General features: G+C 44.5%; 2 protein-coding genes across 6 annotated transcripts; one reads left to right on the top strand and one right to left on the bottom strand.

Annotated features, from left to right (window-relative positions):
* Positions 1-4,583: 4,583 nt before the first annotated feature.
* Positions 4,584-149,280, top strand: Ano10 (anoctamin 10). Its single transcript, XM_036192743.1, has 13 exons — positions 4,584-4,708; positions 24,176-24,328; positions 27,642-27,839; positions 28,903-29,037; positions 39,368-39,487; positions 43,115-43,684; positions 45,130-45,185; positions 45,742-45,816; positions 47,185-47,367; positions 51,490-51,681; positions 55,034-55,162; positions 119,127-119,243; positions 148,724-149,280. The coding sequence occupies exons 2-13, from the start codon at positions 24,190-24,192 to the stop codon at positions 148,787-148,789; spliced, it is 1,980 nt and encodes a 659-aa protein (XP_036048636.1). The 5' UTR covers positions 4,584-4,708; positions 24,176-24,189; the 3' UTR covers positions 148,790-149,280.
* A 6,476-nt stretch (positions 149,281-155,756) lies between these two features.
* On the bottom strand, positions 155,757-210,301 carry Snrk (SNF related kinase). Of its 5 annotated transcripts, XM_036192758.1 has the most exons (7): positions 210,169-210,301; positions 195,883-195,938; positions 191,629-192,323; positions 169,137-169,278; positions 163,684-163,896; positions 161,169-161,303; positions 155,757-159,172 (listed from the first exon to the last, which is right to left on the bottom strand). In XM_036192758.1, the coding sequence occupies exons 3-7, from the start codon at positions 192,215-192,217 to the stop codon at positions 158,005-158,007; spliced, it is 2,247 nt and encodes a 748-aa protein (XP_036048651.1). In that variant the 5' UTR covers positions 192,218-192,323; positions 195,883-195,938; positions 210,169-210,301; the 3' UTR covers positions 155,757-158,004. The 5 variants fall into 5 exon arrangements, with proteins under 5 accessions (XP_036048651.1, XP_036048652.1, XP_036048654.1 ...); XM_036192759.1 differs by lacking the exon at positions 195,883-195,938; XM_036192761.1 differs by lacking the exons at positions 195,883-195,938; positions 210,169-210,301 and adding an exon at positions 210,067-210,087.
* Between the last annotated feature and the right edge of the window lie 24,319 nt (positions 210,302-234,620).

Raw genomic sequence — 234,620 nt, 5'->3', positions numbered from 1 at the left:
GGGAAATGTATTAGGATGTGTATGCCAAGTATAAAAACTTTAAAAAAAAAAAAAGCCAGAACTCATTTTTTCCTAGTAAAACCCCAACTTATAGAACTGGAAATGGCAGCTTGAGAAGGATTTAGGCAATTTTTCTCATTTTTCTTAGAAACCATCCAGAAGGAATAAGCATACTGAGAAACAGAAGAGCAAACACCACTTTTGGCATCACAAGGTGAAACTCAAGCCACACAAACTGCAGAGGGAGGGGTTCAGTGGGCAGGATGGCAGTCAAGAGGTGTGTTCACAGTTGGTGATTTCAGAGAACCTGATGGACATTACATGTTAGAGTTTGGAGGGGAGGGTGGCAAGCCAAGCCTAAGCCAGAGGGAATGTGCAGAGATGAGAGGTGGAGGGAGTGTGGGCAGGGCTGAACAAAAGTTCACAAACCACACATTTGTAGGTTGGTCTCAGCCTGCCAGCAAGAAGAAGACCATTGTGGAGCCTAGAATATGGCTTTAGATGGTACAAGCTAAGGCAGTTCACCATCTAAACCTTGACTTTGAGAGAGAGGGAGAGAACATAGGAGAGGGGGAAGACAGGAATGGGCCAGGGACACGAAGGAATTTTCAAGGGTGTGACCCCAGTTACCTGCTTCCTCCAACCAGTCTCCACCTCCTAACTTGTGTCTTTCCCAATACTGCCACCAAATTATGAATCCAACATTAGATTCATTCATGCAGTAGGTCAGAATCTCATGACACAGTGGCTTCCCTAAAGTTCTTCCCCTGATACTGCTGTACTGGGGACCAGGCCTTCACCATGTGAGCCTTGTAGGGGACACTTTGTGTGCCAACCATAATAACACCCCCCCCCACACACACACACAGAGCAAAGATCTTTGTAACAGTAGGAGAAGGTGAAAGTGAACTGATAAGATTGGCTGGTTAGAAATGGAGAGCGCCTGCACCCAAAAGAAATAAAAAATAAATGCTCAGTCAGCACAGGGAAACTCAGACAACAGGAACTGAGGAAAGACCGACACCTGTATTGAGGATAAAGCACTTTTTACTCTTCCATAAAAATTTTTATAATTAAGAAAATTGGGCACACTGTACAGAAAATGAAATTCAAATGTCTCCACATTAGAAGATGTTATTAATCTGGAATAAAAGAAAGGCAACATAAACATTGTTTAAATTTTTATTCCTATATTTTTATGAGCATATATGTGTGTGTTTATGTGTGTGTGTTTGCATGCCTGTCTGTGCACTTGTGTTTGTGTGTATGCTTGTGGAGGCCAGATGTCAACATCACTCACTCACCATCTTACTTTTTGAGACAGTCTCTCAGTGAACATGAAATTTCCTGACTTGGCTAGGTTGGCTGTTAGCAAGGCCCAAGGTCCTCCTGTGTCTGCCTCCCCTGAGCTGAGATTACATGCATGTACTGCCACTCCTAGCTTTTCATGTGGGTGAAGGGATTGAATTCAAGTCCTCATGCTTGTGTGGCAAGTACTACCAGCTAGGCCATCTCCTCAGCCCTTAAAACATTCTTTTATTGGGTTGATAGATTTCATTTCTGCCAAACCAGAGGAAGGCCACTACAGCCTATGCTTATTGCTAAAACATCTGGTAAAATACAATAGTGATGAAGTAAATGATAGCAGGTAGACTGGACAGGAAACTCAGAAGTGTGGGGTGATGAGATTCTTCATTTTTGTTGTTTTTTTTCCCTTCCTCTCTACTACCTGCTGGCTTTGATCAGAAGGCTGGCTGAAAGGGAAACTACTGGTCAGAAATGATTAGAAAACAAGTTGAGGAAACCTTAGCATCCACCACAATGAAAGGAGACAAGGTTTCTGGGAGCAAGATAAAGTGTTGGGAACTACTCAGGGTTTTCTTTCTGAGATTTGCCTGGTCAAGGAACTGACACCTGAGACAGGTTGAGAAGAACTGTCCTTTTAGAGCAGTGGCTCTCAACCTTCCCGACACCCTGCGGCCCTCGGTTTCATACAGTTCCTCAGGTGTGGGGGCTGAAGGGCTCTAACAGGCTGGAACATGGCAAATGTGGTACTGTCCTTTTCTCTCTTTCCCTCTCCCTTGCTAAAAACTGTTCGATTACATTTCTAAAGTTAGCCCCCAAAGTACATTCCCTTATTTGGCCACTGACTCATTCCTGAGACTAAACACCAAGGTCCAAAAATCAAAATTCATTATTTGGCTAACGTCCAATCAGGACTTACTAACTCACTCTAGCACAGACTCTTGCTTTTTCTCCTTGAAAATCCACTCCTGTACCTGCTCTGTTGCTGCTGCTAACGCTGCTGTTTGCTGTCTCCACACCCCCACCCCTGTGCTGAGAGTTTGGTGTCTGAGTGTGTCCTGTACCGACTCAGAGGGGGCTGCCCACCTGCAGACAAATTTCTAAACAGTCTTATTAAATAAGAAACACAGAGCCAAAGCCAAAGAGATCAGAGCAAGAGCCACCTAGCTTTAGCTTACCACTGGCAGTAGCTTCCCCCCAGAGAGTTTGTTCCTGTCTGACTTGTTTATTGCCTTTCTGTTCTGCCTTCTCATTGGCTCTAAACCCAAACACGATTTCCTCGTCCTGCCTATTTATACAGACCTCCAGGTCTCTATGGTTGGTACTAGGATTAAAGGTTATGTCACCACGCGTGGCTGTGTCCTTGACCACACAGAGACTCTGCCTGCCATGTGATCGGATTAAGGGCGTGGGCTACCAACCCCTGACTGCTGTCCCTGGCTCACTATGACCTCTGATCCCCAGGCAAACTTTATTTATCAACATACAAATAGAATCACATTTCAGCACAATTAAAATATCACCACACCCTTACAGTGACCCCAAACATAAAATTATTTTCATTTCTATTTCATAACTATAATTTTGCTACTGTTATGAGTCATAATGTAAATATCTGTGTTTTCCTGTGGTCTCAGACTATCCCTGTGAAAGGGTCATTGACCCCCGAAGGGTTTATGACCCACTGTTCTAGAGGGAACAACTGGAAATGGGGGACTCTTAGGAGCCACAGAGAATGAAGCTTTGGAAGGGGTGTTGAAGAGGCCTAATTCTGGGTGGTGGTTTGTTATGTAGCAAAAGATAATTAAGACAAGGGTTCATGCCTGTCCTAGCCTGCTTAGATAAAACATGGACCAAAAACAACTTGGGAAGGAAAGGATTTATTTGGCTTACAGTCCATCATCAAGGGAAGTCAGGGCAAGAACTCAAGGAAGGATTCTGGAGACAGGACCTGAAGCAGAGACCATAGAAGAACACTGCTTCCTGGCTTGCTCAGTTTGCTTTCTTAAACTGCCAGGTCCCACTGACTTTTACCACCCATAATAGGCTGGGCCCTCCCACATCATCAAGAAAATGCTCCACAGATGTGCCTGCAGGCCTGTCTGATGGAGGCTATTTCTCAATTTCTTCTTCCCACGTGACATAGCCTGTGTCGGGTTCACGAAAACTCTTCCCCAGCGTGCACAATGCCCTGGATTCAATCTCCAGCATAAAGATTGTCTGAGCAAAAAGGATTTAAAAAATATTCCATTCAAACTCTGTGTTTAGAATATTTCCAATCAAATGCCAAAAGATGAAGTTATATATAGAATAAATATAAGTTCAGGGGGTAAGAAAGTAGGAATCCTGCAACTATAATCCACAAGTCTACTAAGGCTCTAATTGTTAAAGATCGTGACCGATTTTTGCCTTGGTTTTCTGAAAGGAGAGAGCTTCAGGACCCTGATGAAACACAGCCAAGAACTGCTCCTTAAGGCAGAGAGGGGGCTAGGAGAAACAGCCTCCAAACCGGCAAACCTCCAGGAGTGAGCATGGAGGCCTTGTCCTCACCAAGAGAAGGTGACTTTATCTAGGCTCATCGTGAAGCGAGGAAGTCAATCCTGCTTGGCTTGGGGCAGAAACCGGAAGGGTGTGGAGGGTGGAGACGGTAGAGTAGAGGTGGGAGGTTCTCTGGAGAGTTCTAGGAGGCCCAAGGGGATGGGGAACCCCGTGGATCTCTGAAGGTAAGGTTTCAGTTATAAATCGGATCTGAGCTTCCCATCACCTGGAACAACTAAAATGAGACTTGTGCTCACACTGGGTTCTGATCTAAGAGATTAAGAAAAGGACGTCGTTAAGGAGCCTAACCCTTCCATTTCCTACCCTATGCGGCAGAGCTAGCCAGTGAGTCCGCGTTGCAATCCCACCACAATGACAGCCAGGGAGGCCTCACTCCTCCCGCCGAGGCTCCACCTCTGCCTTGTTCAAATGACAACAGGCCAGGTCCCGCCCCAAGAGAGGCTCCGCCCCACTCGCCGCAGCCCCGCCTCCACCCAACTCTCCGCAGTGGCAGCTGGCGAGGTCCCGCCCATTCAGCCCCGCTTTATCGCACCAAAATGAGTCCTCACGGCCCCGCCCATTTCCGAGGACACGCCCCCTCCAGAGCGACAGCCAGTGAGGTTTCACGCTGCACACTCTGCCCCATTTCCTCCCGATTTATAACTACCGAGGCACCGCCCTCTCACCGTGGTCCTTCCCACCCGGACCGAGTGACAGCCGGAAGGCCCCGCCCCAGTCAGTCGTTGACGCCCCCTGGCGGCCTAAAGCGCCACGCCCCGGTCGCGCATCCAGTCTGCCCCGCCTCAACGCCGCGGGCCTGGTTCTCTCTATTCGGGCCGCCCCGAGGACGCTGTGTGGGCGGCGGGTGAGTGGGGAGGGGAGCAGCCGGTGGGGTGGGCCTGCGGGGGACTCCCCTCAAGGGGAAGAGAGGTGCGACCGCGCCGGGCGGGGCTGGAGCTCTGCAAGGGTGAGGGCCAGCGGAGGCAGGGGGATGTCGGCCGGCTTTAGGCTGGCGTCAGGCCTGGGGCGGGGCCGGTTCTGATTGACGGCTGGGGTCCTGGGGTACCCGGCGGCTCTGATAGACACTTAGGGAGGACGCCTGGTAGCCTGATTGACGACTCCGGACCTCTGCGGCTCTGAGTCATGCCTCCCTGGTCCTACTAGGGTTGCGGACAGATCCGGTTCCAGATTTCTGACGGGGCCCCTGTGCACTCTGGCACAGCTTGGGTGAATGAGTAGAGAGCCCTGTCCCTGCAGGCGGCCACCTGAAAACCCTGTTTCTTCCCAGCTGGGGCGGTGCGCAGACATCCTGACTTAAGATCTCTTCCAAGTTTATTCCCACTCCAAACAGTTGTGCCGTACTCCTTTAAACCCTGGACGTGTAATCGAATCCTGTGGGTTTTAAAAGTTTCAAGCGCACTGTGAGTTGCCTGGTTTTCATTTAAAGTCACACTAACCTTAGAGGAGTAGATGTTTCTTTTTCTTTTCTTTTTTTTCTTTTCTTTTCTTTTTTTTTTTTTGTTTGTTTTTCGAGACAGGGTTTCTGTGTAGCTTTGTGCCTTCCCTGGATCTCGCTTGGTAGATCAAGCTGGCCTCAAACTCACAAAGATCCGCCTGGCTCTGCCTCCCGAGTTAAAGGCGTGCACCACCACTGCCCGGCATGGAGTAGATGTTTCTAAGGGCTCATTCTGTCTTTAAACAACTTTAAATGCAGCCATGGATAAACTGTGTCAGCCATTGGATAAACTCTGAGATGTTCGCTGAGGGGTCTTTACCTGGTATGAACAACCGAGTGCACTTACATTGACTAACAGGCTGTGACTTTACCAGACACAATTTTTTTTAAACTGTGTGTTCATATTCACGTGTGAGTGCAGGCACGAAGATACCACGCAGGCTTGTGGGGGTCAGAGGACCACAGGTGCTGGCCTTTGCCTTCCACCTTGTTTGAAGTAGAGTGTCTTTTCATTCCTTGCTTCTCTGCTGTGTATTCCAGGGCTAGGCTTTTCGGCCTTACAGTGTCTCACCCTAAGAGCTGGAATTACAGAAGTGCTCTCCTGCCTGGCTTAAGGTGCATTCTGGGGGTCCAAATTTAGGTTCTCTGGATGAGAAATGAGAGATCCAGAATAACGGACAGGGACAGACAAGACCTGGTAAAGTGTAGTGTGAGTGTGTGTGAGTTCGTGTATGTGTTTGGGTGAACTATAGGGTAAGTGCTTGTGTGTTTCAAGAGGAAAACTAGAAAAGTTGGAACACAGAAAAGAGGATAAAGTTGAAAATATAAATGCCCTGTAGAAATGCTCTGGGGAAATGCTCTGAATTGTATTACCTAACATTTTGATGACTTTCTTACTAATTTGTAACATAATGGGATACTAGTCCATTATTAATTTGTAACTCTTCCAATTTAACATTTTCTCACTTAACATTTCCTTAACCACTAAAAATTCACACTAAGCAACCAATTATTTAAAAAATATTAGTATTTCAACTGTGTTTAATACATGCTTGGAAGTGAAGAATTAGGGCTGATAAAGGCAGTTACATTTGCCAAGTGTTTAAATGCTGTCTGTGTTACTGTGACCCAATTCATTACCAGTGTATTCATACATTATCTGAACCTTTCTGCTTTTACACACAACAATACCTTTGCTTTTGGAAGATGCCAGCTCAGAATGCTGAGTGTTTGACCTGGTTGTTGTTTTTTTAGTTGTTGTTGTTTTTGTGGTTGTTGATTTCAACTTGACACAAGCTATCCTCTCTGAACAAATGTCTCCATCAAACCGACATGTGTGCAAGTCTGTGGGGCATTTTCTTTTCTTTCTTTCTCTCTTCCCCCCCCCACCCCCCGAAGCTGAGGATCGAACCCAGGACCTTGCGCTTGCTAGGCAAGTGCTCTACCACTGAGCTAAATCCCCAACCCTGGCATTTTCTTGATTCATGATTAATGAGGGAGGGCCCAGCCCACTGGGGGTGGTGCCATCCCCACACAGGTGGTCCTGGGTTGTATAAGAAAGCAGACTGACCAAGGTAATAAGCAGTATTCCTCCATGGCTCTACTTCAGTTCCTACCTTGTCTTCCCTGATGATAGAAGCCAATCAAAAGCTGTCCTCCCTAAGTTGCTTTTGGTTATGATACTTACCTGAGCAATAGAAACTCTAAGACAGTGTTACATGTGACCTGAAGCTATTGTTTTGAATGCCCAGGAGTTCTTATGTATACTTGTTGGAAAGGGGGAAATAGGGATTTGTGGGTGGGGGGGTGGGGGGGAAGGGGTTTTTGTGTGTGTGTGTGTGTGTGTGTGTGTGTGTGTGTGTAAGATATCTTAAATGATTTTTATTTTGAAATAATTTGAGTTTTTTAAAATATGCAAGAATATTGAGTTCTCATGTGCCAGCTTTCCCGATGCTAACTCCTTAAGGGTATGTTTTTAGTACAATTCCTGAGCACAGAAACCAACACTGACACAGTTGCATTAGTGACCTGCAGACCTTAGTCAGAGCACCAGTCTCCCACTCACTTCAGGTTATATTTAGCAATGGTATGTCCTTAGCTTTTAACAAAGGCATCCTCCCACACAAGATGACCAGGTACAGAGCTGTGCCATAGAGCTGGCCTGCTAGGAAGCCAATAACCTTTATTTCTTTTTTAAAAAATTATTTATTATGTATACAGTGTTCTGTCTACATATATGCCAGAAGAGGGCACCAGATCTCATTACAGATGGTTGTGAGCCACCATGTGGTTGCTGGGGATTGAGCTCAGGACCTCCGGAAGAGCAGCCAGTGCTCTTAACCTCTGAGCCATCTCTCCAGCCCCACCAATAACCTTTCTTAAATCCATCTCCTGGACACCATGTCTTAGAAAGGATGCTTACCTTCTTTTCCTATGCACACAAGCTGCTATTTGAGTAAATCACACACTGAAAGGTACCCTTTCTTGTGTGTAGCAGGAATCTTAAATGGCCTTATTAATGAAACCAAACCTGAGGCCAGGTATTGGGGTGAACGCTGGAAGATCAGAGACACAGAACAAGCCACAGCTACCTCACTCGCCATTTCCTCAGCTGGTCTTGTTTCCTCAGACTGCAAGCTTCTGAGTCCTCATCCCAATGGCTCTCAGCTGAACTGTGCTGCTCCAAAGCCTAAAAGCTTAACCAGCCAAATGCTTAACCAGCCAAATGCTGCTAGTCTTCACACCTTATATATCTTTCTCTTTCTGCCGTCACTCCCAGAAGGCTCGCTTTCTGGGATTAAAGTCGTGAGTCTCCATGCTGGCTGTGTCCTTGAACATACAGATCCACCTAGCTCTGCCTCCCAGGTGCTAGGATTAAAGGCGTGCACCAGCACCAGCACCACCACCAGCACCAGCACCAGCACCAGCACCACCACCAGCACCAGCACCACCACCAGCACCAGCACCACCACCAGCACCACCACCAGCACCACCCCCCCCCCCCCCAGCTTCTGCTATGGCTTGCTCTGACCCATTTTCTAGCTACCGTTTTTGGCTCTGTATCTAGTGGCTGTCTGTTCTCTGACCCCAGGTAAATTTATTAGGGTGCACAATATTTTGGGGAACACAATACCACCATATTTCCCCTTTTTTGTCTAAAATTTAAAAAAGCATAACTAATACAAGAAAAACTATTCAATAAATATATACAATATATACAGTCAAGAGTTACATTAACAATGTCTAGTCCATTAACATTTGACAGATTCAGATGAAAAACTCCATTATATATATTAACAATGTCCAGTCCAGTAACATTTGATAAACTCACACAAAAATTTTTCATTACTTATCCTATCTTTTTTCTTTTCATAATAGATTCAGTGGTCTACCTTTTGTCATTTTTATATCTTCCCCTTTTTCTTTTTATAGTAGATTCAGTGATATACCCATTTATCCTATTATTTCTTTATCTTTTTTCTCAGAGAAGATTCATATCTACCTCATATCTATATTCTCTTTTTTCTTTTTTTTTAAATAAAAACTCTGAATCTAATCTCCTTGTTTAGCTTTTTTCTTGACCATTAACAATTAACAACTAGTAACCAACCATTGTAAACAATGACAATATCCAAAACTCATTAAATGACCGAAAACCTCCCATCCCACTTTTGGGGGACGTGGGCGTCGTCTTCTTAAAATTACTTCCATCTTTAGGGGATCCTGAAAAGAAAATTTTTGGGTTAATTGTCAAGTCTTGTATCATTTGTCCAGCTGCTGCATAATGAGAAAGTGCAGGGCTTGTTTCAAGTCCTTGTTCAGGTAGTCTGTCAGGCTGGATCATCTCAGCTAGCCATCTCAGAATTGTCCTAAGCAGTTTGTAGTCCAAAGTTGATCTTTCCATGGTGTTAATTAACTTAATGGCTTTATCATAGTCCACGTGGAATCATCATTGTGGGATCCTGTCATCTTTTTGAAGATTTCAAAGTCACTGTTATGCGTGGTCATGGTTCCTGCAGACTTTTTTTTTGTGTGTGTGTGTGCCTCCTCTGTGGTTTGGAGCAAATGTCTGTCTCTTGGAACCTTGAACGTTCTTCCCTAGAAGAGAATATCTTCACAGCAATTTCTTCTCCCCACCATTTGCCTTGCCAAACTTTTGTAAACTGACCTTTGTCAATGCTTTCTTGAACTACGATGGTCCGGGCAATTCTTCTCTGAACAAGCAGCAGTAAACTCTTTGTCCCAGGTAGCAGCATCACCAAAGTCACCAACACGATGAGAAGCAGCCTGCAACTTGGAGCAGCAGCCGCTGCCTCCATGGTCCCACTGCCACTGTTTGTAGCTAGTCCCCAGCCTGCCTCAAACTCGGGATCCTCCTGCCTCTGCTTCCTTCAGCAAATCCTACAGGCATGTGCCACCACAGCCGGCCGAAGTCAACCTCAGGAGTTTCTTCAGTTACTCTCTACTTCTTTTCTTTTTCTTTTCTTTCTTTCTTTTCTTTTCTTTTTTTTTTTTTAAGTCAGAGTCCCTCATTGGCCCAGAACTCATTGATTAGGCTAGGCTGGCTGACTAGGGAGTCCCTAGGGTCCCACCTCTCTCTACCTGCCCAGCATTAGGATTACACGCTTATGCTTCAATGCCCAGCATTTTAATGTGGGTTCTGGGGATTGAACTCAGGTCCTCATGCTTGCAATGGCAAGCAATTTACTGACTGAGCCATCTCCTCAGCCCTACCAGTACAGCTTTAATTACACCCAGGTATCAATTCCAAGTCATCTATGTTACAGAATAGAAGGACTGGTCAGGTAATCCACATGTCTTAACTTCTTTATTAGGATAGGAATTCCAAGAGGAATTCTTTTTAAAGCATTGTGCCAAGTGCCAACTCCTTTCTCCATATATGTTCCAACCCTGGCAATTAAAATTACAGCCTTTCTTTTTGAGCACCTTTCTCATTCCAGCATGCTCAGAGGTGCTCCATTCTCTCACGAGACATGCCTGTTCTGCTTCTCCATGAAGGGTAATTGTTCCTATTTCTCCTTGAGTCTGAAATAAGGTCGTGTGTGTGTGTGTGTGTGTGTGTGTGTGTGTATGGGTATGTGTGTGTACACGCATGTGTGTCTGTTTGGAACAGGTCTCTCTCTGTAACACAGACCATTCTGAACTCTCTGTGGCTCAGGCTAGCCTCAAACTTGACATCTCCTGTTTCAGCCTTCAGAGTGCTGGGATCACAGATTTGAACCACCAATCCTAGCTTAATAAGATGGTTCATAAAGACACTCTTGTGCATGGTTTCCTTTGCAACCTTGGCATTTGTGACAATTCCACTGACTAACTTAAAATCACAAAGAACATAATCCCCAGAACATGGTACCCTTCATTCTTCCCTTGGTCTTCGACAGAATCCCCTTTGCTGTCTCCATGCACAACCACCCCACCTCACCCCCTCCCAGTGAACTCTGTCTTTCTCTGCATCTTAAGCACCATTCAGTTCCACCTCTTGGGGGCCAAGGATCCAGTGGCTAATGTGAAAACCAGGTGTACCCGCTTGTCAAGTAGGTTTCTTTGCTCCTTTGGTAATTCAGCACACCTTGAAAGAGACCACATCCCTGCACAGCCTTCTGGAGCCTGAGAGGGGCCTCCAAGAAACCTTGGCTGCTCACCTTTCTGGTTGCTCTCTGTTGCCTTGGCCTGCAGTCTTGACCAAGGCAGAAGCTGAACACAGAAGAGAAAATCGTCCTACCCCAGTGCCCTGGAGGTTGGGCTGTTGAATCATGGATACTTTTTAGATTGCTCCTGCCACAGCCATACCTGCCATACACCAAAGCCTCATGTTCCTGTCTGGTATTTTGGTTCCAGCTTTCTATTCCCTATGTATGGTAATGGTGGAGCAAATGCTCATTACGACCCTTGGTGAAAGTGAGTCAGAGAACTCAGTTTAGGCTGCAGCTGCTTTTCACTATACACCCCTTACTCAACCTGTCTGGGATGCCAGTGGACAAAGCGGAGCAGACCAGCATTCCATGGCAGTTACTACAGTGTAAAAGTCTGTCACACCCACATCCCCGCTACATGCAGAGCACAGAGGGGTATGGGGACCCTCCAGACAGGACCACCCAGGAGGTATCTTATATGAAGAAGGGGGTCAGGACAGGACATATTAGTGCTGTTGTAGTGTGGGGACATAAATGCTCTGAGCAGAGGGCACTCCCAGATGGGATGTGGAGAGAGGGAGGAGAGTTCAAAGAGCTGGTCTGCTCTGTAGGAAACCATTCTCCTGGTACCTGCAGCTCAGTGGGTGGCACAGTTGCTGTGTGACTGAGCATAGCTACAAAAAAGCAGTTGGTCCTCACAGGACTGCAAGCACCAGGGCCTGCTGCTTCCCTTCCCATCTCTCATGGTTTGTATTGCACACAGTGGAGCCTAGGCAGTTCTGGCACTTGTGATAGAACTAAAAGTGTGTGTGTGTGTGTGTGTGTGTGTGTGTGTGTGTGTGTGTGTGTGTGTTGTATGCATATGTTGTGCACATGTATGGCAGGTGTGCTTTCCTATGCACTCACATTCTGAGGCCAGATGAGGACACTGGGATTCTGACTTTATCCTTCTTTGCTTTATTCCTTTGACACACGTGGCTCACTGAAACTAAGAGAGTGGCCAGCAAGCCCCAGAGATCCCAGTCTCCATTCTCCCACAGCTCTAGGGTTACTGATATGCCTGTCCACACATGGCTTTTTTGTTTTGTTTCGTCCTCCCCCAACCTAAGATAGGGTTTCTCTGTGTAACAGCCCTAGCTGTCCTGGAACTCACTCTGTAGACCAGACTGACCTTGAACTTACAGAGATCTGTCTGCCTCTGTCTCCTGAGTGGTAGGATTAAAAGTGACTGTGTTTTTTAAAATTTATTTATTATGTATACAGTGTTCTGTTTGTATGTATGTCTGCAGACCAGAAGAGGGCACCAGATCTCATCATTATAGATGGTTGTGAACCACCATGTGGTTGCTGGGAATTGAACTCAGGACCTCTGGAAGAGCAGTCAGTGCTCTTAACCTCTGAGCCATCTCTCCAGCCCCACACACCTGACTTTATGTGGGTTCTGGGGATTTGAACTTAGCTCACATCTTCTGATGTTACTGTGTATTAAGTATACATTTTATATGGAGTAAATGTGTATAGTTTTTTTTTTTTAAGGTTTATTTATTTATTATGTATACAATGTTCTGTCTACATGCATGCTTGCAGGCCAGAAGAGGGCACTAGATCTCATTACGGATGGTTGTGCTACCATGTGGTTGCTGGGAATTAAACTCAGGAGTTCTGGAAGAACAGCCAGTGCTCTTAGCCGCTGAGCCATCTCTCCAGCTCCTATAGTTTTCTTAATTGTATGAGGAGTTAGTATTTGTATTAATAGCTAAGTATAATTTTTAATGAATATAGTTGGATCTGTTTCCTATTGTAAGTGGTCCTGTCATACCACATAGTATATAGTCATCTGTTGGTGGATGTTTGGATCGTAGCTTGTTTTTTGTTTTTTTTTTTTTTGTTGTTGTTGTTGTTTCTTTGCATAAGTACACAAATAAATAGAATAAAATCTGTAATGAGTTTTACATTCACATTTGGTTCAAAGATCCTTTAGAGACAAATTTTGTTAATATAGTAGTAATGAACATCTAGATATATTTTAATTTTCTTCTTGGAGTAAATTCATGGAAATGATACTGTGATGTTAACGTGTAGACATTTGCATTTCTTATTGCTGGTTTGCTTTCTGGAAGATGGTAGGTTATAGAGTCTGTCCACAGTATGTGAAGATGCTGATTTTCCATATATGTACACAAGCTGAGTTCTCATCTTTCAGCTTTGGAAAATTGGAAATGGGGATGTTTCTTGTTAATTTTTATTGTTTTATCAGTGACCTTGATCATCTTTTCAGATGTGCCTGGTATACTACTTTTGAGAGTTGTGTTTTTGTGTTTGGTGGTTTGTTGTTTTGATTTGTCCCCCCGTTAAGTTCCAGGAACTCTGCAGGTGAGGGATATTAACATTTGCTTGCCATATGTTGCCAATATTGTTAAGGGTCTGCCTTGGGTAATGAATGACACAGAGTCTCTTAAGTGAGAATAAGTAGTGAGCAATGGTTATTATGGGTCTCTAGGAGTTCTCGTCTACCTGCTTTGAAGAGAAGGCTGTTCTAGTTTTCTCAGCAAGACTGTTTTATGACCTGGTAATTATGAATAAGGTAGACTGTTAAGTACCTCAGACAATGTAGAAATGTTCAGCTGCACTGACCTTTGATGCATGTTCATACACTCTGAACACTTCGCTCTTTCTCTTTCCAGAGTTCTCACTCACCCCAGTTAGAAGGCTTATGGTTATGTGTGACAAACAGAAGGTTGTCATTCCCCAGCTACCTCAATAGCTATTTGGAAGCACTAGCTGATGCCTTCTTAGAACTTAGCCTGTTGGTCTAAACCCTTCCTAGCACACCCGATCTGGTCTGAATTTAGAAGCTGAGCAGGTCCAGACTCGGATGAAAGGGCTTAGCATGATGGTGACCCTGGTTCCCATGAGTCTTCACATCACATGCATTTGGGTACATCTGCAGATACAGTGTTTGAACTTCTTTTCTGCTGCTGGCATAAAACACCCTGACCAAAGCAACTTAGGGAAGCAGAGGCAGAGGCAGAAGCTTGAGACAGCTCATTCCATGACATCCACAGCCAAGAGCACAGAGGAAAAACATGTGCCCAAGCTGCCTGCTAGCTGCTTAGTTCAGCTGGCTTTTTCCACTCCGGTACATTTCATGGCCCAGTCTAGGTGCCACCACAATGGGCTGGATCTCCCTACACCAATTAACAATTAAGACTCTCCTACCACCATAGCTTTAGCCAACCTTATCCAGGTGATTCCTTAAATGAGAGTCTTCTCTAAGGAGCTTCTAAGTTGACATTTAAAACAAACTATCACACATGTGTTTTCAAGATATCATTAACCAGGCAGTGGTGGTGTGCGCCTTTAATTCCAGCACTCGGGAGGCAGAGTCAGGCAGATCTCTGTGAGTTCAAGGCCAGCCTGGTCTACAGAATGAGTTCCAGGACAGCCACGGCTACACAGAGAAACCCTGTCTTGAAAAACAAAGCAAAACAAGACAAGTTCAAGACATCATTATAGAAGTTAGTATTTGGACATAGATGGAGAAGGCAGCTCTAGTGGGGAGAGAGTGTATAATGTAAACCCTATGTTAATTTCAAAAGCTTGTTATAGGCCAGACCCAAACAAAGCCTACACTGTTTTCAGGGCAGGGAGAAAGGCTGGTCAGTCCACCCGAGATATCTGTGTCTGTTCAGTTGCTTTGCTGCAAGATGGCAGGTTTGTTGGAAGGACGCTGTGGGCCGCTGGAGCAGTGCTGTGTGCAGGCATGCTTTCAGACTTTGGAGTCATTGAGACTGACTTCAAAGACTGTCAGACAGCCATAAGAGTTAGTGAGTAAAGTATTAGACTTGCCCTGGCAAATTCCAGCTTAGAGGCTCCTGTAGAAAGCACTGTTGGGAGACAATGCATCATGATTGGGAGGTGTGGCAGTGGGAATATGAGACAGTGGGTTACATGCCATCTTAAGTCAAGACGCAGAGACAGATGAATGCTGGTGTTGAGTTTACTTCCCCACTTACTCATTCAGGCTCTCACTCCCATGGAGCTGACTATTGCCATCCCTTCCCCACCACGTTGGGCTGTATCTCCTCAGACTGTGAGCCAGAATCAGTACTTTTTCCTTCATGTTGTTTCCTGTCAGATTCTTGGTCCCAGCGATAAGGTAAATGGCTATCCCAGAATGTAACAAAAGGCATTGGTTCACCAAAGCCCGAACTACAGACACAAAACAAAGGGTTGTAGTGGTGAGAGGAGGTCAAGTGCTTTACTTGTTAGCAGCAATCCCTGCGTAAGAGTTCATGATTGACAGCTACTCGAGGGAGGTGTTCCCAGGGGCAGTGCATCTCCTCTCTGTGGTTTAGGAAGCCAGACTATTCTGTCTCTACCACCCCAGGGGTCCCTGGAAAGGGGGAGAAAAGAGTGGAGGAGGGATGTTTCCTCCCTGAGGGCACTGGCCTGGAGTTGCAATTCTTGATTTCTTACATACCTGGAATTTAGTCTATGTCCATGTAACACAAGCACACTGGGACAAGTAGTCCAGACGTGTGCAAGGGTGAAGAAGGGGAGTGTCTTTCATGTGACTTAACTGCAGACTCAGGTTGTCAGTGCTGCACTCTTGGACTTTGATCTTTTGTCAGAGCTGATTGCAGTCTGCTTACAATAAAGACTTTCTACTGTATCCTGCTGTGTGAACTCTGCCTTTCAGACCATTGTTTACTCCCCTGGAACGAATGCCTCCTCCTGTCCAGGGAATTCCTCAGGCAAGCTGTTTCCTCTTCCTAGTTTAGCAAGTTCAAAGACATTATGCAAACAGCCCCATTCACCCCCCTGCAGCATCTGGTGAAAGTGATGGGAACTAGTCTGCAGGTTATCCCTGCTTCTCTGTCCCTATCTAGCAATAAAAACTGAAGAGATGCCCAGGGGCCTTCACCTGGAGTCCCCTGATTTTGTTGAATCTCTAATTTGATTCAGTTCCTCTGCACCTGTCACTGGAGGTTGGAAACACTGGTCAAGGTGGTTTATTTTGTGACTGCTGAGTAGTTTTTTTTTGGGGGGGTGGAGGTGGGGGGGGTGGAGGTGGGGGGGTGGAGGTGGGGGTGGTAGCTTTTTAAAAATTTTTTTTTAGGATTTTTTTATTATAAAGATATATTTTTTAATTTTATTTTTTTATATTATATGTTTTAATTTTATAAATCAGCCATGGGTTCCCCTGTTCTCCCCCCTCTGCCCAATCCCCACCTTCCCCCCCCTCCATTCCCATGTCCTCCAGGACCAAGACACCCCTGGGGATTTATTTAAACCTGGTGGATTCAGTATAGGCAGGTCCTGTCCCCTCCTTCCAGGCTGAGCATGTGTCCCTGTGTAAGCCCAAGGTTCCAAATAGACAGCTCATGCACTAAGGACAGGTACTGGTCCCACAGCCTGGGTGCCTCCCAAACAGATCAAGCTATTCAGTTGTCTCAATTATCCAGAGGGCCTGATCTAGCTGGGGGCTCCACAGCTGTTGGTTCATAATTCATGTGCTTCCATTCGTTTGGCTATTTGTCCCTGTGCTTTTTGCAATCTTGGATTCAACAATTCATGCTCTTACATTCCCTCCTCTTTCTCGACAGTTGGACACCTGGAGCTCCACCTGGGGCCTGGCTGAGGATCTCTGCGTCCACTTCCATCAGTTATTGGATGAGAGTTCCAAAACAACTGTTAGGGTGTTTAGTCATCTTATCACCAGACTAGGTCAGATCAGGCTTTCTCTTGACCATTGCCAGCAGTCTACAGAGGATATATCATTGTGGATTTCTGGGGACCTCTCGAGCACTCTGCCTATTCCTGTTCTCATGTGATCTTCATTTATCATGGTCTGTTATTCCTCGTTCTCCCTTTCTGTTCTTGATCCAGCTGGGATCTCCTGCTCCCCTAAGCTTTCTTTCCCTCAAATCTTGCCCTTCATTACTCCCATTGTCATCCAGGTTGTTCATGTAGATCTCATCCATTTCTCTGTCATTGGGTGATCCCTGTGTCTTTCCTAGGGTCCCGTTTTCTAGGTAGCCTCCCTGGAGTTGTGTAGCAGTCTAGTCATCTTTGTTTTACATCTAGTATCCTCCTATGAATGAGTATATACCATGTTTGTCCTTCTGAGTCTGGGTTACCTCACTCAGGATGATTTTTTTTCTAGATCTATTCATTTGCCTGCAAACCTCATGATGTCATTGTTTTTCTCTGCTGAGTAGTACTCTATTGTGTATATGTACCATATTTTCTTTATCCATTCTTCAGTTGAAGGGCATCTTGGTTGTTTCCAGGTTCTGGCTATTACAAACAATGCTGATATGAACATAGCTGAGCAAATGCCCTTGTGGTATGATTGAGCATTCCTTGGGTATATGCCCAAGAGTGTTACAGCTGGGTCATGGGGGAGATGGATTCCCAATTTTCTAAGGAAGCGCCATATTGATTTCCAAAGTGGCTGTACAAGCTTGCATTCCCACCAGCAGTGGAGGAGAGTTCCCCTTGCCCCACATCCTCTCCAGCATAAGCTGTCTTCTGTGTTTTTGATCTTAGCCACTCTGACAGGTGCAAGGTGGTATCTCAGAGTCGTTTTGATTTGCATTTCCCAGATAATTAGGGATGTTGAGCAATTCCTTAAATGTCTTTCAGCCATTTGAACTTCCTCTGTGGAGAATTCTCTGTTTAGTTCTATAGCCCATTTCTTAATTGGACTGTTGGGCATTTTGATGTCTAATTTCTTAAGTTCTTTATATATTCTGGATATCAGCCCGCTGTCAGATGTGGGGTTGGTGAAGTCCTTTTCCCATTCTGTAGGCTGTCGCTTTGTCTTGTTGACTGTGTCCTTTGCTCTACAAAAGCTTCTTAGATTCAACAGGTCCCATTGATTGATTGTTTTTCTCAGAGTCTGTGCTACTGGTGTTATATTTAGAAAGTGATCTCCGGTGCCAGTGCGTTCAAGAGTACTTCCTACTTTCTCTTCTATCAGGTTCAGGGTAACAGGATTTATGTTGAGGTCTTTGATCCACTTGGACTTAAGTTTTGTGCATGGTGACAGATATAGATCTATTTGCAGCCTTCTACACATTGACATCCAGTTATGCCAGCACCATTTGTTGAAGATGCTTTCTTTTTTCCATTGTACATTTTTGGCTTCTTTGTCAAAAATTATATGTTCATAGGTGTGTGGGTTAATGTCAGGGTCTTCAATTCGATTCCATTGGTCCACATGTCGGTTTTTATGCCAGTACCAAGCTGTTTTTATTACAGTAGCTCTATAGTAGAGCTTGAGGTCGGGGATAGTGATGCCTCCAGAGGTTGTTTTATTGTACAGGATTCTTTAGTCTATCCCGGATTTTTTGTTTTTCCATATGAAGTTCAGTATTATTCTTTCCAGATCTGTGAAGTATTGTGTTGGTAATTTGATGGGGATTGCATCGAATCTGTAGAGTGCTTTTGGTAAGATCACCATTTTTACTATGTTAATCCTGCCTATCCATGAGCATGGGAGATCTTTCCATTTTCTGACATCTTCTTCAATTTCTTTTTTCAGGGACTTAAAGTTCTTGTCATATAGGTCCTTCACATGTTTAGTTAGAGTAACCCCAAGGTATTTTATATCATTTGTGGCTATTGTAAAGGGCGATGTATCTCTGATTTCCTTGTCAGCCTGTTTGTCTATTGTATATAGGAGGGCTACTGATTTTTTTGAGTTGATCTTGTATCCTGCTATGTTGCTGAAGGTTTTTATTAGCTGTATCAGTTCCTTGGTTGAATTTTTGGGGTCACTCATATATACTGTCATGTCATCTGCAAATAGGGAAAGCTTGACTTCTTGCTTTCCAATTTGTATCCCCTTAATCCCCTTATGTTGTCTTGTTGGCTAGAACTTCAAGTACTATATTGAATAAGTATGGGGAGAGGGGACAGCCTTGCCTTGTTCCTGATTTTAGTGGTATTGCTTTGAGTTTCTCTCCATTTAATTTGATGTTGGCTGTTGGCTTGCTGTAGATTGCCTTTATTATGTTTAGGTATGTTCCCTGTATTCCTGATCGCTCCAAGACCTTTATCATGAAGGGGTGTTGGATTTTGTCAAATGCCTTTTCTGCATCTAGTGAGATGATCATGTGGTTTTTTTCCTTGAGTTTGTTTATATGGTGTATTACATTGACGGACTTTCGTATGTTGAACCACCCTTGCATCCCTGGGATGAAGCCTACTTGATCATGGTGGATAATTGTTTTGATGTGTTCTTGGAGTCTGTTTGCCAGAATTTTATTGAGTATTTTTGCATCAATGTTCATGAGGGCGATCGGTCTGTAGTTCTCTTTCTTTGTTGCATCTTTGTTTGTTTGGGAATCAGGGTAATTGTAGCCTCATAGAAGGAGTTTGGTAATATACCTTCTGCTTCTATTGTGTGGAACAATTTAAAGAGTATTGGTATTAAGTCTTCTTTGAAGATCTGGTAGAATTCTGCAGTGAAACCATCAGGTCCTGGGCTTTTTTTGGTTGGGAGACTTTTAATGACTGATTCTATTTCCTTAGGGGTTATTGGACTATTTAAATGGTTTATCTGGTCTTGATTTAACTTAGGTAGGTGGTACCTGTCCAGAAAATTATCCATTTCTTTTAGATTTTCCAGTTTTGTGGAGTAGAGGTTTTTGAAGTATGACCTGATGATTCTCTGGATTTCCTCATTGTTGTTATGTCCCCCTTTTCATTTCTGATTTTGGTAATGTGGATGCTCTCCCTCTGTCTTTTGGTTAGTTTGGATAAGGGCTTGTCTATCTTGTTGATCTTCTCAAAGAACCAACTCTTTGTTTCATTAATCCTTTGTATTGTTCTCTTTATTTCTATTTTATTGATTTCAGCTCTCAATTTGATAATTTCCTGGCATCTGTTCCTCATGGGAGACTTTGCTTCTTCCTGTTCAAGGGCTTTCAAGTGTGCTGTCAAGTAACTAGCGTGAGATTTCTCCAGCTTCTTTATGTGGGCATTTAGTGCTATGAATTTCCCTCTTAGCACTGTTTCCATAGTGTCCCATAAGTTTGAGTATGTGGTGTATTCATTTTCATTGATCTCTAGGAAGTCTTTAATTTCTTTCTTTATTTCTTCCTTAACCCATTGGTGATTCAGTTGAGCATTGTTCAGTTTCCATGAGATTGTAGGATTTCTGTAATTTTTTTCTGTTGTTGAAATCTAACTTTAAACCATGGTGGTCTGATAGAACACAGGGGGTTATTCCAATTGTTTTGTATCTGTTGAGATTTGTTTTGTGGCCAAGTAAGTGGTCGATTTTAGAGAAGGTTCCATGGGGTGCTGAGAAGAAGGTATATTCTTTTTTGTTTGGGTGGAATGTTCTGTAGATATTGATTAAGTCCATTTGAGCCATAACATCAGTTAACTCCATTATGTCTCTGTTAAGTTTCAATTTGCCCGATCTGTTCAGAAGTGAAAGTGGGGTGTTGAAGCCTCCCACTATTAATGTGTGGGATTTTATATGTGATTTAAGCTTTAGTAATGTTTCTTTTACATATGTGGGTGCCCTTGTGTTTGGGGCATAAATGTTCAGAATTGAAACTTCATCTTGGTGGATCTTTCCTTCGATGAGTATATAATGTCCTTCATCATCTCTTTTGATTGATTTTAGTTTGAAGTCTATTTTGCTGGATATTAGGATGGCTACACCAGCTTGCTTCTTAAGACCATTTGATTGGAAAGTCTTTTCCCAGCCTTTTATTCTTAGGAGGTGTCTGTCTTTGAATTTGAGTGTGTTTCTTGTATGCAGCAGAAAGATGGGTTCTGTTTTCGTATCCATTCTGTTAGTCTGTGTCTTTTTATAGGTGAATTAAGTCCATTGATATTAAGGGATATTAATGACCAGTGATTGTTCGTTCCTGTTGTTATTTTTATTTTTGGTGGTAGTGTGTGTGTACTTCTCTTCTTTGGGGTTTACTGCTGTGGTGTTATCTATTGCCTGTGTTTTAATGGGTGTATCTGCCTTCCTTAGGTTGGAATTTTCCTTCTAGTGCTTTCTGTAGGGCTGGGTTTGTGGATAAGTATTGTTTAAATCTGGTTTTGTCTTGGAAGGTCTTGTTCACTCCATCTATGATGATTGAAAGTTTTGCTGGGCATATTAGTCTAGGCTGGCATCCATGGTCTCTTAGTGTCTGCATTATATCTGTCCAGGTCCCTCTGGCTTTCAAAGTCTCCATCAAGAAATCGGGTGTTATTCTGATGGGTTTGCCTTTATAAGTCACTTGGCCTTTTTCCTTTGCTGCCCTTAATATTCTTTCTTTATTCTGTATATTTAGTTGTTTAATTATTATGTGCCGAGGGGACTTTTTTGGGGGGTCTAGTCTGTTTGGTGTTCTATAGACTTCTTTTATCTTCATAGGCATTTCCTTCTTTAAGTTGGGAAAGTTTTCTTCTATGATCTTGTTAAATATATTTTCTGTGCCTTTGAGCTGGTATTCTTCTCCTTCCTCTATCCCTATTATTTGTAGGTTTGGTCTTTTCATGGTGTCCCAAATTTCTCGGACATTTTGGGTCATGACTTTGTTAGTTTTAATGTTTTCTTTGACTGATGAATCTATTTCTTCTACCGTATCTTCAACACCAGAGATCCTCTCTTCCATCTCTTGCATTCTGTTGGTTATACTTGCCTCTGAAGTTCCTGTTTGTTTACTCATATTTTCTATTTGCAGCATTCCTTCTGCTAGTGTCTTCTTCATTGTTTCTCTTTCCCTCTTCATGTCTTGGACTGTCTCCCTTGCTTTTTCATGATTTTCATTCAAGGATTTATTGTTTTCTTCTGCTTTAATTGTCCTTTCCTCTAGTTTTTTTTATAGTGTTCTTCCCATTTTTTTGTTTGTCTGTTCCTCTACTTTATTTTTGATTTCTTCTATATAAGGCTCTAGCCTCTTCATGATGTTACTTATAAGGTTGTTTTCTTCTTCTCCTTCCATTCCGTGATGTTCAGGTCTAGCTGTTGGAGAAGGGCTACGTTCTGGTGATGCTGTATTATTCTTTATTTTGTTGTATGTACTTCTGCCTTGACATCTGCCCATCTCCTCTTTTGTTCTTCTTGGTCTTATCAGTGTACTTGCTCCAGAGAGAGCTGACAGATTTAGGGAACCTCTCTCTGGTCCAGATGGAAGCTCTGGGCCAGATGGGAGTGCTGGTCCAGATGAGAGTGTTGGCCGGATAGGAGCTGGGGGGCTGAACTCTGAGTCTTGGGAAGTCCCTGGGGTCTCCTTATTTTGTCCAGATGGAAGTTCCGTGGCAGAATGGAAGCTGGGGGCTGGTTTCTAAGTCTCAGGAAGTGGCTGAGGTCTCGGGCAGATGGATATGGGGCAGGGCGTGGAGGTTGTAGGGTTCACCAGAGGATCTTGGAGAGGGGGAACCTTCCCAGTGGGGGTGGGAGTCCTGCCCTATATCCAGAACCTGGGGCCCAGTTGGGCAGGTCTTCCCTGGAATGGCTGGTACCCTGGGCTGTGACCCAGGTGTGGGCCTCTCTGGGTGTGACCCCAGGCACTCACCTCTGGTCCAGATGGGAGTTCTAGGGCAGGATAGAAGCTGGGGGCTGGTTTCTGATTCTCAGGAAGTGGCTGGGGTCTCCAGCAGGTGGGTGTGGGGGCAGGGTGTGGAGACTGCAGTGTCTGCCTGCAGTCTTGGAAAAGGGGAGCTTTCCAGCAGGGCCCGCTGATTGGCCGGATACTGGGGCCAGGTTGGGCAGGTCCTCCTGGGATGGCCTGTGTCCAGCGGTGGGACCCAGGGGCAGTTGCCTCTCTGACTATAACCCCAGGCACTCACCTCTGGTCCAGATGGGAGTTCCGGGGTGGAGAGGACCTGGGGGTTGGTCCTTTTTTTAGGATTTATTTATTTATTATATATACAGAAGAGAGCACCAGGTCTCATTACAGATGGTTGTGAGCCACCATGTGGGTGCTGAGATTTGAACTCAGGACCTCTGGAAGAGCAGTTGGTGTTCCCAATTGCTGAGCCATCTCTACAGCCCTGGTAGCTTTTGCTATCTTTTTTTCCCTAATATTTACTCTCTATATAGTGTCCTGTCTGCATGTATGCCTAAAAGTGCCAGAAGAGGGCGCCAGATCTCATTATAGATGGTTGTGAGCCACCATGTGGTTGCTGGAATTTGAACTCAGAACCACTGAAAGAGCAGCCAATGCTCTTTACCTCTGAGCCATCTCTCCAGCCCCAGCATTTGTTATCTTATCTTGAAACATTTAATTTTGCTGAATTAAGTGTCAGGCCACAGTATCTACAATGTAACAAATTGAGGGCCACACAAATACCTATAACTGAAGAATACAAAGACCTGCGTTCAAGCACGGCACACATATGTGCATATACTCATAGAGGTACATACACGTTAATTAGTTCTTTTATTAAAAACCAAGAAGGAAAAAGTAATAAATTGTGTGTCTATTAATAGGATTTAGTGGAATTAGGTGAGTAGATACTTAGGCCAGCCCCTCCTGTGCAGTGGGCAGTCAGTAAAGTGACCTTTCCCTGCTGACAAAAACCCTGCTTCCCTCTGTGTGTCCTTCACCTAGTGTGGCAGCTGCTCCCAGGAAACACAGCTGTACCCTGTGTCCTTTGACTGTGGGTGCTGTTGTTCTCACTGCGTCATTTACAGTGAAATTCAGACAGATGTTTTCAATTGTGTGTGTATAGACATATAGTGCACATCTTTAATCCCAGCCTTCAGGAGGCAGAGGTATGTGAATCTCTAGGAGTGTGAAGTCAACCTGGTCTATCTGTATAGCAAATTCCAAGCTAGCCAGGGCTACATAGTGAGACCTTGTCTCAAAAAAAAAAAAAAAAAAAAAAAAAAATATATATATATATATATATATATATATATATATATATAGAGAGAGAGAGAGAGAGAGAGAGAATGTATATGTGATGTGTATATATATATATATATTTATATATATATATAAAGTATATATAGAGAGAATGTGTGTGCATGTGTGTGTGAGTACATTGTCTGGTTAGCAGAAGGGTTTGTCTGAGTCCATCTGCTGCCCAGAAGTAGAAATCCTGACTGTATTCTTACTCAGTGTGTCACTTTTAGCGTGTATAGTTTGAACAAAGTTTCTTCAGTGACTCTGCCTAGCGGGAATAGTGCGGTGGCTAGTATATTTCTTTCTTCCCATAATAACTAGCTTTTGCTTTTTGTTTTAATTTTCAGTAAGTTTGTCAAAGATGAAACTGACTTTATCAACTTTGGATACTTGTGAGAGTTCCTTCACACCTCTAGTGGTCATAGAACTCGCCCAAGATGTCAAAGAAGAAACCAAAGAATGGCTCAAAAACAGAATTATTGCTAAAAAGAAAGATGGAGGTTTGTGAAATAGTTACTTTATCAGCTTAGTCATTATTAGTTACTGATGTGTGTTGGCAAATGTGTTTTACACGCTGTCTCTTGGCTCTGTATTACCTGTCTGGGGCTTGAAAGGAGATCTTAAATCACCACTAGACTGAAAATCCCCACCAAATTGTGGTGTGAGTGGCTTTCCTTGTGTTTCTAAAGGCCATGCCTAAGACAGTGCCTGGAGGGAGCATGGCACATGCATGGTAGGAGCATCATAGGTACTTTTCATGTGAGCAGACATGATGTGCTGAGCACCATGGGTTGTTGTGACGCCAAGGGAAGGACACATCTGATCTCTGCCTCTAGACACTGCTGTCCAGGTGGGTAAAATGAACACTAATTTCTAGAATGTCCAGTGAAAATCCAGTTAGTGGATGAACTGTCAGAGCCGTGCACAATTTGTGGCTGCTATAATAAAAGAAGGAGAGCAAAGAGTTAGGGATAGTTTGACAGTGCTTTGTGGAATGGTGGAGACAACTTCTGACTCTGTGGCTTAGCTCTCTCTTGAAGGGCAGCAGGAGCTTGGACTGGTGAAAAAACTGAGGGCTTTGGGTAACCAGACAGCCCCAGAATACACAGAACTACCAGCTGTGGCAGCTGAGGGCTGAAGGCAAGCCCTTAACAATGACTGTAAACTGATGCCTTAAGAATAGACTTTTTAAATCAAAGTGGCAATACAACATGTTTTTAAAAGTAATTGAACCAAAAGGAAAGAGTATTTGCTGAAATTTGAGATATTTTCAATTGGACTGGAGCCTCCTCTTCACCCTTCTGTGATTTAAGAGTAAGCCCAGTGAGTTCCTAGCTTCCTTTGCTCTGGCCTTGTGTCTTCAGGGACAATAGGGAGAAGGAACAGCTGCACTGCTCCAGATGGGCAATTGTGGGAGAAAGTGCCGTGGATCCCTAGGGGGAGGATGCACATTTACTACCACTGTTTGATTTTATTATTTTTAAATTTCTGTTAAAACTATGGGAAACAAAACAAAGCAAAAACCCAGAACTGCTTTTTAAAAATATAAAAGTGAGGGGCCTGTTGGATTTGAGATGACTGGGAAGCAGGATGGCACCCTAGAGACTGCAGAATGAGAGGGCTGTGGGGCTCTAGAAAAAAACCCAGGGTCTCCACAGCCTCCACAGATGCTGCTTAGGAACCTCAGGTTCACTCTCTGTGGAGGGTTGGGTGCTGGGATGGTGGGGCCAGGCTTCTGTGGAGGCCTACAGCGAGATTCCACTGAGAAGGAAGACACCATATTCCTCTCCCACCCCTAGCCTCACATTTAATTCAGTTTATAAAATGCAGGAACAAGACTTCCAATAATTCTGGGCACATATTCTTGACCTATTTAGGACAAAAGAATGAATTGTAGAGAAACCAGGGGATTGTCCAAGAAGTAACCTGTTGAGGCCTCTACCCATTAAAGGCCATGCTTGATGAATCTACCTAACCTCTCAGGACTTCAGTCTCTTGGGGTCCCTTTCTTAAAGAAGAGCCAAGAGAAGAGATGGTCACATGTCTGACACAGGGAAATGGGGAAGAAGATGAAGGGCAGCGGGCCAGGAGGAGGATGAAAAGCTCAGCCCTCAGAGGCAGAAAGAGAAGCCACCCACAAATGAAGAATGTGTTCGAAAGACAGTCTTGTAGGAAAAGCAACTTTTACAGAGTGAAAACATAAAATCGCATGTGAAAAATCATAAAGTGGATGCAATAACCTTAGCAAGACCTCCAAGACCAAAGAGCAAAATGGAAGGGTGAGGGAAGCACCGCCAGCTCACACCAAATAGAAGGATGGGGAGATAAGGAGAAATCAGTAGAGAGGATCTAGGGACCATTCCAGCTTTCAGAGAAAGAGGTAGCCTGGGACCAGCTGTAGCAATGAAAGTTCCAGGTCCCTGGGGGTGAAGATGTAACAGTCTTGCAGGAACAAAGAAAACAAAGCCAGGTCCAGAAGGATCCGACTTCCCAGAAGTGTCTGATGTCTGAAGGAAAGGGCCGTAGTCTAGAATTCTGGACATACCTAGCCAATAGAGCAAAGGAGTACAGAGAGTTTCCTCCAGTAAAACTATTGACAGGGGTCCCTTATGTCAGTGTGTCAAGGGGAGACTTACCCAGAGCACAGAAAATAGAGTTGTAAAGTGCAGATTAGGCAATAAGACAGAAACTTTGGTGAGTGAAAGCCGAGAGTCACCTGCCAGACTGACTTTTCACAACAGCAGTGGCAGGTAGTTCCTCCTGGAAGTTACACCAAGTCTCCTCCCATAGAGGGGCCTTCCTTACACTCAGAGGGTCAGCTTTGGTTTTCCATGCCAATGACACTTTGCTGAGACTTGGAGGCATAAGAGGTATACTGGGAAAAGACACACAGCAGTGTGTATAGGAAGCTGCAGCCTGGTGACGGTATGACCCTTATGCAAGGAACAGCCTTGAACACAGCCCAACCAATTCAGTGCTTCTTTTAGTAGGGGCTAGGAAGACGGTTCATGTAGGATAGAAAGCTGGCTCGGTAGGGACTGGGGAGATAGGTCATCAGGGGCTGGGGAGATGGGTCAGTAGGGGCTGGGGAGATGGGTCAATAGGGGCTGGGGAGATGGGTCAATAGGGGCTGAGAGATGGGTCAGTGGTGGATGGGGAGATGGGTCAATGTTGGCTAGGGGGATGGGTCAATAGGGGCTGGGGAGATGGGTCAGTGGTGACTGGGGAGATGGGTCAATAGGGGCTGGGGAGATGGGTCAGTGGTGACTGGGGAGATGGCTCAGTGGTGGATGGGAAGATGGCTCAGTGGTGGATGGGAAGATGGCTCAGTGGGGAATGGGCTTGGCTTGCAAGCAGGAGGACCTCTTTGTATCTCTAGTACTTAGCACACTGGTGAAATTTTGAAATCCCAGAACAGGGACTGCAGAACCAGCGGTATCCCTGAGAGCTACTGGCTAGGCAATCTAGCTAAATTGGTGAGTTCCCATTCAGTGAGAGACCATGTCTCAAAAATGAGGAGAACAATTGAGGAAGACATTCAACATTACCTCTGGCCTGCATATGCACATCCATACATGTATATATTCACATGTGCACTCATATACACACATATGTACACATATTCACAAATACAAGCAATTGACTCCTATTCCCAACTTTCTTATATTTCTTTTTTAATTGGATAATAGATTTAAATTGCTAGTATAATTTCATTTCCTTATGCCAAGTAGAAACATTATATTTTTATAGATTTTCATCTTTTGAAAGTTTATGTCTGTTTTGTTCTATACTGCACTATCTTGTGTTTGACAGGTGCCCAGCTGCTGTTTAGACCACTGTTAAATAAGTATGAGAAAGAGACAATAGAAAACCAGAATTTATACCTCGTTGGTGCCTCCAGCATCAGACTGTTACTTGGGGCAGAAGCAGTAGGACTGGTGAAGGAGTGTACAGATGCTGCCATGCGGGCCTTCACCTACAGAACCCGCCACAACTTTAAAGGCTTCCACGGTGAGCACCATGGCTTTTTTCTACTCAAATGTGTTTGCTGCATAGAAGTGTTTGATGAAATCAGGGTCTGCATAGTACCAAATACTCAAGATCTAGGCTTGTGGACCTTAGTCTGTACTCAGTTTCTCAGTTCTGCTGTTTGGAGGAAAACAGTAGCCCTTGACCATAAGTAAATAAATGTGCTGGCTGTGTGGAGTCCTTGGGCTATAACTTACTCCCTCTCTGGAGTAGGTAAACACAAGTTAGAATGTGTGCTTTATTTATATGGTTCTAATTTTAGTAATATGCATGGGCAAATGTAAGAGCTCAGTATTTAGAAACCTCACTTCTTGAGTTTTCTGGTTCTTTCTGATGTGGTGGGATGATGGGCATGTTCTGGCATTTAAAGGGCATCTCAAAGAGTGAATCTGGGCCTCAGGCTTTCTGAAGGAGGGGCACTTGCTTCAAAAGTGCATGGGCTCCTGGCAGTGCTGTTGGAGTTAGAACATGTAATTGGGCCTCTTGGTACCAACTCACTGCAGAACTTTTCACCTCAGAGATACGGTGATATAAGTAATAGTTTCCTCTAAGAAAGATTTGTCTGTCAGAGCTGCTGTTTTCTTATAAACTTTATTCTCCACGATGCTTGGTTCTAGAAGGGAGGAAGGCTAATGTGACTTAAGTCAGCTTGTCCATCTGAGTTAGAAACATTGGTACAGCTCAAGAATGTGCAAGCTTGCACAGTATCACTCCCACCCCCTGCCTTCCCCATTAAAAACATCCTACAATTCAGAATGCAGCCTTTGATCATTGGCTCCAAGTAAAGCCAGGGCAGTGTATGCTAATGGACTTTTGGTGCCAGAGAGGCTTTGAAATGACTGAAGGCTGTGTTAGAAATCAGAGCCGACTCGGTACCCTCATATCTAGGTGCTTTGCCGTCTGTTAACTTTCCAGTTTTGAACTTTGGCAGCTCCGTAGGTTGTTTATGTTTATGGCATTTCTATAACCACAAGCATAACAATTTGAACATTATTAATTTTATATTCTACTAAGAAAGTAACCAGAAAGTTTTGTTCTATTTTAGATAACAATGAGGACTTCCTCACAATGGCCGAGTGTCAGTTCATTATCAAACATGAACTTGAGAATCTTAGAGCTAGAGATGAGAAGATGATCCCTGGTTACCCCCAGGCCAAATTGTACCCCGGGAAGTCACTGAGTAAGTCTCTGTCAGCCAGCTTCTCACTTGTCTTCTCTTAATGCTCTTTATTAGTCCTGGTTGTTCAGAGTTTACAGCCTCATATGTGCCTTTAAGTCGCCTGCTTTGTCCTGTTCAATACTCACCAGGTTCTTGCCGAATCCAGTCAGCTTGATGTTCCATGTAAATTACCTATCACAGTTACTTCAAGTCAGCAAAGTTCACTTTATACCCAGTGAAAATCACAGTGGGTGGAGCTAGGAAAGGTCTCATCCTGGAGTCCTGCTCTTGTTCCCTCGGACCTCACTGAGGTGACCATAAACAAACATAGAGTAACATAGGACATCCTAACCAAGTGTGTAATGTGGATGAGCATTGGTGTAACAGTCCCTTGATAGTGATGGTGGCGTCAGGATGAAGCACACCAGTGTATGCAGCAGCAAGACCTTGGAACTATGGTTCCAGCCTCCCAGCTCTGGGTCCCTGCATCTGGTTTTCTTTTTCACCCCCCACTACTCCCACCCCTTGTGGCAGAGCCTCAAGAACTACTCCACATTTCCTAGTTGCTGCCAGATGTGCTCTCAAGCCTGCCCGCTCAAAGCAAGGCCAGGCAAAGGCTGCCCGCCTGGTTTGCTGTTGTGTGCCTTCAGACTCTTCAGATAGGACAGTTTTTCATTTGCATTTTTCTACAGTATTGATTTCTGTGGACATCAGACCTTTGATAAGACTGGTTCAGGGCTGGGTCTCTGCCTGCCTCCTCCTTGGCCTCTGTGTTCTGAACCCACACAGCTCTGTCTCCCATTCTCTCTGTCTTGGGATGTGGATTTGCCTTGGTTTAATGGCGTTTTTCCAAAATTGAGTCTTTTTGACCTTTTGTTTTAAATATTGGAGTACTTTCTTAGGATAAATTGTCTTGATTTGTGTGTGTGTGTGTGTGTGTGTGTGTGTAAAAAACTGTTGTTTTGGTTTGGTTTTCCCTAAAGCGAGCTGTAGCCGTTATTCTTGTATGTTCTAAATTGTATTCTAAATGCCTAGGTCAATGTGGCTTATACTTTTTTTTAATTCATTAATTTATTTATTTTACATCCTGACTGCAGCTTCCCCTCCCTCCTCTCCTCCTCTTCCCCCCTCTCATCTGTCCCCCACAACCCACCCCTCCTCTGTAATTGATCAGAAAGGGGCAGGCCTCCCTCCTGTGGACATCAGCACAGCAGGCATATCAAGCAGCCTTAAGACGGAGCACCTCCCCTGTATTCAGGCTGGGCAAGGCCATCCAGCATGAGGACAAGGTTTCCAAAAGCCAGTCAAAGCACTGGGGACAGCCCCTGCTCATATTGCCAGGAGTCCCACATACAGACCAAGTTACACACTATCACATATATGCAGAGGGCCGAGGTAGGTCCCATGCAGGCTCCCTGGTTGTTGGTTCAGACTCTGGTGGCTTATACTTTTTAAAGTGTTAGAACAATTCTTTACACACCATAAAGTGAGAAAAGACTTCTCTGGGGCAATTTGCACATTTCATGTTTATTTTCCCTAAAGGGAGAGCTTGAGAAGAAGAGATACGTTATTTTCAGTGTCTGGATTTGAGGACTGGTTGAATTTTTGTTAGGTATCCTTTCTATCCCATGCTGCAGTCTCCCCAGCTTTCTCTCCTTACTGTGCACCCTCAGGTATTATTCAAGAGAACACTTCAAACAAATGGGGACTGTACCACCTTGCACCTTTACTGTTGTATGGGTATTTGCTCATCTAGATTTCTGAGTTAATTCAAGTGTGTTTCTTTTGTAGGGAACTTGGTGTTCCACCATGTGTCTGCCATCATATTGATGAATAAATATGTTTCCTCCATTTCTTTAACCATAGAAAAGTAGGAAAGGTCCAGGAGCGGCCGTTAGATCACAGGGGTCCATGTCTTTGGGGACAGACACTGACAAGCTGTCCTTCCACACACTGGCTTTACATGAGACCACCTTCATCAGATTTGGAAAGCACTCATCCTCTGCTTAGTCTATGTTGAGTGTTTGGGCTGTGAGTTTTACCAGACTGCAGCGTCTGTGAGGTTTTGTACTTTTGTCTCTGTGTCATCAGTATGGCGAATGGTGTTCTGGTGTGAGCCCATTCTTGTCTTCTTCTGGTGAACTCTGCCTGTCTAATTAACCTTCCTGCTGAATGCTACTTATAGCTTTTCAAATGATAGGAATATTTTATTTATTTTTATTGTGTTTCTTACCACTTATTTCTATATGGTCTACAATTTAATTTTGCTATTTACTTTTTTTATCATTTGTATTTTTTTCTTCATCACTCATAACCCTAGAAATTGATAACTATGGGGATTTCATCACATTCCTGCCAATTTGCTCTCTGTATGGCATGTTGTTTTTGTTTGTTTTTTGCCTTGTACCTTTGTTATTGGTTGCATAAATATGTTTGGCAGCTTTCCAGTGTAGACTGTACCCTTCATAGTCATTCAGTGCTGTTTGTTTCCTTGTTCTCTGTTGTGTAAGGTTCAACTCGGTCTGTCTTGGATTCCTTGCTTTATTAGTCTGTGCACCTGTGTTAATTTACCCATAGCTTTTAGCGCCTCTGAGGGTCATTTTAGCTGGATCTCATATTAGAATATGTTTGGGTTTTGAGTGCAGCCTAATCTGCAGACTTTTTTTTCCTAAGAGGATATTTCTTTGTTGATGCCATTTGGTTCTGTAGTTCTGGTGGTGAAGTCTTGGGCTTCTCGCACACCAGGCAAACCCTCTACCACTGAGCTGTAATTCAGGTATATGCTGCTTATTAATGACCTACTTTAGATTGGGCTGTTTCATTTGGTGTTATATTTCATGTTGAAATGGCTTTTTTGTGTGCTTAAGAAAAATTTTTATCTCATAGTGTGTTCATTTCTTTTCAGTGAGAAAAGCTAGGAAATATCTGTTTTTAAAAATACAGTCAGTCAAGTTTAATCTAAAATTTACTTAATTTCTTTGAATTATATTTGTATCTTTTAAAATATTTTTTTAAACTTAAATTAAAAAAACTCCTTTTCTATTTTTTCATAAAATTTAGTTGTACAGAATAATGGATGTTGTGGTATTTTCATACATGCATGTCTCTGACTTCATGTTTCCTCCTCCATGGTGCTCCTTTGCTTCCTGCCCCCTGGTGGTCCCCCTCAACTGAAATGCCCCCTTCTGCTTTCACATAAATTTAGATCTGCATATGAGAGAACCTGAGGTGTTTTGTCACTGTCCCCTGACTCTATGACCTTTTCTTGCCTACTTTCCCTGTTGCCTCCTCCCTGCCCATCATGGTACCTTCTGCTTCGTGTCCTGCTGTGCCTTCTAGTCTGCTGAGCCATGCTGGGAGTGTGTCACAGATGCGTCTCCTTGCTCTCATTCGTATGTGCAGCTCTAAGAATTGAATGCAGGCATCTCTTTCTTCTCATCTACACTTTAGTTACCTGCTCTGTGTTCAGTTCTTCTTTTTCTTTTTAGAGACAGGGTCTCACTCCCTACCCTTGGGTGGCCTAGAACTCGCTATGCAGAGTTTGGCTCCTCCTGACTCTCTCTGGCTTGCTGGGAAGGCACACACTGCCACTCTTGGCTCTTTATGTCTGATGGTGAGTGTTTTTTAGTTTAGTTTTTGTTTGTTTGTTTGTTTGTTTATGAATGAAGCAATTTATTAGTCCAGCATCCTTTGTTCTATTGCTTCTTGTTGGCAGCTGCCACATGTCTGGCAATCCTGCCCAGATGTCTGCCCCTGAAGTGTTAGCTTGTGTGCTGACCCCCATCTTGGTCCTTTCCCACCATTTTCAGCCCACCCAACCCCCATTGCATGGAGGACCCGGTGGACCATTGCTGTGTGTAAATAAAGTTCTGATTGGCCAGTGGCCAGGCAGGAAGTATAGGCGGGACAAGAGAGAAGAGAATTCTGGGAGGTGGAAGGCTGGGTGGGGAGACACTGCCAGCCGCTGCCATGACAAGAAAGATGTAAGGTACAGGTAAGCCATGAACCAAGTGGCAAAGTATAGACTAATAGAAATGGATTAATTTAAGATAGAAGAACTAGATAACAAGAAGCCTGCCACGGCCATACAGTTTGTAAGCAATATAAGTTTCTGTGTGTTTACTTGGTTGGGTCTGAGCGATTGTGGGCCTGGCGGGTGAGAGATTTGTCCTGACTGTGGGTCAGGCAGGGAAACTCTAACAACAGACCATACTCCTGGAGGTTCTGCTGAAGTCGCTGTACTTGATGCCATTTCTCTGCAGTCCTCTGTAGACTGGGCCATGGAGCCAACCCCAGCACAACCTTGGAAGCACAGGTGCAGTGTTGTGGGAACAGCTCATGTGTGGAAGCAGTTCTCCTCATATGGAACAAACTTGTGGCGTTTGGCCGGCTCAATCGTGTTCACCCATCCAGGGACTTCCAGTTCCCTGGACTTTTTGATGAAGGCTGCCAGAGCTCTAACAAACTCCTACTGGTTTACACAGTGTGGTCTAAGAGCTGCCAGCTGGGGGAAAGGCTGGAACTAGTTTTTTTCAGTCCTTTCCTTGGGTAGTGTCCTGTCATTGTATAGGGCAAGATGGCTATCATTTGAGGAAGCATTTCCTCATTTGCCTTTGAAGAGTCTCATGGTGGTATTTACTTTGTTGTAGGGGTATGGATTATGTATGTGCCAGATTTCATACACTCTCTAATATTGATTGACCTGGGCTTGTATATCATTTTCCCACCTGTGTTTTTGTCTTTCCCTCTTGGTACCTTTATTGATTTGGAATTTGTAGTTATTTCTCTTTTTCTCACATTGCTTTTTGGAGCCCTTTCCTTCTGTTCTCTCAGCTCCTGCTTGAGTTTAACTTTGGAGATATGTTTGCATGGATCTCTTGGAGTCGTCAGATTTTCCTTGTGTGGCACTGTGACTTCCTGTCTCTTCTCGGCCCTTTGCTTGCTTGGTGTTCTTGGCAATCTTGGTTTCTAGTTATGTTTTTTCTGTAGCTTTATCAATTCTTTGTGATTAGTACTTATTATTGTTTTTGTCTTTTTCTTGAGTCAGGAGCTTAGTAGCCCAGGCTGGCCTCACATTTGCAGCAGTTCTCCTGCCTCAGCCTCCCTAATGCTAGGATTGCAAGCATGAACCACCCCGACTCATTTTAGATGAAGTCCTTGGGGGTGGGTAGGGTGTGGAAGGAAGGGGACCGACCGTCTCTAGCAAGGGGTGGTGGTAGTGAGAGGCTTGTATTTGCATAGAACCCCTCCAGGCAGCTGCGTTCTGTGGAGAGCTTCTAGGCAGCCCTGTTCTTTCAGGGTTCTGTTGGGCTGGGCCTTGACTCAGTGCCATAGCTGATGGCCTTTCCATTGATTGTAGTAGGCACTACAGATGTGAACAGAGTCTTGGAGGCTTATCTGTGTCCCCTCTGTGTCCCAGTAACTCCAGAATACCAGACCAACATCTGCCTGCCCCATCCAGGTTCAGAGGCTCTCATTTATCCTCTGCTGACCCTCCAGTGTGGGACAGAGAAAAACCAATATTTTATTTAAAACAGGTTGATTATAAATACAATCTCTTTCTAAAGATAAAAAGGGGATATGATATAGATATGATAAGATAAAAGGGTAGATTAATAAACTTCTAAAGAACAACAACTCATTTAAAATGTTTTACATTGGTATAGATTTTAGTCTATTGATACAAACTTAAAGTTAATTTTGTTATACTATGTGTATATTTCGACTCTTGTTTAAGGTATTATGTTTGTACAGCTCATTTAAAATTATAATAGATAATTAAAAATAGATTAATAACTGGTCATCTATGATAATCATACTCATAGCCATGTTAGTTAAGTCTTCTAGGTATACACAAAGATATTTCAGATAGACAGGTAATCTTCAAACACTTCAAAGGTCTACAGAATATGACATTTAAAATATTTTTAAAATTTAGACTTTCTGGACAGTGAGACATGTCTGCTCCTGGCAGCACCAGTTTACTTCAGAGAGGAGGATGGGCATTAAAGACACTTCATATGGAGTTTATCTTCACGTGGGCAAAAATAGCCATTTGGGCAAGAAACTGCTCTTGCCTGGACTGTTTGATCGACTGGACGTGCAGGACCCATGGAAAGGTGACCACTAAACTTTGCTTTACAAAATGGTCCTTCAGGTTCCTGCTTTGCAGAGGAAACTGCCAGACATTCTACAGGACACTGAGAGAAGTGACCGAGAGACTCTAGCCCTGTGGGTTGAAGACAAATGCCCCAACTTTACAAAGGAACATTAGGTGACTGTCCAGGCTGCCAGCTGTCTCTATCTACTCTGCAAGACTCCCAAAAGTTGCTTGGATCCTTCTCCCAGTTCTCAGATAATATTATATCCTTCTGAGGTCTTTGATGTGGTTGAAGACTAGATAGTTATAATTTCCTCAGTTATGATACAAGATAAGTTAGATATAAAACTTTAGACTCACAAATATAAGATAGATAGGATATCTTCTTTAATATTGTAACTATAATTCTTGCTTGATAATTGTTTTGTTATCTGTAATTTTACTATGTAAAAGTTAACCCTCCTTTTTTTAACAAAAAAGAAAAGGGGAAGTGCTGTGGATATCACTCTGTATAAATAAAGTGCTGATTGGCCAGTAGCCAGACAAGAAGATAAGGTAGGCGGGACAAGGAAGAGGAGAAGGCTGGGAACAGGAAGGCTGGGAGGAGACACTGCCAGCCACTGCCATGAGAAGCAACATGTAAAGACACCGGTAAGCCACAACCCATGTGGCAAAGTATAGACTAACAAAAATGGGCTAGCTATGAATAAGAGCTAGACAATGGTAGGCCTGAGCTAATGGCCAAGCAGTTTAAATAATACAAAATGTCTGTATGACATGGTTGCCTAGTCTGCAGGACTTAAGCTAGGTAAGGCAGCAACACTGCTAATGGTACAGCGGCCCCTGGCTGATGGAATGTGTTCACCTCAAAAGGAAAAGGAGTCTCAGGACTACTGACAGTGGCCCTGTGCAGGGGAGAATAGCAGGCCACTTCTTCTGGATCTGACCAGAGAGCAAAATGCCAGAGAAGGGGAGGGACCCATGACAAGGATGACCAGCACAGTCCTCACACCCTGTGGCTGTTGAGTATCAGGGTGTGGTAGTCTGAACATAACTGGCATCCATAATCTCACAGGGAGAGGCATATTAGGAGGTGTGGCCTTGTTGGATGAAGTGTGTCACTGTGGGGGTGGGCTTTGAGGCTTCCTATGCTCAGGATACCATCCAATGTCTCAATCAACTTCCTGTCACCTGCAAGATGTAGGACCCTCAGTTCCAGGATCATGCCTGCCTGTACGCCACCATGCTTCCTGCCATGATGATAATGGACTAAACCTCTGAAACTGTAAGCCTCCACCTCAGTTCAATGTTTTCCTTATAAGAGCTGCCATGGTCACGGTGTCTCTTCACAGCAGTATAAACCCTAAGACACAGGCTGAGCAAACACATCCATCCAAACTGGAAGAAAGCTGCTCAAGGAGATACCTATGTCTCCAAAATACACTTTGACATTCCTGTGTTTCTCATTTGGTGTTCTCCCTGTTTAACATAAAGACTACAAAAGTGTATGGTCAAACACAGTGTACATGTTTGCTGCATGTTATAAAATATAAACATACATATCAATGGTTGAACATTCTTACATACATTCCTGATTGTGGTATTTGAAACCAACCTATGTCACTGTTCTTATAACACTGACGAGGAATTTTAGAGACAGACTCCTTTACGACCCCGTATCCATCATACACACAGGTGATATCTTAAAGAAGCTGCTGTTGCATTCTAAAGAAAAACCATACAATATTAAAGACAACAACATGTCAGACCAGAACTCATATTAATCTGCTCTTTTGTTACTATAACAGAGGACCTGAGGTCCTAACTTTATAAGAGAAGAAGTTTCTTCATTTCACAGTTCTAGAGAATCGCAGGCCTTGCACCATCTCTCAGCTCTGGTGAAAACTCATCCTGAATGAAAGAGAAACATACAAGGAGCTATGATCATCACATCACCAAACAGGAAGCTAGGAGTGAGGTGAGGAAAGAGCTCCACTAAAGGATGTGTGGAAACTCCAGGAGGATTTCGTGATGTCTACTTGGAGGGCTGATGGGTATAGGTCAACAGAGAAATGGAAGCTTCCAGCAGCACCAGGACCATGCTTCAGGGTGTCTGTCTGTACTGCATGCAGCTCTACCTAGAAGTATCTGGAACATGCCTCCCAACCAAGAGAATGAAGATTACATATGCCCTTTTGAAAGGACATCAATCAAGTATTGATATAGAACATGGTATTCCTGGTTACCTGGAGCAGTGGAAACACCAAAACCTTACTTGTTCAGGAGACCAAATTAAAAACAAAGAAAACCAGAAACATAAAAATTGTTTTATGAATTCAAATTTACAAATCCAAATCAAAAGCCTTGAAACAAAGCCTTTAAGGTCAGCTGTAGTTGGAGAGCTTCTCTCCAGGTTCCACTAAGCCCCCACGGTCCTATAACTTCAGTGCCACAGCCAGCCCAGGATTTAAACACTAGTGTAGCGGTGGTAAAAACTAATGGCGAGGCCCCGCTGCAGTTGGGCACCCCCACACCGAGAGCCAGGACTAGGGGCTTGTGGGCAACTGACTTTAGTCATGTCAGCCAAAGAAGAGTCCTCAGAAATTTCAGCATAAAGAACTTACAAAATGGTCTTGACAGCACCTGAAGCTGATGTAACTCAAACCATATGTCTTCTCACCCTTGCAGCTGGTACTTTGGACTGGTACCTTTTCCAGTCATTAAGAAGGGGGTTCTTTGTAGTCCACCTTTTTAAGTTCTCTCCTCCTGTGTAGAGCTTATGTGAGTGACCTCATTGTAAGAGGACTAATGAGTGAAGACATTTGTTTTCCCTCCAGTGAGTACAGCTGAGATCCTATCATACATAAGCCCATCTTTTTTGGTTTTATGGAGACAGGGTTTCCTCTGGGTAGCTCTGACTGCCCTGGATCTTACTCTGTAGACCAGGCTGGCCTGGAACTCAGAGATCCGCCTGGCTCTGCCTCCTGAGTGCTGGGATTAAAGGCGTGCGCCACCACCGCCTGGCAGGCCCATGTTCTTGATGCAAATCTCATTGTAGGAACAGCCATGCGCTGTAAGGGGCTCATGGGAAAAGCACCCCAGCGCCCTGGTATGGCCTTTAGGACCAAAGGCTCCACACTAGTAGGTCACTCTCAGTACCTGCGCAGATTAGAGACTCTGGGTCTGTCAGGCACTGCCAGGAGGCACTGATCTGCCTGTGCTTGTCTTTTCCATGTTGTGTGTGAATGTCCCAACCACACTTGTCATCTGACTGCATAGAAAAGGAGGGAGCTCAGTGTGATTTTTGAAGTTCCTGTTTGTGTATATGTCTTTGTCATTAGATTGGACAGATAAAAATGAGTGAAAATACTTGCTATCAACAGAAACAAAATAATTGTAGTGAGGGAGGTTAGAGTCTTTGGGGGGTGCAATTTTGTAAGCTGTGTCCAGATTTAAAATTCATTTGTTGTTGGCTCTGGATGAGGAAAGAGTGAAAAGGTAAGATAATGTATGTGTGCAATAATTTCAGGGTTTGGGGGGACTGGAGAGATGGCTCAGAGGTTAAAAGTGCTTATTACTCTTACAGAGGACCTGGGTTTAGTTCCCAGCCCCCACATGGTGGGTTATAGCCATTTGTAACTCCAGTCCCAGGGGATCCAATACCTAGGTACTCACATGGTGCAAACATATATGTAGGCAAATATTCACACACATAAAACAGATAAATCTCAAAAAATAATAAAAAAAAAAGAATTTCAGTATTATTCACAGTGACAAAACCCAGAAACAGTTATTCTTCAGTACAGACTTACTCATAGTAGGTTCATGCTGGGAGGTAGTCAGCTGTAAAAGGGTAATACTGAAAAGTTGTAGACACCGTGGCTGAAACGATCAAGAGCACTGTGAAGTGTACAAGACCATTCCTGTTTTGTATTTCAACATCGGTAATTTGTGCATAAGTTTCAGGGTATATTCTGACATCTGGTGATACATTAAGTTGCTGTTTATAGTGGCTCTTTTTATATAGAGAGAAGAATGGAAAGTTTGCATGCTTCTGATGTATACAGTTTGTATGGTTTAGAATTTTATTCAACTTGCACTGCTTTCCTAGTGAGAGAAAAATAGTAAAGGTATTTATATTCCAAACTACGTTGTTCACATTCAGAACTGGCAGGGCAGCAATGCTATATGTGACCTGCATACTAAACCACACCCCTGTGTTTGAGGCAGTTCTCATGCTTCCTTTCACAGTGAGGAGACTGCTCACATCCGGCATCGTGACCCAGGTGTTTCCATTGCATGATAGTGAGGCCCTGAAGAAGCTTGAGGACAGCTGGTATATGCGGTTTGCTCTGAAGTATCAGCCCATAGGTATGTGTCACTGCCTGTGTCCCACTGGAGAGAGGGCCCTGACAAAGTCACTGTCCTGTGACTCAGAGCTCTCCTGGCCAGTGCTTAGCAGTTACAAGGGCAAGAAGATGGCTTGATGGCCTTGTTCCTTCTAAAATATTCAGGCTTTGGCTAAATATGATCTATAGCATATGCAGTTTAAAGTAGCTTTTATGAATATATGTCTTAAAAAAAGATGTATGTGTGTATGTATAGCAGTGGGATTGGGATTGTACATATGAGTGTAAGTGCCTGCAGAGGCCAGAAGATGCCTGCAGAGGGCATCAGATACTGGAGTAGTTCTGAGCTGCCTGATGTGGTTTGGTTTGAACTTGGGTCCTCTGCAAGAGCAGCAAGCGCGCTCCTCTGCTAAGCCATCTCTCCAGCACAGGTGAATTCATGTCTTCACATGAGTGTAGCTGGTCTGTGAATATTTTGTGTTTGACATTTTCTATTCCCATGGAGCTGGCCAAGCCAAGCTTGAATTGAGGCAGACTCAATGGCCTAAACATCTTACCTCAAGGATCCATCTATTTCCTCTGAATAGTTATAAGAGTAATTTCTCTGGTATGTATTGAATGTTACTTTATGGAAAGTTACATCAGTATTAGTGTTCAAATATTTTTGTTTGGTTATGTGTTTGAAAAAACTTTTTGTCAGTGCTGGAGATTAAACTTTGAGCATGCTAGGCAAGTGCTCTAACCCTGAGCCACACCCCCCGCCTTTTGCTGAGTTTCTAAGCATAAGGCTAATGTTCAAGCTGGAGCTTCACTAAGTGTTGCTGTCACGTTTTTCTTTAAAGGACCTTTCTTCTTCTTCTTCTTCTTCTTCTTCTTCTTCTTCTTCTTATTCTTATTCTTATTCTTATTCTTATTCTTATTCTTTTCTCCTTCTCCTTCTCCTCCTCCTCCTTCTCCTCTTTCTTCTTTATTTTAAGAGAAGTCTTCTTTCTATAGTTTCTTTCTAATTTCCATTTCCATAAATAGCTGCTACAATGTCAAACAAGAAGCAAGGTTGGAGGTGGAGAGTGAGCTTAGGGGGTTAAGGGCCCTTGCAGGGGACCTGAGTTCAGTTCCCAGCATACATGCTGGGTGGCTCACAACCACCCATAGCTCCAGCTTCAGGGAGATCTGACACCCTCTTCCTGCTCTGAGGGTACCGCCCCCCCCACAACACACATGTAAAAATAAAATATTAACATTTTCTTTATTATTTAATATCAAACACTGAAATTGCATTTTAAGGTTTTTCTTGTAGTCTCTGAAAAAAAAAGCTTTGTTTTGATAATTCCAGGTACACAGTACTCATTTTTTTTTAAAGATTTATTTATTTATTATATATACAGCATGTATGACTGCAGGTCAGAAGAGGGCGTCAGATCTCATTACAGATGGTTGTGCCACCATGTAGTTGCTGGGAATTGAGCTCAGGACCTCTGGAAGAGCAGCCAGTGTTCTTAACCTCTGAGCCATCTCTCCAGCCCTACAGTACTCATTTTTATGTTATACTTAAGAGAATTTTTCACTGTTTTGATATTTAAGTGGCAATAATTTAAATATTGCCTGTGAGACTACAGGTGGCTGGCTCTATTAACTATTTCCTAGAAAGGGAAAGAAAGCCTGGGGAGAAACCTGGGTGTGCGCTGTGGTATACTAAGCTTCTGGGGAGGGCGGGGCCGTTGAGAGGAGCAGGCAAAGGGAAAGCCACTGGCTTGGAGACCAGCACACACACGAGCCCTTGCGTTGTGTGCAGATTGGACATGCAGCAGCCTGATTCAGATTTAAGATGACCTCATCATACATTTGTTTTAATACTCCCCCCCACCCCAGGTCAGCTAGAAGAATCAAGAGGAGGAGTAAATAGCTCATCATAATCACTCCAACCTGTCTTCATAGGCGCATCTGAGCATACTGTCTTCAAAACAGTATATTCGGGGCTGCAGAGATGGCTCCTAGTTAAGGGTGCTTGCTGCTCTTGCATAACTCCCAGGTTCATCCCAACAGCTACCTGTAACTCCAGCTCCATGGAACCTAGTGCCTTCTATCTCTGTGGGCACTTGCATGCACATGCTACACATACAAATGTCAGATGCACACACATACACATAAGTTCTTTAAAGGACTAAAATTTTTAGTGGTAGAGTGCTTGCCTAGCAAGCGCAAGGCCCTGGGTTTGATCCTCAGCTCAAAAAAAGAAAAAGGTAAATTTTTAAATACCAGTGGTGCTAGAGAGATGGCTCTGTGGCTAGAGTTTTCCTGCCTGGCCTACAGTCAGGACAAATCTCTCTCACCTGCCAGGCCCATAGACGCTCAGACCCAACCAAGTAAACATACAGAGACTTATATAGCTTACAAACTGTATGGCTATGGCAGGCTTCTTGCTAACTGTTCTTATATCTTAAATTAATCCATTTCTATTAATCTATAAGTTGCCACGTGGCTCATGGCTTACCAGTATCTTAACATCTCTCTGACTCAGCCTTCCACTTCCCAGAGTTCTCCTCTGTCCTTGTCCCGCCTATACTTCCTTCCTGGCTACTGGCCAATCAGTATTTTATTTATTAACCTATCAGAGCAACACATTTAATGTATAGAACATCCCACAGCATGGCTCAGTACTTTAAAGTTCTGGCTGTTCTTGCAGAGGACTTGGATTTGGTCCCAGAACCCACATGGTGATTTACAACCACCTGTAACTCCAGTTCCAGGGGATCTGCTGATACCCTGTTCTTACTTTTGTGGGCACTATATGCATGTAGTGCACATGAATACACTCAGGCACACACATATATACCAGCTGAAATAAATTAAAAACTAAAACCAAATAAATTAAAATCTAATATATAATTAACCAGTTGCTCTGACTAGTCCCCTGTCCCTCCCGCCCTCTCATCCCATTCTTGTCCCAGCCTGGCTGCTCTGAGGCCCAGGGATTCCCCATGTGACCAAAGCTAGCAGAGATGCTCTTTGGTTGGTTAGTCTGTTGCAGTTCATAGCCTGCTCAGACTTTCTCCTGTCCAGTGCTCATATGAAGGTGTGCACAAAGTTCTCAGTAGGATGTGCTGAAGCTGGAAGTTAATGTGTAGAATCTTGTTTCAAGTTTGTGAATGATTTGTGCTGAATGCATTGGGAAATTTGTCTTGTCTCACTGATATCTGACTTTAGGTAGGAGATGAAGATACCGTGGGTGTGGGTTATCTTTACAAAGAGCTGCATGGAGTAATACTGATGGGGAGGAAAGCAGGGTATACATAGATGCCCACATAGTGGTTCAGTGTCCGTGGATGAACTTAACCTAGGGTCTTAGAGATGAAGATAATCCCAAGATGATCTTTCTTTGGCAATAAAGTATCTGTTAGATGAAGGGGAAAACTGAGCCAAGGTTCCTGACAGTCACCTCGGCAGCTGAGGTTTGAACTATGAACTGGGAAAGTGCAAGGATCGTCACACTGACAGGTGAGGTCTTTGCACTGTACACAGGATAGAGTTGATATCCCACATAGAATGGAAATGGAGGTGTTAAAGATCCCCAACATGCAACTGCTTGTGCCATGGTTAAATGACAGTCTCTGGTAACCTGAGCCTCAGTTCTTCCTTCTCTCTACTGTAGACAACATCCGTGGCTACTTTGGGGAGACAATCGCTCTGTACTTTGGGTTCTTGGAGTACTTCACCTTTGCCTTAATCCCCATGGCCGTCATCGGGCTGCCCTACTACCTATTTGTGTGGGAAGACTATGACAAGTATGTCATCTTTGCCTCGTTCAACCTCATCTGGTCCACAGTGATCCTGGAGGTGTGGAAACGTGGCTGTGCCAGCATGACCTACCGCTGGGGGACACTGGTCATGAAGAGGCAGTTTGAGGAGCCCCGGCCCGGGTTTCATGGAGTCCTGGGTATCAATTCTGTCACCGGCAGAGAGGAACCCCTCTATTCCAGCTACAAGAGACAACTGCGCATCTACCTGGTCTCCCTGCCATTTGTGTGCCTCTGCCTCTATTTCTCCCTCTACATCATGATGATATACTTTGACATGGAGGTCTGGGTCTTGAGTCTCCATGAGGACAGTGAGTCCGTGTGGTCCAGCCTCCTGCTGTATGTGCCCAGCATTGTTTATGCCATTGTGATTGAGATCATGAACCGCCTCTATCGATATGCTGCTGAGTTCTTAACATCTTGGGGTAAGCTTCCACACATTTCACTTGCCTTTGAGAAGTACTTCTTGAGGCTCAAGGGTCAGAGAGAGGTGGCTTAGCTGGTAAAGGCACCTGCCCTCAAGTCTGAAGACCTGAGTTTTACCCCTGAGACCTACATAGTTGAAGAAGAGAACCAACTCTGATCTACACACCCACCCACCCATTCTCCCTCCCCGGAGTGGAGCCCGTGTACCCACACATGCACACATATGCACACATACTTAACACCACACCAAACAAAATAAAAATAAAAATAATAATTCTTACTTAGATTCTTGGGCTTACATGGCTGCTGCCTTGCGGAATAGATAGCAGTCCTCTTGGCTCGCTACCAAAACCTGAGACACAGCTCACCAGCCCCATGACCTCCACTGATCTCCATATTGTGGCTGCCATAGTGTTCACTTATCCAACATTTTAGGTTCTGGGCACACTGCTGAACACTACTCCAGTTTCTCGTTTTCACCTTTTGAAGCACCGTGAACTAGCAGCTCTTCCCCTCTTTTATGGGTAGGAGGTAGTGATGCTTACCAAGGCACCCACAATATAGTGTAGTCAGGGTAGTTCAGGGCCATAACATTGTGTTTCATGCTGAGGGTAAAATAAATAGGAAGTGTCTCCAGAGGAACTTAGGTTTGTGTCCTACCGTCCTTAGGGATGGCCCAAGGGTGATTGCTCATGCATACATCTGTGGAAAAAAAGAACCTGAGTAGATTTTAAAGTGGGAAGAAGTCTGGGCCTTTACTTCATGAACCTAACATTTTAAGTTTTTATCTGTTCTATAAGAGCAGGAGCAGTTTGCTGAGGGCTTTCTTTGTTCTGGGTCAAATGTTCTGATCTCCACACCCACCCAGGCAGTGGCCAGTCCTTACACTATGGCAGGAGGCTGAGTAGCAGGAGGTAGCATGGGTGGCCTGAGGTCAGGTGGTGTGTACCACTGCAGGCCAATCCTCATGCAGGAGCCCCTCATGATGCTTTTTTGCTCTTGCTCCTGCTGTCTTGGGGTCATTGTACTGTGTTCCCATTTCTAGACGAGGCTAGAATCTGAATTCTCTTCCAGCTAGTCCTTGTCCTAAGGCCCCTGTATGGACTGTGTTGCTTTCCCCTTTAACCATTTCACTGTTACACTGTAGGCCCTTCTTCAGAGTGGCTGGGAATAGGTTCATTTGCTGACACTTCCCAGATTTCTTTTTCCATATTTAGAAAAAACCATTACCAATCGCAAGGCTATTGCAGTGGATGAGGATGTACTGTGGTTGATGATGATCTTGCTAGCAAAGAATGGTTGTGACCAACAGCAGAGATGTCCAGGGACTTCAACCCTGGTGCTGGGTGCCTCTGCTCTAAGCACAATCCACTGATTACCCCCATGACAACACACCTACACTGCTTCTCATCTGAGAGATGTCTCCTCTCTCTTAATATTGTAGAGAATCACAGATTGGAATCTGCCTACCAGAATCATCTTGTTCTGAAAGTGTTGGTGGTAAGTGGCATCTTCTATGCTATGGCAGCATCTCTCGGCCAGTGCCACCCTGCTGCCTCCTGGTGTGGAATGAGAGTTCAAGTCTGTGGGCACAAAGCAGCTTCCAGGTCTGGGCTGCTCAGTGCAGTGGGGTCTTTCTGCCATGGTTGCCTGGGCCCCAACATCTCCATAGAGCAAGCAGCCTTAGGCTCCATGGAAGGAAAAGGAGCATACTTCCCCTGCATGTGCTGCTGACCTAGGGGGATTCTTGATACAAGTGAGCTTTACACATAACAGCAGGGAGCCTGGCTGTCCTTCTGTGAGACAGGATGCAGGGTCCCATCTCCTCCTGGGTGGGGACTGTAAGATGTGTGGGATTCTGTGCAGTTCCTTCTCTTGACTCCATCTGGAGCTCTCTGTGTTTTATATCTCCACTCACTTCCAGAATTGATCATTGAGTTTGGGCCTGAGGGGAAGGGAAGCAGTCCCAAGCCACTGTCTGCAGTAGTGGTCCCTCAGTTTACATGGGGCTTTGTGGCTGGTACAGGGCTGTTAACACTGTCTTCTTCTCTGGCAGTTCAACTTTCTGAATTGTTTTGCCTCACTCTTCTACATTGCCTTTGTCTTGAAGGACATGAAGCTTTTGCGTCAGGTGAGTGTGCTAACAGGATGCTGAGGGCAAGGGTCCCACAGATGATTTCCTGCCCTAGAAATGTGGCTGCTTCGTGCCTTTACTTTGTCTATTTCTATTCCTCCTTTAAGTAATAAGCATTAGCACCTGTGCAATGTGTCAACAAAGAAGTTAGTTAACTCAAATTCTCTTCCAAAATAAGTTTTGCAAGGCGGTAAAGCTGACCGTGCTCTCCCAAGGCAGTTCTGATGGCACAGGTGTCTACAGCCTGTGACCTTCTGTCAGTTATATGGGTGGTTATGATAACATCTAACAGCTCTTGCAAATTTCATTTTTACATTAGTAACATGTTATACTTGAGAGACTAGCAGGTCCTATGTGGTTCTGTTTCATGTCTGAAATGCTTGAGAAAGGCCTGCCTGCATTTGTAGTACTATAGTTTCTGGATCATATAAAACCAGTGGTCAATAAGTTGAATTCAAAGTATTAATTTATTTTCTCTTAAAACTTATTTTATGTGACGGGTGTTTTGCCCGTATGTATGTCTATGCATCAAGTACCTGACACCAACAAATGGGAGAATAGAGAGGGCATCAGATCTCATGAAACTGGAGTTACAAGTGATGTGAACTGACATGTGGATGCTGGAAACTGAACCTTTATCCTCTGGGAGAACAGCCAGTGCTCTTAACCACTGAGCCATCTCTCCAGTCCTTCTAAGTATTGATTTCTTATGTGTGTGCATGCATGTGTGCACACAGATGTGAAGCTGATGTTGGGTGTCTTTCTTGATTACTTTCCACTTCCAGAGACCTCCAAGGGTCTCCTTGTCTGCCTCCCCAGCACTGGGATGCAGGCACTAACCACCATGCCCATCTCTATATGGGTGCTGTAAAGGAACTCAGGTCCTCAAACTTGCACAGTAGGCACTTTACTGACAGAGTCATCTCCACAGCTCAAAACTGTAATTTTTGTCACAGTGATTCCCTCTGCCCCAACCTGGCAGTGCCATTTTATAATAACATGCTATAAAATATAAGTAAGTAAAATATACAGTATAGTAGGATGATGAGATCATAGTCAAATGTCAGATTAACTTACTCTCTGAAGGACTCTGGACAGGCTTTATTTATTTATTTTAAAGACAAGGCCTCACCACGTAGAGTCTTGTATGTAGACCAAGCCTCCAGAGTGCTGGAATTAAAGGTATGTCCCACCACATCCAGCCCAGCTAATTTCTTCTGATATTATTCATGAATTAGAAATATTGCACTCACACCCAACTCTTCAATGCTCATGTTTATGACATCATACAACTTTATTGAAAGACCATTTGTGTTGTGGTTTTGTTTCTATTTTGGGAAACGTGATGCTTATGTTTCTCCTCAGAGCTTGGCCACACTCCTGATCACCTCCCAGATCCTCAACCAAGTCGTAGAATCTCTTCTTCCTTACTGGCTCCAGCGGAAGTACTGTGTGAAAGTGAAGAGGAAGGTGCAGGCTTTAAAGGCGAATGTTGATACAACCTTGTATGAGCAGGTCCTCCTGGAGAAGGAGATGGGAACTTACCTGGTAAGTGGATTGTTGCTGAGTTACATTCGGTGAATGTGTAAGAGTCACACAAGTGCATGAGTCTGCTGTGAGCTCCAAACCAAATTTTCCTCCCAGGTCTCTCTGCTGATTTTCCTGTATTCTCTGTGTACTGTGCAGATCTCGAGCATGCTCTCTGTCCTCAGTTCTTACTCATCTGAGAATGGATGCCACTGAGGGGACACTGCCAGATTCTTAGCTCTGATCTTATGTCTTCTTCCTTTATGAAAAATGACGGGCACCAGTGTGACTGCCGTCCCCTCCTGTGTGACAGCATGAGCTTTAGAGCTGTTCTGAGCAGTAGACAGTGAAGGTGTTATTGGTCAGTAACAATCAGGAAGTGGGTTCTAGGCTCTAGTTCCCTGGTCCAGAGTCCGTGTTGTGAGCATGAGCTCTGAGAGCGGATTGAGAAACTAGTATGAGCATTTTTCTCGTGGGTGCTGGGACTGTGGTTGATCACTGTGCTATCACTTGGGTTCCCTCTTAAGTTGTCTACACAGTCCAGCCACTTCCTCCTCCCCATCTACAGTTTCTCTGTTCACTGTCTCCACTGAGGTGACACAGGGCCGGCTTCTGAACTGTCTGCAGGCATTGTGAAGGGAAGATGCCCAGCAGTCACATCCCTGGATGTTCTCTCAATCACTACCCCCAGCCCCGGCACATTTGCTCCTCACTGAAGTCAGAGGTCTTGGAATTGCATGCTCCCTAGTTTCTATGTATGAGTTTGAAGTATTGTTGCTGAAGTCTGGAAGAAGGCAGTCTATTAGATTCTAAAACTGTTGTGAGATACAGCTTTCCCCTTCACTACAGAAAACTCGAGAAATGACTGACAGAGGAGGTGAGGAAAACGAAACTGCTGTCTCCTCAGCAAGGGCAGCCTGCAGGTGTTCTGACTCCTGCCCCCTGACTGCCCAGGCTCATGGCTGTGCAGCTGCTCAGGGCTTCACTGTCCACTGCTGTCCCTCTCTTGTTCCTGCTGCTTCGTATCCATGTGTCTGTGAGAGAAGGGATTTCCATCTCCTGTGCCCTAGCTAGAGAGTCCTCTTCACTAAGTGGACAGTGAAGAGGCTGATTGTGCCTGGATGTCTCTCTTGCACTTAAAAATCTTCTGATTTAGAAAATGTAATTTTTTTAAAGGTACGCTGTTTATGTTACTGTGTTGTTATTTCAGTGATTCAATGAAGCATTTTCCATCTTAATTTCTAGTATGCTAAATGTCACTAGATAAGACTCATGTAAGGATGGTCATAGCATCTCAATAGCACTTAAGAGTTGGCACTGGAACGGCAGGCATAGACTCTTCCCTTGCCTTGTTGTTGATGTGCTTATGTTAGGCCACAGCTGAGCTGGGTCGTCCCTGCAGGTCAGTGCTCTAAAGCTGTCCCTTGCACCTGACATCTCCTTCAGGTCCAACTCTGACTGTTGCTGACATGTGTGGACAGCGTTGGATTTTGTCTTTACCCAGCAGGCTTGCTGAACCTCCCTGGTGTCCAGCACTTGCCTGTAGGTCTTGCTGGACTTTCTGTCTGCCTAGACATGTCCATTTTTTTTCATCTCTCCTTCTCTGGGACTCCAACCTCTCACTGCTGACTGTTACATTTGTTTTGTGTTTTGGAGACAATTTTTTTTCCTTATTTTAAAATGGTTTATTTTGTAGGGGTTTAAACCATGAACGATATTGAGCTTTATCAAGTTTTCTTTCTGTTGTGATTATTATCTTCTTAGTTGTTCTATTGAGTTACTGCACTTCAATGGGAACATGCTAAGATTTTATTTATGTAGAGACCATAAGCTACTAACTTTCTTCCTCTGTTGTGGAGGCTGCAGCCCTGTTTCATTTGTCATGGAAACCTAGTTCTTGGCATTTAGCAGCCACTACATATAATATCTCATAATGAGCAGTTTCAGAGTTCCGTGGTCTCTGCCCTGACTGTTGTCTTCATCTGTTGCCTGCTTCCCTTGACATTCAGTTTGGTACTGGGAACTCTGTGGTGTTCCAGGAGGAGCAGGTGTGGGTCCCCTAGAACCTGAATTTCGTCTTCAGATACTTAATAAATTAGGTCTGTGAGATGATGACTTTGACTGACACACCATACACAACTGCTCCGTCCCTAAGGATTATTGCAGGGCTTGTAGGACTGTCATTAGTTGGCCTTTGCTGGCTGTCAGCTCATAGGGTCAAGGGTGTCTTGGGCTTGGAGTTGCTTTGCTAAGTTTGCTTTTTTTTTTTTTTTTAGAAGATTTGTTTATTTATTACGCATACAGTGTTCTATCTGCATGTACCCCTGCCTGCCAGAAGAGGGCACCAGATCTCATTACAGATGGCTGTGAGCCACCATGTGGTTGCCTGGAACTGAACTCAGGAGCTCTGGAAGAACAGCCAGCGCTGTTAACTGCTGAGCCATCTGCCCAGTCCACTAAGTTTGCTAAGTTTCTTCTTGCTTTTGTGTTTTACCTGTGTCTGATAAGCCTGTTGGTTCACAGTCTCTCCAGTGTAAATGTACTGATGGTGAGCATGTGGTCACCTAGAGTTACCTCGTGAGGCAGAAAGAGCTGGAAGGGGCTCTCCAGCCAGCCCTTTGGGTATGAGGAAGAGCTCCCTACAATGGACTTTCACATGCCAGGGTCCACCCAGCCCACTGTGGTATGGGGGAGGGGTTTCCTGAGCAGGGACCTTAACATACTAGAGGCCACCTAATCAGCTCTTTTGAGAGAAACTGCACATCTGTGTGAATATTTGACCATTGTGATCATAACAGCATGATTCCAAATGTGAACACAGAAACACACACACACACACACACACACACACACACACACACACACACACACACACGATGCCTTGCAATGGTTGAGTTACCTCTTCTCTGACGTGTGTCTTTGTTTTGGGTTGGGGCTGTCAGTGCTCAGTCAACAAGTTGACAGCTCTGCCTCAGCCTTTACTTCCTGCTTGCAAAGGTTAGAAAGAAGTGAGACCACAGAGTCCTTTAGGTTCTTCTTCAGCTCCTGGAGCATATGATAGTGTAGGCTCATGGGAATGCTGTAGCTTTCAGATGGCCTGTGGGTGTCTTGCTGCTCAGCTGTGCCTTGAGTTCCAAGGTACCCCAGCCAATTCAGATAGTGGCTTCCCTTTGGCACGAGGCTTTAGGAGAGCTCCAGCCATACTCTGTTCCTTTTGATAATGATGCAAGCTATTCTACTTCATGACTGAGTAGGGTGATGAAATAAAGCTAAAATGCCACAGAGTTCGTTTTTTTCTTAGTTAAAAGCTGTCAGTTTCCAGAGAACCACCACTGCAAAAGTTGGTCATGACAAATTGTTGCTCCTCTTATGGATAGTCATTATGATTTCACTGGGGTCATCATTATCAGTTAAAAAAAAATCATCCTGACCTCTTAATCTGCTATTAACTTTATTGTGTGTGCATGTGTGTGTGCATGTGTATGCTCATGTGGAGGCCAGAGGACATCTCTCCTTCCACCATATGGATCTTGGGATCAAATGCAGGCAGGTCTTCAAGCTTGGCAGCAGTCACCTTTACCCAATGAAGCATCTTTCCAGCTCACTATCAGCTTTATAGTTGAAGGTTAGGGCATCCTGTAGATAAAGATCTCTCTCTCTCTCTCTCTCTCTCTCTCTCTCTCTCTCTCTCTCTCTCTGACACTATTCCCTGTATAGCCCTGGCTGTCCTGGATCTCCCTCAGTAGATCAGGCTGGCCTCAAACTCACAGAGATCTGCCTGCCTTTGCCTCCTGAGTGCTGGGATTAAAGATGTATGTCACCACGACCCATCAAGGTTATCTCTTAACTGGATCATTAGGAGCAACCATGTTTAGATTTTCTATTGTTTGCCTTGTGGTGGTGGTGGTGGTGGTGGTGGTGGGAAGTGGGTATTATTAGTTCAGTGATCTGTACATGAGGAAAATAGGCAACTAAATAATTTTTGATTCCTTATTTCAGCAACTTAGTGCAAAATCATCTTTAAATTTGTATGGATTTGTGGTTGAGATGGGAGGAGTAGACCCTGAGTTTTTAGTAGCTAACCTTTGCAAGTTTTGCAAATTTCTGTGTGACACTGAGCAATGCCTTCTGTCTATATTGCAGGGAACCTTTGATGATTATTTGGAGTTGTTCCTGCAGTTTGGCTATGTGAGCCTTTTCTCCTGTGTTTACCCATTAGCAGCTGCCCTTGCTGTGTTAAATAACTTCACTGAAGTCAACTCAGATGCCTTGAAAATGTGCAGGGTCTTCAAACGACCATTTGCAGAACCTTCAGCCAGTATTGGTGTATGGCAGGTAACTACATGAAGAACAATGAAAGCTATTAGTCATTGCTGGGGGAAAGAAAAACTCTAAAAGCAGAAAATGTGGAAGACCCAGAGCACCCCTAAAAATTACCAGAAAATAAGCTCAAAATTATTATCAATAAGAAAAGCAAACAGTAAAAACAGGGATCAGACAGAAAACAAGTGTCTTACTTAAGTCTGAACAATTACACTAACTATAAATGACCTAAAGATACAGATTAAAGACTGAGTGAGATTGGCAGAGTGAATGGGAATGTGACCAGGTATGCACTGTTTATCAGAAACAGTTCATAAAGTGATACAGACAGGGTGAAAGGCAAAGGGAAAGTAAGGAAATATTACTTAAAAGAGAGAAAGTGCAAGCAGACATGGCTATGATACTGCTGACAAAGGATACTTCTGAGGCAAAGGTTACCGAGAGGAGCAGTCTGCCATGGAAAAGGGGACAACATCAAACTGAAATGTATATGCGTCAAGCAACAATTTTAAAAACCAGGGGGAGAGAGAACTTGAGTAGAAAGGAGGACTAGATGAGCCCTGTAGTTCGAGATGAAACTACTCCCTCCCCCAGATGGAAGAAGGAGTGGAGAAGGCTTCCTGGTGCCATCAACAGGCTGTGTCTGGCAGGACATCCAGCTGTCTCAGGACAGAAAGCACTCAAGGAGTTGGAATTGTACACAGCACACCGTGACTGTGAGATCAGACCAGGGTTAGTGACAGGAGGAAACACTGGGAACCAGACAGCACAAAATACCATTGGGGAAAAAAAAACTCAGAAGAAATCCAAAGATTTACCAAACCAAAAGAAAAGTGTGTGGGGCATGGCTGATAAGGAGGGGCTGGCAGGAACTTACAGCACAGGATGGCTGTGCTGGAAAAGGATCTCAGATACCAAGTGCTGTCAAACTAGAAAAGACAGGGAAGATAAACCCAAGGCCAGCAGAAGAAAGGAAATAGGAAAGAGAACAAATCAGATAAATTGAAGACAGAAATAAGATTAGTGAGTCAAAGATGTGGTCCTAGAAGCCAAACACAGTGGCAGTGTCCTGCAGGAGTGGAATGGGACCAGTGTCTAGGCCTGCAGCCTTGGGGGAGGGGGCAAGAGGGGGTGTGTGCATGGCCACAGGAACTTGACAACTAGTGGGAGGACCTTCTCTTCAAAAGCAGAGCCTCCTGCTGCAGCTCAGTCAGTGAGTGGGGGAGGGGATGAGGGAGTGGGAAAGTCACTCAGGTATCTCTGTGATTGTGAAGGAAGCTGAGTCTAGAGTTCACATCTCCAGAAGAAAGGTCTTGGCTCAGATAACCATACCACAAATTCTACCACGTAAAAAGAAGTCACACCAATTTTATAAAATTCTAGAAAGTAGAGAAAGAGAGTATTTCCTTTATATGACCTGACTAGCAGGTCATTCTTCAGCAAGAGGTTCCTGAGGAGGAAGGGCCAGAGGATCAGAGATAAAGAAGATAGAGCAGTGGGTTCAAGAGGTCTTGCATATGCTGTGTCTTGTGCCAAGCCAGCTTACTAGGAAATGCAGCATCTTATGTACTCCTTCCAGGGGAGGAAGGGGACAGAACCAGCAGCAGGCTAAATAGTGCTGCACAAGGGGACACAAGATGACTCACGAGCATCACAGGTTGAGCACACAGTGACCCTGGTACTAATGAGTCACGTCTTTTAGGGTGGGAACAGTTGGGTTCTTAGGACCCAAAGCTACAGTTCCCTCAAGGCCCTGGGCCCAGGCCATTACTGGCTCTGCCAAACCTGGTTTAAAGAAGGAGCTATGTCCCTTCTCCATACACCGGAAACCCTCCGGTCAGTTTAGCCCTCAATACTTAGGAAGCCAGAATTAGTGTGATGGCAAAATCAGACACACAGAGAACTAAGAAACAAATAGTATCCCTCATGTATGGCAGAAAACATGAAGCCATTTGTGTATTAAAACTGTGAAACAAGTTGGGCATGGGGGTGCATGCCTTTAATCCCAGCACTAGGGAGGCAGAGGTAGGTGGGTCTCAGTGAGTTCAAGGCCAGCCTGGTCTACAAAGTGAGTTCCAGGACAGGCAGGGCTGTTACACAGAGAAACTCTATCTTGGAAAACAACCCCTCACTCCAAAGCCCCATGGAACAAAACGTGCACACAGACGGGCACAAGTGAAGCTGAGATGGGTGTATTGTGCCAGTGCTCTTACTATGTCTGTGGATTGTACTTGCAGACAAGTCTCTTATGTGAGAATGACGTAAAGATGAGTAGGACTTACGTCTTTATGTAAGTTTATGCCAGATCTTATGCATGAACTTAGATACTTCATGAATTCGTATAACTTCACAAAGTATAGACTATACATCAGTTTTACTGAAAATACCAAGTGATAGAAGGCCAAACAATTCAAATAAACCAATGGATTAAGTGATGTGTAAAGTCACTTTTGGTGTTCAATAGGATTAGAATTACTGTTTAAACCAATCAGAGAAGGATAAGGACTGTAAACATAAAACAGAAGGGGCAGATAAAACTGTGTTTGGAGAAAATGTGGTCTCAGAATCGTGTCCTTGGGAAAACCCGGAGAATCAACTGGAAAGTTGCCACGAGTGACAAGAAAACACAGTGACTGACGATGTTACTCTTGGGGACAAAGCAGCTCTCCATACACCATGACCACTGGGAGAAGAGGCAGAGGGACAGTCCCTGTGCATGTTAGGAGTGGCTCCATTACCAGGCAGTGGCCATCAAGAGCTTTGCAGTAACAGAAAAGAAAGCATGGGGTTCCCCACTGTCACCCAGCGACACACCAGAGGACACATGGACGGACCTCTCTGTGGGCCTCCAGTCAGTGTTCTGTAAGCCCCAGTGAAGCCTGGCTTCTGTGTTTGCTAACACCCCAAAGGGACTTTGGTTCATGTCCTCAGGAAGGGACCATGGCATAACTGGAACTGGGTTGTAGCTAAGCCAAGTGGGGCATGGGACTATCAAAGTAGGACAGTTTGTGAAATAGCAGCTCTGTTTGTGAAGCGCTTTTCTGTGATAGTCTTTAAATTCCCTCACAGACAAGCAGAGACGAGCAACACAAACAGTGGTGAGGGGTTCCATGCTCAAAACCAGGCCGTCCTCAGGTGGGAAGGCTGAGCATACTGCTCAGGAGTAGTCATTCTGAAGGAGGAATCTGAAATGCCCACTAACGGGTCAGCTCCCTTAAGTAAAGAGAGCCTGCCAGGGTGGACAGAGGTTTAAAATGTATGTGGACTGCGCAGACCCCAGGGAAGGGCTCCTCTTGGGGTTTGGATAGCATGGACATGGACTTGCTGTTGCCACCATAAATGCCACACCTTTTTTTCCTTTCAGTTGGCTTTTGAGACAATGAGTGTTATAGCTGTGGTCACTAACTGTGCTCTGATCGGAATGTCACCACAAGTGAATGCAGTCTTTCCAGAATCCAAAACAGACCTGTTTTTGATCGTGGTGGCCGTGGAGGTGAGTGAAAGTGTTTATCCAAGCCATGGGCCTCTGCTGTCTTCCAACTGAGCTGTCTTCTGCTGCAGTCCATGGTAACATGCAAGCCTGAGCTGTAAGAAGGCAAATCATGTCAGAACCGTAGACTAGAAAAGTGCCAGCTGTGCACTGCTGCTTCCTGCCCAGCTCACAGGAACATGCCTTTCTAGACACTGCTGGGTCTGTGGATTGACATGTTTTTAGCTGGTTCTAGGAAAATGTCCCTTCTCTTTTTTAAAGTGAATCCTAAGAAACTCTTGTTGGTAGTATAAGTGCTATAGCTCTGAGGGGAAAGACTTCTGGATTCAGGGCTGACAAGGAAATAAAGTTGAGACCTTGTCTTAGTCAGTGTTTCTATGGCTGTGAAGAGACATCATGACTACGGCACCTCTTATAAAGAAAACATTTAATTGGGGTGGCTTGTTTACAATTCAGAGGTTCAGTCCATTGCCATCATGGCTGGGAGCATGGCGTCATGCAGACAGACATGGTACTGGCTACATCTTGATTGGAAGTCAACAGGAAGTGAACTTGAGGCACTGGGCATGAGACCTCAAAGCCTACCTACCCATACAGTGACAAACTTCCTCCAACAAGGCCGTATCTGCTCCAACAAAGCCATACCTCCTAATAGTGTCAGCTTCTATGAGTTTATTGGGGTCAATTACATTCAAACTACCACATTCCACTCCCTGATCCCCATAAGCTTGAAACAGTATCATAATGTAAAATGCATTTAGTCCAACTTCAAAAGTTCCCATTGTAAGTGTTACAGCTCTGGAGGGAAAAGTATCGTGGCCATCAGAAGCCAGGCAATACCTATAGCTCTGTTCTGGTGGGGGATGGTTTCCCGGCAGGAATGTACTGGTTCTGTTCCTGCTCCAGCAAAAATTGTTACTTCTCTGCCCTGCTCCACTCCAGCAAAGAAGGTTGCCACTCAAACCTCATTCAAGAGATTTGTTGAGAGGGAGGAATAGAGGAGAGTGGCTGCCTCTGCCAGGGTAGGAAAAAGCAGCTTCAAACTAAACAGGTATAGAGCTTATATAGGGCTTCTTAGGGATAGAGTTTTTCCAGGGTGAAGACTTCCATGGTGGGAATTGGTTGGATTTCAATCCTTGAGCTGGGATAAGCTCAGAGATTGGCTGGATTTCATTTTCAGGGATTGGTTGGTTTTCATGCAGAGTTGGTCAGGGGCAGGGTATATTCTTTGGCTCTGGTTTCAGGGTCACGCTGTGTTTCTTTGGCTGTCTCTTTTGCCCTACATCTATAGTCCTTCACAGTCTCAACAATGTTTTAAAGTCGATAGTTTAAAGTCTCTTCTGAGATTCATGCAATCTCTTAACTGTAATCACCTGTAAAATCAAAATAAAAAAGCAGATCATGGCCGGGCGGTGGTGGCGCACACCTTTAATCCCAGCATTCAGGAGGCAGAGCCAGGCAGATCTTTGTGAGTTTGAGGCCAGCCTAGTCTACAGAGTGAGATCCAGGAAAGGCACAAAGGTACACAGAGAAACCCTGTCTTGAAAAACAAAAAACAAACAAACAAACAAAAAAGCAGATCACATACTTCCAACATGTAATAGCACAGGATCTACATTACCATTCCAAATATAGGGAAGGGAGCATAGTGAGGAAATACTAGACCAAAGCAAAACTGAAAACCACCTGAGCAAACTCCAAACTCTACATCTCCATGTCTGATGTCAAAATGTTCTTCAGATCTCCAACTCCGTTCAGCTTGGTTGACTGCAACACACTTCTTTCTTTTGGGCTGGTTCCAATCCCTGTATCAGCTCTCCTAGGCAGCATCTCATGGCTCTGGCATCCCTAACATTTTGTAGTCTCCAAGGCAATCCAGGCTTCAATTTCACAGCTTCACACAATGGCCTCTCTAGGGCCCCTGACATACTCCTGGCCTCAGCGACTTTCCTTAGTCTCAGGGGTAAATTCCGTAGCCCCATTCTTCTATCCTTAACTCCAGAACCATGTGGCCAAAGTTACCAAGTTCTGCTGCTTACCGGGGCTAGAACATGGTCCCCTTGTTCAATCAATTACATCGTCACCAGCTTTCTGTCCTTCACTGCCAATGCTTGGCTGTCCTGAAACTGGATCTCTAGATCAGGCTGGCCTCAAACTCAGAGATTGTCAGCCTCTGCCTTCCAGTGCTGGGATTAAAGGCGTGTGCCACATACCCAGCTGTAAGCTCTCCTTTAGTTCCTTTTCACAAGTTGGAAGTTTAGCTGGGTAAGACCTTGCCCTGAGGTCACCACTTTCATTGTTCCATTTCTTAATCTGTTTATCTCCTTAAACATAAGATTTATCTCTATTCCTCTTCCTGGTGCCCTCTTTCTCAATCTGTACATTTTGTATTTTTATTTGCTCAACTTGCTCCTTTTCATTATAAATCTTCATTAGAGTTACCACTAATAACCACACAACAGAGTCTATACTAGGCTGTTTTAAGATTTCCTCTGCCAACAAAATTCATCCAAAACTCTTCACTTTAGCCTCAGGCAGACTCTTTTGATAAAGGTGAAAAGCAGCCACATTCTTCACCAAAATATCACAAGAATGATCTCTAGGCAACATACTAAAATTCTTCTCCTCTGAAACCTCTTAGGGTAGCAGCTCTCCCGCCCCCTCCAGTGTATCAAATCACACTCAGCACCACTGTCTTCCATGCTCCTACTGGTGTGGCCCATTAAGCAGTGTTTAAAGCATTCCACTGCTTTCATAACCCAAAGTACCAAAGTCTAAATTCCTCCAAACAAAAGCATGGTCAGGTCTATCACAGCAATAATCCAGTCTCAGGTACCAACTTCTTAGTTAGGGTTTCTATTGCTGTGAAGAGACACCATGACCACAGCAACACTTATAAAGGAAACATTTAATTAGGGTGACTTGTTCAGAGGTTCAGTCCATTATCATCATCACAGGGAGCATGGTGATGTTCAGACAGACATGGTACTGGCTACATCTTGATGAGAAGTCAACAGGAAGTAGACTGAGGCACTGGGCATATATGAGACCTCAAAGCCCACCCCCACAGTGACACATTTCCTCCAATAAGACCCTATCTACTCCAACAAAGCTACACCTCCTAATAGTGTCAGTCCCTATGAGCTTATTGGAACCAGGGACCTTGAATGCTCCAGGCTAAAGAGGTCCATCCTGCTGGGCCCCCTTTCTTCTGTCCTCATAGTGGATGCCACATGTACAGTGTGAATTTGGGAGAATAATTTTTAGACACCAATGAGTAGGAAGAGGGAAGGATGGCCCTGGTGGGTGCCGGTATGTCCAACACGTGTTGACTTTGGGGAGAAGAGGGTTTTGGCCAGGCGGTGGTGTCACACGCCTTTAATCCCAGCACTCGGGAGGCAGAGCCAGGCGGATCTCTGTGAGTTCGAGGCCAGCCTGGTCTCCAAAGTGAGTTCCAGGAAAGGCAAAGCTACACAGAGAAACCCTGTCTCGAAAAAAGGGGGGGGGGGGTTGGAGAGCCATTTGCAAGGTTTATTACTTGTAGAAGAGAGGCTAAGGGAAAAAGACCTGAGAGCTACCTGGGTTTATAGAGGCCATTCAGCAGGGTTTATGGGAGCCTTGTGATTCAAGAAATGCCCTGCAGCTTCACAGCTTTGCCACTCGGTTTTGTTACTGAGTCCAGAGTTAGACAGGCTTTGGGGACTGACTTAAAACCACCCAGATACAGAAGAGGCTGGAAGGTGGTTTACAGGGAGGATGCTTTCCCAGGGACTGTGATCCTCAGGGTCCAGGTAAAGGTGGGCCTGGCTGTCAGGTGGCTCCTTGCTGAGAGTTGAACAAGAGCAAGGAGGGGTGGCAGTCCTGAGACACAGGAAGCCTGGCAGCAGCCCTGTCTACACAGAGAGCCATTCTGAGCCTGAGCAGGAGAGTGCAGCTGTCTGACTCTTGCTCAGTGTGCTGACTAGGCTGCTGCTTCCATTGGTGTTTGATGATGCTCTAATTAGGTCCAGGGCCTGGTGCTTCTGCCTTCACACAGGCTCTGCGGACACCAGGGGAGCTCTGCAGACCACCTGAGAATTCCCTAGCTGTGGTTGATAAGTTGAGTATTTTTCTGTGTCAGTAAAAAAAACTTCAGAAAAAAATGTTAGAAATAACATTGTAGCAAGAAGTAAGTTACCCAATTTTACTCCAGCATTTCTGAGACCTCAGCTGAATGCCATGTGACCTTGCCATAAAAAATAAAAACAAAACAAAAAACCTTGGAGCATTTTGAAATAAATTAGAAAACATAAGTTTTGGGTGTGTGACCATGTAAGTTTATAAAGTCATGTGGAAATCTGGTTCAGATTTAGAAGGTAACTGTGAGGCGATGGGTATGTTGACCAGCACAGCTGTGCCACCCACTATGTGTGTGGTTTACATGACCCTCAGTGTGCACAGCTTTTATTTGTCAGTTCTAGTCAATAAAGAAACACCACTGCATCAAATCAACTTTTTTTAAAAATAAATAATATTTTTCTTTATTATTATGTGTTTTAAATTTTATGCATCAGCCATGGGTTCCCCTGTCCTCCCCCCTCCCGCACCCACCCCCAACTTCCCCCCAGCCCCTCCCCTCCATTCCCAGGTCCTCCAGGATCAAGGCACCCCTGGGGATTCATTTAAACCTGGTGGATTCAGTACAAGCAGGTCCTGTCCCCTCCTTCCAGGCTGAGCATGTGTCCCTGTGTAAGCCCAAGGTTCCAAACAGCCAGCTCATGCACTAAGGACAGGTACTGGTCCCACAGCCTGGGTGCCTCCCAAACAGATCAAGCTATTCAGTTGTCTCACTTATCCAAAGGGCCTGATCCAGCTGGGGGCTCCACAGCCTTTGGTTCATAATTCATGTGCTTCCATTCGTTTGGCTATTTGTCCCTGTGCTTTTTGCAATCTTGGATTCAACAACTCACGCTCTTCCAGACCCTCCTCTTTCTTGGCAGTTGGACACCTGGAGCTCCACCTGGGGCCTGGCTGAGGATCTCTGCGTCCACTTCCATCAGTTATTGGATGAGAGTTCCAAAACAACTGTTAGGGTGTTTGGCCATCTTATCACCAGACTAGGTCAGATCAGGCTTTCTCTCGACCATTGCCAGCAGACTACAGAGGATATATCATTGTGGATTTCTGGGGACCTCTCGAGCACTCTGCCTATTCCTGTTCTCATGTGGTCTTCATTTATCATGGTCTGTTATTCCTCGTTCTCCCTTTCTGTTCTTGATCCAACTGGGATCTCCTGCTCCCCTAAGCTTTCTTTCCCTCAAATCATGCCCTTCCTTACTCCCACTGTCATCCAGGTTGTTCATGTAGATCTCATCCATTTCTCTGTCATTGGGTGATCCCTGTGTCTTTCCTAGGGTCCCGTTTTCTAGGTAGCCTCCTTGGAGTTGTGTAGCAGTCTAGTCATCTTTGTTTTACATCTAGTATCCTATGAGTGAGTATATACCATGTTTGTCCTTCTGAGTCTGGGTTACCTCACTCAGGATGATTTTTTCTAGATCCATCCATTTGCCTGCAAACCTCATGATGCCATTGTTTTTCTCTGCTGAGTAGTACTCCATTGAGTATATGTACCATATTTTCTTTATCCATTCTTCAGTTTAAGGGCATCTAGGTTGTTTCCAGGTTCTGGCTATTACAAACAATGCTGATATGAACATAGCTGAGCAAATGCCCTTGTGGTATGATTGAGCATACCTTGGGTATATACCCAAGAGTGCTATATCTGGGTCTTGGGGGAGATGGATTCCCAATTTTCTAAGGAAGCGCCATATTGATTTCCAAAGTGGCTGTACAAGCTTGCATTCCCACCAGCAGTGGAGGAGAGTTCCCCTTGCCCCACATCCTCTCCAGAATAAGCTGTCTTCTGTGCTTTTGATCTTAGGCATTCTGACAGGTGTAAGGTGGTATCTCAGAGTCGTTTTGATTTGCATTTCCCAGATAATTAGGGATGTTAAGCAATTCCTTAAATGTCTTTCAGCCATTTGAACTTCCTCTGTGGAGAATTCTCTGTTTAGTTCTATAGCCCATTTCTTAATTGGACTGTTGGGCATTTTGATGTCTAATTTCTTAAGTTCTTTATATATTCTGGATATCAGCCCGCTGTCAGATGTGGGGTTGGTGAAGACCTTTTCCCATTCTGTAGGCTGTCGCTTTGTCTTGTTGACTGTGTCCTTTGCTCTACAAAAGCTTCTTAGATTCAACAGGTCCCATTGATTGATTGTTTTTCTCAGAGTCTGTGCTACTGGTGTTATATTTAGAAAGTGATCTCCGGTGCCAGTGCGTTCAAGAGTACTTCCTACTTTCTCTTCTATCAGGTTCAGGGTAACTGGATTTATGTTGAGGTCTTTGATCCACTTGGACTTAAGTTTTGTGCATGGTGACAGATATAGATCTATTTGCAGCCTTCTACACATTGACATCCAGTTATGCCAGCACCATTTGTTGAAGATGCTTTCTTTTTTCCATTGTACATTTTTGGCTTCTTTGTCAAAAATTATATGTTCATAGGTGTGTGGGTTAATGTCAGGGTCTTCAATTCGATTCCATTGGTCCACATGTCAGTTTTTATGCCAGTACCAAGCTGTTTTTATTACGGTAGCTCTATAGTAGAGCTTGAGGTCGGGAATTGTGATGCCTCCAGAGGTTGTTTTATTGTAGAGGATTCTTTTGCCTATCCTGGGTTTTTTGTTTTTCCATATGAAGTTGAGTATTATTCTTTCCAGATCTGTGAGGAATTGTGTTGGTAATTTGATGGGAATTGCGTTGAATCTGTAGATTGCTTTTGGTAAGATCGCCATTTTTACTGTTAATCCTGCCTATCCATGAGCATGGGAGATCTTTCCATTTTCTGACATCTTCTTCAATTTCTTTTTTCAGGGACTTAAAGTTCTTGTCATATAGGTCCTTCACATGCTTAGTTAAAGTAACCCCAAGGTATTTTATATCATTTGTGGCTATTGTAAAGGGCGATGTATCTCTGATTTCCTTGTCAGCCTGTTTGTCTATTGTATATAGGAGGGCTACTGATTTTTTTGAGTTGATCTTGTATCCTGCTATGTTGCTGAAGGTTTTTATTAGCTGTATCAGTTCCTTGGTTGAATTTTTGGGGTTACTCATATATACTAACATGTCATCTGCAAATAGGGAGAGCTTGACTTCTTGCTTTCCAATTTGTATCCCATTAATCTCCTTATGTTGTCTTGTAGCTCTGGCTAGAACTTCAAGTACTATATTGAATAAGTATGGGGAGAGGGGACAGCCTTGCCTTGTTCCTGATTTTAGTGGTATTGCTTTGAGTTTCTCTCCATTTAATTTGATGTTGGCTGTTGGCTTGCAGTAGATTGCCTTTATTATTTTTAGGTATGTTCCCTGTATTCCTGATCGCTCCAAGACCTTTATCATGAAGGGGTGTTGGATTTTGTCAAATGCCTTTTCTGCATCTAGTGAGATGATCATGTGGTTTTTTCCTTGAGTTTGTTTATATGGTGTATTACATTGACGGACTTTTGTATGTTGAACCACCCTTGCATCCCTGGGATGAAGCCTACTTGATCATGGTGGGTAATTGTTTTGATATCTTCTTGGAGTCTGTTTGCCAGAATTTTATTGAGTATTTTTGCATCAGTGTTCATGAGGGAGATCGGTCTGTAGTTCTCTTTCTTTGTTGCATCTTTGTTTGTTTGGGAATCAGGGTAATTGTAGCCTCATAGAAGGAGTTTGGTAATATACCTTCTGCTTCTATTGTGTGGAACAATTTAAAGAGTATTGGTATTAAGTCTTCTTTGAAGATCTGGTAGAATTCTGCAGTGAAACCATCACATCCTGGGCTTTTTTTGCTTGGGAGACTTTTAATGACTGATTCTATTTCCTTAGGGGTTATTGGACTATTTAAATGGTTTATCTGGTCTTGATTTAATTTAGGTAGGTGGTACCTGTCCAGAAAATTATCCATTTCTTTTAGATTTTCCAGTTTTGTGGAGTAGAGGTTTTTGAAGTATGACCTGATGATTCTCTGGATTCCCTCATTGTCTGTTGTTATGTCCCCTTTTCATTTCTGATTTTGGTAATTTGGATGCTCTCCCTCTGTCTTTTGGTTAGTTTGGATAAGGGCTTGTCTGTCTTGTTGATCTTCTCAAAGAACCAACTCTTTGTTTCATTAATCCTTTGTATTGTTCTCTTTATTTCTATTTTATTGATTTCAGCTCTCAATTTGATAATTTCCTGGCATCTGTTCCTCCTAGGAGACTTTGCTTCTTCCTGTTCAAGGGCTTTCAAGTGTGCTGTCAAGTCACTAGTGTGAGATTTCTCCAGCTTCTTTATGTGGGCATTCAGTGCTATGAATTTCCCTCTTAGCACTGTTTTCATAGTGTCCCATAAGTTTGGGTATGTGGTGTATTCATTTTCATTGATCTCTAGGAAGTCTTTAATTTCTTTCTTTATTTCTTCCTTAACCCATTGGTGATTCAGCTGAGCATTGTTCAGTTTTCATGAGATTGTAGGATTTCTGTAGTTTTTTTCTGTAGTTGAAATCTAACTTTAAACCATGGTGGTCTGATAGAACACAGGGGGTTATTCCAATTGTTTTGTATCTGTTGAGATTTGTTTTGTGGCCAAGTAAGTGGTCGATTTTAGAGAAGGTTCCATGGGGTGCTGAGAAGAAGGTATATTCTTTTTTGTTTGGGTGGAATGTTCTGTAGATATTGATTAAGTCCATTTGAGCCATAACATCAGTTAACTCCATTATGTCTCTGTTAAGTTTCAATTTGCCCGATCTGTCCAGAGGTGAAAGTAGGGTGTTGAAGCCTCCCACTATTAATGTGTGGGATTTTATATGTGATTTAAGCTTTAGTAATGTTTCTTTTACATATGTGGGTGCCCTTGTGTTTGGGGCATAAATGTTCAGAATTGAAACTTCATCTTGGTGGATCTTTCCTTCGATGAGTATATAATGTCCTTCATCATCTCTTTTGATTGATTTTAGTTTGAAGTCTATTTTGCTGGATATTAGGATGGCTACACCAGCTTGCTTCTTAAGACCATTTGATTGGAAAGTCTTTTCCCAGCCTTTTATGCTTAGGAGGTGTCTGTCTTTGAATTTGAGGTGTGTTTCTTGTATGCAGCAGAAAGATGGGTTCTGTTTTCGTATCCATTCTGTTAGTCTGTGTCTTTTTATAGGTGAATTAAGTCCATTGATATTAAGGGATATTAATGACCAGTGATTGTTCGTTCCTGTTGTTATTTTTATTTTTTGGTGGTAGTGTGTGTGTACTTCTCTTCTTTGGGGTTTACTGCTGTGGTGTTATCTATTGCCTGTGTTTTCATGAGTGTATCTGCCTTCCTTAGGTTGGAATTTTCCTTCTAGTGCTTTCTGTAGGGCTGGGTTTGTGGATAAGTATTGTTTAAATCTGGTTTTGTCTTGGAAGGTCTTGTTCACTCCATCTATGATGATTGAAAGTTTTGCTGGGTATATTAGTCTAGGCTGGCATCCATGGTCTCTTAGTGTCTGCATTATATCTGTCCAGGTCCCTCTGGCTTTCAAAGTCTCCATCAAGAAATCGGGTGTTATTCTGATGGGTTTGCCTTTATAAGTCACTTGGCCTTTTTCCTTTGCTGCCCTTAATATTCTTTCTTTTTCTGTACATTTAGTTTTTTAATTATTATGTTCCGAGGGGACTTTTTTTGTGGGTCTAGTCTGTTTCGTGTTCTATAGGCTTCTTGTATCTTCATAGGCATTTCCTTCTTTAAGTTGGGAAAGTTTTCTTCTATGATCTTGTTAAATATATTTTCTGTGCCTTTGAGTTGGTATTCTTCTCCTTCCTGTATCCCTATTATTGTAGGTTTGGTCTTTTCATAGTGTCCCAAATTTCTTGGATATTTTGGGTCATGACTTTGTTGGTTTTAGTGTTTTCTTTGACTGATGAATCTATTTCTTCTACCGTATCTTCAACACCAAAGATCCTCTCTTCCATCTCTTGCATTCTGTTGGTTATACTTGCCTCTGAATTTCTTGTTTGTTTACTCAGATTTTCTATTTCCAACATTCCTTCTGCTAGTGTCTTCTTCAGTTTTTTCTATTTCCCTCTTCAGGTTTTGGATTGTCTTCCTTGCTTTTTCATGATTTTCATTCAAGTATTTATTATTTTCTTCTGCTTTAAATGTCCTTTCCTCTAGTTTTTTATAGTATTCTTCCCATTTTTTGTTTGTCTGTTCCTCTACTTTATTTTTGATTTCTTCTATATAAGGCTCTAGCCTCTTCATGATGTTACTTATAAGGTTGTTTTCTTCTTCTTCTTCCATTCCGTGATGTTCAGTTCTAGCTCTTGGAGAAGGGCTAGGTTCTGGTGATGCTGTATTGCTCTTTATTTTGTTGTATGTACTTCTGCCTTGACATCTGCCCATCTCCTCTTGGGTTCATTCTTGGTCTTATCAGTGTACTTGGTCCAGAGAGAGCTGACAGATTTAGGGAGCCTCTCTCTGGTCCAGATGGAAGCTCTGGTCCAGATGGAAGCTCTGGGCCAGATGGGTCCAGATGAGAGTGCTGGCCGGATAGGAGCTGGGGGGCTGGACTCTGAGTCTCGGGAAGTCCCTGATGTCTCCTTATTTTGTCCAGATGGGAGCTCCTCTTGTCCAGATGGGAGTTCCTCTGGTCTCTGGTCCAGATTGGAGTTCCAGGGCGGATGGGAGCTGGGGGTTGGTCTCTGAGTCTCAGGAAGTGGCTGGGGTCTGGGGCAAATGGGTTTGGGGGCAGGGTGTGGAGACTGCAGTGTCTTCCTGCAGTCTTGGAAAAGGGGAGCCTTCCTGCAGGGCCTGCTGATTGGCAGGAAACTGGGGCCAAGTCGGTCAGGTCCTCCCGAGGTGGCCGGTGTCCAGTGGTGGCACCCAGGCGCAGTTGCCTCTCTGACTATAACCCAGGCACTCATCTCTGGTCCAGCTCAAATCAACTTTTTTAAACAAGGTTTTTCTCATAAGTCTTAAACATTTTAAAGAAAGGAGATGTCTTAAATTTTCTATAAAGTAAAATCATTTATTTATGATATTCCCTGCCCCCCTCTCCCAGAGTCTAGATAGTTTTAATATTTACTGAACCTTTTGTTTTCTTTTTTCTGGCTCTTTGAGACGGGTCTAATGGAGCTCAGGCTGGTCTCGAACTCTCCATGTAACTGAGGATGCCCTGAATCCTGATCCTCCTTCCTCTACCTCCAGGTACTGGGATTACAAGGCTGCTTCACCATGCCCAGCTCTTACTAGGTTTTAAAAATGTCTTTCTCACAGATAACAGTAATATTGTACTTTAGTGTATTTATTTATTTATTTATTTATTTATGTTCTCTAAGTAAAACTTTGCTAATTAAAAAAGCCACAATAAATTATAAAAATACATAAATGATTTTTAAAATAAAATTTTAACATTCATGGAAAAAGCAATTTAAAATATTACATTTCTCTTCAAACTCTTTAGCATCTAAGTATATTTATATGATTAACATTTGTCACAGAACAAAGACCTTTTGGAAAATAGTCCCGGCTTTATGAAGTTGAGGCTGTTTGTGTTCTCAAATTCCCTGCGCCAAGTAGCTTTGTGATTTTTACTTCTTTTTGGATGCCTTGATTTTTTTCCCCTGGAGTTGGATTTACTGAGTCTCAGATACCTGAGGGAAAGGGCCCCCTGTGGCATTTGTGTGTTTACTGCCCCCTAGTGCTGCCTTAGAAACTGGGCTCCTGACGCGGCTTTGTGAAGTAGATGGACTGGGAATGGACAAGAGGCCTGAGCATGAGGAAAGAGCATGCTGAATGTGCCAGTTGTATAGGCTAAAGGTTAGGTGTTGAAAACGCCATGAAGTTGAGCCCACAGATCAAATCAGCATCCAACAGTTCCCCTCAGAACCGCCTCGCTTCTGAGACATCCCCTCAGTCTCTACAGCAGAGGTCCTGGTCTGTGAGTGCAAAATCACAGTGATAGTGCAGTTCTTGAAGACAGCCAGAGGCCACACAGTCCAAACACTCAGTGTTGGATAACATTCCTGTTTTATCAGTCCAACATGATGAATGCTAATCATTTCCCCTGTACACCAGGGGTAGGTTGGTGTGGGGGTGGGGGTTTCTCTAAGGGAGAAGTAAGCTGACTGCTCCCTGGGAGTGTGCCTGCATTTCTACTTTTTAGGTTCTAGTGACCAGTGAATCTGTTGGCTCTGTTAATGTTTAATTACTAGTTCGAAAAATACCCCTTAAAAGCAGTTTCTTGTAGGTGTGTGAGAATAAGTCACATGATGTATGCGCCCCTGCTGGTTAGAAACGGAATTGACTGTCACCTGCGTGCAGCACTGTATGCCCTTGGAGAGTGGATGGGGCTCTTGGTTTATTTTCCTAGTTTCAGACATAAAAATTGTAAGCTCACTGCAGATGATTGCTCTTTACTGTAGTTAAGAGTTTTCCTGCCTGGCCCACAGTCAGGATAAATCTCTCTCACTTGCCAGGCCCATAGATGCTCAGAACCAACCAAGTAAACACATAGAAACTTATATTGTTTACAAACTGTATGGCTGTGTCAGGCTTCTTGTTATCTACTTCTTCTATCTTAAATTAACCCATTTCTGTTAGTCTATACTTTGCCACATGGCTCGTGGCTTACCAGTACCTTATATCTTGTTATGGCAGCAGCTGGCCGTATCTCTCTCCTTCGCCTTCCACTTCCCAGAATTCTCCTCTCTTCTTGTCCCGCCTATATTTCCTGCCTGGCTACTGGCCAATCAGCATTTTATTTATACAGATCACTATCCACAGCACTTTACCTATATGAGGATTTATGTATATTAGGACTTGTTTGTTGTATGTGCTTTCCCTCTCTGGAGTGGCGGGCTGGGGTAGCATTGCTGTATGCTGTGCTTACCCTGGAGCTTGTCACCAAGCTTCCTCTTAGAGTGCTGATCCTGTCCTCAGCTGCAGATTGAGGCACCTGCAGCCTCTGCAGGAGCACTCTGGGAAGTAACCCACAAGTGTCAGGATGAGCAGGGCTGCTGCCAAAGGTGAGGTCTGAGGTGTGAGACAGCAAGCGTGGAGCCAGTACTAGTCACAGGACATACAGGTGTGACTCTGACTGGTAAGTGATCTCTTGAGCTCTTGCCACCCCTGTGGCCATCATTTCTTCCAAAGGTCATCAAGGCAGAGCTGTCCACGTCAGAGTGTAGTTGAGTGAGAACCTGTTTCCCTTCTCGGGCCTCTGTGAGTTCCAGTCCTCAGGTGTAAAGGTGGGTGTGGTGGGCATTGTGTTCCCTGAAATATCGTGTGTTCCCCGAAATATCGTGTGTTCCCGAAATATCATGTGTTCCCCAAAATACCGTGTGTTCCTGAAATAAACATATCTGGGGTCAGAGAACAGACAGCCACTAGAACAAAGCCAAAAATGGTGGCTAGAAAATGGGAAGAGTAAGCCATAACAGAAGTTGGGCGGTGGTGGTACACACCTTTAATCCCAGCACTTGGGAGGCAGAGCTAGCCGGATCTCTGAGTTCAAGGCCACTTTAGAAACAGCTAAGCATGGTGACCCACGCCTTTAATCCCAGGGAATGGGGGCAGAAAGAGAAAGGTATATAAGGCGTGAGGACCAGGAACTAGAGGAAAAAGCATGTAGTTAGTTAAGCATTTAGCTGGTTAAGTGTTCAGGCCTTGGAGCAACACAGTTCAGCTGAGATTCATGTGGAGGAGGACTCAGAAGCTTCCAGCCTGAGGAAAGAGGATCAGCTGAAGAACTGGCGCGGTGAGATAGCTGTGGCTTGTTCTGCTTCTCTGATCTTCCAGCATTCACCCCAATAACTGGCCTCAGGTTTGTTCTTATTAATAAGAACTCTTTAAGATTCCTGCTACATCTGGCACCCAACATTCGTGGTACGAATTCATGAAAAAGCCTCTTGCCTGTGGCCTTGTGAGCCCCAGCTCAGGCCCGAGCTATGCTCGGCTGGCTGTGGTGGCACATGCCGGTAGGATTTACTGAAGAAGGCAGAGGCAGGAGGATCCCAAGTTGAGGCCGGCCTAGGAGAAGCTTTGGCCGGGTCAGAGACACAAACAGTGTCAGTGGGACCGTGGAGGCAGTGACTGCTGCTCCAAGTTACAGGCTGCTTCTCATCGTGTTGGTGACTTCGGTGATACTGCTACCTGGAACAAAGAATTTACCACTGCTTGTTCAGAGAAGAATTGCCAGGACCAGTGTTTTACAAGAAAGCATCAGCAAAGGTCAGTTTGGAAAAGTTTGGCAAGACAAATGGTGGGGAGAAATTGCTGTGAAGATTTTCTCTTCTAGGGAAGAACATTCATGGTCCCAGAGACAGACATTTATCAGACTGTGATTGCTCCAAACCATAGAGGAGGCACAAAAAAAATCTAAAGAGAACCATTGAACATGCCTAACAGCAACTTTGAAGTCTTCAAAAGAATGATGGGACCCAACAAAGATGAATTCACATGGACTATGGGAAAGCAATTAGTGCCATGGAAAGATCAACTTTGGACTACAAACTGCTTAGGACAATTTTGAGATGACTAGCTGAGATGATCCAGCCTGACAGACTACCTGAACAAGGACTTGAAACAAGCCCTGCATTTTATCATTATGCAGCGGCAGGACAAATGATACAGGACTTGACAATTAACCCAAAAATTTTCTTTTCAGGATCCCCTAAAGATGGAAGTAATTTTAAGAAGACGACGCCCACGTCCCCCAAAAGTGGGATGGGAGGTTTTCGGTCGTTTAATGAGTTTTGGATATTGTCATTGTTTATGATGATTGGTTACAAGTTGTTAATTGTTAATGGTCAGGAAAAAAGCTGAACATGAAGATTAGATTCAGAGGTTTTGTTTAAAAAAGAAAAGGAAAAAGAATATAGATATGAGGTAGATCACTGAATCTACTCTGAGAAAAAAGATGAAGAAATAATAGGATAAATGGGTAGATCACTCAATCTACTCTAAAAAAGAAAAAGAAGATACAAAAATGACAAAAGGTAGATTACTGAATCTGTTATGAAAAGAAAAATACTTTTTAAAAGGAACTACTTGTTTTAAATAGGATAAGTAATGAAAACTTTTTTGTCTGAGTTTATCAAATGTTACTGGATTGGACATTGTTATATATAATGGAGTTTTTCATCTGAATCTGACAAATGTTAATGGACTAGACATAGTTAATGTAATCTTGAGTATGTATATTGTATATACTTATTGGATAGTTTTTCTTGTATTAGTTATACACTTTTTAAAATTTTAGACAAAAACAGGGGAAATGTAGTGGGCATTGTGTTCCCTGAAATATTGTGTGTTCCCCAAAATAAACATATCTGGGGTCAGAGAACAGATAGCCACTAGAACAAAGCCAAAAATGGTGGCTAGAAAATGGGAAGAGTAAGCCATAGCAGAAGTTAGGCAGTGGTGGTACACGCCTTTAATCCCAGCACTTGGGAGGCAGAGCTATCGGATCTCTGAGTTCAAGGCCACTTTAGAAACAGCTAAGCATGGTGACCCACGCCTTTAATCCCAGAAACGCAACCTTTAATCCCAGGGAGTGGGGGCAGAAAGAGAAAGGTATATAAGGCGTGAGGACCAGGAACTAGTAAAGTAAAGCATGTAGTTAGTTAAGCATCTGGTTGATTAAGTGTTTAGGCTTTGGAGCAACACAATTCAGCTGAGATTCATGTGGAGGAGGACTCAGAAGCTTCCAGCCTGAGGAAAGAGGATCACCTGAGGAACTAGCAAGGTGAAGTAGCTGTGGCTTGTTCTGCTTCTCTGATCTTCCAGCATTCACCCCAATAGCTGGCCTCAGGTTTGATTTCATTAATAAGACCTTTTAAGATTCGTGTTACAGTTGGGACATTAGCAATGAGCACCATGCCTAACCCAGAACAGGAAGTTAGCAGCCTCACCTTTAGCAGTTAGTGCCAGTGCCTGAACCTCATGGGTGTGTCTCCTCAGTTGTGTCTCCAGAGACACACTCCCTGGTTTTCTTTGTGTCAGTTTGCTCTCAGACTGGCCTCCCACTCTGCTCCTCCTGGCTTTGTTTCCATACCTCAGTCCAACCCTGCTGACCTGTCCCCCACTCGCCCCTGCCCCGCCCCCCTCCTCCCTTGCTGATTCTGACTCTGTTCAGTCTCTCAGTGTTGGCATGGCTTGAGCTCAGGTTCCCAGCATTTCTGACCCACATTTTGCTGAGTGTGACTCACATATCACACCACTCTTGAAAGTGTGCAGGTCAGTGTTCTCACCTGGACTGCCACGACAAACCCTCAGTAGGCATGTGGCCCTTCTGCCGTCTTTCACCTGTAGTAATAGTTAGAGTTTATTGTCAACTTGACTGGATAGAAATAAGCCTGGACTTAGTGACATACTCCTGGGTGTGTCAGCAAGGGTGTCTCCAGACAGGACGAGATCAGGAGGGCCCCGGTGTAAAGAGTAGATTTGTAATGTAATGGCATATTGGGAGGTGGTGAAAGGTTGGACATGAGGCCAGTTTAGTGCAAGTAGGTCCCTAGGGTCATGTCCTTGGGTGATAGCTTGTTCTAGCTTCTTCCTGTATGACCGTTTCTCTGCTTCCTGTTCACCAGTAAATGAAGAGCAGCTTCTACTTTGTGTCCCTGCTGCCAGGATGCCTTGCATGAGTTTGTGGACTTGGGAGCCATGAGCTGAACCCTCTACACTGAGTTTGAGCCAATCCTTCCTCCCTTAACCTGTTTACATTGAGCGTTCCCTCACAGCCACCCATGCTATCTTCTCGGTGGCATTCTTCTATGCTGTTCTGACCATGTTCATCTTCTGTGATGGGAAAGGTGCCCCAGTGGATGCCAAGCCCTGCCACTTGCCCTGCTTCCCATTCTCTTGAAGGGACACCCCAGCTCCCTTCAACCAAGTTTGCAAGAACAGTCATAGAACTGTCCAGTTCCTACTGTTTCCTCTCCAAGTTGGAGCTCCCAAGCCTGGGCAAGGACCGAAGGTCTCCAGAAGCTGAGAGGTGTGTTACTTCATGAGTGGATTCAAGTGATGAAGCAGTTCTTACTAAGGATTTGTTCATGAGCAAATGAATCACATGTTTTTCCCCTCATGCTCTTTGTGACAGTTATTTGAGAATCTCAGAGTTAGAGTTGATAAGCTTGCTGATTAAACTTTTGGGAAGCATATTAAGAGAACCTCAGCAGGGGCTGTAGAGAGAGATGGCTCAGCAGTTAAGAGCACTGTCTGCTCATCTAGAGGTCCTGAGTTTAATTCCCAGCAACCACATGGTGGCTCACAATCATAGTGGAATCTTCTGGCATAAAGGTGTACATGCAGATAGAGCACTCATACACAAAATAAGTAAATAAATCTTTAAAAAAAACCTTAGAAAAACAAAGCCTTAAAATTCTATTATTTGTAAGAATATACAATAGAATTAAGAAATATGATGTGGGGACTGAAGAGATGGCCCAGAGGTTAAAAGCACATACTGCTCTTGCAGAGGACGCAAGTTCAGTTCCCTGCACCCACACTGGGCAGCTCACTGCTACCAACAGCACCCACAGTTCTTTGTCTTTTACTAAGTTCAAATGCATCCTCTGCCTGTGAGGCATTGACCCACAAGTGCCTGCAGGGTTAGCCACTCAGGGCCTGTTGGCTCATGTTCTTTTCAGAAACACAAATTCTGAGAATTTAATTGCGAGCTTGACCAGGAAGGAGCCCACAGCCAACTGTGCTGTTCTTGATCTTTACTTCTAGTGTTCTCATGTGTTGGCTTTTGGCTCTTCCATTTGGGTCCTCTTGGATGGAACTATAGGCTGGATTCCCCACACATGTGTGCCTGTGGTTTTGAGACAGGGCCATGAGATAGCCCAGGCTGAGCTTGAGCTCTGAATGCTGCCTCACTCACCTTGCTGAGGGCTAGGTCACAGGCGTGAGCCACCACACCCAGCCTGTCTTCCTACTTCCATTTACTCTTGCTGGTCTTTTTTGATGTTTCCTAGTCTTACTCTAGGCTGCCCTCATCTTCAGTTTTTATCCAGTTAAAATGAGGCTCTGTGTTCTCTGGATGGTGTGGGAATAATTAAAAGCAGTCAGGATGGGCTTTTGCATTGGATATGTATTTATTTTAAGCTTAAACATACCAGATACTAGTAAGATATGGTCCTAGCTTTGTGAGCATCTACAGACTTGTCCAAGAGAGAAATTCCAGTGTGGTAGAAGGCCTCTTCTCTAAACTCATCCCCCAGATGGCCCTGATTGCCATCCCCTCTGCAGGGTGCTGGCATAGGCTCTCCCAGCTTCTGGAAATGTTTGGAATGTAGGCTCTGTGGACAGTGTCTGCTTGCTAAGTGCCTGTGAAGAGAGATTCCCCCCCCCCAAATTTGTTAATGTATGGCATTCTTGTTACTGTAATTGATATAATTTAATTAAGTGAAAACTGATGAAAAGTGTGTGCTAAAGTGGAGCCATTGCGCTGTGAAGCCTTTGGAAAGACTCCACGAAGATACATTGTAATGAGATGGGACAAGGAGGGGACAGTTAAAAATGGTGACAGGGAAATCATAAAAATCTGGGCATGTTCCAGATATGACTTTCACACTGCTTCCCAAGTGTCTTCAAGGTTTTACTCTTCAGAGAAAACAAACCTGGGAAACTCAGTCTTTGTCTTGGGATGTGATAGTTAATCTTGACTGGCAGCTGGCTGAGATTTAGACTCACCATTGGTTTCCAGGAAAGTCTAATTGAAGGAGGACCTTCCCTGAGTGGGGGGTCGGTACCTTCATGGGCTGATAGCCACTAGGCAATGGCATTCCTCTCTGCTTTCTGACTGCAGATGCAATGTCACCAGCTGCTATTTGTTCCTGCAGCCATGCCCCCCTGACCGCCATGCCCCCTGACCACCATGCCCCCTGACCACCATGCCCCCTGACCACCATGCCCCCTCCCTGCCATGTCCCCCCACCATGCCCCCTCCCTGTCATGGACCCCCACCATATCCTCCCACCATGTCCCCCCCACTGTGCCCCCTCTCTGTCTTGGCCCCCCACCATGCCCATCCCTCCCATAATGGATGCACCTACAAACTGAGCAAACCAAGCCCTTCCTGCCTTAAGTTGCTTTTCTTGGATATTTTGTCACAAAAGGAAAAGTAACTAACACAGGGGTCTTATTTGTGCACAGTAGACAGGAAGACACTTCCTCATGCATATACCACACAGTGCAGAGGGGTACAGAGTTCTGATTCTCTATCTGAGCAAACTGGATTCACCAAGGAATTGCTTGTTTCCTTGTTTCACCTGAATGGACTTCCTGGGGACTGCTGAATTAGAGAGTTGGCCTTTAGTCCTGTCAGTGAATGGCAGATGTTTGCTTTTTTGAAGATCCAGAGACCTTGAAACTTATGGTTAGTGCATGTTATTTTTAAAATATGATTTTGACAACAACCACTTTTACAGATTATTTTGCTTTTTTTTGTGGTTTTTTTGAGACAGAGTTTCTCTATAGCTTTGGAGGCTGTCCTGGAACTCGCTTTGTAGACCAGGCTGGCCTCGAACTCACAGAGATCCTCCTGGCTCTGCCTCCCGAGTGCTGGGATTACAGGCGTGTGCCACTACCGCCCGGCTTATTTTGCATTTTTAAGGTATCATGGTGGTTAACATATTTCTTGTCCTAAAATACAGGCAAAAGAAGGCCACCCACTTTAGAAGTGATGCTTCTTCATTTATAGTTGCATTGGTTGAGAAAATACTAAGGTGGGGTAAGAATTAGGAAGCTTGTAGCCCAGTGTCAGAGTCCTGCTGTGAGTCACTGCATCGGGTGGATCTGCAGAGAGCCACAGAGCTTTTGGGCTGTCCAGTTCTGAGGACACTCACTGGTCACTGCCTCTTCTCAGCTCTCTCCAGACACCTTTGTCAGTGTCCCCTCTTCACTAGTTGTGAGCCCACTCTCAGGAACAGGACAAATGCAGCAGCCCTCTGCTGAGTGCTGGCCCAACTTCCCTCTCCTATGCCTTGTGAGTCTAGGCCACACTTGCCTTCTATCTCTTATTCTGGGGAACAGGAGAATAAATGCATTTTGGATCTCAGGTTTTTTTCTGAGAATAGAAAACACATTTTATTTCAGGAAACTGAAAGAAGACTTGAGGCCCATAAGAACTTTCTGCCCTTTATAGTAGTGCTTGAGTATTGAGGGGCTTTGTGTGGCCAGGGACACCTTGAAAAGGGCAGGAGTGAGAGAACAGTGGCATCAGAGCCTGGGGGTTTCCTTGAGGTCAATGAGGGCATGAGTTGGTGGGGTGAGGAATGGGTGCGGTGACCTCTTACAGCTTTGCTTTTCATTTTCCTTTGCAAATGTGAGCTCAGCACCGTACCTTCCCATTGCAGGCTTGATCTCCATCCCCGTGTGCAGCCATGGGAGGTGTAGCTGTGCACGCTGACAGCCACTTTGTCTGCCCCATGTGTCTCCCTGTGTCTGGTCCCACTGCTCCCCAGTTCTGTCCCTTCCCTCTGCATTAGGTCAGGAGACTCCCCATTCTCTGGTGGTTCCATTTCTGTGGTCTCAGCTCTTGGCACCTGCCACCCATGCTGTTGCTGCAGAGCTGTGGAGCTGCTGTGGTAACCAGTGATAACCAGGAACAACTGCTGAGGAGCAGTGATTTCCTACAGCAGCCTTCCGCTTTATGCAGCCTATGAGATTTCGTCAAAACCCCGGCCGAGGGTCTGTTCTAGAGGAGAGAAGATAAGCACACTTCTTCCCTTTTCAGGAGGACTGGTGCTTCAGAATGGTCATCTTAGGGCTTGGTTTGAGGCTTTTATCTTGGTTTAAAATGCTCTTTAAACTCATCTTTGTCAGGATCTGGTCAGGTACCACTTCAGGAACTCATGATGATCCTTGTTAATTTAACATGATGGATTTGCTTTGCTTTGCTGAGCCTCTATCCTTCTGCTCCTTCAGCTGATCAATTAATAGCTTCAGAGGGGCTTTGGCTTCTTTGTGGTCCCTCAGTTGCCACAATGCAGACAGGATCAACCCAGAAGATAGGGCGAGTGGCAGTGTAAAATGCTGCTGCTGCAGTCTCTCCCTAGTTAATAAAAGGCTTTCCCAGGGTTTCAGGTACGTTCAGGGTTATTAAAAATGGACTACATTTTTCTAATGTTGTTAAGTGCCATGAGGGGCAAAGTGTTTGAATTACTTGTTTTACATATATACTCAAACTGTGTGTGTGTGTGTGTGTGTGTGTGTGTGTGTGTGTGTGTGTGTGTGCGTGCGCGCGCGCGCGCGTGCGACTGAGAGCACACACGCGCGCTGTAAGATGGGCTCAAGCTGAGCCTGAAAGTCAGGACTGCCTTGTGGCAGATTGAGCACAGGTGGATGATGAGCTGCAGAAGGTAAAGACACTGCTGTCCCCAAGCTTCCAGCCGGCATGAATGCCCAACTGACCACACACAGGTTTCTATCGCTCTTTCTACATCAGTGCCTCCCACAGAAGCTAATTGGCACCATCTGTGCTGATAATGAAGTCCATGATGTGGCTACTGGTGCGAGGCACTCGCTAAAGGAGTTCACAGTCAGGGCGAGAGGAGAGCGGGGAGAGCTATTTTTGTGGTTGTTCTGTGCTAACCAGTCATAGAAAGGAAGCTGAAAGAGAAGCAGTCACGGGGGCTGTCCCATGCTGAGTGCTCTATAAGGGCATGTGGCCGGGATTGTCTAGCAGAGCGCTTCACTTCCACATGGTCTGCTGTGTGTCAGAGTCGCTCTGAGATTACTGTGCTATGTGTTCTGCCTGCACTGGGTGCCTCCTCTTTCAGAGCTTCTGCCTTTCTCACCACAGCTGGGCACACAGCCAGCAGCATTCTGACCCACGCAGGCTGGCAGCTCTGCCGTTGAGCTCCTCATCCTTGGGTCTCCAGTGCAGTTCCTGTACTTGGGGCTCACTGCGTCACTCCCATTTCCAGCCTTCCTTCAGAGAGCTCATGTCATTGTTAGGAGTGTTGTCTAGGTTGCAGCACACACACACACACACACACACACACACACACACACTCACACAGGCATAAATACACACATGCATACACACAGATACATACACACCCATAGATACACACACACACAGACCCAACCACGCTCAACACAGACATAAATACACATGCATACACACACAGATACATACACACACAGACACACAGACACACACAGACCCAACCACGCTCAACACAGACATAAATACACACATGCATACATACACAGATATGTACACACACAGACACACACATACAGACACACACACAGACATACTCACACAAGCCCTCATACATGTATACACACTCACAAGTGAAAATCACAGAGGGTGTCAGCTGGTCATTTTATCCATTGAGAGAAAGGACCATTTCCAGGCATTCTTTCTCAACTCTCTTGTCTTAAACATATTTTAGTCTAGTTTTTAGAGAAACGTGCTCCTTAAAGAAAATCTCTGCATGTGTGAGTGCAGACACTTGCACGCCATAGCACATATGTGGATGTCAGAAGACAGTTACAGGTGTCAGTCATCACCTCCCACATCATTGGAGCCAGGTTCTTGTTCATTGCTATGTACCCCAGGTTAGCTTACCTGTGAGCTAGCAGATCTGTCTCTGCTGATAGGACTGCAGGGGTCACAGGTGTGTGTTCCACATGTCTTTAGGTTTGTTGTGGGATTTGAGGTCACACTTGCACAGCAGTGGGAAGCTTCATTTCCATGTTTCCTGATATCTGTCTTTTGACACCATTTCATTTGTCTGTTAGTCCACAGTGTGTAGACACTAGAGAAGCAGTTCCCCACAGTAGGGTGTTTCCCTTTGTTTAGTTCCATGTGTGTTATCTTTGAATAGAAATACAGTCAGTCACATGGTTCAGAATTCAGAAGGCCGAAATGCTGAGTTTGTCCCCACTACAGAGTCCCTGCAGAACACAGCATGTGTGATTGGTTCCCAGTCTGTGCTTTCATGGTATTTAAAGTACAGATAGCAAGCACAGTTAATCACAGTGACTGGAGAGCGGTCTGTAGTGGGTTTGCTTTATAGTTAATTATCTAGTACAGATGATAATCTTATACATGTCAGCTGACCTGATGCTGTCAAGTGTTAGAATATGCAGCCTCTGGTGGTATGCAAAGTAGTTTTGACCTTTTCTAAGAAATTCTTATACCATGAATGATTGACAGGCCAAGGAAGGTGATTGGCATATCTGTCATCTCAAGTCTGGGCCAGTTGCACCTTGAGTTTGACAAGAGCAAAAATTGCTTGTGGGTAATAACTAGTCTGCCTTACTTTCCCCAGCATTAAGATTGGGCTGGGGTCTAAGCACAGGGTCAGTCTCCTTGTAGATTTTGTAGTTTTGGAAAATAAGAACAGACTTTAGAACTATCCTAAGGCCATCGTGCAGCTTTGGCCCGAGAATCAGTTTTTTTCAGTATAACTCAGCAAAGGTGTTGGGTTAGGGAGCTTTTGGGGCTTTCACAAACAAGCTTCCAGGTTAAGTAAATGTGCAGTGGATCTGCTGTCTGACCTGCAGATTCCTCTTCCAGTGGTTCATGTGGGATGGTTCTTTGAGGACACCTGCCTTGTCTATCCAGCTTTCAGGCCCACCCTCTTTCTGTACCCTGGTCCCTGCTTTGTTTCTCTTGATACTGTGACATTCACTTCTTAACTGGAACCCACCAGCTCCAATGTGGGTCCCTGTTGAGGACCTCCAACTTGTTCTGTTCTTCTCTGGCATTTTGATGATGACTTGGCCTGGGAATGATCAAAAGCATTTTGAGCCCTTTGGGTTCAGGCCCTGACCTTACCACAGGGCAAATAGGCAGAATACAGAGAATGCCACTGCAGAGTACAGTGGAATGGGACACCAAGACACAGGACTCAGTACGTAGAGTGTGATTCATGTTTTACCAAGAGAGAAGATGAACATACAGAAGTTCCCCTATGCCCTGGGCTTTCTAACTGGTTCTGTGATTGCAGCTGTTTTGGAGTGATTGGGATTCTTTTTTATTCTTTCATGGCTAAAAAGCATTAAAATAACATGAATGAAAACTTTGTTTCATGTACTCTGGTGATTTGCGCAGGTGACTAACACTGTGTCCCCTTTACAGTGACGTTTCTAAGACTCTGTGTGTTCAGACTCATAAGGTTGCACAAAAAGCCAATTCTGTTATGTGTTTTAAAAGTTAAGGGGGATAGAGGGATGGTCAACAGCACTGGCTGCTCTTGCAGAGATCTGGGTTCAAAACAACTTATAGACATAAAAAAAAATCAAAACAGAATTCTGAGAATTTTGTATGTTCCTTGAAAATAGAGACATGTCTGTGGATGTTATTAAAGTATCACTGTTCTACCCAATGAGAAATTCCACAGCCTCATTTACAGAAATGGAGACTGCTTAGGAATAGGCTCTTCCCTCCATCCACTCTCTCTCCGGTACAACTACTCTACTTCCTGCATTCAATGTAAGATTGGTCCTAACCTTAGTGAGGATGGCAAAGCAGTGAAGGCTGGTTACTGTGTGTTTCTAACTCTTTGGTCAAATTTGAGGTTCCAATGCTGGGTGTTACAGGTGGGGGTAAAGTGTGACCATCTGAGTCCATTCCTCAGAATGTAGGGTCTGGCACCTCTGCACTGAACCTGGGTAGCATATTGGCACTGATCTTGGCTGGTTGTAATGGCACTCCTGTCTTTGTTGGCAAGGCACAGGTGCCTTGGGGCTGGTAGATCTGAACTGACGGGATACTGACATAGCCACATCCATGGTGACTCTTGGTGAACGTTTCTGTTTCCTGGGTGAAACATTACCAGTCTAGTCTTGGGCAACTGTCGACTCCTTCATTATGTTTTAATTACCATGGAAACGACAGAATTTTGAGATCACACATTATATTTTTATTTTTGAGACCTGCTATATATATTTATACAAATTAGAAAGCAGAAGTACCATACAGTAACTTTTATTTTATATTTTAAAGTATTATGTAAGAAAAAGCCCTTAGCCTGCACATCAAATGGTAAAGGGCATCTCAGCTGTAGAAGCCCACTTTGCCTTCATTCTCATTAAACAGCACTGAAAAGCACTGCTATGATGACCTAAACTAATATTCCGATGACATAGATCTTGCTGAATTCTTAGAATAAAATAAACCAGGGCTTAAAATTTAAAGAAGGTTAAGGCCAGGAATGGCAGCTTGCACACTGCTGAACCCAGGACAGGGGGGGCTGAGGCAAGAGGATTGTGAGTTCAAGGCCAGTTTGGTGTAGATATAGTGAGTTCCAGGTCAGTCTGGGCCACATAATGAGATCCGGAATCAAGCAAGTTGAAACAGTTTCTCAATGTAGGGATATAGTTTGCTGTAGATGTTGGTCTCAGGAATCTGTCATCTTGTTTTGTCTTCAGAATAGTAGAATATGGTGGTGGGTGTAGTTGGAAGTTAGAATGTCTATACTGTGACCACAGACGTCGTGTGTGTGTGTGTGTGTGTGTGTGTGTGTGTGTGTGTGTGTGTGTGTATGAACAAGAGAGACAGAGACAGATATTGCATGCATTTGTATGTCTTTTCCCCAAAGCTGTCAGTCAGCCATGCTGCATATACAGGTTTTGGTTCCACATAACTCTGAGCATGCAGTCTCCAGGAGGTTGTGACCCATGGCTTCCCCGTGGCACCTCACTGCCTGGGGATGACTTGCTGGGGTCCCCTTACTTCTACTGCTGTTTATGTAAGATTTGAGTTCCCATTTAATGTGGGCCAAGAGCTGTTCTTGCTAGATTTGGGTATTTTCTCAATTTTCATGGGAGCCACAGTTCAAGGCCACCTGTCTTTTAGTTTTGTAGCAGGCTGAGGGGTGGGGCCTTCTCATTGCCCTCCTGTGGATCTGGCTTTTGTTTCTGAGTTTCTGTTTTTAGAGACTTTACACTTGGAATTATATGATTGACTCCATTATCTCACTGAAATCCAGAGCTCTGTGACAATATTTTTATGTCTGGAAAAATGTATTTATTTTGGTGGTTTTGGACAATTTTGATTTCAATGGAATATTCACTGATGGACCAAAACAAGTGCTTCATTTTCTGTGTAGTTTGTGATATTTTTAATTTTATATGAATTACACTTACTTGAGGTCTCCTCAAAATCTATTCTTGGTAATGTCATAGTAACTCTTGATATATTGTCCACAGTGCACATGCCAGTCATCGTACAATAATTTAATTGGAAGTTGAATTTTTATAAATATACAGCCATTGACAAATGTAAAACTCTTCCCTCAAAATTCATCACTCAGATGAGTCCATAAGTCTGTGATTTAAATCCTGTATCAGTGTGTCCCAATCTATCAAATTCAGCATTGAGTGTGTGTTCTTGTGTATGTGTGTATGCATGTATGTTCATTATGTGTGATATGTGCACCTGCATACATATGTATATGTGTGTTTGAGAAATATATTATTCACATAGTTGGAATAAATTACCAGAATTTATATTAGACCCTGAGAGAGTATAAACATCTTTATTACTACTTAAAATGAGGCCCAGAAAAGAATGTAGTACTGTATTTTGTAACTTTTATGGGGTAGTCTAAGTAAATATTCGAACTGTTTTGAAGTGCAGCACAAATAGGCAGATAGATGATAGATAGATAGATAGATAGATAGATAGATAGATAGATAGATACATACATACATACATACATACATACATACATACATAGATCATACATGCATACACACATACATGTTTATACACTAGTTGTGGATGTCAAGCTTGATAAATTTGTCCAACAAACATTTTCCCAAAATCCTGTGTGCCTTTGCTGGTCACCACCACCCAACAGTAACTTCTGTCCAAAACTCTGTCATTTTGGGGGTTCTTTTTAAGTTTTTTTGACACTGTAGGATAGGTGTGTTCTCCCTGTGGTTTTCCAGTTAGCCCATGTTGGAATTATTTCCCCACCAAGATGCTCTGAGTGGATTTTCTTCTGGTTGGTTAGTTTGTCGTAAGTTGTCCAAGTGATGGTTAATGAGTGAGACTAATAAAATTTGAAGCTATTTAAAGACTTGGTAACTGAACAGGACAATGAATGTGTCACTAATTCTGAAAGTGAACCTCAAATAGAAGAGATTTTACAGTCCATGTGTTCATTATCTCTGACTGGTGAGGACCATCGGCAATCTTCACCATTATTCTCTAGGTGCTGAATTTTCATAACTATTTACTAGTCCTGGGTGGAGTGTGTGAGTGTGTATATACTGACTGTGTCTGTCACAAACAGGAGCAGTAATTCTTTCATAAAATAAACTAAATTGCTGTGGTGGAGAGAACATGTTGATCTGGAAGAAATAGTTCCTAGAAAAGCTGAGGCTTGAAGTGACCAAGCTCTGGTAGTGTCTGCCTTGTTGATCTTTTTGTTGTGTTGTCGCGCCTGTCCTGGATCTTGCTCTATAGACCAGGCTGGCCTCGCACTCAGGAAAATCCACCTGCCTCTGCTTCTTGAGTGCTGGGATTAAAGGCGTGTGCCACCACCGCCCGGCTGCCTTGTTGATCTTGACAGAAGTGATGAGTGGATGTGAAAAGGGCCCCGGTTCTCACTGCTCCTGCCCCTCCACTATCACAAGGCTGTTTGTAGGAATCTATACAGAGGGGTTTCTCTATCAAAGAACAGCAGAAATGCCCCACAGCTAAGGTCACAATCAGTGGTGAAAAGCTGGACACCGTCTGAGGTCAGGAACAGGAGAAGGATGGCGCCTTAAGGTTGAACACTTCTGGAAGGTTAGTTGAGGCATTGGATCAAGGAACTAGAACAGAACACACCCACACTGCAAAGTGGACCATGGCTCTGTCTGCAAATGGAAGGCAGCATGCTCTTCTGTAGAGAAGACCCTACCCCCCCCCCCCCCAGTAAAAAGCAATTGGAATGAGGCAACATGTCAGGAAGTTTACAGACTCTGGGGAGACAGGAGCTGTGGTTCTCTGTGCTGTCCATCAACAGACCCTGAGTGAAATGAAGAACACAGTTCCAGGGCTGGAGAGGTGGCTCATCAGTTAAAAGCACTAGCTGCTCCTCCAGAGGACCCAGGTTCAATTCCCAGCACCTACATGGAGGCTGACAACCATCTGTAACTCCAGTTCCAGAGGGCCCAGCGTCCTCTGGCCCCTGCAGGCACTGAACACACATGGTGCACAGACATGCATGCAGGCTAAACACCCATATGCATAAAATAGAAATGAAAATAAAAATAAATATCTAAAAATTTAAAAAGAGCATAGTTCCATTTCATATGCCATTAGAAAGAATTAAACAGCCAGTGGTGGTGTTACATGCCTGCAGTTCCTGCACTTGGGAGCTGAGACAGGAGGATCCTGAGTTCAAGGCCACCCTGAACTGCATGAGGCCCTATTTCAGGAAAGAAAGGAGGGAGGGAGAGAGGTGGGAACTGGACAGAAGGCCTGTGGTTACATATGTGTGGCTCTTGAAGTTAACTTGATGGTCGTGGTCCTGGCAATTCCTGTTAAGCCGCCTGTGTGTCAGCTTTCTGCTACTACAACAGCCTCCCTGGGATAATCAGCTTACACAGAGAAGGGCTTAATTTGGTTTATGTTTTGGAGATTCCTGTCCTGGGTCAGTTATCCCTGTGGCTTTGGGCTTGTGGGCAGCACCTTGTGGCACAAAGAAAGGTTCCATTTTCACCTTCAAGAGCATGCTGGCCATGTCCCAAAACTCTCCTGTAGGTCTCCACCTTCAGAGGTTCCACTGTTCCAAGTAGCACCACCCCAGGAGCAAGTTCTTCCCTGGTCTCTGGGGACATTCAAGAGCCAAACTGTAGAGTCAGCTAACTTACTTGCATCCCAAAATTTATATAAGAAAATATAAGGAACCCAGAATAACCGAACAATCCTGAAGAAAAACAAAGTACACAGACTTGTATTTCCCAACTCTAAGCTGTCCACAGACTGTAGCAGCATGCTGGCATGAAGATGGGTAGGTCAATGGACAGGGCTAGAGCTCAGAAGCAAGGCTCCACCTTTATGAACAGCTGGTACCTGACAAGAATGCGAACTTAGTTCATCAGGCAAAGAGCAGCTGGATGAGGCTGGACTTCCACCTAGCAGCCTGCTGTGGTTTGCCGACCTAATCACAAGTGTGTCCTGAGACCTCTTCCTGTTGCACGGGTCTAGTACCCATCAAAGAGTCAGCAAAGTTGCCTTGCTCCTTGCTCATGTGAGAACTCAGAGGGAGCAGACCCTCCCAGACACTGGGCCTGCCATCAATGCCCACAATAAGTTTCTCACCTCATTTTGTTTTCCTTGTGGGGTTTTGAGATGGTATCTTACCATAAAGCCCAGGCTGGCCTGGAGAACTGTAATTGTAACTGTGGAAATCAGACACTCAACACCCAAGAGGCTTGACATGTAGTCCAGCTCTCATCTAAAAGGAAGAAGAAACGACTCTCAACAGCCACCGGCTATGCCTGCTCCAAGAGTCTGCTGATCTACCGTCTCCATGTGGGTTGACAGGGTGACTGTGGTTCTTATCTGAGAACCGTGAGAAGAAGTCCATTAGATGAAAATTTTTGAAGATGAATACAGACTGCCTTAGGGGAAGACAAAGGTACACCCATAATGACTCAAGTGGAAACTAAATGCAAGGTCCATGGAAGGTTCTCCAGAGCAACCAGCAAGAAGCCAGAGGACTCCTCATAAGGACCAGCAGATTATCCCCTCATGGCAGGATGACCAAAGTGGCTTTGTTCCTCTGACTGTGTCAGCTCCTAAGGCAGCACTTCCCAACCTGTGGGTCATAACCCTCTTGGGGGTCACATATCCGATATCCTGCATATAAGATATTTATATTATAATTCATAACAATAGCAAAATTATTTTTAAGAAGTAACCATGAAATGATTTTATAGTTGGAGTCACCACAACATTAGGAACTGTATTAAAGGGCTGTAATGTTAGGAAAGTTGAGAACCGCTGGCCTACGGGAATCTGTTTTGTGAGTTTAGCAGATATTCTCAAATGAAGGAGAAGTAATTGTCCAGTTGTGAGTTTGTAATCCAGTTGCTACTGTGTGCTCATTGGTGTCATTACAGAGCCTGATGGAGGAGCTGAAAGGAAACAGCCACAGGTACCATAGACAAGGCACAGGGCTGTTAATTCTGCAGAACCTACGCTCTGCATCATCTCAAGGGATTCTTTCAGAAATGATAGGAGTAGAGCTTGTGTGTTACCCCTCATCCCACAGCATGCATCTGCTTTCTAGTATCTGAGATTAATGTCTTTGTTTGGGGTTCTGTGTTCAATGTAGAATGTTGCTTTTTTTCTAAGACACTCATGCCTACCTGTGAACTTTACGTCATCTTTGCTGCAGGTGCAGTCTTCTGACAGGTTCATACATGCAGAGCATGTTCGTTTCCAGTGCTTTGGGATAAGTGTGTAGCTGAGATAAGCAGTTTTGAAGCCTTTGAAGTTGACACTGCTGTGATGTTTAGCACATTGGCCCCTACGTGGGCCCTTTAGGGTGGCACTCAGCTTGTGCAATGAGCTGCATACTACTGCCCAGGGACTTAACCAACAGGAAGTTATCTACCTACTGCTGTTCTGGAGACTGGAAGGCCAAGATGAAGGTCCTGGTACAGTGGGTCTCAGTCCTGCACATCTCTTGACTTCTGTGTGCACCACCACCCCCAGAGCAAGCTGGGTGCACGAGCCTCCTGATGCCCCTTCACTAAGCAGTGGATCCTGAATCAGGGCTGCACTGTTGTGAATGTATGTAGCCTTAATCAGCTTGATGGCCCTGTGTTCACACACAATCACACTGGGAGCTGGGACTTCAACAAAGGAGCGAAGAGGTGGGACTGAAAAATTTTAAATGTGTCCTTCATTACACCATCTGAGAAGTATCACTGCACAATCAACCCTAACTAGTATTGAAACAGGAGACTGCTTTAAGTTAAAATCTGAGTATTGATCAAATTTATGTAACCTTAACATTGAACAGGATTGTTCTGTATGGACTGTTGGATCTTTAGAAGAAAACAGATTTTTAAACTGGATTGGACACTGGGAAAACTAATCAGGTAGTTGATTCCTGTGGAGGTCTAGGCATAAGCTTGGTGTGATTATAGCATGTAGCTATTTTCAGGGCATGTCTGTGTGCCTGGCCAACTCAGAACACCCATGGTTCCTCCACAGACCCACTACCTCGGAGAAGGGCTGGGCAGCTCTTCCCTGGCCCTCCCTTGGATGTAGTTTTTACTGATATTCACTTGGAAACCACACACATGTATGAAGTTTTCTCCCTTCTTTAGTAATTGCTCTTTTCCAACATGCTGCTTTTGCATCCAGATTAACTGCTCTTTGGTCCCTTCTTTGCGGTCGGTGCCTTGTCTCACATCTTCCTCTTGCTCAGGAGCTTCCTTGTAGCGTGCAGTCCTTGCATGGCCATCACCATGCTTTTATCTCTTGCCTAAGTGTCTTTGGTTGGGTTTTCTGTGGCTGGGAATTTTCTCCCACCCAACTTTTGCTTATCAGAGGACTCCTTTAGGATCCCTTACCTACCTTTCAAGAACTAGTCCAAACATGGCATTCCCATTTTCCCTGCCCCCCACAATGTGATGAGGTGTGCGTTGTACATTACCAGCCCCCTTTCTCCCTCTGCTGATGAGTTCTCTGAGAGTGGGAGGTACTGTGTTCAGGGTTGGCATCACTGCATTCTGGGTCATATGGCAAACACAGTCAGGCTGCAGCCACATCAGCTGCAAATAGAACAGAGCATCTCTGTCCATTTCCTCTGAGAACCAGACATGTGTCTGTCACCACATCAGCCTTGTCTGAACTTGGAAGCTAAGCAGGGGTGGACCTGGTTAGTACACCAATGGGAGGAATGAATTCCTCCTCCTGCCTGTTTATCTCAGGCATGATGTATGTGCCAAGGGAGGTAGATATTTGGCTTTATAAAGTACAGGGTGGTTTTCAGGCAGATATGGGTGCTGGATGTCAGATCAGCATCAGTTTCATAAGGGAGAGTAGATAAAACTCCACTGTACAGCTGAACAGGAAAGAGGTATCTCTGGAGGCAGGACTCCATTAAAGGCACTTACTGAGGTTTCATACACTGCTGGGTCAGTAAATACACATTGACATAGGATCTCCATTTTGTTTCTTTTCTCTGTTGCTGGAGAGCTGCAGTGCAAAGGTAGATGTGTAAGGGGCTTTGCTGGAGGCAGCAGGGCACTTTGGTTTTGTGGGGGTTGCCCTCCATCACTGTACTGAGTTAACTCTGCTTTAACTGTCTCTCTCATATGACTACAGATGTAAGCCCTACAAATGAAATCAATAAGGAGTTCAAGAAATTTTGCAAGTTGCTATAAAAATTCACTAATTGATCACAATAATGAAATAGTGCTATTTTCTTATTAGTCTTCAAATTAAGCTAGACTAGTAGTTGATTTTGCCTTGAGAGTGATATGATTGTATTAATGTAATTGTTCTGTAAGAATTATACTATAAGAAAGATAATTCTCCTATGTCTTTGTCTGCCTACCATACAGAATAAATAAATAAATAAACTCAGCCAACTGCTACCTTAATAAGAGGACAATTATTGGAAGGTCTTTATGTAAGTTTGATGGGTTTTAATTAAGCATTCACTGAACCAAGCACATCTTCTTACTTTCCTCCTCTCCCTCCTCCCTCGCTCTGTGTCTAGCAGCATATCGAGGAATTGGAGAAAGCATCTCCCCACCCATGTCCCTGTAGCAGTCTCGTGGTTTTTAAGTTGAATTCCTTATTATAATAATTACATACTCATAGGTGATTATAATTATATGCAAGATTGCAGGGACTGCTTTATTCAGTTTTCTCTAATGGGGATGTTTACAGAACTGTGGAGTGTCAGTCAAAATCCACTGATCTTGTACTCTGTGTGTGTGAGTCTGTGTGCATGTGTCTGTGTGTATGTCTGTGAGTCTGTCTTATGTGCTTGTACATGTATCTGTGTGTATGTCTGTATGTGTGCATGTCTGATTCTGTGTGTGTGTATCTGTGTGTTTGTGCATGTGTGTCTGTATGTGTGCATGTCTGATTCTGTGTGTGTGTATCTGTGTGTTTGTGCATGTGTGTATGTATGTGTGCATGTCTGTTTCTGTGAGTGTGTATCTCTGTGTGCATGTGTGTATGTGTGTCTGTGTGTCTGTGCATGTGTGTCTGTATGTATGCATGTCTGATTCTGTGTGTGTGTATCTGTGTGTTTGTGCATGTATGTAAGTGTATATGTATGCATGTCTGAGTCTTTGTGTGTGTGTGTGTGTCTGTGTGTTTCTGCATGTGTCTGGGTGTGTCTATGGGTGTCATTCTCTATAGTGCATATGTAGGTCCATGTGCCCAGTGGAGATACAGCACTGTTCCATTGCCAAAGGGTCCCACCAGTAACTGTCCTCAGTATCTTTGTCAGGTGACAGGTGTAGCCTCCATGATCCCTTTGGGAATAGGGCCGGTTCAGGTTGCATCTCCTAAAACTGAAAGCAAGGTGTTGGTTAGTCATCTCCTCATCACTGTGGCAGAGTGCCTGGCATAACAGCTGGGAGAGGGAAATGTTTGCATGGCTTGTGGTCTGAGGTTTCGGTTAGCTTCGCTGCTCTCAGCCTGAGGCCAGGCAGAGGATGATGGTTCCAGGAGCCTGTGGTAGAAGAAACTGCATCCCTCAAATGGCCATGGATCAGTCCCTTAGGCTGAGGGACTAAGACAAGACACACCCTTCAGAGTCACCCCTGTGGCCTACATCCTCCAAGACCCCACTCACTTATGAACTCATCTACAGCCTCATCCAGTGAGAAGCTGAGCTTCTCCAGGGCCCATCTCTGAAGACTCCGCCTGAGAACCAACGGCTGTGTTTCCCGTTACTGAGCACCTTGTAAGGGAAGGTTTGTTTTGGCCTGTGGTTTAAGGTATACAGTGAATCGTAGCAGGGAAGCATGGCAGCTGGGGCAGCTCTGAGCACATGGAGGAGGTCTCTCACATCTCGGTGGGTCAGGAAGCAGGGCCAGGCTCTCCCCCCACCCACCAAGGCCTACCCCAGGGAACTTCCCAAAGACTCCATGGCCTCCCAAACACATGAGCCTTAGAGGCATGCCTCAGATCTGACCCACAGCAGGAGCGAAGATGTGATTCCCAGAATCAAGGTGCTCTGGTTGCCAATCTGGTCTCCACCTCCAAATAGTTTGTCTTTTTAAAAATACTGTATAAATGAAACCACGCTGTATAGCCTTCAAGATGAGTGTCATTCATGCAGCACTGCCCCTAGAAAGTCCTGTAGGCTGCTACACTAATTTATTATTGAGTTGAAACATTACCCACTGCAGATGTGGACTGTGGCTATTACAGGAAAAGCTACTGTGAACATTTTTGTGCAGATTTTCATGTTAATATAAATTTTCATCTCTCTAGTGTACATGTGATTGGTCTATGTGAAGCTGTCAAACCGTTTTCTGGGACAGTGTCAATTCAGCACCGAGTGCACATACATGTGTTTGTCGTGAGTGTGCATATCAAGCCAGTCCCTTCCACTGTGGTTTTAACTTTTGTGTTCCTGGTGGTCCAGGATGTTGGCATCTTTTCAGGTGTTTGTTTGACATTACAAAGCTCTTCAGTAGGATGTTTGCATCTTCCCTGCCTTTTCTAACTGGACTTTTTACCCCTGTGTTTTAAGAGCCTCTGCTGTCTAGAGAGCAAGTCTTTGCAGAATGGGTGGCCCCCTGTAGATTGATACAAGCTGAAGAGGTGGTGGATTTCGCTAGAACCCTCTTCATGGCTTATTCATTACTTATTGTTTTTTGAAATATCAGGAGAATTACCTCTGATACAATTGGAACATCATCCCATTATAATTGTTTTTATACTTTTTTTAATCATTGCTTCCTTTCTCCCTCTTTTACTCCCTCTTCAGAAATTGGAATGGTTTCTTAGCTGTGAAAAATATTAAATATTATTCTAATTATAATTACTTTCCAGTGTTCTTCAGTAAGTGTTCTATAGGGCCTATGCTCTGCTTCTCCACATGACTCCAAGGTGATTTGAGTAATTCTTTTTTTCTCATTAGCATTTGTGTAGCAACTGGAATCTCCCTTTGTCTTCATATCCAGAACCACATGTGAATGGCATTATATTTTGTCATAATTATCGGTGGCAACATGCCTCTTGGAGACCCTACAGGAATTCCCAGATACTATGTATTCATGTTCTTTGGTTCCAGTGAGCCTGTCCTCAGCTGTCAGTGTGCCAAGCCCATCTTCACTCAGCCATGTCTCAGTGCCTCTTGAGCTCCCTTTCTACCTCTGTCCCTCTGTCAGGATATCCTAGCTGATGCAGCCTGGGTATGGACCTGCAGCTGCTGGGTCATGGCAAAAGCAGCCCTGGGAGAGGGAGGAGACTAGACCAGGCAGCTCAGAGCTCTGGTCCCAAGTTGGCTTCCCTCCTCTGAAGGAGGAGTTGAGGAGGCTGCCTCCCCTCACAGGCATTGCAGGAACATTTTCTGCTGTATGCATGGAGAGAGTGCATCTCTCCATCCTCAGATGTGGGAAAGGAAATAACACAAGTCCACTCACTTAGAACATCCTGGAGCACACTTGTTCTCTCATAAAAATGAAATAGCCCATGAAATCCTCCAATAAGTAGGAATTAGAGCCCACTCAGCTCCCTCTGTAAGGATTTGATGTATTGACACCTGTTTGGTGCCAGACACTCTTGGCATTGGTGATCTGGCAGCGAGGGAGAAGCATTTCTGCACTCATGGGATGCATATGCTTCTGAGGAGGAATGCACTGTAATTAGCTGCATAAAAATGCACTAATCAGTGACAAGCACTCGGAGAACAGTCAAATGAGGGATTGAGAAGGGACATTTCATGGGAATAGCCAGACAGCTCTAAGGAAGCCGTGATGAGAGGGCTTCCCAAAGATGAGTGAGACTTGAAGAGAGGAATGGGGTCAGAGTAGCATGGGCAGAGGCAGCACAAGCAGCCAGCTTCGAGCAGCCAGGCCTGGTATGTGCTGGAAAGCTCTGCATCTTGAGAAGTAGAGGAGAAGATTCCAGAAGCATGGGGAGTAGAGGAAAGGAGAGCAGTTATTCTGAGATGGTATGACCTATTGTCTAAAGCAGACAGGGTCTGGATAATGCTGGGAGCATGCTGGACCAGTTCTGAAAGTTGAAGGTTGTGGGGTATCACATACATTAAAATGCTTAGCGACAGTGTTTCAGGACTCGAACACATTTATTACCAAATTTTCGAAAAGAGTCTTTTTTTTTTTTCATTTTCCCCTTAATTGCTGATATCTTAAATCTCTTACCACTTCTAGCTATTCTCAGAAGGAAGGCATGTCTGCTACATACTGAATGTGATATTCATATGTTCCATAAGACTCTTGTCTGTTCTGAGCTCACAATGTCATAGCCCTAGAGGAAGAGAAAGTCCAACTGGAGGGCTAGAGAAGTGGTTTATTGTTATTGCAGAGGACCCAAGTTCAGTTCTTAGCACTCACATCTGGTGGTCCATTTCACACTTTTGCAGAAATCTCCATGCACTTTGCGTTTAGTAACACTTGAGTATAAAGGGCCTGCTGTGCAGTGTACTCCCTGACAGGGCCTTTGTTCTCGTGTTCTGCCTTCATTTTACCAAAGCAATTCAGAACAGTGCTTCAGGATTTCAGAGGAAGTTCATTAAGATTTTTATCATCAGGACCAGGGAGATGGCTCATTGCCCACCATGAGGACCAGGGATATGTGGTGGTCCACCTACAATTGCATGCCATGGAGGCAGAGGCAGGAACTCCCCAGAGCAAGCTGGCTAGTTAGACCAGTTGAAATAGCTAGTTCTGGGTTGGGTGGGAGACAATGCCCCAATATATAAACTAGAGAGAGAATAAAGATGACACTTGATACCAATTTTAGGCCTATACACACACACACACACACACACACACACACACACACACACACACCCCTGCACATATATACATGTACCTATACATGCAAACATGCATACACATATGAAAAAGGTTTTTACTATCATCTGTGTTAGAGCTTTGGGAGTAGTCCATGGTTTTTTTGTTTTTGTTTGTTTGTTTGTTTTTGGTTTTTTGAGACAGAGTTTCTTTGTGTAGTTTTGGTGCCTGTCCAGGATCTCGCTTGTAGACCAGACTGGCTTTGAACTCACAGAGATCTGCTTGGTTCTGCCTCCTGAGTGCTGAGATTAAAGGCATGCACCACCACCACCCGGCTAGTCTATGTTTTTGTGTGTTTGTATATGCATGTGTGTGCAGGTGATGCACTTTGTGCCTGCATGTGCAGAGGACAAAGGCTCTGGAGTCTTTCTCTGTTACTTCCCCCGCTTTTTAGAGAGGGTCTCCCACTTAACCTGGATAGATGACCTGGCTAGCCAGCCCTCAGGATCTGCCTGCCCCACTTCTCGGCACTGGGGTTACAGAGGCACATGGCAGCACCTGGCTTTTAGGTGAATTCTGGGGATTTGAACTCTGGTCCCCATTCTGGCACAGCAAGTGATTTACCCTAGTCCACATTTTTAAGACACTGACTTAAGAATGATTTTTCTGTCATTTCTTGTTTTTCCTTCTAAACTGAAAGAACTAAGCTGATTTTGTAAAAAAAAAAAAAAAAAAAAAAAAAAAAAGATTACCTCTATCTATGACAGTAAAAATACATATTTCTAGGTTCAGCTCAGGACCTGTTGTACTCACTGCCTGTCTGTTGTAATTGTGTTTACAGTTTTAGTGGCACTATTCTATTCTTGATACTGCCCTGGCCTTCCTCCTTGTGTGTATCAGTTTTGTTCATCCACCCATCTAGCCCAGTGCTCCAGCTATAACAGGCTTCAGCTGTGGTGTGAACAACAGCCTTGTTCAGGTTTGCAACACAGAATCTTTCTCAGTGAGCCGCAGGATCATCTGAGCAGAAGGCAATTTTAATAGGCCAGGCGACTGAAGCTATAAGGCCTCAATGGGTCCTCATTGGTGGAGCAACCCTGGCTGCCCAAAATCCTAGGCAGAACTTGGCCAAAAACTGTTTAAATCAAATTATTATTTTTCCCCTGACTGCGATTTCACAGCACAAGAGAAAACTGATTTCTTACCTCAGGTTTGAGCCTTGCTTTTCTTTTGCCTCTGGCCTCTCCTACTCCTCCTATTCCAAAAACTTGGGTCAGGCTCTACCGCTGGACTCTCCACCACTCACAGAGTTCAGGTCTGGGAATTTGCCCCAACACTCAGACTCTTGAGTGGTTTGATGGTGAATGAGTACCCACTGTGTGTGTTCATGTGTTACTGTGAGTGTGCAGGGGGTGTTCTATATGTATATGTCCTATATACATGTAGCAAGGATTAAATAGTTACATAGGAATGAGGACAAGAGATGGAACACTATCTTACTTTTTCTGTAGAGTGCCTGATTTGTGTGTTGATTGCTTTTTCCTTCCTTCTCCCAGAAATATACAAGAATGAGAGCAAGGGTTATATGTACTGAAAATGAGGGGATGATCTTAGCAATGTCACATAGTCCAGGCTGGAAGGTGCAGGGTAGAAAATGGCTGATTACCTCTGTGCCACACCATGGTCCTAGAATCTTTCAGGCCTGGTGTTTATTCCTCCCTGTGCATCCTGTGAAAGCTCCTGTTTCTTCCTGGGACATAATAGGAACAGGTCCCTCCTGTGGCATCATCACAGACACAGTCCCTCTCAGGAAGGCTGTCACGACCGCCTCGACCAGCAAGAAAGACGCAACACCAAGCTCTTCTTTCAGCGGTTTACTCAGGAACCTTGAACAATCTTCTGACCCTGGGGAAAGCCCGCCCACGACCTAAATAGTCCCTGGGTAGCCAACCCCAGCCTGCCACGTGGGCACTGCGGATAGGTCCAGGTTCACGGAAGCAAGCCAGATCCTAGGACTAAGCCAAATATGGAGTTGTTTACTCCCGAGAGCACTCCCATCGCCCTTCCCCCCCCCCCCCCCCCCCCCCCCGCCATCTTACAGGTGCAGCTGTGCGCAGCTCTCTACAGAAGGCTCCTGTCCCCACTGTACATTCTCCTTTAGTCAGCTGGACTTGGAGAGATAGGCTGACCCAGGGGCTTTCCTGTAAGGCAGAAATGTCCTGTCATCCTCCTGTTTACCTTCAGCTAATCAGTGGTGGGCCAGTCCTGCGTGCCTTCCCGAGCTCACACACAGAACAGGGCTGTACCCGAGTGAAGGATTCTATACCACTTAAACCCTATACAGTATTACCAGATTGTTAATGCTTGATTCACGACTAGGAATTTTCTCTGGAGGCTCAGGGGCTGTGAGTCATTCTATATAAGAAGCGCAACACCAGGAGGTGGTGGCACACGCCTTTAACCCCAGTACTTGGGAAGCAGAGGCAGGAGGATTTCAGGGTTCAAAGCCAGCCTGGTCAAAAGAGTGAGTTCCAGGACAGCCAGGACTACATAGAGAAACCCTGACTCAAAAAACAAACACAAAATAGCAAAACCAAAAAAGAAGCACAGTCATTATGCAACAAAACTGGAAATTAATCAACATCAAGATGTCCATGTTGACGTTAACTTGATTTATCATTTTATATGTTTTCTTTGATTATATCATAGTAAAAAATGTTATCAAAATACTACTTGGAGTAAATTCTGTGTTTCTACCAATGAGCCCACAGCCAGCCCTCCCAGTTTCCTCTGCCATAGCCACAGTCCCACATAAACATGGGCTATGAACTTGGTGGGGTGCCCAGGATCCTCTAGAGGATGGGGTTTCCTCCCCTTCCTGGGTGAGGGACCCAGGCTCTTCAGAGATGTCTGTCTTGGAGCATCTTCACATGGGGGTCTAGGGAAAAGGAGTCTGAACTAGCTGTAGCCCCTCTATCTCCTGCCCAGCATGTTTCAACCTGAAAGGGAGACCCCTCCTTCCTTTCCCAGCAGGGGTTTCTATGACCAGGATAAAGACCAGCCGCAGTATATGCACTCTGTCCCAGGCTGGAACTCCAAGGAAGATTTTTCCAGAGGGAGGGGAGGTGGCAGGCAGAGTGGGAGGAAGGGTTGAGTGGTTGGAGGATGTTTCCATTTATTTTGTAAACTAATTAGAGTTCCCCATCTCTGCTTTTCCTATTTACTGCAATCAGATTCCCAGGCATGTTCACCCATACATTCTGACGCTCATAGGCAGGTTCCTTTTTTCCTTTTTCAAGTATAAGGGAGCAGAAATTGTCCTCACATCTTTGCCCACAGTAGGTTCATTGTTCCCACTTAATTCAAACTCAAGAAAACCCTTTGAGATATGACAGAATTCTAAACAGTGAGGCAGACAGCTTATATGCACCGTGCATCCCATCTGCCAAAAATGTCTGCCACAGGACAGTCTTCGCTCTCACCCTTGAATCTGAAGCAGGGTTATTCTTTAACTGTGATGATGCCAGAAATAGACAGGAGAGTGTGGGATTGCAGAGCCTGGGGGACAGGGCCTAAACTGGAGAGGAGAACCATGAGCCTTATGTCTTCAGATGCAGGGAGAAGTGGAGGGTGGAACCCAGGGCAGTGTCTGGGTTTCAGTTGGGCTTGCTTTTGCCCCATGCTGCCACTGATGCCAGAGAGGATGAAGGGGCAGTTAGAGGAGTCAATGTGAGGGGATGGGACAGTCATTAAATATTGTGCAAGAAATGTGAATAAAGGGTATAATTGCTCATGAGTTACATTTTGGTTTCTGTCCTGTGTTTCTGAAGTTTGGCACCCTTTAAGGACAGACTAATGGGGAGTTGTGTTATGCTATAGCTGGGACACCCGTGTCCGATTGCAGAGAAACAACCCCCTCCTTAAAACTACAAGATATTCCACCAGCCTACCTTTCCTTGTTGCCAGGCATTTGGATTATTTTCAGATATTTTGAATTACCACCAGTGTTAACTTTTGTGTACCCCTCTATCTAGGGTGTACATTCCCAAAAGCAAAATTGCTGACTCAGAGAATAAGCACACGCTTTGCTGTAATGGCTGCAGCAAGGTAATTGCACACGAAGTACCCTGGCCAGAGCCCTATTTCCCTATACCTTATAATCTAGCACATATATATTCCCCTTCCCTTTTCTCCCTTCAGCCCCTCCCAGGTACCTTCCTTCCAACCCCTTCCATGCCTCCACACTCTCAAGTTGATAGTCCTTTTTCTTTGACTATTATGGTTTTACACACACACACACACACACACACACACACACACACACACACGTATGCACAGATATATAAATATAACATGCTAAGTGCATTTTTGTTGTTTGTTTATAACTGGTTTCATGGCTGACCACTTTGTATTAGATAACCAATAAGGAGGCTCCTCCCTGGGAAAGGCTAACTCTCCTTCCCCTAGCAGTCATCAGTTGCTTATAATTCTTTGTCAAGAGGTGGAGACCAGGGAAAATTGCCTGCTTCCACTTTAGCATATCTATTGATATTGCCATTGTTCTGGTCTTGTTTATGCAGCTATTTTTAGGAGACATTGTTTGACAGCTGACTTCCTAGCACTCTTGCCTTTTCAATACTTCTTCCCCCTCTTCTGGGTGTTCCCTGAGCTACTGATACAGGAGCTGTGATATAGAGGTGTCTCCACTGGGGCTGGGCTTCCCACAGTCTGTTGATCTCTGCATTGTGTCCAGTTGTGGTTTTCTGAGGTTATCTCCATTGGCTGTTCTTTGATGTGAGGTGGTAGCTGTATTTATGTGTGGGTATAAGGACAAGACTTCTAGTGTAGTTAGAAATTATGTTGGTCTAGCAAAATGGTGGTAATATGTTCCCTTCTGAGAGCCATGACTTCACTAGCTCCAGGACATGGCTTGGGTTCTAGTACCAGGCTGACTTCCCTCCTATTGGGTGGGCCATAAGTCCAATTAACAGCTGTTGGCTCCCGTCAACATGTGAATGCCACTTACTGAACCTTTAGGCAAGTTCTTGTTGTTGAAGACACCACACATGTAGGACACATGTCTCAGATGGTTGGAGCGAGATCTAACCTGAAAGTGGGCTTCCTGTACCCTAGCTTTCATGGTACCAGAAAATACACAACCTGTCAGGGGAGAGAGACGTTAATAGTCCTACCCGACTGCAATGCCTACAAAGCACACCACTGACCAGCATGGCAAGATGCCCATTTAGGTTTATTTTCTGACCTGCAGGGAGAATGAACTCTTAACTATCAGTCTGAGTGGCCATTTTTCCATTTTCCTTTTGAACAGTTTGCCTTTTTCTCATCCACTGCAGTATCACTGTGGTCTGAAAATATTTTTAAAATAGGAGAAAAAGAAATTTTGCTAATGTTGGTAAATGAGCCTACAGTCAGTGCACCATCTGAAAGAAGAGCTGGCAGTCAGGCAAAGAGCTGGGCCTATGAAGGTGCTTCCTCCCCTCCAATAGCGAGCTACACCGGAAGACCAGGTCAACTGAGGAGCAATCTCATTTGCAACTGTTAGGCAGGCAGTTATTGATTTATTATGAGCTTTTTCTCCTCTCCCTTCCTTCCCTTTCTTACTCTTTAAGTCAGGACCATGAGAAAGTAGACTCTAAATTAGGTTCAGTAATCTGAATTTTAAGGCTGTTACATTGTATCCCAATGAGCTAGCCTTGTTTGTCACCAGGAGATGTTGTTTTGTAGTAGAATAGTCCTCTAATTGAAAGAGAAGAAAACCAGACTCCTCTGGCATGTGTCACCATCCCAGCTAACTGAATTGCACCTAAAGAGTTGCTGAAGATCCATCTCCCTGCCAGACTCTGGTCTCCACTTAGGGGAGAACTGTTTGGGTCATTGTGTCTTCTTCCTTGGTGGTCACCCTGAAGTGCATATCATCAGCACATATGGGTCCTCCTCAACACTCTGGTGGGATACAAACACACAAACCACAAGTGCATGGCTGATTGGCACCCTGCCCCCAACAATCGTGAAGAAAGCTCTGGCTTCAGCATGTTGTGAGCAGCAGGCATACTGGGCTGGTTGCTTTTAGTCTTTGCTTTTTTTATTTAAAAAAATTTTTTTTATTATATGTCTGTGTGTTTAGTTTATGCACACGTTTCTCACTGAACCTAGAGCTTGGCTGGAAGCCAGCAAGCTCCAGAAAAATGCCTGTCTCTGCATGCCACAGCATGCATGCATATGGCCATATCTGGCTTTTTACGTAGATGCTGGGGATTTAAACTCGGGTCTCTGTGCGCACATAGCAAGCACTCTATCCACTGAGCCATCTTTCCAGCCTGCTTTTAATCTTCCTTGCCAATGGCACAGTTAGGAACCCGGCCAAGTGTGCATTACCTTCAGCTACTCCAGCAGGAACTGTCACTGGGAATATATTTCTAGTAGTGTGGCTCCTTCCTTCACTGTACAAACAACAGTGACGAAGCCACAGCAGCTGGACTTAAGCTGCCTGAGATCACAAAAGCACCTTAAAACTGTGTAGTTACCAAACTCATTGAGAACAGGAGGACTCATTTACTTCTGGTAGAGTCACCCAGGAGATCACACAGAGCCACAGAAGAGTGACAGAGAAAGTGATTCATCTTGTTGGACTCTGTGCATCCTGTGTGACTACTGTTAGGGTCCTAGTGCACAGGAAGCAGCCTGCATACACTTAGTAGTTTCTAAGAGAGGATGTCATTAAATAGTGCTTAAACATGACCAGAAATCAGATCTCTTAAGAGACAAATTTAATAAGCAGTCTGTGTCTTCAACACTGGCGTCCTGTTGATTGGATTGCCTGCCCATTACCCAGCAGATGGCAATGGGTGTGCTCATGGCTCCTGTGGAAACTGTGTCCTGTCCCACTCTGTTCCCTGCCAGGTAGTAAGCACCCGAGCCTCCAGCTTGGGCTCACCATCTCCAGTCCTTTTGAGGGTTTGGAATTGCTGCAAAGGTGTCCATCTTTGTCAGCTGCAGTCTTGGCTGGAGAAATGTAAAGTGGGAACTCTTGGCTCTGGCCTAGTGGGCCATACAGTCTGAGAAACAGAGTGGCTAGCAGAAAGAACTCAGACATGGCCTGGGGTGGGGAGTGGGGGGGCAGGAGGCGGGTCTCACACCTGGCCAGGGGTTAGCTGATGAGTGTCAGCTTAGTGGTATTATTATTGTCCACGTGGAATTATTGTTGTTGTGGGGCCCCATCATCTTTCTGGAGACTTCAAATTTGATGTTAGGCCTGGTTATGATTTCCTGCAGAAAACAGAGACTTGTAGTACGAAGCTTAAATGGTCTTATTTATAAAAACAAACCTGGAGCCAGGTATTGGGGTGAACGCTGGAAGATCAGAGAGGCAGAACAAGCCACATCTACCTCACCTTGCCAATTCCTCAGCTGATCCTGTTTTCTCAGACTGGAAGCTTCTGAGTCCTCATCCAGAATGGCTCTCTGCTGAACTGCTATTCAAAAAGCATAAAAGCTTAACCAGCCAAAAGCTTCTAGTTTCTGGTCTTTGCGCCTTATATACTTTACTACTTTCTGCCTGGATTTAAAGCTCACTTTCTTGGATTAAAGGCGTGAGTCGCCATGCCTGGCTGTTTCCAGTGTGGCCTTGAACTCACAGAGATCTATGCCCCCAGAAGGCTAGGATTAAAGGTGTGAGTGCCACCATTTTCTAGCCTCTGTATCTAGTGGCTGTTCTGTTCTCTGACCTCGGATAAGTTTATTAGGGTTCACACTATTTTGGGGAACACAATACCACCACAGAGACTTGAACACAAAGACATGTATAGGCAGCTAATTGAAGTGTTTTTCCTAGAATTAGTTAGTACTCTATATGACCATTAATATCTTAACCAAGTTTAATATATATATATATATAATCTTATAAATTTTGATATAAAATTCATACCTTAAGAAAAGTTTAAAGAATCAAAATAGAATCAAAGAATTGAGATTAGTAGCAATAAAATAGTCCCTTAATTTTTTTTCTCCTGTTCTGTATCAGAAGATAGCTCTTTCTTCTTGCATGATACAGGGAGTTTGCATTTTCCTTTTAACAACATGCTTGGGTTTAAAGAAGGAGAGAGCCATTCTCCAACTCCAAAGCCAGCTTGAATTTTTAATTAAACTGGGACTACAAGTAGACTATTTGTGTTAAGTGTCTTTAGAGAATAACAGAAGCAAACATTTAGGAAGACTTATGAAATTGTATAGATGATATACCAATAGGCCAATTTACTCTTTTCCTTGGGACATTTTTTTAGATGATTCATCCTTTTTCTTCAGATGTCTCATTTGTTCAGTGTTCTTCAGATTCCTTAGCCTTCATTCTCCTAAAAGACAAAAACAAAAACTTTTCCCCAAGACTAACTTTGGGGAGGTTCCCTTTTGGCAAGTTATAGCTGATTAAATAATTTATCATTATATGGATGATATTTTACCAGCTGACTCAAATGCAGATACTTTAGAAAGAATGTTTAAAGAAGTAAAGAAAATTTTGCCTTGTTGGGGATTACAAATTGCTCCTTAAAAGATAGAAAGAGGAGATCCTATTAATTATTTAGGATATAAAATAGGTCTGTAAAAAATTAGACCACAAAATGTACAAATTAGGAGAGATCGATTACAGACTCTTAATGACTTTCAAAGATTATTTGGAGACATTTCTCATCTATGAAAAATTGTTGGGGTGAAAAATGATAAACTGAGTAATTTGTTCAAAACCTTAAAAGGTGACAAAGACTTAAATAGTCCAAGAAAATTATCACCTAAAGCTGAAAAAGAATTGGCCTTGGTAAAAAAGAAAGTACAGGAAGGACCCGTGGATCATGTCGATCCAAAGCTGGATAGCATTTTGGTTATTTTACTCTCTAGGCACTCTCCTCCAGTTAGTACTGAAAGCTGGTATGTCAGGGAGCTGTAGAAACAGTTTGTCTGTGTATTCCAATGTCCCAAGTACTAATATCACATTTTCCTTTAAGTATTTGGCAATGAATCTCTCCTATTTAGTGTATGTGATGCTCAGTACTTAGAAATGTGGGCAGCATGACTTTGGCTCCCTCCTGAGAGACAGCTCTGCAAAGCAGACATGCCTCTCACACTTGACTCTTTTTCCAATCATTGAGTCCTGTGAATTTGATCATTTCTGCTGATTAGTGAACTTCAGGCTCACATCTGAAGTGATGTCATAGGGAAATACTTAATTTTAATTTTTGTTTTTTCTACTTTAGGAAAATCACAAAGAATGAATACAAGTAAGGTAACTCAGCATGGACTTTGCAGAGGTCAGAGGTGACAGGGCCTTGGTGTGCATACACTGTGGAGTACCGAATAGAGCTGGGCCTGCCTCTGTCCTCAGTCTTCCTTTCAGCTCAGAGGAGAAATGTAGAGCACCTTGGGTTTCTGTTTTGGGTTTTTTTGTTTTCGATTTTAATTTGATTTTAATTTAAGAGGGAGTCAAATACCCTGGAGCTGCGAGCTCCCATGCAGATGTTGAGAACAGAACTCAGGCTCTCAGTAAGAGCAGCACACATGTTCCTAAACATTGTATCATTTCTCCAGCTCCATTTTCTTTGGTTTAATAAGTAAAAGAAAGCCTAAAATTCATCTTTAGACATACATTATTTAAAATGTAAAGGAATTTTAATTTATTTATTTTTATTTTATGTGCATTGGTGTTTTGCCATGGGTTTCAGGTCGACTGGAACTGGAGTTACAGATGGTTGTGAGCTGCTATGTGGGTGCTGGGAATTGAACCCAGGTCCTCTGGAAGAGCTGTCAGTGCTTTTATCCACTGAGCCATCTCTCCAGCCCCCAGAAGTACATTTTTCAACTAAACTCAAATATATATTTATATAATTCTTTGGATAGGAGCTTCGATTTGCATGATGATACCCGCTGTCAGGGGCTTAGACAAGTGTGGTGGAGCCAGTAAGATGTGTCTGAGCAGCAGAGGCTGTGGCAGCCTTACCTTGGCCCTTGGCTTTTAAATGCTTCAATGTTGAGGGGCAAGGGGAGTGAATTTGGATTGTTAATAATCTACTAAACTTAAAACAAATGGCTTGACTTCTTCAGCCTTTGCCAAATGTCAGATCACATTCAATATTGTGCTATCTACTATATATGCAGAGTGTGTGTGCTCTGTGTTCAAAGTGGTACTGCAGCGGGTGAGACGGTGAGCATGTGTAATAGTGGCTCAACACCCCATGTCAGCACGCTTGTGAGCTCTCTGAGTACAAGGCAGTTTTCCTGAGCATAAAATTTCCTGCTATTTTGACTTCTCACATATAGAGGTGGTGTCTGTTACACCCTTTGGGTCCCGAGGAATTTACCTGGTGTAGCATGCAAGGGAGAGAAAGACAAGATAGAGCGACTTCAGGAGGACACTAAGAACCAATCCATGTTCCCATCCTGAGAAAGTTGGATCTGTACCCCAAGGATTAAATGTAGTAAATATGAATAGATCACCACAGACTGCTCATTGGAAAGCCAAAATGGGTCTAGGAGAAGTAAGGACCCTTTCCAGGGCATAGTGGTACCCAGAGACCGGGCAGAAGGATGCTACAGCAGAGACTGCCACTCAAGACAGCCTTTATCCACTGGCAGTTATTTTGTGGGATCTTCTTTTGTTTTTGAATTTAATATGATTAATTACACAGTAACTAGACACAAGGTTTCCAAGAAGAAACAGGCACTGCAGGAGTTCAATACTCAGCAGAAAGCAATGATGGACAGCCCTAATGAAAGTGTTGCTACAGCTACCTGCATCTGGGTCGGTGAGCATTAGGCATTCGGCAGTGGGCCGCGCATTCTGAGATCATCGTGTGACGGTAATGATATACAGATAATTACACAATTGTGGAATCATCACCCTGCCAAGTACTTTACTTCCCTGTCAACTTACAAACCTGTTTTTACTGGATATGGCAGCCTCTATTGGCAGCTGTGTAAGTCTTAAGTGTTCAGTCTGTGCTGTCATAGCTCTCAGGGTCTGCTGCAAAGTCTAATGATATTGATGTTTGCCTTTGCATGTACTGTGCTTTTGCTTCTGTGCTTGGCATCCTGGTGTCTTGGCTAGAATGTCATGCAGAGGTTCTTCTCGAGTTTGTTGGAGTCATTAATTCCTCTTGTGTCTGCATAGCCATTGCTTCCCTTGGATTTGGAGGTTTCTGCTGCTGTTGGTTTGCTGAGTTGGTTTTCTGCACCTTTGGTTTTTATTTACACCCCTTTTGTACCCCATGAAGTCTTAAGTTTGGTCTGCTGATCATATCCCTGCATTCTTGAGCATGTGGTTATGCATGTTTATTTATTTTTTTCTGTATTGATGTCTAAGTGTAGTTTGTTTTTAAGTGTTTCCCTCCATCCCTGAGTCTTTCTTGTGATGAATCAAGTTTGTTGTTGACACTCTCTACTGTATTGTTTGTTCGTGGTCAGGTTGTGCTGACGCTTGTGGTGGGTGATATTGTGTTCCCCAAAATATTGTACACGCTAATAAACTTATTTGGGGTCAAAGAACAGAACAACCACTCGATATAGATATAGAAGCCAGAAAATGGTGGCACACATGCCTTTAATCCTAGCATTCCAGAGGCAGATATCCTTTTGGATCTCTGTGAGTTCAAGGCCACACTGGAAATAGCCAGGCATGGTAACAAGAGCCTTTAATCCCAGGAAGTGATGGCAGGAAGCAGAAAGGTATATAAGGCATGAAGACCAGGAACTAGGCTGGTTAAGCTTTTAGGCTTTTGAGCAACAGTTCAGCTGAGATTCATTCTGGATGAGGACTCAGAGGCTTCCAGTCTGAGGAAACAGGATCAGCTGAGGAACTGGCAAGATGAGGTGGCTGTGGCTTGTTCTGCTTCTCTGATCTTTCAGCGTTCACCCCAATACCTGACTCCAGGGTCGTTTTTATTAATAAGAACTTTTTTTGTGTGTGTGGTTTTTCGAGACAGGGTTTCTCTGTAGCTTTGGAGGCTGTCCTGGAACTCGCTTTGTAGACTCACAGAGATCCACCTGCCTCTGCCTCCCGAGTGCTGGGATTACAGGTGTGCACCACCACTGCCCGGCTATTAATAAGAACTTTTAAGATTTGTGTTACAGACACTCTCTACCATATCATTTGTTCATGGTCAGGTTGTGCTGACACTGTCTACCATATTGTTTGTTCATAGTCAGGTTGTTGCTGATGCTCTCTACCATATTGTTTGTTCATAGTCAGGTTGTTGCTGATGCTCTCTACCATATTGTTTGTTCATGGTCAGATTGTTGCTGACACTGTCTACTATATTGTTTGTTCATGGTCAGGTTGTACTCATGCGTTCTACTGTATTATTTGTTCATTGAGCTTTAAATGTCCAATATTTTTCTTTCTTATCAAAATTTGATTTTTCTTGATGAGTTTCTTTCCCATGACACTGGCTTCTTCATCACATTACATCTACCTTATCTGCCACCACTTTTTCATCCATGTGATATTCTTCTCCAGGTCCTGAATTAGTTTCCTTATTCCTTCCTTTACTTGCTTTCCTCTTCCAGGAAATCATTGACCATTTTTACAAGCAGTTTTGAATCCATCATCTGGCATATTACCCATTTCAGTGTGGCTAACTTATGATTTATGATTGAGGAGTTACTGTATTCTGAAGGAGTCATGTGCCATGATTTTCATGTTCCTTTTGTTCCTGCATGTGTTTTTTACATCTGATTGAATATCTCTTCCCATTTTATTTGGGAATCATCTTACTCTTGAGGGTTCACTTGCTGGTACAACTCAGAGTACAAAACAAACTAAAGTAGCAGCAGCAGCACCCACCTGAACAAGGTATAGATATACTTAAAGTCTCTTAAATCCTGTAAGCACACCGCCAACCAGCACAGAGCAGAAAATTGCAACAGAAGTGTGGAGTGTGCTCTGAAGTTAGAAGTCACTTAGGTAAATACATCAAGTAAATAGTGTGTGAATGAGAGAAAGGAGTGGTAAGGGAAAGAGAAAACAGAGGAGAAGTAGAGTTCAATAAAATGAAAGGAAAAAAGTGGTCCAAGGAGTCTGCTGGGTGGAAGTGAGGTGGGGTTGGTATTTGGGACTCTTCTCTCCTGTTGATTTAGGCTGGTGCTGAGATTCCCTTGTTTGCAGACCAGTGGCCTCCGTTGGCCACAGTTATCTTTGTAATAGTTGGTGCATCAGGCAGGTTCTTCCACCTTCCTTAGATGCCCTGGTTTGTATGTGCTTAGATGGCTAATATTAGCTGGCAACTGTCTTTCTAGGATGGGTAAAGAACACAGAACCGTAAGACAGACCAGTCTCTGTACTTTCAAAACCCTACTGGGGAGATATGGTTCTTAATTCACTTATCAAAATGCACATTCATTTCTACACTTTACTATGTGTCTTTTGTTGGTGGATGGTGGATGGTTCCTCATGTGTTTATACATTCTAAAGGAGAGGGATGCTTCAATGCTGTTTAGTCTTTGTGACTTTGAATCAAGCTACTTTCTGTGAGCGTTTAAGTTTTCATTCCACTTATGTAATTACGTGAGAGTGAAATTGTCAAGTCAGATATAAGGGAACACTTGACGTTAAACCTCCACTGGCTTTTCATCCGGGCATGCATTCTGTGTTCCCACTAGCAACATGCGACTCGGTTGAACCCAAGTCCTGACCAGGACTTGGTGTTGTCGGTTACTTCAGCTTTCTCCTGAGTGTGTTATTGAATTGACCTGCCTTTGGATACTGACTTGCCATCTGCAGTCTTCTTGAGCAAATGACTGTGTTCATTTTTGAAGATTCTGGGTTGGTTGCTCTATGAATCAATTCTATACTTTGTCTGCATGCTATTTAGAGAGTGACACATGGTATAGGGATAGAAAGAATGCATTGGTTCAGAGTAAAGCCCCACTCATTGTTACTCAGGTGCACAACAATGACTTCCTCAAGAATGGGGAGCTAGAAGGATGCTAAGCAAGATCGTGGATGAAACAAGTAGGGACCTTAAACCTCTAGGTTGTGGAAAGGAAGTAGAGACAGTGGATAACCGCATAGACCAGGGGAAGGCAGCACAGGGCAGGTATAGGAGCCTCCTCAGGACCAGAGTTTCAACACAGTAATGGACATTGTAGTTCTCTCTTCATCTGCTGTAGGCACATTCTTATCGCCAGAACAGTGTCACCAACTGCAAGCTTTTATGGGTTTTATCAGCATGGAAATGTCAAGGAACTTGATTGCAGAGTAGACTATGTCCTCATATACACAAAGGCCATGAGCCACCCATCCCTGTGGTGAAGGCTATGATGAGGTTTCAGATCAAATGTAAAAAAATTGATTTGGAAACAATATTCTGTTTCCTACACATAGAACTTTTAATTTTTTAAAACTTTATCCTTGCCTCAAAATATAAGATATTGGATCTGGAGAGATTGCTCAGTGGTTAAGAACATTGGCTGATCTTTCAGAGGTCCTAAGTTCAATTCACTAATATCCTAATATCCTTTTTAATTGGATGCACTTTTACTGTTAGTTAAACCTGAGGTGGTTTCTGTAAATAGGTTTCCAACTGGGGAAAAGCATTTTTTTTTTTAATACTTGCAGGTCATCCCAGTGGTGTTATGTAAGAGAAATCATTAGTGTCTCCTTCTAAAAACACTTAATGAAAATTATTGTATAATTAGAGTATGTCTGTTTAGAGATGTAACCTTAAAATTCTTCAATTTTGACTCAAAGAATAACTTAAGTTAATTAACTTGCGTTTTTAGAGCAAACTTATTTTTGCAAAAATGCACAGAAAAGTAGAGTCACCGTGTGCTCTCCACTCACACAGTTGCCCTGTTGTTGCCTCTTATGTAGATAGCGGGTGCCTGCTTCAATACTGACGGACTCCAGCTAAGGTCCACTTCACAATGGAGTTCACTTTATGCCATGTTTTTTCCTAGATTTTGACAAATTCAGAATGTCAGATTTCACCATTACGGTAGCACCAGAAGCTTCTCCAGCCTTCTGGGTTCACCAGTGACACTGCCCTTCCTTCCTCTCAGAGTACCTTCACATCACTCACTTGTTACTGTCCCTGAAGTATTGTGTAACTAGAATCCTGGAGCCATTTAGACTTCGCTCCTTTTGTATATCAGCATTCTTCTTTGACTTTCTGTGGTTTCCCGTGGTTTAGTAACTCATTCCTTCTCGCTGAGGCAATATTTCATTGCAAAGGTGTAACACACTTTCTTTATCCCTTCACATATCAGAAGGGTTTTCTTTTGGTGGTTTCTAGTTTTGGTCATCATAAATAAAGCTGTTATCAACTATGATTTAGTTTGAAATACGTAGTTACAGTTGATACACCACTTAGGATGAGAATCAACCACATTTGTTGCCCTCACTGGCTTGTTGCCCACCTATGCAGAAGACGATTTCTAGAGTGCACCTGTTAGCCGTCAGGTTCTTGGTTGCATGGAACTTTCTAGCCTGATCTAGGAAAGAGCCTGCGTTATGATTAAGTATATGTGCACATACAGAGAGTAACACATCAACCAACATGTGAATGCCTGTAAGAATTTTTGGATACTGTAGTCAGTGGATGAGGATTAACAGTACTTACTCTGTTGTGCATTAAATATGAAATGTTACCCATAGGCTCCTGTTTTGAATGCTTACTCCACAGCAAGTGGTGGGAATTGGAGAAGCCTGTAGAAACTTTAGTAAGTGGTGCCATGCTGGAGGAAGTAGATCACTGGGTCGGGGATTCCTAGGTGTGTCCTCTGGCTGCTGATTGTTTCCCTCTCTGCATCTGAGCTTGCTGTGATGTGGACTGAGCTGTCCCACCATGATGGCTAAGCCTCTGAATGCATGAACCAAAATAAACATTTCCTCACTTAAACAGTCTACCCCAACAGAAAAGTAACTAATACAGAAAACAGGTTTCAGGTCCTCATTTCTGTGACCAAACCTGAGACTGTGTGGATCTTAAGCCTGTTTTGTGGGAGGAATTGGGAGAATTTGGAAGAGCTGTGAGAAAGCTCAGGCTGCTGAGAGCCCTGAATAGGTGAGTCCAGAAAACCAGGATGTTGTTGGCACTGCGGGACTGCTGATGGACTGCAGCAAGTGCTGGGCGAGACTTAGTCTCCATTGTGCCCATGTTCTGAAACTTTGTGGGAAATGAATTGGAAATAACGGACTAATTAATTTGGCAGAGGAAATTTCTTGTCAGCACACAGTTCATGCTGTGGCGTAGATATTGCCAGCTGCTTTTAGCTGTACAAGCTCCCAGAACTCTAGAATCTTCTTCCTCCTCCATCAGCCTATGTGCAAGTAAGCCAGGTGCTGCTCAGGTGCTCCATGCAGCCTCTGCCACCTCAGTGCACCTGCTATCCTTCAGAGCTCACTGTACAGCAGGCCAGTGTCTGAGTCAAAGATGGGCCCATGGCCAGCACTGGATCTCACCCTGGGACACGATGGTGACCAGAGCAATAGTGGAGTTACAGAGTAGACTTGTGGAATATACTGATCACTGTTTGAATCGTTGAGAACTACCCACCACCAGCACACCCCGCAGCTTCACTTTAAAATAATACACAGTGTCTGCAACTGTAAAAATTAGTGCATATTATGGCCAGAACAGGAAAATAGTGAACTCTACTATAAGAAAATCAGCTTATTAATGGAAAGGATTCACAATCAAAGCCTGAGGTGTGACTTAGAGTGCTTGTCTTATGTCTCTGTGAGCACAGATGAGAACTGGGATGCAGAATGCCATCACTGTGATGATGTAGGGAACTACACTGTTTCTCCTTTGAGTTTTATGGCATCATGTTGATGGGAAAGCCCTAGTTCCTCTGCTTCTGAACCTAGTTATCCCAGCGGTTTGGTTGGTGTACATCTCAATCTGACAGTTACCACGACTGCAGTTAAAATGAGACCAGTTGGGTTTCACTGTGTCATTCTGTTTTTCTGAGATCTTCTCTAGTTTTATGGGGTAATAACTCACATAGGATAAAGAGGATCCACTTCAAATGTTTGGTTTGATGGGTCTTGACAATCATAAGCAGCCATGGCCACAGACACACTCAGAACATTCCATCACTCCAGGGATTCTCCCATGTCCCTAGACAGTCTCAGCACAGATTGTTACTGTTGGGTAATCTGTTTTGGTTTTTTTGTTTTGTCTTGTTTTTTTAAAATGCTGTCGAGAATGATCACTCTACAATTCTTCTCAGTGGAATAACAACACATACAGTTTTATATATCTGATTTTTTTTTTTAATTCACCACAAGGCTTTGGAAATCCATCAATGTGTGTAGTTTGTTTTTATTCTAAATAGTCCATGGTGTTGTATGAACACACCATAATTTTTTATTCATTCATCCCATATGGAACTCTCAGGTGTTCATGGCACTGTAGATGAGGCTGCAGAGAACACATCCTCTGTGCTGTCCACGTGTCTACATCTCCACAGTGGAATTGCCATACAATGGTACATACATTCATGGTACATACACCCTCAGCTCTGTGAGAACTTACCAGGCTGCTTCCCATGGTGGCTTCAGCATCTTTCCACCAACAATCAAGAGTGCTGTGTGCTCCAGACTGTTTTGGTTTCAGCCTCTCTTGTGGGTGTGTGGTGATTCTCTTTGTGGTGTTAGTTTACATTGGCTTGATGACAAACAGAGTTGCATGTTTTTCCATATTCTCACTAGCATTTTATATGTTGTGGACACTGTCTTAAAAAATTATTGCCATCTTAGACTGTTCTTTCCATAATTGAGGTTTTAGAGTTCTTGTTTGTTCTGTTAGTGTGACCAGTGCCAAAGTAGACATTGCAGGTGTGTCCCCAGTCTGTGGCCGGGCTTCTCACAGACTTGATGCTATGTTTTGATGACAAGTTTTAGTTGTTAGTAAACCTTAATTTGTCAGTCTCTGTGTGTGGTTATTGTTTTATTACATCTTGCTTTAGAAATGTCTGATTACCCCTCACTCCCAAAGACTTTCTTCTAGTAGCCCCCACAGCTGTAGTAATTCTATTATGAGCCATTTCCTGTTAACTTTGGCTTGCAGCTGGGATAGGGTTGGATTGGGTTTTATCTGGTTATTTCTCTGTCATTTGTTGAAAAGACCTTTGTACTCCTTGTTATCTTTTCCCTAACTGAATATGTGTGACTCAGTGTTAGAACTTTCTTTTTTCTCTCTTTTAGTTTTTTTTTTTTTTTAATGTGTATGTGTGTTTTTTCTGCATGTAGGTCTGTATATTGTGTGTATACATGTCTCTATGGAGACCAGAAGAGGGATGCCCTGGAACTAAAATTATGACAGTTGTAAGCTGCAGTGTGGTACTATGAATCGAACCTGGGTCCTCAGGGAGAGCAGACAGTACTGTATCCTATAAGCAGTCTCTCCAGCCCCAATTTTAAGACTGTCTAACATATCCACTGTTTCATCTTTTTCTTACATTGTAATTAATGTGGCTTTGGGTCTTCCTATCAAAGGGTGTAACCTCCCACACTTTGCTGTTCTCTCCAATTGTTCTTCTAGTCCACATTCTCTGCATTTTCATGTGAATTTTAGAATTAATAGGCCTACTTTTTTTTTTTTTTTTGCCAGAGCTGAGGATTGAACCCAGGGCCTTGCCCTTGCTAGGCAAGCGCTCTACCACTGAGCTAAATCCCCAACTCCAATAGGCCCACTTTTATCCCCAAATTTTTTAAGAATGCATTGATTCAGCAGTTCCATTTGGAGAAGATGATTGGCATTTTAACAATACCAAATCTTCTAATCCAAGAAATTCGTGTGCCTCTTCCCGTAGGGCTCTTTAGCCACACAGCAGTACCTTAAAGATTTTAGTTTGTTATGGTTGTGTATATATGCATGTGCGAGAGAAGGAAGGTGAGTGTGCTTGTGGACTTCAGAGGACAACTTTCAGGAGTCAATTCTTTCCTTCCACCATGAGGTCTGGGCCTCTGCTCAAGTGGTCAGGCTTGCATGGCAACATGGCAAGCACCTTTACCCACCCAGCCATTTCTTTGGCTTTATAGTCTTTTCTGTAATATTTTTGCTAAACTCACCAGTCTCTCTCATAGATGAGTACATGATAATTTTCAATTTTAATTCCTTGGCTGAAGACTGTATTTTTGTGTTGATTTTGCATTCCAGAACTCTGCTGGCTCTGCCAGCAACAATAGTAATGCAATCTATATGGGGTGAAACATGTGTGCATGTGTACCTGTGGGTGCATCCACCTGTGTGTGTGTGTGCATGTGGATGCCAGAAGTCAACATCAGGAACTCTTTCTCTTTCATTCTTCATCTTGGTCTTTGGGGCAGGTTTTCTCACTGTTTTAGATAGACTGGCTGGTCATCAAGCCACGGGATCTGTCCTGCACCTTGAGCATTGGAGTCACAGATATGCAGGACCATGGGGTATTGGGGGACCTGAACTTGGATCCTCATGTCCGCACAGCAATTACTTTCCCTACTAAGCCATCTACCTGGCTCCTTTCTCTCTGAATTATTTCAGTGCAGTCAAAGCCACACTCCTCATTAGAGTTAGTTTCACTATTGCTGGCTTACCCTGGTTCCCATTAAATGACATCCACAAATTGAGATAATGATGGTGCCAACACATGCCAACCTTACAAAATGGTGATGTTCTGTTGTGTGCCTCATCATGGTATGTTATAAATGGCTCTAAGCAAGACTTACAAGTAACAAATACTAGAAAGCCTTGACCCTTCTATTCATTCATAAGAATGCTGTATATGCCTCTCCCTTAGACCACCACCTCCTTAAATATGCTGGCCCAGCTGGCTCTGCTCCTTGATCTGTGGCACAGGCATTTTTGCCTGTTTCATTCATTTCCACTTCTGTGGTCCTCTCCCTGTATGGGCACCCACATTAGTGCACATAGTGCACAACCTTTCTCTCCATCTTCCATGCATTTATTTAAGTTCTGTGGAGGCAGGGAAGATTGGATATGTATGACCAGGATGTAGGGCTCTGAGTGACTCATTCTCCACTCAGTATCATGTTTATCATGTATACATCATTGTGTATAAATCTGGTTTGTTGCTTCTCTTGGTTGCACTTTTCCATCTTCCTGCACCAGAGTCCACCCTTTCTGCCTCTAGGCACAGCCTGGTACACTTCCTTATGGCTGTGAGCAGATCTTATATCTGAGTTTAGGTGAGGAAATACTCTTAGTGAGCAGACTTTTAGCATCCTCAAGGTAAACCTCTGTGTGCTGTAAAACTTTTGGAGCCTTAAATAGTTATATTTTAACTAAAAGATGGCATTCAGAAGCGAGGTAGAAATTGCCATTAATTATAAACTCTGGCGTCTGTGAGTCTATTTTTATAGTATCCTTTCCTTTTCTCCTAATGACTCTGCAGGTGTTTGTGGCTTTTCTGCACCTGCTGAGCACCAGGTTGCTAGGAAGAGAGCCTACTAAGTTATCTGAGGAGCAAAGTGATGCACATCCATTTTTATTTAAAGAAATTAATTAGTTCAGCATATAGCAGATATTTAAGTGGTTTTTAAAATGTTGAACACACCCCTTTGCTTCTCCTCATTCCAGTTTCATGAGTTAGTGGCTCCATGCTTTGAATTTGCCTGAGAACAGTAGTGCCTAGAGGACTCTGGAGAGTACACACTTCTCATATGCTGCAGGATGCTGTGACTCTTGGGTTTTGTTTTGTTTTTCCACTTTCATGAAAGGACCTAGGATCAGTATGGAATACAAAAATGAATAAATAAACATCTGTGTGTGCAGATGTCAGTGTTAGATTGAAGACTTTCAAAGGTGGGGCTTAGGAGGCAGTTCAGTCAGTGAGGTGCTTGCCTTGCAAGATTTAGGACCTGAGTTCAATCCCTGCAGCCCACATGGAAAAACTAGGTGTGTAGGTGTCATCTCAGTAGTGGGGCAGTGGAGATGGGTAGATCCTTGGGGCTTCCTTGTCAGCCAGCCTAGCCTACTTTGCAAGCTCCAGGCCAGTGAGCTATACTGTCTCAAGAAAGATGGACAGTCTGAGGAAGACACTAAGGTTAGCCTTCATGTGTGCACACACACAGTCACACATGCATACACACACACAGTCACACATGCATACACACACACAGTCACACATGCATACACACACACACACACACACACACACACACACACACACACACACGCACATGTACCCCCTCACACAAAAACTCAGAAAAGGAGATTTTTTTTTACTTCCATTTTCTTGCAGCACTTGGTATCAAATTCAGGGTTTTGTGCATGTAGAACAAGCACACTGAGCTGTGTCTCTGGCCCACTTTCTCTCTTATTTATAAACAGACATGGTTTGATTTTTAGGGGTGCTACTGAAGAATATAAACATTCATTCCAGTAATACTTTTCTTGTAAAAGATAGCTGTCCCTCTAGAGGCCCAAACTGAGCTGCAGTAGCCATGTGGGTGGATTTGACAAGACAGTAGAACAGTGATTTTGTAGATGACCACATCTGTATCTTATACCATGTAGGAATGACAGAAACATGAGAAAAGAAGATTCATGGATGCAGCGTCCTGTGGGAGGGTCTGAGCATAGGTGCTGTTGTACCCAAGACTTTGCTCTCCTGTGGTCACTGGTCACTGTCCAGTTGGTGTCACCAAGAGGGCTCCAGGAAGCACAAGGAGAATGAGGGACCATGGATGCCCTGCTGTGCAGCCTTGGAAACCTTTAGCTCTGACACCACTGCATTCCTACACGTGTAGCAGACATGCAGCAGTGTCTTTGCATGCAAGGCTGCTGCCTCTGCTTCCCTCCTTGCATGCTCCTGAGATTCTTGGGCTCTGTGTCATGGACTGGGAATGAAGGGGATGCAGGAGTCATAGAACAGACAAGGTCCAGACAGGGCTGTGAAAGTATAGGCTGGTGCACAGTACCCCAGAAACAAGGAAGGAGAAGAGTTGCCACATGTCACCCCATCAGTGCACAGGAAGTTTGATATGCCAGGTCATCACCAACAGATTTGCTAAACAAACAGGTTTTATGGCTACTGCTTATAAATGAGAAGGATAAAACAAAAACTAGAAAGAAATCAGAAAAGGAGTCAGCTAGTCACAGAACAATCCTAGGGTACAGAGATGCCACCACCCATGAACAAAATTTGCCACAAGGGCTAACCAAGACTCTGCAACCCTGATGGCACTCAGAGATAGGAACTCTACCATGGCACTGCCAAGGCTTTCTTAGTATCCAAGAACCTTCTGTTGCTCACTGTGCCTGAGCATTTTTTAATGGAAACAGTATGGGTTTGAAGGGATGGGCCAGCTAGCCTGGCCACTCTACATCTGCTTCTTCTAAGATTTACCTGGCAGGGTCTCCTGAAACTCACTCTCCTCCCCGTGTGCTACTCATCTTCTGGCCCTGTAATGAAACACCTGAGAGACTTATTCTGAATCAGAGTTTGAGAGATCTTTGGCCATGGCCAAATTGCCTGCTGCTATGGCTGGGCTCATGGCAGCCCAGGATGGTGGCAAGAGTATATGGTGATCTGTTTACCTATCTTCTTATTACTCTCTCACCTCCCAGTAATGCCATGGACTGGGGAGAGCATTCAGTCCCATGGGCCTCATGGGATGCACAGGTTCAGACTTCCACACCACTCTGAGTTGGGCCAAGAGCCAGCCACTGGTGAGCCCACCATTGGCCTGGGCCTTTGGGTCAATTACATGTCCCCTTGCTTTGCTGTGGAGCTGTCCCACTCATGAGCCCCAGTAGCACCCCAGCTGTCTCTTTGACTGAAATTTTAGGGATTACAAGTGTGTATTTTTTGAGTGATTCAATTAAGAGTAAATGAAGTATCCAGTGAACAGGAAGCTTGATCTTCATGTCACTTTGCTTCTAGCTCTTGCAGAACATCCCAGCACAGTTATTAGGGCTGTTTGTTTTTTTGTGTTTTGTTTTCGTTTTTTACTTGTCAAATGATCAGAACAATTGTTGAAAACACAAAGCATGAGTTAAATAGAACCTCCCTACAGGCTCCACCCTCACTCCCCACCCCCATTCCCAGCTGATCTAGCCCAGAAGCTGCTTTGAGCCCGAAGCATGGCTCTGGGTGAATAACACCTTCACAGCAGGCATCGCTCAAGCTGGTTAGGAAGAGCTCTGAGCTAGCACAGCTTTGCCAAAGCTTTGAGAGCCAACTTTCTCACCCCAGGGACAGGTGGCAGCCCTGTCACCCAGAGCCTCTGGTTCTGGCCCCTTAAATTAGCCATTTTTCTCCCTTTGTTCTAATGGGCTTTCCCACCTCAAGCTGTTGTTGAATGAGCTATGGAAGTGGAGAGAGAAGGAGAAGGCTTCTGAGGTTTGGGGGTAGCCACTGTGTAGTTTACCATTGGCTCTCCTAACATTGTCTGCATGCTCTTCTCCTGGGCCTTCTGTTTTTCAGTATCTTGCTAACCTTTCATGCCCAGCTCCTCACTTACTTGACTTCTTTTGGGAAACTGTCCAAATAGCTAACAGGAGGCCTATATCACTTAAGATAGCTGTCACTGGTGGTGTGCCTGCTTGGTGTGTCAGGAGCAGAGAGCTTGAAGAAAGCTGTGTGTTGGATCACAAATGCTGCCCTGGCCTCTGCCCCCTGCCCCCTGGCCCTGCCCCCTGTTCCCTGCCCCCTGCCCCCTGGCTCTGCCCCGTTCCCTACCCCCTGCTCCCTGCCCCTTGCCCCTTGCCCAACAGCATCTATAACCAGGTAGAAGACACCATGAAGACCCCTTTTAAACTTCAGAGGAGCCCTATTCATTATCTCACTGAAACAAACTGTGTGATGCTTTGTCATGTGACTTCTCCAAATGCCTTTCTGCACTCCCCAGATGGGTACAGCAGCAGCCAAAAAAGTACAGTATCTGATGAGCCAGTGAGTTTATTGGGTAACTTATAGGTGCATAAGTGAGGAGTGACTTACCAGGAGTATGGGTGGAGTGGTACAGGAAAGTGGAATTTAAAAGACAAAACCAAGGACTGGAGAGATGATGCAGCAGTTAAGAGCATTTACTGCTCTTGCCGAAACCTGGACTCAGTTCTCAGCCAGCCATTCACATGGTGGCTCACAGCCATCTGCAATTCTAGTTTCAGGGCATCCAATGCCCTCTTCTGACCTCTGGGGGCACCAGACCTGCATGTGGTACACAGACATTTATGCAGACAAAACACTTATCCATATTAAAATAAATCTAATGAAATTAAATATATATATATAAAACTACAAAACATTACCAGTGGGTAAAGAAAAAATTAACCCATTTGTTGTTTTTCAAGCTCTTTTCCATTAACTGTTTTTATAAATTAGCATTTGTCTGGTAATTTTTGTGATGATCAGAGGGTTTTACTTTCTGAGAAAGTAGTTGGGGTTAGGTTGAGGCTGCTGTACACACAGCAAACTCTGTAGGAGTCAAATTCCCTTCTCAGGATCCCAAGAGTCCGACTCTGATTTGCATTTTGTTTCAGAAGCCAAGGGGCTGGGAACATGCTGCTAGGAAAACACAGCTGCCGCTCTTGATCATACCAAAATTTTCTAGGTTTCACAAAATAAAATGGCTCCACTCCTTGTGCTCCTGGCTTGAGACTCCTAGGGTTCCCCATCCCTGCAGTGAACAGAGGCAACCTGCTAGCTGGTGGTCCACAGAGGTTCCCCCAGGAGGTGTTGAACTCAGAGCTGATTTCCTGTGGCCTACTCTTTCTGCTTTTCCCTGCAAAGACTGCTTAATCAAACTGTTGTATTGAACCAACTTTTCGTTTATTAGTTTTAAAATTCCTATTTGACCCCCCCTTACACACTATTTCTTTTTCTTTTGTTTAGGGTACAGTGTTATGAGTTTTACTTTTAAGAAAATGCTGCTGGAGTCTGGTATGGTGGTACATGTGTCACCTCGACCAATGCTTGAAACTCTCAAGCAGTGGGGTCATGAGTTTGAGGCCAACATGGCTATGTAATAAAACCTTGTCTCTAAAGATCAAAGCACCCAACTTAAAAACAAAGGATACTGCTGATGGATAATTATAGTCATGACTCATAAAAATGCCTTCTCTTTCGTTGGACAGGTTCCTTTCACCCAGCTCTCCATTTTGAGTGCATTTTTCACCAAATTTGAGTCTTGTTTCATATCAGCTCTTCCTTTTAAGTAAGTCAGAATGTCTGTGGTGCTGATGCAGGGAGTCCCTGGCAGATTAGGAAGGAAGTGAGGCCAGAGGCCCCATTCCAGAGGTACTTCATTCTTGGGTTCCAGATTCTTCAGGTTCTAAGTTGTTTTGGGGGCAAATGGGCAATCTTGATTAGGTAAGGCAAGGAGCCTGGCAGAGCATTATCCTTTTTTATGTAAACTTTCCTCCCTTATAAAAGTGATGTATGTCAGCTGTTAAAGTCTAAATAAAGATGGGGAGCTGGCAGATGGCTCCATGTCCTTCCAAATGCTCTGCACCCAAGGGAGACAAGGCCTCACAGGAACTTTGTTTCATCTTGTTTTTGAATTGATTCCCAAGACTCCAAGGCGTACAAAGGTGCAGATTTGCTAAGAGAGGCAGGATGGACCAGGGGTGGGTGTGGCTCCAGCTGCAAATTCCAGAAGGTTTCTTCTCATCCATTAACATGTTTCTTATGTAATGCCTTTAATGATGTTATCTTATATAGAATTGTATCCCAGTCCACTAATAGAATAATGGTACAATCTAGCCTCGTTGTTTGTTTTTCCTTTATAGATTATATTGAGAGTCTTATCTCATCTACAGCACATGAGAATATCCAATCAGTGCTGTTTTTAGTTCTTGTCTGCCTAAGCATGTACTAGTGTTGACCTGGGCAGCCACAGTGAGGTCAAGGCCACCCATCCTCCCATCCTGGGTCATTCCAGCTCACTGTTAATATGGGATCTGCCTGGGAACCGCTAATTTCTAGATCTTCTGGTTTCTGCATACTCAATCCAACATGATGCTGACTTCTGTGCCCCTATTCTCCTCCCACTCCTGTGCCCCCTCCTCCCAGGAGTCACTGTTTATTTCTCCTACATCTTTTGAAATCTTGCAGTCAGGATATCATTTCATTTTCCTCCACCTATCTTTTTTTCCTGTCAACAGTAAGTGTAACTCATCTTGAGCTGTCTCTTGTTAATGTCCTTACCACCTTCTAATTCTTCTTACCTTTAAAGACTGAACGTTGTCAACCATACTTTTACCACACAGGTTTTGTTCTTTAATGGTTCTGATGTCTGAGGGTGTTGAACCTCTTATAAGATACCAGACAATGCTGGGTTTCTAGAAAATCTTTTGGGTGGGGCTTTGCATCTGCTGTGTGGGATTCATTTGAGGCAATGCACTCTACCCACCTGATTGAAAATCTCATGTTATATTATGAGGCATTTCTTAATGATGCTAGAGGAGAAGAGATTAATCCTTGATTGCTAATGTCTGAAAGGGCACTCTGTAGTCTGTCCCTCACTGCTGTGTGTGGAGAGAACAGTTTAAGATCACAATCAGCCCATCAATGTTTAACAATTATCATGTCATGAAAGAAACCACTCCAGACACCACAGGGTGTGGAGAATCCAAGGCATTTATACTGGCTGTAACAGTACAGCTGTGTGGTGATGGGCAGAGAATGCAGCTGATGAAGAATGTCAGGCACCAAGCATATTGCTTGTTAATGTGCAGGTCAAAACACTTTGTGGAAGTCTTTGGAATAAACTTTACTTTTCTGCAGAGCACCAGGAGTGGCACATGGTATCAATTTATGATAATAACATTTTTAAAGAGTAAAGCAAAATAAGCTAGTAACTGTGGGATGGACCACACAGAGTGGGCTAGTACAACTACTGACCTGGCTGGTTTTGATGTGTTAGAGGCCACTGATTTAAGAGTCTCTGAAAATCAACAGAAAGGGTCCCAAGTACTTTAAGATTGAACTTGTCTCCTGGCAAAGGTAGTCAAGTGTCAACACGAGGTCTTTCTCTTTGTAGCATGCCCTCTTGGCTTTGAAGTTCATACTTGCATTTGCCATCCCTGATAAACCACGGCACATCCAGATGAAGCTGGCCAGATTGGAATTTGAATCTTTGGAAGCACTCAAGCAGCAGGTAAGAACCATGTACCTGGAAACACTGTTCAGACTGTGTTCCTCTATCTAGGACTCAGGTCACTCTGTGTTTCCTTCAGCATTGAATTGCCAGTTAAATAAACACAGAGGACTCCAGTAGAGGATGGGAGAGCCCAACCCAGATCCTATAATATCAGCAAGAAGTGTGTTTAAAGGTCAAGGCATAGCCAGCAGAAGTATCCAAGCAATGGAAAATGATGAATGGAATAAAAGAGCAAAGCAGGTTTCTAAGAATCACACCGAAGCTGCTCCCACCATTTCTAATTGTACCCTTTATAGAAACACTAGGGACGAGAAGCCAGTAGATAGGATCCTGAATAGTATCTTGCAAACTGAGACTGGAAAACCTGTGGGCAGAGCCACAAAGAATGCCCTGAAGATTGTTTCCATGTTCTACCAGATGAGAGAGAGAGAGAGAGAGAGAGAGAAGCTCAAGCTGGAATTCACCATGGTTGATCTTCTGTCTGTGGGGAGAACAAACAGAAGACAGTGAGTTCCTGGGTGCTCAGAGCTGTTTACCCCCCGTGAGATATCTTAGTTTAAGCAACGAGGTAATGAATTGGGCAGTGTCTTCCCAGGGACCAACTTTAGGTTCGGCACCTCTTGGACCACACAGTGTTTGGAGAATTGGAGGGGGAAATTTAAAAAGGCCCCACCCTAGCTGACCTCTGATAGAAGAGAGGACTCTCAGGGCAGTGATGCAGATGGGGACCCCATGTTAGAGTGTTGTGCCTGATGTGGGGGTTCAAGAAGAAGAAGAGATAAGAGAATCTGGTCCCAGTCAGCTGGGCTCATTGTCCCATGATAGGTGATAAGACTCAGTTCCTGGGTTTGCTAGAGAGATGGGTCTGGTGTCTTTACCCTAAGCTCAGCCTCGTTCATGCTCCTGACACTCTAGTGAAGCAGCCCTGTGATGGTTAGCTTCATTCTGGAGAACTAAGAAGGTCACATACTGCATGACTGCAGACATAGAGGCTTACATATTTAAAGTCCATAAGATAAATATTAAAAGCAATAGAGAGCTAGACATTTGGCAGGTGGGTATCTGTGAGTGTTAGGCCACCCTGGACTACATAACAAGTTCCAAAACAGTCAGGGTTACAGAATATTGAAATCCTGTCTAAAAAAAAAAAAAGTCAGGAGGCATATTATAAATTTTATAAACAATCATTTGTTTTCTTTCATAAGAAATAATAAATAATTTTAAATATTGTAAATTTCCCATTTACAGGAAAAATTAGAATATAAAGTCTTTAGATGGTAACTTATTAAACAATATGGATAATCTGTATGAAGAATGTTTTTAAACTCTCTTGGAATCAGAAAATTCTATCTTTGGCTGGGGGGATGGCTCAGTAGTTAGAGTATTGGGGCCCAGAGTTCACATCCCTAGAACCCACACTGCAGCCACCAGTAATTCCAGCCTCAGAAGATTGAGACAGGGCCCCCCAGCACAAGCTGGCAAGAGGCACTACCCATATCAAGGAGGTCTGAGTTTGACTGAAAGATTCCGCCTCTGTGAATAAGGTAGAAAGGTGATTCCTGACTTTGGACCTCTGCATGCACTCCCACACAGGTACACATACACACACTAAACACACTACACACTACACACACACACACACACACACACACACACACACACACACACACACACAAATAGAAAAAGAAAAAAGTACTCGGTATTGTGGAAATGTGGTATCAGTCAAGTATGCAGAAGCAAGCATGAGGGAGAACTTGTCTTCTCCTGTAATTGGAATCTTAAAAGTCTTATTAATAAAATCAAACCTCAGGCCAGTTATTGGGGTGAATGCCGGAAGATCAGAGACACAGAACAAGCCACAGCTATCTCACCTCACCAGTTCCTCAGCTGGTCTTGTTTCCTCAGACTGCAAGCTTCTGAGTCCTCATCCGAATGAGTCTCAGCTGAACTGCTGCTCCAAAGCTTGAATGCTTAACCAGCCAAATGCTTAACCAGCCAAATGCTGCTAGTTTCTGGTCTTCATGCCTTATATATCTTTCTCTTTCTGCCGTCACTCCCTGGGGTTAAAGGCTGGATTTCTGGGATTAAAGGCATGTGTCACCATGCCTGGCTGTTTCTAATGTGGCCTTGAACTCAGAGATCCAGAGGTATTTCTGTCTCTGAAATGCTAGGATTAAAGATGTATGCTACCACTGCCTATCCTCATGTTTAATATTGTGGCCGCCCTGCTCTCTGACCCCAGATAAGTTTATTTCGGGGAACACAATACCACCACATTTCCCCTGTTTTTGTCTAAAATTAAAAAAAGCTTATAACTAATGCAAGAAAAATCATATCCAATAAGTATATATAATATACATAGTCAAGATTACATTAATGATGTCTAGTCCATTAACATTTGACAGATTCAGACAAAAAAACTCCATTATATATATTAACAATGTCCAGTCCAGTAACATTTGATAAACTCAGACAAAAAAATTTTCGTTACTTATCCTATGTAAAACAAGTAGTTCCTTTTTAAAAGTAGATTCCATAATCTCCCTTTTTATCTTATCATATCCATATTTTTTCTATTCATAATAGATTCAATAATCTACCTTTTGCCATTTTTATATTTTTCCCTTTTTCTTTTTAGTATAGATTCAATGATTACCCATTTATCCTATTATTTCTTTATCTTTTTTCTTAGGGTAGAGTCAGTGGTCTACCTCATATCTATATTCTCCTTTTTCTTTTTTAAACCTCAACTCTATTTGCTCTGACCTCTTGGCTTTTAACTCTGCAATTGGCTATGTGTTGTTGTTTTTTTTTAATATTTATTTATTATGTACAGAAGAGGGCACCAGATCTCATTAGAGATGGTTGTGAGCCACCGTGTGGTTGCTGGAAATTGAACTCAGGACCTTTGGAAGTCGGTGCTCTTAACCTCTGAGCCATCTCTCCAGCCCTGGCTATGTGTTTCTTATTTAACAAGCCAGTTACATCTACGTTCTCCTTCCCCTTTAGCCTCACACTAGGGAAGGGGATGTCCTGGAGTGCTCAGATCAACCTGTTTGTGCCTCTCAGCACTTCAGTCTGCAAGGGCCTTTCCAGAGCTGTGTCTCAGTCTTCCTCAGCCTGGCATTCCACCATCTGTCTGCCTTGTAGCTAAGCGTGGCCTCAACTCCCTGCTTTGCCCTTTGCCACAAATAAAGAGCCTTCTGGTCGCATGGCCAGTTTTGGGACCCAAGTTAAAAATGTAGCTGTGGAGAGTGTGTCTAAGAACTCACTCACATCTGGCTGTCCAGCACTTCCCTGTGAAGTGATTAGAAGTTAGTAGTCAGGGCTAGAGAGATGGCTCAGTGGTTTAGAGCATTGACTCCTCTTCCAGAGGACCCAGGTTCAATTCCCAACACCTACATGGCAGCTCACAACTCTCTATAAGTTCAGTTCCAGGGGATCAGACACCTTCACACAGATATATATATATATATATACATCAAACCAATTCCCATTTTAAAAACAAAATATGGTTAAAAATTTTAAGTCATCTGTTCCTTATAAATAGGCTGTACATATTAGGCATAGAACGTTAAAAATACTCATGTGCCTGGACCATGGGCCTGATTTACTGAATCTAAGGCAGGATCTCAGGACCTACATGTTAAAGCCCTCTCGTTACCCTACCTTCTCCCCAGTTCCCAACACAGAGCTAAGCACACAGCTGAGTGCCTTGAAAAGCAAGCTTAAGCAGCTTCTGCCAGCATGCCCTTCAGGTGATCTGTTTGCACTCAGTTTGGGATTGACCTTTCAACCAGCATGCCAGATGATGCTGACTTGGAGACCTGGAGACAGCCCTGTTGGAGGCTCTTGGAGCCCCTGTTGCGCCCCCAGGGATGAGCTGCCCTGCAGTGAACTTGGAAGGGAAAGTTCTAGAAGCAGAGCTCTGTGCTCCCAGTAGGTAACTGGAGTTCCTGAACATGCAGGCAAACTGGACACGTGTGAGTTAAGAGCGAGAATCACTCAGCTCAGCTGAGACCTCTAGGAAGAGCTTAGATGGGGACTACCTCCACAGGATGCTCTTGTGTCTTTACAAATTGTCTTATTCAGTGTCCAGTAATCTTCAGATCAATGAAAAATAGAAAGGAGTATTAGCCAAGAACCATTTGGTAACTGGAGTCCAGTACATACCTGGGAGCAGTCAGTAGTCACTTAGCTAGCCACTCTGGGCAGCCAGGCCTGCACATGAGTCAGGGAGCAGGGACAGATGTCTAGAGCCTCTGAAGTCAGCTCAAGGAGCAAGACAAGGACCAAAACCAGAACAGGACCATGGTTCAGAAGGGCTGGTGATCAGTCCTCTCCAGACCCTGCCTGTCTAGCTGGGATAGAGCTCAGGGGTAGAGAGAGCTTGCTAGTCATGATGGCACCCTGGTTCCTTCCCCAGCACAGGAAGAATAAACATTGTCTTGGTTTTCTGGGGTTAAATACACTTTAACCATTTCTCTGAGTGCACCCTTTCCCCACTTCTGTATCCTCACATAATGAGAAAGACACAACATTTTTAACGGAGCATGTAAGATTTCACAGCAGAGAATGAGGATGTGGAGCATTTCACTCTTAAACATGGAATGATGTGATGATCTGCAAACACCTGGCTCAGAATGGATTGTTTGAAACAGGGTGTGTGGAGACTCTGCATTGCCTGTTTGTGTCGTTCTAGAAATCTAAGACTTCTAAAAGCTAAAGTTTCTTAAATGAAAAATGTTTGTTTTGACCCAAATAAAGAAATGGCAGATAAATAAAGAGGTGAGAGCAAGGAAGTCAGGGTGCCAGATCCCGCGGCCTTGGCAGGGCCTAAAGGTAGATCCAAGTCCAGCAGGGGATCCCAGCCTTAATGGAGTTCAAGAGCTCAGGTGCCCTCAGAGACTCTCTTCTGGGTCCCGTAGCTCATCTTACAGCCCTGTGAAGCTGCTGGGTAAGCCGCTTAAACCTCCCTGTGAATATGGTCTTCTCATGATTCCAGGGCCAGGGGAGATGGTGCCTACCACACAGGCCATAATGTCACAGTGAGGATGTAATGAGGCAGTGTCATGAAAGGGCCATGGGGATGCTGAATGGGAACAAGGACCTCCTCATGTGTGACCCAGCGAGGACTTCCAGGGTAAAGCGACACCTGCGGCCACTTCTGGCGCACTTGTGGGTGGTGTCTTAAGAGTTCCTATTGCTGTGATTAAACAACACCCTGACCATAAACACTTTGGGGAGGAAAGTGCTTCTTTCAGTTTACAACTCCCAGGTCACACTCCATTGCTGAGAAAAATCCTGGAGGCAGGAGCTGAGGCAGAGGCCATGGGGGAGTGCTGCTGACGGGCTTGCTCCGTATGGCTGGTTCAGCTTGCTTTCTTACAGCACCAGAACCAACAACCCAGAGGTAGCACCACCCACATAGAGCTGGGCCCTCTCACAATAATCATCAACTAATAAAATGCACCACAGCTTTGTTCACAAGCCAGTCTGGTGGGAACATTTTCTCAATTGAGGTTCCCTCTTCCTAGATGACTGTAGTTTGTATCAGATCAACATAAACTAGCCACCAGAGAGGCAAGTAGGATTATACCTTGAAAGCAGCCTGACCTATCTCCATGGCCCTGCACAGCTGAGGGAAGTTCTAGGTGTTGACTGTGGCAGCTGGTGTGTACTGGGGAGAATATGATGGCACACTAATGAAAGCTTTGCATACCAGTGACTACACAGAGGTCCTCAAGTGTGATCTGTTAGCCCTTTGCAGGTGATCCCTTCCACTTGACTTTGTTCCAGCTAATAAATCAACCTTGATCCTCCTGCCTCAGCCTCTTCAGCATATCCCTCTGGTGTCGCCACAGCCAGTGTGGTAACTGTCCTCACAGGTGTCTGGGAGGAGAGGCTCCTCAGCGGGTAAGAGCGCTTGCTGTGTGAACACGCCCTGAGTTCAGATCCAAGTACCCACAGAAAAAAAGGTCAGATGTGGCCATGCCAGGCTTGTGTCCCAGCACTGGGTCACAGGAGGCTCACCAAGGCTAGCTGGCTGCAACCCTAACTCCATGTCCAGTGGGGGATGCTGCCTCAAGGGAGTGAGGTAAGGAAGTGGTAGATCAGGGAACCCACTGTTCTCCTCTGACCTCTGTGTGTGTGGAGAGAATAGGATGGAGAGGGAGGAGAGGAAGGGAAAAGATCCGCTCCAGCAAATCTTGGCTTCTTCTCCAGTCACTCTTCTCTCACTCTGGGCTCTAGTCTCAGGTCTCCATTTCTGCCACTGTGTGGTGTGGATCACTATCCTTAGGCTTTGTCTCTTCTGAGAGCTCTGAAGTCCTCAGGTCCAGGCAGTGTCCTACCCAGTAAGACCTGGCATCTAGTAGCTTCTTGATAAATATCTCAGACTTTGTTGACTTGCACATAGTTCAGAAGCCAGTGTTTTAAATAAATGACAAATGATGTCCTTGGACAAAGCATGAGTCTTAAAATAGACACAGGCAAAAATGGAAACAAGTCATTTGCCTTTCTGAGATCATTAGAGGAAAGAATGTGTTGGGAGGATTCCAACGTGAGCCCTGCAGAGCGACCTCAGCTTCTCCCTCCCCATCAGTAATAAGAAAAGCTCATGAAGTCTACAGTAAAACCCCAAATTAAGCCAGGTGGGGTTCTAAAAGCATTGCCCTTAATCCTTGTGCTGAAAACTAGCCAATTCATGCTCTGGAACTGCCCCATGTCCTGCTCTGACTCCTTTTCCTCTGTATTTCCTATTCTCCCCAGCGAAGTCTTCAAAGTGCATGCGTTCCTTTAGCTATGGCCGTAGCTCTTAAAAGCCTCATGACTGTGTTTGCCTTTCCCAGTGAGCAGCCTGTGTCAGTAGCCACTGATCTCATTGTCTTATAAACAAAATTTAAAATCTTAGTATATCTTAGTTTTCCCACCAAGATATAGGAAACATGGCCAAGGTGAAAAGCTTTTCTACAATCTGTTTTACTATGGTAAAAAAGAAATTATTCAAGAAAAAGATTTACTGTTGGTGACCATCAATTCAGAGGTAATTTACCTGTGACTATTGAGCTTGAAGCTTCCTAGGAAAGGATCACCCCAGCCATGGGCTCTGTAACCATCAGGAGTGGAGCATGAAGTAAGCACCAGTGGGTCAGAGCCGTGCCTGGATGTGTTTTCACACCAAATGCTAGTCCTTGACTTTTCAATTACCCTCCACTCATTACATCTACATACTGGATTTAAGTAGTCACTGTTAAACACTCTGCATGTATAGGACACATACTTCATTGTTGTTTTGAGAAAGAATCTCAGTGTGCAGTCCAGGCTGCCCCCAGCTCACCATTCCACTGCCTCAGCCTGCCAAGTGCTGGGGTTACAGATGGGCCCAACACACCCTGTGAAAAACACATTTTTAAACTTGTAATTGCTAAGATTCAAGATCCTTTAAAATGGAATAAGCTATGTTAATTTTCCTACTGATTCAAATGGCCTGGGGGGTCTCAGAGATATGACCGTGTATTTTGACATGTGCTACCACAGACAAGAGATTTTGACAGATGTAGTGTTGATCGACTAGGGAACAGGGGTCATAGAGGAACCTCTAGGAACTGCACATTTGCTCATTTCTCTCTCTCCCAAGAATAGAAGGCAGAACACAGGGAATGTTTGAATTCAATAATTATTTGAAATACCACCTAAGTAAGGGGAAATAATCACATTAATAATGCTTCTAGAAATATAAATGACAATATTATAATGCAAAATGAAAGTATGAGTAATTAAAATTCATCCTAAAGATACTCATTTCCTCTAGCCCTCTGTGTGTGTAGGTTCAACATGTTTCCCTAGCCATTGTTCCCTAAGCAGTACCACACAGCTGTTTCCATAGTGTTCTCATTATATGGGTAATGGTAGTTCGCTAGGGGAAGATGTGTGGGTCATTTGTGCAAGGACTGTGGTGTCCATGAAGCCAATCCCTCTCTGACACTGAGGGATGACCATATGTGATGATCAGAGCTTAACCATGAAGGAAATCAGACATTATCTCTATTGTATAACTGGCAAGTGGTAGGAGCCAGAAAAGCCCTGCTGAAATGACCTGACTCAACCCCTGATGTTAGAGAGTAAGAACATCTCTGGCTGTGCTGTCACCTTTCAAGATGGTCCCCAGTGATCTATGCCTCCCAGCATTTATATCTGTGTGGAGTTCCCATGTCCCTGTGGTTCTCTGTGCCAGAACAGTACTGCATCATGATGGTGTAGCTGAAGAGTTTCTCTCCAGCTCCCACCAAGCCCCGGCAGTCCCGTAGCCCACTTATAAAATAAACACATAGACTCTTACATTATTTAAACTGTTTGGCCTAATGGCTCAGGCTTCTAGCTATCTAGTTCTTATATCTTAACCCATTTCTATAAATCTATACCTTGCCACATGGCTCGTGGCTTACCAGTATCTTACATGTTGGTACTCATGGCGGTGGCTGGCAGTGTCTCCTCACTCAGCCTTCCTGTCCCCAGAATTCTCCTCTCTGCTTGTCCCACTTATACTTCTTGCCTGGCTACTGGCCAATCAGCATTTTATTTATACAGAGTGATATCCACAACATGATGGCATGTCTCTTCAGAGGCAAGGTTATTAGAACAGAGCCTCTTGCTTTCTGCCCTTGGGAAGTGATAGTTGCCATGTCATAAGGACACTCAGGTAGCCAGCAGAGAGACCCATGTGACAAGGAACATGGCCTGCTGCCAACAGCCCCTGAGCATCTCAGATTTTCTGCACGGGAAGTTGGCAACATTTTTTCTGTGAAGAAGCCAGATAGAAAATAGTTTCAAGTGTATAGGCCATGTCATCTCTGTCACAGTATTGAGTTCTACAGTGTGTCAACAAAAGAGTAGCTACACTTACAAAAGCAGGTTGCAAACTGATGTGTCTGATTGCAGTCACCTCCTTCAGCCTCATGCCAGCTTGGAGGACTGTAGTCGGACTCCATGCTCAGAGGCTTTTCAGGAGCTCTGACTGACCAAAGCCCCCCCAGCTGCGACCCACCTTAAATGTGAGATAATGATTTGTTAAGCCACTGAATTTTGGAATGATTTGTTATGCACCAGCAATCCAGCAAAAGAGGCTAGCTGGGTGATCCATGACCCAAGTTTGGCCGTAAGTTAGCTGTTGAAGAAGCTGGACAGTGGGCACAGTGAGGGTCTTTCTCTTTGTAATTAAACAGGACTCTTTTGTCTAAATTCAACACCCCACCCCAGGCCTCTGGCTCTAAGGCCTGTGTTCTTAGCTGCCCTCCCTTCATAATATTCATAAAGATCACATACCATCACTGCTGTAGTGTTTGGGATACACAGACCACAGAGACACACCACCGAGGTAGGGCAGGCACCCCCACTGAGGCATAAATACCAAGAGGCACTGATCACTGGGGACTATCTTGGAAGTGGACAAGCACAGCCAGAGATGTGTTCTTATTCCGTGAAGTCAAGAGTTTGGACAGGATCGTTTACTGTATTTTCTCCACCATTCTGTGCTACCCTAGGCCCCCAACTTCCATCCAGAGGTCTTTGAACTTAGATGCCAGCACTGCTCTTGAACCATCTGGGGCCTGTCTCTGCCTCTTCATGCACTAAGCTAGTCAGAGCTGAGTGCTGGAGACCTGCCCACTGCTGACATACGATAATCTATGAAGTTTACAGTCCAGTCCCTCTCTCTACTGGTGGTACTCAAGCAATCCATCTTCATCTTCACAGGCAGGGCCTGGAAGGACAGACCTGTCTCTTCCCAACCTTTATTTCATTCTATGTCATTTTATTTGTTTATTTAGAGACAGGATCTCACTCTGTAGCCCGGGCTCACCTTGAATTTGCCCTTCCTGTATCAGCCCCCTTAGTGCTGGGATTGCAGGTGTAATAACTAACTTTATGGTGAACTGAGAAAAAGAGATAAAAAGGAAAGACAGGACTGCTCCTGGGGATGGTGGAGGGAAGGTTTATTGTGGATAAAGGAGAGCACAGAAAGAGACAGGGGCATCTGGAGGGTCCAGAGTGAGCTGGACCATGTGAGGAGAGGGGCACAGGAGCCAAGAACGAAGAGGGCAGCCTGGGCCAAGAGACTAACCAAGAGGGCAAAGGGTAGACCCAAAAGAGCCAGCCAACCAAAATGGCTGGATTATATAGGGACAGGCACCTAGAGGAAGGGCAGCCCAGTGTCTTCTAACCCACCTGGGCTAGAAAAGTTTAGTGTAGAAGGTGGGTTATGCCAGCCAGGAGGGCCCTGTAACAGGTCGAGACTGAAGGACACAGAGAGAATCTGGTGGCCAGTGTTTGCTTGGATATGTTAATGGGCAACTCAGCCATTTGCCCTGGGGTTGAGACCTTACACTGAGCAAATAAAAGTCTGCCTGCTAGGTATACAGAACGGGTATTTGAAGTCATCTGTCTTTTGATTTGTTGTGTCATCCCACATATCCACCTCCCTGGACTGGCCTGTGAGTGGCTGGTGAGTTGCCCTGTTTAAATCTAAGACCCTAGTTGGAGTAGGAGACTGGATAGGGTCATTCTGAAGTAAGATTCAGGTTGTTTCACTATGACAGGTTTCCTAGGCAGTTAGGTGACTGAGACCACCTAGGGGACAGTGTGGGAGCAAACATTAGGAAACCTGTGCTCATCTGAGGAAAAGCCATTGTCTCCTGTCATCTGTGAGGTGGTTTTGTCCTGCTTTCTTGCTGGCTCTGGTTTAGAGCCTCAGGGCAGTCTGACCCCAAGGGGTTGTGTTATTTGAAAAGTAAGTGGTCCCTCCCTCACCCAGGTTCCATGAGCCTCAGTCTTGCTGGGAAATTTTAACTCTTCTGTTTGCGTTGTCTTGGCAGAAACTGACAGACATTTTTAATTTGCAAGTCTGGGCTTCCTGACAGCACAGAGAAAATTAACTGCCACATGTCTGAGGGGCAGCTCCTACCCTGTCTGTTTTCACGAGTGGTAAAGATTGTTTTGATTAGAGACAGATTAAATCTAGGTTGGTTTTTGGTGGGGGTAGGGGGACATGAGGAAATGGAACTAATGTGTTGACTTTTTTTCAAGTATGCACTATACACAACTTTTGCTTTTATTTATTTGTATGTTAATGTATGTGTGCAGGCTTTTCTCCTGGTAACATCAGTCAAGGTGAAGGCTGACAGAGCCAACCCTGATCCTCCTATTGGATTCAGCTCACTGTGGATTTGAATGTTCTCAAAAGAAAGCATTCTTTCTCTGTGAATGACAATGATGTGTGCATGCATGTGTGTTCATACATGTGTATGTGTGCCCATGCATGTGTGTTCATGTATGGGCGCATAGGTGAATGTATGTGTGTTCATGTGTGAGTGCGTGTGTGCCTGCATGTGTGTGTAGGTATGTGTGCATACATACATGTGCATGGGCCAGGGATGGAACTGCTACACTGGACTTCTTCACTCTGAGACAAGATCTTGCTAAGTTGCCCATGCTGGTCTCTGACTTGAGCCCCTTGCCGCAGGAATGAAAGTAGCTGGGTCTGGGTCTGCACAGCCTCTCCTAGCCCAACTCACTTTTAAACGTTGCTGTGTTATAGGATCACTGGAGTAAATGTACCCTAGGGGGTTGGGAGAAGCGGCAGGAAGTGGAGAGGGGGAAGGTGAGCACCCAGTGCTGCTTCCTGCATGGCCACACTGTGGTTTCTTAGTGCAGCCCCTTCCCTCTTAAGCTGCTCTTCCCAGTTAGGTTTCTTGACAAGTGCACACAAGGAAGGGAAAAACGTGTGTGGTTTCTTTCCTTAGAGAATCCACCAGCTATGAATGAGAAGTGAGGCATGCAGGCATATCTGGGGTGGCATGATTCCCCTTGACCTGGTGAGGTGAGCCTCCCCCAAAAGATGAGGTCACTGTTGCTCCCACAGCCCAGTCCTGTCCTCTGGGGAGATCCCAGGCCTGTACCAAAAGTCAGAGTCTGGCAGCCAGGGGAAGAAGACCTGCGTTCTTTGGCCAAGGGCCTCTGGAAGTCTGAGGACTGGGTGACCCGGAGGTGGTTACAGGAAGGTCAGCTGTGGGAGAAGTCAGCACCACCTTATTATAGGTACCACGTTTCCAAAGGTGGAGAAGGAGTTTGGGATGTTGTGGTAGAATGAGCATTTTGACTTTCTGGGCAGTAAGGAAGGACAAGACAAGTGTCCAGATTGTGTAAGCCCGCCAGTGTCACGCATAGCTGATGCTTGCCAACCACGAGCTGTGCGCAGGACGCAGTTCTCCTTCGCCACTGACTTGCCAGTGTAACAGCTTGACTTCTGCTCTAAACTTGACCCGTGAAGCTGATGTCCTCAGCATTTTAAACAGTCTCCAAAAAGTGGCCACAGTTAGTTTTAACTGACTCCAGTGTTTGCAAATGGGTTGGATATGGAGAATGAAAGTACCTGCATGTTCTGGCTTTTGATATGTGGTGGCTGTGCTCTGTGCTCTGAGTCAGCATGGACCACAGCAGTCCTCAAGACTCAGCCTGGGAACAGAGCCCCATGCCACCCCAGGCTGCCCAGGAGCCATGGGAAGGAAGCATGGAGCAGTTTCCAAGAAGATGGGATTTGTCCTGGAGCCCAAGAGCTGTATTTCTGTAATTCTGAATATGTTCATGCTCTTCATAGAAGCATGTGGGGGTTAGCCTGCTTTTATCCTGATGGTGAGGCAAAACTCAAAGACAGGCAAGTAGAGCACTCCAGAGTCAGAGGCAGGAGGATGGCTGCTAGTTCCAGGCTAGCTTGAACTACATAGTGAATTCCATGTCAGTCCAGGCTGAAGAGTGAGTGCCTGTCTAAAAAGAGGAGAGGGAGGAGAAGGAAGGAAAGGAGGGGAGACGGAGGAGGGGACTTGTAGCAGGAATCTTAAAAGTTCTTATTAATGAAATCAAACCTGAGGCCAGTTATTGGGGTGAACGCTGGAAGATCAGAGAAGCAGAACAAGCCACAGCCACCTCACCTTGCCAGTTCCTCAGCTAATCCCGTTTCGTCAGACTGGAAGCCTCTGAGTCCTCATCCAGATGGATCTCATCTGAACTGCTGCTCAAAAGCCTAAAAGCTTAACCAGCTCTAGTTCCTGGTCCTCACACCTTAAATACCTTTCTGCTTCCTGCCATCACTTCCTGCAATTAAAGGTGTGAGTCACCATGCCTGGCTGTTTCCAGTGTGACTTTGAACTCACAGAAACCTGGATGGATCTCTGCCTCTGGAATGCTAGGTTTAAAGGCGTGAGTGCCACCATTTTCTGGCCTCTGTATCTAGTGGCTGTTCTGTTCTCTGACCCCAGATAAGTTTATTAGGGTGCACAATATTTTGGGGAACACAATATCACCACAAGGACTAGGGATACACAGAAAGGAAAAGCCCCTCATTCTAGAACTCAGCCAGGAGCCTGGAACTTTAACAAAGCTGAGGAAATGAGAATTGACTGTGGGGCTAATCCATTTCTTCTAAAGGAGACATCCACCAAGGAAAAGCACAATGTTTGCAGCCTTAAGTTCCTGTCACCATTTCTTATCCCTGAACTCCAACAGTGCATTTCATTTAAAGAAACTCTCCCCATCATCCCTCCCTCCCTCTCATCCCCTTTACCCCCCTTCTTCCCTCCGTCCCACATCCCTTGCTCCTGATAAACCCCATGGCTTTGCTTCACTCTGGTTCCTCCTTAGACTCTTTCTATCTGCGCAGTTAGGGGCTCTGTTTCATGGTCCCCAAGGGAACCCTGCTAAAGGTACTGAGGGCAGAGCTGGGAAGCTGACAATGGAGCCGTTCTGGTTTATGGTTTCATTGTATTTTCCTTCTTTTTTCACATCACACCTTCAATTAGATATTTCACCTTAACTACTATGCTACTTGACGTAAGTAAAAGAAAATTGATTTTCTCCAGTTCCAAAGAAGTAGATGATTACCTCTGGCAAAGAGGCTATTGAGAATCGAGCAGTGTCATATGAATTTGTCAGTAATTAGGCAGTGAGAACCATATATTTTAGGCTAAAATTCTAGCTTTGAACAAAAGACTAGGGATTAAAATGTGCTAAGGAATAATTTGCCAGTTTCTCGTGAACTGAAGGAAAGCTGGGAGTCCATGAAGTCACCACACAGTGAGTTCCTGGAAAGTCGGGGACACTTCCTCTGGCCCTTCAGTGTTATGACAAGATGCCTTAGTATGAATAATTTATAAGCAGTGCACTTGTGTTGCTTTAGTTCTACGGACCAGGAAGCCCAAGGTTAAGGCACTGTTGGACTCTGTATCTGTCGAGGCCTTGCTCACAACTCACAGCTGCTGCAAACTTACCTAGTAGAGGGCAGAGGGGGCTTGCTCAGGTCTCTGTCTCTGTGTGTGTGTATGTATGTCTCTGTCCCCGCAGGCCCCACCCTGTGTGTGTGTGTGTGTGTGTGTGTGTGTGTGTGTGTGTGTATGTCTCTCTCTGTCCCCGCAGCCCCCCCCTGTGTGTGTGTGTGGGGTGTGTGTATGTGTGTGTGTGTGTGTGTGTGTGTGTGTGTGTGTATTGCTGTGAATTCAGGGCTTCAGCCCTCACACATGCTTGGGGAGCACTGTACCCCTGGCACTTAGCAGTGTTCCCAACCTGCCAAGTCTGTTTTATGAGAATACTGATCTTTTTCATGAAGTTCTAACTCCTGATGGCTCAGCAACTTCCCCAGGGCCTCACCTTTTTGTATACCACAGTGGTGTCTGGGTTCCAACTTGAATGGTGGGACACCAACATTCAGCCCTTGGACTTTGTGGGTCGAGGTGGTTACCATCATATTACCTCTCTGACCTCCCATGGACTGTGGAAACTCACCAATCCTTCTAAGTAAGAATGTCAGTCTGTTTCCCTAGGGTCCCCCACCCCCACACCCCATGAGTTTGTGCCTCATGGGGTTCACTATGTTTGGAGTTCACCAAGTGGCAAAGTTTCTTGAGACCAGAGCCTGAAAACCTAGAAACAGCTTGCCAGAAGATCCAAGCAACACATGGGAGTTTGGGTTTGTTCAAGGTTAGAACACATTAGGTCAGTTTGCAGCTAAAAGCTATGGTACAGATCTTAACCATTTTTTAAAGTCTTCATTTATTTAAAACAATAAGAAACTTTGGACCTAATGTTTCCTTCACTATTTGGTGTGTTTGCTGCATCGAGAGTGTAGGACAGGGCATGGCAATGCAGGCTTCCAACACTCAGAAGCCTGAGGCAGGGGAATCACAAGTATGAGGCCAGCCTGGGCTGTATACTAAGACCTCTCCTCAAAAACCAAAACCAAGAAAGAGGATGGGGGAAAGAGCCATGGAAGAGAGCCTGATACTTGAAAGGACCAAATAGTCTCATTCTAGCGTTTAAACTCTTGTCCACCAACAACAGGCTTGAGACTAGAGATGCATACCCAGGTTCACTTTCCTTCCAAGAGACAGGCGGCAGGCTAAGCCACCGTGAAGGATGGCTAAGGAGGGCAGAGCCTCGGGCAGGATGGACTGTGACTCTCCTCTTCCAGCAGCATCTGCAGCCTTGACTGTGGCTCCATCCATGGGCCTAGACCACCCCCATTTCTCCCTCCTGCAGGGCCAGTGTTCCTCAGGAGAAACCTTTAGTTTAAGAAGATCTCTCTGGGCTGGAGAGGTGGCTCAGAGGTTAAGAGCTCTGTTTGCTCTTCCAGAGGTCCTGAGTTCAATTCCCAGCAACCACATGGTGGCTCACAATGAGATCTGGTGCCCTCTTCTGGCTTGCGGGGATACATGCAGACAGAACACTGTATACATAATAAATAAAGAAATCTTAAAAACAAAAACAAAAACAAAACAAACAAAAAAAACCCAGTGCTGGGTACGAGTCACCTTTGGAAAAAAAAAAAAAAAGATCTCTCACAGCTGCTGGGTTCTTTCCAGAATCACTATCCTCAACTATTCCTCCATTAAACCATTGTGTTTTAAAAGGGGAAATGTATGAAAACATAAATCCATTAAGAATATTGAAAAACAGGACTAGAAAGATGGCTCAGGGGTTAGGAGCACTGGCTGCTCTTCCAGAGGACCTGGGTTCAATTCCCAGCACCCACATGGCAACTCACAACTGTCTGTAACTCCCATTCCAAGAGATCTGACACCTTCACACCAATGCATATACAATAAAGTTAAATATATAAAAAAGAGAATGTTGAAAAACAAAAGTACTGTCAGCTAACCACCTAAATATCTAGAAGTTTCTATGAAATGGAAAGCAACACAGGGCTGATAAGAACCAGAGCTGAGGGGTAGTGGGCCTGAGCTGCTGGGAGGGGAGAGAGCCTTCCCAGCAGAGCACTCACAGGAGCAGGTAGCACCAGGAATACACCTCCTATGCAAAGAAAGGTTTGTGTTTACACGGATCATAGCACGTGTCATGTGCAGATGAAGGTTTGTGTTTGCACTAGTCACAGGCTTTGCCTTTTAGCACCCATCACAGAAGTGCTTCTGTAGGCCACCAAGGGAAGGGCTCCTACTTTGGCCCCAGGTAGAAATGGTTGCAGAGTCACTTAGATCTCACTGTGACCCCCATGTCTAGTGCAAACTGAGGCAGCCCTGGCTGGGGCTGTGCTTCCAGCAGCTGCTGTATTTATTCAGTTGTAGTCATCAAGGCACTGTGTAGTATTCAAGATGGCTGCTGCTGACACAGGCTTTTAATTGACAGTCCTTTTGTTCAAGGGTTAGAGCAGCAAGGAAGAGGCCAGTGGTTCTCATTAGAGTCAAAATACCCAGCCTCTGATACTTACAGGAGAATGAATATCAGGAGTACTTAAATAATTTAAAGATCTTGTCATTAACTTGAGAAATTGAGCTTTACACCTGCCCAGTGCTCCAGGGACAAGTGGACACCCGTAATCTATCTGAACCCAGGCTTTCCACCTTGAGGAGTCAGGGAGGCCAGGGCTGTAGAGGATCCCAGGACAGACAGAACCAAGGAAGAACTGGGTGTACAGAAAGCCCCAGAGGTCCACCCAGACTGTTCCATGTCCAGCAGGGCATGTGCAAACTGACCAGTGAAAGAACCGTCAGGGGTAGAGGGGACTAAGCCTGGTATGCAGGGCTGGACACTGCTATTCTATAGAAGATAGAAAACTCAGAACTCATGGGGAGCCGGGAGGACACTCAGGAAAGCCTGCCCCGTCAGTAGGGAATAACTCCTAGCTGAGCCCTCCTGTGGACCCACCTGACAAACCACAAAGACATGACCTTATAACCGTATAACAACACAAAAATTTACATGAATATAGACACACACAGACACAGTTGTGAGGAGGACTGGTCATCAGTTTGAACTGACTCAAAGCTGAAGCACGTGACAGAATTAGTCAGCAAGGATGTTAATGGAGTCATTAAGCTATATTCTATCTGTTATAACAGTTACACAAAGACATGAATGATTAAACATGTGGGACTGGTTTCTAAAGATTAAAGCCTCAGATCAGAAAACAAATAGGATTAACGGCAGACAAGATGGTAGACTGGGGAAAATTAGTAAATTTAAGGACACATCAATAAACATAAAATGAAGCCAAGAGAGAGGACAAATTTTTAGAAATGTATAGTACATCTCTGAACTGTGGGATGCCCAGCTACAGGAACTTTCTCAACCTGATGAAGGACGTCATCAATGGTGAATCTATAAATGATCTCATTAAGGAGTGGGTGCCTGCTGGACCTTGCTGTGAGGACCAACAGGAGGGAAGTCAATATTGTACTGAAGAGTCGGGCAAAGTCAAGCTAAGAAATGAAGAGGAAAAAGACACACAGGATATCTACACAAAGCAGCACAGGTTCTTTGTTCACAGATGGCCGACTGCACACTTGTGCACATGTGTGTGTGTAAGTGTGTAAGCTAAGCCTGCAGGAGAGCACCAGGAGCCTGGAATACGGCTGCCCGTTCATGATAGGTTGTGCTTATGTCCCTTCATAGAACAGCAGGGCCCTCCTGTGACAGATACTGGAAAAGATACTGTCTTATCATGAGGATTTTGGCAGCCCCTTACCTGTGTTTTTGTAGAAGCTGATAAGTCTGATTCTAAAACTGACATGGAAAATAAAGGACCTGAAACTAGCCAAACTCTGAAAGAGAAGAACACAACTGGAGACTAATGTCTTCAGAGTGTAGCAGAGTCACAGTGAAGACAGTCTGGGAGGAGAGGCAGGGCAGAGCAGAAGTGACCTGCCTATGCCCAGTGCTGCATTTGGCCTTGTCCAAAGACTTGCAGGTGAGCAGGGTGATGGTTGCAGCAGATGCCTCTGGAAGGACTGGATGTCTACAGGCAGGAAGTCAGTATAGACCCACATTTGATCCCCAAGAGGATCATGACCTGAGTGCAAGTCCTAGAGGAAATAAGGTCAAATCTTTGAGACCTCGTAGCAGACAGGATTCCATAGAATTCCTAAACTAAGGTATAGGTATCAGTCATGAGGGTACTTCAGATGTTGTCTGTGTGCAGAGAAGCCACAAGCAAAGGAAGGGATCCTGGCACTGGGGAGGTAGAGGCAGGAAGAGCCAAGGTTTGAAGCCAATCTGGGCTGCATAGTAAGATCCTGTTAGAAAGAAGGAGAGAAAGAGAAGGAAGGGAAAAGTGGAAGGAGACAGAAGAATATGCAGGAATCTGCCTGGGTCACCTCACCTGGTGGAGCTCAGTGCCCCTGCCTTGGCATCCTGTGCATTCTGTGTGCCACCACTGCCTTCTACACACTGGTGGGAACAGAAGCCCCATAAAGACTATTCCCACAGATTTCGGTTTAGTGAAATCCACAGAGGAAAGCCAGAAACCACAGATAGCAAGGGAGCTCTGAGGAACACCCCTTCCTGTACAGAATTTGTAGCATGGGAAGCATTTTGAGGCCTCTTTAGAGAAAGAGAGGCTTGACCTGCCCTTAGATAGGTCCATGTTTGTTCATGGTAAAGGAACATTTTGTTACGTGTGTGTGTGTGTGTGTGTGTGTGTGTGTGTGTGTGTGTGTCCCCAAGTCCAAAATGCCTACAGAGGAAGATGGGATGTGGTTCCTTATAGGAGTGGAAACAGCTTCTGTAGTTCATGGGAAAGCTGGGAAGTATGGTCTTTCAGCAGAAAACTATCAAGGTGGGAAATTCAGGGGTTGGTTGGTTATTATTCCCCTTAAGTTCTAGCCAATCTTGGTAGAAGGGGGTGCCCAGCCTCTAACTGTTTTGAGAAGATTATGTATTCCTTTGCAAGATGGAAAAAGTTCATAGAGGAAGCCAGGAAAATAAACATCCAGAAGAGGGTAAGGGTCAAGAGGCCAGGAGAAAAGAATACAGAGGGAAAGAGAAAACTCCAGAGCTGCTGGGAGGGAAGCCACTGGCTCTGTAAGGGGAGGTTGAGCACAAAGAGAGGCCCACAACCCCTGCTGGAGGAAGCCTGGGGATGACCATCAGATGCCTGTCTGAGGACCAGGACAAAAGGCTTCCAAGAAAGGCCCAATGGGAAGTCAGTTGGCTCCTGGACAGGGATTTCTAGAGTTGACAGCTAGTCTGCCAATTTACCTAACCACCCTGTGGTAGCAAGTTTGTGTCTGGATCCAGCCCCTGGGAACTCCTATTCTGCTTATGAGGCTGGGTGGAGTGGGGAGGGTGCTGAGCCAGGCTTCATCTCCTTGCAGTGGAAGCAAAGATGGGGAAAGAGCTCCAGCCTGTGGAGTCTGATGAGGGGCCCGGGAAGGTGCACAAGACCCCTGGGACCCAGGGCAGCTAGCTCACCAGTGAAGGCCTGAAGTGCTAAGAACTGTGAGAAAAGGTGACCTGGAAAAAACAGTTACATGGAGTGGATGACAAAGAGCACAACGTAGGTTTCTAAGCTAGGCCTAACACCAGTGAATAGAAAGTATCTCAGAGTCCCCAGGACAAGCTTTTTAAAATCAGCAATTACTGAGGACTTTCAAGTTCTAATGTGGACAAGGACAGCACAATGCCAGACAGGCGTTCCCACTCCATGGAATTGTGCCTACAGGCCCAGTGGAGAGGGTACCCAGTAATTTCCAGAAGAATGAGATGTTTTAGGGCTTTGACAGCCTGGAATCGCCCTGGGTGATTTCCATATGAAGAGTCAAAATCATTAAGTGAACATGACTGGAAACAAGTCCACACACCAACCCTTCCCAAGGTTGGGAACCAGATGAGCAATGAGTTTAAGGCCCAGGAAGGCCTTTCCTGTTCTCACATCCAGCCGTCCTTGGCATGCTTGTTTCATCATGGTGTTTCATCATGGTATCACGGTGGCTTCCACTGCTCCAGGAGAGGGAACCTGGCAGACCCACACTTAACTACCATCATCCAGGATCCAGTGACTGTGGGGAGACTGGGAAGGCACCTGACAGTGTGACTTAGAGTGTGAAATGTGGGCTCTTTCCTCCAGGGGGCAAGCAGCAGGAGCGGCAATCTTGTTCTGAGAGGCACAAGCTGATCAGAAGTTGTGGGTGTCAAGAAAATGTGCACACAGTGGGAAAAACCTGAAACTGAAGACAGAATGTTAGGGCACAGCCAGCAGGAGAGCAGGGGACCTGGAGACCTGCCGTGCAGGCAGAGTGAAGGAAGAACTGGCAGGCTCCAGAAGGAGCCAGAACAGAACAGGTTACAACCAGTCAGGACCAAACATCTCGTAGTATTTCATTGTAATTATTTCATCAGTCACAAGAGTTGAGTGAAAGGGAGGGACGTGAGGAAGAGGGGGGAGGGGCGGAGCAGAGCAGGCCTGTGCACGTGCACGGTGGGTCTTGGTTGCAAGTTGACCAAAGTCAGAAGTGAGGTTACAGCAGGGACAAGGGAGGCCTGGCAAGCCAGCCTGGTCCTCTCCCACCTGAATCATGGCTTCCTCACAATTCCTACACAGCTCACCTTTTAGAAACCCTTTCCGGATGCACGGACATACTCCTTCACTTGTTTGTATGCTTCTTTTTTTTCCTCCCTCCCTCCCTCCCTCCCTCCCTTCCTCCCTCCCTTCCCTCCCTTCTTTCCTTCCTCCCTCCTCCTTTTCTCCTTTCCTCTTTTTTTTCCTCCTTTGGTTTTTTTCTGGTCGGGATTTCTCTGCGTAGCCCTGGCTGACTCTGTAGACCAAGCTGGCCTCAAACTCTGAGATCATCCTGTCTCAGGCTACTCCAGGCTGCCTGGTTCCTGATGAGCTGAGCCCTGCCCTGTGTTCCCATTGAGTTCCTAGACCCAGGCTCTCAGCCTGACTCCTTATTGCAGGAATCCAGACTCCACACTGAGTGACTTGGGGACCCTAGTGTGTTCACAGAACAGGGTATAAGTAGGAGCTACATAGTGCCCTTGGGTTGGCCGGTCTAAAGACTTAGTAGAAAATGTTCCAATTCTGGGAATCTTGTTAAAATGGAGATTCTGATTCAGGGTCTGGATGAACTCCGCATCCTGCCATGTGTCAGGTTCCCAGGCCATAGTGAGGCCCTGGGCCTTGGAACATACATACCTGAGGATGGTGGGTAAGTCCAGACCTGCATCTCTCCACTGAGGCATTCAGAAGAGGCGGGCCCTGCTCTGAGACAGAGGTCAAACACTGTCCCTCTAAAAGCAGAGGAAACAATGATGGTACCCACCTCATGGAGTTAGGAGAGGAGGGGTCAGTAGTCTCGAAGAGGGCTGAGTACAGTCAGTGGGAGCTGCTCTCTGGGACACTAGCCAGGAGCTCAGGGGACATATGGCAAAATAATGAATACCTTTCTTATCATGTTGACCAGAACCTGCTTTGGTGGTCCTGGTGGTCCTACTTTGGGACAGTATCCCCCATAACTGGAAATGTTTGAAGATACATGCTTCAGGAAGGCTAGTAGAAGATAGGTTCCAAGTCCCTCCCGACTCTACTTTTTTTTATGGAAGGGACTTGTTTGACAGATGCTTAGGGACAAGGTCATGAGCAGGGCTTTTCTTGTTTGGTATCCTTCACTCATCAGCTTTCTGGGAAGCACCATGGTGTAGGCACCCAGGATATAAAAGGGGTAATGGAAACTGGTAGAGAGACCAAAAAGGAGGCCATCAGACCCCTCCACAGTAGCTGCAAGGGACAGAAGGTAGCCAGCATGGCTGGAGGGGGAAACTAGGATAGAGTTAGCCTGAGGTTAACAGAGACCAGCCTTGCGTAGAAGTCCAAGTTTTAGATACCCATGTACATATGGTGTGAGCATCAGTGCTGGCCAAGGCCATGGGCACAGGTGATCTCAGCATCTAGAGCTGCTGCTGACAGGAGCCCTACTTGTCTGCAGCTGTTGACATGGGAACTAGTTCAGATGGAGCCATACTAGACATTGGGCTCTCAGTTTTATTATACAAGTTGTAGGTATCTAGTAGAACATCCCATCATCAGAGAGTTCTGATGGACACAAGTGAGGCCTGGAATAGGCTTTTGAGAGATGCCATTTTCTGAGTGCCTGCTGGAGGAGTGTGAGCCTGCAAGACAAGCCAAACAACCCAGGGCAGAAAGAATTTCAAGGAGATGGACACACTTGGTGGCACATAACTGAAACCCCAGCACTCAGGAGGTAGAGGCAGGAGGATCTTGAGTTTGAGGCCAGCCTGGATTGCAAAGTAAATCTCAAAGGGGGAGGGGCGGAGGAATGCCAAGGGCTGTAACATAAGATGGTCAAGAAAGACCCTTGTTTGTACTAGTGTGGTCATGGTAGGGTGGATTACCTTATGGGGAGCCATTTCATTGAATTAAGGCCAGGAGCTTATCTGAAAAGACTTTGGGAGCCAGAGAGAAGAAAGCAGCACAAGAGGACAGAAGTGTCTATCTATGTGTGGTTGGGAAGAAAGGGGAGGAGAGGGCAGGAACTTAGGACACAGATCAGTGTCTTGGAACCCACCGTGCATCATATCCCACTTTCTTTTGGTTAAAAATGAGTGGCTGGGTCTAGCTCACACTGCAGGATAGGGAGCTCCACAAAAGGCTTGAACCCCAGGGCAGGGTCATGATGGTCATGATAGTCATGATAATCACGAGGGGTACCTGACCCATGTCCTAAAACCTAGCTGTGGAGACCAGTCAGTCCTCAGGAGTTCCTGTTTGTTCCATCCAGTTCACTAAGAGAACTTTAAGAGCTCAGTCTTCCTGGGCCCTTCTTTTGACTTTAGGGATATTGGTCTGGAATTTTTTTGTGTGTGTTTTTGTTTGTTTAGTTAGTTTGGTGTGGGTTTTTGGTTGTTTTGTTTTTTGAGGCAGGGTCATGCTATGTAGCCCAGGCTGGCCTTGAACTCTCCATCCTTGTGCCTCTGTCTCCCCAGTGCTGGGTTTATGGGTGTGTGCCACCACATCCAGCTTCACTTTTGTTGTTTTGCACTTCCTGGATTCTGACAATTTGATACAGTTTGGAAAGTGTAATACTTTAGGAAACCAATCATTACTTCACTGTTGAGAATCACTAAGTGAGGGCTGGGGATTTAGCTCAGTGGTAGAGCACTTGCCTAGCAAGCGCAAGGCCCTGGGTTCGATCCTCAGCTCAAAAAAAAACAAACAACAACAACAACAAAAAAACTAAGTGAAAATTTTCTTTGTGAATATAAGAAAAAGTCTTGTTTTTAGGACCCTACACTGACTCATGTAGGGGTAAAAGGTGGTGATTCACTTCCTTGGATGGTTTGGAAAATGCGATGTCATGAGGCATGAACAGCTAGCACACCCATGTGTGGAGGTTTGGGATCCTTGTGCTGTGTTACAGTTTGAAACAATACCACATTTTAAGTTGTGAAAATACATTCTTTAACTCTTTGGAAGACCTACTTAAAAGAGAATTATGGGTTACTTGTTTTACAGACAGTCCTCAGATGATCCCTCGGTTTGGGACTCCGTAGTGAGGGGACACTTCATCCTGGGTGGAGCAGCGGCAGTTGCCCATTGCACTCTGACTTCTTAGTGTAAAAAATTGTCCCCTGAGATCATGTGAACTCCCAGCTGCCACCCTGTCCCTCCTCCGGCTGAAGCACTGGTCTCTAGAAAGGGGGAAATGGGTAAATGGGAGAAGCAAGCTTACTCAGCAACCTGAGAAGACGGGGATGTCAGTGCCACCCACGTAAGAGCAGAGGCAGCTGTTCTCACGGCACACTGCTGACAGGGCCTCTTTGGTCTGCTTTTGGCTCTCTCCCAATTCTGAACGATGGTTCAGGTGTGAGAAGAAGGCCAGCAACTAGGTGGCAGGCACCTGTCACCTTGTACACCAGGACTGGGGATAGAGAGCGTGGCCTGTGAGAGCACAGAGTAGATAGAGTGTGCATAGCCCAGCTCAAGTACTGTTCTCAGAGTTGGAGTCGATGGCTTCTGCACAGACAAAGAACTCAAGGAGGCCTGGGACTAGAGTGCTACTGGTGTTCCCAGGAGAAGATCGAGAAAGCAGGAGGGGTCCCAAAGGGGCCTGCCTGCACATGGCCCTGCCCTGAGATTCCCAGCTGGAGGGCAGAGACAGTGGCCATAATAGTAATGGGAGAGGAGGCCTGAGAGGGAGTTGGAGTCCATTCTTGCTGTGTCCATGTGGTGGCTATGTGTGTGAAGGAGTCTTCAGCACCCCACCTTACCCCCAGGGCAATAAGTCCTCATAGCTCCTGTTAAAATACCATGGTGGGTCTGTGAGATGAGACCCATCCCTGGAAGACAAACCCCAGAGACTTCTGCTGAAGTGTGTGTGGTTTACATGCACATACCTATTAGATGGATCAGATTATCTATCTGAAAAGCAAGGTGGAACAAGGACCTGGACGTTGTGGCTTCTGCTTGGAAACATCTCACCTGCAGCCCAGCTTCTCTTGGCAGCAGTGGCCATGGCATAACCCAAAGTGTCACTGTAATCTCTTGGCCAAAGAGCAGATCAAAGACAGCACTCTTCACATGGTTGAGGTGCCATTCTAGAATGTTCCAGCTTTACAAAGCATGGGATGGAAACAGACTTCAGTTCTGGGGCACCTCTCCCCTTAGGAGCAGTGAGAAGCAGCCAGTGAAGTTGGCATCAGGAGTTTTTGGAAATAGTCAAATAGACTCCATCTCACCCACTCAGGACAGTTGTCATCAAGAAAACAAATGATGGCCAGGATTGGGGTGTGTGGCTCCTTCGTATACTAGAGGGAATGTACAGTAGTGTAACTACTAGGAAATTAGTGTTAAGGTTCCTTAAAAGACTAAAAACAGATATCACTCCTGAGCATAGACCTCAAGAAATCAGTCAATATACAGTGGACACACATGCACAGCCATGTATATACCAGTCAAGGAGTGGGACCTGCTCCCGACCCATCAACATAGGAACAGATAAAGACACACACACACACACACACACACACACACACACACACACACACACACGGGTGGAGGTGGGAAGGAGAGAAGAGAGAAGGGGAGAGCCATAAAAAATGAATGAAATTGTCATTTACAGGACAGTGGGTGGAGTTAAAAGTCATTTAGCAAAACAAGCCAGACACAGACAGACAGATGCATATTTTCCTCCTAAGTGGAATCCAGCTTTCAGAAAAGCAGGAAGATAGAAGTGTTACTGAGGGGCTGCTGTCTGGACCAGGCAGTTTGGAGTCTTGGGGGTCTTCAAAGAACTACAGACGGTAGCGGTGCAGTTTAGATGGCTGCAGTGCGCTCCTTAAAGGGTCACGCTCAAGAGTTACTGTTTGCTAAAGCATGTATGTAGATGGTTCTCTTTTTTGATTGACAGCTTTGGATTATTCAAGCTTTTATTCAGTAAGCATGTTTTTTTCCCATAATGCATCTGATTTTAATCATATGCACATCCAATTGTGCACAGTCATAAGATACTAAGTGGGGAGTGGGCTTTCCCTAAAAGTGTACTCATAAGACACAGATTGTCTTACTGCACAAACACCCCAAATCAATTCAGGCTCAATACCCCCATATATACATACCTCTCTTAAGCCTAAGTAGGATTCTCAGAACATGTTTGAGTGAAAATTGACCACAAATGGGCACTTACTAAAGGTTGCTAGGAAAGGGAAAGTATTCCATTGTTGAAGGAGGGTGTGCACACAGCCCAGTGCAGATGAGGGTCCAGCCAAGAGGAGCCTCGGGTTGCTAAGCTTTCCCTAGGCTCACCCCCTCGGAATGGGAAGACCAGCATAAGAGGGCTGAGAGGTAAGTGAAGGATGGGTGTGGTCAAAGGATGGGTGTGAGAAAGTTAGAATGAAAGCCACTGTTTGAGTAGATGTTGGACACCAGAAGAGATGCATGGCTTTTGGAAATGTATTTGGGACGAGAATCTCACTCCGGTGACTTGAGGCCTTGTGAATCACACTTAGCACTGCTCTTCCTATGGTTTAGCCCTAGCTCCCAATCGTTCTAAATTTATAATACTTTCTTAGTCATATACCACAATTTGATGATCCTGGCATCACCTATGTTCACTGTGCATAAGGAATATCCCAGCCTCCTGTTCCTCTCAGGTGGGCAAAGGTGGTGTGTGATGTCTCATCTGGAATACTAAACAAGCTGCCACTGTGTTACCTATTTGAAAAGGAATCATAGGAGCCTTTAGGATATGGTCAGAAGCCCAGACAGCTGCCCCTGCCCCAGATCAGTTAAATCAGGACTGAGGTGAGCATTGAGTGAGTGTCAACTGAGATCCCAGGCTAGCGCCCCTGCTCCTGGAAAACCTTGGGGGAGCCAGATTCTATGTCTCAACTAAGCAAACTTCCTCGAAGACCTCCTTCAGAGTCTACTGTTCACCTAAGCCCCTGGAGCCCAGCTTCATCTAGTCACGGGGCTCTGTGCTCTAAGGGAATGGAGGTCCAGGAGGCCATTGGCGTGTTTCTCTCCTAACAACACTGAGCTTTGACCTGTCAGCCTAGGGTTGCTCAGATTCCTTCAGAATGTGATTGTTGGGAGCCAGGATGTTAGGGTGCTGAGCAATTTTAAGCTGGGCAATAGCTGTGACAAGAAGCAAATTTCCAAGTGCTCTAACAGAGGTCCTGAAGTTCTAGTGTGGGCTTAGCTAGGGAAGAGTCTGTTGTGGGTATGGGAGGCCAAAGGGGCTGTCTGAGATCAGCGGGGTCCACCATAGCTGTCCAGGTCTCGGGGAAGTATAGGCAGTCTCAGATCTTTCTGTAGTTCCTTACCGGGAAAGGGGGACCCAGCTACACATCTCCCTCAGGCAAAGCTTAGGTACAGGAAGCTACCTACACTTGAAAGGACCGTTTGGAGCATGAGTGTTTGAATGAGTCACAAGTTTTTAAAAAATTCCATTCTTTCTTCACTCTTGCTATTTTATAGGGAAAGGTCAACTCTATTATCTTATGCTGCCTGACGTTTATGCAGGCTTTAATTTCAGGGTCTCCAAAGAGTCCTTTTGATGTCTACAGAGGTGACTTTGCTCCCATCCTCCCCACATACCTTGGGCCAGAGTTGCTACAGATAAACTGAAGAGCTGAAGAGTACCCTTGAGATGCCCTTCAGCTAGGGCCCAACTAGATCTCCAGCCACAGAGGGAGGCACAGGCGTGACATTGGCTTAGCTGGGATCCGTTGCTCATGGCCCTGCTCTAGGGCAAATAAAGGCCAGACTGTCTGTGAAACCTGACCACCCTCACACCAGAGCAGCATGGCCCTGAGATCTCAGATACCACTGGTCCCTTAGGACAGTCCTGAGCCAGGCAGGCTGTAGGAGAACCCAGTCTGCTAGATTCTGAGCTGACCTTGGGCCTGAGAGAGCGACTGTGGTCGTTGGGGGACACCTCCATGGGTACAGCAATGACAGGGTCAAATGGGGACAAGGGTCTCTTAGGGTGTGTCATCCAGGGAAGAAATCCCATTTGCCTTGGGCTAAATCCTAGCAGGGACTCCTTCTAGGAGAGCTGTGGACTCCTGTGTGTCCTGCTACTGTCTGTCCAGTCATCTGTACCATGAGGGTCTCTGTGTAGCCACAGATACACAAGGAACAGCTTGTACCTTATAGGAGCCTTGGAGGCTGCCCAGTTCTCTCCCTGCCTGAAATGAGAGGGTCTGTTTAGATTCAACTGCTCTACTCCAAATTAACACATCTTCCATTTCTTGTGGTTACTTGTCAACCAGGAAATAGATGCTTTCCACCCACTCTTTCAGTCAGGTCATAAAGACATTTTAAATATTCATGGTTATTTGGTGACACCAGCCGGCAGGATCATGGTGAACTCTACTGTATGGTGAACTCAGGCTATAGTGTTGGTCTCCCTGACTGGGGCAATTTCACATCAGTAGCGGACAGGCATGGTGGGCTGTGAGAAGCTGGATGTTGATAATGGAAAAGGTGACAGACCAGGGTCTCACTTAGGAGAAGGCATACAGAATGTTGTGGTTTGTGGACTAATTCAAACCAACTGTGCTACTCTTCTGTGAGGCCCTGAGCCAGCCCTAATCCTGTGTCTACCCAGTGCCCAGGTGCTTGCACAAAACACATGCCCTGCACTGGCTACTGATCACCCAACTCTACCTGCCTCTCCCCCATCAAAAACTACTCTGTTAGCTGGGCGGTAGTGAGGCAGAGGCATGCAGATCTCTGTGAGTTCGAGGACAGCCTGGACTACAGATTGAGTTCCAGGACAGGCTCCAAAGTTACACAGAGAAACCCTGCCTCAACCCCTCCTCCACCCAAAAAAGCTATTGTGTCCCTGTGGATGTAGAACAGTTCTGAGGAGACTCCAGAGCATCTCTGAGTCATGTGGAAGAAGATAGACCAGGCTAGAGGAACAGGAAGCCTCAGAGAAACACACATGCCCTGGATCTGTCAGAGCAGGCGCAGAGTCTTGTTCGTGGCCTTGAGAGGCCCTTCTGCCCATGTGATGTGCAGGTCTGGGGGAAAGCCTGGTACATGCAGGCCAGCCCTGTTTATACTCGAAGAGTTTGGTTTTCATAGGTAAATGGCTATTATCAGCACCCTCTGTTTTAAGCCACATTCCAGTCTTCACTGATTAGCAAGTTGGACAGAGCAGAGGAGGCCATGCTCTCCAGTGCTGTAGGAAGAGGTGTTTCCCAGAGAGGCTATGGGTTTTGTGGAGGGTAGCCCCCTGGCTATGGGAGCAGAAACTGAGCAAGGTGGTAGACCTGCCTGTACCATGGGCACAGTGCTGTCTGCACAGATGGGGTGCCTGGGTCATGAGGCCAGACTTCCCAGTCTCTCAGCTCATAGGGACAGAGTAAAGACTTGGCCTTACTTTGGTGTCCTGTCTTTTCTGGGGCCCTGCCCTCCCACTCCATCCAGGGAAAAGCCAGATGTTTCTCAGACCCCCAATATTCGGGCTCACAGCAGCATTCTACCTATACTTAACATTCTTTCCACGCTAGGTGAGGAATTCAGGAAGTAAGCTGTGGGCAGTGGCCTGGGGGCACCTCCTTCCTGGAATTCCAATCTTCTGCCTGAGGATCTGCAGATTCTCTGCCCCTGCCCTATCGATGCCACCCCGAGACCTGCACACTTCATCAGGTGTCCTGTGTTCTCTCAACAGCAAATGAAGCTGGTGGTGGAAAACCTGAAGGAGGAGTCCCAGGAAGGTGAAAAGGAAGCTACCTGAGTCCCAGTGTGCTGGCCGCCTGTCCCCAGCCTCCCCTGAGGAACCTGCACCACACCTGCACGGGGCAGGGTACCAGCCTGATCTCAGGCCAGATGCTTGGCTGTGTGAAGTGGCTAAAACACAGTGGGCACACTTACCCTGCAAGGTCTGGCTCCATGGGAGAAGAGGCTGGGACCCTTGGTAGCTCCCTGGTGCCCTCTCACCTGGACCCTCCAGGGCCACACACACACCTCCAGCTGCCTCACTTTGCTCCAGAGCCTCAGACTTCATCCCTAAGGAGTCACCAGCTTTCCACATGGCACCCATAGCAGGTGCCAGTCACTTCCAGCCCCACCAGGGCCCCAGGATGGGGTGGTGGCTTAGGGTCTGTGCCCATTATACCAATTCACAGGAGCCAAGCTGAGGGGGTCCCCACACCTGACTCTTTCTGGTTCTGTGTGGCAGTGTGTTAACAGACTCTAACTGAGCTATTAAAAGCAGCTCTCTCCTGACTCCTGCTTCCTCCCTGACTCCACAAATGCTTCCACTGCCTGCAGAGCTGGGTGGTGAGATGGGGATCCCCAGAGCTCACAGCCAGGCCCAGTTCCTGCCTGTGGTACTGTCTGCCTCCCTCATGAACCTACAGTGTCCACTGACTTGAGGTAGGACAGCCCACCCAGGAAGCAAGGCCCATAAGGGTGGGAGCTGGACCCTTGCTGGGAGTCCTGGCAGCAGGCTAGCTGTCCAGCTCTTCCCCAGCAGGAGCTGGGACAGCCTGTTCCATACAGCTTAGTGGTCTGCACCTGCATGCCCCACTTTACCCAGAGAAGAGGTCGCAGCGGCTCAGTATCACTTGTGTTTGGAAGCCCTGACTTTGACCTTTGTCCTCACCTTGGAAGAAGATACACTTCAGGGCACGGGACTGCATTGGTTTGCTGGGTTCCTGATGGAACTTTCTCGATCAGGCTCACATTTTAAATAGCAAGTAAATGGCAGCCACTTAAAGAAACCCCTGGGATCCCAAGATCTTCCCCTTAGTCCAGTCTCCTTGGCCCTGGCTCCTGGTTCTCCACAGAGCCTGAACTAGGAAGAGTCGCAGGAACAGGGGTGTCAGTCAGTGACTCTCTGCGCTCATGTGGCCCCAGCCGCCCTTTTCAGATGGACCCCTGCTGTGAGGGGCTGAGCAGCTCAACCAGGCTTCCTGTGTCCCCTCTGCCCTCCTTTGTGCCCAGTCTGGTACCAGGGAGAACAGGACCCTCCCCCGGGCCTGTGACCACAGAAGGAGGTGTATTTGGGAGCACAGCAGGTATGGTCTGGTTGTAACTGTGCCCCGTGTGTTTCTGTCCCCAGGACACTGAGCAGGTGGTGTGTTGTATACAACAGCCACTCGAGACAGTGTGGTGGGAGTGAAAGAGCAAGTGTGGTAACACTACTAGGCTTCCACACCCTGTGTCTTCTGTCACTGGACTGGGGGAGGAGGCCCACCAGGTCCATTCCCTCTTCACCTCAGCCCTCAGATACCAGCCATGACATTGCCCTGTGAACCTGGGGTCCCTACCCTACTCCAACTGCCACCCTCAGCCTCCACGATGACTCACACCCCAGAGAAACTGTCCCATTTGCCATCCCATGGCCTCTGAGGATCACCTGCGTGGAAACCCTCTGCTTTTCGTTATTTGCCCACCCTTATTACCAAGAGCTGTGGGACCCCCAGCTCTTATCAACAGGCTCAGACAACATGATGTCAGCCCCCACCTGGCTGGGATAAGGAGTATTATGAGTCAGTGGTAGCTACCAGGGATAGGTATATAAAGGCCAAAATAAAGTTTAATCTCTTTTTCTCAGAGCAGGGTGGTTGAGGCCCAATGAGGAAAAGGGACAGGTCCACCCTGGGAAATGAGAGAGGACTTTGGACTCCACACCTGGTATTCTCCCAGCCACCCAGAGTCTTCCACAAAAGTCATTGGGAGGCACACCATGTAGGCCGGTTAGTCGTGGGAAAAGAGCCTTGGCTTCAAGAGCCCCAGGCCAAGGGAGGCAAGTGTCAGCTCATTCTCTCACACAAGCCTGCCCCACAGGTCCTGCTTGGAAGGCTTCCCAGCAAGATGTGACATGAAAGAGCTGACTCTGGATGCAGCCCTCACCAGGAGGGAAGTGCTCCTAGGGACAGCTACCTCAGTGTCCAAGTCCTTGTACCAGAGGTTCCAGAAGATGCCAGGGCTGTATCCAGGGTCCCAGGCTCTGGATCCTAGATACAAGGAGACCTAACCCACTGTCCCAGAGGTGTGGAGCCTGGGTCTCATTTTGCCTAACTAAGGAAGGTCTGGAGGATTGGTTCCTCCCATCATGTGCAACTCAACTTGCTTCCCTCAAGTGTGAGATACAACTGCCACCAAGTCCCACAGGTGAGTAGAACTGGATGGCAGTGGGGTTGGCCCTAGGACAAGTCACTTCACAGTCAAACTCCCATAGCCCAGTGTGCATGACTAGATCTGTTTCTGAGCCACAGACACACCCTGGGCACCTCCCATTTCACCCCTCACTGAAGCTCTTTCTGTTGGGCATTCCAATGCATTCAATGGTGGTTCCAAGGCAGACTCTACCTGTGCTGGCAGCTCCAGGTGGTCCTAGGGTGGTAAGGGTAATAGATGGGGTGTCCCCATCCCTCCCGTTTGTATGTCTGTCTATATAGCACTCTGCTAACTCCCTCCTAGTAGCTAAATATCTCAGACTCAGAACAAACTTGATATGATAAAAGCAATGTTGAAAGAAACCCAGCCAGACTTCAAAGTAGAAAGCCAGGGTCCCTCGACGTGCCTCACACTGGTTCCATTGGATGGGCAAGGAAGCAGGCACACAGAACTTGAGTGATCTACCCTTTGCCAGCTACCAAGATGGTGCCCATTGCTTACAGCATGCCACCTCACAGATTTCCTTCCCAGCGTCTAGTGCTGTGTCCCCAGCCCTAAGCCCTGCAGCTCCTGTCTCCTTCCAGCAGGAAACTAACATCCAGGGGAAAGACTAAAGGTCACAGATGAGGGCCAGACAGTCCCTTAGTTTACAAACCCTGCAGCCTATGAGGACCATGCCTGAAGGTGCTTCCATCCATGACCAGATGATGTGGGCCCTGGGGACTCCATGCCTGCCTTCATGCTCAGGGGTGGTCTGAGGAGAAGGGGACCTGACAATCTAGAGCCTCTGTCTGGGCAGCCATGTTTCTCTGCCTTCAGTTTGGGAGCACACTTCTCTCCAAACCACAAAACAGAAGGAAGATAATTTTCTTAGCCCTGGGAAGAGTCTTGTCCAGGTTTTTTGAAGTGGGCACCAGGGCTGCACATGGAGGTCTCCCCTGTCAAGGACTGGTAAGGAGGCCAAGTGGAACAGGTGAGCTGAGAGAGGGCAGAGGAGAACTGGGTGAAGAACCAACTCAGGTGCAGGACACCCAATGTTGCACACAGAACATTTACCAAAACAGGCTGTGCGTTGTCTCAGAAGAAAGTTTTGTGCATTTTAAAAGACTGAAGCCATTGCATTCTGATGAAGACAGAATCCAGCTAGAAAATTCAGCATGGACTGATATGGGAAATCCCAGTACTTGGAAATTCAGCACCTCATAAAACATCACAATTTAAAGGTTTATTTTCATGTGTGTGGAGTATTTGCCTGCATGTCTATCTGTACACCATGTGTATGTCCTGTCCAAGGAGGCCAGAAGGGGGCACTGGATCCTCTAGAACTGGAGTCACTGATCGTCTGCAAGAGCAGCCAGCGCTCTTAACCATTGAGCCATCTCTCTATCCCCGTGGCTTTCTTTGAAAAGATCTCTGACATTTCTGGGTAGAGAACAGATGACAGAAATAGAGAAACCCACAGGAACTTTCAGTGAGTGGAGTCACAGACCGAGTGCCAGCAGTAGGAGCCCCAGAGGGGCAGCACAAAGGGCAGGTAAGAGGCGTTCATGGGTAGAGTGTTGGGATGAAAGAGGAGAGGCTGTGTGGGGCTAATGTGATTGTTAACACGTCTAGAATCCCCAGGAGCCTAGAGAACAATGAATTTTAGTGCTCAGCATTAAGGTGGGACCCCCGCCTCGGCCTGTGAGGGATTGTCTAGAGTAGGTTAGGTGGGAAGATCACCCTAACTGCTAAGCTGAGAACCAGCAAGTATTGCTCTGCCTCCTGTCTTCCGATCCGCTGTAACCACTTTCCTAAGCTCCTGAGGCCATGACATCATGGCTAGGACAGTGAACTAAAATAAGCCTTCATCTAAAACTGTCTTTATCAGATATTTTATCTCAGCAACAATACAAATGACTACAGAAAATCAGTACTGAGAATTAGGCTCATTGCCATGATCCACCTGACAGTGTGCTCCTTAGGTCTTTGGGACTGTTTTGTGAGGGGAATGTGAGTTTGAAACTTTGGGCCAGAAAGTCTCTCAATTCCTATAAGCAGAGATCAATGGGCTATTCTGGAAGGAACCTGGAAGACATTCATGCTGAGAGAGATGAGGGCAGTGGAGGCCCCTTCGTGAGGTTCCAGAGGGACAGGGACTCTCCTAGGAACTGGGCTGGAGACCATTCGAATTACATTCTAGCAGAGAATCCTTTTCATTCTGTCCATCTCCCAAGATCTTGAGTGCAACTGAACTTAAAGGACATGAACTGATGTGTTTGATGGAGGAAAGCTGGAGAAAGTAGAGCATTCAACCTGTGGCATGGCTGCTTACCACAGTTAGCATACCCAGAGTGAAAAACGAGCAAACAAGGCAGAAAGATGGGAAAAATTCACGGTTCGAGGGGAAAAATTCAAGCAATTTTAAGTCTCAGAAAGAGCATGCCTATAGCAATACTGCTGTAGCTGCTGAGCACTGAGGAGAAACTGGTGCTCTAGGTAAGGAGCCCCAGGGAAAGCCCCCACCCTGGGAAGGGTCTGTCTCTCGAAAGGAGAGTGTAAGCTTAGGATGCTACTGAAGGAGGGGTCCCCTGCTCAGGGTCAGCTTACAAAATTCAGTGGTCCAAAGGCCCCGAGCTACATAGCTGGCTGGCAGCATTGTTCACACTGCACTGCTGAGGCCAGGCAATCTGTGGCAGTTAGTGTCTCTAAAGGCGACCGTGGAGCTGTGAAGATGAGACCCGATTTGCAGTGAAGACTCAAGGATGCTAAGAGTTCAGAAGCATAGGACCTCTGCTTCTGCAGGAATGGAATGTAGCCTAAGAGAGAGGCTGTATGTGCAGCAGGGACAGAGCTGGAAGCCCTTTGGAGCCCAGAGATTTCATTACCAGCCCCAGCTGCCAGACATGGAGCTGTGTCTGTCTGTCTCACTCTAGTTATGCACTCATGCTTCTCTTTGGGTATGGGGATGTTTACTCTGAACCACTATATGTTGGAAGCATGTAACTGGTTTATAGGTTAGATACTTTGCGCCTCAGATAAGACATGGGCTCTGGACCTTTGAAAAATGTTGGAACTGCTAAAGACTATGGGGACTTTTGAAGTTGGACTAATGTATTTTGCATTGAGATAGCCATGAACCTATGGAAAGGGGTAAGAAGTTATGACTTAAAATTGCTGTTTGGACATCAAGTTGGCAAGGGGTAGACTTGTAATGTCAGACTGACAGGGTCCAGAGTCACCTAGGAGACAATCCCCTGTCCATACCTCTAAGGCTTGTCTGTACTTAGCCTTTAGGGAGGTCTGTGAGGAATTACAGATTAGCTGAGGTGGAAAGACCCACTCTGACTGTGGACAAGTAAAGGAGAGCTGAGCACCAGCATTCAACTCTGCTTCCTGGTTGTGGATACAGCATGATCAGCTACCTCAGGCTCCCGCCTGCATGCCTTCTCTGCCATGGTGGACTTTACCCCTGAGCCAAAACAAACCCTGCCTTCCTCAGGCTGCCAGCCAGGCATTTTGTTGCTGGATCAGACAGGTCACTAATGCAGGCTGCTACCAAGAATTCTGGTTCACAGAACTTTTGCAGCTGCTATTTAATGGACAGGAAGAACGTCAAGGGACAGTCTGTTTGGGGCTTGGGAGACTGCAATGCTCTCTGGATATATCTAGGTGTTCAAAGAGGGGTCTGAAGTGTGTCCCTGGGAGAGAGGTGGGTATGTCTGGAAGATTTGCTGGCACATAGCTTTGAGCCTGCATGAGTTGGTGAAAGTAAACTTTGACTCATCCCATTCTGAGGAGGGAAGAACAGTCTAGAAAGATGGGGCTTTTCTAGTCTGAAGAGCCCAACTTAACATTCTCACACAGGAATGAAGTTGGACCCTGGACAGTGACTGCCTATGTGCCAGTGGGAAGGCTGAGGAAAAAGATATTGACAAAAGACCTCTTTTTGGATGTGTGAAATGGATTATGGAAATGGCTACACAAACCACGGAATGTTCCAAAACCCACTGAATTGTGGGAGAGTTAAATAGTGTGTGCGCTGAGGAGCCTCTGAAGCCACTCTGAGCTGTCCCCTGGGTTTTGCAAGTGGAGGTCATGGTGACTCAACTGTCATCTGCCCAGGACACAGAATCAAGAGCTACTTGAGTAGGGAGAGGGACCAAACATCCACCAACGTGAGGGGAGCAGGCTGCAGGAGAGCAGAGAGGCTGACAAGGAGGCAAAGGCACATGGCTGCCAGCGAAAAAGCAGGCCTGGGAACCACACTAGCTGAAGAAGGGCAGAACATGTGCAGAGGCACAAAGGAAGCCTGCATGGCCTCGTCGTTTGCTAAGTTAGGGATGAGCTATGTGAGGAAAAGCAGACCAGATAGCTACAGGTCTGCATTCCTTCTTCCTTTTAAAGGAAATACTGCCCTCTGGATAGTATACTAGGCCACTCTCAGGCCACCTGACACTGGTGGACAGGACACTTTTTCCAGCCCCACCAAAGAAGCGATAGGAATGCAGGCCCATGGGAAGCAAACTCCATCTCCTTGTGCTGGACTGGCATGTACACAGCTATACTCATGAGAAAAACAACACAGACTCAGCTTCTATTGCTGAACACCAGTATGTCACTTTATTATCGGATTACTTCCCACCTGTCACATACCTGTCAGTGTTCACACAAGGAGAACGGCTGGCCAGAACAGAGGCAACTGACCAATCAGCCAATGAGTGTGTGTTCTCAGCACACACCAACTCTAACTTGGTAGGACATCTTTGTTCAGTCTCATGACTATTAAAATCGGTGTCAAGATTGTCACATCTTTAAATACAGATAGAATTCCAGAAGTACATAATTATATATATATACACACAGAAAAATACAAGACTAACTTTTCCCACAATATTTAATTTATACACTACTGTAACTCTATGTGACTTCTGAAGACAGGTTAGGGGACAAGTCACTTGGTTAGAGCAAGAAGTAGTTTGGTCCACTATTGGTGTGATGGTGTTCTGCTCCCTCCATGTGACAACATCCCATGACATACAACACATGCACAGACATCCACTTGTCAACAAATGGGTAAGACACCACTCAACAGACATGTATGTACCCAAAGGGTCACCAACCACACACAACTAATAAGGCTATGATACAGCTCTGCAGCATAAATGGCCAACACTGCTGATCTAAAGTGAGCACCGTATATACACCTGAATATAAAAACCACTGGAGACCAAACGCATACAGTTGAGTTTAGAGGCGCCACTCCGAGGCTGGACGTGACCACAGAGGAGTATGTACATTACTTGGAAAACAGCTGCGACAAAGTTTATTGCAATGCCCCTTATGAACGTCTCTCCTTGCTCACACAGACGTGGTTCTCACTGTCTCTGTGAACCACACTGGTTTCTGGCCCTTTGAAGATCCCTGCTTAAGAATTTCAAGCAAATGTGTTCTATGGCTTCACCCACACATCTATCTTCATCGCTTTCAACTATATAAATGTCACGCTGAATGGGACTGTAGCTTAAAGCACAAGCAGTTAGCCTAGGTCTAGGAAGTATCTAAGTATCATTTTACTTAGTCAGGTTATACTGAAAGTTCTGAGTAACATACATTAACCCTAGAGTAGCAGAGTCTGAGCACGGAAGAAAGGGACGGCCTGTGCCCTGCCGCTCTGAGGTACACGGTCAGCTGCACCTCTGCTCTCACTCAGAGTCAGGAAAGGACGCTGCAGAGTGGGAGGGACCCTGGGCCCTGGACACCTACCCCACAGGTCACTTAAGCACTGCTTTCAAACCCTCTAGGGCACGGTGAAAAAACAAGACCAGCATCTGGGCTTCCCAAGATCAGGGAAGACAGTGCATCAGAGAAGATGCCTTGGGAGATGATTATCAGTCCGGACTAGAACTCTGATCAATGTGTGGCAGGAAGGCGGCACAGTGCCACAGACAGGCTCCGGAGCACCACCCTTTCCTGCGTAGTTTTTCTCCTCAGCTGCTTTTTGCAGCTGAGCCCAATGCTGCCATGGAATGGAAGAAACCCGAGGCCACCTGCCACCAAGCTCCTGAACAAACCCCAGGAAGTTCTGTTTCATGTCAGCTTTGACTTTGCTGCCCTGTGGCTACTGCAGCAGGCCCTCCGGTCTCTCTTCTCCACACAGGTCTGAAGGAAAGCCTGCTGCGTGTCCTGCAGGGGAAACTTACACAGAGCCTCTTTCTGTTGACAGACAGACACACTCTAAGTAGAGTTAAGACAAAGAGTTCACCTCATCACCTCACAAAAGATTGTCTCCTTGTATTCTACCGGGAAGCTGCCTCACAAAGCTAAGTGGCTGACCTCACCTACTACATACAAGAAATCTTTGTCAATGAAAATGTAAGAGCCCCAACTGTTTTCACACTATCGTTTAAGACAAACAGGTTTGGGCGCTCAAACCGTGGCTCGGTTCTTGGTGCACAGGCCCTGGGTGGCTGGCAGCGGCTGTTGCTCCTCCCAGGCCTGTGGGCATCACCACGTTATTGCTTTGGTTCTGTCTCGGGCACCAGTGTGCCTCAGAGCATGGAGTTTCCCTATCACCGGAGGTCAGGACAGGAATTTGGGCTTTTTCACAAGGAAACGAAAGCATTTTCCCTCCAGGTTAAGTGCAGAACATGAATTTCTAAGCGCTCCATTTACGTTGGGTTCCAGATATACAATGTCATCCTGGTCATCCACACTGAAATCATGAATGTAAAATCACACAGTAGACTTTTCGGCTGGAAAAGAAAAGCAGCGTGTAGCAGCATGCACAAAGACCATGCATTGTCCCGTCAGAACAAATGTAGTGAGCGGAGCGCGCTTTACAGATCAGATGACGTGGCAGCAACTGGCAGGGCTGGAAGCGCAGAGCAGCCCTTCCTTGCGGCTGCGCTGGATGTTCACGGAGATGGTCTTTTCGCACAGAGGTAGCTGGAGCACGTTGTTCCGCAGCTTCTTGGTCCTCACCGGGTCCAGGTCAGCAGAGGGGCCGGGGCCTGGGGTGCTGATGCACATCTTCCATGTGGACTTCTCCTGCACCTTCACGCTGGAAAACAAGGCCTTCTGCGGGTCCAGAATGTACTTGGCGCCGTGCAGCTGCGAGCCGAGGCACAGGCTCACAAGTTTGAGGCTCTGCACAAGCTCTGCACCACGTGGAGCGGCGGAGGCCGAGGCTGGGGAGGATGAAGAGGAGTCGGGACCCGCGCAGCGCCTGGAGGAGCCTGCTGCACCCGATGGGGTCCCGCCTGAGCTGCCCTGGCCGCCACCGCCCGTGCCCTGCTCGCCCGGGCTGGTCTTGTCCACCCCACCGCCGCTGCTCGGCTTACTCTGGCCGCTGCCGTCGCCCTCGCTGCCCGGCGGCCCCTCGCTGCTGTCGCGTCGGTGCCAGGAGTAAGCGAAGCCGCTGTCCTTGTCTAGCCGCCTGCGGCTCTCAGAGTCGTCGTCGCTGGTCTCCGAGCTGCTGCAGCTGGAGCCGCGGCCCTGGCTTTTCCTGCGGTGGTAACGCTTGTGCACGGTGCCCGGAGAAGCGATGTTCATCTTCAGTCGGCTCAGCTTGGGCGGCAGGTTCTCGTCCATGTCGAACTCATCGTCGGACTCGCCCTCTTCGAAGATCTGGTTGAGCACCGGGGCACTCTTTCGAGACGTCAGGCGGTTAGTGACCGACGGCTTCCGGCGCAGCACGACCTGCGTGGACAGGGATACGGGCCTCTTGTCCTCCTCGTCCTCCTCCTCATCTTCCTCCACCCTGAAGAGGCACTTCCGCCCACTGGCAGCAGGCTTCAGGCTCGCGGGCGGCACGGTGGACAGCGCTGGCCCAGCCAGCTCTGGGAGCTCGTCTTTCTTGGCCGAGTCGCACAGGCCTTTGCCCCTGTGTCCATTAAGAACATTGTCAGCAGCCCGAGCAGGGGACTGTGGGACTGTGGCGTGTGACAGAGGGGTGGCAGTGAGGTCATCCTCAAGGTCTTGGGGCACATCGATTTTGGTTGGCCATGACTGCCTGTGGGACAGAGGAAAAACAACCGTCATGTAGCCACTGGCGTAGCCGCTGGCCTAACCGGAGGACAAACTGCTCCCCAGCGGGTGGTGTGTTTGCTGCCCAAGTGTGAGGACCTGTCTTCAGTGCCAGCCACCACAGACCAGTGCGACAGGCTGAGCACCCCTGTGATCCCAGCACCATCGCCACAGTGGATGGAGGCTGGATTAGCTCCAGATCACTGCCCTGCAATCCCTGCACACACAGCAGAGAAAACCCTGCTTCAAACAAGGTGGAAGAGATGAGGACCTCCATACACAAGCCGTGGCACACATGCCCTCACACACACAGTTGTGAAAAGCATTTCAGGTCCATCATCAAGGACACCAGAGGGGAGATGTGGCAACTTCATCACACCACAGCTGTCAGAAAAGAACATGGGGCACAAAAATGTTGGGGAAACACAAGCTCTCCCTAAACCTCACAACACACTTCTACACATACCTGAATACATACACCCAGACACATACACATGCACACATGTATACATGATCACATATGTACACCTTCATACATGCTCATATACACACATACAAACATGCTCACATGCATATACTATCATCTACACATATACACACATGCACACCTAAATACAAACATCCAGATATACTTTCTCACTTAGACACACATGCATGCATGGACAGACTCATGCATACATGCTCACCACACATACCATCTACACACACACACACACACTCACACACTCTCTCTCCCTCTCTCTCTCCCCCCCCCCCCCCTCGCTCTCACAGTGCAGATGAGATTCACCTGGAATGCCCAGCACAGACTTCATGGATGGTATGAAAGCTTGGCATTGATCAGAGTAAATGGAAATGGATAATAGACTTAAACGCAGAGTACTGCAGACAAATCTGTAATTAACAGCCTCACTAGTATAAACACCTAATTCTCAATCCCCACACGAGGGTCCCCGATAGCAGAGCTGTTAATTAGACATTGTCTTTCAATCTGGAGGTGCCCCGTGTGGGAGGCTCTAGACTGCCTGAGGTTCCTGACGCTCTTCTCTGTTGAGGGAAGGTGGATACCAGAGGCTGTATTCACAGACAGTGACTTCTTCATTTCACACCAATTAATACTACAGGTGTAAAGTATCTTTGCACAAACTGGTTCTCAGCAGCTGTGGGGAGGAGGAACCACCAGCTGCTCCGGCCACTGCTGGAGGTCAGTAGGGCTTAAGGCCACCAAGTGAGGGTGCAGGAGGAAGAGCAGCATGGCAGGACTCACGGAGGAGCCACACCCAGAGAGAGTCTCGGCAAAGATCCTCTCTTAATGGAAGAGAAGAAAGACCACTAGAGAAAATGCAGATGAAACTGAAAAGGACGATGGAGAGAGCATGGAGGCTTACTCATGTCAGCATCTGAGGGCCTGTGCAGGCCCTTTCTGAAGTCCACAGGCCACAAGAGGTGTTCTAGCTACTTCCTGCTGCAGGTAAAGAACTCAAGACTGGCCACACAGGCGTGAAGGACAGTGATTGCTGACCCTCAGGGCAGGCAGGCTTCACTCCATCAGTGAAGGCTCTGCTCGGTGGCTCCAACAAGGAGCCCTGCCTAGTCTAACTCACTGAGCCCCGCCTCACCTCAGGAGGTCAACAGTGGTACTCAGCTAAATCAGAGATGTTATACCTTCCTGAGATCCAACAGCTAATAAAACAACTAATTGATCTAGCTGTCCAATCTCTAACATCCTAAATTCCCCCTGTTTAAAAAATTTTTCCAAGTAACTAAAGTCACACTGCTCTTGGAAGGAAGTCTCAAAGGACATAAGAGGTGAGGCACCAGGTTACTGGGAACTACCCACCTCCAGCACACAGCAGAGGAGCATGGAGTTACCCCCGTGGAGGCAGCTGTCATACCCTCCTAACCCACAGAATTATGAAGCATCAACAGACAGTTCCCTATTTCAGAATGTTAACTTACTAATATCAAACAGGTGTTTTTCTCACCTAAACTGGGCCTTGATGTTGCTGGGGCTTGAGGATCTGGTCTGTATTTCTTTCTCTTGCTTTTCTCTCAGGATCCTTTCAGCAAGTAAGAAGTAAGTGGCTGTGATGTGGTTGTACCTGTTGGTTTCCAGGGCTCTGAAGAAACAAAGCAAGAGCAACCAGAAGTCACACAGCTAGGTTTTTACAAGATTATAGATGGATGGATAGATAGATAGATACACATACATACATACATCCTAATGAAATCCAGTATCTGGGAAGCTTTTAAAACAAGACAAAAATATAAACTAGAAAGAACTAAACCCTGTAGTTACTTAGGTTGTTACTGAAATCCAAAAACAGCAACTGAATAAAAATGTTCAGATCAGTGAGAAAAGAGCAAACTGCTGTTGTAGCTGGACCAATATCAGCATTCCAGACATAAGAATAGGCAACAGGCTTCTAAGAGCATGTGTGTTTTTTGAAAACATGGCTGGCATGTGGAGCTGATTTTTGCTGAGGAGGATCCTTTGCTTTCATGAGAAGAATGGACTAAAGACACCCTGTGAGCCATGGTCAATCAGAAGGTTGGAGGTGTTTTTACTTTGAATGCAATCTAGAGGGTGCTACTCTCTCCCTTTCCTTGAGTAAAATCATGTGTCTGTTCATCCATTTAAACAACAGTGCTCATAGGACACCATGTCAGGCTCCATGGTGGCTAGGTGCTGGACACATAACAATACAGCACATGGTCTTGCCCACCTCCTGCAGCTGGCTGTCATGGGACAACCTCACAAGGCTTAGGAACACACAGTTCTGGTTTCTGGAAGCCTCTGGATTGGGAAAACTGCAGTATGCATGAAAAATAGAGGTTCAAGATCACTCTGAAACATACAGGGCACAGCTGGTGGGGCAGGGAGTCCTGGGTGAGACTCAGAAAGAGTGACGTCTCAGATGGGTTCTTGAGAAAGCAGTTGTCTGTGTTCAGGGGATAGCCTTTAAGACACGTGGGCCCTTCAACTCAGGAACTGCTCTCAGAATAAGCAGATTCTCAGAGCGTGAGCAGTCAGCAAGAAGTAAGACTGGCTGGGAGCCAACTGCTTGGCAAGCAGCGGTCACCTATGGGCTTGTAATAGTTTGCACTGAGCATGCAGGTCTGACACACCACTGCACACACAGCTACATAAGTGACTCCAAAAATGGAAAAAAAAAAATGCTTTCTACACATCCTGAGAGTGAGTGTCCTGCACTTGTTCAGGTCACTTAGGTGGCTGGACACCAACCAGGGAACACTCAGAAGCACCTGGGATCCTGCAGGAAACGAACAGCAAGATTAAAAGCCTGGCTTTATTTCTACAAATCTTTATTTTTAGTGTACTAAGCTACTCTAAAGGGGTATGTCCTTTCTTAGATATCTTTCTCAGAGACAAGAGCTCCCACTGGACACGTCTGTTAACAGCCAACACACAAGGTCTCCATGTCAAGCCTGTGCCCACCTCTTTCCCAGGTCAGGGAATCTGAGATCCACAGCAGACCTAAGTGGCCACCCCATGGTTACTTCTTTCTTGCTTCCCTGAGTTGGGGCATCTTTTTCATTAAACACATTACGTAACTGCTGCTCTTCATCTGTGGAAGTGCTCTATTATTTTCAGACAGGGCTTCTTACCAAACTGACTCATCACTAGAACAGAGCAGAAGTCCTGTCACTCTGCACTTTCTTGAACTGCACTACTTAAGTCATTAAAAAGGCTCTTGTTTTGATGGGTTTCATGAGCAACGACATGATATGCAGGTTTCAGGATGCTGCAGAGAGGCCCCAAGGACTAGACAGAAATCTTTTAGGCTTGGGGCTACTTTGTCCTGTTAAGTACAATGCAGTCAGAGAGCACATAACTCAACAATCCCAGTGGAGCCACACACAGAAGGCATGCCTGAGCCTACCATGATCTCTGTACTCACAATGGGACAGAGGAACAAAGGAGACACTTCTGTGGACACCACCCATCCTCTTCCACGCCACTTCTACGGGCGCTGAGAAAGGCCAGGGTACCTACCCACTGACACCATCTGGCAATGGCTTACCTGTCCACTAGAATAAGAGAAAACAAAGTTCAAGTGCCAGATCCTAGGCCATGAATGCTGGCGGACAATGATACAATGGCTGCCAACTGGGAACTCCATCCATGCTGTGGTTTAAATGTGGAATGTCCCCATAGGCTTGTGTTTGAACACTTGGTCCCCAACTGATGGCATGTCTGGGAAGACTATGGCATCTTTAGGAAGTGGGCCACTGAGGGCAGACCTTGAAGTGTTTACAGCCTGGCCCCAATTCCTGTTTACTCTCTGCTTCCTGATGGCAGATGCAGTCAGCCTCCTGAATCTGCCACATGCCTTCCGCACTGCAAATGCTATTTGTCAGGCACTACTCAGTCACAGTAACGAGAAAAGTAAGCAGCATGACCTGTCAGTGTCTAAAGTCTATGGAGAATTAAGAATCCTAGACCTCTGTCTCTAGTACTGACAAACACAGACGTACTCTACGATGGCGTCTCGGTCTGCAATGTCCCCGAGCACCATGCGCTGGATGATGCTGTTGTGCTCCTCTTCTGAGAGGTTCTTGTAGGACACGAGAGGGATGTTATACTTTGTGGCTGGTGAGGGGTCCACTCCCTGGAGCCAAGGGTGGCTCTCGATCTCTTCCAGAGAGGCTCTCCTTTTGGGGTCTCTCTGCAGCATTCGTGTGATCAGGCTGTGAAGAAGGAAGCAAACTGTTTGCAAAGACTAGTAATGACGGGTCACCAACAAGCACTGTTTCTTACATAGTCACAATTTCTAGGTCCACTGACAGATGAGAATCGGGTGCCACCATATTTATAGAATAAAACAATCTCAGCCTCCTGGTGTACTGTTGAGGAACACCACTCCCTACAGTTTAAAAGTACCTGGAGCTATCACCCTCTGCCCCTTAATAGCCAGCTGGCCTAGTCTACAGCAGACACGGCACTCCAGTCTGTCTCACAGGGATGAATGACTCTCCTGATGAAAATAATGCCATGTAAAGACTTTTAAGGAATGTATTGACAAAAAATAAACAAATACTTGATAACTAAAAACAATGCAAACAGGAATCATAGGGACAAACAGCTGTTGCTTCAACTGTTCCCTGCTTTGCGTGGAAGGCTACACTGGGTTCATACTACTGAATACAATGGTAGGTCACGGAAAGCTATTGGAAAGCAAGAGGACTCCTCCTCAGTGCCCAGTGAGAAATGAGAGAGAGCCACTCACTCTTTAGAGCAGGGTGAGAAGGAAGCCTGTGAGCGCAGCACTGGCTCTGGAAAGCACACAACTCTTTCTGTAGAATGTAACTTACAAGAATTTCTGAATAATGTTTAAAAAATTAGTGCGGATGAAACCAACAAAGGAAATAAGGAGTCATCAACAAGACCTCAACAGCCAATCAGAATGCTGAACAGGCAGCACAGACTTTCACTGTTCAATGTGTTTTTGATATAAACAAAACTTGAAAATAGGACCAGCAAACAAGAATAGGCAAAATTATGCTAGACAATCTTGAGAAAAAAAGGGGGGAGGGCTTCTAAAAGTGAAAAATAACCACTGTAATTGAAAAAAGTAAACAACGGACACATTTAAGAAATTAAATGTAAGAGAATTCATGAGATGAAATACAAAGCCCAGGAGATACTTTTGTCTGTAGACTGAGATAGAAAATACTAAGAATGAAACATGAGACAGAGTGGGAATAGCTAACAGGCATAAACCAGAATTCCAAGAGGACAGGAAAAAAGAAAAAAAGCACATTTGGGAAGGTAGTAGCTGAGAATTTTCCAAACTGATGAAAGCATGTAAATCATAAGCTAGGGAGCTTAACACAGTCTAAGCACAACACACAGACGCGCCAAGAGAAAAGCATAACTCTGAAGCAGGAGCTGTAAGGCAGACAGCTGACTTCTCCATGCTGTAATGGATTCTAAGATGTACTGGAAGGACATCCAGAGCAAAGAAAGAAGAACCAGAGTCCAGGGCTGTCTAGTCAGGGGATGACCTTCATGGACACACAGCATAAAGACACTCCTAGGAAGCATTAACCACCAACAGCAAAAGAAAATATGAAGGATGTAATTTTGGGGGAAGAGCATAATTCCAACTGAGAAGGGGGTTAGCAAAGCTCATGTTAAACATCTAGAAGATTGTCAACAATTTCTGACTATGTAAAATAATTTGTAGAGTTAGGAAAAGATTACTAAAGTATTAGATGATAATTAAAATATTAGGAGTTTAAAATGTCTTAGAATAACGAGAAATATTAATTGTTGATTTTTAAAACTAAAATAATAGCCTACAACTCCCCAGCTAGCTGAAACATGAGATAAATGACAGAAAAGGAAAATCTCCAACACCCTCCAGGGAAGAAGGTAAGGTCAAAGGAGTCTACAGAGACAGACCCACACCTACTTCTCCCCCGCCTCCCCCGACCGCAACAAATGCCAGTGGAACAAGCTCCAAAGCTGAAAAGACAGAAGCTGCCATGAGATTCAAGGAAGTCCGAGGTCCAGACTATTCAGAAAGGTGAGAACGCACACCCAGATGCTGACCCACAGATGCAGGTGTAGGTGGTCCTTGAAACACTACACACAGAACAAGAAGCATTATTCTCTGATAAAAACTAATACAGAGGGCTGATTCAATTCATCAGGAAGACAGTTTTCAACCTACCTGCATCTCATAACTTTACCTCAAAACTCTCAAAACAAAAAATGATAAACCTTAAGGAATAAAATAAAGCCACAGTCACAGTGGACAATTATTTCAGTAGGTGAAGAAAACTCTGGATGCAAACAATTTCTTAAAATATAACTAATGAGCTTGACCTCAAAGATGTATACAGACCTCTGACCCCAACTTAAAAATACTCTATCAAGAACACGACTCTAACAATTATCTTCATGATAGGCATAAACAAGCCTCAAAAACTTGAAAACATGGTAGCACACAGACTGTACTCTTTGACTATAATGTAACTTGGAAATCAAAAGCAACAGCTGACTAGCAATAAAACCACCTGTAAACAAGACAATGAACAGAGGCTACTGACCAAATCCAGTATGGTGAAGCTAACCAGTCCCAGAAGCAATTTATAGTCCTAAATATTTTAATGGTAAAAGAAATTCTGCAGCTGAATAACCAAGGTTCTGAATACCAGAGTCAGCTCCTGGGTCAGGGAGAAGAATTAGCACCAACAGGACAAGCAGGAAGCATCAGAAGCCAGTCCTGGAAAGAGAGACAGAGGAAGCCCTGGGCTTCAGCCTGATGACGACAACAGGAAGCCACACAGAGACAACAGCATTCCAGTTAGTAAAGGCACCACAAACCCTCAAGGCCAGGACCTTGAAAAGTTAATGGTCAAGTTCCTTAAAATACACCACTTAGCAAAACACACTAGAAAGAGTTGGGGTTTTTGGTTGGTTGGTTTGGTTTGGTTTGGTTTTTCAAGACAGGGTTTCTCTGTGTAGCCTTGGCTGTCCGGGAACTCACTCTGTAGCCCAGGCTGTCCTGGAACTCAAGAACTCCTGTCCCTGCCTCAGGAGCACAGGGATTGAAGGTGTGGGCTGTCGGTTTGTCGGTTTGTTCTGAACGGTCTTTTAGTTATTAAAAACAATCCTTCTAGGAGGGAGACATGGAGGCAACATCTCAGATCTTAGGAAAGGGAGCATCCATGTTGATTTTATAACCTGTAGGCTTTCAAATGATGCAGTTGATGTAAAGCGAGATTTGTTTTGTTTGTTTTCAGCTGGGGACTGAGAAGAGAATCCTGAGCTACAAATGTCTAACCTGCACCTGGTGTACATCTGCTTCCTGGGGATAGTAAGAGCAAGAACCTAAAATCACCACCACCGCTGTTGTGTTTTAAAATGGTGGGAAGGAGTCACACCATACAACAGGGCCCATGGAGGAGGTTTATTGAGGGGAGGGGAGAGAGAAGGGGGCAGGGACCAGGGACCGAGAATGAAGGAAAAGGGAAAGAAGAGACTGGAGGTGGGCAAGGCCTGCCTTTTATAAGGAAACATACTAAATGTACACCAGGGAGCTCTTACTTGCTGCGGCTGAGGTATATCCTGTCAGGACCCTAAGGGCAGGCCAGTATAGCTGCCTGAATGCTAGCCACCACCACCCACATGCGCACGTGCACATGCACACACACTCAGCTTCCCTTGTCCTATAGCACAAAATCACCTACACACACATGGCCTGCCATTTTTGACATCCAAACATCAATACCATCAATACCACCATCACCACCACCACCACCACCCACTACCCTCCCCACATACAGATTCCTGTGTGCTCCAACCTAAAATCACCAGACACCAACACACCTCCAGTATGCTCCAAATGAAATTACTGCCAACATACATAAACAGAGCCTCTCATGTGCCCCAGCCTAAAATCACCAACACACACACACACACACACACACACACACACACACACACACACTCATATGTGAGCTAACCTAAAAGCAACAACAACAAGCACACAGGACCTCCTGAGTACTTCAGTGTAAAACCAACATACATATATACACAGCCTTCCATACACTCCAGCCTAAAATACACAACCACCAATACAGGAGACAGTGCTTCCCATATGAGCTGGCTAAAATCATCATCATACCTACACACACACAGAGCCTCTCATGTGCTGCAACCTACAGTCACCACCATCACACACACACACACACACACACACACACACACACACACACACACACACACACAGCCTCCTGTGTGTTCCAGCCTAAAACACCACCACCACCAAACAGGAAGAGCCCATGTGATCCAGCCTAAAGCCATCACAACAAACACACAGAGAGCCTCCTATATGCTACAGCCTAAAATCACCACCATCACCAACACATAAACAGCCTCCGTGTGCTCCAGCCCCAAGTCACCACCACCACCACCACCACCATCATACACAGAGAGCTCTGTCTATGCTCTAGCCTAAACTACACGCTTTATTCTACTTCACATAATTTTCATAGTAACCCTGTTAAGGACATTGTACCACGTCACATAAGCAGTAAGCAGAAAAGCCAGTATTTGAATCCATAGAGTTGAATGCCCAAGTTGGGACTCCACCTAAAAGTGAACCCTCAATCTGTCAGAGCTCTTCCTTACAGCTGGCAGGAAAAACTCAAAATGTTGTTGATGCAGAAAAAACAAATGTTTTAACTGGTAACTCCAATCTTAGCTGGTTCATTAAAAAATATCACAAACTTCAAATAGCTCTTTTCCATGACTGCATCTCTCACTGCACAGGTGATGGCACTATAATTCTGGAAACTCTAAGGGAGAAACCCCAAGCCAGGCAGTGCCGGTTTCCCACAGAGGAACATACCAAAGCACAGCATTTACTCTGCTGTAGGAGGATGCATGCTTACAAGATATGCTGCTATTAAGACATGCTACCACAAGACAGGAAGAATCCTGCCAAAAAGGGAAGCCCAACTCTTTTCTGGAATCTCAAACAGTTCCAAACAGTTTTGCTTTTTTTTTTTTTTTTTTTTTTTGTGGAGCTGAGGATTGAACCCAGGGCCTTGCGCTTGCTAGGCAAGTGTTCTACCACTGAGCTAAATTCCCAACCCCCAGTCTTGCTTTTTTGTCACTGAAGAAAAAGGTAGCTGCCAGGAAAGGTCTTAACCACCACTTCTGGAGGCTGAAAAGGCAAAATGGATTTATTGAAAACATGGGTAAGAAATAAGCAAGATTGTTTTGTACTCTTCTGTTGAATTTCTTATCAAACACTACTGGTTGGCCCCAAACAGTAACAGTAGAAACATTAATTTCAGAAAGTAAATGAACTCAAATCCTTGCATGCTGAAGGTATGTCAGGTGTTCTTGTTGAGTTGGTGAGTCAACAGTTTCTGTTTCATGGTGTGGTGCTATGTGCATATGCTTTACTTACTCCCTGCACCCTGTAGACACACGGGGCGGCACAGTGTACTTGCAATCCATGATCATGGTCAGTGTCTCGCTGTCGTTGGCCTCTTGGAAGGGTGGCTGCCCACACACCAGCATGAAAAGGATCACGCCCAGGCTCCATATGTCTACAAACCAAAGGAAAAATTTAAATACCAGAGTATCTAGAAAACCAGGAACATTAATTAGGATGAAGAAAGGTAGGCTAACAAGTATTTTATCCTTCAAGTAAAAATATACAAAGCACACTGCAAAACCTCAATAGAGCCAGAGGGGTCAGCCTGTCCAACAGGAGGAGAACTAGGAAATTAGTGTGCCCAGGCTTCTAAGCCAAGGGATAAGGTCTGCTTTCCCCAACTGACTACAGCACACCCAGCATTAAAACATTAAAACTGTGAGGCTAGAAAGGATTTGCCTGAGGTCAGCATTATCTCAGTTGTTCTCTACCTCACTCTGGGGTGGTAACTGGGTCACACAATTCCTTAAGAGTTATAAACTGCAGCTCAAAGACAAGCAAAAGAGGGCTATCACACAAACCAAACAAAAGCCCAAACTGGGTCTGTGCCACATACACAGTAGAACAAGGCTCAAGGTTTAAGTGCTCAGCCTGCACACGGTAAGAGCTGCTCAACAGGAAGAGTAAGACATGTGGGACTGGAAGAGACAGCTCAGCTGTGAGGAGCACTGGCTGCTTTTGCACAGGACGGAGTTTGAGTCCCAGCACCCACATGGTGGCTAATAGCCTCCTGTAATCCCAGCTCCAGAGGATCTGATGCTCTCTTTTGGCCTCTGTGGGCACTGCACTCATATGTGCATCCCCCAACACACCTTATTTAAGAAGTGTGTGTGTGTGTGTGTGTGTGTGTGTGTGTGTGTGTTTGTGTGTGTTTTAAAGGAGAAGGTATTTCTTGTCATTAAACTATCCAGGTTTTGCCCAGCTTTGGACAAGCTGTTGTCCTGATAGGACCCTGCCCAGTGTGAAACTGCATGAACTAACATCTGAGGACTCACAACAGTAAACAACTTCCTACCTCTTGTCTTTAAATAAAATACAAACTTAACGATTAGAAAAAAAAAGTGATGCTTTTTTTTTGGATTTTTTTTTTTCAAGTTGAAAAAAAGGATTTAAGAAGGGCATCACAAATTAATTCATTCCAGAAATGAAAATATATTTGTGGTAATATAAACACACACACTCACACACACTCACACACACTTCAGGCAGCTTTTTGGATACATGGGTTCAGAGGAGAACTGAAGCACTGTGGGATCTGCCATGCCATCATACCTGCTAATAGGCAACTGCTATTTTCATGTAAGCTTTAATCACCCCAAATAACGGAAGTTCCAAGTTAAGAAAATTAAAATTGTTAATCAAATATCATTTCCTTGGTCCAAATGAAAAAGGAGGGCACCAAGTGAGAATCCACCTCAGGTGTGTGTTGCACTTTGCTATGGGTGTGCTCATGAAAAACCACTGAAATTAAGGCACACACACAGACCACTCAGTCTAATCCTTAGGACATGTCTGGACCTGCTTTCAATACTGGCTGTCTTGGTCTTGAACCTCATCGAGATCTCTTACTTAAATAACTTCAGAAATGACAAATAGCCATTGAGAAGTATTGAAAATCTTCATTCTAGTCAGATCTTAATTAGGTTTTTAAAGGAAATGTAATGTAACTGATTTTTAACTTAAACTTGTACAACTTTTAAAAGATTTATATGTATGTATATGAGTGTTTTACCTATATGTATGTATGTATACCACATACATCAGTGCCATGGAGGTCAGATGAGTGTTGGATCCCTTGAAACGGAAGTTACAAACAGCTCAGCGTCATGATAGTCAAGGAATCACCCTCTGAACTGTAAGCCCACAATAAAATCTTCCTCCTATAAGTTGCCTTGCTCTCTAGCACATGAACACTTTTTGTCTACTGCATGGTTAGAGGAGCTACTAAGAAAGAGAACAACACAACAAGCAGACCCCAGTCTAGTGCTTCTATCGTTTCTCCATACAGAACCACTTAGAAGCCGAGGAACCTAGAATACAGCCCTAACTAGGTAATGTGCAAAATTTTGAAGCATTTCAGTAAGAACCACGTGGTAACACAGCAGACGGCTTCAGAAGTAGACAGCCCCTCCCATGAAGAAGAGGGATGCCCAGGTTTGTCCTTATCACCCACAGGATAGTAGCATCATGTAGGAATCTACAGATCCCTACAGTATATACATGGGAATGTCTGTGAAGGCACTGTTCTAGTGCCTTCTGTTGCTGTGACAAAACACTCTGACAGAAAGCAACTTACAAGAGGCCAGGATTTATCTGGCTGACACTCTGGGTTACAGGTCATCACTGAGGGAAGCTGGAGCCAGAACTCAAGCAGAGACTTGAAGGCAGAAAGCCAAAAAAAACCCCAAAAAACAAAAAACAAAACACACACACAACAACAACAACAACAACAACAAAAACCACTGCAGGCTAGCTCACTCTCTGGCTCATGATTAGTTAGCTTTCTTATACAGCCTAGGGTCACCTGCCCAGGTAATGCCACCCACAGTTGGCTAGGCCCTCCCACATCAATTAATAAGACAATCCCTCACAGACATGCCCAAGAGCCTGACCCAATAAAGACAATTACTTAACTGAGACTCTTTTAGGAGATTCTAGGCTGTGTCAAGTTGACAGTTACTGCTAAACAGTCACATAGCAGTACTATTATCATAGAGACACAAGGACTTCAGTGTTCTAGAGCTGATATGGGGTGTCCTGGAACTGAGCCTCTGTGCACACCGAGGGCTGTGTTTCTATTCCAGATTTGTTTTTCTTTTGTCCTTGAATGATTTTACTTTTTACAATACAAGAGCCAAAGGAAAATGATAAGAACAGGCTACTACTGTTTACTGCACCTACCTAATATACCAGCACTCAAGGCTGATGCAGGTAGAAGGGCCACAGTTGAGATCAGACTGAGAGAGAACTCATCTCACAACAAAACAATGACAACAAATAGACCACAAAACAAATGTTGGAATATTCACAAATCATTTTAAAATGTGTGGATTTGGCTGGAAGGATGCCTCAGTGATTAAATGCTTACTCTGACAACATTAAGACTGGAGTTTGTATCCCCAGAACCTATACAAATGTCAAATGGGCATGATAGCCTTCCTACATCTATCCTTGGAAAGTGGAGATAGCATCCCCATAATAAGCTGTCCAGTGATTAGCCGTATCTAGAGATTAGCCATATCAGGGCACTCTGGTTTGATTAAGAGACCATGCTTCACTGAATAAGGTGGAAGAGCTATCATGGGTAATTCTGCACATCAACCTTGGGCAATCCACATATATGTGAACACACATACATACATACATACATACACACACACACACACACACACACACACACACACACACACACCACACAGAAAAATGGAAGAAAAAAAATGTGTGACAGTAATCTATATCCTATGGGCAGTGAAAGAATAAACACTGAAACCTTGCTAAGTGTTTAACACAAATGTTCAAAGGCACCGTTATTCATCAACAGCAGGCACTGTCCAGGGCACAGTAGAGGCAGAGATGAATGACTCTTGTCTTGACAAGATTCTCATTTCACTGAGGAAAGCCAGAGCCAAGTTCACAAAGGCACAAAGGCAACATGAGGAAGAAAAACCAATGGATGGGCATGTGAAAGGGGATGACAAGGAAGGCTTTGTGGTAATGAGTTGGAGATTTGAAGAGCTTTTGACATCAGACATGGAGATGTAGAGTTTGGAGTTTGCCCAGCTGGTTTCTGGTCTTGCTTTGGTCCGGTATTTCCTCACTATGCTCCCTTCCCTGTGTTTTGGAATGATAATGCAGATCCTGTGCTATTACATGTTGGAAGTATGTGATCTGCTTTTTGATTTTGATTTTACAGGGGATTACAGTTAAGAGATTAAAGGAATCTCAGAAGAGACTTTGAACTTTAGACTTTTAAACATTGTTGACATGGTGAAAGACTATCTAGACTTTTGAAGTTGGACTAAATGCATTTTGCATATGATATTATTACAAGTTTATGGGGGCCAGGGAGTGGAATGTGGTAGTTTGAATGTAATTAGCCCCTATAATCTTATAGGGAGTGGCACTATTAGGAGGTGTGGCTTTGTTGGAGTGGGTATGGCCTTATTGGAGGAAGTGTGTCACTGTGGTGGCGGGCTTTGAGGTTTCCTATGCACAGGATACTGCCCAGTGTCTCAGCCAACTTCCTGTTGCCTGCAAGATGCAGGACCCTCAGCTACTACTCCTAGCACCACATCTGCCTACATGCTGCCTTGCGCCACCCCAATTAAATGTTTTCTTTATTAGAGTTGCGGTGGTCATGGTGTCTCTTCACAGCAATAGAAACCCTAACTAACACAGGAACTCAAGCAGGGCAGGAACCTGGAGGCAGGAGTTGATACAGAGGCCATAGGAAAAAAAGCTGCTTACTGGTTTGTTTTCACAGCTTGATCAGTCTGCTTTCTTATAGAACCCAGGGCCACTAGCCTAGGGATGGCACCACCCACAATGGGCTGGGCCAGTCCCCGTCAATCACTAATTAAAAAATGCCTAAAAGCTTGCCTACAGCTGATCTTATGGAGGTGTTTTCTTAATTGAGGTTCCCTCCTCTCAGATGACTTCAGCGTGTGTCAAGCTGACATAAAATTATCCAACACAGAGCCCATAAGTGTTGCAGATGGTAAGGGCCACAAGAAGGAACACAGATGATGCCAGCACATGCTCCAGCTGCAGACATGGGGCTATCAGATTTGTTTTGCCTGCTGGGTTTCAGTCTTTGGTCCAAGCTTTCTTTTTTCTCCTACTCTTCCTTTTCAGACAGGGAATGTTCACTCTAAACCACTGCATATTGAAAATATTTCTTTTTTATTATACAGCGTTCATAGCTAAAGAGACTTTGAACTTTGGACCTCAGAACAGTGTGGGGACTGATATGACTATGGGGACTAAACACATTTTACATTAGAGATGGTCATGAGTCTTTGGCTTAAATCTGGACTATTCCCCACTGGCTCATGTTCTCAGCACTTATAGCTTATGGTACTATTTTGAAGGCTGTGGAACCTTTAAGGGGGTTAAGCTGGCAAAAGTCAGTCAGCAGGAGCAGGCCTTCGAGGGTTACAACTGGCTGCCTCTAGGCTTTACTCTCTCTGCTCCTGACCTTCACCATTGTGAGTAGCTCTGCTCTACACTTCCACCAGAGAGTTGCTAGGCCATACCTTCCCTGTTATGACACAATGAAATGCCATGAAACCATGACCTAAAACAAATCTTTCCTCACTTGAGCTGCTTTTTTCAGGTCATCTGATCACAGTGCTGAAAAAAACTTATTAGGTCCCTAGGAACAGATGCCTGGCATGAAGGCCACTACAAATGACACCAGGAAAATTACCTCTCACAAGTTGGAGAGGGAGGTGACATTATCTTAATAAAAATTCATTTGAGTCCTCTTTAATTTTTCATTAAAAATTTTAATACATCTACAAACTTTCAGGATGTAGATGACAGCCTGAGCCTGAGGTGTTGGTACTGCAAGGACCCACCATCCAGGTCCAGACTGTTGGAAAGTGGGACACAGAGGAGAAACACCATGCTGCCTTATTTAAAAAAAAATCATTGATGGGATTTTGTGCAGATATGTTAACAAACAGCAAGCATCTACACAACCAAATAAAGATATTATGACTTCAAGTGACATTTTGATTCAGACCCAGCTATAAAGGCTCTTAGCTAACAAAAATAGAAAAATAAATACTCATTTAGTAAATGTAAAACAATCTTTCACTTCATGGTAACACACAAAGAAGTGGACGAATCCAAAGTCTGATGTTACAGAGTATGGGAATCGCTGGCTGCTCTTAGAACTAGAAATATGGTTTTCAAATGAGTCCTGGAGTCTCTCCTACTGATACACAGAAGGATTATCTATCACAATGCAGCTGAATGATGTTGATTCTGAAGCTGGTGTAGAGTTTATATTAGAAACTCTTTTAGGCAGGCTACCAAAAGATCAAAATGAAAAAAAAAAAAAAAAGACAAAAGAACATGCCAATTAAAAAATCATTTCTAAAGTAAGTTATCTAAAATAAAGATTAGAAAGTAATAAAAATAGGAAGAATGAAAAGTTTCTTATAGAAACCACTATATTTTCCCTCAAGCTTTCTTTTAACAGAATTAGTCATGAGTCAATAAGTAAACAGAACTAGAATGGTCCAAAACCACTGCTAATGAAACAGCACCATCTATAGCATCACCTACCGCTGCTAAGGTGGCATTCTTTTCCTCCAAGAGCACTCACTAGCAACCAATATATGACCAGCGCAAAGACACCCAGGACTATTTTCAGAAGTACATGGACCCTGGGGACCCACAATAAATGCTGGATCCCTTGTTTCCTGTGTGACAGTCTGCAACCTAATTGCCTGTGGTTTACCACACTGAATTCCTATTTACCCAGCAAGAACTACTGGTCTGCATCCAAAAATCACCCACAGTGTTGGTTAGTAAAGACTCTTTTCTGCTCCAAACAAGGTCTGTGGTTAGTCCCAAGGATACCAGGGCTAGCACACAAATGCACTATCAGGTTACTTAACAGATTGCTAAGAGTGAGGATGGGCCAAGGCTGAAGCTCAGGGATAGGGTACTTGCCAGGCAGATACAAAGCCCTGGGTTTGATGCCCCAGCACCCAAGGGTAAACCCAAAGCAAAGCCAAAGAGGGGGAAAGAACCCAGACAGGTGTCTCACACATGCAGCAAGCTATCTGTCTCCTCCGTTTCAGCTATTCTCTAGTCTGAAGCATGGTGTCAAGGAGAAACGCCCCTCCTTTAAGAGAGCCAAAAGGAATTCAATCATCCCAGCCTACTTCTCCACGCTTCCTTTCCATTGAGACCTGAATGCATCTAAATATCCCTAGAAACTAAAAATCAGTGCTACCTGAATTAAGTTATGGACTTTGCCCCAAATTGTTCCCATCTGCAGCCCAGCCTCATCCATGGCACTTTTATACTGTGTCTAAGCTTAAGGAAGCAGCATTGACCACTACTCTAAAGGTCTTATGACTCCCAAGTCAAGAACACAATTCTGCCATGTGCTTAAATTCTCAAAGAGCTCCCTCTACAACCTCCATCTTCCCTGAGGTCCCTCACATTGCCCTCTAGCTTGGAGACCTAGCACCAGGAAATATCAGCTTTGGGTTGTCATTTCAATTTTTCACCATTGTGCAGAGGTCTCTGAATATAGAACACATCCCTGGACCCAGCTGAGCAGGCTACTATGGTGAACTTAAGACCATGGAGAACACAGCTCTGCAAATATCATGGAAAAGGAAGCCCCAGACTGCAAGGTCTGTGCTTATTCCTAGCTTCCCAAAAACAAGCCAAAGAGGGCCGGATGGTGGTAGCACATGCCTTTAATCCCAGCACTCGGGAGGCAGAGGCAGGTGGATCTCTGAATTCAAGGCCTGCCTGGTCTACAGCGTGAGTTCCAGGAAAAGGTGCAAAGCTACACAGAGAAACCCTGTCTCGAAAACAACAAAACAAAACAAAACAAAACCCAAAACAACAAAAAACAACAAAAAAAAACAAACAAACCGAAGAGAGGAAGGCGTCTAAGTGGACTGCAGCGACTGCAGAGGGTGATCAGAGAAGACCACTTCAAGTGTGCTTTAGTCAGCTGTGTACCACCTTGTGCAAACTTGTCTGCTCAAGTCAAAGTGGAAAAGTTCAAGAGGCCACACTGTAAGCTTGCACACACATCTACACCCCTCAAGCAGCAGACAACAACTTGGCATTCCTGCACATCCCACTTTACAAACCTAGTACCACCAGGAAACCACTTTCACAAATGAAGGTAAGATAGACAGCTCGGCTGTTCCTTTCAGCACGGCTTCCCGCTGCCTCCCACGGCTCTGGGAACCTCTAGGAGCTATCGGCTGCCTCTGGCTACAGGGCAGGACTGGGGGTAGGGAGTGACATTCTTTACAGGAATGAAAGGGGTAAAGAAGACAGTCTCAACATAGTCTGTATTCTTGGAGACAGGGAGTCTCCGTGTGTGACGGAGCAATCTGCAGGATCCCCTTAAAGGGACTCACAGATCAATCTCTCTATAACAATAGAAATAAGAATTATTTCAATTTTTAATGCAAGTAATTGCTTCAAAGATTAAGAAAACTCAGATGATAAACCCAGCTGTGTTCTGCAAAAATATATATAGCTGTCATAAAACATTTTTTTTAAACCCAGGACTATTGACCACCTTTGTATATATGTATACATATGAATGTGTCTATGTCTGTGTGTGTATGGGTGTGTGTGTACTATCTCAATACTACCACATGGAGGGAATTGATCCCAGGCTCATTAACCAGGGAGGCAGTAGGCAGTGCTGGTGGCTGCTTTGACTACTCCCATTTCCCTTCTTCAGGACAGATTTGCATGTTTTTGGTAAAGGGGACTGTGGGGTGTTTACCCACCAACCTCACAACTCCCCAGAGTTTTCTTGAGTGTGAGCAGTAGGAAATATTAGATAGAAAGATTTATATTGAGGAGATAAGCAGATACAAAATAAAGGATAGCCTCGAGAGGGCCTGGAACCTTTTCCAATGGGTCCTAAGACATCCCCACCCCACCCCAGCACAGCCAAGTGCAGATCATTTCAGACACCTGCACTCAGCCCAGTGGTCCAATCATCCCCTCTATGCAGACCTGCTGGGTAAAGCCACAAGGAATCTGAAAATGGGCTCCCACAGGGAACACCACAGCTAGAGCAAACACAGGAAGCCACCCAGCTACATTACCAGACAAAGTCCACCTGAATGCCTTGATTACTTCAAATTCTCTACCTATTCAGAATAACCCCTCAAAATATTTCTAAAGACTACAATGAAGAATTCAGTTACAAATTCATACTTTTTTCAAAATTAGACCTTTTTGATGACTACCTCCCTTTTACAAGCTCCAGAGGAAAATATCTAGCTACCACTCAATATTGTTGTAATACTGATCTCAAGAGTCTAAGAAGTCTGTATCATCAAAGTAAAAAGCATGGAGACAAGGGCATGGGCACAGCAACACACACAGAGCATGCTCTTTCATGATGTGTCAGTGTGGATGCTCCTTCAAAAGATACCCACTAGAGAATGCTGTCAGGACACTGTGACTTCAAATCTGGTTCCAGGGAGTAACTAAACACTTCAAACCCCACGAGTGCTGTGCAGTACAATCAGTGCGACTCTGAACACAAGGTAGAAATATTTCAAGTCAGTACAAATGTGGCTCAATCCCATTTGTCGGGTTGGTACAACACAACTAGGGTATGCATCATTGGCACCTGACAAACTTGGGAGTCTGTGCCAACTTGATACTTTGGTTTAACAGCTGGCGTCTGCTTCTGTTGAATATATTCTGCATAAAAGCTAAGGTGTGACTCAAGATGGCTGAAAAGCCAGTGAAGTATCAGTTGCAGAAATCCCTTTACATGGAAACACTCAGCTGAGACAAATAGGCTTCCTTTAGAAGTCACAAGTGTTCAACAAAATGAAGCTTGGGAAAACTGAAGCAGCCTTTAAAAAGGACACAGCATTGCCCTAGAAAACCTACAATGTTAAACTCATCAGAAGACGGCTTCCTTGTTTGAAGAGAAAGAAAAATAAACTTTAAAATAACCATGTATTACAAGAATCACACATCAATGTATTCACTCTTGAAATGTTTCTTTGGGTCAATTCTCCACACCTGACACCTTAACTAGACATGTGGCATACAAATGTACGTTGTTTGTTTACTCAAAAAAACAATCTGTATGTCTTTCTAGAAATTATAGCAAATATATAACCTGGTTGACTCCTTCAGATTATGTCTTCATATGAAAAATTTAGCTAGAGAGCTCTTTGAAAAAGAACCACCTACTTCTTGGTTGTAAAGTAAACATTTACTGTTCTCTGATTATGAAAGTAAAGAATATTTACTGCCAGTAAGTCAGACCTACTGGCAGCCTGTTGGGAGGCCCCAAGCTCATTTATGTCATAGACAATCCTGAATACTAGCCTATTAAAGATAGAATGTTCATCATTTCCCCCAAGTTCTTTAAGGTATAAATTACAAGCATCCCAATTCACCATTTTTAAGATACATTCAGCAAGTCCTGACAAATGTAGTTACATAACCATACCATAATCAGGTGTACAGCAGCTTCACTGAATCACCCTGCACAGTTCCCTTATGCTACCCTGTGGTCAACCCCTGCCCCCAATGCAACCCCACAGTCTATTTTGTGTCCTCTAAGCTTTGCAGGCATGTGGTTTCTTTAGAGCGTGAGACCCGATCAGGAGCACTCCATTGCATAGCTATTCTACATTTATCTCAGCCTGGAGCAACTGTGAACAATATAGCTAAAGGCATTGGTTTTGCTTACAGGCTTTGGGGGGGAGGGGCAGTGTTAGAGATTGAACCCAGGACAAGCACTACCACTGAGCCACATCCCCAGCTGTTTACAGACTATTATATTAACATAAATGCTCACCTGACTTGAGTAAAGGCCCAAGAGTGTGTTTGCTGGGTGCTTGCTAGGTAAGTGTAGACTATTAATGTGGGATAGTTCCAAAGAGGTAACGTGACTCTATGGTTCCACCAGAAATGTGCCAGAGTTTGGGTTGTTCCATTCAAGTCAACTCAAGCTGAGCTTGAGTGTTCCTTTCACTTCTATTATCAGTTTAAAACTGACAGTCATCCTAATAGGTGTGGTTTTCAGCCTGCATTCCCTGAGTGGCCAATGGGACAGAGTGCCTAGGTGTGTTCACTTGGCATCTCCTCTTCCTTGGTGAGCTGTCTATACAAGTCTCTGGTCTTTTTTCTGGGGGGGGGGGGGGGGAACACAGGGTTTCTCTGTGTATCCCTGGCTATCCTGGAACTTACTCTGTAGATCAGGCTGGCCTTGAACTTAGATCTGCCTGCTTTGTCTCACGAGTGCTGGGATTAAAGGTGGTGCCTTTGGCCCATTTTTAAGATCGGCTGCCTTTTATCACTGAGTTGTTTTTTTTGCTGTTATAGTGTTTTGAGACAGAACGTTGCTGTTATAGCCCAGGCTGGCCTCCAGCTCATGATCCTCCTGCTTCAGGCACCATGCCCAACTACCACTAGCTGAAAGTGTTTAATACATTCTGGAAACAAGTTCTTTATCAGATAAGCGATTTGTAAGTATTTTCTCTCAACTTATGACTCAATATTGTTTAAAAAGCTGGAGTAGATTTTAATGAAATCTGGTTTATATTTTTCTTTTATGGATAATGTTTTTTGTTGTGACATCTAAAACACCTTTAGCTAAGCTAAGAGTGCAATGAATGTCATGTTTTCTTCTAGTTCTTTAGACTTACATTTGACCTATGAGGCAAGCTGAGCTTATACAAATGGTGTAAGATACTATCTGAACCCTCTTTCATTGTTTGCAACCATAATGAAAAATTGTCTTTCTCCACTGAATCACACGGCACCTTTTCCTCTGAGAAAAGCTGACTATATATGTGTATTATTTACGGACTTTCCACTTTGTTCTTTCTTTATGTTTGCCCTTCACAACCTTGATCACTATAGTTTCATATTACATCCTGAATACTACAATCACTTGTAAGATTAAACATTTTCTTCAACAGTGCCTACTTACGTAAGTTGTTTAATGAGACTATCTGCTCAGAAAGGCCAAGCATAGATTAATGCTCCAATTTCCCCCTTAAATCTTCATATACAAACCCTTAATTGAATTAGGATTCATTTGACAGACTGCATAGCAAGGGGTCTAGTATTTCTTCTCTCCCAAATAAACTATCCTTCCAGTCAACTACTGCAGGATATTTGATCACACTGTGCAGAAAGGCACCTTCTGATTGGTTTAATAAAGGGCTAAATGGCCAACTACTAGCAGTAGAGAATAGGTGGAACTTCTGGGGAAAGAGGAACTCTGAGAAGAGAGGTGGAGAGAGATGCAAAACAAGTCAGACACAAAGAATGGGAGAGGTAAAAATCCATGTGGCAAGACATAGATTAACAAAAACAGGCTAATTTAAGTTGTAAGAGCTAGTTGGGAACAAGCCTAAGCTAAAGGCCAAGCTTTTATAATTAGTAATAAGTCTCTATGTCATTACTGGGGAGCTGGCAGTCCCAAAGAAAGTCCAACTACATTTGGCATTCCAACATGTGGCACGAGAATACAGAATAAGTCACGCCAGCCAGCACTGCAGTTGCCACCTGGGCCTCTCCACAAGCACTCACTACAGTTGGCTAATGCTCACATGGGACCACTGGTGCCCATGAACCTGAAGGGGGCAGAGTGCAAGCACCACCACGTACTAAGCAAAGCAGTCCAGCAGGTAGTCTAGCCACAGCTTAGCAGTTTAAGGCTTGGCCCACATGGTCAAAGAATGCTGCAGGTGCTTAGTAAACCCAGGTCCCCACTGGAAAAAAACCTCTAAACAGGTGCAGTATGCTTAAAAATGTGCTCAGATGCTGAAGAAAGAAAAGAAATTGGGTATAGACAGTCGTAGAAAAATAAACATTTTAAAAATAAAGTAAAATCTTTAAAGAAAGAGTAAAGTAATATAAAAATAAGCCACAATAAGCCATGTAAGGATAGGAAATACACAGGTCATCTGGATCCTGTATGGTGTTTTGTTGACTTTGAATTTTTTTAATGTTAATGAACAAAAAACAGCAGCTGCTGAGAGATACTAGATTGTGTGGGGGGGGGAACTACTAAATTAGATCAACCTATATATTTTAAGAATGTGTTAACTTCAGAGTGGAAGTCTGTTATAGTGGAAAATGTGTTACATTGGGGAAGAGGTTATGCCTTTGTTTTCACAGGAAACAAAGAGCTATGGATTCCTTCAAAATTAATAAAGACCAGATTTGATCTTGGCCACAGACATGAAGGAAAAAAACAAGAAAAACTACAAGACAGGTGATGTATAAGCTGATCCTTTGACATGGGAACAGCTCTAAGACTGAATGAGACATGATACATCTTGTTAACTACAGAGTCTTCATGACATTATTACATACCATCCTTTCATATTGAATGGCTGTAAATTTATATTATAGTTTGGTTATGCAGTCTAAACAGACTTATATAGTTGACAGATGCCTCTTATCTGCTCACACATAGAAAATTATCTTTAGCTGATTTGTACACACTGTACATTACATACTTGTGTTAATGTAGATGTTTTTTTTCCCCAGAAAAAAAAGACCAGACACCAATGAAGACAAGTAGCCCAGGTGATCCAGCCTCCCAGAATGCCTCTGCTGCAGTTTCCTCAAAAACCTGCATCCAGAACAACTTCAAAGCTGCTAGCTGAGATGGTTCAGCCTCAGACTATGCTAGCCAGAACTTTGGATAAGCCTTACACTTTCCCATTACACAGAGACTGAACAAAAAAACAATACAGCTGGCTCTCCCAGGACTTGACCATTATCTCAATTTTCTCAGAGTTCCCCAAGGATGCCATCATTTCCAGACAATAGGAAGTAATTTTAAGAACACAACGCCCACATTTCCAAGAGGCAGAGTGGGTGATTCTGGTTGTTCAGTGGGAGTTTGACTTTTTTTGGGGGGGGGGGGGGGGATGGGTTGATTTTAAGTTGTTATTGGTCACGGCCAGGGAAAAAAACTAAGCAAAGGAGATTAGATTTCAGGGATCTCTTTCTGGAAAGAAAATAGGGGGATACAGGAATGACAGGATAAAAGTGTAAATTTATTAATCTACTTTTAAACTTAAAATCAACTATTAATCTCAAATATTTACATTGGATAGATTTCTTTATACTGATACAAATTTAAGATTTTTTGTTAGAATATACTGTATTTATGTTTCTACTCTTGTTTAAGGTATTTTTGTATATCGATACAAATTTAAGGTTATTTTTGTTAGAATATACTGTAGATATGTTTCTACTCTTGTTTAAGGTATTATACCTATGCAGCTCATTTAAAAATGTAATGTTAAGTTCTAGTCTTTGAAAGCTATTTAGGAATAATAAGAAATTCAGGTTAGTAGTTAGTCATCTATAACAATCAAATCTGTGGCCATGTTAGGTATATTTTCAAGGTCAAATAGAGATATATTTTAGATAGATAGATGGTCTTCGAACACTTCAGAGAACTACAAAATATGACATTTCAAATGTTTTAATGTAATTGTTCTAACCACTAAATTCTTTGTTTTACAAGCCAGTTTTTCTTTGTCAAATTTTCTTTGTCAAAAAGCTTACATTTCATACATAAATATAGTTTAAAAAACCAACAACAGAAAACACAGTCCCACTCTTACAATCTCACACTCAGAAAGCTGAGACAGGACGGTTTTGAGCTGGAGGTCAGCCTGGACTACATACCAAACCCATCTCAACAAAGGCGTGTGTGTGTGTGTGTGTGTGTGTGTGTGTGTGTGTGTGTGTGTGTTTTGAGCATGGGACCCAGAATGAAGATGTGTCCATTCTGCATCTAAGTTAAAATGGCTGCTGCCTTCCTATTCTGAAAATGCTTCTGAAGTTCTGGCCTGCCCCGTATCCACACTGATATGGAATAGAAAATTGGGGTGCAGAGGTTATGATCTTTAACTTTTGAACCTCACTTCCATATGTTGAGTGCTGGGATTCCAGAGTACCTTGTCAGGACAAAATCCAGTTTTACATAGCACTGGGGGTTGAACCCAGGGCCTTGTGCACATTAGGCAAGTGCTCTACCAACTAAGTTACATTTTTTTTAAAACACAAAGACTAGTCAAGTATGAAATAAATACCAGCACTTTCATGTTTTAGTTTACATTTTTTAAAGAAGAAGAAAGATATCAGCTTTAAAAGCTGACCTAGTATGCCTATGTAAACAACCTTCTGAAAGTTAAATATAACTAAACCAACATGTGGGAAAACATGTGTGCAAAGGTCCCAGACTCAGCCTTTCTCCCATTTTCCCATGGCAGCCAACATTGTAGAAATTCCCTTGAGGGCAGGTTTCTAAAGTAGAGAGCATCTCAGATACTCTTTCTCCCACAGCCAGAGGCAGCCAGGAGCTAAGGCCAAATGTCCCCATGGGACAGCAGCCACAGCACAGAGCAAGGCATTCTGGGACTCTCCAAAAGAGGAAGCTCTGAGGCAGTTATATCAGTGGTCTTGAGAGCTTTTATGTCAGGAACTGCAGGAGGTAACAGAGCCCAGAGAGCTGACCATGCAGGGGTCTCCACCTATGGGGAAGGGCCTCACAGACCTGGTAAAATACATTCAGGAGAATCCTAGACAAGACCATTCTGTTCCAGGCAAAGGAACAGGAGAAGAGAAAGTCCACAGACATACCCAGGCCCAGAGTATGACCAACAGCAGTAACTACAGCAGATCCAATCTGAACCACCTAATAGACAAAGAGTGAGTGAGTGAGTCAGGAAGGAACAGGAAACCAATCCCGGGAGTTGTGCTGACCACTCTATAGCTCAGGATGGCCTGTGATTTACTATGCAGCCTAGTATAAATTTAGCCTTAAATTCACCGCAGTCCTGTCTCAACTTCCCTAGTCCTAGGGATTACAGGCATGAGCCATGATGCCCAGAAGCAGTCTGCTTTGTTTCTGACTAAAAGATAAAGTCTCTAAACAATGCCCAGGATCTAACAAATTTTACAAGAAATGGATCACACTGTTTTCACATGATTGGTGGTTGCCTGAAACTACAGCCTCAACCCAGATCCAGGAATCCCCTCCATGTGAATACTTGCCTTCAGCGAGAGACTCTGTCTTAAGAATAAGGTGGAGAGAGTGGGCATCTTTTATTGCTGCACAGACCCCATGGTGTGGGTGGTGTAGCTCTCCTCACTAGTGGACTTGTGGGTCTATGTGAGCATAGCTATGTTCTCCAGGGCACACCAGGAGTAACTACAGGGCTGTATGGCTAAGTATACATGTTGTTTTCTAATAAGCTGCTATAGTTTCCTAAGTCTGGTTGTATTAGTGATTCCTCCATGATCCTGGTTACGACTTTTTTCCAGGTAGTTGTTCTAGGCCCTCTGCCTTTCCCTACAGACTTAAAGACTGTCTTGATGTGTAAAGAGCTGTGTGGCATTTGCTAGGAGCTATGCTAACCCTATCACTGTGGACAGGGTGGACATCTACACTGCACTCCCCAGTCAGTGAAAGGAGCATGCTCTTCACTTACTCAGATCTTTGGTTTTTCCCATTAGCATTTCATAACTTTCAGTTAGATATATTGACACACACATATGCCTATGTATTTCATCATAAATACTACTATTTTAAATTTTGACCTACATGTGTTGTTTTATGGAACTGTAGATTTCTATGATTTTTTAAGCCTTGTAAGCTGAACTCATTTATTAGTAATTTTTCCATAGACTTCCTGAGATTTTCTAGGTAGTTAACCATGTCAACTACAAGTAGACAGTTTTATTTCTTCCTTCCCACTATGCTTTGGGACACTGTTAGGAATAGCAGTTAGACATCCATGCCTTGTTTCTGAAGACAGGAACAAAGCATTCAACCCTCACAGTAAAGGACCTAATGCACAGGTCTCTGGCTGAGGTTGCTCCTGGCTATATCCCAGTTTACAGAGAGCATGTAAAGCCAGTACTTAGATGCAGGATGGAGCACAGATTTAGGAAGAAGTCTACCTTTTGTTTATTAATATGTATGAGTATACACATTCGTGATGGGGTGGTCATTAAATGCAGAGCCATGAATATAAGAAACACTGCAGAGTATACATACACAGGTATTTTCCCCCAAAAGAGCTATATGCTTAATCTGAAGCTAAACTTTTGAATTATATTAATATGAAGCCATGCTTAAAGTAATTTAGATTTCATTCTATTTACTCCACAACTGGTCATAATAAATTAATGCTGAGACTAGTTATTTTGTTTTTGTCCATAAACTAAGAAACATCTAATATAGAGGTTTTTGTTGTGGAATATTAGTTTAAGATGTGTTACATTCATTTATGCTGTGGAATATTTGTAATGCTGCAAAGTAGTGTTGTATTCTTTCATGTTACATTTGTTTAACTATGTAAAGCTGTGTTACTTTGCATGCCTAAAACATCTGATTGGTCTAATAAAGAGCTGAATGCCCAAAAGCTAGGCAGGAGAGAGAAATAGGTGGGATTGCTAGATAGAGAGAATAAATAGAGGAGAAATCTAGGCTAGAAAGTAGAGGAGGATCAAGAAAAGGAGGAGAGGAAGACACAAGGGCTAGCCACCCAGCCAGCCATGGAGTAAGAAGAATGATTATAGAATAAAGAAAAGTAAAAGGCCCAGAGGCAAAATGTAGTTAAAGAGAAATGGGATAATTTAAGTTAGAAAAGCAGGCTCTAAAAAAGCCAAGCTAAGGTTGAACATTTAAAAGTAAGAATAAGTCTCTGTGTATTTGCTTGGGAGTTGGGTGGCAGGTCCCCAAAGAGTTAAAAAAAAACAAAAACAAAAACAAAAACAACTACAAATTTTCAGATCAAGAAATATAAAATTCCAGGAAGACTCCAAACCTCAAAAGAGATTTTAAAAAGTCTCAATGCCAATTTTAATTTTAACTTGAAACTTTTAGAGATGTTGAGAAGTCCTAAGCAATGTCAGGGTTTCACAGCTTGGAGCTCTAAAACTTGAAAGCACAGTTTAAAGAGTAAGTGCTTTCCTAACACTGTTTGGGGAAATAAAACATATCCAGAAATCCCTGTAAAGCCCCACTTCCATACTCCCAGCAGCCAGGCCCCTCCTCCCCATCAGTCCCAGTGTACCCCGCTGCCTGAACAGGGTAACCCCACTCTCCACTGCTGCCCTGCAACCTCCCCACAGTTCTCCCAAGACTTCAACAAGAGATTTCAGAGCTTTCCTGAACACCATCATTTTCTTTCCTCTACAACAAGAAGTCACCTTGACACCACTGTCTGGAAGCCCACAGATGTGAGAGAAGCATTAGTTTCTAGAATGTGATCTAGTCAGTCCTTGACCCCAACCCCACACTCCTAGACTTGGAAGAAAAGGGGCCATAGGTGGGATCCAATGAAGAAAGAATCCCAAATCTAGCTCACAGGACTTTCTATAGTGTTCCTTTCTAGAGACTTACACTGGACACAGGAAGGAATTGAACCAAGTGATGGTGTTCTGATTTTTCTACCTTCCAACTACATAGGAGCCCTAACAGACCTATGCTCTAGGCAAAAGAAATGGACCGTGGGCACTGGCAAAAGAGGATGGCATCTAAAGTATACACCGAATCTGCCACACAGTAAGTCCAAAAACCAACACTTCCCACTTAGGTACACAACCTGCTTTTCTCTATCCACTTCAAGGAGAGTGTAACACTAAGAAAACATATTCACAGGTAAGCTATTTGAAAATCCCAGAAACATCAGAAAACAAACAACTAAGAAAAAACGAGTGTAAGAAGAATCAGGGTCACAAAGTAGAAGACTAAACACCCAGATAAACCCACTCAATGGAGCGCTCACAGACAAGTGAGAACACAGCACAGCTGAGTAACACAGAACCAGTGAAAAGAAACAAACCAGTCTCACACCAGACACCCAGCAGGTACTTTAGAAGCAAAAGGATGGCAGGAAACATCTAAAAGTTAGGAGAAAAATTAATTGGAATGTGTTTCTATGTCCAGCAAAAGTATCAATCACTGTGAGTACATTTTTAGGTAAGACAAAGATATGGAGAACCAGTCACAAATCCTCCATGAAAGGATTATGAAAAGAAAGAAAACAAAAAATAAATATCCAAGTGAAGGATAGAGAAGACAAGACATTTGTAGAAAATAAGTAAAAGGTAACATTGAATAAACAGAAGCAACTCAAAATTCCACCACTAAAGTTTCTTAACAGCAGGGAGGAGCAACAATACAGACAAGGAGAGACTTTGGCGCAGACAGTAAAAGCCAATGAGAAGGAAACAAAAAACAACTAAGAAGAGAGACCCGGGTAATCGAACAGAATGGGGGAAGACGACATAAGAGAACCACAACAAAACATGAAGTCAGTTCAAATATCCCAGCAATAGCACAGACTACTCACCCCTTAAAGCACTCACAGACTATATGCAAATATCCCAGCAATAGCACAGACTTCTCACCCCTAAAGCACTCACAGACTATATGCAAAGAGAAAAGCCATATATTACTGAAAGGATATAAACCTAAACACCAGTAACTAAAGCACAGATGAATAAGCAGAACTGAGGTGTAGCTGAGTAACCATACAAACAAGTTGTTTTTGTAACAGCAAAGGTGTAGCTCATCATGGGAAATAGACTTATAATTCAAACTTCACACAGCTTAAAAACAGCATGTACAAAGCAAAAGCTAATCATAACAGAATTCACAGATCAGAGTGGGAAATGCCATCATTCCTTCGGGAAAGACTACAAAGGAACAGATCACACAATGGACACCCTCATGTATAAAACTCTTCATGCACCCGAAACACAAACACTTTAATCACATAGGGAACTCTCAAGCAACCATTGTAAAAATTACTATGATCAAGCCAATGAGAAAAAAAAAAAAAAAAAAAAAACCAAAATATTCCCCAAAGCAAAACCCAACTGGGTATATTCATTAACTTCAATGAACTGAAATTAGATATTAAAAACCAATAAGCTAAAAGGCAAATTTTATGCCCTTGAATTAAAAAAAGAAATTCTAAATGGCTTTAATGCACAACAGGAAATCAAACAGTAGAACAATATCTCCAAAGTGAGATGCGTGGGAGGGCAGATACAGCAGCAGAGGGCAGCACCAATTTAATGCGTATCAGAAATGAAGGCACTAAAGAAGTTTCCAAGATACCATAAAAGAGGGGCAACTTGCCAGGCGTTGGTGGCGCACGCCTTTAATCCCAGCACTTGGGAGGCAGAGGCAGGTGGATCTCTGAGTTCGAGGCCAGCCTGGGCTACCAAGTAAGTTCCAGGAAAGGTGCAAAACTACACAGAGAAACCCTGTCTCGAAAAACCAAAAAATAAAAAAAAAATTAAAAAAAAAAGAGGGGCAACTCAAGCCTAGAAAGTATCTGGGAAAGAAAAATTTACATAGAAAATGAAGGTGTAGCTAATCTGATTCCCTAAAAAATAAAATGAAAATAGAGCTAAGCCTTAAGGCAAAGAAACCGTGTACCATAAAGAACTGCAGAGTCAATATCTTCACCAAGCAACACCTGCCAATTTCACAGTGACAGGTTTTGCCTATGATCATTTTGCTAAAACATCACTAGTTTTGGCATAACAGCATATTAACAGAAAGAAAACTGTTGGTTCATTTATGAGAACAATTTTGTATTTAAAACCAACACAAATAATAAAGAAGTAACCTATGAACCCAAACCACTGCACACTTCACTAACACAATGTAACCATCAGCCAGCATGGACAACATTCTCCCAAATGTTTTCTTTTTGTTTAACTTTTCTTAAGTTTCATTGTGCAATTATTTAGCATAAAGGAAGGAAGACAAAGAAGAGAGGAAGAGGAGGAGAAGGGGGAGAAGAAGAGAATACACAATAAAAATGCTAGAGCATCAGTGTAGAAATGCCAAATACCAAATAGAACAGAAATACAAAATTTCCCGTGTTCATTTTGTGGTATATGCATGGCCCCTCAACACATGCCATCACACTGTGCTTTACACAATTTGCTTTCTGCCCTTACATACACTTAAGGAAAGCCATCACTGTGAAATATGTGTTGCATTTTCACCAACCTACAGAATTCAGTGGAATACTAAACAATGTATTCAGCAGTAATGTAATCATGCTTCTTGAGTGGGGTGGGATGTGCTTGGGCCAGGCATGCACAAGGCTATGTTCCAAAGCCTCTCCCCTTGCACACACCCCCACCCTCCCAGACACGGTTTCTCTGTGTAGTCCTGGCTGTTTCTGGAACTTGCTCTGTAGACCAGGCTGACCTCAAACTCCAAGATCTGCCCTCTGCCTCCCAAGTGCTGAGATTAGAGATATGTGCACCATTGCCGCCACCACCAAGCCAGTATTTCAACCTCCTGTGCGCGCGCGCGCGCGCGCACACACACACACACACACACACACACACACACACACTCTCTCTCTCTCTCTCTCTCTCTCTCTCTCACTACTTGGTCACATGATCTGTACATCTTTCTTTACCAAGGTATTGCCAAACTGTCTTCTAAATTATGTAACAGTTCCTGATTTCACAACATTTGACTTGGTCTCACTTCAGATGTGGAAAGCAGGAAGGCATCCTACATATTTACATCCATGCTATTCTGTCAACCCCACTTTATTTTCTGATTTATGGCTTTACTCACCAAAATCTTTGGCTCAAATACTCTAAGGTTGCAGTGAAACCTGGTTAACTCTGAAGGGAGAGGCCAACCACTGTCCCTTCTTTTCCAGAACACAACAGTCTAACAGGAAACTGTGTCTCACCAGTGTGTTTTACTACAACATAGGCAACCTAACGTGTCAGCATGTTGTTGTCAGCACTTACCTCTTGTGTGCAGTTCACACTGTAACACTAGTCTATGAAGTCTGATGTCATGTGCATGTAATGTCAGAATACACTTCTGAGAGTAAATAAAATTTAAAGCTGATGGCACCTTCAGCTCAACAAATTCTTTCAAGTCAAAACAATTTCTTGTATGACCTTTACAACTGATACAGTCCTAAGGGGACAGAGCTGATGGAACCTGAAAAGCAGCAAGTGCTTCCACCACAGACAGGTGATTCTGCACAAGGGTACAGGATACTAGGGGAGAAGGCAAGGGCGGCTGGGAATGCTAAGGGCTGCTCCTCCCATAACCCTACAGAGACAGGCATGTGGCACAGCAGTTTGCTGCTCTGCCCTTCGTTTCTGGGCACTGGAGCAAAGTTCCCATCTAAACAATGAGAAAGCAAACAAAATGGCGGCACAGGAAAGCTATCCATTTTACAAATGAAGATGTAAGCAGGGAGGTCAGTTATGTCGTATTCAGGGTCACAGTTAGCTTGAGTCCAATCTCTAAGTATTAATACTGTAATATTCATGTTATTGCCCCAATGTAGGTGTGATATGATTGTTAAAGGACATTTGTAGGAAAAGGACAGCCAGGGCCACTGCCAGAAAACAATCTAAGACAAGGAAATGAATTCAGACTTTAAGAAAAAAGCTACAATGGGTGCCCTGAGAGGTTCCCTTCAACAATACTCTATCTTTGTCTTGAAAATACTCTTAGACATTTGCCCTTATAAGTCTGAAATAACCTGCCTGTTGGCTTAGGAACACATGTAATTTATGAAACAAAATTTGTTAAGTAAAACAACACATAATCAAAATTCTCTTTGGAATTATTTTCAGTTATAAACTACCAACTTAACCAGCTAACAGCAGCTGGCAGAGCCTCAGTGGGTGGCCCTGGGCAGTCACCTACCTACTGCAGGGGCGTCATACTCATCGCCAAGCAGGATCTCTGGAGCAGAGTAGGCAAGAGATCCACAGCTTGTAGTGAGCTTCTTTCCTGGCTGGAATTTGTTGCTGAAGCCAAAGTCTGTCAACTTCACAAGACCTTGTTTTTCAAAAAAGACTACATTCTCTGGTTTTAAGTCTCTGTGAACCACATGGAGTTTATGGCAGTAAGATATAGCATGAACTATCTGAGCAAAATACTTCTTGGCCAAGTCTTCATTAAGACCCTCCTCGTGTTTCATTATGTAATCAAACATATCTCCTCCATCTCCAAGTTCTAGAATGAGATACAGTTTGGTCTGGGTGTCTATGACTTCATAAAGACGAACAATGTTTGGGTGCTGCACTAGCTTCATGCACCTTACTTCCTGGAACAGATGACCAGTGGCTAGGGTGTCTAGCTTCGTCTTGTCAATAACTTTCACTGCCACCTTTTCTCCTGTAAACACATGCCTGGCAAGCTTAACCACGGCAAAATGACCTCGACCCAAGGTTTTATCCAGGTCATATAATCCAGCAATTTTCCCATCATAGCCTCGCTTGAACCCTGCCATGCTGGTGCAGCAAAGGGAAAAACACTGAAAGTGCTTGAAGGGGGTCTTCTCATATGAGCGTGTCTGCTGGGAATAAGGCCTTCATGATCATCACAGCAATGGATACCTGTAAAACAAGAGAGACAATCAACACGGACATTTCTTTTCTTTCTAATTGTTTGTTTGTTGGTTGGTTTTGTTTAGAGAGCCTACATCAACTGAGATACAAAATGAATTATGGTCATTATTAAAAACCTATTTATATACTTAAGAGTTTACAGTTCAAAACAGAGGTTGAGAAGTTAAGTACCACATTTCCACAAACAAAAAGCAGCTCATTGGGAGCATTGGGCTGTGGGTAGAGGGGCATCAGAAATAAGAAACTGACAAGTTTGATAAGCTATGCTTAAATGATAAATATTACCCAGAAGTAAACTTCCATCAGTCTTTAAAAACATGGTGAGCATTCACAAGAAAGGGAAACACAGAATAAACACATAGTCAGACACCCAGCAACCATCCCATCATCCAGAGACTAGCCATACTTGCAGGAGGTGCACAAAGGCCCCTTCAGCACAGCCTTCTCGTACCTTCTGTCTGTGCATCTCCAATGATACCATGTAATCTGTGAGTATCTAAAGGTTTCTGAAGACCATTTTCTCCATCTCCTCAAATCTAAATCAATACTTATACAAAGAGGACAATCAAAACTATCTAATTACATTTGAAATGCAACTTATTTCCCAAAATGTTTACCAAGCAACTCTCTGCTTCATGACAGCAGGGATTAGACAGTCCTTAGACATAGCAGGTAGTTAATAAATAATTCTGGCTGGAGGTCACTCAACTCTTTGTGCCCATTACCATGAGAGTTTTCTAACTCACACATAAACTGCCATGGCTGCTCACTTTCCCAGAGTACATAGGCATGCAATTTTACAGACCATCTAAGTCTCAAAGAGTGTTTGGTTTTAGAAGCCAAATTTCATACCATGCTTAAAATTTTCAATCTTTCAAATATAAACCTCTAACAGAGAAATATGTTCTTATAAATTACCTTGGCTCAGGAAAAAAAAAAACAAATATATAAAATTATACCAGTTAAAATATCACTTTAAAGACTACAAGCTGAACCACCAGTCTAGAAATGAGTACCTGAACCCAGTGAAGAGTGTGCTGACCTCCTAGACAGGTTGTTGCCTATTAATGTGCACACATTACTTTGGTGAGCATTTTCCCAGCTGTGTGCTATAAAAACAGACACACTATCTGTGCTGTTTAATGATAGAGGTGTACATAACCTCAAACGAAAACTTAGGCACACTGGGGCAGTAATGCATTAAAGCACTAGCATTATATTCCTTTACATTTCACTGTTATTTCAAAGATCAGAAGAAAAGCCCATGCTTATTGAAATCCTACCACAGACATTCAAGGAAGTGAGACTGTATCGTGTCACTGGTACCTGAGGTCAGATTGTCTCATTTTGAAGCCAAGAAAACTCTACATACTAGTGACAGGTGGTATTAAAGCTAAAATCCAACATAACTCAGATTTCAAAGCCCGTATTGGAGATCAACCCCAAAGTCTAGCATTGGAAGGCATTCTGCCACTGAGCTACATCCTCAGATTTCAAGGCCCACTCTTGATGAATCTGACAACTCCAGTCACATTACACTTGGGACACTGAGACAGTAAACGTTTAAATCAATTATGAAAAAGATGCATGGAATCATTATCATATTATCATTGCTTCCAAAATTACCCAAATCACTTACTTAGGGCCACCTCAAAAATTTATAGAAAATAAACAATAGGCCAAGAATCACTAGCATGTTCCATATTTTAGAAGTCACAGTCATCACACTCAGCACTGCCATTCTGAATGAGCACTGCACAACAGTCACATACCAAGCTTTACATGGTCCTTTCCTAGTTTTCACGACTGCTTAGAGACAAGGATGACTCATCCTATTTTGAGGCAAAAAAAAAAAAAAAAGAAGAGGAGGAGGAGGGGGAGGAAGAGGAGGAGGAAGAGGAGGAGGAGAAAGAGAAGAAGAAAGTTGGCCTAGTTTGCAGGGCTAGGGTGTGGAGTTGGATCCAACAGGGCATCTGATACCTGTCCATGTTTTAAAACAATCTGTTGTGCTGTTTCTCTGTAAATGGACAGAACAACACTGAATCAGCCCTGTTTCTACGAAGATTTTAATTAAAAAGCCAGCATAGGAGCTTGAAAAATGGCTCAGCAGTTAAAAATGCTTACTGCTCTTGCAGCAGACCTGGGTTTGGTTCCCAAAACCAGTGTTAACTCCAGTTCCAGGGGATTTGACACCCTATTCTGGACTTCATGGGCACCTATACTCAGGAGCACAGACAAACGTACACACACACACACACACACACACACACACACACACACACACACACTGACTCACAGACAGACAGATAGATAAAAAAATAAAATTTTATATATACTATAAGAGTGCTCTGTCTGCATGTCAGAAAAGGGCACTAGATCCCTCGATAGACTGCTGTGAGCCACCACGTAGTTGCTGGGAATTGAACTCAGGACCTCTGGAAGAGCAGCCAGTGCTCTTAACTGCTATGCCATCTCTACAGCCCATAAAATCTTAAAAAACTAGTAAGAAAGATGTTAGAAAAAGAGCCAATTTCTTCTGTACTCTGTATTAACCTGGTTCATCTGAACTAATAATTTCAATGACCAGAATAAATAGAGAAATCTAAATTGAAGTGTTTCTGCATTTGGACAGCAGGTCCCCCAAAGAAGCTTCAATTCATAAATATTAGGCCAGAGACTCTGTTTAACTTCAATTAACTCTGCGGGTTCAGCTGTTCCTACCTGTCTAAGTGTATGCTGCATATTTTTGCAAATTCAACTTTCACCTTCAAACAGGCTTCTTGGGCTGTCTGCCCCATTTTTTTTCATCTTTATTCTTTCCCTCTATTATCTTTGCTTAGATGTATTCCTGGAAAGTGGCAAATTGATCAGATTAGATAAATGAATCTGAGGATTTTTAAAGTTAACCCTGGGGCTGAGGAAAAAGCTCAGTGGGTAAAGTGCTTGCACACAGCAGAAGGATCTGAGTTCAATCTCCAGCATCCACATTGAAACTGGACACAGTGGCTCACAATGAAACCTCAGCATGTCAAGGCTGGGGAGTAGGTGGGCAGACAGGTGGACCCTGAGCTCATACTCACTGGCTAGCTAGCCAGCCTAGCCAAATCAATGAGCTTTAGGTTCAGTGAGAGACTCTGTCTCAAACAATAAGGTGGAGAGGGCCAGTGAGATGGCTTCATAGAGGGTAAAGGTTTTTGCTTGACAACCATAGCTCTATCTTTAGAATTCACATGATAAAAATAAAGAACAGACTCCCAGAACTTGTCCTCTGACCTTCAAAAGAGACAGCTGTGGAATGTATGTGCGCACAGAATAAATAAATAATAAATGTTTAAATTTGGGGGGATCAGCTAAATAATGATCAAGAAAGACACTAATGATGACCTCTGGCCTTCACACATGCATACAGCAAACATGTACATATATACACACAACTTAGAAATTGTTGATCTCTGAGGGTCTCAGTGCCTTGGTCACATGGAACGTGGTAGTGTTGAAAGGTAGCTGTGAGAGGTGCAGGTGAGTCTGTGCCGGCTCTAGGCCATACCTTGCAAACCGCATGCCAAATTATTGTTACCACTACTTGTTAGTTGCTTCTTTCTCCTAAAGAAAAATAAAGAAAATGATTTTAGTGTATTCTATTTGTTTCATTTTGCTTCAAGTAAAACTATTTATTCTAGGACAGGACAAACCAGAAAACAGCCAATCTGTCCTCCTGTTCTCTTTCTCCCTCTATTCATTTCCCCCTTTTCCACTCCAGGAGGCTGAAGCTCACGTTAGGCAAGTTCTCTGTCACTAAGTCCCAAGTCCCAGCCCCAGCCCCCCAGCCTCAGTCCTAGCTTGAATCACAGCTTTAAGGAAATTGTGGCAAAGAACACTAGCCGTTTTCTAAAGACCTCCTCGGTAAAAGGTCCTGAACCTGCATCTGTTGAATCCTGACTATGCACCTGGCAAGGTAGGCACAACAAAGCTCAATTTATCTGAGCCATCTCTACCTACAATCCTGCTTAGCCTGCCTATAAAGTCTATCCCACCTCCAGCAGCCCCTAGACAAGCTCACCAAGCTCCCACTGTAGCAGCTGAGGAGAGGAACCTGTATAAGACACTCATCTAAGCAAGGCAGAAATACATTATGATGCCAGCAACAGGTATACCGCACATGAAACATCTTTACATCGACAACCAGACATAAAGGAAACTATCACTACAAGCAAAGCAGCTACACTGTTCCCAGTCCCTAGCATAGTAAGGGGTCCTTTCCAAGGTGGGCTTATGTGTTTTCACAAACCTGAAACATCACACAAATAAGTGAAAGGCCTGAATGTTCCTGGTAGGCCAACACAACTCACACTCCACGATAAAGGTACTGAGTGTCTGGGCAATAAGTGAGCCCACATGTGGTGATATTTTATTTGTGCACCCCAATAAAGCTTATCTGGGGATCAGAGGAAAAAGCCAACCACTATATTAAACATAGAAGTCAGGCAGTGGTAGCAATGCCTTTAATCCTAGCATTCAGGAGGCAGAGATCCACCTGATCTCTGTGATTTCAAGGCCACACTGAGAACAGAGCCAGGTAGTAGTGTCACACTCCTTTAATTCCAGAGCTACCTAACCATAGAGGTCTGGAGATCTGTACAGAGAGACCTACCTACCTGCATGCCTGCCTGCCCCTTCAGCCCCAAGTAGGACATGGTAGCTCCTCCCACTACCCCTGCCTGCTTCAGTTTCTGTGGCAAGGCAGCATTGTGGTTAGTAGTTAAGCACTGGTTCTGAAAACTATCCTACATGAATCCAGACCACCAATCACAAGCCACAGGCCCTCAGCAAGTTACCTGGCTGTTAATTTCTGTACAGTTAATTTCCTCACTAGACAATGTCAGTAACAAGAACACAGCCCTGTCTGTAAGCCCAACACCTCAAAAGGCAGAAGGAGGATTGAGAGTTTGAAGGCCAGCATGGTTTGTATAAAATGCCACCATGTTTTATCCCCAAATCAAACTAAATCAAACACACAAACTCTAAAGGCTGTGAAGGGGGCTGGAGAGATGGCTCAGCAGTTAAGCGCTCTTACTTACTTCTCCTGCAGAGGACCTAAGCTCAGTTCCCAAGAACTCTGTCAAATGGCTCACAACCACCTGTAACTCTAAAACCATCTGAAACTCAAGCTCTCTGTGGCACCTGCACTCACATGCACACAATTAAAGGCAATAAAAACAAACCTTTAAGGGCTGTTCAGTTCAAACAAGTTATACAGTTACACTGTTTAGCATGCTGAGCTGCAGTATTCCTGCTGTTCCCTTCTGGCTGTTCATCTACCACAAGAGAAGAGCTCACTCCACTCCTCTCTTGCTTTCCTAACACATCAAACTAGAAAAGCAGTGCTGTAAAATCTTGATACAGAAAATAACAATGCTAATTCAACACTAAAGTCTGGTTTTCAATAAAATGCCTTTTAAAAAACTAAGTATTTGCTTCTCCTGTTCCATTATTTGATTTGGTATCATTATGTAGCCCAGGCTGGCCTCCACTCAAGATCCTCCTGCCTCAGCCTCTCACATGCCAAGATTATAGGGCTGCATCATCATGCCATCTTAAAGTAATGGACTCTTCTAGCAAAGCTGTAAATACAGAATGGAAAGCTTTAACTTCAAGAGTAAAAGAGGGGGGATTGGGGAGATGGCTCAGCAGTTAAGAGCACTGGCTGCTCTTCCAGAGGACCCAGGTTCAATTCCCAGCACCCACATGGCAGCTCACAACTGTCTGTAACTCCAGTTCCAGGCTATCCAACACCCTCATATGGACATACATGCAGACAAAAACAGAATGCACATGAAATTACACTCTTTTTTTAAAAAGAGTAAAAAGGGGCTGCAGTGCTAGCAGCCACATCAGCACTGTTAGCTATGGCACTCTCACATTTATACAGCTTCCATTCTCCTTGGTCTAGAGCACTCACCTTTGTTCTAGTGTTGTAATTTCAATTATGAAAAAAATATCTGTTTAGTTTCAGAAAAATTCAATTATAATATATAGGTTGACAAAAAAGAGTGGGGAATATACTAAGAAAAAAAATCATCTGTATCTTTTCTCTGGTAATAAATCAGACAGGACAGCTTTGCAGCTGCTCTCTAGATACACAGCCAGATACAATTTTTAAAATAAACTGGCAGAAATACATAAGGCAACAGAGAATGACTGTCATGAATAGAGAGGGAGCTTTTTAACTATTTAACTATTTCTCTACCAAAAACAAACTGAATAAACTAATAGTTTACTTTATTAAATTTAGAAAATGCAAAACTGCAAAAGGAAAAACTCACCTGCAATCTATCTTGGAGGACACCAAACCTGACACACTCTTATAAAGCCAATACCTTAAATGCAATGACTAATTGTTCCTGTCTTTGTAGAATATAAATAAACTTTTTCTCATGCTAAGCTCTTCAAAATCAGTATCGTTAACAACTCCATAATTGAACTGACATCTTTCTGAAGAGCAAGTATCACTGAAACCAGCCCCTTTAAAGCAGCCTTGTTGCAAGGCACATGCTCACACATGTACATACCTAGGCTAGACCTAAATGAAGCAGGCTAACTAAGTCAAGAGTATTTGGATATGGAAACTCCTGTCTGAGAAACAAGTGCTGGTAGGTGTTACAAGAATATACTGATGCTCTCCCAGCTCAAGCAAGCAGAAATGACTGAGCACAGAGGTGTGGCTGGAGAGGAGGAAGGAAGTGTGGGTGGCCCTACACACACTTTGCAAGCTGCTGAAACAGTTGTAGAAGCAGCCTCTGCTAAACCGACTGTCAGTTTGGAAGCCACGGTTACTCTCACTGAAACGCTGAGCTTTTTGTGACATCACCACTGCCACAGTGAGGTCTTTGGGTCAAACAGACCTCCTCCAACTCTTCTCCCCTAGGAGAGGTGATCAAAGATGATACTGCACACAACTGAACAAACTCACAGCTTGCTGAGAATCAAACAAAATAGGCATGTGCAACAATCAGGCTACCCCTACGACTCTCAACATTTTGTTTAGAATATAACATTTTCTCAAATGAGACAATCAATAATCTGTATTCTACACAAAGTCTCTCACAAGTACTAACTACCAGAAAAAATTCAAAACAAACTAGGCCAGTAGTTCTTCACTTATACAGACAACCAAAAGATCTGTTTTTGCAAAGCTGAACTGACATTGAATTTAACCTTCTTTCCCATAGAAACAAGCTGGTATTTTTTTTTTCACAAATATCAAAAAATGAAAACTACAATCCTGACTCATAGGATCAACCAGACTGAAACATACACCTATAAAGAGCCAACTGAAGTCATGGTACAGATAACACTCAGTGAATATTACCAAGGTGATCTGCCTTTTTGTTACAACCTTATCAACAAAAGTGATACAGTGGTTAAGAGGAAGATGGTAATGAAATCCTTCATATATCAGGAACGTCAGATCAAGCACAGTGAGCACAGCCCTATCATATAATTCTCTACAGTTCTCTTTAACCAAAGCAAGCAATACTCCAGTTTTTTAAGAGTGTGCTTCCTCCTCCTGGGAATGACAATACAAGCTATAAATCAAAGACCAAAACCCACAACAAGTCAACGGCCCTAAGTCATGGAAGAACTAGAGTTCTGCACTGGGGTGGAGGGTGCTGAAAATTACTATAGGGCTGCAACAGCCTCAGGCTGCACTCACCGGATGGAATCTCTATGGCATTAAAATTAAGAGTTAAGCCAATAACTCCTATTAGAAATGTCCTAACAGGCAAAGTCATACCTCCAAATCTAAGGACTTTGCAAAGTAAGGTAATGAATGCCTAAGTATGCTCCAAGTTTTCTTGTTTGTTTTAATTAAAATACAATTACAATATTTCTCCCTTTCCCTTTCCTCTCCCCAACCTTTCCCAAGACTCCCTTTACTCTCTCTCAAATTCATGGCTCTTTTTTTTTTGTTACTGATACATTTTATACACACACACACACACACACACACACACACACACACACACACACAGCCTGATGAGTTCATTAAATGTTACTTGTATGTTATGATTTCTGGGCTGACAACTTGGTAATGAACAACCAATTAGGGGTCCCTGAGAAGATGAATTCTTCCGCTCATTCTCTCAGCATTCCTTAGTTGACTATAGTTCTTTGCCTAGGGGTGGGGCCTCATGAGATTTCAGAGACCATGACAGGAAACCACAATTGATCAAACTGCAGAGAAAACAACTGATCTTGAGGTGCCCAGCTCCAATGGATACATCTACAACACAACTCTTGCACAAGGCTCACGGAACATCATGGAAGAGAGGACAGAAAGCCGGTTAAGAAGACCAGAAAATCTACTCTGTGATTATGTCTCCTAGAAATGACAGGAAAGCTCTACTCTGACACCTCAACAATATGGCTGCTGAACAAGACCTGATCAAGAATGACATCAATAGACTTTTTATCATGTTCTAAATTTCCTTTTGAGTAGGTAACTGTAATGAACTCTTAGCCCTTGACAAGACAGCAATGCCATCTCAGAGGCCTGCTCCAGTCTCTCAAGGCAGCTAGGTGTGGTCAATGCAGATCAATCACCAAAGTGCCAGCTTAAGTAATCTTTCTCTTGTCTAAGCAGATCAAGTTGTAACTGGAACATTCAGAGGAGCCAGGCCAGTGTCAATAATGCTGAGCAGGTGAGGCAGAGCAGTGCTGGTACCTGTGGAGGTGGCTGACACCAAGTCACAAGCCTGTGAACAGCAACCACCTTAGCAGAACCTGCCTCTTGGCTAAGCATGCCATCACTTCCACCTGAGGGTAAGTGAGCTTAAACTGGTGTGGTGACAGATCTGGCATAGGTGCTGACATAACAAATAATGACTTAAACAAAAGCTTATGTGTGCAAATTACTACAAAATAGAAAAGCCAACCCACCATTACTCACTTTTCCCAGGAACACAGAATGTAAATTGGAAGTCAAAGGAAATTTTAAACTTAATATTTTAAAACTCCTCTCCTTTAAAGCCTGTACAAACACTGTCAAATTCATTTTAACTCTCCATCCCTTCTTTCTCTGATTTTGGATGAAGATGACCATTTAAAAATGGTCATAAAAGAATGCTGGAACAGAAAAAGAAAATTCATCTGCACACTAAAAGTATTGGCTGATTCTGACTTAAGAGATCACTAGAATTTTCGTGCAGGTGTAGGGCTGAATGCTAACTTTCTGAATAGCAATTTCATGGTGTATGTATCAAAAACCTTAGCAAAATTAATGTTCTTGATTTAATAGCCTTATCACAGGTCAGATATCCTTAGCCCCACAACTTGAAATGCTCTCAAACCATCCAAGTGGCACAGGACACAATTTCACACCATGAAACTAATTTCCACAAACAAACTTACAAATTTTGCAAAATTATCTTCAGGATGTGTCTAAATTGTGCATGAAACATAAATGAGTTTTAAGTTTAGAGTTGGATCTCACTCCTCAAATATGATATTTATTCAGACATTCTAAAAACCTTCAAACAAACAAACAAACAGGAAACAAACTCCAAAACATAGTTCTGGTCCCAAGCTTTTCAGATAAGGGACAACTAACTTGTTCTAAATATGTCTAAAATAAAGATGAGGACAAACATTTTACATTTTATAATGTTCAAATATGCCAAAACTAATAACATAGAAGTCTATAATATAGAAATGGTGAAAAAAATCAGTCTACCCAGTATTAACATTATGCTGTATATCGCTAAATAAAACAGTTCAGAGGCTACGCAGACAGCTCAGTCATTAAAGTACTTGTCATATAAGCACCATCAATGACCAAAACCCATGTAAAAAGCTAGATGTGGTTGTACATAAGTAATCCCAGCACCAGGAAGGTAAAAACAAGTGGGTTACTAGGGTTTGCTGGCCTGCCAATCTCTAGCTCCACATGCACATGCACGCCCCCACACAAAATTCATTCACTAAATCTCATAGCATACCATCCCAACTTTTAATAACTATGTACTTTGTTTGAATGTATATACTGTAAGAATCTAAAATATTAAATCAGTTATAGTCTTAAAAAAGAATGTATTTTCCTTAAGATTTCCTGTTCTTTTAGAATGTGTTAGTGAATATGTACTGCTTTTATAACCCAAGAAAGAGATTATTATAATTTTTGTTTTCTGTTTATAATTATTCATTCAATACATTAAGAGATCTATGAACAGGCCACATTCCTTGAAATATATTGTTGAAGGCTGCTCTCTGTGCTCTGTGTTTTGAGTGGTTACACAGCTCTTTTGGACTGGGGGCAAGAACATTGAGTCACTTTTATTAAGCGACAGTTTGGGCCGTAGTGGAGGACACCACACCATCCCTGTCATTAGAACCTTACAAATGGGTAAAGAAAATGGGATCCTCCAGAAAGAGTCCAGCAGCAGCTTTCAGATATGTCACAGGGTGAGAAGGGGGAACCAAAGAAGGTCCTGGGCAGCCACAGACCAAAGCTCCTGCAGAGGCAACAGAGCAGCAGAGAGAAGAGCATTTGCTGAGCTGACTCAGGGAAACACTGTTTGGTCAAGTTATAAGTGGGGATAAGTAAGTACCTTCTGTAGGCTAAGAAGAAGAAGGCTGATGCTGAAGGGTCCTCCATGGCTAACCATTTACTTAGTAAGTTGGTCAAAGTGTCTTAATTAAAGTACTGAAAATGCCCAGGAAAGGCAACTTGTCAAAGAGCTGATCTGAAGTCTTAAGAAAAAAAAAAAAAATTTAGGATCCACAAGAATAAGATCAGCAAAGGTTTCAAACTAATTTCAAAGGTTCATAAACATTAATTTTTGTTAATTTATTAGATCCCCCATTACTACCCGTAGACAGGACTCTACTCTATTACCTTATTCTGTGTAGATAGAAGTGAATTTTATGGCAAAACCAATGGCTTCTTTATTATCTTGTTTCAAATTTAAAAATGTCTCTTACTGCAACAAATTGCTCATATGAATTCCAGTTTGTTTGGAAGTGACTTAAAATGGTAAGCCAAGGGCCAACTGAGGTGGCTCAGCAGATACAAAGGCACTTGCCACCAAGCCTGACCATCTGAGTTCAATACGGGACAGACAGATTCAACTTCTGCAAGCTGCACTCTAGCCTACACACATGCACAAGCATGAGCACACATGTACACATAAATATAATTGAAACAATTAAAAAGAGGAACCAGGCCAGGCAGTGGTGGCACAAGCCTTTAATTCCAGTACTCGGGAGACAGAACCAGGCAGATCTCTGTGAGTTCGAGGCCAGCCTGGTCTACAGAGTGAGATCCAGGACAGGCACCAAAACTACACACAAAGAAAAAACTACACAAAGAAAACCTGTCTCGAAAAACAAAACAAAACAAAAAAAAAAAAAAAGGAACCAGAATTACTGGGAATCTATGTACATAAGGGTCTTTTTACATTTGTTTTATTATTAAAATCCTCACACTTGCCATCTAATGAGAAATAAGACAGAAGGGCCACAAAGGCAGGTGAAGGCCCCTCTGCCCCTCTTGTGCCTGGTGAGAGCTGCCTGGGGCTCCAGGCCCACTGGCCACACCCAGGACGAGAACTTCCCTATAACGTTAATTCCCAGAGAAACCAAAGTACCAAAGTGGGTTTCTGGTCTCCTCCAATTCTGACATGCCATGAAAGGGTTGGCCCTAGCAGTCACTAACCAGAAGAACTGCCGGTGCCACCAAAGGCTCACCTGATAAGCATTATTAACAAATAATTTTTGAGATGTTGAGAATCCATGTTTAAGTTAAGAAAGAAAGTTTAGAACAAATAACTGGATGGGTGATGGTGGTGCACATCTTTAACCCCAGCACTTGGGAGGCAGAGGCAGGTGGATCTCCCAGTTCAAGGCCAGCCTGGGCTACAGAATAAGTTCCAGGACAATCAGGACTGTTACATAGAGAAACCCTGTCTAGAAAAACAAAAAAAGAACAAACAACTGTGTAGAAGTTAGGCTTAGGTCATTACTGGTCACCTAAAAATGGAACAACTTGAAAACAACATCCTATGATTTCTTGTCCACATCTGTGGACAGCAAGAGTCTTCCCAAACCAAACAGGCAAGCAAGTCAAGAAAAGTTCAAGCAAGTTCTAGTTACTTCTTAAAAACTTTATCCTTTCCCAAAGTACAAATTTACCGTACTTTGCAAATCACATTTTTCTCCATTTGTTTCAAAAAAGCAGTTTCCTTCTTAAGGGGATTGGTAAATATTCATCAAGCAGAGGAATAAATTAATCCCAAACCAGACTAAACACTGTCATTCAAATCTCTCTGGCACTATTATAATCCTTCATGTCAACAGGAAACTACTTAACCTACAGAAAGCCACGTAAACCAGCACACCAGCTTTAAAATCCAATCTCTCTGCTTGTATTCATGTGTACATCATCATTAAAGAGACTCACAATCCTCTTGTACAATACAGCATCACAATCTAGCTATGAACACATTTTAGCACATTGTCCTAGATCCAGAATGAACTTTCACAGACAAGTCATCCTGAAAATGTTTTAAAAATCTAAACTATACTCTCCCCAACACAGAACCAACAGAGTTAAATAGTGAACCAAATTTCACGACTTTTTTCCCAGCTATCCAACACAGTGAGGGAAAGACAATACAAAGGTACATAGAGAAGGAGCTGGTAGTGGGTTTAAGATTCCATATTTTAAGTGTTACTTGGTAAGCTCTTCCTTCCTTCCTTCCATCTCCACAGGCTCACTTTAGGGATAGCCGGACTTCATGTCTTCAGCAACTATGCCGAGTCACATAGCAGAGCAGTGGGAATGGTGTCTAAGGCCCAAGGGCCTAAGAAGCAACGCAAGTTCCTTCAACACTGTCTGTACAGCAAAGTCACCAGCTTGGACAGTTCCACAGAACAACACAGAAACAGAGCATAAGAGGGATCAGAGCCACTCAAGGATCCCCTCCAGCTTCTCCGCCTTTCTCCTAAGAGATTCAAGTGCTGAGAACTGTAAAGTTAGTTCCCTAACCTACTGTTACACTCCCTAGTAACCACAACAAACTGCCCCCTAAACAACTCTCCATGACACCAACTAGGAAGATCTCTGCATCAGGCTGTTTACAACCTCTTGCAGGGATAGACATAAAAATTAATAATAATAATAATAATAATAATAATAATAATAATAATAATAGAGGTGCTATTTCCCTTAAATGTGCCTTGGAGGGAGGGTTCACAGAAGGCATCCCAGAGAAATCTGTCCATACTTGAGCTACTAACTGAAATCATGAAGTGGGAGAAGAGGCTTTCAGGAGAGATCCCTTACTGTGATAGAAAGAGAGCATGCTGTGATGGTATAGTATCACAAGTGAAACACAGATCCAAAGGGCCTGGTACCAAATTATCTTTCTCTCAGCTCTAGCTGGCCCTAACTCATGCTTTTCCTCCAGCTTAAAGGTCACTGATCATTTCCAGTGCTGTCCTCATCTCCTGTCACACACCAGCCCCCATACTCACTGGCAGCACAACATCCTATACCATTATCATCACAACTGTGTGTCACAAATTTGTATGACTATGTAGTCATTAATCCTCATCCTCACTAACTAGGTAGTAATTATGTCTGTTTTAATCAGTTCTGTAACCCAGGTATAGTATCTGTACGTAGAGTAACTGTTAGGTATAGCATCTACCCGAACACACTGACCATTTTATCACATGAACAAATGAAAACAGACATGAGCTGCCAACGGAGTCTTAGGTAAAGGAACAGCAATCAAATGGTGGCTTCAGAAATTAGTTCAGGTGCAAAATGAAGATCCAAATGAAAGAGCAAAACTGAGCTGGGAGACAGCCGAGACTACTAGAAATGTCTCCAGTAAATTATTATCAATGGCTTAAAACTGAGTGCTGCCAGAATCTGGACAGGGATGGTGAGGACGAAAGAGAAAAGACTCACTGCAGGGGCGGAATCCAAGAACACAGTGCCCAGGGGCAAGGCAGAGGGACACACGGAATGAGGAGAGTGAGAGGTGGTGGTGCCAATCTCAGAATGGAGGACAGCATCTACATACACTGGCAGAGTAGATTTCCTTCTAGCTCCAAAACTGTATGACTAAAAAGCAGGTAAAATCCAGCCTAACTGTGTTTAAACAGGCACGTTTTCCATTTACAGGCTTATAAAAGTCAGTTTAAGTGACCAAGACACTTTTTGAGTGCAATACTGTATCAGGCATGACTCCCACCTGGGGATATAAAGACAAAAGCAGTTAGCCTTCAAGGAGTTGCCTGAGAAAGTAACTACATGTCAACAACTGAGAAAATCAGGCCCACTGAGGCTGTGATTTGACCAGTTACCATATGTAGTCAATGCTTCTAAGAATACTGACTTCATACCCAACAATAAGTGGTCCAGGCAAATCTGCAATTGAGAGGTGAGCAGAAATAGATGCCCTCTTACTTTGCATCTGGGAGCACTTAAAGCATCATGTCCCATAGACAGATCATGCCTTGTCACTGAGTTGCCCTGGACTGAGCTGCTATTGGCAGCAGATTAGGGGTCACAGCCTAAGAAAGGGACAGAGGCCTGAACCACGTGGAAGAGCCTAACTGAACACAGGCCAAATTATGGAGGTACCAAGGTCATTGCTTGAAGTAACAATGTGGAGATGAATATTCAGGGAGCCTGGGTTCTCTCCTACCAATGGCAAGAAATGGTTTCCCAAGGGTTGCAAAGCCACAACCCAAAACAGATGTGCAGCAAAGCAGATGAGGAAATGATTCTGTGAAAATAACAGTTCAGAGCCAGCCCATCCCAAGCACACCACACTTCCAGTGCTCACTCCCAAGGCCACCAGACCTCATAGATTTGACAGGGTGGCTCTTCCCAAACTACAACAAAAAGCAAATACACCCCAAAGCTGGTGCCAGACCCTCCTTCCTTTACAAATGCTTAAAAGATTGTGCAGTTGTGTTGTGTCTACCTCGACTCCCTTCCACACACTTAGGTCTGAGTTCTCTCACAACTGACCTCATCCTACTCCCTGCCTGGAACTCTAGTCTTAAAGACTGGTCTGCTGTGGCCTTCTGTGAGAAGCACCCCTTGTTGTTCATGGCCTCATGCTCTGTGGGGTTCTCTACTCCTGTCCAAAGCCAATCCTGTTGGCTTACCTGGGTGGTTCTAAGCACCTAAGAGCAGAGACGGCCTCCCAAGCAGATAAAAGACCCCAGAATACATGATCAAAGGTTTATCCTCCCAAATCTACTCAGTCTTTCTACCCAAGTAGACCTAAGATTTTGCCTGCACGTAATGGGGAGTCTGCATTCTGAACAGCAGAATTTTGTTAAAAAACCCATGCCTCAAACTCATGATCCTCTTAACTCATTCTCCCAAGTGCTGGGATTAGATGTGTGTGTTATCTCACACTCTTGTTCTTGAGATGCCATACTCATTATGCAGTCTAGGCTGAACTTGAACCCTGGCCCCTCCTACCTTTGCCTCCCAAGTACCAGTACTGCTTGGTGCTGAATTATTTTCTTACAAAAACATTTCAGCTAAAAACTCCAGCTTGTAGCTGAGATGCTGTTAAATTAGGCCTTTAATATTTCTCACCTATGTGTTTAAGTTGGAAAATTCAGGCTGTTTGTCCCTTTTCAGCCTAGACAGTGTAATGAGCCGATGCTCAGAAAGGTGCAAAAAGGAAGAAATCATAATCTTATTTAATACCAGTGCTTAGAAGCATAGCCACTCACTGTCTCCCCAAAACAACCGTTTTTGTGTTTTGTTTTTTGTTTTTTTCTATTTAGTTTCACTTTCAACATGAAGGAGGCACCCTCACTGGTGTAGATGTGTGCAGTAAAAACAATATAAATGTCCTTCAATTTTAATTAAAAGACATTTAAAAGACTTCCTTTTATGATTATGTGACTAGGTCACATGACCACCAAATAAAGACCCAATCTGTATGTCTGGTCTATAAAAGCAAAAAATAAAAATTAGTACAACTTTCGAGTTCTTAGCTAGTCTAAACCCTTGGTTCGAAACCTATGGGTCATGACCCTTTAGGGGGTTGAACAACCCTTTCACTGAGTCGCCTAAGACCATTGGAAAACACAGAATTTACATTTCGATTCATAACAGTAAAAATTTACAATTATAAAGTAGCAACGAAAATAATTCAATGGTTGAGGGTCACCACAACATGAGGCACTGTATTAAAGGGTTGCAGCATTAGGAAGGTTGTTTAAACTAATGTGTCATACTGCAATCATTCATTAAAATACCCAGAATAGTATAAAATTTTACTAACAAGGTAAGAGAAATTTTGTGCATAACTGGCTGTGGAAAACTTTAAAGACTGAAAGTGGCTTTGAAAGTTTCTGATCTGAAAGCCTTAAGATGGGAATGTAAGTCTGTGAAGCCTTAAGATGGGAATATAAGTCTGTGAAGCCTTAAGATGGGAATATAAGTCTGTGAAGCCTTAAGATGGGAATGTAAGTCTGTGCCGTGCGCTTGACTTTTTACCCAGCTTCGATATGTGACCTTGGGAATGCCATGCAAGTTCTTTCATTCCTAGCTCTGTGAAATGGGACAATTTGACAGAACCACCGACAGAAGAACTGCTATGTATGCAGTGTTCTTTCAAAGAAAACTGTCTAATTAGTACGTTCTAATCACCACACATACAGAACATTCCTCTTCAAGAACCCAACTCCAAGAGAAATATTTAAGCAGACGTTGAAGACAGATTTTCTGAAGGGAATGGTTCTATAAATCTGGGAAGCACTGTAACAAGATTAGAAATTAACAAGCTGATTACATAATCCTTGACAACCTAGGCTTCGACTACACCGATACAGACGGTGATGAGTTAAGGACCGATTTGGGACAGAGTGTCCCAAGCCCTACAAAGAATCCAAACTGAGCCTTTTGATGTCGGACAGTAATCTGGGGAAAACTGCAGAAGGAGCCGTACACCTGTAGGTCGGTCCATCACTTACTTCCCCTTCAAGCGCCGAGGTGGCTTCACCAAGGCTCCTGAGACTTGAAGAATATGCTTTTTAAATGGAAGGGAGAATAAGAAACCGGACCGAGAGGCCCTATAGCCCTTGACTTCCATAGTCTTAGGAACCCGGAGCTAAATTCTACTCCAATGCGCACCTGACCCGAACTCACAGCGAAGCTCCTAGGTTGTAGCTGATCCCACTGTTAGTAACACAGCTCGAGGAAGCCTAAGCAAAAAGGGCTGCCACTTTCCTGGTTCCCGAATCCAAGCAAAAGGCAGCAAGGTGTTTGTTTTTATTTTAAATGCTTCGGAAAGAAATCAACAGGAACGGCGTCTCCCGACCCGAAAATAATCCGAGCAGTCCCCGGGGAGCCGCACTGCTGCCCCTTCCGCAGCTCGGCTCCCTTCTCCACAGACGACAACCGCGTCTCCTTGTTATCGTGAGGCGGCGGCCGCTCGCAGACGCCCTGCACAGCTGCCGGACCCCGAGGCCCACGGGGAAACTGAGGCCCGCAGAGCCTGTGCCGCCCCGGGCCCGCTGCGGGTACAGCGCGGGGCCGCGACGACTCCCGCGCTGCGGCAATCCCGCGGCGGCCGCAAGGGCAGGGCCGGACTGCGCGAGGCCCGCAGGCCCGGCGAGCTCGGAGCCGGGGTGGCGCCGCGGGCCGCGTCCTCCGCGCAGGGCGCCCCGGGCCGAGCGCGCAACTTACTTTCCGCCTGCGGCGGCGCCCGCCCAGCCCCTCTGAGGCGGCCGCTGATGAGAAGCGCAGGCCCGGCCCACGCTCCCGCCCGGCGCGCCGCACTCGCCCTACCTCAGCCGGCAGGCGGGCATCGGTCCGCAGCGGCCGCGGCGTCGACAACTCCCTCCCGACCGCTGGAACCCCGCACCCAGCGCTAATCATAATACCGAGCGAGCGGCCGGGAGTGCGGCCGCACTGCGCATGCGCCGGGCTTACGTCACCGTGACGAAAGCGGCGAGGTGGGGTCTTGTGTGGGGGCGGGGCCTGGGGCCGGCCGGGGCGGGGCTGGCGGGGCGCACCTGCAGGCCAGCGCCGGGACTGCTGGAGGGCGTCCTGGCCCGGGCCTGAGGACAGCCCACTGTGGCGGGCTAGGGCGCTGGAGAAGAATAGGGATTGCACAGGAGGAAGCACCAGGACGACCGACAGCGACAGGATTTAGCAGCTCCAGCTGGAGCTTTCAGGGTACATCTGAGGGCAGGCACTGCATCTTGGGGTGGAGGACAGGGAGCACACACGCTTTATCCCTGAAGGTTCACTCCATCTCCTGTCCAGCAATGCGAGACAACAAAACGAATATACATATGCACATGCATATATATATATATATATATATATATATATATATATATATATATATATATATATATATATATATATGCATATATATATATATATGCACATATGCACAAACACGCATACACATATGCACGTGTAGATACACACACATTTTTTTCTTTTACTGTTTCTTCTCTCTGGGGATCCATTTGAAGAATTCTGTTGATTTTGTTACTATTTGACAGAAAGGAGCAAAACCCAGCACCTAAATGGAAGCTTGCCTCCAAAGTGAGCAGAAGACACTGGCCAGTCTAGACAGCCTCTGTGAACAACATGAAGTACACATCAGACATTAACTTGACCATTCATGGTTCTGCTCCAAGGTGACTCAGGAAGGGACCTTAGTGGTGGTAGGACAAAAGGGAGAGGACTCCCAGCTGTCACTCCTGGAAGGATGGTGAGCCACAAAGACTAGTCCTCTAGGGTTCCTGAAGAGGAGTCTGTTCCCTCATCCCCTAAGAAAGGTCCCCAGTAAAGAAAGACAGGAACAAAAAGAGCTTCTTACGTTGTCTCACAGGGGACACTGTGGCCAAAGTTGTCTCAGCTGCCTGGATAAAGGAATCTAAACGGCTTTTAGCAATCTCTCTGTTGGTCAGAAAATGTCAAAAGTCTTTTTCCTTTATTTATTTATTACTACAACATCTACTTTGCATGCCTGAAGATGGCTGGGGAGTGGAATGGATGGGGAAGGTGGTCTCTCTGGGTAATAACAAAATCTTCTGCTGAAATGGGGATTTGTTTAGCATTGGGTGGTGGAATACATGTAGAAAAGCCTCAAGTTTGGCCTCTGCTCCTTCAGGCCCCACCTCTGCAATCACTCTGACTTAAGATTATGAAAGGACAGTGTCATTTTATTATGGAAATTCTTTCTTTTTCTTTTTCATTCTTTCTTTTTTCCTTTTTATTTTTCATGTGTGTGTGTGTGTGTGTGTGTGTGTGTGTGTGTGTGTGTGACAACATCCATGTAGAAGTCAGAGAACAACTTGTAGGAGAGAAAGAGACAGAGACGTAGAGCGTGCGCGCGCTCTGTCCCTCCATCCGCTCTGTCCCTCCATCCCTCCGCCACGTGGATCCCTGGGATGGAACTCAGGTCACCAATCATAACAGCAGGCCCTTCCACCTACTGAGCCATCTCAGAGGCCCTGACAGGGAGATTCTAATTTAGACGCATGTTGAGCAACTGCTCCTAACTCCTAACTCGGATTTGCACAACTCATTCTTTTGCTGAAACACCATGACCTTCCTCCTCTGGGAGCTATCACTAGTCAGGGGACACTGTGGCCAACAGCAGAATAAAAGTATCACTCTAATGGTCTCCCAAGGGAAGTCCAGTGGCCTTTGTCCTCAAGTCTGTACCCCAAAGGGACATCCATAATCACAGGACAATGACCACAACACATGAGCACTTTAAAGTGGGCTGTTCATGTTGCTGTTGTGTAACACAGACTCTGACCAAAACAATAGATTGAAGTGAATCAAAATTATAAACTGATTTCAGTGAAATCAGCTCCAGTTCTCTTCCTGAGGTGAACACATAATGCTGTCCACAGATCAGCCATTTACTCACCTACAGGATGTCCTGTGAAGCTGGGGCACTGGTGACAAAAAGTGACCCATTTTCAGTCCCATACCTTCAATGTGTTAGTTAACATGAGATGATTATGCTTGGGCAATATTTTAAAAATATTTAAATACAAATTAAGGTATTATTACTTTACTTGGCTTTTAATCAAACTTGCTTAGTTTAATGAAGAAACCCCTCTCGAATCTGCCCCAAGGCTGTCTTTGATATACACTGCTTTTTTTAATGTTTAGTCTTTTCATGAACTTGCAAGAAGCTTTAATTAGATACACAGTACAAAATGACAAGACGGAGCTTGCAGGCTTGTGTTACAGTCTCTGATTCAGATCTCAAAAACAACAGAGTGGCAACTATTTAAGGAAGATGTTGTTTATTAGAAGAAAACCAGGGAGGGGCAATGATTTGGATCAAGATGTGAGAACCAAGCAATTAATGAAGAATTACTGTTCTGTTCTTGACCCTCAAAAGCAATGTGTTTAACAAGGTTACCCTATCCAGAAAGTATTATTTTCATCAATTGCAAAAAATGTTGAAAGTAAGTATATTTAAAGCAACAAGTATTGATTATCCACCTAAAGTGAATATTTCAAGTTGTGATTATTGATTTTTCTCTTACATTTTCAACTAGTCATTTTGTACATTAATACATTTCTAAATTTCCTAATGCATTTGTAAATCCTGGCTTCATCCCAGTTCACAGAAATACTTCTTCATTGGAATAGCCTCAAGAGTTCCTCAAAGATTCCTTCCTCACTCTCTGGCATCAGTTAACACCTCCTAACTCTCTCATCCTGTGTGTGAATTAATAATTAATGCCGTGTGTGTGTGTGTGTGTGTGTGTGTGTGTGTGTGTGTGTGTGTGTGTGTGTATTTGTGTGTATGCATTAATGTGGGTGCATGCCTATGTTTTTGTGTGCATGTGCACACACATGTGCTCTCACATGTGTGTTTGTGTGTTACACATCAGGTGCCTTCCTTCCTCAGTCACTCACTCTCCACCTTGTATTTTGAAGCAGCATCTGTTACTGAACCTGGAGTGCACCCACCCATTCTGCTAGAACAGCTGTCCGGGAAGCCCCAGGACCCTCCTGTCTCTGTCTCCCCAGTGCTGGGATCGCAGGCAATGCACTATGATGCTTGGCTTTGTGCATGGGTTCTGAGGATCCAGACTCAGTATCTCCTGTATTCCAATACTTACTGACTGAGCCATCTCCCTCCAAGTCATGGTAATGGTAACTCTCTCAAAAGGTGATGTAAAACAGTTAATTCTTAAACCGGGTTCCCTGTAGCAGCAGAATCCGCTTCTCCTGGGAACCTTGGCTGAAGTGTGAATTCTCTCAGATTGACTAAGTCAGAAATTCTAGTTTTTCTGTTTGGAGACTTCCAGGTGCTTTTGGTGGAAATAAAGTTTGAGAGCAACTGTTGATGAGCTTGAGTTTAAACTTCAGACAGTACTAACATACTGTAAGCAGTCTATAAATGAGAATTTTATTTAAAACAACAACAACAAAAAAAAAAAACCCACAACGTGGTGTTGTCAAAATACACAGTTTTATTCCCTCTAATGACATGAGCGTTTTGCTCCTATAGCAAATAATCACTTGCCCAAAACTTCTATAGAGACTACTAAACCCCTTATGTCCTAGCCCCTGCCCTTCCTCTTCTTTCTTCTCCCTCCCTCCTTCCCTCCCCCCTCTCTCCCTCTCTGTAACACATCTTCAGACTGTGTTAGGTTGGCCTCAAACTCACAATCCTCTCACCTCAGGCTCAGTAAGAGATTATATACTCCTGGTGCTCACCGTAGTTTCTGTGAGCCTCCAACTTTCCTGCTTCTCAGAAAGAGAATTGCTGTTTCACCCCAAGCCTTCGCTTTTCTGTTCCCTCTACTCTAAAACACCACCTACTTCTGCTGCTCCCAACCGTGAATACTGTAAATCCACACCTAGTTTTCAAACCTAGCCACCTCTGGGATACCGACTGCTGTGCCACTCCATTCTGAAGCGGGAGTTCTCCGAAACTGCACATACCACTTACAGGCATTTTATTTCTTTTCCAATCCAGATGTCTTTAGTTTCTTTTGCCTACTTAATTGGCTGGCTATAACTTCCAGCATAATATTAAACAGAACTTGGAAACCGAAGGTAATTTTTGTCTTTTTTCCTCAAGCTTACATGCACCTGTAGGTTGTCACTATAGAGTGTGAAGTTATTGCCACAGACGCCTCTTATCTGGTTGATAAATTTCATAGTTTGTTTTAAGTTTCTTCATGAATGAATAATAGATTTTGTCATTTTTCTGTATGTATTCACATAGCAATTTGGTCTTTGTTCTTTATTAGTGGTGTGATACTTTATAAGGATTTATTATTTGTGTTCACGTGCTATTTTCCAATGTCTCTGGTCTCAGAATCAGAAAGTATGTGTCTCTTCCTCAACTCTTTAACATCTGTCATGCTTTCTTCTTCAAATGTTTGACAGGATTCACCAGGAAAACCATCGGGGCCCAGACTTTTCTTTATGGAAAAACTTCTAATTAGTAATTCAATTTCTTAACTTACTCTGTTCTGACTCTCTGTTTCTCCTCAAATTAGCTTAGATTGTTTGTCTGTTTCTGAAAGTGTCACCTATCTTCCCTTTAAGATACCTAATTTGTTCTTCACACCATCTCTTAGCAAGCTTCTTCTCCTCTGCTGGGCTGATGGTGACATCACTCACTTGCTAAGATTTTTAATTTTTTTTTTTTACATAATTGACTTGCTTTTATTATTTCCCATTTTCATGTTTTTATCAATCTCATTTCTGATTATTATCACCTAGCATCTGTTAGGGATTTAATTTGCTTTCTTCTGGAACCTATTGTTTTCTGAGTTAGTCATTAAAAACTACATTTACCTTGAAATTCTGCTTGGCCACATCCCCTACATTTGAGAGGCTGTGATTCTGTTTCTAGTCCTTTCAAGGAACTACTTTGCTGTGTGATCATCTTCAACCCAAAGGCTTATTTAAAAGTCTGCTGCTTAATTCCCAACATTTGAGACTCACAGTTATTTCTGCCCTTGAGTTTTGTTATTCTGTCTTTCTCAAAGAACATGCTGTGGTGATTTTGATTTTCTGAATAATATTGGGGTTTGTTTTAGGGCCTAACATTGAAAATCCCTTCCTTCTTAAATATTAATGAAACCTGTCTACATGAGATGTCACTCCTATGATTACATAATATTGAAACAGAAATTATATGATGATCCTCCTGGAACCATGAGTCCCCCTCCAACACGAGGGGGAGGAGAGAAAGCTTCTGGTTTGTGGGCAGAAGAAGAAATCAGGGAATTCAAAGCACAAGTAGGTTTGGTGGAGTACCACTTTAAAGATGGAAGAGCCACATAGAGGGACCAAAAGGAAGTCTCTAGAAGCTCTGTGATCCCTAACCAAGAGCCAGAACACATGACATCATTCCTGCAGCTGTGAGGAACAGAATTTTTTCAGCAACCTGAATGAGCTTGGAAGCAAATTCTTCTGGAGCCTCCCACCCCACTCTGACTGGCAGCTTGGCTTCAGCCCACCAGGTGAGACATTAAGCATCAAATACATGTTTTTACACTGCTGAGTTTGTGGAAATTTGCTTTGCGGCAATAGAAAATTAACATATCGGTAGGCACAGTGGTGCACACCTGTAATTGTGGTACTTGGGAGGCACAGTCAGGAGGATCAAGAATCCTAAGATCACCCTTGGCTCCATGGTGAATTTGATGGCATCTGAGCTCCATGAGACCTTGTCTTGAAACAAGCAAACAAACAAAAACAAACAAACAAACGTGAGGAGAAGAGAAAAGAGAAGTAATATTTTAAAAGGCAAATATGGTTTTACTCTGTCAAAACTAGAAGTCCTACCTCTTGGCAGAATTAATTCAAAAAATTAAATAAGATTCTAGATTCTCTTTAAAAGTCAGAAGCACCATACTTTGAGATTTAAATTTCTAGCAAGGTCTGATCAATGCCTGTTCACACCCTCCCTGGCAGCCAAGGTCTGATCAGAGACTGTTCATACCTCCCACCCCCATTAGCCAAGGTCTTATCAATAGCTGTTCATGTCTTCCCTGTTAACCAAGACCTGACCAGTGGCTGTTCACACCCTCTGTGGTAGCCAAGGTCTGCGCATTCCAGTTCACATCTGCCTATCACCTGGACATTTCCTAGGCCTGGCTCAGAACATGGAATACTACAACATCTAGTCAACACATGCCAACTGTTAGTGAGTACTCAATAAGTTTGATTTAGTGAACAAACAGCATGGGGAGAGATTTCCATAGGAGCATATGAATAAGTCCTTGAGATGGCCAAGCCCTGTGGCACCTAGCAAGACTGAAGGATGTAGTAACAAAGCTTTTCCACCTCAAGGAGTTATTTTTTAAGTCCCACCAAGAATGTCTGGTTACACTCATTGACCCAGTATGTCACATAACCAGATCTAGTTCCAAAAGAGGTTGAAAAATGTAGTTTTCAGGTAACCACATGCTTCCTTAACCCAAACAAGGAAAGGAGGATTTTGACAGGAAGAAGAGGAGAATGGACTTTGGATTCAGTGACTCACAGGTAATTTAACATCTAGGTCTCAAAAAGGACCAAGATAAGCATCCAAGAAGCTCTCAAGGCCCTTCCCACCAGTATCTACCTCAAGCAACCACCTGATTTTACAGAACAGATTTTGTACATATTGCCTTTTATTCAATTTCATATGGATGAAATCACTCAGCAGGTTCTTCTGTGGTTGCTTTGACTTACAGACTGAATAATGAAGACAAAGAAAATGAGATCAGAATGACTTAAGCTTTCTATGAAGGAACTTAATGATTAGCCTTGAGGAAATCAAGGCTAACAGTGTGATGGCTGGACAGCCTGTTTTGAGTCCATAGTCATGGGGTACTCTGTCATGCTGAGGAGCCACTGAAGCTCCAAGGCCATGTCTATCATGGTGAAGGTAAGATGGGTCTTTCCCAATACAGACAGGGGGTGATAGGGAGACAGGCAGTGCAGAGCCTGTGGCTGGAGTTGGCATCTGACAAGTGAGCAGAACTGAGCTGAGCCACCTGTACACAAATGTCAAAATAGCAAAATTCATTTCCTGAGGGTAGCCTTGCAAATACAGCTTTACTCATTTCTAGTTCATGATTGTGTGTGTGTGTGCATTCCAGTGTACATGTGTGTTCAGGTGTGCATGCTGAGGCCAGGACAAACTGACATTTTTCAGGTCCCACTTGCCTTGGTTTTTAGACAGAAACTCTTACTGATCTAAAACAGGCTAAGTGGTCTAGGTGCCTGCCCTGTCTCTGCCTCCCCGCCACTGAGGTTAGAAGCATGCATCACCACATCTAGCATTTTTTTACATGGGTCCTGGGGAGTGAACTCATCTTCACACTTGGGAGACAAGCACTTTACTGACTGAGCTATCTCCCAAACCCCAACAATTCTTTCTTAGCTTTCCTACTATACCTCAGAATCAGGAGCAAAGATATGTAAAGTATTAACAACAACGAAAAGCAGAATAAGGAAAGCTGATTCAGACCTTAAGAACAGCCTGCCAGACCAAACAGTAGTCCTGCATTTACTGTGAACACTAACTCCCTTGCCTGCCTGGGGTGCGGCACCAGAATAATTCATTGCTCGCTTTCCCAGCCTTTTTTTCTGGCCAGTATCTAGGTGGAATTCAGCTGTGGGCCATGGCGGTGGGTTTGGGAAGAGCTTTTGTTTTTCTCATACAAAAGGACAGCTGCCACTGGCTCTGGCCTTCCCTTCCACCCTGGCTGTGGGCATACTGCCTGGAACTGGGGCTGCTCTCCTGAAACTGTGAGAGAGGCTGAGAGACTCACAGTGATGCTGGCGCTGGACCTCGTGAGCTGCTGATCAAATGCTAACAGCTGCCTGCTCCAGACTTTCCATTCTGTGTCTAAATGGAAAACTCTGTCCATCGTGTTGACCTATATCTGAAAGCAATTCTAACCAAGACAACTAAGATAAACTGCCATGTGTCATGGATAAGCAGGAAGGAGGTACAGTAAGGGTGCTCCAGGTCTCAATCATGTGTCAGGAAGATGACATGGGTGCTTATGATGCATTACGATGTATTACAAATTAGTCAAAAATGGGTAAAGAGGGGGGAAATAGAATGCTTTCCCTGATTTTCAAAGCAAAGGCCTAGGGAGGTGTTCAGTATGTAAAGTGCTTTCCATGACAGCAGGAAGGCCTGAGTTGACCACCAGAAACCATGCATGAAAGCTGAGTGTGGTGGTGTATGCTTGTAATCCCATCACTGTGGAGACAGAGACAGGGACAGGGAGATCCACAAAGCTCACTGGCTTCAAGTCCCAAACCAATGGGGGGGTAATAAAAGATAGCACCCAAGGAATGACACTAAAGTTGTCCTCTAGGCTCCACACCCATGCACCCCCATGTGTACCCATACCTACACACATATGAACATGCTTACACGCACATACACACACACACACACACACACAACACACCACAAAAGTTACACGCTCTTAAGCAACTTAAGACAGGAAGAGTGACAGATTAGAAAGCCACCACTTGTAGCACCTCCTAAAATGGTGAACTAGTCATTAACCATCACTAACTACTGGGTAAAGTTAACAGAACTGTCTAGAGTAGATGGGACAAGCTGGGAACTAAAATTGTTTTGTTGTTTTTGTTTGTTTGTTTTCCTATCTCTTGAAGTGGGATATTCACAAAGTCCACAGCATCTCCCATGGCATTTCTTGACCAAGAGTCAAATCCAAATTACAGGAAATGGAAGAGTTAAATTACACCAGAGGGAAAGAGTCAAATCCAAAACAGAGATCCTAGTCCCCACATGCAGACACAGACACATAAATAAAAACCAATAAATCATAGAAAAAAACCAGGAACACTGAGGGGAAGAGTAGAGGTAAGAGGGACAAAGACTGGGGGCAAAGGCCAAAGCTGGGTAGTGGGCAAACAAACCCAAGTCACCGTGTCTTATATCCAAGGAAGTGTAGAGCCCCAAAAGATGAAATTCCTGGTCTGGAACAGGAGCATTTCCTGTGACCCAAAAATTGCAGTTCCTACTCCCATATCTGCTACTTCTGAATCTCATGCCTGACCCAGGGAACCCTCTTCTGCCAGCTCCAAGTATATCCTTTCTAATACCTCCTTCACCCCAACCTTAGTTTTCTCTAAGTCATGCTGGTCACTTAAGCCAAACTTTGGTCTAAGGATGCCGTCAGTATTACAGGTCACCAGCCTTCAGGAAGGACTGTTTTCCAATAGTCATCAAAGGAAATCCAGCCTATCTGTCTCTTACCATAGTTGTTTAGGTTTTAAGTTCCTTCAGGTCTTGGCCATCGGTGTCACAGCTATGACTTCCCATCTGGATTAGTGGCCTCTTTGGTACCTTCTGCTCTCATAAGCCATCACAGGCAGCTGCCACAGCTCTTCCAGTGAACTTTCAGGTGGCTCCTTAACTTCACTCTAGCCTGTGAACTCCTCAGCAGGTTAGGGACCGCCAGACTTGCAGCTCTGTGTCCCTGGTGCCTCATACTTGCAACAGTGGATTAAACATATTTTAGTGAATGGACTGAGTAGTTGAATAAATAACTTTGAAGTTCAAACATCCAGCAGACTACCCTACTTGTTAAGAAAGGAACTCATCCACATGTCTTAACTTAAAGGAGTACTGCTGGGGGAGACAACATAATAGTCTTCAGAAAGTGATTGAAAGGTCTGTGGGAAAGATGGCCTGAGTTGTGTGGCCCCTCCCCGAGCTCCTTCTCTTTCCATCAAGAAGCTGCCTTTTCTGAAACAAGCAGCCTGAGGGCTGATTGTCCTCAGCTAGTCCCCTCTGCCTCTAACACCCAGGAAAGGGCTGGAGGGATAAGTCAGCAGTTAAGAGCACACACTACTCTTGGAGAGGATCCAAGTTTAGTCCCCAGCACCAACACCAGGCAGCGCACAACTGCCTGTGACTCCAGTTCCAGGATGGGCTGACACCTCAGGCTTCCAAAGGCAGCTGTACTCCCCACATGCAGACACAGACAAATAATAGAAAATAACCAATAAATCACAGAAAAAACCCGGGAACGCTGAGAGGAAGGTAGATGTAAGAGGGCCAAAGACGGAGGCAAAGGCCAAGCCTTCTCTAGCATTTCCAGCCTTAAGGTACATGGTAACCTGACTCACCAGAGGGTGACTAAACTCTGATCCTAATCAGTGCCTCCACCCTCCTGACAAGAGCCACTGCCTGGACCTGGTGCTGGTTATTAAAGTTCACTCTGCAAAGGGCCCGAGTTATTCATGACAGCCCCACATTAAGCTCTCAGTTACTCAAGGTAAGAGAGCACTTGGGGGTGGGTGATCAGACTCAAGAGAAGGGACAGACCACGTTCAAATCCAAAGTGATGGAAACAGCTTTTCTTTTCCACACAGGGAGCTCTGTCTAAACCTACACCAAATGAAATCAATCAACTGTCCCAATCCAGAGCTCTCCAAGGTTGTTGGTCCTGGTATAAACTAAGGGAGGAAGGGACTCCCTAGACTAAATGAATGTGGAATGCACTGTCTCCACATGTTTATAAACCCAGGCCAGAAGAGTTCAAAGCATTACTGTTATGAAGAGTATCTTTTCCACAGATTTCAAGCCACTCATTGTTAGTTTTGGTGGGGCAGGCACTGTCCACTGCCATTTTAGTAACATCTACAGTACCTGTCCCACTACAGGGCCATTGGGAAAAGGAGATCCTGGGGACTCATGGGCTTAAAGTCATACTTAAGGCTCAGAGGTGGCTACTCCATAATGCTAAGTACTAGGATATGACAACTCTCAGCTGTCAACCAGATTCCGGTCCATTTGATGCCAATTCATCATAAACGGCAACATACAGTGTAGAAATTTAAAAGCTTTTATTTAAATGGAGATGGAAATGTCCCCATAAGCAGGCATATGCACTGCCTTTGACACCTCAGCATGTTTGGCTCTGCAAGGCTTGCAAATGTGTCAGGAGACAGACTTCAAGAGAGTTGTGTAACAGTCACTTATCTTGTTGCCGAGACAAAATACCTAACCAAAGCAGCTTAGAGAATGGAGGGTTTGTTCTAGACCAGGGTGTGGGGGCATAGTCCATCATGGCAGAGGAGTCATGGTGGCAGGAATGTGCCCAGCGCTTTCCCTTTTCCTGCAGCCCATGGGATGACGCCATTCAGGATGTGTCTTCCCTCTTGACTTCAACTTCTTGGAAATTCCCTCACAGACATGCCCAGAGGTGTGTTCCCTAGGTGACTCTAGAGACCCTGTGATTGACAATCTAGAACAACCATCAGAAGCAGGACCCTTGGGTAATTTTATCATCTCTGTATCTCCACACCTCTCTTCACTGGCGGAAAGCACAGAGTCCAGCACTCCCGAAGTACATGTGGACTTAAGAGACCAGTGTCACAGATACAGATAGACATGAATGACTGGCACTGTGTCCTTTAGATTTGGGAAAGGAAACTAAGGTGGAAAGGAGCAAACTGACTTGAAGTGAGAGCCATTGACCCGGCATTTAGCATGTGACTCCTTCTAATTATTCAGAACACAGTTGAGCTCCTATCCCAATGTCCCTCAGAGATTTTCTAGAAGGTAAGAAAATATGAAATCACATGATTCAATGACATAAATTCATAAAGCTAAAAATAATATTGGAATTAATGCTCCAAAAGAGGTGATTACTATTCACAAAACTATAGATTTCATAGGAGGAGTTGAAGTGGGACGCGGACATCATCATCTTCTCCAGTAAGAGAATAATCCCCAAGCTCCTTTCTGCTCTTCCATGCCACATCCTTGCTCTACGGCCATCATGTTCCCAGCTTGTGTCCTCATGTTGACAGAGGACATAAGAAACAGTTTATATAGGTCAGGGGTATTTTAAAGTTCTCCAGCTAATTAATTTGGTTTAGAGTGTCTCGCCACCAGAAAAAAAATGACAAACCTTTCCCAAACACCTTTGGCTGTTTGCTCATCAAGAAAAGTCTCACATTTTTCTTAGTGTAAAAAGTGTCAAAGGGAAAAAAATGAATGTGTCTCTGAAGGGCTGAGGATCAGGACTGTTTTAGAATTCAGTACATGGCATGATAGCCCCAGAGAGCCAGGAAGAAACTCTCTGGAAAATGTGCATCAGGTCAGTGTCCTTTAGTTCTGTGTCACAGAAACGTCACATTGTAGAGATTGAAATGCTGAGGCCTGAGTACACTCTCACCCACAGGGCCATGAAAGCCACAGCAATGGCTGTGTTGTAATAGCACTTAGGATGGCATTCCAGATATTTGTATTGTGGCTGTAGGAACTCTTACTCCTTTATAGACCTCCAGAGGAAGTTCCTGAAATGTAGTTTAGCCATGTGCCAGGACCTCCACAGTGTAAATCCTACCAGATTTTCTACAAGCTAATTCCTAATGAGTCTACTATAAATATGTGGAGGTCAAAATAGCCTTAAAAGCCAGAACGATGGCACATTCCTGTAATCTCAGCACTCAGCAATCGAGTCAGGAGGATTGTGAGTCTAGGGTAGTTTAGGCTATGTGATAAGACCCTGTATGAACCATCCTAAGTTTGGGAATACAGCTCAGTGTAGAGTGCTTGCCTAGCCTGTGAAAGTTTCCAGATTTGACCTCTACTACTGTAAGCAAAATTCAGTCTGTTCATTTTTTAAAAAAAGAATTCTTTATTGTTTTAATTATGTATACATGTATATTTCTATGTGGGAGTATGCACATGAACGGGAATACCCACAGAGGTCAGAGGCATAGAATCCCCCTGGAGTTTCAGGAAGTTGTAAGCTGCCTGACATAGGTGCTAGGAACAGAACTCCAGCCCTCTGTAAGAGCAGTCTGTGCTCTTAACCACCAAATCATCTCTCCAGCTCCTTAAACTAGTATTTCAGCGGCTTTATTCCAGTAGGGTCCCTGGCCCCTAAGAGCCATGAAGAGCAGAAAGGGCAGTGTCATAGTTAGAGTTTCCATTATTGTGAAGAGACACCATGACCACGGCAACTCCTATAAAGGAAAACATTTAATTGGGTGGATTACAGTTTCAAAGATTCAGTCCATTATCATCATGGTGGGACATGGAAGTATGCAGGCAGACATGGTGCTGGAGAAGGAGCTGAGAGTCCTTATGTCTTGATACACAGGCAACAGGAAATGGTCTCACTCACTGGAAATGGCTTGAGTATATATGAGGCCTCAAAGCCCACCTCCACAATGACACACTTTCTCCAAAAAGACCACACCTACTTCAACAAGAGCACACATACTAATAGTGCCAATCCCTTTAGCTACCACAGGCAGGCATCAGACACCGACTGTGACAGACTTAGGTCTGTTTTATTGTTGACTGGCCTTAGTTCAGAGTATGCTGACAAGCCCTGCCTCTAAGCATTGCAAGGTGAATATTTGCTGAAATCCTGGGGACCACTGAGGAAGGTCAGTATGAGCTTTCCCTGGTCCTAGGGAGTGAATCGAAACCTCCTTGGAACAGAAGCTCTGATGCCAGCCCATACTGTTCAACCCCAGAACACGGGTTTAGACTGGGGATAGGAGGATTTGAGAGCTGCAGCTGTTTTACACACCGCACGAGACACCCGCCCTTCTGTAACCAGCAGCTCCCCTCAGCCTGCACAGTCTTAACCGTAAAGAAACCCACACATCTTGGCACAAGGGAGTGTCTTTGAGCACACTCACTAAAGCCTTACTTGTGCAATCAGGAAAATTGTAAATACCTAAACCCCCATGGTGTTAGTCAGTGTTCCATCACCACGGCAAATGCCTGAGATAGTCAACTTAAACAGAGACAGAGTTTATTTCCCGTGTTGGAGCTTCCAGCCCATGACTGCTTGGCCCCATTGCTGTCAGGCCTGAAGTGAGGCAGCAAATTTGCAGTAGGGAGTGCCTGGCAAAACAAACACCCTCAACTCCCAATGGGGAAGTGTGAGAGGAAGAGGCCAGGGCTCCACAGTTCCCTTCAAGGGGACTGTCAATGCTGAAGGCCTGCCATTAGACCCACTCCTTGAAGTTTGCACCACATCCAATACCATATACAGGACGATTCAAAACCAAACTCATAATGGCCACGATTCTGTGCCTCTGAATAGCTGTTGGTGGTGGAGTCTGTAAAGCTTAACTTCCCTATTCTCTGGCAGACCATTATTGTGTGGCTTTCCTAGGTAGATCAAATGTAGGGACCAACAACTGATCAATGGAACAATTCTACCCAAGTTTAGTTAAGTGAGCCAATGAATTTATTAAGGTTACTTATTTAAAAAAAAAATGGGTGTCTCTTGGGAAGTTGCATTACTAAGTCCCATATCCCCAAATGGGTGTTGACTCACAAAAGCTGCGTCCCACAAACTCCCCACTGGAGAGCTGGTCCCAGCAGTCGCCTGCTGTTTGTGTTCCTCCAGGAAGAAGCCTTATGAGTCTTGGAACATTTGCGTTTTCTGAGCCTTCTTCATTTCCTTGGCTTCCTAAGTCTCAGGAGTCTCTCCACACTCCCAGAAGGAACATGTCAGCACAGAAGAAATTGGTACTCAGCACCATGCTGCTCTTCCCTTGCAACAGCAGTATGACATGTCAGAAGCACCTTGGTCTACACTGGCAACTGCATAGTAGGGAACTATCACCATACAATCTGCTTTAATCCACCTGTTAGACACATATGCAGACAGTTGCATTAGTATTTGACCACCCAGCTCTGATTACAGAATCAGAGAATTGCATCTGCATGTGAATAGCGACATGCAAGACTGTGGGTCTAGTTCTGTGGTAATAAATTACAAGCTATTACCTTTGTCTCTTACAATTTGATTTTAAATGTTTCTTCAATTAAAAGCAAAACTGTTCATACATACAAGTCCTAAATCTCACTATTTATTTTTAATAAAACACTTTTTTATATGAAAAGAAATATATGCAATTATGGGAAACGATGAAGGAATAGGGAGATCATTAAAGACACTAATCATTCCTCTACCTAGAAACGTATATTTTGTGGCACTTGAAAGAAGAAACTAGGTAAAGTCTTTTCTTAAATTTTCTTCTGGATGGAGTAATTTTAGATTTACTTAGAAGTCTCAGGCATAAAATATCTCTCATTTCCTCTCACCTGACTTCCCCTGATGGCAACATCTTATATAACTATAGAACATTTTTCAAAACTAAGAAATTAACAGTGGTACAACACTGTCAGCAAAACCACAAAACCTGTTCAGATTTTGCCAGTTTTTCCACAAACATCCCAGCCAAGGTACACAGAGATGGACTCTGTGCTCCATTTTTGCCTCATGCCTCCCCAGACATAATGTCAAACTACTGAGAAAACATTGTGTTTGCATTGTTTGATATTTTTGAGCTGTAGACTGAAGTATGTTGTGTGTGCAATTGCTCCATTGGTGATGGGGGAAGTCCAGAAGCCTATTTGGAATTGTCTTTGCCCAGGACCACAGGGAGTTTGACCTGCAGATGATTAGGTGTGAGGCTGTAGGGAGGGGATGGCAACAATGTTACCCTGATGGGGGTGCAGGATTCTGGGGACCCAGGCATTTGGCCTGAGGAGGCCATTTATTATTTCCCTTTTAAAGAGCAAAGAGCAAAAGCCAAGTCAAGCATCATGGTACAGGCCACAGCACACAGAAGAGATGCTGGCTGGCTGCTCTGTGGCCTTTGCTCCCGGACTCCCTCTCTCTTCCTTCCCCTTCTCTGGTGGTTAGGCCTTGACCTTATGAGATACATGCACAAATAGGTCATATCTTGCCTCAGCCTAGCAAGGAAGAGAGGCTATTTTGAGTGACCCCACCAATGATCACATAATTCCAGCTCTGCTCAACGCTAAGAGGTAAGGTTGCAGAGTCCAGGAGACTGAATCTTGAGATTAAGGAAGCTGAGTTCCAACAACCACACATAGATGCTGCTCAGATGAGGCAAAAAGGGCAGTGTTCAAAGAGGACACAACCTGAACAAGGCTGAAAGCAGGAAGTGTGCTGACATGGTCCTGCATCCAGAGTCCCTGGGTTGAACAGATGAAGGAAGTTCTTGGTCATGGTGTAGTTAAGGGATATTTGCTCAAGAGACTATAAACCTGTAATGGTTGCAGTAGAGTCCGAAAGCCCACCATGGCCCTGCTATCTCCATGTCCCTCTCAAACACCTCTTGGGTTCTCCCAGGAATCCTACCTTCCCTCTGCTAGTCAATAGATGGCCCAGCACATAGCCAGGTGGCTTTCCTACTCATCCTGGCTGAAGTGGAAGAGACTGCTCTAAGGGCATGGGCTAAGTTATACTGACAATGCAGTGACTCTCCAGTGTCACACGGATCCTCCAAGCTGTCTGGTGGTCTTCTAAAACCATAGGTTTGTACATTGGGCCTCAAGAACTGGAAGCTGAAGGGGGCCACTTGGTCAACCCCCAGGAATAGCTCAGAGAATTTTTTAAGGTTTAAGGGCTCTGTATTTAACAGCATGCTGGGGAACCAATCTTGGAGCTGCAGGTGAGGCCACAGAAATGGACTTGGTTACATTGCTACTCTGATGAAAATGACCTTTATCTGCCCTGGTCCTGCCACATCCTGTAAGTTCCCATCAGTCTCTGGAAGGCGGCCTGGGGCAGAGAAAGGGGAATTCAATTCTCCCAATTTTCAAGAACACACAAAAGGAGACCCCCAAGAGTGGCTGGGTTAGAATACACAAAGGAAGTTGCCTGCAAGGCAATTGTACATGCCCACTACTCTTGTTCTATCTCTTCAGTCCTCATGACTGCCTGCTGGGATCCAAACCGATCTAGTCTTAAGAGTTCCCAGAGGAGAGCAAGACACAGAGTCTTGGTTCTTTCCAGGTGTGTGTGTGTGTGTGTGTGTGTGTGTGTGTGTGTGTGTGTGTGTGTTCCTGTGTCTGGTGTGTGTATGTTCCTCTTGGTGTGTGTTCCTATATGTGTGTTTCTGTGTGGTGTGTATGTTCCTCTGTGTGTGTGTTCTTTTGTGTGTGTGTGTGTGTGTGTGTGTGTGTGTGTGTGTGTGTGTCCAGGTATGTGTTCCTGTGTGTGGTGTGTATATTCCTCTGTGTGTGTGTGTGTGTGTGTGTGTGTGTGTGTGTGTGTGTGTGTGTGTGTGTCCCTGTGTGTATGGAGACTAGAGGTCAGGTACTGGCCATCTTATTTTTTGAGACAGGGTCTCTCACTGAACCTGGAGCTGATTCAGCTGGACTGATTCCAGGGACCCTCTAAGTCCCACCTCCCGGTTGTTAGGATTACAAGTACAGGATACCATGCCTGGCTCTTTTTGTGGATGCTGGGGATCTGAATTCATGTCCTCATACTTACATTGCAAGCACATTGCAGACTGAGCAAGCTCTCCCCACCCCCGGCCCCCAGCAGTGGTTTGACACTACTGAGAAACTCACCAGTACTCTGTGCCTGGGGAGGGCAGGGCTATGAGTAAAACTGATAAGCAGAGGCAGTATGGGAGTCACATCTTGAAATTTGGCTAGCAGGAAGCTTGTGGGCAAGTTTAGGCAAGATGAGAGAACATTCCGGGCAGAGAGAACAAGCAGATGTAAATGAATGATGGTGTAAAATAGGTACAACATTTAGGAAGCTGTAAGTCATTCTTATGGCCGGAATTCCAATTTGACAAGAAAAGTTAAGGCTACTTACATAGTGAGGGGTAGATCACTTCTGAAACATCAGGCTTCTAGTTAAATTCTCTAGACCTGTGCTTTCTGAAATGGTAGCCACAAGTTATAGGTAACAACTGAATTTAAATTAAAATACAGTTTAAAAATGTAATACCTCACACTACCCATATTTCAAGGGCTCAATAACCACATGTGGGCAGGAGTTACGCTGAGTGGATAAGGAACAGACAGAGAACCTTCCTACCAGCATAAGTAGTCCTACTGACACCGTCTGACTGGATGATGGGGATCGTGAAAGAATCGTGGGCAATGGAATACAATGTCCATGTTTGGGTTACATATTTGTAGTCACTGGAAAGGACATCAGAGAAGCTGGGGATCAGTCAGTTGGGAGGCACCTGACTCAGGGCTGTGGAGACAGTTCTGAGAGTGAAGTGTTTGGTATACAAGCAAAAGACATGAGTTAGACCCCCAGCACAGCACCTACTGGTAGGTCATTGTAATCTCAGCCCTGGGGACATGAAGACAGGTGGTCCCTGGGGCCTGTCTGTCTAGTCATTCTAGAGAAATCAGTGAGTTCATCTCTCAAATAATAATAATAACAATATTCATATAATATCTATTCATTGTATATTTATAATAATTATTATTATTATTTAGAAGGAAGGCAGAGATAGAGGAAGACACCAGGCATTAATCTCTGGCCTCTACACATGCACCATCACTCCCATGTTCACACAGAAGACAGCTGACACAGCTTGGCCAGTTGGCTGACACTGTAACAGATTGTCTCCTTTTGCCTGGAACATACAAAGCTGAGCAGCCAAGGTTTCACTCTGGCTCTGATATCCTCCTGCTTTGCTTTAGAAGACGGAGACTCCCAAGAACTCTTGAACTAGTGAATTTGCACATCAAACCCGATGGCAATGAGTCTCACATCATCTCCAGAAGGAACTGGAGATTGTGATGCAAAGCTAAGTGAACTCACAAGACAAGGGCTTCCCTAGCTTTCCAGAAATCACACAGACCTAAGACCAGCCTTGCTCACATGGAGAAGACTTAAGTTTTCTATATGGCAATATGTCAAATATTTTACTGAATCCCAGTTACCTATTGCTAGAAGTTGAGAGACCATGAAGGCTGAGAACTGGTAAGTCTGTGGACAACTGTCCTTTTCCCCAGCAGATGCAGCTGTAGCCATGAAATTGAGAAAGTTGTTGCATCCTTGTTGAGAGAGTAATTAAGGACAACATGCCCAGTGTGCCATTGACTCAGAGGGAACACCTGGCAAACACTCCACTCCAGGCTTCTGTGTTCTGAGGGTGTGGACATTCCCACAGGAACCACAATAGAAGGTGAGAACATCACCCCCATGCTCCTGGCTGAGTCAGAGATTGGGAGTCAGGCGGCCTAGCTCAAGACCCAGTGTTGGCAGTCAACTGCATACAGGCCTCCCTGCAACACTTATTTCACAGACCCAGAACTCTCACTGTAAGCCAAGCCCTGTTGTAAACTGACTAGAAGAACACATTCATCCCTCACAGCAACTTAGGAAGCTGTCCTGTTGCTATCTGTACAGAGGAAACTAAGATACACAGGTGAAGCCATTTACTCAGGCTTTTATGGCCATTGGCATTCAAATCAAAGATTTGCACACTGCATTCTCTGAGGAAGTATACAGTATGGACCTAAGCCCTGGGGACCCCCAATAATGCACTGGATGTTGTTAGTGTTATGCCTACTCTAATGACAGTAACCCTCTGAGGGAAAATAAGTTCCTCTAAATAAGGAGGTCCTACATGTTAGTGGATTCAGCCACAATAGGACTCCTTTCCTGGTGACTCTTATGTCCTGTGTGGTCACATCACAAGCTTTCAGCCACCTTCTGTGGAAAAATATCTCTTTGAGAGGTGTTGGTGATGTCTGGTGTCAAAGCGTGGCATGCAGACACACAGCTGGTGATGCATACCTGCAGGCTTTCCCAGCACAGAGCCAAACACACCTGCAGCAGGCTCTCCCACACAGCTCCCACTATGGGGAGCTGGACTCACCCTGGGTCCTCACCACCAGCTCCAGTGGTTGGCATGTGTCTGTCTAAGAGTGTCTTTAACTGATGCTCACACATCCCAGTGGGGGAATTGCTACCCAAGGCTGAGTCTATCCCAAGGACGTCACCAACCAAACTCTGGCCCTGGGATCAAAAACACAGTATCTGTAGAGATTACTTGCATTTTTTCATGGGCCAGAGGACAATAATGAGTATATTCCTTAACATCTTTCCACATTAAGAAAAAAATTACACTTTATTTAAAACATGTGAAAGAGGCGATTACAAAACCACATAAAAATAATAAATATATCTTATATTTTGAGCCAGGGTCTCTCACTGAACCCAGGACTCACCAATTTGGCTAAACTGGTTGACTCATAAGCCCCAGGGGTCTCCCTGTCTTTGACTACCCAGTGTTGGGATTACCATACCTAGCTTTTTCCACAGGATCTGGGGATCTGAACTCATGCTCACATTGCAAGGGCTTTCCCATAGCTGTTTCTGCAGACCCCATGCCTTCCTGTTTTTAGACTATGTCTGAACATGTAGTCTAACCTAACTCTAAGCATCCCAGTGGTGGGTCAAATGTTAGTGGGGAACTGAGAGGCTGCAATGCAGTGAACTGAGCCTGCAAGGGCTGGCATTGAGGATCTCTTTATTTTCATGGCAAAGGCTGACATTGTTTATGCATTTATTGTCTCCACTGTCCTGCTCTTGCTGTGTCTTCTGGATGACAATAGCCTTCCAACTCCCACACAGCTCTAGCTGTGCCAGTTTCAACCAATGCTGGCCATTCCTCTCCCATGTCCAATTCACTGGACACTGATTCCCTGGCCAAGGCATCATTATGTGAGGTTGAGCCATCAACAATGGCTTGAAGCACAAGTACCACATGGAATCAGGAAATATGACCTTTATCATTTCAAAAACTGCTACAAAGTTTCTCCCTACTGCACAGTGGATCTGGCCTTCCTCCCAAACAGAGCTGCACTGCACTTAGGGACACAGATGCTGTCCCTCTGGGTCACCCCTCAGTGTCAAGGACTTGCAGGGTTTCTGCTCAGCTGATCAGCATGTTCTACAAACCCTCTGCCCTCCTCCTCAGATGCTAACACCACTGGATGCTTAATCTTAATGTCTTGTCCCTTAGTAACAAATAATTGGAGCATTATTTTTCCCACTGTGTTCTAATTTGTGACTAGGTTGTTTTCAGCTTATAGAAAAGTTCCAATAGAAACTCTGTCTACCTACTGACAGAGAGGTAAATTCACCTGTATACTTTTTGCCCCAGGCCCAACAAAACTTATGAATTTTCTGGATCAGCTTTCTAAAATGAAACCCAGATGTCCATCCAAGACAGGGCCACCATGTCACTTTGGAGGTGGGGATAATTTGATTTTAAGATTTAAGGTATTTTAATTATAGTATCACAAGCACATGATAATGAAAATAAACAAACCCCTCCTCAAAGGAGCTCACAACGAAAAGCCAGCATCTCCTTCAGTTCTAACTCATTCTTATGCTTGTCACTGTGATAAAATACCCCACGAGAGCAGCATGAAGGAAAAGGCTTCTTTTGATTCACAGTTCAAGTGTTCAGTCCACCACAATGGAGAAGCCAAGGCTGCAGGAGTCTGAGGCAGGTGCTTACATCACATTCACAAAGAGAAGAAGAGATCCATGAGTGAATGCTTGTGCCCAAGTCACTTTCTCATTTTTATACAATCCCAGTACAAGGAATGTGCCACCCTTAGTGGGCAAGTATTCCCACCTCAACCAGCCTAATCAAGATAATTCCCTACTGGCCTTCTCAGAAAGTAACTTAGATAATGCTTCACAGATGTGTCCAGAGGCCTATTGTCTAGATGATTCTATAATATGTCAAGTTGGCAATTATCACTCTTCCAACATCTGCTTATTTACTCTATTCCCACGACTCTTCTAGAAGCCTTTTCCTGTGCCCTAGATCAGGTTTCCCAGAACCAGAGCCTGAGTGAGGATTCAGGCTCTCGAGGTATGAGGACAGAGGAAAGGAAGCAGTACAGAGCAATGATGGGTCTTCGCTGGAATCAGCTTCAAATCGCCTCTGCAGGGAACTCCGGGCATGGATGAAACCAGAGTCAACCCACATTGAGCAAAAAGAAAGTTCAGCAGGCCATGGGCTAAGAGATGTCCTTGGTGGAAGGACAAACCTTCCATGGTGCTTGATGTGAGCTGTTTACAGTGTTAGCAGAGGGGCCAGATGCTCTGGGCTGGTAATGGAGACCGAGAAAAAGCTTTGGGTAAGAAGTAGGATTATTAGATTAAATGGTGGAACAAGCATGTAACTCTCAAAGCATGCTTCAGGGGAAAACATGGGCAGGACATTTAGGCACAAGCTCAACATTCATATGTCACCATAAGTTAATCTCTCAAACATGACGCTAGGTAAGGCAGGCCCTTTGGCTGACAGAACGGAATAAGGCGTGGAAAGTTGGGGAGGAGGAAAACTGTACACTCTTGCCATGTCAAGCCAGGTTCTTTGCAGTGGCCTGGCAAGTGGCAGGAAGAGCATAAGGAGTAGCAAGAAGTCGAGAGGCATTTTGTGGAATAAAGGCATTGGAGACTTAGCGGGGTACTAGGCATATGACCCTGAATGAGAGGTGGGAGAATCTAGAAGTAAATACCTTCATGTTTACCAAGAAATAAGAATTACTCTTTCTTTCCTGTGTTCTGTTTAGCAAATATTTTGATTTTTTATATAGAATATCAGACAATTAGAAAAGTACAACACACACACACACACACACACACACACACACACACACACACACATCCCTCCCAAAGTCTATGTGTGAGCACTAGCCATTTGGTACTGAGAACCGCTCTTCTCTTCTGCTTGGCGTTTGGAGGAAGAGGAGTCTTGCTCTGTGAAGTCTGCAGTGTCTCCACTCCCAGACTCCAGAGTGAGAACAATAACAGGATGGACGGACTCACAGCCCAGGCAAAGGTTCCAATCAGGCAACAGGCCCGGGGAGCCCAGGCAGGAGACTCAGGGTTAGGGTCCCTCTGGGGAACAAAGTGGTAGGCTTGTGCCATCTCTCCACCACATCCTTCTTAGTCACATTGCCATTGTGCTGATAACCTCTCTCCTGTTTCCACTCCTCAAAATGCAACATCAGAGACATAGCTCAGTCTTCATTCAAAATGAAAAAATTATATATACACAGCAACTTGTCTGAGAAAGCCAGAAAGGAAACTCCTGTTTACCCCAAATCTAAATAATAAGAAGGCTCAAAGAGCCAGAAGCTGTTTGGCATGGCACAGCCCTGGGAAAGAGACAGACATGATGGAAGCTATCTGGATTGGAGAGTTAGTTCCCAAAGCCACTCCCTGTGGGCAGTCTGCAGCCTTGCTTCTGGCCCTTTCTGCACTGGCGTTGAGAGGCCATGTGAGGTGATAAGCATTGAAAAAAACAACCTGCCAGCTTCTGTTGCTTTAGCAAAACAGCTCAGGACCAATGGCTTGTCAAGAGTGGGGCTGGGCACAGTGGTAGGTAGGTGCCTGTGCCCTCCTCTTCCCAGTCCTTCCCTGAGGTGGGAGGACTGCTGGAGCCGCAGAGCCCAAGACAACACAGTAAAAAGGCCCTCTTAAGGAAAAAAGGTTTGAGCTCATTGTTCTGGAGGCAGCAAAGTCCAATAACAAGGCTCCAGCTTAGTGCGGCTGTTGTTTCCTTGTTGTTGAGACCAAATACCTGACAAGAAACCACTCTAGGGAGGAGGGGCTGGTTCGGGTTTATGGTTTGAAAGTTCAGTCCATCACCAGGGCAGCAGTGGCTGCAGGAGTGTGAAGCTGCTTGCTCACAGTCCAGCAGATCCAGGGCCAGAGGAAGAATACTGGGGCTCAACTCGCCTTCTCCTTTCTGTGCTTTTAATTCCCTGGGCCCAACTCACGGGACGGTACCACCCCATTCAGGGCAAGTCCTCTTCACTCAGTTAGTACTCTCTGGAAACTCTCAAAGACACACCCAAAGGTGTGCCTCGGTGATGGCCTAGGTGTTTATTAATCCAATCAGATTAACAACAAAAACTAACCCTCACTGTCAGCATCTGACAAGGGCCCTCTTCCAGCATCATGATACGGGAAGGTGCCACATGCCAAGGCAGAATGATGTGTTAACCCAGATTCTTCTATAAAACCATGGTGCAACCGTGGGGTGTCCCCATTTAACTCTGCAAACCTTGTTACTTCTCCAAAGTTGATCCTCCAGACACCAGCAGTACATACATGTGAGGATTCAGTTGACATCACAAAACTTTAGGAGGACATATTTAAATCATAGCAGCTAGGATATGGCTAGTGGAGCTCATCAGACTTCTGTCCCTTGCAGGTAAAATTTAATAATGGAAGTGTATACCGTGTCCACTGCATATCCACATGCCCGGCACAGTGCTAAGGTCTCAGCAGGATTTCATATAAATAAAACATTCCTACTGTTTGGTTTTGTACTCATGAGGCAGGTGTTCAAATCATAGTCAATACAGTGTTGTAGGTGCACAGGGCTCAAAGTTCAAGGTGGTGAAGGAATTCTCTGTGTTAGGGCTTCCT

This window comes from Onychomys torridus, chromosome 7 (genome assembly GCF_903995425.1).
Source record: "Onychomys torridus chromosome 7, mOncTor1.1, whole genome shotgun sequence".
Taxonomy (NCBI): Eukaryota; Metazoa; Chordata; class Mammalia; order Rodentia; family Cricetidae; genus Onychomys; species Onychomys torridus.
Note: the sequence above shows the minus strand (reverse complement) of the source record. Positions and strands in the feature narration are given on the sequence as shown.

What these genes read in the sequence shown, in the direction of transcription:
- Snrk (XM_036192758.1), bottom strand. Translation starts at nt 192,217, where the DNA reads ATGGCAGGGTTCAAGCGAGGCTATGATGGGAAAATTGCTGGATTATAT. An exon ending in GTATGACGCCCCTGCAGTAG is followed by an intron (nt 169,279 to 191,628) that starts GTAGGTGACTGC and finishes TTTGGTTTGTAG; the next exon opens with ACATATGGAGCCTGGGCGTG. An exon ending in GTGTCTACAGGGTGCAGGGA is followed by an intron (nt 163,897 to 169,136) that starts GTAAGTAAAGCA and finishes CCTTCTTCACAG; the next exon opens with CCTGATCACACGAATGCTGC.
- Ano10 (XM_036192743.1), top strand. Translation starts at nt 24,190, where the DNA reads ATGAAACTGACTTTATCAACTTTGGATACTTGTGAGAGTTCCTTCACA. An exon ending in ACATGAAGCTTTTGCGTCAG is followed by an intron (nt 45,817 to 47,184) that starts GTGAGTGTGCTA and finishes GTTTCTCCTCAG; the next exon opens with AGCTTGGCCACACTCCTGAT. An exon ending in CCAGTATTGGTGTATGGCAG is followed by an intron (nt 51,682 to 55,033) that starts GTAACTACATGA and finishes TTTTCCTTTCAG; the next exon opens with TTGGCTTTTGAGACAATGAG.